This window comes from Dermochelys coriacea, chromosome 10 (genome assembly GCF_009764565.3).
Source record: "Dermochelys coriacea isolate rDerCor1 chromosome 10, rDerCor1.pri.v4, whole genome shotgun sequence".
In the NCBI taxonomy this organism is placed as follows: domain Eukaryota; kingdom Metazoa; phylum Chordata; order Testudines; family Dermochelyidae; genus Dermochelys; species Dermochelys coriacea.
The window spans coordinates 34,233,817-34,484,976 of NC_050077.1; the positions used below are offsets into that span (position 1 = coordinate 34,233,817).

A 251,160-nucleotide genomic window follows, 5' to 3' on the forward strand; every position below is an offset into this window, starting at 1 on the left:
CCATCCCACGATAGTCCACCTGGTGTTGATGGACTTTTCCTGTTGGGCAGGACACGACACCTGCTGTTGGAGATCAGTCCCAGAGGCTCACAGTATAACCACTCAGTAGGGGATACAGGTGTTTTGAGGGAGATTAATGCTGGCAGTGGCTCACAAGCATTCATAAACACTATACATACTCTCCGAATCTTATTCCCTTTTTTAACCATGCTAGCACAACAGGGAGCCAGAGTGCTTCCAGCTCTGCATTTGACAGTGTTCCCTTGATATGCGGGGACCTTGGCATGAGCTGGCACCTGGTCTGCCAGTGTCACAGGTGGCTGTCTAAAAGATCTGTTCTAGGAATTACTTTGGTGAAGTTGTGTGGCCTGTGTTTGACAGGAGATCAGACCGGATGAGCCCGGTTGTCCCTTCTGGCCTTGGAATCAAGGACTCCCTGGACTGTCAGTGTGAGAGGCACATGGGCGTGATTCTCCACTGCTGCACAGCTGGCTTGCAGCTTCCCAGTGTGACACTCGCACCCAGTAGCTCCCATTTTAGCCCCTCGTGGATTGATTCCATGTCTTTGTTCTCGTTCTATGTAGAGCAACAAGGAGCGCTGGGGCTGCAGGCTCTGGGCACCCTGCAAAGTATGTAAAGTGACATCAAGTCGCAGCTTCCCACAGCTCATCCCTCTGAAGACAAACAGCCCCCAACACACGGGCCAATGCTACCATCTCTGCCAGCTCCCTCAACGGGCAGTGGAGACCAGACAGCGCCCACTATCCCATGGCTGCTACCTGATTAAACACTGCCAGCTCCAGTCACCCATGGCTGCAAACAAGCAGCCCAATGTTGGAGGATATTGCAATACCTAGGAAGGGATAATCTCCACCATCACTTTGGCTTGTTTTTCCCACCGCCCCTCACTCTGGGCCACATTGCTCCTCAGCTGCTCCCTCTCCCCCACATCCCAGACCCCGGTGGGTCTATCAGCAGCTCCTGCTGGATCTGTTGCAATGGTGAGCGAGCTGGTGCCAGCCGCAGGCTGGAAGCGTGACAAGATCGGATAATATGCTGGCTAGCATGTCCGAAGCTGTCATCTGGACTAGGCTCCCCTAGGCTACAATGTGGCCAGCCAGTCTGGCTTGAGACAAGTGAGCCTGCATCTCCGGGGGCTCCTCAGCCGCGCTAGGCTACCTCACCCGTGCCAGTCTGAGTGAAAATCACACCCTTTGTGCCTGTCAAAACAGGGCCTTGGACCCAACCAGCAGTTGCTCAGTGCCTAAATGGGAGCAGATGGGTATCTAGGAGTCAGTATGACCTAGTGGGTAGAGCACTGGCCTGCGACTCAGGAGACCTGGATTCTATTCCCAGCTCGTGCCTCAGTTTTCCTACCTGCATGCATAGGCGCGAAGTTCTGCTCATGCGGTGGGTGCTCGACCTCCCTCTGCCCCCCCAGCCCTGCCCCGACTCCACCCCTGACCGCCCCCATTCCAATCCCTTCCCCAAAATCCCTGCCCCAACTGTGCCCCCTCCCTGCCCCTATTCCAACTCCTTTCCAAAATCCCTGCCCCAGCCCCGCCTCCTCCCCTGAGCGCACCACGTTCCTGCTCTTCTCCCCTCCCTCCTGGAGCTTGCTACACTGACAAACAGCTGTTTGGCACAGCAAGTGCTGGGAGGTAGGCGGAGAAGCAGGGATGCAGCGTACTCAGGGGAGGAGGCGGAGGTGGTGAGGTGAGGCAAGGTGGAGCGGGGTGGGGAGCTTGGCTGCCATTGGGTGCAGAGCACCCACTAATTTTTCCCTGTGGGTGCTCCAGCCCCGCAGCACTCACGGAGTCAGCACCTATGTCTGCATGCACTTTGTAAAGTGCTTTGCAATCTCCTAATGGAAAGTGCCAGGTCTTCTTCTTCTTCTTCTTAGTTTGAAAATCTGCCCTTTCGTCAGTCACAGGTGACCTCCCAAGTCCCGAAAGGCTGCGCTAGTGCCCGCCAGTCCCCGCTCTCCCAAGCTGCCACTAAATCCTGCCCTGTAACGTATAGACTTGTAATGACCAAATCAGTTTCTGGAGCTACAGGGCCAGTGTCTCTGCTCCCTCAGGTCCATTTATGCCACTTCAGCAACACAAACAGCCCTCAGGGGGACCCAGGATTGGACCATAGCATGTGGAGCCCTATGCCCAGCCCCGGCATAGGGGGAGTGGGACAGGAGGGAGGGGACTGAATGCTGCAGTGTACCAGCCATTGTCTGCTTCCTGTGACTCACAGGGGGCCTGGGACACTGCCCGGAGCTGCTTTAACTCACCCTGGGGGACCTTGTTGGGCCTAGAGCCACCTCTCCTCTGCCCATCTGTTCCTGTGATGAGAGCGGGAACAGCAGCCCCACAACGGGCCCAGGGGCCTAACCTGGGCTGAAGAGAGCAGGGGGGAGCCACTGCAATGCAGTCCTGGCAACACCAGAGGGAGTGGCAAGGAGACAGTGAGTGGAGAACCAAGGACACTAACGCCACTGAGGAACTGCCACAACAGAGTTTGCCAGACCAAGGAACCCAGCTGAACCCCTCTTGTTTGCCTGGGTCAACGGCAGGGCTTAACTTGCACCAGGGCTTGCCAGGGCTGAGCCCCGGCATCTCCGGGCTTGGCAGTTCATAGCGCTGGCATCTCCGGGCTTGGCAGTTCAGAGCCCTAGCACCTCCGGGCCTGGCAGTTCAGAGCCCCGGCACACCTTTACTACACTTTTACCTAACTTTTTAACACTTTACAGGTAGAGAACAATTAGAGAACAGCTACTAAGTGGTATTTTATAGCTACTACTGGCTGGGTGTCCATAAAAGGGACCTACTCCCCCCCTCCCCCCGCCCCGCGCCGCTTCATTTATCACACACCTCCCAAATCACAGATAGTGCTGGCCAGCCTGGTTCAGGTCAGGTCCACACCGGATGGGATTTCTTCCTGGAGATTTAGGAAAACAGAGTTAATAAGATACATGCACTTTTAATTTTACTACTAATTACATGAAGAACTAAACAGTATTTTCCACATTGTAAGGACTACAATGACTTAGAATACAGGGACATTTTTACCTGGCTGATTCTGGGAAACCTTCCCGGGAGAGTGCATCAGCCACTTTGTTAGAGGCTCCTGAAATGTGTTGTATCTTAAAATCAAAGTCTTGAAGAGCTAAACTCCATTGAAGAAGTTTTTTGTTAGTTTCTTTGACTGTGTGAAGCCACTTCAGTGCATCATGGCCAGTTTGCAGGTGGAAACGCCGTCCCCAAATGTGTGGGCGTAACTTCTCCAGAGCATACACGATGGCATAACATTCTTTTTCTGAGACTGACCAGTGGCTTTCCCTCTCAGAAAGTTTTTTGCTGAGAAACATGACAGGATGGAATTGTTGATCTGGTCCTTCCTGCATTAAAACTGCTCCTACACCACGCTCAGACACATCTGTGGTTATGACGAAAGGTTAGTCGAAGTCCAGGGCCCTTAGTACGTAAGGGCCACCTTAAGCTGGTTAAAGGCTTCCTGACACTTCTCAGTCCACTGATCTGCATTTGGCTGTTTTTTCCTGGTTAGGTCTGTCAGTAGGGTGGCAATTTGGCTGTAGTGTGGTACAAATCATCTGTAATACCCGGCCAAGCCCGAGAAGGTGCTTCTTTGACTTAAGGACAGGCCAATTTTGGTTAGCATTTACTTTAGCCTGTAAGGTTTCAGAGTAGCAGCTGTGTTAGTCTGTATTCGCAAAAAGAAAAGGAGTACTTGTGGCACCTTAGAGACTAACAAATTTATTTGAGCATAAGCTTTCATGAGCTACAGCTCACTTCATCGGATGCATTTGGTGGAAAATACAGTGGGGAGATTTATATACACACAGAGAGAACATGAAACAATGGGTTTTATCATACACACTGTAAGGAGAATGATCACTTAAGATGCGCCATCACCAGCAGCGGGGGAGGGGGGGGAAGGAGGAAAACCTTTCATGGTGACAAGCAAGGTAGGCTATTTCCAGCAGTTAACAAGAACATCTGACAGGTTTCATAGTAGCAGCCGTGTTAGTCTGTATTCATAAAAAGAAAAGGAATACTTGTGGCACCTTAGAGACTAACAAATTTATTAGAACATAAGCTTTCGTGAGCTACAGCTCACTTCATCGGATGCATTTGGTGGAAAAACTTTTTTTTTTCCACCAAATGCATCCGATGAAGTGTGCTGTAGCTCACGAAAGCTTATGTTCTAATAAATTTGTTAGTCTCTAAGGTGCCACAAGTACTCCTTTTCTTTTTAAGAACATCTGAGGAACAGTGGGGGGTGGGGTGGGGATGAGAAATAACATGGGGAAATAGTTTTACTTTGTGTAATGACTCATCCATTCCCAGCCTCTATTCAAGCCTAAGTTAATTGTATCCAGTTTGCAAATTAATTCCAATTCAGCAGTCTCTCGTTGGAGTCTGTTTTTGAAGTTTTTTTGTTGAAGGATAGCCACCCTCAGGTCTGTAATCGAGTGACCGGAGAGACTGAAGTGTTCTCTGACTGGTTTTTGAATGTTATAATTCTTGACGTCTGATTTGTGTCCATTTAATCTTTTACGTAGAGACTGTCCAGTTTGACCAATGTACATGGCAGAGGGACATTGCTGGCACATGATGGCATATATCACACTGGTAGATGCGCAGGTGAACGAGCCTCTGATAGTGTGGCTGATGTGATTAGGCCTATGATGGTGTCTCCTGAATAGATATGTGGACAGAGTTGGCAACGGGCTTTGTTGCAAGGATAGGTTCCTGGGTTAGTGGTTCTGTTGTGTGGTGTAAGGGGTTGATAGTTCCTTGACCCACCTGGTGTCCAAGGTACATTACCCTATTTAGGCCTATTTGACATTTTTTGGCCTTAACGGTTAATCCTGCCTCCCTTATGCGCTGGAAGACAACTTGGAGGTGTTCAGGGTGTTCTGCCCATGAAGCTGAGAATATGGCCACATCGTCAAGGTAGGAGACTGCAAATTCCCCAAATCCAACCAAAAGGTTATCTACCAGTCTCTGGAAGGTCACAGGTGCATTTCACAGTCCGAAAGGAAGCACATTAAATTCATACAGTCCTACATGGGTGATGAAGGCTGACCTTTCCTTGGCTGGGTCATCTAGTGGTACCTGCCAGTACCCCTTGGTTAAGTCTAAGGTGGAGATGAATTGGGCATGTCCCAGTTTTTCCAATAGCTCATCTGTGCATGGCATTGGATAGTTCTCTGGGCAAGTTACAGCATTTAGCTTACGGTAGTCCACATGAAAGCAGATTTCCCCATTTGGTTTGGGAACCAGAACTAATGTAGAGGCCAATACACCCATCTGTAACATGTTCTTGATCTCCCTTTCTATTTTGGTTTCGGCTTGAGGAGACATCCAGTAGGGATGGGCTCTAATTGGGCAAGCATCACCTGTCAATGGAGTGGTACGCCCGTTCTGTCTGTCCTGGGGTGGCTGAAAACATCGGCGCGAAGCTGGTGCACAACTCCTGGATTTGTTGTCACTGCTTACACCCAAGTGTTATGGAAAGGTTCATCTCTTCTATGCTACCATTGCTTTTCCCTTCATAGTAGACACCTTCAGGCCACTCAGCGTCATCTCCTCCTGAGCTGTAAACTGACAAACCTTTAATTCTCTGGAATAAAAGGCCTTTAGAGAATCAATATGGTATACTTTGGGTTTTTGGGTAGGATCTGGGAATGTTATGAAGTAATTAACAGCTCCCAGGCGCTCTCGGACCATAAATGACCCCTCCCACGATGCTTCCATCTTATTGGCCTGGAGCGCCTTCAGGACCATGACTTGGTCACCTACTCTGAAGGAACGCTCTCTGGCATGTTTATCATACCAGGCCTTTTGCTCTTGTTGAGCATCCTGTAAGTTTTCTTGAGGGAGGGCTAGAGAGTCTTTGAGGATGTTTTGCAGGTTGGTTACAAAGTCCAAAATGTTAGTTCCTGGAGAAGCTGTAACCCCTCCCACTGCTGTTTCACCAACTGTATTGGCCCCTTAACTTCATGGCCATAAAAAAGTTTAAAGGGTGAAAACCCCAAACTGGGATGTGGTACAGACCTGTAGGCAAAGAGCAACTGCTGCAACACTTGGTCCCAATCACTGGAGTGTTCATTCATGAATTTACGTATCATGGCCCCCAAAGTTCCATTAAGGCCACTAGGCCATTCGTTTGATGGGGTAAGGGACGGCAACCTAGTGGTTTACTCCATAAGCTTTCCAAAAACGTTTCATGGTCCATGCCAGGAAGTTAGTTCCCGAATCCGTAAGGATTTCGGAGGGCCAACCAACCCTGGCAAAAATGTCTGCCAATGCCTGGCTCACGCTTTTAGCCCTGGTGTTGCTTAGAGCTACTGCTTCCAGCCATTGGGTGGCAAAATCCATGAAGGTCAGCTTTCCTCTGGGTGTCTTCTTAGGGAAAGGACTCAGAATATTCACAGCTACACACTGAAATGGAACCTCAATTATGGGGAGTGGCTGGAGAGGGGTCTTGACCTGGTCTTGGGGCTTTCCCACTCTCTGGCACACCTCACAAGACCGGACATAGGTAGAAACGGTCCTTGCCCATCCCCTCCCAGTGGAATGACTTTCCCAAACAGCCTTTTGTCCTATTCACCCCAGCATGGCCACTAGGGTGATCATGGGCTAAGCTCAAGAGATTTTTCCTACACTTAGTTGGAACTACCAACTGTCTCTGAGGATGCCAGTCCTCCTTGTGCCCACCAGAAAGGGTTTCCTTGTACAAAAGTCTTCCTCCTACAACAAACCTGGACCTACTGGAAGAACTGAGAGGCAGTGGGTTGCTCCATGCCACAGTTCAAGCTCTCTTGACGCTTTCATCCACTTCCTGCTCTACCTGGAACCACTCCCTTGATGCTGGAGACATTCATTCCTCACTGGGTTCTGGGCTTGGGCTTGCTCCCACTGGAAGCAATGTAGGTGTCTCTGTTCATGGTGAACCTCTCTCCGCTCGTGCACTAGGTTGTATTTCAGCCTCCGGTTGAGCTTCTTGCACTGGTTTAGCTGCTGCGGCAGGAGCAGGCTCTGTGGCACCCTTTGGTGCTGGCTCCCCTGACTCTGGTAGGGTTGCAAGCATGGGCTTTGGTGCTGACTGCTCTGTCTGTTCCGATCCTTGGGCTGGTTCTGGCTGGGTCCTAGGAACTGGATTTACAACCGCTGTCATAGATGCTGGTCTGGGGTCTGGTTCCACCACCTCTAGCTGGATCCCCAGGCCTGTGGTATCAGGGGACACAGACTGGGTCCTTGCAGAAGGCTTAGGAATGGAGTTAGGCAGTGGTGAGCTGGAGCTGGTTAGAACCAGCTCGCTGGAACCAGTTGTTAAATTTAGAAGCCCTTTTAGAACCGGTTGTCCCACGAAGCCCTTTTAACAACTGGCCAAAAGTGGCGCCTTAGGTGACAACTCCGTGGGTGCTCTGGGGCTGGAATTTTCCCATGAGAAAAATTTGGTGGGTGCAGAGCACCCACCGACAGCTCCTCTCCCCTCTCCTGCCCCACCCCCAGCTCACCTCCGCTCCGCCTCCAGCCCTGAGTTACATGCCGCCCCACTCTGCTTCTCTGCCCCCCCCGGCTTCCCGCGAATCAGCAAGCATCTCTTTCATTACAAAGTAAGCCCTGGTCAGCAGCCCACATGCGGCTCACAAGTCGCATGCTTACAATGGTTACCTGGGTCCCACATTGGACTGATAGAACAGGCCAAACACCTGTTTCCTCCAGAGTCAGCTTCCTCCTGTGCAATGCAGCCCCGGAGAGCTAAAAGATCATCCATGCACTTTCACCTCTAGGGCACCGGTTCAAAGCCAGCACAGCCGGGGCTGAATGCTGTGCCAGCAGAGGCTGGGGGCAGCCCAGGTGAAATGATTGGCACATCTCAGTCGAGTTTCTAGTGGACAATAGTGCACCTCTGGAAAATCCCTGCCACAGCTTGGACTAGCTTACAGCACCAGCAGAGAAGCCTTGCATTAAGTGACTGATCCTCGGCTGAGAGGATCCCCTCAGGGCAGAGTATGAGACATGCAGCCACAGAGGGCAGGAAACCTTTTCAGGGCAGTGCCCGGTTCAGCAGATAAACAGAGGGCATCACGCTCCAGCACTACCAAGCAATCACCATGCAACAGCATGACAGTCACACACAAATATTTGGGTTCGACCCCACAGGACACATGGGTCTAATTTAAATATCTGCAGGCTGGAAAACATCATTTGCATGTGTTGTCAAGATGGGCCTGACCCAAAACCCAAGATCCAGGTGCTCCAGACTTGGAGGGGGGGGGAATAATGAAATCCATGTCTGAATTTTGTAACTTTGGGCCATTTCTAATTCCCCATAAACCACCTACTCTTATACCTTCTTCCATGTACCATGAGTGCTGCACAGTGGCGCTTAGCTATCCCTATAGTAAAACCAGTGCAGTTAGCAGTGTCTATAGTTCAGGTTGCCTGTCATTTTCCATTATAAGACCCTAGTTTTTGTTGCTTATAAGTTTGCCAAACTTTAACCATTTGGGCTGAAATTTCCCAGTCTCGGTGTCCACCTCAGGCTGATTTTACATTTCAGCTAAAATGGCTCAACCGCTTCCAAGAACAAGATTAGGGGAAATACGTTTGTGACAACACACCCCATATTCTTCATAGAGATATTGTTATGATAGGAATATGACATAACTAAGATATGTTTTATGCAAGATGAATCATGTGAGGTATCATTGGAAAGGTTATGATGTACTGACTATGATTATTCTATTTGTATGCATGTATAATTTTTGTATCTAAAGTTAGTAATATTGACTATTGATATATGTAACAATTACAAGTGGGCTTACATCTGGAAAACACCAACCAGACAGAATTAAATCAGTCTGGATGGGCCCTTAGGGAGAACAATAGGTCTTGGAAGATGCTAATCTCCCACCTTCCTGAGAAGCTTCCTGGGATGCTGCGTTGACACTACAGGGTCATGTGATCATGTCACCCGGTCCTGGACTCCATCTTGGTCTGCTAATATTTTCCCACAAATAGTGGGTGGGGATCAAGCTGGGAAACAAAGGATTCCTGCCATACATAAATCCTATGTAAGGCAGGGAAGTGAGTTAATTTAGGTTGGTTCTTCATTGAATCCCAGCCCAAGACGACTGCTGAAAACACCTAAGACTGACCTGGGGAAGAAAGGACTGAACCCAGGCTAGAAGGTGTCTGGCCCATGAAAGGAATATCTGGAGTTCTAAGTTGTAAGCAAGAGCAGTTTGTTTACAAGAATCTCTACAACCTACTTAAAACAACATTTAGGGTGAGAAATTACTATTCGTAGCCAGTTTCTTTAGTGTATTAAGCTTAGTTTGCATGTTTGCTTTATTTGCTCAGTAATCTACTTTGATCTGTTTGCTATCCCTTATAATCACTTAAAATCTATCCTTTGTAGCTAATAAACTTGTTTTTGTTTTCTATAAACCAGTTTGTGCAATTCATAACGGGGGGGAGGAAAGCTGACCATATCTTCCTCCACATTGAGTGAAGGAGTAAATTTCATGAGCTTACACTGTAGTTTTCTGTGCAATGCAAGACAATACAATTTTGTATTTACACTCCAGAGGGGCAAATCCTGAGCTGAGTCTTCCCACGCAGAGCTGATCTCAGTGTCTGTGTCTTTCTGCAGCTAGGTGTGGCCCTAACCTGCCTGTGTGCTGGAGGAGGCTTGAGAGCTTGGCTCAGCAGGGCAGTGTAAGGGAACCCAAACTGGTAGAGCTGGCAGGCTCAGTGGTACCCTAGTATATCAGGTGGCACCGGGAGGAGAATCCATCACAAGGTTGTTTTCCCATGTTAAAAAAAAATCCTTACAATGGTTTTATTGAGAAGCTCTAGTGCCTTCATGTTATGGAATATGGAGACTAGTGTCAGGGAGGTGCCTTTGGTAAAAATCCCCCCAAATCTGGCCTTGTTATAAACAGCTGAAAAATCTCCATTCACGCATGCTGAGGTGGGACTTGTTAGAGGCCAGCAGCTACATTCCTCAATGGTTATGGGTGCCCTGGGCATGCTCCCACCCCTCACAACACTTAGTTCCAACATGCGCCATCTCTGCAGGGCGATTGAGCATGCTCCATCTCACGGATGCAGGGGCTGAGCAGAACTTGCCCTGCAATTGCTCCTCCTGGATGTCAGGGCTTCTCTTATGCTGGACACTGGAGCTGAAAGCCTGGAGATTGTCTCAACTGTGCTCTCAACACCCTCCCTGTGGCTGCTGGTGCCCAAGCAGCACAGAGAAGGAGGAATGGCCTTGCTGGAATACAAAGGGTTAAGGAACTGGAGACAGGCCAGCAGCAGAGGGGGGCAGAAGGTAGGGGACAAGAACAAGTGGGAGGCAAGGGGCAGGAGCCAGGGATGGGGGAGGATATAAAGGGGGGGCAAGGGCAGGAGCTGAGGAGAGGACCAGGCGCAGAGGGAAGGATTCGGGAGCAGGGGATTGGAGATAGGTGGGGGAGGATGGGTAGAAGTAGCAGTGTGGTTGGCAGCAGAGGGGACAGGAGCAGAAGAGAACAGGGAGAGGCTGGGGGATGAGGGCAACAGGGTCTGTAACCACTAGAGAACACTCCCCTCCAGAACCTGGAATTGAACTCAGCGGGCCTTCTCTCTCTAGCAAAGAGCTGAGAAGCCTACTGGCAAAATGTGTGTCTCCATCGCTCTCAAGTGGCAGGCCCAAATAGTCAACTCAAGTTGGAGAGGCTGGTGCTCTGGATTTAAAGGTGACTTGTGGGGCGGGGTCAATATGGGTCTGCAGTTGGGGTTTTTCAATGTTTAAGGTGTTTTTTTTTATTAGGAAATTACATTGAAAACTACTTAAAATAATGTTAAGGTGGCAAAATCAGGTGCTCCAAAGATAGGAAATGCAAGAATTAAGGCTACCATGCAACCTTAACTCTGCCCCTTTGTCCATGATATAAGTCTTTAATTACATGATCACAAACATCCATAACTACATGTCCATAGGACCCCTGTCTCATTCAGTGCACCAGACAGACCAGCTAGGGGATGAGGCAGGGCTGGGCAGTGAAGGAGGCAATCCCCTGCCTCATATTTTTTATAGAAGCTGGAAGGTGTGCAGTGAATGGTATCATGGTTTAAGCAGTTGAATGCTGCCCCAGAGAACTGGATTCCATCCCTGCCTGTGCCACAGTGTTCCTCTCTGATACCAAGCAAATCACTTAAGTATTTTCACAGGTGAACATGGGGATCTAATTTGCAGAAGTGCCGAGTACTCACCATAGCCACTACAGTCGATGGGAGCTGGGCTCGGAACAGACCCAGGGCTATAAAATGTGAAGTGCTCTAAAAATCATACACACATCTCCAGTAGAGCACCCAAAACTAGCTGATGCTATTGACCATTGGCTCGAACCTCTGTGCCTCCATTCCCGCTGTGTAAAATGGGGGAAATACCACCCCAGCTGCCCTAGGCACACAACTTCTCTGGGCAATTTAATCCAGTGCTTAACCACTCTGACAGTTAGGAAGTTTTTCCTAATGTCCAACCTAAACCTCCCTTGCTGCAAGTTAAGCCCATTGCTTCTTGTCCTATCCTCAGAGGTTAAGGAGAACAATTTTTCTCCCTCCTCCTTGTAACAACCTTTTATGTACTTGAAAACTGCTATTGTGTCCCTCCTCAGTCTTCTCTTTTCCAGACTAAACAAATCCAATTTTTTCAATCTTCCCTCATAGGTCATGTTTTCTAGACCTTTAATCATTTTTGTTGCTCTTCTCTGGGCTTTCACCAATTTGTCCGCATCTTTCCTGAAATGTGGCACCCAGAACTGGACACAATACTCCAGTTGAGGCCTAATCAGCGCAGAGTAGAGCAGAAGAATTACTTCTCGTGTCTTGCTTATAACACTCCTGCTAATAGATCCCAGAATGATGTTTGTTTTTTTGCAACAGTGTTACACTGTTCTCTCCTATTTAGCTTGTGATCCACAGTGATCCCCAGATCCCTTTCTGCAGTACTCCTGTGAGGTTGCACTCCATATGCTTTATGAAAATATGCTTGGAATGTGAATATGATGTAACTGGAATATGCTTTATGCAAAAGGTCTCTTGTAATATATCATTACAAAGCTTATAATCTACTGAGTGTGTTCATCCTATTTGTATGAATGCATCATTCTTGGATCTGAAGCGAGAAACATGAAGTATTACTCTGAAGTCCTATTGTAATTATGCAAAGTGTGGTCTATTAATGGTGGTTTAGAATCTTGATGGCTCCCATTGACCAGGACAATTGGTTGTAAATGGCTCTGCTTACTTGTAAGCCTTCCTGTATACCTGGGTGCCAGCCAGTGAGTAATGAAGTCTCACAGGACATGTGAACATGTCACAGGATACTGGAATCCATCTTAAACCTGGTACTTTTTCATTTAGAAGCAAGGGTTGAAACCCAGATTGAGATAAAAGATTCCCACCTTGTGCCAAAGATATAAAAGGGAGTGGAACAGAACAAAGAAGGCTGCAGTCATGAGAAACCCCTAATTACCATCTAAGCTGGAACTAACAAGAACTGTACCGGGGAAAGGATTGGGCCCACAATAAGGAATCTAGACTGTGAAAGAAGCTTATTGGAACATCTCTGAGAATGAGATTTATCTGTATTCAGTTTCTTAAATGTATTAGCTTAGACTTGTGTGTTTTGTTTTATTTTGCTTGGTAACTTACTTTGTTCTGTCTGTTATTACTGGAACCCACTTAAATCCTACTTTTTATATTTAATAAAATCAATTTTGTTTATTAATTAACCCAGAGTAAGTGATTAATACCTGGGAGAGCAAACAGCTGTGCACATCTCTCTATCAGCGTTATAGAGGGCAGACAATTCATGAGTTTACCCTGTATAAGCTTTATACAGAATAAAACAGATTTATTTGGGGTTTGGATCCCATTGGTAATTGGGTGTCTGGGTGCTGAAAATAAGTGACTTTCTGAGCAGTTTTTGGTGAAAGTCTGCAGCTTTGGGGGTGTGGATCAGACCTCAGTCTGTGTTGCAGCAAACTAGCATATCTGGTTCAACAAGGCAGGGTTCTGGAGTCCCAAGCTGGCAGTAGAAAACAGGCTCAAAGGTAATTCCAGCACGTCAGGTGACAGTCCCAAGAGGGCCTCTGTGACTGAACCCCTCGCAACTCCTTCCTAGGCAGTCATTTCCCATTTTGTATGTGTGCAACTGATTGTTCCTTCCTAAGTGGAGTACTTTGTTTTTGTCCGTATTGAATTTCATCCTATTTACTTCAGACCATTTCTCCAGTTTATCCAGATCATTTTGAATTTTAATCCTGTCCTCCAAAGCACTTTCAACCCCTCCCAGCTTGGTATCGTCCGCAAACTTTATAAGCATATTCTCTATGCCATTATCTAAATAATTGATGAAGATATTGAACAGAACCGGCCCAAAAACCGATCCCTGCTGGACCCCACTCATTATGCCCCTGCAGCTTGACTGCGAACCATTGACAACTACTCTCTGTGAACAGTTTTCCAACCAGTTATGCACCCACCTTATGGTAGCTCCAACTAGGTTGTATTTTGCTAGTTTGCTTATGAGGTCATGCAAGACAGTATCAAAAGCCTTACTAAAGTCAAGATATACCACATCTACCACCTCCCCCCCAGCCACAAGGCTTGTTACCCTGCCAAAGAAAGCTATTAGGTTGTGTTGACACAATTTCTCCTCAACAAATCCATGCTGACGGTTACTTATCATCTTATTATCTTCTAGGTGTTTGCAAATTGATTGCTTGATTATTTGCTCCATTATCTTTCGTGGTACTGAAGTTAAGCTGACTGTTCTGTAATTCCCCAGGTTGTCTTTATTCCCCTTTTTATAGTGGCATTTTCCAGTTCTCTGGAATCTCTCCTGTCTTCCATGAGTTTTCGAAGATGATTGTTAATGGCTCAGGTATCTGCTCAGTCAGCTCCTTGGGTATTCTAAGAGGCAGGGTTGTAGTGATGTAATTAAAGGCTGTGTCATAATGCATATGGACAAGGGGGCAGAGTTAAGGTGGCATAGGCCACCTTAACTCTGGCGTTTCCTGGCATTTGTGTTTGACTTTGCCACCTTAACTCTCCTTTTAGCATAGTGTTTTTTGTGTAATTTTAGGCAATGTCATTGAATGAAAAAGGCTTATGAGGGAAGGGGCTCACGAGGAAGTACTGGTGGATGGGAGCTAGGATTCCAGCTTCTGCTCCGCCACAGACCATGCACAGGTCACTTTGCCTCTCTCTGTGCTTAATTTTCCCTAACTGTAAAATGTGGCAATCACAGTCACCTCAGAGGGCCGTGATGCTGTTTAACACACTGCTTGCATGTCCTTGCATGGGAAGTGCAAACTGTTTGTACAATTATGGTGGTACAATTGTGAGATACCTGACACATTCCAGCAGATAGGAAAACATGGATGGAGATTGGAAAGAGGGGGAGATTGCTAGTGTGGGCCAATTCCGTTGTTCTGGGGTGAAGCGTCCCCTGCGGGAGGCTAGCTTTCTGTCCTACCTCTTCCACCCATGGCTCACTCACACTTCACCCCCGCTCTGCTCCATCACAAGCCCCCCCCAGCCCCACAACCTCCCCACTCAGCCCCCCTGCCACTGCTCGCCACAGCCCTGCTCACCCCCTAGCCCACCACAAGACCCTCTCTGCCACCCCTCCCCCGAGAGACACGATGCGCAGTGAGAACCTCCAGGAGGGGAGGGGAGGACTTGCCAGGCAGCAGCAGCAGGCAGTGGGGGCCTCAGGAAAGGAGTGGAGCAGGGAGGGGAAGAGGCAGGGCCACCATAGCTCAGGTATGCAGCAGCAACTGCACCAGGGGAAGCCTCCCCTGGCCTATTATACCCACTGCCCATGGCCTGCTAGCTGTGTATTCTTGTGCACTGTGGGCAGCCTTCCTGGGCTAGCGGGGGGAAGGGGGCAGACACAGCCATTAGCCGTTCCCCAGAGTCCCAGCAGTTCTTCCCTTTTTCCCCCAGTGCCCTGTTCCGTTCTTCCCTCCACCTCTGCCTCTCTGAGCACAGCTCCAAATGCCTCAAGCTGACAAGGGCCAAGCTCTGCCTCTTGATCAATTTTTCCTCTGGAATATCCCCATGGTTTCTCTGCTCCCTGCAAACACAGCATGGATGTTAACGGGCTGCTAATGCGGGCAGCCTTGTCCAGCGCTGCTGGGAAAACAAGGGACATTTGTACACATGCCGTTATTGCACGGCCTCATGGGCGGAAGCCTCATTTCGGCCTTTGCTCAGCAGCACAGGTAACGTGTCACCAGGAGAAATGGGGCTTCAGGCCAGGTGAGGGGTTATGTATTTGAAAATGAGATTCAACTAACCCCTCGTGCAATGCCTCAGAATCAGCCGCAGGAGTCCAGGATGGCTAGAAGCCCTGGCCACGAGATCTTGAAATCTTTCACTCTAGCTCAATGGCCTGGCTCCACTGACATTAACTCCTAGGTTACCTGTGGCCCATATGAAATGAGGAGCTGATCTCCGTGTATTTCCAATTCACAGATTCTGAGGGCAGAAGCACTGTCATTACCTACTCTGCCCTCCTGTAACACAGGCCAGAGACCTGCCCCCAAAATAATTAATTTACTCCCTTCGCAGGCAGCAGCAGAGAAAGTGAGGATTGATAAGAGCCACAGAAACTGAACTCCCCTGTCCCATCCGGCTGGTCAGCGGGACCAGGGCCTTTAGCAGCTTCAGCATTTTGTAAAGACTCTGTGTTTTTAAAGGGAGAACTTTCAAATGGGTTTTCTACCAACCCTGCTGTGCCCACTCATCCCTCCACTCTCTAAGGAAGCTTGGCTCTGGCATCCAGGGGTCAGCCAGGTTTCTGCTCCTGTCCATTTTCTCCAGCACCTGCCCCACTTCCCCCAGTCACTGCGATAGGGGCTCGCCAACGGTCTGATCTGCTCTGCCAGGAGGTTCCTGCCCCCATTTCACAGCTGGCCTCCCTTGGCCACAGTCACAGGGTGTCAGGGGCTCATCTAGGACCAAAGCTCAGGGCTTGCCTGGCTCTTGTGGGTCACAGGACCGCTCCCAAAGAGCCCTGTGAGCCAGGCAGCGACACAGTAACAGACAGCGAGATGGATCTGGGGGTGCAATCCCCATGGCCTGGGACCCTCCACAGCAGCTAGGCAGGGGGAGGGGAGCAGCCCACATTGGCCCCAGCAGAGGAAGCTGATGATCTAAGGGGGCTTTTCCAACTCCAACTCCTGTGCTTACTGTAACACCCCCAAGCTGGGCTCAGCTGGCCCTGCTCCCCCCCCCCGCTGTAGTCTCACCCAACCCCCCCCCGGGATCTTTAACCCCCAGTCTCACCCACCAGCCCCCTTCTCACCCCCCCCGGCCCGCGCGGTTTGTAGGGCGAGGCAGGGCACTATTCCAGCGGAGCCCCCCCAGGCCGGGCAGGGAGCCAGACACCGGCGGCTGCCGCCCTTCAGGTTCCCTGCCCAGCAAGCCCGGGCTGCCCCATGCCCGCCGCGAGGCGTTTCCACTTGATCGCGGCCGGGGAATCTGCCCGCGGGGCGGGGCGGGGCGGGGCGCGAGCTCCAGCGCGCTCCTGCCTCCGGAAGCGGGGCCCGGCCGGGGCAGCGGCCTCGGCCCGACGGAAGGAGCCGCAGGCCGCCCGCGGGTCACGCCCGGCTGCCGTGACGTCAGGCTGCCCGGCTGACGTCACAGGCCGAAGCGCGAGGGGCTCCCAGCCTGCCCCTCGCCTTGCACCGTGGCCGGGCCCCTGGCCCTGCTCTAGACCCACGTGGCCGGGTCTCAGTGGCGACGCGAGGGGCCGGGGGAAATCGGGTTTATTGGCTACATTTGCCGTCTCAAACGGCATCGCTTCCCGTGGGGGAAGGCCCCTAAAGGGGCGGCCCGCAAAGCGGCGGCTGAACGTTGGTCTGGCGGGTTAATTCTTATGCCTGGTCTCTTGTGGGCACAGCTGTAATCGTAGCCCTTCCCCCGCCAAAGAGGCGCCGCCAGTCCCGCAGATAGCCCCACAGTCCCTGCGTGCCCTGGCTGCCCGCGCTGGCCCTGGGTTCCGGAGGACCTGGAAACGCTCCAAGCTCAAAACGCTGCTGAGGTTTCAGTTTGTAAAGAAGAAAGGGGACGAATCCTGGGTGTGCAAATCCCCCTCCTCTCCGCACGCCCCGGCTGCACTGGCTTCGGCTCGTGTTACAGCTACTCCCACAGCCCCTCTATGGGAGCCTTTGGCTGCCCCCTTCTGACCAGGCAGTTGGCAGAACTCCTTTCCGAATCGGGACTGGCTGCAGGGTCACTGGAGCAAGGTGAAGGGCTCCCAGCCAGCGCCCTAAGGACCCTCCCCTGGTCTGCATGCACTGAAAGCCCACGCTGGCAATGGGGAGCGGGCACAGAACCCAGGGATGCTGCCCGGCCTTGCGCTACCACAGGGCACCAAGCCAGCCCCAGCTGTAGTCTGAACACACACACGTCATTCACCCAGATGCTTTGGTCTCTCCTTCCCCTCTATGCCCATGTAATTCACAGCAGCCTTATTTACCGCAAGGATTTTGTGCCCCGTCTCACGTGCCACTTTGCAGGCCTTATTGGGATCCAGGCTGAGCCTGTCAGCTCCCCCTAAGGCACGTCATTAATAGTATCAGTTTACCAATGGGAAACTGAGGCAAAGTGACCTGCCTGTGGCCACACAGCAAATCGGTGGCAGAGCTCAGAAGAGACTCCACCAGTCCTGGTGGAACCACCAGACCTAGCCCCTTCTTGGCAGCTCGCTTAAGCTCCCCAGCAAAGAGAAATACCTTAGGGGAATGTAAAAGGGCACCAGAAATGAAAGTGCTGCTGTGGGACCTGCCTGCCCCCTCCCCCCTCCCCTGGGGCTTCCCACCCCTCTCCCTCTCCGATCCTTTCAGGCCTTGGCCGCAGGGCTGAGTAAGGGGACGGGCAAGGGATGTGTGTGAGAGAGGAATGCAGGGCAGCCCTCGTTTCCCAGCTGTCCCCCGCCCTGGGGTGCATTGCTCACAGCCATGGGGCCCGGAGCAGCTCTCCTCGCCTCCCTGCAGCGGCCGGGCTGCAGCCTGTGACCTTCCCTGCCCCTGGCGCGGCGGGGGAGCTGGATTCCTGCAGGGATTTCCTGGGGAATGTGGAAAGGTGGGTGGTGGACCGGGGCTGGGACTGCATTGTGTGCGCCTCTCCCTCCCCCCCGACTGCGCTGTGTGCCTGCTTCTCCAGCCTGTCCTAGTGCTGCCCTCTAGCCAGGGGAGGAGCTGCTGGGGGGCATGCGCTCAGCTCCCAGGGTTTGGTTCAGCCTTGAAATGGAGAATTTGTCTGAAACTGATCAGCGCTGGTCAATTTCAGACAGCTCCGCAGGGCTGCAATAAATCACGCTGGAAAATAACATCCCTCTCCACACCCCCATCCATCCATCCATCCATCCACCCACCCACCCACCATCCCTTCCTCCCTCTCCCCTCCTCTCTTCCCCTGAAACAGGCGATCACCTCTGAGCCGCAGCCTTTTCCTTTCAAACCACTCACTCCCGCCCCCCTCCCCCCCAAAAAAGCCGGAGGAGGAGAAGAGACGCTTCCATCTCCCCGCAGCCCTCGCTCGCTTTGCGCTGCAAGCCCCCTCCCCACCTAGGAGCCTGCCGCCTGGAAGCAAAGACCAGCCCCTCCACCCTCCTTCCCCAAGACGGAGAGACACAAATCCAGCGCTAGAAGCAACGGCAAACATCCCCGCTCTCCGGAGCTGCAGATGTGGCGGAGCAGGGAAAGCAGTTCTTTCTTCTTCCAGGCGAGCACCCCATCTGCTTCTGCTCCCGGGGCCCCGCGGAAACTTGTCCTCCTTGCTTCACCAATTTGCAGTCTGCTGTGAAAATCCCGATACGATCCTCCGACACCCCCCTCCATCTCAACCCCCGCAGCAGGCAAGAGACTCACACAAAGCGGCGAGGAGCAGAGGCTTGTCCTCGCCCCCCCCCCCCGTAGAAAAGGTAAGAGAATCCGCGTTACCTTCCGTGCACCGGGCTGTGATATTTCCAACTCTTTGTCGTGCGGTTGGCTTTTTTTTTGGGAGGGGGGGATTGCCGGAATCACTTTCTGTGTAGATTGCAAGAGATTGGTTGCAGATCTCCCCCGGATTTTTTGTTGGGGCCTGGGGTCTTGGGGTTGATATGGTAGAGCTAGTGCAGGGGGGAGCAGGTTGTTAATAACTAGTTTGTATGTTGATTCAGTAGATGCCACTCACCTTGTGCTGTTGTGAGACCTCCTATTCCCCCCGCCTTTATTTTAGATATAAAGCAGAAAACGTCAGCGTTAAAGTGTCCCGTCCCCCCCCGACATTTTTGGAAACAGCCATCAGTTGCAGCAGGCTGTCTTTATCCGGGGAGGGGGGTATTCTGGATTGCAGGAGGAAGTTGTGTGTTATGGACATACATTAGGTAGAAGTAAAGGCTTTGTACTAAAGGCAGGTTTCAAAGGAACACCCCTCCCCCCACACACAACTACCAATAAACAAGTAACCTCCCCCTCACCCCCATTTCAATCTGGGTCTGGGTGCCCAGGGCTGCTGAGATTGGCGAGGGAGTCACCCTCCAGTGAACCTGCCCCTCTCTCTTCCTCTTGGAAGCAGAAAGGACATTTCTTTCTCTGCCTCTGCCAAGCACGTCAAGCTCCCTGGGAGAAAATGCAGGACAGTGTGAATAAAATGGTGCTAACCAGAGGTTCCAGCCGGCCAGGGCACTTAGCTACATGACTCTCCAGACACCACTGGAAGGGAAAATAGCTATTGCAAAGAGAAGAGGGGCTCCCAGGTCCTTGCAGGGGCAGTCCGGGTTTGGGTGTCAAGAACTCGAGTCCTCAGCTGGACTGGTTTTGAGCCCTGCAGTTTTCTTATGTCTTGCTAGAGCACTGCCAACGTGCAGGGTGCTGCCCAGCGAGAGTGGACCAGACCCCCGCGCTGCAGTGCTTACAGTCAAATTAGGCCTGAATTTCACTTTGTTGGCTCTGGCAGTGAGTTTCTGGTGCCCGTGAGGGACCCTGTTCTGGAGAGGAAAATGAACGGGAAGCTGGGCTGGCACCGTCTGCCTGGCACCTGCTGGCACAGCAGGAATTCCCAGTGCACTTTGGGTTGAGGAGTGGAGGCTGCAGTGAACTGGCTCTGTCCCTCCAGCAGGTCCCTTTGGCGATGCACGCGTGTGTGAGAGCACGGTGGCGTGGCTAACTCTGGTGGCTCGTGCTTGTATGTTTTGCCCCTTCCAAGGAGAGATGGCATCCAAGGCTGCTGGGCTGCAAGTCCCTTGCTGTAGCACCGGCAGCTAGAGCACAGTGCCAAAGCAGGCTGGTGGGTTTGCGCAGCCATGTGTGATCTCTAGTGGCATGTCCAGCTCCGTGGTGCGGTTTGGGAATTCACACGCTGGCACCTCAGGAGGTGCAAGTGCCTAGATCCCATGGCCATGGATGTGTTGGAATATTGGAGCCCATCTCTGACTGGCCATGTGGTATACAGTGATCTCAGGCTGTGCACTTCTTTAGTCTCTCAAGCTAAGCAGGGTCTGCCTTGGTGACCATTGGGATGGGAGACATGGAAGAGAGGGACGAGAAGAAGTGGGCTATGATGTTGATTAGGGGACACTCTTCCCTTTGAGCCAATATGGTGGGCCCAATGCCCCATCTTGGTGCTAGGGGGCACTATGTTGCCATCTGCTGGTCTTTCTGTGCCTGCTTGTTGTCACGGCATGCTGTGGTGCTGTACACCACAGAAGGGGCATCCTGGACAAATCCCACCTGGGGTAACTAAACCTCCCCTGGTGGTTTCATCTGGGTACGATATTCTCTCCCATTCCCTGAATTAAACTGGAGTGTTGTTGTGCCCTGTTAAATGCCTCTCGAGAGGTGGTAGCATTTCAGTGGTGGGTGATGTGTGTTTGGAGCCTTAGGGATGCAGCAGAAATGAGCGACTCCCTCTGCAAGACTTACTTGAGACTTGCTCTTCAAGCCAGGCTGAAATCCTTCTCCCAACACCTCAGTGCTGGACTGAGCACAAGGATGCAGCAGAGGACAGCTGACATTTCTGTAACATTGTTGTGGTCAGGTCACGCTTTGACTGTGAGCCTTTGGGAAATCTCACGCTGGCACTAAAAACTCATAGTCCCCAGACCTCGAAGGTCACCCCCCAACTCCCCGCCCCTGTGCCCAGCACCGCCCAGGAAAAAGATGTTGAGAATCAATGGCAACAGTTTCTAACGGTGGTGGGGGGAAAGGGAAGGGAGCTGGCCCAGGTATTGGGACGGCGATGAGGCAGCCGGGCTAGGGCTGGGGATGGCTGTGCAGTGGGAGTCAAGGAGGCAGCAGAGAGCCCGTGGCTCAGCCAGTGCCCCTCCCCACACTGCCCCATACAGCTCTGCTCCTTGTCTGCCCAGCCCGGTGCCCCTCTGCACAGCCCGGATTTCTCCGCTCCAGCCCCCTATCCCATTCAGCTTCTAACATGGACGGATGTTGCCACCAAGTAACACCAACGGGTAACTTCCTACGATGAGAAATATGGATTTTTACAAAATTGTAGGGGATCCCCTCCCCCCAGCCTTTGCTCACTGACAGCGGTGGTTGCTGAAGTGGGAAGGTGATTTAGGGACCTGGATACTCGTCCCAGCTCAGCTCTCAGCCCTTGGGCAGGTCACCTCGTCTGTGTGCCTCATTTCCCATGGTAGCTCGGAGCCTGGCCACCCAAACACAGCACGCTGCCTTCCAGCACCAACCCACACCCAGCCACAGCACGGCCAGGGCCTCGCCAGCACGCTCACCCGTAAAGCCCGAACCATGGGCAGGCTCAGCACTGTGCCTTTGTCTGTGGAGAACATGCGTTCCTCAGGCTGGGGGTGCGATGAGGGGAGTAGGAGGCTGTACTGGGTGCTGGAGCTGAAAGAGGGTCTGTGGTGCAGCTGGTCGGGTGTGAGTGTGTTTGCCTAGCATGGCATTTGGGTGGCCAGGCAGGGAGAGGAGGGTGACATGGGTGTTTGGGTGGCTGGGTTGGGGAGAGGAGGCTGATGGGGGCATTTGGGTGGCCAGGTGGGGGAGGGGAGCTTGGCGGGGCCATTTGGGTGGAGGGGAGGCTGGCACAGGCGTTTGCATGGGAGGCAGGTGAATCACCAGAGGTCCCTACCCCCTGCCTCAGGACCTGCCCTCCTTCTCCGCCAGAGCTCTCCCTCCCTGCGGCTACCAGCCCCGCCCCCAGCCCTTGGAGCACCGGGCAGGCAGTGCGGCCCCCCCTGCCCCGCAAGCGCTCTAGTACAGGGCAGGCAGGCAGTGCATGGCCCCTCCCCCAGACTTCCAAGCACAGGGGGGATGGGCGGTGTGCACCCCCCAGCTCCTGCAGTCTCCAAGCACAGGGTGGACGGGTGGGCGGCACATGGCCCCCCCAAACACAGGGTGCGCAGCCCCAATGCCTCCAGCCCACCCCCCCAGCGCAGGGCATCCCCAGCCACCCCACGTCCTGGCCACCCTATCCCTAGCCCCAACCCGCTGCTTCCCTGAAGAGGAACAACCTGCCTGGGCTGGGGCCATTGAGGCTAAGCAGGGAAGGGCAAGCAGGGCTTTGGAGAGGAGCGTGGGTGGGGTCACGCCAGGCTGTTTGGCGAAGCACAGCCTCCCCCAGCCTATGTGATGTGACACACATGGGCATTTGGGTGGCTGGGTGGGGAAGGGGAGGTTGACATGGTCCGTGAACGTTGGCTTTCCCTGGCGATGTCCTGACTGTTCCATGATTGCGTTGCTAGGAAATGCGCTGTAGCAACCTGAACTGCAGGATCATGAGACCCCGCAATGGGGGAGCCGCGTGATGTGAGCAAGGGACCCCCTGACGGGGTTTGACGGGCATGAGGGCAGGCCAGGAGCTGTGTCAGGCCAGCCCCACTGAGTGCTGACAGGCTTGGTATGTGCCCCACATCTGCATTGGGATTCTTGTCTCCCTCCATCAACAGGGCCCTGAGTTAGCAGGAGTCCAACTGAACAGAGCCCAGGCAGAGAGAGAAATCAGCAGTAGGAAGTGCTTGTAACAGGGACCTGCAATCGCTTGTAACAGGACAACCTGCAATTGTCCCTAGAATGATCACACAGGTGTATTGGCCATGCAGGGCCGCAGGCAAGTGTAATTTGGAGGGCGGGGGCAGAGGCCTCCATATCTGAGGAGGAAAAGGAGGAGACCTTTCTCTGGTAGATGGATTTGAGGAAGCTGGTGGTTCTCTGACTCGGCTCAGCAGCTTGGGGCATTAGAACAAGTGCTGGTGGAGCTGGGATGGGTGGCAGGGGCAGGTGTGGAAGGCAGAGGGGCAGGATCTAGCGCCACGACGGGCATGGGGTGGGATGTCTGGGGCTGATCTCCAGGTGTTGCACGTTGAGAAATGTAGGCTAATAAATCTCCCTCCCCCAGGGGTCTGATATTCAACTTCTCCCTCACGCTGGGGTCCTCCAGCTTTGGCACCCAGAACTTGGGAGGTGACTGAGTTGGGCCCCAGAGCTTGAACCCTGCCCGCGCTGGAATTGCTAGCGTGCATTGCCTTTGAGAGCCCCCCTCCCCTGCAGAGCCTCTGTCAAGAGCAGGGCCCTACACTGCCTGGCTGAGGAGAAGGAGCCGTGCTATGATTTGTTACCACTCCTAGTCCCGTGGCCTGAGGGTGCCAAGTGGCAGTTTGCCCACTGCCATGGTTCAACCCTTGCCTGGTTTGCTTTGCTGCCCATGTACTGCAGCATGCTGAGCCCCTTCTCCGGCGGGTGACCTGCCCCCCTGAGCCTGAGCTGGACCTGCCCACCTTAGAGTCCCTAACCCCTGTGCTGCAGTGAGAACAGCCCTGATCCTGCCCTCAGGCTGCCCCACTTGTGAACTTGGCCCTGTCTGCAGCAGGTTCTCCCTCCTTGCATCTTTCCACCTCCATTCTTCGCGCTCAGGGGAGCCAAAGCTCTCTGCATTTGGCTCCCTTCCCAGGGGAAGAGCCACTGGGAAACAAACAGATGGAGCAGAGTGGGCTCTGTGAGCTCTCTGGCCCCGTCCCTGCCCCAGGCTCCCTTCTACCCCCAGCTCAAGGGAGCCCCCTTGCTCACCTACCCCAGGCGCAGGCTCTCTATCCCAAGGCCCCGAGGCAGAGCCTCCCCGCACATCCTGGCTTTCTTGTATCCCCAGGTGCCCACCTTGCAGAGCCCAGGGAGACCCCAGCCTGTCCCATGACTGCAGGCCCATCTGGGGAGCCATGTGATGTGACTCAGCTGCGCGTGCGCTTTGCCACTCCTGGAACTGCCCGGAACTGTGCATTCATTCCCGGCAGGGGGGGCAGTAACTGGCTGGCAGAGCCTTTCCCATACTGAAGCACAGGAGCGTCTGCCTCAGCGCTGGACCTCTCCTCCGGCCCTCCCACGGTGCTTTGGGGGGGAGAGAGGGCTGCCTGCAGAAGGCCTAGCCCCTGGCATTTCCCAGGGCAGGGAGCTATCAGACAGACTGCTGCCCTCGCGAGGCCTCGGCAGACAGCCCCGGTGCCAAGGAGGCTGCGAGCTGCTAAAAGGCTCTCTTGTTTGAAAGGCTTATTTTGCAGCTCAGGGCTGTGTCCTGCTCAGCAGCCAAGATGAGCCAATCTGGCTACTGCGTGCCGGGGCTGGGGCCATAGGGAGCAGCCACCCGGCCTCCCGATCAGACCACCGGCTGCCAGCCTAATGCCCGCACGGCCCCCTGGGTAGGACACCCTGGTGGCTGAGGAGAGAAGGGCTCCCACTCTTCCCTCTGCGCAGGGCCCGTCTTGGGTTAGGAAGGGAAGAGGGGTCTGCAAGGCGTGTCCTGGAGGGGGAGGGTCTAAGGGGCATCAGAGGAGGTGACAGTCCTAGCGAGGGACCCATATAGCGCAGGAGTATTCACAGTAACCCACTGGATGGCAGTAGTGCCCATTGTGCCGGGCACTGCCCAGTTAGAGACCGACCCTGCCCACCGAGCCAGTCAGACAGAGGAAGGGTTCTCACCCCACTGGCCAGGTGGGGAATTGAAGCCTGCTGAGACGAAGGGAGTCTCAGAGTTGCTCAGAGTCCCCCAGGGAGCCTGTAGCACAGCTGGGAACGGGACGCAGCTCTCCTGGGTTGCCGTCCAGCCATCCTCCCTCTGTACGTGCCAGGGACACTCTGCCCTTGGTCTGGCCGCTGCAGGAGCCCCAGCTCCAGCCAGCCTGCAGGTGCTGGGTGCACGCACTGGGAGCCAGGCCACCCCGGCGGCTGGCATCACTCTGAACAGCCTGGGTATGTGACGGGGACATTCACCGGCAGCATTCAGATGCTTCCTTTCCCAGCACCGGCAAGATTCTCCCCAGTGTACTGGAAACACCCTGTACCTCCTGTTGCAGCCTCTCCCCTCCCCCCAGCCACCCTGGAGAGGGTCTGGCCCATCCGTGGGCCAGCCAGGGCTGTTCTAACAGCATTGCAGGAGGGGGTGAGACTCAACAATGTCTGGCAACCCCTGATGAAACTCCTGTGGACACATGAGGAAAAGGAGGAGCAGGACACTGTCAGGTTCAATAGCCGGCCATGCCACACTAACAGGCCCGCATTTGCTTTTTCCGAGATGGTCAGGGAGGCAACCCCATGCTCTGAGTGTCCCTAAACCTTCCATTGCCAGAATCTGGGAGTGGACGACAGGGGATGGATCACTCGATAATTGCCCTGTTTTGTTCACTCCCTCAGAAGCATCTGGCACCAGCCACTGTCAGAAGACAGGATACTTGGCTGGATGGACCATTGGTCTGACCCTGTAGGCCGTTCTTACCTTCTTGTGGTCAACCCTCTCCCTTGGTCGTAATTCTCCTGCTCCCCTGTCACCCAGTCTTCCCAGGAAAGCCGAGGGGATGGGGCCTGACTTTCTAATGGAAAAAACAAACAGCAACCCAACTGACCCTTCCAGGCTGCTGCTCCCCAACAAAAAGACTGGTCTGGACCCATCCCGCTTTAGGGCAGCTGCTAGAAGTACTATCTGGCTGAGCCACGCTGCCTCCTTGTCTGGGCAGCGTATTTCACAGCATTCGTGTGGCCTCGTTGCCCCTCTCACCTCTACAGGGCCGCCCATTCAGGCCTCCAGCCCTCACTTTTCTCACGGCAGGATCCTATGAACTCCAGACCAAGCCCAAAGCTGCAGACCCTTGGGACTCTCCATAATCCCCTCCATGGGTCTGAGTTCAGTGCAGCACCTGCTGTCCCGTTCTGCCAGGGCAGGGACAGCCAATGCCCAGCCAGAGCTCCTAAGGCAAAGTACTGTTTCCTCAGAACGAAAGTGTCTAAAACACAGGAGCCCTCTGAGCAGCATCTGGGCGGGCCTGGCTGGTCTCCTGCAGGGCTGTTTCTGGTCCCAGTCTCCTGCCTCTCCATGAGTCACCCTCTCCCCAGGCCAGGCTGTTCTACTGCTCAGGGCCCTTTGTCTGCTGAACCAGGTCAAACCAGGCCGGGGGCTGTTTCCAGGGGCGGAGGAGCTGCTTCAGCTGTTACCTGCTTTGTTCCACTCCTGGGGCTTTGCATTAATTACACCCCTCACACATACACCCCCACATACACACGGTGCTGCCTGCAGGAAGCCTCCATTTAGCCAGGAATACAATCTCTGCCAGCCCAGCAGTCCATGGACAGTGTTAACACAACTGGCCTTGAATGTTCCATGTGTCCATCGCAGGTGCCGGCCCTGCAGGGGTCCCGCAGCTCCCCCACCCCATCAGAGAAGCAGGGGAAAGCACTGGGGTAAAGGGTTCCATTCCTATCCCTTTCCCCACATCCCTTTTCCCTCCCGGAGCAGCCTGCATGTGAGAACGCTGCATTCCCCGGCCACCCTCATCTTCCCCTGAACTCCCTCAGCTCCCGCCTGCGTGGGCTCCCTGGACCAGGCTGATGTGTCACCATGAGACAAGGGGCACAGTGCAGCCAGGCTGGGGCATGGCGAGATCGCCTGGGTTACCCAGTGTCCAGCTGATTTCCAGGAGTGCAACCCCCTCCCCAACAGAGCCTGCAGGCTCTGTCCCCAGCACTGAAGGAGGGCTGGCACGTGGAGCTGGTGTATCCCACGCCTGGTGCCAGATCCTGCCTCCCATTTCTGCGTCCACCTCCCCTCCCCACTCCCAGTCCATTCCCCATCCCAATGCCCTGCCTGGCCAGCCCCGCAGGGCTGTGCAGCAGGTGCCCGGCCCTAGCTGGTGGGTTCAATCCAGCCTGGAGCAGATGGGCTTATGGCTCCAGGAGCATCTCTCAGTACTCAGGCACTAGGGGCCCGGGTCTCCTCTCTCACAGGGGTCCATAGAACGGGCATGGTTTCGATCCTCGTCTCCAGAGGGGTGGTGGCTGGGCTCCCCTTTGCTGCTGCCCGGGCTACTGGCTTGACCGGAGCGTCACCCATCCAACCTCATCCATGCTGACCTTGCTGTTAGCCTGCCCATGGGCCATTGCAAGTGCTGCCAGGCAGCTGGGGCATTTCAGGCCCCATCACTCTGCTTGTGTGTGTTTGTGTGGGCAGAGGCTGCTCCAGTGGGGCGCAGGGTCGGCCCTGGTCTGTGCCCCACTCTCTCCCCTGTATACATGACAAAGTTGGTTCTTTTTCCAGCCAGCTGCTTTGGAGGGAGCCTTAATTCCCTCCCCACTTGCCTGACGGGGCCGTGGGGTGATTTCTTCCTGCCTCTGCCCTGGAGCATGAGGGTGGATTGAACCCTGCTAGGGCTCAGAAGTGCCTGCAGAGGCTCCCTGGGAATGGCCTGCCCCTCCCGCTCCAAGCTCTGGCACGGCAGCGCATATGAGGACAGTCCCTGTGTCTTTTGGCCCTTCCCTGTTTCTCTCCCTTGCTATTTCTGGCTGGCTTCACAACGCAGCTGTGGCTCCACAGACAGCTTGGGGCCGGCCAGCTCCCCGTTGGCAGGAGCCCAGGTGAAGCGTTCAGGATGCTGCTGGCTCATTCTGGGGACGGGGGGGGCAGGGCTGGACGTGCTCCATCTCTCTTGGGATATCTGAGAGAATCACGCCTGTGGAGCTGGCAGACGCTCAGCTGTGGGGCAGCCATGTTTGACCTTGAGCTGAGGGCATAGATGCTGCCCCCCACCGTGGGTGCCAATGGCTCCCCCCCACCATGCACCCGGCCCCTGAGCCCATGGCCAGGCACTGACTAACCTCCACCCCCACCAGGCCATTGCCTGACGGGATCCAGCTGTGCCCTGGGTCTGCAGCAGCTACTGACAGCACTTCAGGGCTGATGCCGCCCCCCCACCCCCCACCAGGCAAATTTATCTCCCCTGAGCGCAGACGGGTTTGGGGGCAGCTTGGTCTGCTGCTCGTACCCCCCATATGAGCGGGCCGGGGGGCTGGCTGTCCTCTGCCTGGTGCTTGCGAGTGAGTTGCCCGCGAGCGAGGGGCGAGGCTGGGGAGAGTGTGGCCTGGAGAGGTCCCAGGCGATGGAGCCAGCACGCAGGAGCATGTGTGTGTGCGGGGGGGGGGGGCAGTGGAGATCCAGGCAGCTGGTAGGGAAAGTGAGGCAGGCGCAGTGCTAGTGACGAGGCAGACAGGGTGGGAAGAGAGCCAACCTGAGCTTGTCTCTAACAATGGTATGCCCCCGCTGCAGGTGGGGGGTTCCTACCACGCTGGTAGCTCGCTGGGGGGCAGGAAGGCAGCACTGACCATCCCCTCACCAGGGCAGGTGGCAGCCACTCTTGCTGGCAATCCGGCAGAGACGCCGGGGCCCAGTTTGTATCGCTCTGTCTTTAGCTCCTGCAAGAGATGGGCCCACGGCCTGTGCCTGCTGTAGCTGCGGGCCAGAGAGGGGGGAAGGTGCAATCGGCTGGGGTTTGTGGCAAAGCACCCCGTGATGCGCCCGCACTGATTCTGTGGGTCAGTGGGAGCCTGACACGAAGCTGGGGGGGAGGGGGAGGTCATAGGGGAAGCACTGGTTTTAACCCACGGGGGGCCTGCCTGCGTACAATCCCTGCGGAGGAGGCACCAGGCCGTCCCGCGAGGGGCAGGATGGCAGGAGATGGCTGTAGCCTCCCAGACTGGTGATTGGGATCTGCCTAGCAAAGGCTCCTGCCCTATGGCCCTGTGGGCTACCACACCCTGGCCCCCTGGGCTGCTGGACAGAAGTGAGTGGGTATGAAGGTGGCAGGGCACGGCCAGGCCCAGGAGAAGGCCAGTGGGGGTGGAATTGCTCCCCAATCCCCTCTTTTGCACCTGCATTTCAGAGTAGGGCGTGGGGCCAGCGACTGCCTGACAGCCTGCACTGGCTGGCACATTCTGGTAGCTCCCCCAATGCACTTTAAGGGGTTTCCCAAGGGTCCAGGGTGACTCCCTAGCACCTGCTCATGGAGCTGGGCCTACCAGGGGAACCTGCCAGCTGCTGGCACCACAGGTGCTCTGCTCCGGGTTCCACAAGCCCCGCTCTTTCCCAGGGCAGGCCAGCAACCTACACAGCTCACCCGAGTGCCCCTCCCTTGGCTCCTGGATGTGCACGCCTGCCCGCTGCACCCCACTTCTCCACTTTCCCCTCAGTTCACCATGCACCTGAGCTCAGTGGAGATGGAAGGTTGATTTAACAGAGCCCAAGATAAAAGGTCAAATGAAAGCAAGTGCACAGACTGTGGGCCAGGTTCCAGGGCAAAGAAAAACATCGGCCATAATGCAGCCTGTGCTTGCTACCAGGTGACTTTCCTGGCTAAGTCACGCCTTGCAGCGCCTGTCCAGTCCAGAGAGCCTGGATCCCCCTTCGTGAGCCCCCACACAGGCAAAGCAGCTCCTCCCGTCCCAGATAGCAGCTTGGGCGAGTTCTGCTGCCTTTATGCAGTCCTAGGCCATCGGTTTTTAGTCCCCCACAGAGAATCCTATGGAGGTTGGTTCGTCTTTGGGGAGGCTCAGGGTTCCACCCTGTCGTTTTCAGCGTTGATGGGCTCAGGCCTGCGACCTGCCTCCCCCAGGCAATGAGCTCACTAACACCATTTTGCAACACAAGATCCCCCGTGTGACATCTCCTTGGTCATTCCCTGATCGTCAGCTGGGCAGAGACCTCCCCCGTGCCCACGTCAGTGTATATGGAGGGGCTGGTCGGGCACATCATTGGCCAGTGCCAGCTCTTAGAGGAAGGATTAACGCCTGTCCTGCATCATGGGGTGCAGTCCTGGAGGAGGCAGCATTACCTAGAAGTCAGAGCACGGGGGAAAGCGGGACCTCGATTCTAATCCCATCTTTGGTGCTGACTTGGGCAGGTCGCTGCGTTGTCTAGGGCCAGGGTACCCTGCTTGTCCCAGGGTCGGGGGGCTCAGTTGGACAGGGCGTGGAGATTTCTGCCCGAAAGGCACTCTGCCGTGGCTACGCTCTGCCCTGCCCCTGCGCTGGGTGTTGACTGGCCCAGAGGGATGTTTGCAGATGGGTGGGAACGCGCGGGAATGTGGCAGGGACTTGGGCAGCTGACTTGTGACAGGCATGTGCTCGGGTGATGGTGACTTAGCCTGGGCGTTACCTCCTGGCTTGTTGATTGTGCAAAGGCCTGGGAGAGGGGCACTCAGAAGGGGCTGGAGGGAAGGACAGTGGGCACTGGTTCTGCAGATACAAGCTGGCAGCCCTGACATCCTGGCTGCTGGCTGGCTCAGGGGAGGGAGGGGGGCTGGGAAGCCCAGGAGCCATGCACTAGAGAAGAGAGGAAGGCAGACAGCAGGGGAGTGGCTGGGGGAGCCCCCGGGAAACTCCCCACAGCTGTCCCGCCTTTGAAGGGGTTACGAGGGTCTCTCCTCCTGCACAATGCCCAGCCTCCCCAGGGCTGGCAAGTGGTCTCAGCTCTCCTGGCCTCCGCACCTTTGGGAACACTCTAGGCACTGCTGCCCATCCGTGCGTGTCAGGACTGGTGCCCAAAGTGCGGGTAGCTGGGTCCCAGGCTATCCCTCCCTCGACAGAGCCAGCCGGCCTGGGGGAAGCTGCTGCCAGTTTCGCTTGGCTCCCATTCGGTGTTCGTGGAGTCATAGCTGGGCCGTGTGGTGAGGTCAGGCTGGGCTGCAAAGAGAGACTCTCATTCCATGTCATCTCCTGCAGCCCCCCTCTGTTCCCAGCCAGAATGCCCTGCAGAGAGGGGTGCTTGCTGCCCGGCGTGCTCCTGCCAGGTGGCATGGAGGGAACCGGCCAGCAAAGCAGTCCTCAGTGCACTAGGAACCTGGTGATAACATCTGTCTTAATAGCCCGGTAAAACCAGAACTCCTGCTCATCTCCCACGTGGCCAAGAGCAAGCAGTGCTGTGTAGCCCTTTGACTCCCCCTGGCCCCGCAGCTTGGGCAGCAGGGGAAGGCAATCGACATGCTGGGGTTGTTCTCGCCCTCTGGGCAAAGTGGCAGCGCTTTGTAGGACCCAGGAGCAGGCAGGACCCTGCCTTTACACCCCAGCTGTACACCATCGCCTTCTAGTGCCACACGGGGGCTTCTGCACAGCACTGGTTCCTGCGGAGAGCCTGCCTGCTGGCCCTGCTGCCCTTGGGTTTGCCCTGATGAATTGTACCCCAGTACTGGGCAGTCCCGCCTGACGGGGCGATCTGATGAGCTCCCAGTCCCTGGGGGCTGGAGCACAGGGAGCCCCTCCAAGTCCCAGCGTGGGCACTCCAAACCACAGGCCGTTTCTGAAAACGGTGCCCACGAGGCTAGCGATCTCTGGCCCCGATGCTCTGAGTCGTGGCCCGGAGGGATTCCTGGCTCATGTGCGTGCGATTCCTTCCTGCCACAGCCCCCGCTCAATCTCCTTTGTTTCCTGGGGCGTGGCCTGTACCCGCAGAGGAGCTCTCTTGTCAGGGGAGACGACTGGGACCCACACAGAGTCCTGTGCTGTGTGTGTGTGGGCAGGGTCCGATACTGCTCTCGGTGCCCTGTATGACAACTCTATGTGGCTACAGCTGGCCTGCACCTAGGCCCATGTAATGGACACACCCGGCTTGGGTCAAACCTGGAAACCAAGGCACTGCCGGCCTGGAGTGCCCAGAGAGCCACTTTTTGCAAGAGCTGGGATGTTAGCCAGGGAGTGCTGGCTCCTTAGCTTCCGTCACTGCCTGCCCTGGGGTGGAGAGTTGCTGTCTGCTGTTAAAATAGCTGCCCTATCCCAGTCCAGAGGTGGCTGCATTTCAATGGGGGCCGAATTGATTTCTGTACAATCCTGATTTTTCCCCCCAGTGCTTCGGGGAAGACCCCAAAGTGGCAGCTGAGCAGGATTTGGGTCATTGAAGGTGCTGCCAGGCTGCAGACACTGATGTCTTCCCTCCCCATCCCGTGTTGCCCTCAAAGCCTGCGATCCCCGGCCTTTGTAGACCACATTATGGGCTCACAGGGCAAAGCAGGCATGCAGCTGAGCAGCGGACTGAGCTTGCCAGGGTGCAGGCTCCTGTGGGTGGGTTTGGGTCAGGGAGGATTCAGCGGCCGAGGCTCTCGGATGGAAGAGTGTTGATTTCCGGGGCAGCCCTGGCGGGTGACACCAACTTGCTGGGGGGAGCGAGATGCCCATGTTTGGCATGGAAATGCCCGGCCCTCCTCCTCCACAGCCACTGGCGCATTCCCCTTGAGTAGTGCTGTGATTTCCTGGGGATCACGGTAACTTCCGTATGCTCCCTTATCTTGGGAGGACCCCTGGAGAGAATCAGTCTGTAGGGCCTTTGGAGAGCCTACCAACTAAGGGCAGTGCTAGGCTTCATTGCCAACTGCATGGAGGCTGTTGGGTGGCCCAGCTCTCCTGACCCGGATTGGAACCAGCAGCCTCAGTTCCCGAGGGCTGGGCCATCCAGCACCCAGCATTGGCATTTCAAAGCAGCCAGATGCAGGGTACAAATGGCTCAGGGGAGGGGCCAGGATATGTGGGGGAAGGGACATCTCTCTCCCAGGTGAGTGAGCCACTTTAGCACCTGGACTGCCCTGCCTCTGCCACCTGCCCTGTGCCCATGGGCTTGGCACGGCCAGACCAGCTTGTGCCATTGCCCCATTTTTACATGCCTGGCTCCCCCTTTGTTATATCTGTCTGAAGGAGGGGTGGGATCTCAGGATGCTTGGATCCAAAGCTACCTCTGAACCACAAGTAAAGTGAGTCTGGTCTCACATCACAAAACCCTGCACAATTTCCCACTTTGTTCAGGAGAGTGCCAGGTTAATGGTCACCCACAGACCTGGAGGGCAGGACATGAACAGCTGGGCATGGTGCGGGTCTGGACTGGTGGGGAGCCCAGGGGTGGGGTAGCAGGGGGCTGCGGATCAGGAGTGGGGGCGTCGGCAGGGCTGTGGAGAGCCCAGGGCTGGACTAGTTGGGGACTGTGGGTCAGGAGTGGGGGGTGTCAGCGGGGCTGTCAGGAGCCCAGGGCTGGGTGAGCAGGGGGCTGCGGGTCAGGCGTGGGGGGCGAAAGTGGGGCTGTGGGGAGCCAAGGGCTGGGTGAGCAGGGGGCTGTGGGTCAGGCGTGGGGGGCGTCGGCGGGGCTGTGGGGAGTCCAGGGCTGGGCGAGCAGGGGGCTGCGGGTCAGGAGTGGGGGGCATCGGCAACACCTAGCCACGCTCTGCCCCGTGCCATGCTCTGGGTCCCCCAGCCTGCCCCTGCTGCGGTGGGCATAGCAGGCTGTGATGTCTGGGGGGCAAGGCGGGGCGGCTCTTGCTGTTCCGGTTCCTCTGGATTCGAGGAAGGTTTGTTCCCAGGAATTTTGTGCTTCGGGGCCAGTTTGGTTTGGCAGCTGCTCGCTCGCTCGGGAGTAGTTTCTTCCGCGGTTCGAAGCCCTTTCCCAGCCAGCGGGCCCCACCCAGGCTGGCTCCCAGTAGCAGCCCAGGAATCTAGGATGAGGCCAGCCAGCTGGGGAGAACGGGTGGGGGAAGGCCCTCGGCTCCCCCTCCCCCTTGCCCCGCGCCTTGCCCTGGCGCGCAGGCTCTGGGCCCCCGGCCAAACCCCAGCCTTTGCTCAGGCCTCCTGTCAGCCTGCCCCTGCCGGGTGGAGCTGGGGCCCCAGTGGGATGGGGCGAGAAAGCCGCCAACGCCTGGACTGGGGGGACTGAGTGGAGCAGCTGGGTCAGGCAGGGTGGGGCTGGGACCAGCCCTGGCAGTGACCTGGGTTCTGTTTCCCCCCCTAGCCAGTTGCCCCCTGTCTGCAGGAGCCACCTCCAGGGCATGCCCTGCCCTCCTTCAGCCAGCCTGTGCTGTCAGCAGTGCCCCCTGCTGGCTCTAGGAAGCTGGGGGGGGGCGGCTGCAGGGTGTTAATGCAAAGGAGACAAGGAGCAAAGGAGAGGGACGGCTGCTGGGAGAAGGGAGGGCAGGGGCAGTGGGGAATGGGGAGGAGGACACAGGCAGCGGCGGAGGGGAAAGGAGGGCAGGGGCAGCAGGAAGGTAGGGAGTAGGAAGGCAGGGAAGCGTGGGGCAGAGGACAGGGGAGAGGCAGTGGGGGTGTGTGGAGGGGCAGGGCAGTGGGGGGCAGAGGCGGGTTGGAGGGGCCATGGGAGGAGGGGGAGGGGTACAGGGTAGTGGGTGTCCAGCTCACAGCTGGTCCGTCTGGTCACTGCTGCTGCGTGCACTGAGTTCCTAGCAGCCTTTTGGGTGACTCCCGCCCCAGGGCAACCCCCGTCCCTGGGCCAGCTGCTTCCTGTTCACAGCGGGTTCAAGCCACTTACCCTCGCTGGGATGGGCTCCAGGCTCCAATAGGCCTTGGCTATCCCCACCCCAGTGCCCCCAGCCCCCACTAGCTCCAGGTTAGCACCCAGCGCTGTGCCACCAGAAGGTGATACAGCAGCACTGGGGTGCAGTCCCTCCCCCATTTGATACCCGCTAGGCATGGAGGTGCCCAGCCCTGGGATTCCCTGTGCCATCATCCTGCCTGGCTGGCATGTGGCCCTTGGGAGCCCTTCAGGTATGGGTGCTGGGGGCAGGCTGGGCATTGCCAGTCCTACCCCCGCTGCCTCCCCAGGGCTGGCAGCAGGGTCCAGCCTGTCCTTGGGGCTCAAGCCAGGCTCTAAAAGCAGGCTGCCCTCACGCTACCCTCGCTGTGCCCTGCCCTCACCCTGCCCTCGCTGTGCCCTGCCCTTGCCCTGTCCTTGCCCTGCGCTGCCCTTGCCCTGTCCTGTCCTCGCTGTGCCCTGCCCTCACCCTGCTTTACTCGCGGCACTGGGGCCTAATCCAGGAGCCTCTGAGCATGAGGGAAATGCAGCAAGCGCCCTGGGGACCGTGCCTCTTCTCTTCTCCTGCCTCCTTCAGTTCTCCCCCACCCCATCCCTGCAGTGAGGCAGAATGACAGGCGGGCAGCAGAGGGATCTCACAGAGATGCCCTGTGTGTGTGAGATGAGCGGGCAGACAGATGGACAGGCAGGTGGACGGACAGACCAGCAGGAGGGCAGACGGATAGGCTGTGACAAAATGGGAATATTTTGTAATATTTTGATGAGGCCCGGATTGTGCCTCAGTTTCCCCTATATGTGACATCGTTGCCTTGGGGGTGACAGAAGGCTGATTGCTCTAAGCACAGGTGAAGAGACATAGCATGGGTGTCGCCTTGCTGTCTGGGTCTTGGTCCCCATATCAGTGGAGCCTCTGACAAGACAATGGCAGATCCAGTTGCCTGCAATTGATACCTGGCAAGCAGGGCCCCGTCTCTCCACAGGGGGCCGAGCAGCATTGCCCAGCTCGAGAACAAAGCACTGGGCGGGGTGGGGGAGCTAAGTGCTGGCTGCCTGAGGGAGTCGGGCTTCTCCACCCCCAGCATCTCCTTTGGCTCCCCGTGGGGAAGGAGTTCTGTAGTGCTCTCAGTGGAGCCCCTGGGTGCTGAGTGCTTTTGAAAGTCTGGGCCAAAGAGACTTGCTGGGAGTCCCACAGCAGGTGGTGGGGCAGGGGCATGATCAGCTGAGCCCCCTCCATCCCCCCCCCCCCCGGAATTCACCAGGAGCCCATTCTGCCCATGGGATACCACAGCCCCCCCTCCCTGCCATGGAGGGGCCGTGGGGAGGGCACATGTAAGTGTGCTGGGAATTGGGGGAAGTGAAGGGGGTGTGTGTGGGTGCAGGGGATTGGGGGAGGGGTGTGTGCGCAGGGGAAGGGGAGGGGTGTGTACAGTGGAGAGGGGTGGGGGTGGCTATGTTCAGTGGATGGGGAGAGTAGGGGTTTGTGCAGGGGATGGGGGAGAGGGGGAGGGGTGTGGGCAGGGGAGGGTTTGTTCAGTGGATGGGGAGAGGAGGTGTGTGTGCAGGGGGCTGGAGAGGATAGGGGTGTGTGTGCAAGGGAGGGGGTGGGGGAAGGGGTGTTCAGTGGATGGGGAGGGTAGGTGTGTGCACAGGGGAGAGGGGTGGGGGCAGGGTGTGTTCAGTGGATGGGGAGAGGAGATGTGTGTGCAGGGGGTTGGAGAGGGTGGGGTGTGTGAAGGGGAAGGGGAGGGGGGTGTGTGCAAGGGAGAGGGGTGGGTGAGAGTGTGTTCAGTGGATGGGGAGGGAGGTGTGTGTGCAGGGGAGGAGTGTGCACAGGGGAAGGGGAGTAGGGCAGGGGTGTGTGCAGGGGTTGGGGAGGGGACGGAGTATGCTGGGGAGAGTGGGAGGGGTGTGCGCATGGGGAGGGTGTGGTTAGTGGATGGGGGAAGAGTGTGTGTGTGCAGGGAATGGGGAGGGTGTGTTTAGTGGATGGGGGGAGTGTGTGTGTGTGCAGGGAATGGGGATGGTGTGTACAGGGGAAGGAGAGTGGGGGAGGGAGTATGCAGGGAAGAGGGGGAGGTGTGTGCATAGGGGAGAGGGGTGGGGGGAGGGTTTGTTCAGTGGATGGGGGGAGAGGAGGGGTGTGTGTGCAGGGGATGGGGAGGGGAGGTGGTGTGAGGAGACAGGAGCGTGTCTGGAACACAGGGTATGGGGGGCACTGGCTGGCTGGGGGGCACTAGGGCTGGCTGGTGTGTGTGGCAACAAGCCCCCAGCCCAGCCCCCTGCCCTTATTCTGGCGCCTCCTGCTGGCCCGTGTGCCCAGGTCAGTGCAGTGTGGCTGACTCTGCGGGAGCTGGAAGGACCTGGGAGGAGAGGCCGGGCCAGGCTCCATGGTCCTGCTCAGCCTGCCAGTGCGGGGCTAGTCGGTGCCACCGGGCTTGACCTGCCCTGCTGACGCGTCGCTCAGGGGTTCTGCCTTCCCTGTGAGTTCACCCTGCCCATTGCCAGCCCAGCCAGCTGCCCCCAGTCCTGCCCCACTCCCCATGCAACAGCCCCGGCTCCCTGGGCACAGGCTCCATCACCCCGTCTGGAAGACAGGGGCCGGGGAGGGGAGGGGCTGCGTCTCCCCCTTGCTGCCCCTGCTCAGCCCAGCGCTTGGCCCCCGCCCCTGGCCTGTCCTCACCCCCCACGCAGGGCTGGGAGGTGCTTTGCATTCCAGAGCGTCTGAGCCTGGCCTGGCTGGGTGCCAGCATGGGGGGGGAGCCTGGGCGCGGGGGCAGGGACAGGCCTGCTCGAGCCAGGCAGAGCCAGGGAACAGGTGCCACATGGGCACGGCTCTCAGGGGCTCTGGCCCAGGAAGGGCAGAAGGAGGCTGGTGGGGGGAGAGGACGTGCAGGGGGGAGCTAGGGCTGGCCCCGGCTCCGCGGAAGTCTCTGCTTCCTGCTTGCCAGCCCCGGGCTCGCTGGAAAGGAAAGAGCCCCCCATTCATGCACCAGGCGCTGGGCTGCAGCTGCAGACGCAGGCAGGGTGGGGGGCTGGCGCGGGGCCTGCCGGAGGGTCAGGAGCAGAACGAAAACAAACGTGGCCCACCACCGGGGGACACTGCAGGGAGTGCCTCCCCCACCCCAGTGCCACACTGGCAGGGCCTGGCACAGAGCCCAGGCCTGTCCCTGGGAGCCCCAGCCCCACCCCCAGCAACCCCCCATGGGGGGCAGTGCCCACTGAGACAGAGCCTGGCTTGAGGGAACAGCACAGGGCCTGTGGGGGAGGGGAAGAATTGCTTGAACCTGTAGAAAGTAGGGGAGGCCCTAGGATATTTCTGCCCTTGGGGTCCCTGTGGGTGCAGGATGGAACCCCCTGGGGTGCCATTGCCAGGGGAGGGGGATGGAGCCCCCCCCAGATGTGGTGTCAGGGGTGGGGTATGGAGCCCCTCCGGATGGCAGTGCTGGAGACCCGAAGCTGGCTCTGCTCTGGTCTGGAAGGGCCCGGTGGTGGTCGTGGGGAGCAGTCCCCGGGAAGGGGAGTGCTCTGATGCTGGCACTGGCCCATCCCTCCAGCCCTGCAGTGCGGAGGGGGCTGCAGAGGTTAAGCCTGGCACAGGATGGGGGTCTGTGGAATGTCTTGGAGCAGAGACTGGGGCCCCTGTGGTCCTGGGGGCCCTGTAGGGGGGAGCAGCCAGGCCATGTGGGCCTCAGCCAGGCTGTGCTGAGTGCAGGGCTGGGCTGGGAGCCGGGCATATCACACCTGCTCCCTCCCCTGCCCCTGCTGCCTCTCTGCTGCGCCCAGCCAGTGTCCCTGCCAAGCGCTGCACCACCCCCTGCCCAGCCTGAGCCCTGATATCCCAGCCTGACCCCAGGCTGGCTCCGTGGCCCCTTCCCCATGCCTGACTCAGTCCTGGCAGTCCGGACCTGGCGTGGGTCGTAGGGAGGAGGCGGCGGCGGTAGCGGGCTACCAAGGGAGGGCGCTAGCGAGCCCTGGGCTCTAGGAGGAGCTGGCTGAGATCACAGCTGAGACAAGTGCCTTGTTCTCAGCCAGCTGCAAAACAGACCCTTTTCCAAAGCCAGCATGGGCATCATGTTCTGCATGGCCGGGGTAGGGGGTGGGGGAACGGATGACAGGGCTGGGTGGGAGGTGCCAGGGCTGAGACAGCAGGGGCTCTGGGTTGGGATTGAGGGGCACCGACAGAGCTGGGGTGGGGGGGGGTGTAGCAGGCCTGGTGTGTACACAGCACCCTTCATTGTCCAGTCCCTGCTGGGCGGGGGTGAGCACGCTTTCTGGAGGCGGGCAATGGGGCTGGAAGTAGGTCTGGATGGTTGTGGAGGGGCACTGCAGGGCTGGCCCAGTGGGTGCAGCAGGGATGAACTGAGGCAGCTGAAGAGGCAGTGTTGCTGCAGAGCTGGTGGAGCTGGCTGTGGGCACCTGGGGGCTGGGGCAGGGCCGGGTGTGGGCACTGTGGAGCTAGGGCGGTCCGGGTGTGGGCACTGAGGGGCTGGGTCAGGGCCGGGTGTGGGAACTGTGGGGCTAGGGCAGGGCCGGGTGCGGGCACTGTGGGCACCTGGGGGTTGGGGCAGGGCCGGGTGTGGGCACTGTGGGGCTGGTTGGGCCTGGGTGTGGGCACTGTGGAGCTAGTGCGGTCCGGGTGTGGGCACTGTGGGGCTGGGACTGGGGCAGGGCCAGGCGTGGGCACTGTGTGGCTGGGGCAGGGCCGGGCGTGGGCACTGTGGGACTGGGACAGGGCCAGGTGTGGGCACTGTGGGGCTAGGGCAGGGCCGGGTGCGGGCACTGTGGGGCTGGGGCAGGGCTGGGTGTGGGCACTGTGGGCACCTGGGGGCTGGGGCAGGGCCGGATGTGGGCACTGTGGGGCTGGTTGGGCCTGGGTATGGGCACTGTGGAGCTAGGGCAGTCCGGGTGTGGGCACTTTGGGGTTAGGGCGGTCCGGGTGCAGGCACTGTGGGGCTGGGACTGGGGCAGGGCCGGGCGCGGGCACTGTGGGGCTGGGGCTGGGCCAGGGCCAGGTGCGGGCACTGTGGGGCTGGGGCAGGTCAAGGTGCGGGCACTGTGGGGCTGGGGCAGGTCCAGGTGTGGCCACTGTGGGACTGGGGCAGGGCCGGGCGCGGGCACTGTATGGCTAGGGCAGTCTGGGTGTGGGCACTGGGGGATGGGGCGGGGACAGGGCCGGGTGCGGACACTGTGGGGCTAGGGCGGTCCGGGTGTGGGCACTGTGGGGCTGGGGCTGGGGCAGGGCCAGGTGCAGGCACTGTGTGGCTAGGGCAGTCCGGGTGTGGGCACTGTGGGGCTGGGGCTGGGTCATGGCTGGGTTCAGGCACTGTGGGGCTGGGGCTGGGGCAGGGCCAGGTGTGGGCACTGTGGGGTGGGGGCAGGGCCGGGCGCGGGCACTGTGTGGCTAGGGCAGTCCGGGTGTGGGCACTGAGGGGGTCTGTGGCACATTCCCTGCTGTCCTGCTGTAGGCAGCGCAGGGTGTGGGCCGCTCACTCCCAGAAAGGGGTCTGCAGGGCCGAGCGCATCCCATGCAGAGGGAGGCAAAGTGAGAGGGGGCTGGGCGTCCCGCTCTCGGATCTGCTGGCGTTGGCAGACGTCGGGGCAGTGGCAGGACGAGAAGCCCCTGGGCTGGGTGACGGGCGCCTGCCCGTGATGTCCCTGCTCTCACAGGTGGTGGGCACCAGATGGCTGATGTCCCTCCCCTGCCAAGGAAAAGTACCCGGGACCCTGCCTGAGCGGCCCGAGGCACTCAGCGGAGCCCCTTCCTGCACAGCTCCTGCCTGGGCAGGGCCAGCCGCGGAGCTGCCTGGGGTCTCACTGCAGCACGGACACCTCTGGGATCAGGCTGTGTGGGGTGCTGGGGGCTCTCCGAGCACTGCCTCCTCCTCCTCACTGTCCCCATGGCCAGGTGGCGAAACTGAGTCACAGGGCGGGGGTGACGTGCATGGGCGGGCCAGGGCAGGGTGCCACGGCAGGAAGCAGGCAGGAAATGAGCCAGGCCTTGTGTCCACGGAGGATCCCAGGATGGCAGCACAGGGCCCGCCTGGCCGGACTCACAAGGAACCAGCTAGCAGACGGCTGGCGGCCCTCCAGGTCCCCTCCCCTGCCCCAGGGAGAGGCCCTGGGCAGGGCAGGGCAGTCCAAGGAGGGAGGCCGTGAATGCAGCTGGAGCCTTCCCAGGCTCTGAACTGCGGGAGATAAATATTTACTTCCTTCCTCCCCCTTCCCTGTGCCCAGCGCAGCCAGACAGGGGGCCACAGGCTGGCTGAACGGGGCGGGGGGGAGGGGTGTCCCTGCCCACCGCAGCGGGGCACCCCCAGCCAGGAGCAGGGAGAGCCCAGCAGCCCTTTGGGGGCTGTTGAGGATCAGGGAGGGGGGGCACAGTCTGCTGGCTGGGCTCTGGGCTGAGCCAAAGCTGCCAAGTGGGAAGGGGCGCAGACCCCAGCCAGGCTCTGGGGCACCTAGGCTCGGCGCAAACCTCATGGTGCCCAGCAGGGCCAGCCCGGCCTGAGCTGAGTGGCTCTGGGCTGGTTCTGGCGTGGGCTGGGCTGGCAGGCAGGGGGCAGAATGAGGCTGGCTATGGAGTGGGCGCCTCTCATGCATGGGAGCCTCGTGCTGGGGATGGTGCCCCCCAGGTCTGGGTCTGCCCATCCCCCACCCCTAAACCCCCTGCAACCCTTCAACCTAGCAGTGTACCTGGCCCCATGTTGCCCACACACTCCCTAGTCCTGTGCTGCCCCCCCTCCCACTCCCCAGCACCATGCTGCCCCCCCATTACCTGGTCCTGTGCAGCCCCCCCACCCCTATTCTCTGGCCCCAGGCTGCCTCCCAGGCTGCCCGGCCTCCTGCTGCCCCTCTGCTCTCTGGCCCCCTGATCCCTCCTCCCATACACTCCCCAGCCCTGTGCCCCTCCATACTCCCCAGTCCCATGCTGCCCCCCCATTACCTTGTCCTGTGCAGCCCCTCCCCCCATGATCCCCAGCCCCAGGCTGCCTCCCACATTCCCTGGCCCCAGGCGCCCTCCCCCCTCTGCTCTCTGGCCCCCTGCTGCCCCCCAAGCCTGCCCAGCTGAATCCCCTCCTGGCTCCAGCAGCTTCGGGCTGGTGGTGATGGGGAAGCGCCTGCAGTCCCCTGCTAGCCCAGCTCTGGGCTCCCCACATGGCCGGCACAGGCCTCGTTCAGACTCCCTGGCCTTCCCTGCCGAGAGCCCTAGGCTGAGGGAGTTTGTCCCCCCAGAGCAGGCTGAGCTCCAGGTTTGCAGGCTCCATGACGTGTTGTAATCTCCCCCGGATGGCAGGAGCAGCAAGGCCAAGGGCAGGCTCCTGCCCCAGCTTTCAGAGCTTTGCCTCCCGCAGCATGGCTCCACTGAGGATCTCAAAGCACCTGACAACCCCAGGGGGCTGCGGGTTGGGAGTGAGGGGCATCGGCAGGTTGGATGCTTGCCCAGATCCCCTCCACACTGGGCCTGGCTTTGCCCTGGCATCTGTGGGCACCGCATAGGCCCGAGTAACCACGCCAAGCAGGGGCGAGCATGTGACAGGTGTATGCTGGGCCCCACCCTGGCCTGGGCCCCACCCTGCAGAGCCCTGCGGCTCCTGGCACTGCCCCCTGAGCTGTGGCTGCTGCAGGCAGAGGGGAAACAGCTGCTTGTAATTCCAGACGGGTCACTGCACTGGGGGGCTGCAGCCCGGCTCTGGACCAGCTAAGCCAGTTCTGCCGGCTGCCTCTGGCCCTGTCCTCCCCTCCCCACCTGGCAGGCTGGGCCAGGCAGGCGGTCACTGAACCCAGCCCCTGCCTGATGGCTCTTCACTGATCATAGGACCCGCCCCCCGTCCGGCTCAGTGGGAGAGGGCATGGGGCTCCATGGAAAATGTAGGGCTGAGTTCTGAGCCAGGCCAGGGGAGGAGCAGGAGTCCGACCTTTCTAGCACAGCCAGGGTGGTGAGAAACTGCTGGGACCCTGCCCGCAGGGGGTGGGCGGGAGCTTATGGGGGGGGCACTGGGCACTGTGTAGGGGAGGGAGCTAGACTGGGTGGGTGGCAGGGGCAGTGTTGTGGCACCTACTGCACCTGCCTTTCAGCTCTGGAGGTCTGGTGAAAATGGGGTTCAAAGGGCCCCAGGATTGGGCTAGCAGGGGGCTGCAGGTCAAGAGTGAGGAGCACCAGCAGAGCGGGGGGGGGGGGGTGGAGGCCTGCCTGCAGTGTCCTACTTTCGTACATAGAACTGTTCCTTCTCCAGAATCTGTCCTTTCATTTCCCAGCCCCCTGTTAAGAGCAGGTCTGGCAGCAAGTTTTGGGGGGGCTCCTGGTGGCAAGTTTTCGGGGGGCTCCTGGTGGCAGGTTGGAGGAGCTCCTGGTGGCAGGATTTCTGGCTCTTGGCAGCAGGTTGGGGCAGGGTGCTGGAACAGTTTGTACAGTGGAGGTGCTGAGAGCTATTGACCCAAACTGTAAACCCTGTGTATGATGGAAACCACTTCAAGTTGTGGGGTGCTTCAGCACCCCCAGTTCCAGCACCTATGGGTTGGGGGGCTTTTGGCAGCAGGATGAGGGAGCCTGGTGGCAGGTTTTGGGGGGGTTTCTGGCAGTAGGTTGAGGGGGCCTGGTGGCAGGTTTTGGGGGGGGCTCCTGGCAGCAAGTTTTTTTTGGAGGGTCCTGGCAGTAAGCGGCGGGGGCTCCTGGTGGCAGGTTTTGGAGCTCCTGGTCCGGATCCTGTGGCTGCTAGGACAGGCTTTGTGCAGGGTGGGTGCACGAGTGGCTGTGTGTATGTCCGAGAGGACGGCACGACCCAATTCACCCCCCTGCCCCTCTGCTCCCCTGTAGGTTGCCTGGGCACTCTGCCCCTGGGCTGCAGGGGGAGCAAGCCCCAGAGGACGCTGTCTGCTCCCTGCCGGAGGACGCTGCTAGCAGCCACGCCAGGCACCATGCATTCCCTGGACGAGCCCCTTGACCTCAAGATCAGCATCTCCAAGCTGCGGGCAGCACGGGAGAAGCGGACGCTGGGCAGTGCCAAGCACCGGGCCTTGCACCGCGAGCTCAAGACCCAGGATGATGGCGCCGCGGCAATGGGCCCCTGCTCGCCTGGCTCCCTGCCAGCTGGTGAGAGGGGGAGAGGCATCCAGGGTCCCACCTTGGGGGACCACCTTCCTGCACCCTCTGGTATGGACACCAGGGGGGCGCCACCTGCATGCAGTCTTGTCAGGGTGGGACCAGTGGTGAGAGAGCCTTGGGGCACGCTCTTCCCCCTGCTGGCCACCTGCCCCTGGGGCTGGGCCCACATGGCTGGGGTCCCCCAGGCTGTGCTGGGATCCCTTGGGGCAGGCCATGAGCTGTGGGGCTGGGCACAGGGAGTGAGGAAGAGGGGGGTCGCCACGTCCTGCCCCAGAGGTGGCTGCATTGCAGTGGTGGGGAAAGGTGCTCAGAGTGGGAATCACTGCTTACCTGCTGGCTTTGTGCCCCCCAGGCCTCCTGCTGCCCTCCAAATGCCATGACAAACGGGATGCCCGCTTCTCCTCAACACCCCTGCTCGACCTCAGCCTGTCACCCCCGTCTGACCCGGACTCCCCCGGCGGCAGCACCTCACTGTCCCCTGAGCGGCAGGGCAGCGGGGACCTGCCCATGGCCCCCACCCCCCACGTAAGTGATGTGCTGCGGCAGGATGGGGGCTGGGGCAGATGGGGGAGCTGCTGGGAAGGGGTCTGGGGGCACCGTTGCGGCAGCTCCCTCCCCCAGCTCAGCAGGAAGAGCCTTTTCCAGATAGTTGCCCTTCTGCCTGTGGCAGCCCCAGACCCATGGCCCTGGGCTCTTCTGGGTGGGGCTGGGCTGCCAGGGAAGGGAGTGGAGGGGGAGAGGGATGGGTTGGGGTGGGGAGGAAGGGAATGGGATGGGCTGCAGCGGGCGGGGAGGTGGAAGGGGTGGCTCGCCTGGCCTGTGCTTGCCTGGGGATGGGCACCAGGCCCATGTGGGGTGTGCAGGTAGCGGTGCGGCAGAGCTTGGGGGAGCTGGCCCCATCTGGGACGCGGGGGGTTGGGTGAAGGGGGGGCTCCTTGCACTGCAGAGCTTTGGGATCCAGCTGTGCAACATCATTCCTGATCCCCAGGGTGGGGCACTTCCACCCCCCCGAGCTCCCAGCCACAGCTGGTATCTCTGCCCCATCCCATGCCCCCCAAGCTCCCTGCCCCAACTGGTATCTCTGCCCCAGCACCTTTCTTCTCCCCCTGCAGGATTTCCCGTCCTTGCGCTACATTGACGGCCTCCCGAGCTCCTTCCAGTTCTTCCTGCCCCTGGGCTCGGGCGGCGCCCTGCACCTGCCGGCCTCGGCCTTTCTCACCCCCCCCAAGGAGAAGCGCCTCTCCCCAGAGCTGCCCCTGCCGCAGCAGCTGGTGTGTCGCTGGGCCAAGGTGAGGGGGGCAGCTGGGCCCCAGGGGGCTGGGTGGGGGGCTACGCCCATGGCCCCTGTCCTGTTTAGGGTAAATCCCCTGACATCTGTGTTCTAGAGGAGGCTGCGAGGGGTGTGCTGCGGGGCAGAGGGGGGCAGCAAGAGGCATGCTGTGGGGCAGGGGGGCAGTGCAGGGTGTCCCTCAGGGCACAGGGGGGCAGCGAGGGGCATGCTGCGGTGTGGGGGAGGCAGCGAGGGGCGTGCCGTGGGGCAGAGGGGTCAGAGAGGGGCATGCTGCGAGGCAGGGGAGCAGTGAGGGGCATGCCATGGGGCGGAGGGGGGCAGCGAGGGGCGTGCCGCAGGGCGGAGGGGGCAGCAAGGAGTGTGCTGCGGGGCGGAGGGGGCAGCGAGGGGTGAGGTGCGGGGCAGAGGGGACTGAAGGGGATGGGGCACAGGGGACTCAAGGGGTGTGCCATGGGGCTGCGAGGAGCGTGCTGTGCGGTGGAGGGGGGGTGGGGCAGAGGGGGCTGCATGGCGCATGCCATGGGACAGGTCTTTGGGACACTGCCCCTCCTGGCCGTTGGTGGATCTCTATGGGCCACCTCCCCCCCGACCCGGCACCCACAGCCTCTGGGGCCGGCCACAGCCATGGCAGGTCTGGGCTAGGGAGTGACGGGGCGGGTGGGTGCATCCTGGCCAGTCCTCGGGGGGCCCGAGCCACTTCCCACTTGATCCCTCCTGCCGTGCATCAAAACACCGACCCCTCCCCCAGCCGGGCTCCCTGCAGCCACCCCTCCCCCAGCCAGACCTAGTGGGGCTCCCCCTGCAGCCGCCATCTGACCCAACCCTGTCCCCCCAACCCTTGCAGTGTAACCAGCTCTTCGACCTGCTCCAAGACCTAGTGGATCACGTCAACGACTTCCATGTCAAGCCGGAAAAGGACGCGGGTTACTGCTGCCATTGGGAGGGCTGCGCGCGCCATGGCCGGGGCTTCAATGCCAGGTGGGGCCTGGGGGTGCTGAGGCTGGGACAGCGAGCTGTGGGGAGGGAGGGAGACGCGGCGCAGGACCCCGAGACTGAGGGGAGGGAAGAGGAAGGAGAAATTCAGGCAGATTGCAGCTTCCGGGGAACCATGTGTGTCAGTTACATCAACAACTGTTAGTGACACATGGGCTGGTTATGGGGAAGGGATGGGGTGGGATTGGGGCTGGGAGGTTATGGGGCAGGAATGGGGGTGGATTGGGGCTGGGTGGTTATGGGATGGGACGGGGATCCGGGCTGTGTTGTTACGGGGCGGGGAGATCAGGGCTGGGTGGTTAAAGGGCAGAGATTGGGGGGTTGGTGTGGGTCAGTTACAGGGTTATGGGGCAGGGATGGGGGGATCTGGGTGGAGTGGTTATGGGGCAGGATGGGGATTCAGTGGGGGGCAGGAGCAGATCTGGGTTCTGCGCCAATTGCCGGATATGACAAGTCCGTGTCCTCTATGAGCTGGGGACAGTTCCTGGCCCCCCCGGGGTGGCTGTGGTGATTTGTGTGTCCTGTGACGGGGGGAGGAGGGCAGCTGTTCCATCAGCTCCCTGGGTTCCCATGGCAGCTGCAGCCCCACAGCACCCTGCCGGCTCCCCCTCTCCCTGGAGCACCAGGCTGGGCTGGCTCACCCCAGCTGGGTTCCCTTCTCCCTGGGGTAGGTACAAGATGCTGATCCACATTCGCACCCACACCAATGAGAAGCCTCATCGCTGCCCAACCTGCAACAAGAGCTTCTCCAGGCTGGAAAATCTTAAAATCCACAACCGCTCCCACACAGGTCAGTGTCGGGGATGGGGGGCCTGGGTGTCACCCCCTCGCACACAGGTCAGTGTCAGGGCAGCCCATGGCCTGGCAGCAGTGGCCCCTTGGCACACCAGGTCAGGCAGCCTCTGGCCTGGCAGCAGAGGCCTGGTGGCATGCTGGGTCAGGCAACCTGTGGCCCAGCAGCGGAGGCCCCGTGGCATGCTAGGTCGGCCAGCCCATGGCCCAGTGGCGGAGGCCCCTTGGTGGGCACGCCGGGTCAGGAAGCCTGTGGCCTGGCAGTGGAGGACCTGTAGCATGCTGGGTCAGGCAGTCTATGCGAGCATATGACCTGGTGGTGAAGGCCCCATGGCATGACAGGTCAGGCAGCCTATGGCCTGGCAGCGGAAGTGCTGTGGCATGCTGGGTTAGAATCATAGAATATCAGGGTTGGAAGGGACCTCAGGAGGTCATCTATCCAACCCCCTGCTCAAAGCAGGGCCAATCCCCAACTAAATCAGCCTGTGGCAGCCCATGGCCAGGTGGCGGAGGCACAGTGGCATGCTGGGTCAAGAAGCCTGTGGCAGCCCATGGCTGTTGTGTTCCCCTGCAGGCGAGAAACCCTACATGTGCCCCTACGAGGGCTGCAGCAAGCGCTACTCCAACTCCAGCGACCGCTTCAAGCACACGCGCACCCACTACGTGGACAAGCCCTACTACTGCAAGATGCCTGGCTGCCACAAGCGCTACACGGACCCCAGCTCACTGCGCAAGCACATCAAGGCTCATGGCCACTTCGTGTCCCACGAGCAGCAGGAGCTGCTCAAACTCCAGCAGCCTCCCAAGACCCCTGTCGCCTCGGCGGAAGTGCCTTACGTCAACGGGGCGCAGCTCATCATCCCCAATCCAGCCGCCCTCTTTGGTGGGCACGCACTGCCCGGCCTGGGCGCCTCTTTGCCCATCCCGTTGGCCCCGGGGCCCCTGGACCTCAGCACCTTGGCCTGTGGCGCTGTGGGCTCTGCCGCGCTGCCGGGTCTTCCAAGCCCCATGCTGTCCCTCAATGGGGCACCACTCAACTTGGCCAAGAACCCCTTGCTGGCATCTCCCTTTGGTGCTGGCGGGCTAGGGCTGCCCATGGTGTCCCTGCTTGCTGGCAAGACGGACATGGAGAAGTGCCAGGCGGGTGACACCAGGGTGGCCAAAGCGGGCAAAGCTCAAGGGCTCGAGAGCCGCAAAGAGTCGTGCGACAGGACTGAGCGGGCCCGGCTCAGGCGTGCTCCGGAGAGCCTGCCGCTGCTGCCCGGCACAGTGCTGGACCTGTCCACCGGCGTGAGCTCTATGGGCAGCCCCGAGGCCCTGCCGCCTGGCTGGGTGGTGATCCCGCCTGGCTCCGTCTTGCTGAAGCCGGCCGTGGTGAACTGAATGAACAAAGCCCAGATGCAAAACGAGGTGCCACCTTGGCACGGGTCTCGACGGGTGAATCTGCCAGCGGGGTTGGGGGGAATCCGAACCTCCCGCCCCCTTCTCCTGCGACTGCCGCTTGGGTCTCGCTTGGACCCTACACGAAAGAAGAGTTTGACTCTTCTGAGAATAGCAATAATCCCCATCCCAGCCCTGCGGCTGGCCCGCACCACTGGCCCAGTGCAGGCCGCTCCAGAGGCCTCTTCATGGGACCCCCCAGATAGCTAACTGCCCCCTCCCTGAGCCAGCCACACCCTAAAGCCTCTTGCTGGCTCTCCAAGGTACCAACACTGGCACAGGACACAGCAGGAGTGGGCTCATGGCTCTGGGAGGCACTGGGCTAGGGCACCAGAGTCGATTGTGGCAGCAGAGCAAGTGCCGGAAAGGGACGACTGTGGAGGGACCAAAGCCAGGCCGTGGCCTTGGTGGCAATGGGGCCAAGGAGCTGGATCGGGGCCCTAGGGCCGGCCTGGTGTGCCATCACCCCATCTCTCCCTGGGGCCTGCCTGCCTCAGGCAGCGGCAGGCGCTGTTATTTATTTATCTCACCCAACCCTTGCTCTGACCGGTCCTCATTGCGCCCTTGTCTCTGGTGCTGACCAGGTGCCCTCTGCCTGAGGCCTGAGCCATGCAGTCACCTGCCATGAGATCCCAACACCCATCCCTGTGCCCACCCCCCAGTCAGTGCCAGGTGCTCATGTCCTCGTGCCCTCTGCTGGCTGTGTGGGAGACGATGGCGTCCACACAGCCCCGTAGCTGGGTGGGTGTGAGCGATCCCAGAGGAAGGGCCCATTGACCCCCCTGCCCAGCCTGAGGTTCCTGGGGGCCGTGTCCCCTGGCCCCTGCAGCAGAGCTGCCCCCTTGGCACTGGCCATGCCATCTGGCCATCACACATAGCCTGGCAGGGAGGATGGTGCCAGCAGAATCCACAGACACAGGCATGTTTCCCCACCCTTGAGCCCCATGACACAGGCTTCCTCTCTGGCTTGGGGTAAGCCCCCCCGCTAGGACTGGCACTGCCATGGCGCTGGGCTAGCGGGCTCCCTCCACTCCAGCTCCAGTTCCCGCACACCGTGGAACACTGGCTCATTTCCAGAAGCGCCCATGTGAAGGGCTCTAGCGCCTCACTCACCCCAACACCTGCCAGTGGTCCTCTCCCATTACCCCCCTCCCTGTGCTCGTGCCAGCCCGGCCTGCAGCACAGCCAGTGCCCCTGGAGCCAAGCGGCACTGACCCGGGAGCAGCCAGCCCAGACCAGCCACATGGGACCACCAGGAGCCACTGAAGTGGGGTGTTCCTGTTCTCACCCCCAAGCCGATGGAGCTCCCACCAGCCGACTGGCACCCTGCCCAGTCTGACCCCCCAAGAGCAAGTCAGCCAGGCCCCGAATGCACCCAGCCATCCCTGGGCCCCTGTGCCAGTGGAGGAGGCAGTGCGACACAGCCGCAGCTGGGCTTGCGCGGTGGAGATACTGGCAAGACAAGACCACGATGAACTTCTAGACTGCAGCCTCATTGCCCTTCAGCCCTGGGTTGACTGGACTGAGACAGACAGACGGCCCCCCAGTCCTGTGGGGAGCCCTGCCCTCGGACCCTGCTCCCCCACCTCCGACAACGCATACTGGCTGAGTATGCCGCTCACCAGCTCCCGTGCCCCTTCCCCAATGGGGGGGCGGGGGCAAGATTGCCTTCAGCTCTGTTAGTACCTTAGCATGTAACGCAAGTGTGCGTGGCTGGCCAGCGGCGCAGGGCGGGAGCCCCCCTCCTTCCTGGCTTTGAACCCTGGCCCGCCGACTGGGAGGTGAGTGCTGGGGCAGTGCTTCAGTTAACACCCTGAGTGGGCAGATGCCTGTAGCCTCCTGCCCCAGCACTGCAGGGAGCCATTGGGTCACCACCCACAGCCTGGCGCTGCACCTGCCCAGCTCCCAGTCTGGCCAGCTGCCAAGGGCTCGTGGTCAGCTGAGTCTCATCAGGCCTGGGGCTGAGCCTCCCCGCACAAGGCCTGCTGTTGATGCTCCCCAAACTGGTTTCCCCTTTGGTCAGATCACCCTACAGAGCCATTGCCCATCTCCCAGTGACTGGCTCAGCAGCTGCAACCTGCTCCAGGCCATCCCCCTGCCAGCCCAGCCGCAGCCTGACTGCCCGGGGCCCTGGCTAGCCCTGCCCTGGCACACTCCACCTTCCCGAGGCGTGGCTGCCAGGCTGCCTGTGGGCACGTGGCCTTGGCAGGCTGTTGCCCTGAGAGCTCCCCTGGACCCGTCCTTGGCCAGGGGCTGCGGCATGTGCAATTAGGAGGGATCCCACTAGCCCTGTCCCCCCCCACCCAGTAATGCCCATGGGCTGGGTGCAGCCAGCTGCCCCATGTTCTTCTCTGGCTCCTTCGATGGGCCTAGCTGTGCCCCCTGCTGTCACTGCCCCAGGGGGCGGGTTGGAGACACCCTGGTGAGCAGCAGGCCAGGTGCCAGGCTGAGACCAAGCGGCTTTGGGTGACAGCCGGTGGCCCCTGGGGCATCCGGTCCTGAGGAGGGGCAGAAGCTGGCCCATCAGAGAACTGTGGTTATGGGTGCCAGCTGCTGGGGAGCATGAGCTCCCCACAGCTGGTTTCCTGCCCCCATGCTCCCTGCTGGTTAGAAAGTTAATTACACACAGCATAGGGCCACTCTCATTGCCTACGGTGCAGCCTGGTGGGGGGCTCTGCAGCACTGGGGGCTGATGTGTCTGCCCCTCCCAGCCACGTGGCATCACAGCCCTCACTTGGTAGGGGACACAGCTGGTGAGCTGCTGGGGCCCTGCCCTGAGTGAGGGGGCAGCAAACCAGCCTAAGTTACAGCATTAAATGTGGGGTGGCCAGGGCTGTGGCCTGAGGAGACTACAGCTCCCAGCAAGCATTGCACCACCTGAGCAGTGCCTACTGGGAGTTGTAGTCTCCAGGAGGCATCTGCCCATAAGGAATAGAGCCACAACAGCAGATTGGGCTCATGCCATGTGACCTAGCGGGCTCCTCCCAACCTGGCAAGGGCCTGGTGTGGTTGCCCCCAGCAGGCAGTGGATCTAGGCAGGGTTGGCCCCTGCACTACATGGCTCTGGAGGTTTAGCTGTGGCCAATGACGGAAGGTGGGTGGGCTGGCTGGCACGGCAGAGTTGCACTGAGCCGTTGCGGGTGATGCCCATGGGCTCAGCCCATCTCTTCAGCTGGCGCTGCCCGGAGAGACCCGCGCAGTATGTACCGTAAGCTATTCTAGACACTCCAGGACCAGCCAGGCTGGCCTACGGACATATAAGCTACATAAATTCTTTAGACTGATTTAGCACTTTGAGTGGCTGCTCCAGAGCCAGGCTCCTCGGGCACAGAAAGGCCCGGGCATGGCATGGCTGTACCCACAGGAGCAGGCTCAGGCACTTCCTGAGGACAGGGCATCTCCAAGCAGCCACCACTCATGCCCAGGTCTCCTGGCCTCTCCCCCTCCCTCTCCTTGCCCCTCGGACGCTCCCTCCCCCGCAGAGGGATTGCTCAGTGCTCGCCCCAAGGGGCCCCCCTGGACTACCGCTCCTTTGCAGGAGGGGTCTCGTTGTCTTTGCTGCTCCTGGTACACAAGGGGGTCCTGCGTACCTCTGCCCTGCCCACAGCAGGACCCCTGCTCTGCTGCCACCCTCCAACCAGGAGATCCCCCGAGCCAAGGCTCTAGACCCCCTCATTGGCCACATCCTCCACCTCAAAAGCTCCATTGCAGCTGCTGGAGGGAGGGGCTCTCAGGGTCTGGATGTTACAGCACAACAGCCCAAGTCTGGCAGGGAGCTAGCCCCCCCAGAGCCGACTCTTGGGGGGAACTGGCATCATGCTTGCCAGCTCTGGGGCTGCTGAGAGACCCCTGCCCTCTCGCCCCAGGCTGGGTGAGCAGCATGCCACTCAAAGGGTTAACAGTAGCACAGCACGTGCTTTGTGATAGACTAGGCCTGCCAGGGCCGGTATACGTATTGTTTTTCAGTCGTCGTCGCACATTCCAGGCTCTCGGTATTTTACCCGTCTCTAAGTGCCTTTCTCTGGTAGTGTACGTTCTTTCTCCTCTCAGCTCCATTGCTGTTAGCATAGCGTTTAACTAAAAGAAACAAAGCGAGACGCTCACGACTGCCCCTCTCAGCCTCCAGAGGAGAGGAAGTTTATTAAGAAAACAATAAAGTGAATTGAAAAGTTTCCTTGGATGTGTCGGCCTGTGATTGCTTTTTGGGGGCTCCACCCTGCTCAGCACTGCCTAGGGACACCACCCCTGTGAGCACCTCAGCCTCCCACTGGCACCTGCACCTTTAGGTGCCAGCGACGGGCACTGCCTGTGCTGGGACCGAGCGAGGGGTTGCACAGGAGCTGCTGACGATGAGAGGCAGCGGGCAGGGCAGGACTCTGGTGTGTGGATGGGAAGAGCTGGGTTTGAGCCCAGAGTTGCTGGGAGATCTTGGACAAATGGCCACCCATTTCCCTTCACCTTCAGCGTCTAGCTGGCCCACAAGCTCCTGCTTACTCCCAGGTCTGGCCAGTGCCCAGCGCAACGAGGCCTGCAGGTGCTACCGAAACAGAGGGGGAGCCAGGACGCTGCAGCCCCTAGTTTAGGAACCACTGAGCCCTCTGGTACGGACATCTCCCCCCATGGGCCAGAAGGGGCCCCAGGGGAGGCAGCCAGGTCAGGCTTAGGGTTTGGGATGAACCTCAGTGTTCTCAGGAGCGTCCATCTCTGTGCAGCCAACCCGTAGCAACGAGGAGCAAGCAAGGGAACATCAGAGTCATGTGTGGCCCAGCCGAGTGCCCAGCACACCTGCCCCGCAGGGCCATGGGGCCGAGAAGGGCTTGTGCAAAGCAGCACAGAGGGCAGTGCTCTAAAGGCTGTGCGTGTGTGTCATTGTGGTACTGACGGCCCTTAGGAAAGGGAAACAATCTACTATGCCAGCTGGGCTCAGGCAGGGTTAGTTGCCTCTGGTCAGTTCCCCCGGGGCAGGGCTCTCCCAGCCAGATCTCAGGACTTGGTAAAGCTAACCCCATGCAGGGTGGGGGCTGCCGTCCTCCGAGAGCTGCAGGATCGCGCTGCTTTGGGAACATGCCGCCCGCCGCCCCCCGGGTGGCCTGGTAGTTACGATGATCAGGAGTGGAGGGAGCATGGGTCTGAGAGCTGTTGTGATCAGCGGCTGCCAGAGCTCACCTGGCTGGAGGGGTTTGTGGAACAACGCTGCACCCCAGGAAATGCTCCAAACATCTCAGGGCAGCTGAACCCTGGAGTTTACGGGGGAGCCCCCAGAAGCCATGCAGGCCGCTGCCCTCCCCAGTCTGTCAGGCCCAGGCATGTGGTGACAGGCCAGCAGCAGGGCGGTTACAGCCTCCTAGGCTCAGCCATTCCCCTTGCTCCTGCACTCTAGTTTGGCAAAACCCTCTTAGAAATGGTGAGATCTGGTTCCTGAGCCCTCCGGGCTCAGTCTGGTCCCAAGAGCCCATCTGTGACTGGCCTCCGGGGCTGCACAGGAGGGGCTGAGACAGGCAGCTGGGGCCTTCCAAATGGCTGGGCAGAAAATGCGCCACAGCAGCCCCCAGGTGAAACTGGTGGCCGGCGGCCTCCTTGCCCTGCTAAACTGCTGGGCTCTTTAGGCTGCCCCTCGCCCCCAGGGAGAGCTGGGCATACAGGAGTCCAGTCAGGTAGGGCCGGCTCATACTGACTCCCAGGGCTCAGCAGCAGGTCTCCTCGCACGGCAGCTTTCCCACATCCTAGCAGATCTCCACCCATGTTGTCTGACTCTTCCTCCCCAGCAGACACTGACCTAAGGCCGCTGATGGACCTGGCCAGGGACTAGAAAGGCAGATACATCTCTGAGATGGTGGGTGCAGTGGAAAGTGTCCACCCCCATCACACTGAGCCAGGGGCACACAGAAACCCTGTTTCTAGAGCAGGGGTGGGCAAACTTTTTGGCCCAAGGGTCACATATGGTTATGGAAATTGTATGGTAGGCCATGAATGCTCATGAAATTGGAGGCTGGGGTGTGGGAGTGGGCTCCAGCTGGGGGTGTGCGCTCTGGGGTGGGGCCAGAAATAAGGGGTGCAGAGTGCAGGACGAGCTCTGGGCTGGGGCAGGGGTGCGGGCTCTGGGGGGAGGCTGGGGATGAGGAGTTTGGGGTGCAGGAGGGTGCTTCGGCCTAGGATGGAGGGATTCGGAAGGCGGGAGGAGGATCAGGGCTGGGGCAGGGGGTTGGGAGGAGGTCAGGGGTGCAGGCTCCGGGCGGCACTTACCTCGAGTAGCTCCCGGAAGCAACAGCATGTCCCCCCTTCAGGCTCCTATGTAGAGATGCAGTGCCAGCTCTGGGTTCCAGCCAATGGGAGCTGCAGAGCCAGTGCTTGGGGCGGGGGCATTGTGTGGAGCCCCCTGGCTGCCACTACGTGTAGGAGACGGAGGGGGGACATGCTGCTGCTTTTGGGAGCAGCACGGAGTGGAGCAAGCCCCCGACCCCACTTCCCACCAGGAACTCGAAGGCCAAATTAAAAGGTCTGATAGATTGGATGTGACCCGTAGTTTGCCCACCGCTGTTCTAAAGCATGGGGCTCCCAAGGAGGCAGCCAGCTGGCTGCATATAGCACCAGGCATTTCTAGCTCTGCGGCAGGTGGCGGCAATTGGACGCCATGTTTCAAGGTGAATGGTCCTGGAAGGAATGGTCCTCCCCCATCTATCTCATTGCCCATTGTCCTAGTGCATTATGGGAGGTCCCTAGCCATCCGGTAGTGGATACAGCTGCCCACAGAGCAATGGGCCAGGCTGTGACCCCCACCCATCTCCCCCACAGAATCTCCTGAATCCAAACCACACAGAAGAAGCTGCAGAGAGGGGATTTATTGGCTGGCTATAATTTAGAGGGGCTGAGAAGAGGGCATGGGGAGTAGTTACGTCTCTGGCTTCTGCCCCTGTTCTCTTTCACTCTGTCTCTGGGCCTCGATTCGAAGTTCTTCATCCAGCCGCTCCTTGGCTCTCACCACCTGTGGAACAGTGTCTCCAATGAGTCTCACCTACCGCCCAGTCCGCCATACCCAGGCCGGGCCTCAGGCCCAGGATAGACAAGGGACATGGTTGCACTTCACAGGGCAGCCAGGAGGAGGCAGCAGAAACCACCTACGTGACTGGCTAAATTCCCTCTAAGCTGCGCAGCTACCTATTAAGCCCCGTGCAGGGGCTCAGGCAAGGAGAGGTGCCCCTCCCCGCTGGCCTCAGCACGGACCTGTTGCTGGGGGAGAGGAACCCCTCTCTCAGCCCAGCCCCAGCATGGACCTGCCTTGGCCAGGGGAGGAGCATCTCCCTCAGCCTGGCCCAGGCCCACTGGCGCTACCACAGCCGGGGAGACATGCCACTCCCCAGCCCCGAGCTCCTGCGGCAAGAGAGGGCTGGAAGGAGTCATCTCTCCCCACCGCAGCCCCAGGGAAGCCTGCACCCCAAACCCATCATCCCTGGCCCCACCCCAGAGCCCCCACTCTCTGCGCCAGCCTTAAGCCCCCTCCAACACCCCAAACCCCTCCCCAGAGCCTGCACCCCCAACGCCACAACCCTCTACTCCAGCCGTTAACGCCCTCCGACACTCCAAACCCCTCGGCCCCACGCCCATCACATGAGTTATGTGCACCAATATGAAGGTGATGTGTCACACATCACCTCCATGTTGGTGCACATAAAAAAATTAATTCTGCACATGGATGTAAAAAAATTAGAGGGAACACTGGTGACTGGCATGGGGAGCTGCTGATACTGGCTCCAGACCAGGAAAGATGCTGCAGCCCAGGGAAGTTTGCCCCCTCAATCCAGATGCTTCAGAGAGCACAGGATGGCAAACGGACCCTGTGCCAGACCCCAGGGAACTCGGCCTTTCTCAGGATCCGACATGCTACCATCGGAGACACCCAGGTTCCAGCCTGTGTGACAGGGGGCCCAGAGAGGTGTGGGAGCATGTGGGTGGGGTGTGAGGATGGAGACACCCAGAGGGCACTGCCAGCAGGACGTTCACCCTGGCAAAGACCCCCTGAAAAGGTCTGTTTCTGCTCAAAGGGGTAATTAGAGCGCCACAAATCGTGATGACAGCCCTAGAGCCTCCAGCCCCAAGCGCCTGCTCCTAGGAGAGCCAGCTAGCCCCTGAACCTGCAAGGCCAGCCCAATAGTCTGGCACAGAGCAGGACGGTTGCCCAGACCCATCCAATGCCCCGCTTACCTTAGACTGCAGGTAAAACGATCCCCCCACTGACTTATCATTCACCTTGAATAAGTGATCGTAGTTCTGCCAAAGGAAACAAGCCAACCGTGAGCTGCCTCTCCCAGCTGCCCCTCGCTCTTCATTTCAGCGCATTGCCAGCTGGCTGTTCTAAGCCATAGTGACAGGTCCCTCCAGGGGACAGCCATGGCAGTGCCCCCGTCCTGAGGAAGAGGGAGCAGCCACCCTCGCTCACTGACACTCTGCCAGCAAGGGCATGCAAATTTGCTGGGGGGCTGTCATGGGGGGTTGAGTCCAAGCACTTCAGCCCAGAACTTCTCTCCCCTCTGCAGCACTGGAAAGCCCTGATTACAGGGCAAGCCAAGAAGGGTCCCGGGGTAGAGAGGAAGGTGCGAGTGCCTCAATGTACCATGGGTAACAGGCCTGCTGAAGGAAGCTGCTGCACTGAGATCAGAGGTGCCCAGCCCCAACTGGCCACCCACACTCACTCCCTGGAACAAAACACACCGCCACCCAGCCATCTTCTGCCATAAGAATGTAAGAATGGCCATACTGGGTCAGAGCAAAGGCTCATCCAACCCACTATCCTGTCTACCAACAGTGGCCAATACCAGGTGCCCCTGAGGGAGTGAACCTAACAGGTAATGATCTAGTGATCTCTCTCCTGCCACCCATCTCCACTCTTTGACAAAAAGAGGCTAGGGACACCATTCCTTACCCATCCTGGCTAATAGTCATTAATGGACTTAACCTCCATGAATTTATCCAGTTCTCTTTTAAACCCTGTTATAGTCCTAGCCTTCACAACCTCCTCAGGCAAAGAGTTCCACAGGTTGACTGTGCGCTGAGTGAAGAAGAATTTCCTTTTATTTGTTTTAAACCTGCTACCCATTAATTTCATTTGGTGGCCCCTAGTTCTTATATTACAGGAACAAGTAAATAACTTTTCCTTATTCACTTTCTCCACGCCACTCATGATTTTATATACCTCTATCATATCCCTCCTTAGTCTCCTCTTTTCCAAGCTGAAAAGTCCTAGCCTCTTTAATCTCTGCTCATATGGGACCCGTTCCAAAGCCCTAATAACTTCAGTTGCCCTTTTCTGAATCTTTTCTAATGCCAGTATATCTTTTTTGAGATGAGGGGACCACATCTGTACGCAGTATTCAAGATGTGGGCGTACCATTATTGATACAAGGGCAATAAGATATTCTCCGTCTTATTCTCTATCCCTTTTTTAATGATTCCTAACATCCCATTTGCTTTTTTGACTGCTGCTGCGTACTGCGTGGACGTCTTCAGAGAACTATCCATGACGACTCCAAGATCTTTCTCCTGATTAGCTGTAGCTAAATTAGCCCCCATCATATTGTATGTATAGTTGGGGTTATTTTTTCCAATGTGCATTACTTTACATTTATCCAGATTAAATTTCATTTGCCATTTTGTTGCCCAGTCACTTAGTTTTGTGAGATCTTTTTGAAGTTCTTCACAGTCTGCTTTGGTCTTAACTATCTTGAGCAGTTTAGTATCATCTGCAAACTTTGCCACCTCACTGTTTACCCCTTTCTCCAGATCATTTATGAATAGGTTGAATAGGACTGGTCCTAGGACTGACCCTTGGGGAACACCACTGGTTACCCCCAGTGATGAGCTGCCAAAATCTTAACAACCGGTTCCCTCCTCACCCCACGAGGGGATCATGGCCCGTCCCCCACCCCGGGACCCCTGCCCCATCCACCCCCACCTCCGCCCAGAACCGGGCAGGAGGGTCTTGTGGGCCACCATAGTGGGTGCCCACTCCGCCCCACCCCTAAGAGCCAGAGGGACCTGCCCAGGGAGGTGGAGGGGAGCTGGGGCGGGGAGCGGTTACCCTGTGTGCCCCCTGCGTTACCTGCTGCAGCATGGGCGGCCCTCCTCACACCCCCCCGCCCAGCTCACCTCCACTCCGCCTCCTTGGGCCTGAGAGCGAAGCCGCCGCTTGCTTCTCAGCCCTCCCAGGCTTCCCGCGCGAACAGCTGATTCACAGGAAGCCGTGGGGGGGGGGGGAGAAGCAGAGCGGGGCAGAGTGTAACTCAGGGTGGAAGCGGAGCGGAGGTGAGCTGGGGCCGGGCGGGGAGCTGCCAGTGGGTGCTCTGCACCCACCAAATTTTCCCCATGGTGCTCCAGCCCTGGAACACCCACAGAGTCGGCACCTAGGGTGCCCCTTTTGGCCAGTTGTTAAATTTAGAAGCCTTTTTAGAACCGGGTTGTCCAAATTTAACAATCGGTTCCAGAGAACCGGTTCCAGCTCACCACTGGTTACCCCTCTCCATTCTGAAAATTTACCATTTATTCCTACCCTTTGTTCCCTGTCTTTTAACCAGTTCTCAATCCATGAAAGGATCCTCCCTCTTATCCCATGACAACTTAATTTACATTAGAGTCTTTGGTGAGGGACCTTGTCAAAGGCTTTCTAGAAATTTAAGTACACTATGTCCACTGCATCCCCCTTGTCCACATGTTTGTTGACTCCCTCAAAGAACTCTAATAGATTAGTAAGACATGATCTCCCTTTACAGAAACCATGTTGACTTTTGCCCAACAATTTATGTTCTTCTAGGTGTCTGACAATTTTATTCTTTACTATTGTTTCAACCAATTTGCCCGGTACTGACATTAGACTTACCGGTTTGTAATTGCCAGGATCACCTCTAGAGCCTCTCTTAAATATTGGTGTTACATTAGGTATCTTCCAGTCTTTGGGTACAGTAGCTGATTTAAAGGACAGGTTACAAACCATAGTTAATAGTTCCGCAATTTCACATTTGAGTTCTTTCAGAACTCTTGGGTGAATGCCATCTTGTCCCGGTGACTTGTTACTGTTACATTTCTCAATTCCAAAACCTCCTCTAGTGTCACTTCAATCTGTGACAATTCCTCAGATTTGTCACCTACAAAAGACAGCTCAGGTTTGGGAATCTCCCTAACATCCTCAGCCGTGAAGACTGATGCAAGAATTCATTTAGTTTCTCTGCGACGACTTTATCGTCTTTAAGTGCTCCTTTTGTATCTCAATCATCCAGGGGCTCCACTAGTTGTTTAGCAGGCTTCCTGCTTCTGATGTACTTAAAAAACATTTTGTTATTACCTTTTGAGTTTTTGGCTAGCTGTTCTTCAAACTCCTTTTTTGCTTTTCTTATTACATTTTTACATTTAATTGGGCAGCGTTTGCCTGAGCAAGAACACCAGGCTGCAGCAGCTGGGGAAAAGGGGCTGGTCTCTCAGCAACCTGCTGCCATGCAGGCCTGCCTGCTGGACCGTCCTGCTCCGAGCCACGACTTTACCTTCTGAATTTCCTCCGGGCTGAGCTTGGAAATGTTGAGGATCTGCTGGGCCTCCTGCAGGCTGATCCCTGAGATGCTGGTGGCTGCAGCAGACTGGGGCCCACCGCGTCCCCGCGCATCAGCCGCTGCTCGGCTGGCTGTTCAGAGAGACCCCAAGCTGATCACTCCTCCAGTCACAGCCCGCTCTCCCTGGTGCACCTGGCCACAGTGCTCACAGGAGAGCTTACCTGGGGCTATTGAACATGCAAAGGGAAGTGCCACAGGACCTCTATGGACATAAGGGGGGGGGGGGGAAGAGGGCAGGGCGTGGCCACATGAGCCAAGGATGCCTGGGTTCAATTCCAGTCTGTCACAGCAATGTGTACAGCAATGGGGATAATCCTGCCCTCCCTCCCAGAGGATCCCCCTGCTCTCTGTACAGCACTCAGAACTGTCCCCACCAGGGCCACCCAGTAAGCCTGGCTCAATCAGCCACCGAGCAGGGCCCCCAGGAAACACTGGAATCCCAGCCCAGGTCCCCATCCCTGCTCCCTGCCCAGCAGCAGCTCGTGTTACTAGCCTGGGTCCGTGCAGGTAACACGCTAACACTAACGCATATTACTGAGCAGTTATCACAAGTGAAGGTGCCAATCCAGGCTACCTTCCCCAGCCACAGGCTGCAGGGGGAGCTCAGCAGCACAGGCCCGGTGCCCACCAGCAGAGCCAAGGCTGGGGGTCACCCTCAAGGACAACATGAGGTTTCCATGGATATCCCCCTTGGATACAAGAGACGAGGCTGGCGACAGTGACTGGTGCTTACCTGCAAATTCCTGCCTGAGCGCCCGAGCGAAGGCCCTGCCCACCACCTGCACCCCCACCACGATGATCTGCGCCAGGTACTTGGCCTGCAGGCAAAGCACAAGCAGTCAAACGCCTGCTGCTGACAGGGGCCGACAGAAGGGACCTTCTGAGTGGGTGTGCCCAGGTTACTCCTGGGACCTTGCATTGCTCAGGAAGGGCATCAGGTAAATAGGGAGATCCAGCGGCTCCCCCTCCCGCACACAACTCAGGCACTAGTGTGCTTAAAAGCGCTCTCCTCCCCCAAAGCATTCACCCTGCCAAAAGCCAGCAATCGGTTAGCCCGGCCAGCGACGCAACATGGTCCAGAAGAGCCCGGGCCAGATCAGGGACCAATAGGGCCAGTGCGCTGGGACTAGTTAAATCACTGGCTATGGGAGCTCAGGAAAGGCAGCCAGATGCCACCCCAATGCTCGCTGGGCACTGGCTGCAAAAGGGAAGGGGGGGGGGCGAGGGGAGACTTCACCAGCCCGCGCATCTGAATCCAGAGCAACCTCGGCCTTTGCGCCCAGCAGGCCGGGGTGTGCCTGTTACACGGCGAGCGCCTTCTAGCGGCCAGGCAGCTGCACGGCCCTGCCGGCGGGGAGCAGGGCAAGGCCAGCCCGGCCCTGGGCACCGCAGGGTGGGCACTGGAAACGGAGGAGCAGCTAACGCCCCTGCATTAGCACGTGCAAGCGGCCACACAGGCCGCCGTACGCCGACGCCAGGCGCCGGGCTCACCCCTCGCAGCGGCGGCCAGCGAAGGAGCCCGGGCCGAGCGGGTCAAGTGCTGCCCTGGCCCCCGAGCCGGAGCCGGAGCCAGGGGAGTTTCCCCGCCCCCAGCACAACACGCTCTGCCCAGGGCCGCTTTCCACGGGCAGAGCGCGCTAGGGCGACGGACGAATGGTTCCCGGACCTCGCGCCGCCCGCGCGGGGGGAGCCCGGCTCGGGGGCCGGTCTGCGGCCGCTCAGACGTGCCCGGCCCAGCCGCACGGACCCCGCCGCTTTCCGCGGGCCGGGGCCGGGGCCGGGGCCGGGGCCGCGCGGGCACCGTCCCAGCGCCGCAAGGGGCCCCGCGGGCGAGTCCACGGACCCAACCTCCGGCGCCCGCACCCCGCGGCGGGGCCTGCGCAGGACGGAGCGCGGCTGGGGAGCCCCGGCTCGGGGCAGCGACCCCGGCCCCGCTCACCATGTCCCCGGCGCTTCCGGCCTGCCGCGGGCTCCGGCTCAGGGAGCGAAGGGCAGCGGCCCCCGCGAGGGCGCCATAGAGACGGCGCCGGGCAGAGTGTCCCCGCGGCCAGCGAGCGGCGGGTGCCGAGCGCCGCGCGGGAGGGGGGCGCGCCCCCTGGCGGCCGGCGGGGAGGCCGCAGCGGGGGCGGGGCTGGGTGCCCCTGTCGCGGGAGCCGGGCCGCTCATCCCCATCGCGGCCCCAGCGCCCCCCCGGCCTGGCCCCCAGCCGCCCTCGCGCCGAGGGGCAGCCTCGCCACGGCCCATCTGTAGCGCTTGGGTGTGGGGCTTTGGGTCCTGGCCCGGCCCGAGATCCCCCACGCTCCGCACCCGCGGCCCCTGGAGGTGACCCCTCCCCCGCCGCGCCTGGGCCCGGCCACGTGGGCACCGCCATGGGGGCCCGGCCCGGCCCCGTCTCCCGGCAGGGAGGACGCGGGGGCAGCAGGGAGCTGGCTGAGCTGGCATTTGGCCACGTCCCTGGCACGACCCGCCCCGGCGATCAACGCTGGCTGGGGCGGAGGTCTCCTCCCCTGGCACAGTCTGGCCACCGCCCCTGCCAGGCAGGGAGACGAGCCTGGAACCCCTGGCAGGCGCCCCAGCTCTGGGGCCGCCCACCAACTCAACAGAGTTGGAGACCCCAGAGCTCCCACGTTGGTGACTCCAGCTGTGGCTCTGGGGCAGCTAGACCGGTGAACGAGCGCTGAGCCAGACCTCCAGGCCCTTGAATGGCCAATTTCAACATGTTTAGGTTTGGTTCCAAATCGCAACAAACCCAGACTTCAAATGATCAGCCAAGGGGGGTGGGCTTTCGTAGGTTGCCCTTGCTGCCTGCCTCCCACCCATACCCAGTGCAATAGGAGTCACTAGAACAACAGGGAGCCAGTTACCCCGTGGCAATGGCAGTTCCCTTCCCTCAGGGCCTTGCATCTGAACTCAATCCTCTCCATGTTTTGGGTCACCTCCATGAGGGCACAGCCTTCCCTCCCTCCACCCCCCCCCCCGCCCCAGGCGTAGCACAGCTGCAACTCCCAACGTCTCCCAGCTGCACCAGGGGCAGCCATCTCCCAAGCTGCAGGGAGTCCGGAGCTGTGAACGCAGCCCCTGCAGGCTCCAAGCGGGCCAGGCCGGAGCGTCAGTGATGCGCTTAGTGGGAGCTGCGGGTGCCCGGCACTGAAAACTGCTGGCTGCAAGACAATGCGCTGGGCTCAGGGTCTGGGGTGTACCACCACTGCACCCCTGTACCCCACCAAGGAAAATGGACGGCTGGCAGAGCCCTGGGAGGCACCTCCACTGGCCACAACAGTGGTGGTGAGCGCTAAGGCTCACCCACAGGAGCACTGGGTCCGAGAGGAGAAGGCACAGTTGGCTGCAGTGGTTCAGGGACTCCCTGCCCACACTGGCTGCCTGCATTGGGCTTGGCCCTCCCAGTGACAGCAGCCGCAGCCCGTGAGCTAGGCTGCAAAGACAGCCAGATGATGGGCAAGTGGGAGTTGGCCACAGGCCAGCACCGACAGGGAGCTGCGGCACCAGCCAGCCAAGAGGCAGGTGTGAGAATCCATCCCCCCACAGCCCTGGAGAAGGAGGATGCTTTGCCTGCCATGCTGCCTTTCAGGGATTTGCTGCCTCCGTTTGTTTTTTTTAAAGTACCGTTTTTTATTAAAACTCATGGCACCATTTCAGAAACCCCCTCCCTCCTCTCCATTGGGTTGCTGGCATTTGTCCTCTTCCAGCGGGCCCCCACTGAGTCCCCACGCCCAGGCTCCCAGGCCTTACAAAGCACAGCCCCAGCCCTGCTCTGGCACTTGGGCTTGTTGGCAAGGCAATGCCCCTTGCGGTGCCAGGCTCTCCAGGAAGGGCTGGGCAGCTGTGGGTCTTGGCTCAGGGTAGCTAGGCTCTGCTCTTTCACCCTAAGAGAACATTCCCCCTCCGCCCAAGCAGGTCACATACCGGGTGACATCACACACTCTCTGCTAGACACCGCCTAGGTGGGCTAAAGGCTCACACTGTTGGTGAAATATTGCGCAGAGCGAATGTAATGCTGGGGAAGGATGCCAGCCTGGCAGGCCTGGAGGCGTCCAGACTGGGTACCCCACGAGCAGCAGGGCAAGCATCTCTGGGTACCGCCTGCCTGAGCTGATGGGGGCGCTGCACTAAATGCCAGGGTCAGAGGGAAATCAGCAATAGCACCTGGAACTTGAGTCCGAGTTGTAACCAAGAGGGCACTGCCCACCTGCAGGAAAAGCCTGTGCCCCAAGCCCAGCCTGGGGTAGAGGGAAGGCTCCAGAGGCGTGCCAGTGGGGTTGCAGTGGAAGCTCTGCTGGGACTGGGGCTGGGCCCAGGCCTGGGCTGGCAGTGCCACACAGGCCGGGTACCCTTGGGTTCCTGAACCACAGTGCTGAGCTCCAGGCCTGTTCCATCCCTGCTCTCTGCCAAGGCTACCCACCAGCGACTCTTGCCCACCCTCCAGACAGGCAGCCCTCGAGGCCAGGGTGTGGTGCCCCTCTTGGGAAGGCTTGTGCTTTGAATGTCTGCCAGACAGGAAACAGAACAAGTGTGACTTCGCCTTCAGTTCTGAACTGAAGAACAATCTCGGGCCAGGCCCCTGCAGTGGATCGACAGGTGCCAGTGAGCCAGGGGCGACAGCCGATCACTGAGAAGGCACTTGGTGTACACTGTGCCGCAGTGATTCCAGCCTCTGGCCCTTGCTCCCCGCAGCCTGAAAGAAGCGTGAGGCACGTGCAAGTGCTCTGGAGTAGACTTGTGGAGGTGTTCAAGGCACCTGCAGCCCTGGGTATCAGACCCCTAAAACCTGTGCGTTGTGAGCAGAGCTGGCCTGAAGGAGGTGCTGCAGGCCGCACCCTTGCTTGGGGGCCACGCTCAGTTGGGCCAAAGAGCTTGTGTTGCGAGAACAGGGAGGGTTGGTGGTTATGAAAGGCCAGATCCCACGGTGGCATCCCCAGCTCCCCACGGCCCTTTGCTTCCCCAGCCTTGCAGCCCCCAGGGTGGCTCTGTCCTTGCCCGCGGTGGTTACCACCACAGTGCCATCGGCTGGGGCCCAAGTACAACGTGGACGTCAGCCGACCGACGAGCAGCTCTGCTTGAGGATGGGTGATTTGAGGTGCCTGGAGGAGCCCGCTGGTCCAACGGGCAGAGGGTATAAACTCCTGGCCGAAGCCGCAGGCAGCATGGCCAGCCCCAGCCCGGCTGCACAGTGGTCAGCAGAGAGTCCATAGCCCCGCCAGACCCCACACGGAGAGGAGAGTGCAGCCTGGCGAAGCTGGCAGGATCTGGCTCACTCAGTCCGTTAGCCCTTAGGTAACAAAGCAGAGCCCGGTGCAGAGCCGGCTTCCCGGGCTCTTTGGGAAAGGGCCTGGGCTGGGCCTGAGGCCCTCCAGGGAGATCGGTGCTGGATTGGGGAGCAGCGAAGCCCTGGGGTGTGGGCACAGTCCAGCGAAAGGCAAGGCCTCAGCATGGGGGCTGTGAAGGCCAGGCAGGGAAGTGGGGAGCCAGCAGCATTGGCACGGAGGAGATTGCGGTCCCAGGAGACAGGAGTTGCCCCTCCAGGGCTAGTCCTACAAAGAAAGAGAAGGAGTAAGCGGAAGCCCGGGCAGGGCACCTGGAACAGGGGTGTGATCACCGGGCACACTGTCCTCTTGGGATTCCACCCTGTCTCGGACAGAGCTCCTGGCACAAGGGTGTGATTGCTCTCTGCCCCCTCCAGAGCCCCACAAGTCCCTCTGGATATGGAGGGCCATGAGGGTTTCTCCTCAGGGAACCGTGCGTAGCTCCTGCTGCCCAGCTTCCCCCATGGGGGTGGGGAGCAGGAGGTGGGGTCCAGGCAGCACCGTGGCTCCAGCTTTCCTCCCCTCACGGCCAGTGAACTGAGTGACTGGCTCTTGCCCCCCACCCCCAGGGAAGCATGTCACAACACCCCCCATCACCCCCAGAGCAGGACCCCTGGCCCTACCCATTCCGCTTCATCCACCCCTTCGAAGGATTCCTGCGGCAGGGGGTCGTCCCGGTTACCCAACTTGGCCACCATCGCGCTCAGCAGCTGCGGGGAGAAGGGCAGAGCGTCGGTGCCGTCCTGCAGTGGAACTCAGGGGGCCTTCCCAGCGCTCACTGCCCCCACAGTGTCTGCTACTGGCAGACGGGTAGCAGAATACGAGCAGTGCAGCCCTGCTCCCCTGCCCTGGGCACAGAATGGAGACTAACTGTCCAGTGGGCACTGTTGTGCCAGATACTCCCCCCTCCCCTGGAAGCGCTGGTGGGTCAGTGCCTGGCACGAGGCTCTATGGGGCTGGTGGGTGGGTTCAGCGCCTGGTGGGGAAGGGGCTCCAGGAGGCTGGTGGGCAGGGTCAGTGCCAGGCAGGGAGGGGACTCCAGGGGGCTGGTGAGCAGGGTTAGCACCCGGCAGGGAGGAGGCTCTGTGAGGCTCGTGGGTGGGGTCAGTACCTGGCATGGACAACGGGGGTAAGGGGGAGCACCCAGTAGGGTCAGTGGTCCCCAGCACTGGGCCAGGTCCAGCCTGCAGCTGTGGGGGCAGGGTGGCCTGGCTGGGCAGTGCTGGCTGGGGTGGCCAAGCTGAGGCGAGTCAAAGCACACAGATCCCCGGGGCAGCCCACCTCCTCCTTCTTCTGCTCGTCAGACTTCTCCTCCAGGTAGACTGAGGCCGGGACGTACTTCCGGGACGGCACATCCTGTGGGGCTGCACTCACTGGCACAGACGGGTCCGGAGAGAGAGAACAGCATCAGCCCCCACCTCCTCACCCCCTGCCCCCCGGCATCGCCCAACCCCGAGCTCACCAGCCTTCACAAAGGGCCACCTAAGAACAGCTCCCGCCTGGCCTCCTCCTGTCCCAGAGAGAGACGCCAGTCTGGGGTAAAGACCCTGCCTGCCCAGAGCCTGGCATGGACCCCCAGATCCGTCCCTCTGCCCACCCTGAACCCAGCAAGGGTTTGCCAGTCTGATCAGCCTCAGCTGGGTCTATGGGTCCTTCTCCCAGTGCCACATATCTGGGGACACCTCCTCCCCTGCGTGCCCTCACTTCACCCTGCCCCCGACGATAGTGTGTGTGGGGAAGAGGAAGGTGCATGGGACCCACTCTGCATCACCCAGAGGCCAGCCACCACCTGCGCTGCACCCGGCGCTCTGGGCCCCTCCGCCTCCCATGGCCCTGCCCTCACCCACCTGGCGTCATGTCCCGGGGCTGCAGGCTGATGGTGCGGTGCTGCCCATCGGTGCCCGCACACCAGGCCGCGGCGGGGAGGGCCGGCTCCCAGCACACTGCAGTGGCCGGGTAGATGTCGTCCTGGAAATAGTCCTTCTGCACATGGGAGGAAGGCCGGGGTTAGGGGCTGTGCTGGGTGAAGGGGCTCAGCCTGGCCAACCTCTTAGGGGAGGGGGCAAGCAGCACGGCAGGGCTTGCTCCTCGGGGCTCGGACTGTCCCGGCCCAGCCCCCCGCGCAGCCCAGGGAGTCTGATGCCACCCACCTTGACTCTGGGGACCCTGAAGGCGACCGGCTCGATGGAGTTCTGCCTCAGGCGCAGAGCCCTGGCAAAGTCCACCTCCCGCACATCACACTCCGTCTTGGGCAGGAACACAAAGCCCTGGGAAAGAAGAGAGGGAGATGTCACAGTCCCCCATGGCCTGGCAGCACCACCCCTTGGGGGCCTGGCCCCTGTGAATCTCACTTCCGGGGCACTGGGGATACTGCCGAGTCCTGCTCTCCTCCTCAGCGGGGGGCAGGGATGGCAACGGGGTGATGGGCCTGCAGGAAGCCGTGTTCAGGCAGTGCTGCCAGCTCCCTGGTGCTGCCTGCTCAGGGCACAGGATTTGTGCAGGCTTCATGGCCCTCTGCAGAGTTACAAAGCAAAGCGAGAGAGGGAAGGCCTGAACCACCAATGAGATGCAGCCACTTCTGGTGTGGAATGTGGCAGCTGATTAACAGCCCAGGACAACAGCATGCAAATGAAGAAACCTGACAGTCATTTGACACTGCAGTGGGGCTGAATGGAGGCAGAACGTCCTTACCCCAATTGGAACAGGAGCCCAGCCTGGCAACCTGACCCCTGCAAGAAGTGCCATGGGGTAGAACACAAAGGATGGTGCTGTCCCCTGGTCCCACCCTCTCCTCCTGCTTCTGCCTCTCCCCAGAACAGTCTCTACAGCACCCTGTCCCACAGGGCTCCTGGTGCAGTCTGGGATGCCTGGGTTGTGAAGGTCAGGTGCCCAAAGCCCACGAGAAAGGCCTTGCCCCCATGGGACTGGTCTGTCGGCTGCCTATGTGAGCAACGCTCAACATGCCAGCCCCTGGGGCTCAGCACGAGGAAGGGCAATTCAGGGGTTCAGAGCCCCCTTTTCTCCCTTCCTGTGCCACACTCCACACTATGGAAAGCCAAGCCCCCGGGCACACCTCTAATCTGGTGCCCGCCCATGGACACCCATGCCCAGAGAGGGATGCGGAGCTCCTGCCCACCGCCGGCCGGCATGCAGTGAGGGGGATGGCTGCAGACTCCAGCAGCCTGGGGGGCAGCTGCCAACCTGGACTTCGAGGGCGGGGCTGGGGGCACTGCCCAGGAGGCTTCCCCTGCACACACAGGTGGGCAGCTCCACCTGTCTCTCTGTGCGGGATTCCTCCTGCACACGTAGCACGGTGTCCCTGCACATGTCCCCTGGCACCACGCGTCCCCCTAGCGGCGGTGGCGGGGAACTGCTGCGCTATAACGCCCCTGCACCCTGGAGATAGTGACTCCCCTGGACGGCCACTAGAGGGCGGCTTTGCACCAGCTATCCAAGGGAGCGGAGTGGCGAGTTCCCGGCTGCAGGACTGGCAGGGAAAAGGCGGGGGTGAGGTGGGGGTGGATCTGTCTGGGGATGTGGTGCGGTCTCCCGGGGAAGGGGTTACAGGCTGTCCCTGGGATACTGAGCCCTGGGCTGGTCAAGCCCTGGGGAACGTGTGAGCGGGCACAGCCCTGCATGGGGACCCATGGGGCGCAGCGGGCTTTACCATCGCTAGGTCCCGGCTGTGCCCGCTCTGCCATGCTCCGATGCAGCGACATGGCCTGGACCATGACTCTGCCCCGCATGTGACAGAGCCACCCATGGCCTGGGGCCATTCGAGCCAGGACAGCTGCCATGGAACATTCGGGTCTCCTTGCTCAGGTGATGGATGCAGAAATCGCCCCCAACCGGCCACAGGGATCTGGGCACCCCCACCCCACTGGAGCATGCACAGACCAGGACTGAGCGGGGGATCAGAGGCATCGGTGTCTCTGTGCTCGTCAGCCATTGGTAGATCTGGCTGTCCCAACACAGCCAGCCGGGACAGCTGCCCCACCCCACCCAGCCTCGCAGAAACCTGCCGCCAGCCAAGGAGGGCAGCAGCAAAAGCAGGCGCTGCCAGGCCGCCCCCAGGCCTAGCTTGGCTGGGGGAGGCCGGGGTACACACTGCACACACAGAGCCTGACTGGAGGCGGCAGGAGCCCTGCCTTTGTGAGCGGGCAGCTGGCCTGGCACCGCAGAGGTGACCCTGCTCCCTCTGCCCAGGGCCTCTCCCCGCCAGCCCTGGTACCTTGTGTGGGTCGCTGGAAGTGAAGCTGTTGCACTCCAGGAAGAAGGGCGCCTCGGGGACCACCTCGTAGACAAAGACTCTTGTGTCGCCCTAAACACCAAGGCCAAGGAGAGTTGCGTGAGGGGAGAGCTGGTGACGTACGGGGTGCGGCCAGGCCCGGTGCCGATGTCGGGGGGAGCTGCCGTGTCCCCCTGGTGCTATCATGGAGGTGCGGTGTGCGGTGAGCCAGCCAGGATTCAGCAGCCCCATGGTGACACGGGGAGGGAGGCAATGGGCTGTGGGGAGACTCCCGTGGCGGGACCCAGAGGAGGAGCAGCCCCCAGCCCTCCAGGGCCAGCTGCAAGGAGAGCACGGCCTGAAGCCTGGCCACCGTGGGACGGAGCCAGTGGGGCTGTCCGGGCCAACAGCCTCCCAACACGGGACCCAAGCAGACAGCTTCTGCCCCAGGCAGGGAGACTCCACTTCATCATCCTGGGGCCCAGCCCTCTGGAGACCCCCTGCTCCAAACAGAGCGTGGCCACTGATGACCCAGCGGCCGGGCTCAGGAGCACTCCCCACTGGGCTGCCGGGCACTGCTTCTCCCAGGCTAACACCCATGTGCCAGGGACAGCCAAACTGGGACTGTACAGCAAGGCCAGCCACGCAACCCAGCCAGGTGACCGACCCCCTGGGTGGTCCCTCTGGGGAGGGTGTGGGTGCCGTGCAGTTCCAGGCACTGGTATGAAGCTAGCAGGTCCACACCCATGTGCCAGGCCCTGTGGGACAGGCAGAGCCCAGACGCTGCTCAGCCCTTTCTCCAAGGTCACGGGCTCTTTTGACTGCCTGTTGGCCCATGGCTGCCCTGCTGGTACTCCTGGCACAGCCTGAGACCTGGCAGCTCGGCCAGGATGTGCCACCCGCAGTGACAATGGAGAGAGAAGGATGGGCCCTGTCAGTCCGAGCCCTGGGAATGCTCCAGTCATGCTCCTGGCTCCACCCGGGCCTCATTCTGCAGCTCACCTCCAAGTTGGCTCCTATGCCCAGCCCCCGGCAGGGCTGGCGAGGAGCTGGCAGACGCCCCGCCCCCAGACACTCACCTTGCCGGTGAGGAAGACCACGCTGGTGTCCGGGTCGTAGAAGGGGATGAGGGTGGAGGGAGCTGTGTCGATGCTCAACACCGCCAGGGGCCCGGCTGCCAGGGACGCTGCATCAGACAGGTACAGCTGGCGCTCGCTGCGGCTGTGTGGAGAACACGGCGCAGATCAGCTGGGCACGAGGCTAGCTCACCACACAACTGCCCTCGCTCTCCTGTGAGAAGATGCTGCTCCCTTGGCGATCCCATTCCTAGGGCACTGCCATGCAGGAGGCCACGTGGCATGGAGGCTGGCTCAGATCAGGCTGTGGCTGCCTTCCAGTCAAGATGTGCACCAGGCCGGGCAGGGGAGCTGGGATACAGGAATTCGCAGGCCAGGCAGCAGGGAGATGGACACAGCGCCAGGTGCAGAGTAAGGTGGATGGAGCTAGCTTCAAGGCCAAGGCCTGGCTCCTGGCAGGGAGATCTCCTCCAGAATGGCAGATGTCCATGTCTCCTGGTCCCCTCGCTGGGGCCACCTCTCACAAGGCTCCCGCCTGGTCTCCAGGACCCCCCTGGGGTTTCCTCCGCAAACCGGCCCCAGCATCCCAGGGAGTGTGTGGCCCCCTCGGGAATGCAGCCCCGTGGGGTGGCAGGGCCAGCCTGCAGCAGCAGTTTAGGACAGGAAGTGAAGCCCTGCTTTGCCCATCAGCAACCCCTGGCTCCGCAGGGTGAGTGGAGCTGGGGTCCCCAGCAGAGCAGTCATCCAAGCTGGGACTCCAGCCACGCAACCCAGCCAGGAAGTGACTGCGCCCCTGCGTGGTCCCTCTGGGCAGGGCGTGGGTGCCATGCTGCTCCGGGCACTGGCACGAAGCTAGCATCCCTCACTCTGGAGCCTTGCCCTGCGGAGCAGGTGGCACAGCCTGGCTGAGGGCACAGGCCCTGCTGGGACCAGTGATCAGTGCAATTCAGAGCCACCTGGTGTTCAGCTCCACGGCCTGCATGTGGGGTCAACTGCCGTCTTTCCCCCAGAGGCAGCTGCATTCCCAGGACCATGGCAATGGATGTTATCACAGGGCCGTGACCCGCGCAGGTGACTGATGGCCTGGGGACACAGCACCAGCCCTTACCTGTCAAAGCCAGACACCAGCAGATAGCGGCCACCACAGACCCAGACCAGCCGTGCACCTCGCCCGCCCTCAGGGCCAGGGCCTTCCTGTTGGGGGGAAAGACCCGTGACTCCCCAGCCTATGCCCCCAACACTTCCTGTACAGCTGCCTCGACCCTGGCCGGTGACAAAGGGGAATGGGCTGCGCAGGGCAAATTCGGGGCAGGACTGGGAGCCAGGAGTGGGAGCACATGACTGGCTGGGCAGAGCAGAGCACATTGTAGCCCACTCCCGCTGCTGCTGGCCAAACACCCCCCCAGGGACCCCTGTGCCCCGCAGCGAACTCCCTCCTGGTCCCCCCACAGCCCTGGCTCCGTCATGCCCTCCCCTCCACCCCCCAGGAGGAAGCGACCGACCCCTCACCTGCTCGGGCTCCAGGGACTGGCGGGGCACATAGACCCGCACTCTGCCATCCTTGCTGACTGTGGCCAGCTTCCGGCCATCCGGACTCCAAGCCAGGCTGAGGATCTGAAAGACACCCGCTGCCTGCATCACGCATGTCCCGGCCCTGGGCACCCGCTGTGTGGTGCTCACCGATCATGGTAAGCAGGGAAGGGCCTGGCAGCGATGGGGTGGGCAGGCTGGGGCCCCCCAATCCAAGCTGTGACCATGAGGAGCCGGCTTGGGAGAGGCTGCCGGCTCAGCACTGGAAGGGTTAAAGCAGAGCGGAGGCAGCATGGATCGTGGCAGGGAAGGGACCTTTGGAGGCAAGGGGAGAATCAGCAGGGGGCCCACTAGCTGAATCAGCCTGTTCGTGCTGGAGAAGGGGGCCCAGCCCCACGCTAGGACAGCAATGGACCCACTGTGACTGCCTCTGCCAGGCCTCGCTCCCACGCTAAACCCATGCCAGTTTAAACCAGTTCAGCTATACCAACCTCCCCCCCTTGTGGCCCACGCCCAGTGTGTCCCACGCAGCCTGGCACCAGCACGGGGACGTGGCTCTGGGCACACCAGGCTGGCCTGCGCTCCTGAAACACAACAGCTGGGGACAGGAATCCTGAGGGTGTGCAGGGTGGGATCCGGCCCGGCAGCCCCACAGACAGACCCCCCAGAGTCAGGGGCTCCATTAGCTCAGGTCCCAGCCCCCCTCATGCCCACAGGCAAACAGACACACCTTGCAGGTGCTGATTCCCACCCCCTGCCAATGCAGTCCCATCTGTCCTGAGCCCTGGCCCAAGCGCGGGGATCGGCCGTGGGCAGGGCCCTCCCAGCACCGCCACCATGAGGCTCAGTGGTTTGGCTGAGACATTGGCTGGCATGGCTGCAAGCTGGCAAAGGCCGGTTAGGATGCAGTGCCTCTGTTCTGAACGTGCTACCCCAAGTCTCAGGGCTGTGGGGGCATGGGGCACATGCACTGTCAGCACTGCTTCATAGTACAGCTCCTGGGCTTTCCACTCATACCCTGCCTTCCTGCATATTGACCCTGGGACAGCGCCTGGAGGTTACGCCCCTGCAGCCTGAGCTCTGCCTGGTGCTACCCAGGGCATGCGCCAGCAGCCGGGACAGGCAGGCGCTGCAGCCCGGAGAGTCAGGCTGGTCTGGGAGCGGGCCAGTGCCGAGCTCATCTGGAAGGATCCGGCTGGAGGAAGCTACCCCACTGCGTGCGTCTCTGGGCTGGCCCCTGGCGCATGGACGGCTCACACGTCCTAACTGCCAGACACAAGCTGTCCCCTGTGTTCTTGGCACGCTTGTCTGGCTTGGTGTCCCGAGGGAGCATTCTGGGACTGACCATCTCTCAGGAGGGGTTTAGCTTTCCAAAGGTGCAGCCTACAGCGGGCTGTGGGGGATTCCCATCTCCGCGGCTATGGCCGGCTGCAGATGTTTATGCATTTTAAAAAGCCCGGTGTATTTCTCCAGCTACGACAGCCACGCCCCATGTCACTGACTGTGCCCTCCCCTCCAGCGTGGGCCGCATGGAGCTGTTGCAGTGTGGGGGAGCTGCAGGCCTCTTCTGCCTGTGGTGACTCCTTTTCCTGGCCCTTGCCCTGGCCTTGCTCGCCCCCTACCTGGTCTCGGTGCCCCCTCAGGCACAGCTTCTCCCTGCCCGCCTGCAGGTCCCAGATCCGCACGCTCATGTCATAGGAGGAGGAAGCCAGTATGTCTGCAGCCAGGGGGTGGAATTTGAGGGAGTAGATCTTCTCCGTGTGACCTTGGGGAAGAGAGAGAGGAGATCTCCGTGGCCTGGCATGGGCAAGGGAGCCAGGGTGCGACAGGCGCTCTGTTCAGAGCTCCCAAGCGCACAGCATGCGAAGCCCAGAGGAAGGAGCAAGCGAGTCCGGGCTACTGAAACCAGGCCTGGTTAGAGGGACAGAGCGGTGACAGCGCCCCGTCACAGGAGCCAGCCAGCTGGCAAATCCTGGGGCCCTGTTTCTTCAGCAGTGACACGCTCCCGTCCCCTCCGGATGGTTTGCTCTGAGGCCCCAGCTTAGAGATGAGCTCATCGGCTTAAGGGAAAGCTTCGCTCTAGCACAGCATGACTGCAGGGCGGGCCAGGTAAACCCAGCCGGCAGGCCAGGCACTGCAGCCCATCGTGGACAGAGAGATGCACTCAGAGCCTCTCCCAGTCTGCCAGCACCACAAACGCTCCCACAGCCCTTACCTCTGAGCACAGCCTCAGGCTCCAGCAGCATCTCCTGCAGCCCTCCAGGGGGGATTCGCCACAGTCGGATCTTGGCATCATCACCAGCTGAATGCCCGAGGTGGCCGAACAGAGACAAAGAATGAGCTGGGTGCTAACAGCCTCTGCCCCTTGGGACGCTGGGGCCTTGGGCAGGCGAAGATTAGGGATGCCAGCTGTGCTCTGGGAAGGACAAGGGGCCGGGGCAGCAGGATGTCCCAAAATGTACCCACACCCTGAGTGGCCCCCAGCACGTTTTAAAAACTGCTGAAACTTCATTTTCAACCATTCCTAAAAACCCCGCCCTGGCATTTCCCAGAGATTGCTTGGCCTGTTTTAATCACCCACTGAAATCCGGCAATGGCAACAATACTTTGGAAACGTGCACATTCTGCACTTGTCGGTTCTGCGGGACTCAGTGGCATCAGCCTCATTTCACAGGAACCCTGTCCTGCAGCCGTGACTGGCCTGTAGCTACCCAGCAAGTCAATGGCAAAGCTGGGACTAGAACCCAACCCGCCTGACGGGTCCTGATACAACCACTAGACCACACTGCTCATGCAGTGATTACCAAAAAGATCAGGAACTCACTAGCCTATGAGAGAAGATCCAGCAATAATGGGGAACGGGGGGACTAGATCCCAGGACTGGGAATCAAGAGATTCTACTCCAGGCTCTGGAGTACACCTGGCTGACCTTGGGCAAGGGATAGAAACTGTGCCTCAATTTCCCCACCTGTAAAACGGGATTACATAGATTCTCTTTGTGGCTGAGGTGGGGGAAGGTTTTGGGGGCTTACTGAAGGTCTACAAAGCACATTGGAGATCTGTGGAGGAAGATGCCAGAAAAGGGCAGTGAAGAGGGACTGCTGATCTTAACAGTGTGTCCTGGGAGGGGGAGAGCACCGGACAGCCCTGGACATGGGCCTGGAATGAGGAGAGTTCTCCCAGGCCAGCAGCACAACCCCACTCCTGCAGCTGGCAGCGAGGAGCTGGGCGTTAGGGGAGGACAGAGAGTTCACGCACCGACTGCGAGGCGCTGCAGGTCAAAGGGGTCCCAGCAGAAGTCTGCGACCGGCGTCCCATTCTCAATGGTGGGCACGGACGTGTCGGGGAGCCGGCCTGGCTTGGAGAGCTGCAGCAGAATCCCGCAGTCAATGCAGCACGGCAGCTCCATTACCTTCACCCCCATCCCCAGGCGTGCTACGGTGCGGAGGATGGCACCTCACTTCCCCTTCCCGCCGTCTCAGCACCACCCTCCCCTGGCCACACGTGATGAGCCACAGTGGCAGCAGTGTGTGGACGACAGTGCCCTCTAGTGGCTGGCTCACAGAGGGGATTACAGACCTGCTATTGCTACCACCTAGGCGAGCGCCCCTTCAGTGCAGACTGGCAGGGCTGGAGGTTTTGACCCCAGAGTTCTCACCCCACATGTGTGATCTCCTTGGAGACATGTCCCTGCAGCACACTGAGCTGTCAGAGTCGGGCTGCGCACCTACCTCCAGCACGGCGATCTGCCCGCCTGCTGACAGCAGTGGGACGGCGACACGCAGCCGGTTGGCGCAGATGCCGTCGCTCTCCCCTGGCGTGGTGAGGTTCAGCCCCTTGAGGTTGGTGATGTGGGTGCCGCGGGGCAGCAGTGTCCCCAGGGCATGACGGAACTTGGAGCTGGGCCCTGTGGGGGACGAGAGCAGGAGTGAGGGATTTGCCCCCAACCAGGACAGGGCCTCACGGACCATCCCCAGCTCTGGCTGCCCGCCTGGGCCGAGGAAGAGCCAGGCGCCAGCTGCCGCTCCTCTCCCTGCCTGTCTTCCAGGAGATGGCAGAGTGCCCTGGGCGTGGCAGCTGCCTCATGCCTGGCTCCAGGCTGCACCCGCCTAGCCAAACGCCCGCGCCCCCCTGAGCGGCCGCTCCCACTTACCCAGAATGCTCTGCAGGGACTTCTGACTGGGGCTGGTGGTGGAGAGAGATGGGGCTGAGCTGGAGGGAGAGCTCATGGAGCTGGGGGGAGATGAGAGGCTGCTGCCTTCCTGTGGGGAAGAACGGACCCCACAGGGAGTCAGGGGGTTAAACAGTCTGGCCAAAGCCCCTGCCCTCCACCCAACGCAGCCAGGCAGGGAACCAGCCAGTGGTCAGGTGCCAACCCAGGGGGGATGGGAGCTGCAGCTCCTAGGAGTCATCAGGGGGTGGCGGGTAGCTGGAAGAATCTGATGCTGGGCTAGAAAAGCCAGGGGCTGCTGATTGGATTGGAGGGTGTTGGCAGAGCTGGGGGGCAGAGCTGGAGGACAGGTTGGGATTGAAGGGTGTTGGCAGAGGTGGGGGCAGGGCTGGCAGAGCTGGGAGCAGGGCTGGTAGAGCTGGGGGGCAGGTTGGGATTGGAGGGTGTTGGCAGAGGTCAGGCATGGCTGGCAGAGCTGGGGGCAGGACTGGCAGAGCCACAGGTAGCACTGGCAGAGTCGGGGGCAGGCCAGGATTAGAAGGCATTGGCAGAGCTGGGGGGGCAGGGCTGGCAGAGCTGGGGGACAGGTCGGGATTGGAAGGCATTGGCAGAGGTGGGGGGCAGGGCTGGCAGAGCTGGGGCGCTGCCAGTTGGGATCAAAGGGGCAACGTGTGGGGTTATAGCTCTCAGACCCTGGCAGGGGTGTGGGATCCAGACCTGCCTCTGCCCCCCACAAGCCTTTCACCGCATATGACACTAATGCCCCCCCCCCAAACCCCTACCGTGGCCGTTTGTCACAGTCCTGGCCCCGCAGCTGCCATGGCCATGCCCTCATTCCTGTGCTACCCTGCACAGCCCCGCCCAGATTCTGATTGCCCCACGTGCCCCAGGCCAGGTGTGCCCCATGCCCCAGTGCATGCTGGGAGCTTGGCAGCACCCCAGCGATGTGTCAGTGTGTGGGACCCCGAGGCAGCCGCTGCCCTATGGGCTGGCACCTCCAGCCAGGCCCGGCACTCACGCTCCTGTCCACGTCCCCAGAGCGGGCGGCGAGATGCTGGGCAGCGGGTGGTGCGGGCTCCTCACGCCGGGCAGGAGGAAACAGGCAGGAGGTGAAGGTCTCCCGCGGCCTGTGGGCGGGGTTCAGGCTCATCTTCTCCACCTGAGGAGCAGCAGCAGAGGGTCAGTGCCCAGCACCACAGCTGCCACCCCAACCCTCCATCGTCCCCGGGGGCTCTCTGAAGCCTGAAGAGGACAGTGCTCCCCGGAACGGTCACCCAGGGGGGCAGGACCCCCAACCCGCTCTACATGGGGTGTGGGGGGGGTCCCAGCGCTGCCACCCCCGACTTAGTGATGGTAGGAACGGACAAAGCGCTGGCTCCGAAACACCACGTTCTGGAGACCTGCCCTGGCGGTGACCAGCCTCATCAGTGAATGCCACGGTAGCATGGTTGCCTCACACCCGCGGCATCAATGTGGGGTGGCGGGGCTCACACCAATGGCACCAACGGGGGGCCTCACCCCAAGCACCAACGGGGAGGCCCTTGTACCCCGGTACCAATAGGGGGGACTCACACCACTGGCACCAACGGGCAAGAGCTCACACCCTGGCACCAACAGGGGAGGCCTCACACCCTTGGCACCAACGGGGGGCCATCACACCCTCGGCACCTATGTGGGGGCTTATACCACTGGCACCAATGGGAGGGCCTCACGCCACCAGCACCAATGGGGGGGCTTATACCACTAGCACCAATGGGGGAGGCGGGCTCACACCCTTGATACCAATGGGTGGGAGGGGCTCACGTCCCCGGCACCAATGGAACGGCAGCAATGGAGAGAAGCTGTAGAAGTGCCTCTCCTCGGGCACCCCAGGTCTCCGAAGGGCAAGTCAGCAGCTGGGTGGGTACCTGCTTGTTGTCCCCTGCCCACCAGCCCTGTGCTGACACCGCGGGGACGGGCCCAGTGGAGTCTGGGAACAGATCTTCATGGAACTCCTGCAAGGACTGGAAGAGACACAGGCTGTAAGTCGCACTGAGTGAGCATGCGCCAGGGAAGGGCTGGCATGATCTCGCCCCCTGGCAGGATGATCGCTGTGAGCATGAACCTTGTGCAGGCATCCTGGGGCCCTCTTATCTTGCTCAGTGGAACATCCCCTGAAGCTCCCTGGTGCGGGGGAGTCCTGGCCGTCGGAGAGAACTGGGCAGGGACACAGCCTGCTGCCTGGTGCTCCCTAAAGCTGCCTGCTATGCCAGGGGATCTGCACCCCGACCTGGAGTCCCAAATGCAGCCTCCAGCTTTCCGCAGGAAAGAAGCAGCTGAAAAAACCAGTCACGGGGCCGCTTCTGGGGCTTTGCACCTTCTCCCCCTCAGAGAATTGAGGGTCCGCAGCCCACCCCCCCAAGCCAGCCCCCCGCGCCTGGGAAGCCTCCCACTGTGCTACATCCGATATGTCCAATGGGCCTGCAGACCCTTCGTCAACTCCGGCGCCCCGGCAGTGAGCCCCTCCTCCTCACCAATCCCTTCGGAAAGCCCCACCCCACTGTGCCAGGAGATGGCAACTCCCTTCGCTGCGGGTGCCCAGCCATCGGCACTGGATCCCTGTGCACTCGGCACAGAGGGGGAGTTGACACAGGAGTCACAGGGGTTTCCCGTCCCTGGGGGATGCCCCGTTGGGTGCATGTCTTGAGGCTGGCAGACAGGAGCTCTGGACCCAGCCTTGCTCCAGGGTCACAGGTGACTGTACCAGCAGACACTTCTCCAGAAGGGGGGTCCAACAGGGCAGGCCCCTGGTTGTGAGGGGCCCAGCTTACAACATCTTGGGCCTTATTTTTAGAAGTGCTGAGTGCCCAGAACTCCACCTGATGGAGCCGCTCTGAAAACCAGGCCCCAGGGTCTCCAACTGGACACTGAACACTGAACCACTGCGAATCGGAAGCCGTGTTTGGCAAGGTGCACCGCCACAGCTCCATGCCTTGGTTTCCCCAATTGTAAAATGGCCCTGATACAACGTAGCTCCCTCCCCAGGGTGTTGGAAGGGGTCACTCATTAAAAGGGCCTTGAGAGAGCCAGGAGCTAGAGAAGGGGGAAGTAGAAGGGTGTGTTAAACAGCAAACAGGGATGTGCCCTAGACAACCTGGCACTGCAACCCATCTCAACTAGCTAGTTGGGGTGGCAATGCGGACCAGAGGGTGGAGACCTGGGTTCTATTCCTGGCTCTGCCACTGGATGACTTCAGCCTAGTCACTACCCCACCTCTCTGCCGCAGCTTCCCCATCTGTGAAATGCAGGTAATATTTTGCAAAGAACTTTGAGATTCAGTAAGGAAAAGTGTTTCTAATTATTATCCGTGTTTGATTACCCCTCCTCTGCAAATCAGTCAAGTTCTATCCCATCCTCTGAGCCATTTGGATGGGACCAGGCTGGTGCTATGGAATAGGGCAGTTTCTGGCTAGAGACAGCTGCTGGTTCATTCAGAAGAGGAGAATCCAAAAAAGGATCCCTATGAACTGATGGCTCGGGGTGATAAATAGACTGCAGCCAAAAGGTGCGTTGTTCTGCTTGTGGGGCCAGGAGCTGCCTGGGGTGCTTGGTGGCCGGTCGGACGGAGAGCTGTTCGCAGTAGATGGGTTTAGCTGCAAACTATTTGGAAATGTTCAACTTGTTTCTGTTGTGTAGTTAGATTTGGGGTAGCGGGGGGGGGGGGTTAAAAACCTCAGTAACATTTTTGAAAACTAAATTTTCAAATTCAAGTTTTCCCACAAAACGTCTGGTTTAAAAGATGGGCCCTTTTGGGGACAAAACATTTTCCCACTCAAAAAAAAGGCCCCAGCCAGCAATGTTCCCTCTAATTTTTGACAGGCTGTGCGTGCAAAAAATTTCTTCTGTGCAAATTTTTGAAGCAGTGTTCAAATTTGTGTGCCATGAGGCAAATGCGCCCAAGCGAGTAAAATGCTTATACATTATCCCTTTCCCCACCTTGCCAGCTAGTAGAATCTGGCTATGTTGATAGATGGCAGGCGAACAATGTCAAAAGTCGCCAGTAAATGATATTTCGGCCTGGCTCCGTTGTAGTATTTCATTTTTTGTGCGTGCAGTGTTTCACCGTGTGCGCGGGGTTTAGGATCTGTGTGCATGTGCACACACGCACAGCTTAGAGGGAACAGTGCCAGCCAGGGAACTCCCCCCCTGCCAGCTCCAGGGCTCAGCACTTGCACAGGAGGGTCACTGGGGAGGAGGGTGCACGGTAAGACTCAATCCTGCTCTTCAGTAGCCAGGGCAGTTGGACGCACCTGCCTCCTGGGATTTGCGGGGGACAAGCTGAGCCATATGCTCCTGGGAGCAAAGGGACAGAGCACGGCTCAGAACCAGGCCCTGAAACGGTTAACATCATCCTTCGGACTCAGGCCGGCCTGGTGGCACAAGGCCGCCAGATATCCTGAGACCTCCTCCATGCCCAGAGCTCACCTTGCGGGGCACCGTGTAGCTGATGGGAATAATGAAGCTATCTGTCAGCTGCAGGACTCTGAGCACCTCGCAGGACATGACGTCCAGCGCCCGCTTTGGCACCAGGGTGGCGCCCTTGGCTTTGCCCTCCGTCAGATACTGGGTCACTAGCAGGAAACGGAGACACAGTGTGAGCGGGGCTGCACTGCCCTTCGCCTGGAGGACGGCTGGAGAGGCCGGGTGGCCTGCAGGACTGTCAGCGGATATTTACTGGCGTCGGAGCTATCTGGGGTGAGCACACAGACCCCAGCCCTGCCAGACCCAGTCAGGCACAGGCCTTCCCATTACGTACTCGCTTCAGCCTCGCTGAATTTGGCCCTTGGGCACTGCGGCTGGTCATGCTCTCAAACCCAGCACTGTCTCGCAGGCTTGTCGCTCACTTGACATCCGTGCCCAGCACAATTACAGACCAAGCTCCCCAATCAGCCATCCCAGGGCACGGGCGGGAGCTCTGGCTCTTCCCCTGCCCCGGGTCCAGTTCTCCTAGGACTCTGTTTCCAGGGCAGCCCCTCCAGGAACCTCCCCCCCGCAGCATAACCCTGCGTGCCCTACGAGCTGCACGGCCGCTCCATTAGCAGGCCTCCTCCCCGGCATGCTCGGTTCCTGCCCGCCCCAAGCCGTCCCCAAGGACAGGGGCTCTGTTGTGTTGCCCAGCCATTCCCAGCACACCCCACACAGGGGGTCCCACTGAGCAGCCCCCTGCCAGTTGCACCCACGGTGACTGACTGAATGCATCGGCCAGGCATACCCTGGGGGTGTGGCATAGCACTATGCCCTTTGTCAGGGACTGCCACCAGGCTTGGGGCCGGCTTAGCCCTTAGACTATACACAGCTCACAGCATCCCAGGACATCCCGTGGGCACTCACCAGCTGGTTATTGGAGCACTGCTTGGGTGGACTGAGCCCACTGGCTAATATCAGAGGGTCCCTTGTGGGGGCAGTCAGGAGGACCCCAATACCCAGGCCTCACCCCAAAGAAGCGGGCTGCTTCCCCTCAGCCATGTCAGCCTTTCTCACAGCCTGAGAGCAGCCCCCAGGGCACCCCAGGTCCCACGGAGCTTGGGAAGGAAAGCGTGGGGCGGCCGCCAGATGGATACTCACCTGGCATCAGAGCTGGCAGCGAGGGGCACACTTCAAAGCAGTACAGGAGATTTTCACCCTGAAACAGAGACAAGATGGCAGGGCCCAAACTCCCACACAGGCCCCGGGCAGGCACAACGGGCTGTCCCCGCCCGGGCTTGGCACCGCTGCAGCCACCTCTCGCCTGGACACACCAGCCACCGTGGGGTTAGGGAGCAGGAGTCAGGGACAGTGAAATTCTGCTGCCTTCACCCCAGGGATGGAGCAAGATCCCTCATCTGGGGACACCCCATAAGGGGACAGGGCAGTGACGCCCCGTACTGGAGTAGACTAGCAGTGCACCCAACCTCACCTAAGGGGGAGCAGAGGGGTCTAGAACAAGGGGGCCCTGCTCAGCTGAACCCCACCAAGGGAACTGGGGGGAACCACGCTCTTGGCCCGAATGCTTCAGGGTGAGAGCCCGAGGGCCCCCAAGGAGAGCGCCGGCCCCCCAGTGACAACAGCTGCAGCATGGCCCCCCTGCTCTCCCAGTACTCACCTTTCCAGCCACCACCAAGAGCCCAGTGTCAGGGTCCCAGAGTGGGATCGCCGCCCTGAAAGACAAAGGGGTCTGGTGAGGGGAACTGCTTGGAGCCAGGCCTACGGATCAGCCATGCCGCTGCCGGCACCCATGGAGGGGCCCCAGCTCCACATGCACCTGACTGTGCCAGCCAGCAGGTCGCCACGGGCAATGCCAGCAGAACCCTGGGCTTCTCAATCGGTCTGTGGGACGGCTCCTCAGTAGGGAGCGGCCCCAGTGCAGTACCCCAGGGCCCAGGGCATGTTCCTCAGCATCAGTGCAGCACCCCGGCTTTTCACTTTGGTTCTGACTCCCCTGTTTTTCCCTCAGGCCCAGGCCAGCCGAGCGACCAGCCACAGGCGCAGGGGCACTGCCAGACGCTAGCCCTCCCCACACGGGGCTTTCCCCGAGGGAGCCAGGGGCAGCCCAGGGGGTTCGGGAGCAGAGGGCTAGGCTGACAGCCTTTGCCCGAGTTGGAAGTGGACAAAAATGCACTGGAGCCGAAAAGCTTTGAGCGAGCTCCTTATATGGAGATTGAGCTGCCGGACACAGCAGCCGGCTGCAGCCGGGGGCGCTAAGTGCGCCGGAGGGACGAGGGAAAGGAAAGGGAGAGGCAGATAAAGCTCTTCAAAGAACCTCAGCACTCCAGCCTGCTCAGTGACCAGCTCCCAGCGACCGTCCCAGCGGGGCTGAATCCCAGCCCGGTGCCCGGACTGTCCCAGCAGGGCCCAGTCCCAGCCCAGCGCCGAGACCATCCTAGCAGGGCCGAATCCCAGCCCGGCGCCTGGACCATCCCAGTGGGACCCAGTCCTAGCCCGGCACCCAGACCGTCCCAGCAGGGCCGAATCCCAGCCTGGCACCCGGACTGTCCCAGCAGGGCCGAATCTCAGCCCGGCATCCGGACCATCCCAGCGGGGCCCAGTCACAGCCCAGCGCCCGGAACATCCCAGTGGGGCCGAATCCCAGCCTGGCACCCAGACCGTTCCCAGTCCTGCCAATGCCCCCAGTCCTGCCCTACAACCCCCCGGTCCTCCAGCCTTAGGCCTCCTCCCTGGTCCCCTCCATGGCTCTGCCAATGCCCCAGTCCTGCCTGCCCCCACACCGATAATCCAGCCCCAGGTCACACCCACATTCACAGCTGTGCCAATACCCTCAGGTGCTGGGGTGGCATGCAGCAAACTGAGACTGATGCTACTGCTGATACAGCAGCTGGTGTTAAACGTGCAGCAACCACTTTTTCCCTCGGCGGCAAGATTTCTTTGGAAACATTTCTGCGCCAGCCCAGAACCAGCCGGCAGCATTTCCCAGGGTGCTGGTATCAATGCTGCCATGACATCGCCCCCTGCAGGGCTTGGGGGAAGGAGCTGGGTGCGTGCCAGAGCCCCCATAACCAAGAATCACAGCATGATGGACTCCACAGGCGTGAGGGGGGCCAGGCAGTGCCCTGGCTGGCTGCCCTGGCCTGCCTACACTTGAAACTGTGGTGAGAGGCCAACTTCCCCATCTGAGCCTCGTGCCCTGCAGCACCATCCTGGGGGCACACCCCCCCAACAGTGATCAGAGGCTGCCCGGAAGGAGGAATGGTGATTGCCCCCATCTGCACTGGCATCACCAATCAGCCAGCCCAACACCAACTCTCTGAGGGCGACGCTGGCACTTACCCTGCCAGCATCCCCTGCAGTGTATTACCCAGGGTGCTGGCATTCCAATCCCACCACCTCACAGACTTCAGCAGGCTGTGCCACCGCAGCCTCCCCACCATGTCCAGCACCTCACAGGGACCTTCCAGAGACATGCCCTGCACGTCACCCCTCGCTGCATGGCACAGCTTGGGCATCGCTCCGAGAAACCCCTCTCCCTGCTCCATCCTGGGTACTCACTCTTCAGACCCCGCAGGCAGTTTCGGGCACTTCACCCAGCCACCCGTCAGCACAGCAATGTCAGAAACAGTGTGTGGGCACCAAGGGCCCTTGGTGCCGTGTGCCAGGTGCACTCCCTGCCCCCTGGCAATGGTGGTGGGGGTGCTCACCCCAGCTGGGTCAGGCTGCGGGGGAGCCACACTGGCATTTGTCTGGGCTGGAGGGATTTCAGGGTCAATCCCCTCCTGCTGTGTTATTGCTTCTCCTCAACCTGTCCACCATGCTTGCTCCGGAGTGACCACCCCGTAATCTAGAGCCGCTCTGCCCCCTCTCCCCCACCACAGAGCTCCAGCTGCAGGGGCTGGGCAGGGTGGGGCTTTTCCAGTTCCAGAGTCCTGGAGAGCCCCAGATGGCATGATTGCTTCCCCAGCAAGATGCTGGCTCCCAGGGAGAGCAGCCAGTCCCTGTCGGTGGGGGATGGCACAATCTCCCCTCCCGCACCACCTGTGGTGGCAGACCTGCCTGCAGACACCCGCTGCCGGAGGAGAGCCCCATCACTCTGTGAGGATCAGACTGAAGATGGGGAGGGAGGGTGGCGTGGCCCCACCCCTACCCTGGGCCCCACCTCCCAGGGCAAATGTGACATTATTGACATAAACTGTAACTGTATAGATCATTGTTGCAACCACTGTTATATATTTGCAGTAAATATTGTACAAAGGTTGTCGAGTGAGGTGTCTATGAGAAGGTTATGATTTGCTGGTTATGATTATGCTATCTGTATGCATGTATCATTTTTATATTTAAAGTTATAAATATTGTCTAGGTACTTGTATCTCAATGTGTTTGATTCTGAGTAGCACCAGTGAAGCATTTGGCCATCCTATTGAGAAGGGACTCTTCAGATTAAGAACCCAATCAAGAAACACTTAACTAACAATGGACCTTGGGAGACTCCAATCCACATGAGAAGACTTCCTGGAAACGTTCAAGGTAGCATGTGAGCAATGGCAGCTCTCCCTGTAAAGAGTCATGCATGGACATGTGACTTGCCCTTGTGGCTACAAACTCCATCTTGTTGCTGTGATTTTGCTCAGGAGAACAAAGGGGTTTCCGCCCACAAGAGAAAGACTATAAAAGGCCCTGGAAACCCCTGTTTTGTCTTCAGTCCTGCTTCTTACTTCTGGAGGAACTTTGCTACAAACTAAAGCTCTGAATAAAGGACTGAATGACCAATCCAAGCTGTGGATGTACTCCAGAGAATTGATTTGAACCTGCAGTTTATTCCATCACTGCTACAAGCCTGAACCAAGAACTTTGCCATGACTGTATGTAATTGATTCCCTTTAACCAGTTTTAGCTCTCATCTATATTTCTTTCTTTTTATGAATTAACTTTTAGATTCTAAAGGATTGGCAACAGCGTGATTTGTGGGTAAGATCTAACTGGTATACTGACCTGGGTCTGGGGCTTGGCCCTTTGGGATCGGGAGAACCTTTTTTTCTTTTACTGGGGTATTGATTTTCATAACCTTTCACCCTCATAAGGAGCAGTGCTGGTGGTGATACTGGGAAACTGGAGTGTCTAAGGGAATTGCTTGTATGACTTCTGGTGAGCCAGTTGGGTAAAACTGAAGTCTTCTCTGTTTGGCTGATTTGGTGTGCCTTAATAATAAAGGACACCCAGCCTTGGGCTGCCCTGCTCTGAGCAATTTATCCTGAATGGATACTCTCAGTAGTGTCCTGCCAGAGGCCGCATTGTTACAGTGGTGTAGTCGTGCTTGGATACGCATTACCACAGGTTAACTGGGTTTTTGGATCAGAATCACACACTTGTCAAATTTTGATATTGGAGAGTTTAAGGGTTAAAATCAATTACCGTGAGTGATCCATGATCAAGATCCTGACAGAAAAAGCCTGGAAGAATTGTACTTACAGAGAGGGTTGTATTTTAAGCAAATGGACCCAGAGCAGGACCTGAAAAATCTATTAATTGCCAGTGATAAGGAAGCAGACCCAGCGAAAATGCTTGCAGTGAAAAACCAACAGCTAGAACTTGAACAAAAGCAAAAAATAGATGATATGGAAGGAGAAGTTACTGAAAGAGTACACCTGTGTTTTGAACATGAACAAAAAATGGCATATATTCGATTGCAGGAACTAGAAGCTAAGGCTAAAGAGGACAGACTTAAGCTCCAACTCAAGAGACGAAAAGAACAACAGGAACTGTATCATACTGAAAATCCAGTCCCTCTCAACAACAAAGATGGGGATAGAATCTATCCAGTTTGTAACAATGTTGGTATGTTGTTTGACTCTAAGCAGTTGTCCGTGTGTAACCATTTTTCCCCCAACACTGCCACCTTTTATGTAAATGCTTTTACTGTGGGCTTGGGTTAAGGTAACCCCATAAATTGTGTAGAGAATGTAAAAGTCAATGGTAAAAGCTATTTAGGGCAAATTACAGATTCTAACATTACTCTTGTTAAAGCAGAGCTTGTCAAAGAGGAAGATTATTTACCAAATGAGAGTGTGAATATTGTAATCCTCTATGAGTTTACTGTAAGTGTGCCTTTAGCCAGAATCCATCTTGAATAGAACGGTGTTAAACATGAAGTTATAGCTGGTGTAAGAAAATTATTGCCTAAGGATCTTTTCATTGTGGATGATATTAAAGCTTTGTTCAGTCAGGTTGACATAAACCAGTCATAGGAAAGAAATAATCCTGAACGTGTGTCTATTAGGGGCAAGGATTTGCCTGTGGAAGGTTTCTCCAAATGTTTGTCTGAGGAAGATGGCTGTTTGTCTGTGCAAAGACACAGTGCATATGTGGAAAAAATTTCTGAGTGTCTGTCTGGTATCTCAGAATTGAATCTGGCATTAGATAAGGCTCAGGAAGATGTTTCTCTAGAGCAAATTAAAATTTATTCCATCACTGCTACAAGCCTTAAACAAGAACTTTGTCATTACTATATGTAATTAATTCCATTTAACCAGTTTTAGCTCTCACCTGTATTTCTTTCTTTTTATGAATAAACCTTTAGATTTTAGATTCTAAAGGATTGGCAACAGCATGATTTGTGAGTAAAATCTGACTGGTATATTGACCTGGGTCTGGGGCTTGGCCCTTTGGGATCGGTGTGACATTACTGATATAAACTGGGAGCGTATAGATCATTGTTGCAACTAAGGTCCTGGAATAGCATCAAATCTTACATAAACGGGGTCAAATAAGGTATCCCAGACAAGGTTATGGTTTGCTGGTTATGATTATGCTGTGTATACGTGTGTATCATTTTTGTAGTTGAAGTTATGAATATTGACTCTATACTGTCTATATTTCAAACGTATGCTATGCTTCTGGGTGACATCCCAGACAAGTTGGTGTCAACTCTGCCTAGCCTGCTTGATGGCCCATTAAGGACCATGAGATATACAATTGACCCATTGAGAGAAGGCAGACATGCCTTGCTACTCAGCCAGGTATGCAGGGACATGCCTATGGACAGAACTCTGAGGTTTTTCCAGGCCGTGTGATGGACAGCTTGTCTTTGGAACAAAGAAAGAAAGACCACATGGCAAGAGAATATAAAAAACTGCTGCAGCTCCTCCATCTTGTCTTCAATCCTGCTTCTTACCTCTGGAGGGACTTTGCTACACTGAATCTTTGAACTAAGGACTGAAAGACCCGTCCCAGCTGTGGATGTTCTCCAGAGACTTGATTTGAACCTGCAGTTTATTCTGTCACTGCTGCAAGCCTGAACCAAGAACTTTGCCATTACTGTATGTAATTGATTCCATTCAACCAATTCTAGCTCTCGTCTATATCTTTTTCCTTTTAGGAATAAACCTTTAGGTTTTAGATTCTAAAGGATTGGCAACAGCGTGATTTGTGGGTAAGATCTGATTTGTACATTGACCTGGTCTGGGGCTTGGTCCTTTGGGATCGAGAGAACCTTTTTTTCTTTTTCTGGGGTATTGGTTTCCATAACCATTTATCCCCTTAATGAGTGGCTCTGGTGGTGATACTGGGAAACTGGAGTGTCCAGGGGAATTGCTTGTGTGACTTGTGGTTAGCCAGTGGGGTAAAACCAAAGTCTTCTTTGTCTGGCTGGTTTGATTTGCCTTGGTGTGCATAAAAACCCCAGCCTTGGACTGTAACTGCCCTGCTTTAAGCAAAAAGAAAAGGAGTACTTGTGGCACCTTAGAGACTAACAAATTTATTAGAGCATAAGCAAATTTGTTAGTCTCTAAGGTGCCACAGGTACTCCTTTTCTTTTTGCAAATACAAACTAACACGGCTGCTACTCTGAAACCTGCTTTAAGCAGTTTGTCCTGAATTGGCTCTCTCAATTGGGTCCCACCAGAACCAGCATCATTACAATTGGGAGAAACTTTTTTCTTTTACTGGGGTATTGGTTTTCATAACCATTCACCCCCTTAAGGAGTGGTGCTAATGGTGATACTGGGAAACGGAGGGTCTAAGGGAATTGCTTGTATGACTTCTGGTTAGCCAGTGGAATAAAACCGAAGTCCTCTCTGTTTGGCTGGTTTGGCATGCCTTAATAATAAAGGACACCCAGCCTTGGGCTGTGACTGCCCTGCTCTAAGCAATTTGTCTTGAATGGATACTCTCAGTAGTGTCCTGCCAGAAGCCACATCGTTACAAGAGAGCGAGGAGATCAGCAGCTCTCTCTGGTCCCAGCACAGCTCCGGGCCCAGCTGTCCAGGGCAAAGCAAAAGGCCCCTGGTTCCCAATCCACGTGCCTGGGGGATGGGGATTCCTCTGTCCCATAGTCAGCCAGCAGAGAGACCCACACAGCTAACCCTCTGCACCCTGGGACCCCAGGCTGAACGAGGCCACATCCCCAGAGCCGCCGTTGGTGTCAGCCCCGTGCTGCGACAGGGCAAAGTATCACAATACTCTGCCTGCTTTGTGTGGGAAAGGCGCCAGGGTCACTCCAGGTGCAATGCAGCAGTGACTGAGCTCAGCTGGTGCCAAAGGGCCGGGTGGATGCTCTGCTGGAGGCTTATTGGCTGAGCCCAAGAAACAGGCACCTCCTTGCCAGCCCCAGCTAGCTCACAAATAGCCACTGTCTGGGCGTGTCCATTCTGCTGCTAGCCGGGGTCACTGGCTGGGGCCCGGACTCTCTTGGTGCCATCATTTGCACCAGTGCAAAGACCCTACCAGCCGGGAAGGGGGCATCTCACGTTCCTCTGGCACCAGTGTACCCAGCCACCCAAGGGGCAAGGCAGGGCACAGCTGGTCTCTGGCTCACACGTTCCCATGGAGCTGTTGTATTTGGGTATCTGACAGCACCCTCCACACAGCTCTGTGGTTAAAAAGCCAGATCCGAGGGCCAGCGCAGATGTGGGCTGACCTTCACCCTCCCACAGCAAACCATCTCTGGGGGCAAGGCTCCTGAAGACAGCCCCTGGAGCTGCAAAGGCCACTGGCCTGATTGGTAGCCCAGATGGGCTGGAGGCGGCACGTGTACCACACTCCAACCCAGCAGGGAGACTCCTCGGGCAGTCCCCACGTTAAACACAGACGCTGCCCGGCTTCACTATTGTACATCTGACAAACTGGGAAGCCGTCCCGGGAGAGATCAGGGTGAGAATCTGGCAGCTCTTCCTTTCCATTCCCCTGCTCTGAGCTTCCCTCTCTCCTTAGAAGCCTGGCGTGAAGCTTGCTGGGTTAACCAGCCAGCTGAGAGATGGCCTGGTGATGCCGGGGAAGTTGGGTCCCTTGCTTAGGCATTGATGGGCCTGTGCTAACAGAGCCACTAGAAAAAACAGCAAATTTAGGGTGCAGGGGACCAGGAAAAGAAGTTAGATGAGATGGGGTGGTTGGGGGTCATGACCCGTTCCAGATCACACACACTGGATGTTGTCTGAAGACTGCTGGGGCAAGCCAGTCGCCAACCGGGCCTCCCGTCACCAGGGAAATCCCGGATCCCAAACTGGGATGAAAAGTAGAAAACTTGTAATATTTCATGGAATGAAACATTCTGAAAAACTGTGTTTTGGCCTCATGAACCGGCCACAAGGAAAAGTTTTAATAGCTTCCCATCAAAAATTTCAACCAAACACGCTCCTGCAACCATTCCAATTCCATCAGCTCAACGATTTCCAGAAACCCAGCAGAACATCATGGGCCATCTCCATGGCTGGGCCAGAACCAGGGAAGATGCCGATCACAGAGCTCAGAGAGACACAGTCCCCTCCACCCCCAACCCCCCCAAGCAAGTTCATCTGACAGCACCTTGATGTCCAGTCACTGTCCCCTTTCAAACAGCAGCAGGAGAGAAACCCTCTTCAGAGACAGGACTGTATGCCTGTGACCCCATAGATGCTGGCAGGAAGGCCAGGGCAGGGTCTGCAATGATGATGCAAAACTCACCGTTTTGGTAACGGATTCGATTTCAAACTGAGAATGCCCCATCAAGCCTAGAAATCAGGTCTCCATTGAACATGACAATGCCCCCTATGACAGGGATCACAATCCAAGTCAGTCAACCAGACCCCTCCTCAGCAGCCGGCCAACCTTTCTATGGCCTGCAGACACACCTGCGAGATTCATCTCCAGGATGTCCTGCAGCAGTGAGTCCCAGCGGTTAACTCTAGGCAAGAACAAACGCCCTGGTGGACTGATCTGGAAATCAGACCCACTTTCCTAATCCCTGCCAGCACCTGAGAATTAGAGACACCAACTCAGACGTTTTGTGTTTTGAAAGTTAATGTAAAAAATCATAGAAGTCATGGCTGTGTCAACCTCAAAGGTCGGCTCCCTTGATATCCCCTGCTCCTGACCTGCGACTCCATCTCCTCACTCCACTCTGATTATCTTTCCATTCTGCTCCCTGGACCAGCAGAACATCCCCGATACCAACGAGCAGGGTAGATGCCTCTCCAGTGCGCCCTGCTGTGCCCCCATTGTCCCAGCACACGCCTCAGGGTGATGCTGCAGCAGGCAGGCGCATGGAAGTAGGGTTGGGACAGAGCTTTCGAAGCACTAAGGAAGTGCCAGGGTTGTGGCGTGGTGGGACTCCCTGAATGGAGTGACTGGGTGTGACTGCTTTCACAGAGCAGAACCCGGCCCACACCACCCGGAGCGGGGCAGGTTCTGTGTCAGGATTCGTTCTCGCCGTGAGAGGTCAGCGGAGATTCCCCCACCCCTGCCTCCACACCGGGCTGTGAGAACGCTTTGCAGCACTGTCTACTTCCCCCTGATTTATGGCTTCCCATGTCATAATCCTTGAATATACAACGCCCGGCCTGACATGTTTACAGTGGCCTCTCCTGGAACCTGTCTGCTGGGAACTCACTGATGCCTGGGAACATCTGCCACCCGGGCCCTGATTTACAGGCCGGCGGGATCCGGTCGCAGCTCCCCGTTGGTCTGGGGCTCTGCACTGAGCCACACCCAGGGCTGGGCTGCAGCAGGTTCCCGTCCCCCACTGCTGCTTCCCAGTCTCTGACTGCTTGGCACATGCTGCCTCCGCATCCAGGTACCCGCTCCAGTGAAACACTCCCATGGCCCAGAGAACGCCCCAGGTGCAGCTGGGCAAGATGGCCAAGGAGCAGCCGCACCCCCCGGCCCTGGTTGGAAGGTGGCCAAAAATGATTAGTGCCTGATGCTGGCATCTGGGAACTGAGTGTGGCAGGTCTCAGTCCATGTCCCACCCACCACCAGCCCAGCTGGCACCGCGTGACTCTCTGACAGGCAGCCTCAGCCGAGGCCCAGGAGTGAGCTGGGCATGGAGAGTGGAGGAGAGAGCGTCCCGCCCATTTCCCGGCCCATCCAGGCTTCCAAGGCAGAGGGACCCTAGCGAGGGTAATGGCTGTCTGCTGGCAACCCCTTCCCGCTCTCCTGGTGCAGCAGAGAGTACTGCTTCCCCCCTCTTGCCCACAAGGGACCACCTGGCCCTGAGAGCACTTGGCTCAGCTTCTGCCCACCCCGCGCAGGGCTGGCCAGCCAGATGGATGAGGCCCCGGGTGCCAGAACAGCCCCTCTTATTCCCATGCTCAAGCAGCACCAATGCCAGCATGGAGCAGTGCCCAGGGGAGGATCATGGCCGTGCCAGGATGGCGGTTTCCAAGCATGAGGCAGGGGGCAGGGTTCACTGCTTGGCACCTCTCCACCTCTTCCCGATCGCAATCCAGACCCCATGGCATCCTCACACCAGGGCTGTTCCTGCCTCTGCAGCTACAGACCCAGCCGCTAGGTGGAAAAGCCCAAACAAGACGCCTGACGTGGGCAGCCGGGAGCACTGTGGGAACAGGACCAGTGTGGGATTCCCAATGGCCTGGCCCAACAGGCCCAAGGGATCCTGTCCTGGGCACAGGGCCTGGAGCATGCACGGTGAGGTTTGCTTCGCTCCCGGGCCAGCAGAGCTCACAGCAGGAACCCCTAGAGCCAAAGCCAGGCAGGTGCAGCGCCAGGATCTCCAGCAGCACGTCTCACGCCAGATGGGGTGGCCCTGAAAGCCTCGATGGGCAGGAGTTCCTGGCATCGATTGCTAGCTTGCAGAACTGCTGCTAGTACCCTCAGCTGTGCCAGGGAGAGTGGGCAGAGGGGATAAGAAGGGAAGATGGCCACGTGGGGGATGTGGGTGGAGGAGGAATGGGGAGCAGGGCTTGCAGCGGGAGGTCAGGAAGAGTGAGGAGATCCAATCACCTAATCCCAGGGTACTTCCCAGGCTCTGGGGGAACTGGACCCTCCTGCCTCCAGGTCTACTCTGACCAGGTTCACCCACAGACCACACCAGCCCCCTAGGAGACATAGGTGAGTCCTGCCCTCTGGCCCCAGCATCAGGCGATCCCTGGAAAGTCAGGGGGGAGGAGCTCAGCTCTATCCTGGGCCCCTCCAGCTCCCATGCCCCAGCCAGGCTCAGCCCCCAAGGGAGCAGGGCCTGGGAGCCTGCCTTGCTGGGCAGGAAGCAGTGTGGTGGTGGCTATGGGGCTGGTCTACGCTGGCTGAAAGTCCCCTGGATGCAGACTGGCTAGCTGGCCAGGCTGGGACCTAGCCATGGCCTGGCTGGGTAAGTCTGCACTGAGCCGCCCAGCCCAGGCACACAGAATCACGCCTGTAGGGCTCATGCCAGCACACTACAGACAGCTGGGAGCCAGGGTGGGGAGCCAGCTGGAGCCTCTGCAGTGCCACAACATCCACACAGGTGTTTCAGCGTCTCTGTGCCCAGGCTAGGAGGCTCGCTGCCTGCTGCAGTGTAGACATACCAACGGGGCTCCCCCATCCACTGCACGAGCTTCCCATGTGCTCCTGACAGCACCTGCCTGTGCCAAGGGCCCCTCCTGCCTTAGCAGTCCCCCAGTGCCACACCCAGCACCTGGAACTTGCCAGCGCCTCCTCGATACCAGGACCCCTGCCGTCCCACAAAGCTCACCGGCGCCTTCCCCAAGCCAGGCTCCCACTCTCGGAGCTCACTGGCACCTCCTCTGTGCCAGAGCTCCTGCACACCCATGGAGCTCACCGGTGCCTTCCTCCTCCTGAGGGCCACCCCTCCCCCCCACACCAGCCCTTCAGGTGGAAAGCTACTCGCCATGGGTTCCTCTGGGTTGGCAATACTCAGTCCCTGTCCAGCGCCAGCCATCGCTTTGGGCCACAGAGCTGGCACAGAGCTGCCCCAAGTGCCAGGGGATCTCAGAGACCTTCTGCCCAGCCCACACCCGCCCTGGTGCTGTACAGCGCTGCAGCTGGATTCATCCTGCGCCACAGTCACAGAGCCTGCGGGGGGCATGATGGGACGTAGGAGCCATCGAGCCTGTGGGCATCTCAGCTGGTGCCACCCCCCCAGCGAGGGCCCGGCCCAGGTGCGGCAGGGAGAACAACGTCCAGGTGGGGTGGGGAACTGGCGGTAGTCAAGACCCTGCTCTACCATGTACCTGCTTCCCACCTTGCGCCCCAGTATGTTGCTCACTCCCCACCCTGCCACTGACTGGTCCCCCCCCAGCCTGGCCCTCTGAGGCATGGGCTGGCTTGCACTGGGGGGTCTCTGCCTTCAGGCTAGAGGACTTAGACCAATGCCATTATCCATCCCCAGTCTGGTGCCCCACAGCTCTGCCCAAACCCCTCAGTCCTGAACCACGCCCCCCGATATTCCAGCCCTGAGACGCCACACACGGACCTTAGATTGTCAGCTCCTGGGGCAGGGACTGGCTGTGTGTTCAGTATGCATGTTCTGTGTGCGTACAGCACTCAGCACATAGGACCTGGAGTGCCTATGCACTGCCGTAATACACCTAACAAACGTACAGTGCCTAGCACGTGGAGGCTGGGGAGGGGTAGGCATTACTGTAATATACCTAATAAACATACAGCATCCAGCACATGGGGGTCTGGGGTGCCTAGGCACTACCATAATACACCTAATAAAGGTACGCCCGTTGCCAATGCTAGACCACCACAATGGGGTCCTGGGCCATGAGTGGGCACCTTGACACTACCATAATACAAATAACGTCTGCCAACACTCCTCAACCCTGCCTGCAGCCGCTCCTGCTGTTCTAATCCTGGGCTCCCTACACACAGCTCTGCCAGTGCCCTTCACTCCTGGTCACCTGGGCACTCACTGGTGCCATTCAGGAAAGGCTGGAGGTGCTGCCCAGTCTGGGTTCTTTCATGCAGAAATGCCAAGCAATGGCAGGCTCCATACCTGAGGCAGAAGGATGTCTCCTTGCTTCCGGGCTGGTGGCATTGCTCCAACAAATTGAGCTGGACAAACACAGCACTGGACCAGGGAGGGGTTAATGGTCTGTCCTGGATTCAGTCCCACCCTGCCCTACCTGCCAGGGTAGGCTGACTGCATGGGGAAGAAGAAGGGAGGAGGCAGGTTTCCAAGCTGGGCTGCTCCAGCAGAGAGCTCTGAGCAGAGGACCTAGGGATGGGCTGAGCAGCCCTGTGCTGGAACCTTAGAAGCTGCCAGGTCTGGGTAGGTGGCTTGCACTGGACTTTGTCATCTTACCTTCCGAGCGCCAACCCTGCTCAGAGCACCTGGGCCGTGCATTAGAGAAGATGAGGAAAATCCCCTGCTCACAACATGGCTCGGCACTAAGGCAGCAAAGCACAGACGCAGGCGGTGTTCCTCTCCAGAGCAGGCTGCATCTCGGGGGAGGGAAGGAGCCATCTCTGCTGCATGGCGTGTAGGGTGCTTGGGGTCCTTTGAAATGACTTCAGCAAAGCCCCATCCAGCAGCGGCTCCTATGCCCGGGGAGGGGTAGCTCACCAGAGTGCATGCGAGAATGGCCACTGAGCAACCCCCTGAGCCCTTCCTGGATGCCTCTGGCCAATGCACTCAGGCAGCCAAGATTGGAGGGCTCCTAGGGCAAGAATTTTGTGGCTCATATGCCGGAGAACTTGGTTTCCCCAAAGCTAACTCATGGGGTGCAAGTGGTTCTGCCTTTGGGCCTCGGCCACTTTCTGCTTCCCAGGTTCTGCCTTTGCTTCCCTCCACTTACTGTCACTTAATGGCTGGGGAGCTTTCTCTGTGGCAAATACTGAGCAGAGCTCCAAGGCCGGGGGAGGAGCGTGTATGAGTGTTACACACATACAGAGCCACACACACAAACGTACCCGCTGTGCCAGAGCAGCCTCTGGTTTGCCAAGTGAGCACACAGCACAACAGCCCCGATCATCCCCTGCCAGCTGAAGTTGAAAGCCAGCGAGGAATCAGGATTTCCCCTTGAGTCCCAAGAGCACCGTGGCTCTGGCCTGTGACCTAGTCCCAGGCAGCTCAGCAGGCAGGGCCACGGGCATGTCTGGGCCAGATGATACAATCTGGCTGCTTACAAGAGCATAGACATTACTCGTGTCAACAATGCTCCTCATGGATACTGAGTTCAGCTGCCCCTAAGGTGCCCCAATGCCACTGCCCCCTCGAACCATGCCCCTTGCCAATGCTAGAGAGCCTGTTGTATCTTCACAGAATGGGGTCTGATACATGTTGTGGGGGGCACCGATTTATTGTCTCTTCCCTCCCTGACACACACTCACCCACAGGAGGCGCCAGCTCTGTGCCCACCGGCTCTGAGGGAGCAATCTCCAGGGTGAGCCATTTGGAGCCAGCATGCCACACAGGGATGGTCAGGTTCTCGCCCTTTGACAGTTTTGCCTGCTGGCTCAGCCTGGGGTGGGTACCAATGGGGCAGGGAGAGGCGGTACCAAGAGCTCTCTCCAGCCCCATGGGGCGGGTACCAGTGGGGCAGGGAGAGGCATTGCCAAGAGCTCTTTCCAGCCCCATGGGGTGGGTACCAATGGGGCAGGGAGAGGCGGTGCCGAGAGCTCTCTCCAGCCCCACGGGGCGGGTACCGATGAGGCAGGGAGAGGCGGTGCTGAGAGCTCTCTCCAGCCCCACGGGGCGGGTATCAATGGGGCAGAGAGAGGCGGTGCCGAGAGCTCTCTCCTGCCCCACGGGGTGGGTACCAAATGGGGCAGCGAGAGGCGGTGCCGAGAGCTCTCTCCAGCCCCACGGGGTGGGTACCAATGGGGCAGGGAGAGGCGGTGCCGAGAGCTCAGCAGGTGCTCAGAGCCCAGGGCTGCAAATCATAAAGGGGGTGTAGAGTGAGAAGGCTGCTTCCATGGGCTGTGCCCTGCTAGCCTGGGAGGGAGAACTGGAGGCAGGGGCAGGCACACTCACCCTACCAGCAAAGCCCAGGCTGTGCTCTGGCGCCAGGACGTTTCCCTGCCCCCCCACCCCCCTTCCAGCCAGCCTTGGAGCTGGAGGGGGAATTCCCCACACGCAGGGTGGCGGAGCCGGGGGGGTCACATGAGAACGGGGGGGACACTCTATCGTAAGCAGGAGGGAGCCTCACCTAGGGACACCCGGCCCCCCTGGCAGCAGGTCTGTCAGATACCCAGATCCAGTAGAATGGGCAAGCCTAACAACGCCGAGCCCTGACACGGGCAAGCTGGCTGGGGGTTGGGGCATCACGGAACCCCTACCCCAACAAGCAGGGCTCCCCTCGAGAGCTGGGGCGGGTGGCTGTGTCTGCAGAGACCCTGCAAGGCTGGGAGCAGGGAAAGACAGATGTTCACAGTCCCTATGTTCACAGGGCCAGCAACACTCTCCTCACTAGATGCAGAGGGAAACCCAGCCTGCTGGGCTAAACCTTGCTGTGAAGGGCCTGAGGGCTGCTGGGCTAAAATTCAACAGAGAAAGCTCCACACTGGGGCAAGGATGCAGCAGCTGGAGGGGAGCTGCTGCTTCCTTAGTCTCATAAAGTCCCTTGTTCAGTGTTTGAGGACAGTGGCTCTCTGAGATTTTCTACCATTGTTCCATGACACGACCCACCTCCAGGGGGCAGCACTGGGTCTTCTATATGGTCTTCCCCAGAGCTGTGTGTTTCTGTGGGGCAAGATTTGGGACTGATGCTACGGCACAGAGCGCTCCTGCTGGTCCCTGGGGAGGGCTGTCACGGAGCAGGGCCGTGGCTGCTTCCCAGGGGGCTCGGAGCTGCCCTGCCAGATGCAGAGCAGCAAAAAAGGGCAGGAACGGGGCCTGCATTTCCCAGCCAAAGTCTCTCCCAAGCTGACACTCCTAGGCTCGGGGCTGCTAACAGTTTTGGCCGTACCAGTCCGCCCACGGGCGCCCACCAAGCACGGTCCTGCAGGCTCAGGAAGTCTTTAACCCCCAGGGCCTTTGAGCCAATTGTCTAAATGCCACTCCTGAGTCCCTGAGGCCCTCCGAACTCGCTGACGCCCATGAGGGCAAATTTCCCTCCCTATAGCCAAAGCCACTCAACGGTGCAGCCCCAGGGAGCGGGCAGGAGGAGAGGGATGACCATCCTCTGACGCTGCTGCTGGCCTGCCGGATGCCCGCAGGGAACATGGGAAATCTCCCGTTAGCCCAGGAACCCTTAGAAGCCAGCTAATCCTGTGAGAGTTCGTTTAGTTTTAAATTAGAGAGGACCACGCTCCCCCAGCTTCCTGTCCAGACCCTCCCCAGGGTCAGTGGGGCAGATCCCTCCTGTCCTGCCCAGAATGGCTCTGGGCCCCTCTCCCCCCGCCAACTCTCAGGACCCCTGAGCATTCGTAGGGCAGGTTTGGGCCTGCGCTGTTGGGTCTGAAGGGGGATCCCAAGACAAGCATTCTCCCCATCTGGTCCCCTCTGGCTGGATGTGGGGCCTGGCATTCCGGGGTGCGGAGTGCCCGACTCTCCTACTGACTCCGGCTGTCGGTGCTCAGCACATGGGCCCATCACTCCCACTCCTGCCATACGAGCCTTCGCTGCTTTGGGGCGGGACACTGCTCCCAGCCCTCCTGAGAGGCTGGGCTTTGGCCTCAGACCCCTCCCTGCAGCACCCATTGAGCCCCCCTGGTACCTAGCTACCCGAGTTTGGACCCGGCAACATCCCAGACCTCCACCTGGCCCCCGCCATGGCAGGTCATTCCACATGCCGGCGGGAGGAACACTCTTAGCCCATTCCTGCATCTCCGCCCACGCGACAGGCAGAGAAACACAGCTGCTGCAGGATGGCAGCCTGGTTTATACGAAACCTCCCCCAGCAGCCTGTCAGCCTAGCTCCTTGGACTTCCCACTGCACTGCAGGGCCAATGGGGGCTGCTGAAATGGAGAAGGGGCCATTAGCTGGGGTGATAAAAGAACAACAAGGCTATAAACCTGGAACAGAGCACGGTTAATCAGCGTCGCTGTTTACCTAAGATAGGGGCAGGGGAGCAAACTAAACACTCAGCTTTAAAGAGAACAAAGGGACAATATATTATTTTCGGCCTGACATTTTTGTGGTTACCCAGAGCGAGGGAGGGAGATGCGTGCTGCCAATCTGCACTGGGATTTGACTGGGAAGTTGACCCAGCATTCACTTCCTGTCCCAAACTGCAGCCTGCTATGGTCCAAGCTCCCAGCCCTATGTGGGGGGAGCACACGAATTGTGTGGCACTGCACCCTCGAATTGTCTCGTCCCAGGCCAGTCCAGGAGTACTGGTTATTTCTTTAGTTGGATATTAGAGTCCTCCCCTGGCCCCATCGTACCGCAATTTCCAGCTGACTCTAACTGCCCTCTGGAGACTGTTGGTGGGAAGTCAGCTTTAAGTTTGCAGAACCTAGGAGGCATTTGGGGGTTTCTGCCATTAGGAAAGGGGGTGACTCTCTGAGCAGGGACCAAGGGCTTTCAGATTTGGGACAGAAGAATGAGTTGAGTTCCGCACCCAAGCAAACCTTGACAGCAATGAACGATGCGATTTCATGTCACCCCAATACCACCCCCTGCCTGCTTCCATCAGTGGGAGAGGAGCACGGCAGGGTCAGCCATGATAGGGTTAATCATACTGGTAATGAAGGTGCATTGTTAGCTTTCCAAGGTAATATCCTCTTGTAAGGACTGGGGCAGGCACAGTCCTCTCCAAGCAATTGTTTCAGGCTCTCTACAGACTCAGGCAGACATTGCTACATCAGTCATACCTCGCTCACACTTTGCAGGTTACCTTCACCATCATACAGCTTAGAGACAATGAACGCTTAGAATCTGAAGCTTAATTATATTATAAATATATAAAGGAAAGAATTCTGGTGATTCACACCACCGGTTAATCAGAGTATACACAGGGCCCGGCTGCAGTGCACTGTTCAGCTGCCTCCATGTTCCACATCAGAGCTGGCTACATTTTAGTGCTGGGTGAAGGGGGGGATAGCTCAGTGGTTTGAGCATTGGCCTGCTAAACCCAGGGTTGTGAGTTCAATCCTTGAGGGGGCCATTTAGGGATCTGGGGCAAAAATTGGGGATTGGTCCTGCTTTGAGCAGGGGGTTGGACTAGATGACCTCCTAAAGTCCCTTCCAAACCTGATATTCTATGAAGTGACTCCTACACCTAGAAAAAGCACTTTGAGATCCTACAAAAAATGCAGGACAGAAAGCAAAAGACAAACCAGCTTCTGAGTCAGCAAATCCTCTGGCTCTCAAAGCAGGCTCTCAACAGAGCCATTCAGCTTCTTTTGCTGAGCAAAAATACAGGGTGTGCAGGGGAACCACAGGGCACTGGTGAGGGAAGGGTTATGTGGAATATATATACTGGAGAGATGGTGGGACAGATCCCCCCAGTCTTCGCGGGGGCGCTTTTGACAAAGCATAGGGACAGCCCAGGAATTGGCCCATGTCTGCAATAGAGCAAGAGAAACCAGCCTACACTCGTCTGGCTACCTACACCATGCCTGCCGGCGGCTGCCTTTGTATTGGGCAGCTAGGGGCATGGGGTAATCCGGGGAAGGGCACTTGAGCCAAGCCACCAGGATCAGCCAGGTAAATGCACCTGTACTGGCAGCACCTGCTCTGCTGGTTCTGCAGGGAACAGCCCTACCTGGCTAAACCTTGACAATGTTCATTAGGTTCCTGGCCTGCTTCCAAAAGGCAGATACCACCAATCTGAACAAGGGGCCCAGGATTGGGGGTCACCTCCAGCTGTGGGGTCCCAGCACCTGGCGCATGCTCCCATTCTTTAACCCAGTCCCTGCAGCTTTCCCCTGCTCTCTCACTGGGGGCAATGTAGAGCTGCTGGGAGGAAGAAGGCAGGGGAAAGCTCTGCTCAAGCAGCCAAGATCCTGCTGCAGAGAGGAAATGTGCAAGCTTGCCCCCTCCATGCTGAGCAGCTCAGAGGGGGTGGCCAGAAGCCAAACAAGGGCCAGGCACACAGTTTGCTTTGTATGGTCCTAGCAGGTACATTTCAATCCGGTTTTGACAGCTATTGGCACGACCAGTTATACAAATATTGCCCATGTTAATCCGGCTGGTGTGTGTGCTGAGAGCACGGCCTGCTGGGGCCAGGGCTGGCTACCACAGGCTGCCACGTATTGGCTGGCGCTGCCCAAGCACCCAGCTCCTGCCCAGCGTCCTCGTGCACAGTCAGTCACTGCTCCTCCTGGCTTCCTTCCCCTGGGCCCCACTCACACACTCAGATGCTGCCATCTGTACTCATAATAAAGGGGTGCTGGGCTGGCTGCCACAGGGGCGCTCCAGAAACAGGGTGTCATAAATATAAAGGGAAGGGTAAACACCTTTAAATCCTTCCTGGCCAGAGGAAAAACCCTTTCACCTGTAAAGGGTTAAGAAGCTAAGACAACATCGCTGGCACCTGACCAAAATGACCAATGAGGAGACAAGATACTTTCAAAGCTGGGGGGGGACAAAGGTTCTCTGTGTGTGTGATGCTTTTGCCGGGACCAGAGCAGGAATGCAGGTCAGAACTCCTGTAAAGAGTTAATAAGCAATCTAGTTAGAGATGTGTTATATTCTGTTTTGTTTAAATGGCTGATAAAATAAGTTATGCTGAATGGGATGTATATTCCTGTTTTTGTGTCTTTTTGGAACTAAGGTTTTGCCTAGAGGGATTTTCCATGTTTTGAATCTGATTACCCTGTAAGGTATTTACCATCCTGATTTTAAAGAGGTGATTCTTTTTCTTTAATTAAAATTCTCTTTTAAGAACCTGATTGCTTTTTCATTGTTCTTAAGATCCAAGGGTTTGGGTCTATGTTCATCTATGCAAATTGGTGAAGATTTTTATCAAGCCTTCCCCAGGAAAGTGGGTGTAGTGCTTGGGAGGATATTTGGCTGGGGGGGAGATGTTTCCAAGTGGGCACTTCCCCTGTTCTTTGTGTACCAGTTTGGTGGTGGCAGCGTTTAACCTAAGCTGGTAAGAATAAGCTTAGGGGGTCTTTCATGCAGGTCCCCACATCTGTAACCTAGAGTTCAGAGTGGGGAAAGAACCTTGACATAGGGGTAGCAGCAGATGGCAGGAAAATGCTCATGCTGCCCCAGCCCTTGTGCCAATAGTGCACCAGAGGGCACTGATCAGGGTGAACAGGGTCCCAGGCCCAGCCAACCATTGGCCTCCCTCTACAGCCTGCCAGTGAGCAGGCTGGTAAGCACCAAGCATGACTGCCATGGGCATGGGGCATGGGACAGGCTGGAAGCCCCCTGCTCATTGAGCCCAAGGCCCCAAATGTCCAATAGCGGGGAACAAATCTGTGCACCACCAACCTGGGGCAGCCCCTCAATGGTCCCTTGTTCCCCTCACCCCATGCGTAGGGGAAAATCTACAGTCCCCTAGCAACCCTCCCCATGGCCTCCTCTCCCACTGATCCCCCACTCCCAGCCAGCCTCTCCCACAGAATCCCACAAGTACAAAACCTCTCACACCAGGGAGACACCTGGCCCTACTGGTGCCATCACCTCCAGTGGGGTCAAGCTTTCATTACCAGGTGTCTAATCCCCCACCAAGGGGCCCATGGCCCCTGTTAGCCATGCAGCACACAGCCTAGCAGGAAAGCCCCCCCCCCCAGCACTCCAGTCCCCATCTCCAATCAGAGTGATCACAGTGAGACCCCTACGAAAGGGCTTCAAAGGCAGGTGAAGGGTGTGACTGGGAGCTGAGACAACCCGGCCCGCCGCTGAGGGGCACATACAAGCCCAAAGCCAGAGAATCCATTGTACCTGCAACCAGCTCCCCCAGCAGTGTCAGTCCCCAAACTGTCTCCCTGCGTGACCTCTGGCTCCCAGCCCCAGCCCAGGCCCCACGCTGGCTGCACTGGGCTCACCCTGGACAAGGCACGGCAGCAGCATGGCCAGGATGTCAGCCCCCGATCTCCTTTCCCCAGCCCATGTCTGCCCCCTGTGGATCCGCACACACCTGGGCTGGGGGCTGGTAAGGGGAGATTGGGGCTAACTCCCGAGCCTGGGGAGGATCAGGGGCTGACCCCCAGGGTGGGGAGATCAGGGCTGATACCAGGGGCTGCAGCAGGAGATGGGGGCTGACACTGGGATCTGGGGTGAGAGGAGATCAGGGCTGACACTGGGATCTAAGGGAAGGAGATCGGGGTTGACAGCAGGATCTGCGGGGGGGAGATCAGGGCTGACACCGGTATCTGGGGGGGATCTGGGCTGGCACAGAATCTAGGGTAGGGGGAGATCAGGGCTAACACCAGGATCAGGCGCAGGGGCAGGGAGTGAGAGATCGGGGCTAACACTTGAATGTATGTGTTTGTGTGGGTAGATGGGGGCTGACAACGGGATGTGGGGCGGGAGGGAGATTGGGGCTGACCCCTTGGGCTCGCAAGGGCGGACGGGGGGGTCCCACAGGGGTGCTGCCCCCCGGCTGGAGGAGGTTTCCATCACACACAGGGTCACAGTTAGTTCAATGGCTCGCAGTGCCCCATTCACACACCGCTCCAGCCCCCCCCCCCCTCCGCGGAGGCACTGCCGCCAATCCAGAGGCGCTGCCCAGAGGCCCCGCCCCCCGGCCCCGCCCACTTTCCCTTAAAGGCTCCGGCGGCGCGCGGCGGCTGGGGCTACAAGTCGGAGCCGCGGTGCAAAGGCCGGGGCGCGAGGCGCTGCAGCCGGTGCCCGCAGCCCTGAGCCGGGCCCGCTCCCTAGCCAGCCGCTATCGGTCAACCTGGAGGCTGCATCGCCCGGAGCACGGCCCCTGCAGCAGCCCCCAGCGGCTCGGCTCCGCGCCCGGTGAGTCCAGCCGGCCTTTGTCTCCGTTGGTACCTGGGGCGGGGAGCCGCTGCAGCTGGTCCGCTCGTTGGGGGGCCAGGCCCCTGACACGGGCCGTGCGCTGCCGGGGGGACCGGTATTCCTGGGGCTGGGGGCGCGGCCCGCCAGCTCCGGAGCCCACCGTGGCTAGCTGCTGAGCTGGCCCGGCCCTGCTGCCCCCGGTGCTGCCGATCCAGGCAGGTAGTGGGCACAGCTTACAGATAGACCGCCTGCCCCGAGGGCACCATGCGGAGCGGCCCCTTCCTAGGGGGACGAACCCCCGCCGAGCACGGGCCGTCGGGGGACCCGCGGGAAGGGCGCAGCCCGCGGCTGGGAGGACGCGGGGACCCCCCCGTACAGCGGCACGAAGGCAGTGAGGTGGTCGGGGTGGGGGGCCACTGCCATAGCCGGGGGCCAGCCCCTCCCGCCGCGTTCCCCGTCTGGACTCGGAGCAGAACAGCGCCCGTTAATGGCAAGAGGGAGCCGGGCCAGCCCCTCCCGCGCAGCGACCGCATCCCCCGATCGGATTTACGGGGACTTGTAAAGCTTAATCGACTGCGAGCCCCGATAAGATCTGCTGGCTGCCGGCGAAGAGCCGGGGCGGGCCCCTCGCGCGGGGGGAGCCGTGGCCAGCCCAATTATTAACTGGAAGGGAGAACTGGGGAGCGAATCAGCCCCGTGAAACCCCGCAGCGCCGCGTGAGAGACAGTCCCTGGCCCTGGCCTGGGCGCTCCCCGTTGCGCCCTGGCCAAGGGGACAGAGGAACCAGCCCCACAAGCTGCGCTGGCCCTTGGCAGAGACCCCCTGTGCGCTAGCTAGGACCCTTGGCAGAAGCCAGGGCGCCTTTGGGGAGGCAAGTGAGGTTGAAGCATCAGCAGGCAGACTTGGGGCTCTGGCCTAGCAGCCTCTGGAGGAGGGTGTCAGTGGATTCCACAAGCCTTTTTGGACCAAAGCCCCCATGGCAGATGGACCCCTCCATGCTCAGGCCAGTGGCTTGTTGGGGTGAGGAACGGAGCAGCCTCTAATGCAACAATTCCAAGTCTCGCTGGCAGCTTTGGCTTAGCCAGGTCAAGCCATGCACTGCCCCTCCAGCACTTGGACACTTTAATCCCCCTGGGCACCTGTGAGATGGAGCAGGCCAGGGTGTAGGCAGATTTGAGTCCAAGTGACGAGGAGGTGGGCAGCAAGGGTGGCCAGGAGTGTAGGTCACCCAGTGACCAGGATGCAGAAGACACACAGTGTCTCAGCAGAAAGAAAAGCCAGAATGGCCTGTCACTCCTGAGTTGTAGGAGGCAGCTGTACGAGGGTGTTAGGGGGTGGTTTCCAGAGCAGTCTGTAGCAGTGCTGGGCGCAGTGGTGTGATGCTGGGCGCAGTGGTGTGATGCTGGGCTCTGTGTGACAGCGCAGGGGCAGCCCTCCCTGCCTGGCGGTGTTTATTTTCTTCTCTCTTTTGTTAGTGGGACACAGGAGGCTCTGTAAATAGTGTCAGACACCGGAAAGAGGTTCTGTTAATAAGCAGCCTGGCTGGACACTCTCCAGCGGCGCAGAGCTGGCGTGGTAGGAGTACACCTCCCTTGCTGCTGACGGCCATCCTACCTCCAGCCCTGGGAGCCACCCATCAGCAAGGCCCCTTGCCTCCGCCGGAGCGGGGCACAGAGCTGCCACTGGGGAGCATTGGGGGCAGAATGCAGGGTTAGGAACATTTGCCTGGGAGGGGGTCCAGGACCTTGCAGTGAGTGGAGGGGCTGTCCTGGGAACATGGCGGGGAGGGATGCTCAAAGAAGCCAGTATTCTCAGCAGCCTTGGCATTAGGATTGTGTATCTCAATGCAGTGCTGCGAGACCCCACAGCAGGATATCCCCTCAAAGCACCCCAGCCTACTGCAGGTGGCACTGGGCTGGGCCCACATGGGGGAAGCCATGCTCTTGAGTGTAAGGGCTAAACACATCTGTAAAGAAACCAAAGCTCAGACTGTGCTGTCTGGCTGTGGCAGAGATGGCCTGCTGGCCACATAGGCCCTTGCCAGTGGCACCATGCCAGGGGCCCTGCTTTCCACAGCCATGGGGAGTCTACGGCTGTCAGCAGGGCTGTGAGCAGCACAGTGGCAGGCCTGTCCCTGGGACACAATGGGGAGAGGAGCTGACTGCAAACCAGTTCTCTCATCCCATCTGGGGCACAACTACTGGCAGAGGATCACCCGAAACAATCCTCCCCTCCAAAGCCCTGAGCTTGGGTAGCACTAACCCCTCAGGGAAGGGCCACCAGCTGGCTCCCAGGGACTGGGGTCAGCCAGCATTTCAGCCCTGTGGCTTTTACTGGCCCTCAGCCCAGGTGCTTAGTAAAGTGCAGGCTTCTAGAATGGGGGATGGCTGGGCCATGCCAGCCTTAGGTGGCACAAGGCTGTGCCCAGCAGGCAAGAGGCTCCTTCCCTTGACAGCTGGCTGAACTTCACATAGTTGTTGAGCGTTTGGTCTGGGTGGTGCTGGGATGTACGCTGGGGCTGGCTCACACTCCCTTAGGGGGAGATGCTTGGGGCAGCCTGGTCTGGGTGGGAGCAAGAAGAAAGCATTAGGTCACCGCAAGAGCAGTGCCCCCAGCCACGCTCCTGCATGGAGCTCTGTGTGCAGAGGGCTCCTGACTCTGAGCTAGCTCTCAGTGCCCTCTGCAGGCAGCCAGGATAGCACAGACCCATCTGCCGACACCCACAGCTGGTACCGTGTGGCACAGGAAGCACCCCTCCATTGCCTGGCCAGTGGGCCTGGGCCTTGACCTGGAGGGCAGCCCCTTGTGGAGCCCCATGGCCTCTCTGCTGTGAGGGCCAGTCATTGCCCAAGGTAGTGGTGGGGCGTTTCTTGTGCTGAGGATGACAGCTGGTTAATTACTATTTTTATAGTCCGCACAACCCTCCATCGCCCTGTTGGGTCACCCTGAGGCCTGACGTAACTCCCTACTCGGGCCGCTCCCTGGCTGGGTTGGGGTTTCTTCCTTCTGGCTCACCTGCTGAGCACCCTTCCTTCCCCCCCAGCGCAGCCTGGAGCAAACCTGCCAGGCTCAGGCCCAGCTAAGCAGCTGGAGTCATGGGATCGGAATTCTCATTAGTGGCTGCTTGGCGAGGAGCGCTCTGGCCAGGCGTGCGCGTGTCAGACGGTGCTGAGGGTGTGGGTGGGTTTGGGTGTCAGAGCCAGGCCTCCCTTGCATTCATGGGCTTGCGTTCCTTTCAAGAAAGCAGCCCTGCTGGTTTCTGTCACTCCCAGCACCTGGGTCAGCCCTTCAGCAGGGCAGCAAGGGGGGGGGGCTAGTAAAAGGATGGGCAGCGCGTTGCTGAGACGAAACGGAAAATCCCCTTCTCTACTCTACAGCCAGGCTGGAGGAGTGGGGGATCCACGCAGGCCCTGGCCCCTGCTGCTGGCTGGTGGGAATGCAATAAACAGCCTGCACATTCCTTTGGGGCTGCCTCAGAGACTTAATTAAACGGGAAGGGGGATGTGGGGGAGAAGGTGGTTGGGATGAAGGGGTGGGGGATTAAGTGCCTAAGCCTGACCCCCTGCCTGCTCCCAGGGCACATTGAAGTGGGCTTGTCAGGGGGTATTGCTTAGCCCACAGAGAAGGCTTTGGATGTGGAGCAACAGGCAGAGCAGTGCCTGCAACCTGACACGGCCAGGCTAGGCCAGGGGCCTGAGAGGTCTGGTTGTGAGGCTTGGGGGGGTGGCGAGTCCAAGGGGCCAATAAGCGTGTGCGCAGCAACAGGAGGATGCCCAGCACATCTTTCCTACCAGGAGAGATGGTACCAAGCTCCCAGCCTGGCGCATGCAAATGGCTGAGGTGTATGATGGGTTCAGGCTTGCCAAGCGCCTGCTGTGTTGGGCCCAAAGGGAGACTTGGAACCTAGGGAAAAGTAACCCTTCCAGCCACAGCCCACCCCTGCCTGCACCCCTCTCCTCCAGCACAAAGGTGGCCTTAGCCTCCCTGTGGAGTAGAAGGCTGCTCAGACCTAATTTTTAAACCCCTTCTGGACTTGAACCAGCCTCAAGCCTGGCCAAGAGGGTTGAATTGTTTTCTGACTTGACCCAGTGCTGCCCTGCCACACCAGCTGTTGCCCCCTGCTGGTTGTGTATACTGATCACTTCCCAGCATGCTCCCTCCAGTGTATGTGCTGCATAGTGGGGTGGCAGTGGATGGCAGGAGCAGGTGACCCCCCAGGAGGAGAAGAGCCGACCCAGCCCGAGAGAGTTAGGTGGTTTTCCAGTCCAGCCTATGCTCTCAGCCGGGTCCCATTAAGTTGCAGGGCTGTATTACAGAGATCCTTCATGATGGACAGGTGCATACCTGGCACACTTGCTCCAGAGGCCCCATAGCTGCCATCGCATTGGCAGTGAGCAGCTGGAATGCTCCACCTCCCAGCCAATCCACCATCCACTCCCCCAACCTGCAGCAACAATACCCTGCTTCTGAAATAAGGTTCAGCTTAGATACTGTGGTGCCAAACCCTGTGGTGAGGGGCATAGTGTGGCTGGAAGGCTTGGTTGGTTGAGCATGGCGGGGGGGGGGGGGCTCTAGCTGAGACAGGCAGCAGCTTTCACTAGGTGTCTAACTCAGGAGCAGGGTGTCCCATGAAGGACCTGATTTGGAGATGTGCTGGCATTAGGTTTGCTCTTGTTCACTGCACCAGAGCCAGCTCTCTGTTTCAAGACCTCTGGCTTCCTGCTGCCCTCTTTCCTTGGCTCAAATGGCTGTGCTCGTAATTTGAGCCCTGCCTAGCTATCTGCACCCTGCCCTGGTCAGCGTGGAGAACTACTGATCTCTGGCCTCATAACCTCTTTGAAGAGAACAAATTGGGGAGAGGCTGAAACTGGCACTGGCATGTGAATGTGCGAGCCCAATAGGCAGGATTTTAAACTCTGGTCATACCCTAAGACTGGAGAATTGCAATTAGAGCATCTGAATTAGGAAAAGTGATCTGGGAAACTCCAGGCCTGTTAGTTTGACCTCAATTGTATGCAAGTCTAAGGACACCTTTTGAAAGAGTAATTAAAGACAATAAGGTAAATAGTAGTTGGGATAGAAAACAACATGCTGTCACACAGGATAGATAGTGCCAGACCAACCTGATCTTTCTTTGAGAAGAACCAATTTTCTAGACAAAGGAAATACAGAGGAGGGCTGGAATATCGTAAGGAGATTTGGGTGACCTTGAAAACTGGAGTAATGGAAATGGGATGAAATTGAATAGTGCGAAGTCATGCACTTAAGGACTAACAACGAACTTTTGCTATAAGCTGGGGATGAATCAGTTGGAAGCGACAGGGAGAGAGAGACCTGGGTGTGTTGGTTGCTCACAGGATAACTGAGCCGCCAATGTGATGCGGCTGTAAAAACAGCTAATGTGGTCCTGGGGTGCATCAGGCAAGGTATTTCCAGTAGACAGGGAAGTGTTAGTACCATTATACAAGGCCCTGGTGAGACCTCATTTGGAATACTGCGTGCAGTTTTGATCTCCCATGTTTGAGAGAGGAATTCAAACTGGAACAGGGCAGAGAAGAGCTACTAGGATGATCAGAGAAATGGCAACCCTGCCTTATGAGAGGTGACTTAAGGAGCTTGGCTTGCTTAGCCTAGCCAAACAGACTGAGGGGAGATGTATTTATAGAACAATTGTACCAGAGGGATAAATACCAGGGAGGGAGAGGAGTTATTTAAGAGACAGTGTTGGCACAAGAACAAATGGATATAAATTGGCCATCATTTAGTTTAGGTTTTAAATTAGACCAGACTTAGCCATCAGAGGAATGAAGTTCTGGAACACCCTTCTGAGGGGAGCAGTGGGGACAAAAAAAGTAACTTATTTCAAGATTGAGCTTTTTGGAGGGGAAGGCCTGGTGAAGTTGTCTGATAGCATATGGCCCAGCTGTAACTGCATTAGCAAATATCTCCAACAGCCGCAGATGGGACACTAGCTGGGGTGGGCTCTGAGTTACTGTAGAGAATTCTTTCCCAAGTGTCTGGCTGGCGGGTTTTGCCCATATGCTCAGGTTCCAACTGATTGCCATATTTGGGGTTGGGGAAGAATTTTCCCCCAGGTCAGATTGGCAGAGTCCCTGGGGGGAGGGGGATTTCATCTTCCTTTACAGCATGGGTGGGCAAACTATGGCCCACGGGCCATTTTAATCCTGCCCTCAAGCTCCTGCTGGAGAACAGGGTCTAGGGCTGCTCTGCATGGCTCCCAGAAGCAGCAGCATGTCTCCCCCTCCCCCCTGCTCCTATGCATAGGGGCAGCTAGGGGGCTCGGCTCTGCACACTGCCCCTGCCCCAAGTACCGCCCCTGCAGCTACTATTGGCCAGGAAGCGCAGCCAATGGGAGCTCTGGGGGCACCGCCTGCAGACAGGACAGAGCTGCCTGGCTGTACCTCCATATAGGAGCTAGAAGGGGGACATGATGCTGCTTCTGGGAGCCACTTGAGGTAAGTGCTGCCTGGAGCCTGCACGCCTGAGCAACCCCCTGTGCCTTGATCACCCTCCTGCGCCCCAAACCCCTCATCCCCAGCCTGGAGCCCCCTCCCACACTCTGAACTCATTTCTGGCCCCACCCCAGACCTGCACCCCTAGCCAGAGCCCATTCCCATTCCCCTTCCCACATCCCAGCCTGGTGAGCATTCATGGCCTGCCATACAATTTCTATACCCAGATGTTGCCCTTGGGCCAAAAAGTTTGCTCACCCCTGCTCTACAGTATGCAGAACAGGTCACTTGCTGGCTTGAACTACAGTAGAACCTCGGTTACAAACTCCTCAAGAAGGGAGGTTGTTGGTAACTCTGAACAAAACATTCTGGTGGTTCTTACAAAAGTTTACAACTGTATATTGACTTAATACAGCTTTGAAACTTCACTATGCAGAAGAGAAAAGCTGTTTTTAACTATGTTAATTTAAATGAAACTAGGACCGAAACTTTTTTAAACATTCCCTTTGTTTTTAGTAGCTTACGTTTAACACAGGACTGTGCAGTATTTGCTTGTTTTGTCTTTGCTGCTGCCTGATTGCATATTTCCAGATCCAAATGAGGGGCGTGGCTGACAAGTCAGTTTGTAACTCTGAGGCTCTACTGTAGAGTTAATGGTGGATTCTCTGTAACCTGAAGTCTTTAGACCATGATGTGAGGACTTCAGTAACTCAGCCAGAGATTAGGGATCTGTTAAAGGAGGGGCTGGGTGAGGGTCTGTGGCCTGCAATGTGCAGGAGGTCAGGATCATATGGTTGTCCCTTCTGGCCTTTAAAGTCTGTCCAGAGAAGCAACTATGATCAGAGGTTTGGAAAATGAGCTGAGGAAAGGCTGAAAGAACTGGACATGCTTAGTCTTGAAGAGAAGGCTCAGGGGGGACCCGAGAACAGTAAAAGGTGGTTCTCCATCTTGACTGAGGGGAGGACAAGACAGAATTGGCTTAGTCTGCAGCAAGGGAGATTCAGGGTAGATATTAGGAAAAATTGTCCAACTCAAAGGATAGCTGAGCTGTGGAACAGGCTTCCAAAGGAGGCTGTGGAATCCTCATAACTGGAGGTTTTTTAAAAGCAGGTTGGACCAACACCTCTTGGGGTTGGTCTAAGGCTGTCTACACTATAGACCTTACAGCTGTGCTGCTTTAAGGTCTCCTATGTAGTGCCACTAGCTGGCAGGGAGAGCTCTCCAACTGGCATAATTACCCCCCTTCCCCAACAAGTGGTGGCAGTGACATAGCACTGTACGCACAGGTGCTTTTCAGTGAAACTTATGTTGGGCAGTAGGGTGGGATTTTTGGGGGGTTTTTATTTTTCCCCATGCCCCCAAATGATAAAATGTTGCTGACAAAAGTGCTAGCATAGACCAAGCCTAAGTGTCAGGGCTGGAGCAAACCCCTCAAGGGCCCTTCCAGCCCTGCATTTACTTACTACCTTGCAGTTCATGCACTGGCCAGTGGGAGGCAGCGAGTGTTCTGCTCACCCAGTGTAAATCAGGAGTCACCCTAGTGATGCCAATGGTGTTACACTGGTGTAGGAGGCAGCAGAATCCAATCCCAAGGATTTAAACTGGAGATGGGCCTGAACCACACTCCTGACATCCCAGGTGCTTAAAACATGGTTAAAAGCACAAGGGGCTGGAGCCCTGTCAGGATGCAGACTCCTAGGGCTCCCCAGGATAGCTGATGGAGGAGGGGAGAGGGCGGAGGAGGGATCAGTCCTTGGTGCCATCTAGGACCCCGCATGCTTCAGTCTGTCAAACTCCACTGGCTGATATGGCTCTCCTAGGCCCAGCAGCCCATCTCTCCCTCTCTGGCCACAGGAAGGCTGGCTGCCCACTGAGTGTCCTTCCCAATTACAGGTTGCAGCTGTGTGTACTAATTACAGCCTGCCTGCCTGCCGGGCTTCTGTGGCCAAGGGACTTGAATGGGGTCAAGGACTGCATGTGGCATCTGACTGCCTTTGTCCTGGGGTGGCGGGAGAGGGGTGGAATTGGGCCCAGCTGTGCTTTGATGTGTAGGCACAGCAGATCCCTGCCCTAGGAGTGTTGGAAATCCAGGCTGGCACACTTGAGCTAGCTGCTGCCTCTCTGGGCTGAGCATGGAGTGGGAGAGACTCCATTTAGCTTGGGGTAGGGGTCCCTGGGGGTTCTGCCCCATTCAGTTCCCTCCCCATCAGGGCAGCAAGCCCTTGGTGCCCCTGGGCACAGGGCAACTTGCCCCACTGCTGCTCAGGGCTGCTGGCTTCCAGCATGCTGGCAGGGAAGCTGGTGCTGCTCAGAGGCAAGCCCCCCATGACATGCTGGCACTCCAGGGGGCACAAGCTCAGTCCCCTGCATCCCCCCATAGACTGTGGGGCCTAGACCCTGGGTATTGGCACTTAGGTGGCATTGGGCTGGGGTGCTGGGTGGGGAGGGCATGCATTCTTTAGGAGGCTGTTCCCATTGCTAGAAGCCCTCTGCAGGAGGTTGGGGGTGGGGGGCTGGCCACACAGGAACAGAGGGTGAGCGAAGGTGTGGAGCCGAGCTGAGGTATGTTCAGAGGGGCAGTGAGCTGCTGCTCCTCTGAACACAAAGGGTTAAACCAACAGGGAGGTGGCATGGGAAGGGTAGAGCTGACCAGTCTGTCCTGCCAGGCTGTCTGATGCTGCTCACTGCTCCACTCACAGCTGGATTCAAACAGGAGGGTAGGGAGCTAATTTAAAGCCAGAGGCAGAGGTCTGGCACTGAGGGGTGAGGGAGTGGCTGTGTGAGGAGCTGCACACAATTCTTTAGGCCCTGGTATTTGTACAGTGCCTGGCATAAGGGGGCCCAGCTTGGCTGTGCCATCTAGGGGCCCTGATAACATGAGGCATAAATCCAGCAGCTGCTAGGCAGGCAGGATGCTACAGCAACAGCAGGATGAAGGGACAGAACTGGCTACCCCATTCAGGGGGGCAGCACCCCTGGGGCTGAGCAGCATGCATGCCAGGGGCTCTAGATTTGCCTCCCTGCCCAGTCCCCCTGTCCCTGCCCTCACAGTACTCCCAGAGAGCCCTCTTCTTCCCCCCCCCCCCCCCAACTGAGCTCTGTCCCCTCCCAGCCTGCATCAGTCAAACCCAACCCAGGTGTTGTGGTGGGGCAGTCATGGGGTGGGGGCCCTGCACAGCCTGTTTTGCTCTAGCTCTTCCCTCAGGCTCACCCCAAGGCTGCATGTGCTACTCCCACAGTGCCCTTCCTCCCAGTCTGTCCCCCTGGCATTGCCCAGAGGATCTTGGGCCTGGCACAGCACCCAGCCCTGCTCCATTTGTCCCCACAGTCCCAGAGGTACTGGCAGCTTATGGGCCCATGTGGGCAGGTAACAACACATCAGAGTCCGTGCAGCTCCCTCAGCATCTCAGCCAGGCTCCGAGGGTACCCAGGGCCATGGGGCTACAGTCCTCTGGGCAATCCAGGAGTGGATCCCTATTAGCCAGCCCATAGAATCATAGAATCATAGAAGATTAGGATTGGAAGAGACCTCAGGAGATCATCTAGTCCAACCCCCTGCTCAAAGCAGGACCAACACCAACTAAATCATCCCAGCCAGGGCTTTGTCAAGCTGGGTCTTAAAAACCTTTAATGATGGAGATTCCACCACGTCCCTAAGTAACCCATTACAGTGCTTCACCACCCTCCTAGTGAAATAGTTTTTCCTAATATCCAACCTAGACTTCCCCCACTGCAACTTGAGACCATTGCTCCTTGTTCTATCATCTGCCACTACCGAGAACAGCCTAGCTCCACCCCCTGTGGAACCCCGCTTCAGGTAGTTGAAGGCTGCTATCAAATCCTCCCTCACTCGTCTCTTCTGCAGACTAAATAAGCCCAGTTTCCTCAGCCACTCCTTGTAAGTCATGTGCCCCAGCCCCCTAATCATTTTCGTTGTCCTCCACTCTCTCCAATTTGTCCCCATTCTTTCTGTAGTGGGGTGCATAAAACTGGATGCAATAATCCAGATGTGGCCTCACCAATTCCAAATAGAGGGGAATAATCACGTCCCTCGATCTGCTGACAATGCTCCTACTAATGCAGCCCAATATGCCGTTAGCCTTCTTGGCAACAAGGGCACTCTGTTGACTGATATCCAGCTTCTCATCTAACCACATAATCATACAGCTATAATCCACGTCCCTTTCTCTTTGGTATGTTATATCCACACTTGTCTGTCAGTCAAGTCCTTCACTCAGAATGTAAACTTCTTTGGGCATAGACCTCAGAACATGTGTGTTTTCTGCGAGGCATTTAGTACCCTTGTGGAATAATAAAACAACAACTTAATTGGTTTTGATTTGGGAAATCCAAAAAGTAAACCAACAACATAATGAAAAGTTAGATGGACTTGTCAAGTCCTCTCTCTTAATATCCTAATATGTTATTAGTAACAAACAATTCCCCTGCTTCAGACAGGAGTGCTAGGCTGGCTAATCCAGCCAGAGTGGTCAGCCAGTGAGCCAGACCAGGCTGTGCAGTGGCTTCCCCAGGCCCTCATGGACCTCCCTATCCTCTGCCCTGAGTGCCAGGCACCCCCAAACCTGCCCTGGCTAACAGACAGAGCAATGTGCACACACATGTGCTGGGTCATCAGAATTCCATGGCAGCCCTAGGGAGAGGCCACATGCTGAGGGCAGCTGTGGTGCTGAATGCCCAGCAGGAAGGTGCACTGAGTGCAGTGATGAGCTGGAGGCAGACTTGTGCTGGCTGCCTTAAAGGAAATCTAAACCTCTCCCTAGCTGCTCTGGGCTGGGCACCCAGCACCCTAGTGTGGGGACCCCAGGGAGCCCTCTGCCACCCCAGGTCAGGCTGACCCCAAGGCACTGGAAGGCTGCTCTGTGCCCAGGGGAGAGGGCACAACAATGCTCCCCTGGGGAAAGCAGTAAATGTAGGACCAATTCCAGGCAGCAGGGAGTTGCTCTGTTCTACATGTGTGGGCATGATGCCAGGCTGCCTAGGCAACAAGACTGGAGGGAGACAGGTGAACCTTAGGGCCAGATTCAGCCCTGCTTTACCCCAATCTGTAAACCCAGGCAAAGGGCCCACCCATGCCAGGAGGGCTGGTGGGGGCTGCAGTTGCCTGAGAGCTTCAGGCCCTGGGGGCGTACAGATGGCCAGCACAGTCACAGGGACAGGAAGGGGAGCAGGCCCAGAGAATGTAGCCCCCTGGACAGAGTCAAGGCAGTCTCCGTTCAGTAGGGCTGCTAGGAAGCCCTCAGAGAAGATTAAAGCTGCCCCCAACTGTCCAAGTGCCCAAGAGAAGGCAGCCCTAGGAACAGTCTGCTGCTCTGGGGGAATGGGGAGACCTGCATGGGGCTGGCTGGGAGGGTGTGCCCCTCCCTGGGCTGCCTAGAGAGAAAATCTGAGTGCCACAGAGCACTAAGACAGCAACCCCTTCCTGACCCCAGTGGCAGTCAATTTATAGCTGGAAGCATGAGGATGGGGAGGCCTGGAGTTTTTTCCAAGCTGGCATCACTGCCTACCCCACTTGCATATGTATCCACAAATAACAGTCTGCGGCAGGGAGTTCCCCAGGTTCACCCTTCAGTCTTTTAAAAAAAACAAAAACAAAAAAAAACCCCTTGTTTTCTGCCTTTTATTGTCCCCCAGTGCCTCCTTGTGCCTGCACCGTGGGGCAAGGCTTCTCTCTAGCATCCCTTAGCGCTGGCCAGGGCACACAGGAGCTGCAGGGAGGGGATCTGGAGGCTGGTCCCACCCCACTCAGTTGCCAGGGCTGTTGCTCTGAGCCTGTGGGCAGTGGAGGAGTACAGCAGGCAGGGCCAGTGGAGGCAGGGAGCTCGTGTTGGGGCAGCTGGGCTCTGTCTCAAAGGCAAGTGAATTCAGTACAGCCCTCCTGGTCAGTCCCATCACCAAGTAAACACCCCCACACAGGCAGGCTGGCAGGGAACTGGGCTGCCTGGGCCCAGCTCTGCACGCAGCTGGAAAATATGAATGATCCAGCAAGCCTCTGTGCTGCAGGCCCATGGGATGGGAGTGTGGCCAGTAGAACAGAGGTTGGGCTGGATTTAGTGCTCCGGCTGCATTCACTTGGGCCCATGGCAAAGCAAGCGTGCTGCCAGCACTAGCAGCTTAGTGCCTCCCAGAAAAGCGGGGCTTTGTCTCCATCCTGTTTGGCTCCTGGCTGGGCCCCCCTTTTCCTGTCTCCCCTGTTTATTAGGTGTAAGCCTGTCTGAGCAGTGCTAAGCCGGCAAACTTTCTCTGGGATATGGTTAACCCCTCAGGGTCTGGCATTTCCACTTAGTGAACACTGTGTGATGGAGTATCACTGAGCCCACTGGAGCTATGCCCAGGATCCCTGGCTGTCTAGTTCTCTCAGCCATGGCCCTGTGAGGGGGAGCGCAGGCTGGGCCCTGCTGCCTCACTAGCCCAGGGCCTTGCTTCTAGCAGCAGCCCATGGCCAGCACCATGCACCTGGTCAGCTGTTCAGTGCTAGAGCTGGGCTGGAGGTGAGAGGAGACAGCTAAGGGGGATGCAGGAGGCTGAGGGGGAACAGATGACCCCATTCAGGTGACCACGTAAAGGAGGGAGGGGCCCTAGTGCTAGCCACTGACTTAGCTTTTGCCAGGTTGCATTTGAAGGGCAGGGTGAGGCAGGGACTCATCACACGGAAGTGCAGTTAGGGATCTGGCCCTCAGGGTGTGGGCGGGCTTGTGGCAGGGAGTTTCAGTCCACAATTAAGCATGGGTGGAGCAAAGCCACCCAGCAGCCTGGTCCTGACCTGGCAGTGTGGGGAAGAAATGCCCACACAATTAAAGGGACAGCAGTTTAGTCAGCAGCTTGGCTGCAGTGCCAGACACGTCAGCGAAACCTGACCCTGGCATTTCAAAACTGACTCCCACCCCAGCGCTGGCAGCAGGCCCACTCTGGTGCCCTGCCAGGCCTCTATGTGCTTCTCAAGAGTACTCGACTGCCTGCAGCCCTCACTGGGCAAGCGAGCATTTGCTGGGAGCACCCTTGGGCTGAACCAGTGCCGCTCAGACAGGGCTACCCCCTGCCACTCTCATTTTCCCCCCCACTTCCCCAGGGCTGGGCATAGTGCAGCTTCCCTGCAGAGAGCCAGAGCCACACTGAGCTGCCCTATCTCCTGGCAGCAGGACCAGGGGGTACATGCTAGGGGAGAGCCCCCCACAGACCCTGACTGTGTGAAGGGGCCCTGAGCCCCAAGGGCTCCTTGGTCTGGACTAGCACCCACAGCTGTTGTGGAGGAAAGTCCCCCCCCAAGCCTCGTCCACCCTGGCCCCTCTGCTGCAGGTACAGCCCTGGTTCTCCGCGCTCGCCCCAGCTGCGCTGCAGGTTTGTGGTCTGAGCTTTCCTCGGCTGGGCTGGTTCAGCTGCCCAGTGCTCCACCCTTCTCCAGTGCCAGCTGCCCAGGGATCTCCAAGCACTTGACAAGCATTACTGGGCTATGCAGGAAAGCCACATTATCCCTGTTTTACAGAGTGAGGGAATGGAGGCCCAAGAAGGCCCAGGAGCCGGGAGGGCTCCTGATCCCTGCTACTAGGCCATCCCCACAGTGTCAGCTACTAGGCCAGCCCAAAGCAAGCAGTGTCCCAGCAAGAGCCACAGGCAGTGCTGTCATTGCTGCTTGTGGCTCAGAGGCGGGTTGTGCTGTGTGACACAGAGGGCTTTGCCCTGAGGTAAATATGTGCCTTGTTACTCATTATCCTGGGTTAAACACTAACCTACTGGTCAGGTCACTTGGGGGGGGCGGGGGGGGGAACAGCACCCTCCTCTGAGCCTGGTGCTTCCTGGCCAGGCATCCCCGCAGCCAGGCCTGATGTCTCATGCAAGCTCATCCACCTCGATGCCACCAGGGTGACAGGTTATGCCCTGTGATGCAGTGCCCAGCCTAGCTGCAGGCAGGAGTTGCTCTACGGACCAGCTGTGCCAAGTGAGCGAGTGTCAAATGGCAGTGGAGCAGGATAGTCCTGTCCCTGAAGCCACAACCCTTGCCTGGTGCTGAGGGGATAAGATTTCCTTTAATAGGAGCCATGCTTTGGGGGCACTCCCTACCTCACAGGGGGGACCCAGGTGCTGGGGTTTGGTGCTCCACCCAGGCTGGCTTTAGCTGAAGCAGGAGGGAAGTGCTGGATTCCTCTTTGCTTCAAGTCCTCACATCTTGGGAACAGATGCCACCCATAGCCATGACAGAGGGGTTTAAAATTCCAGCCAAGTGCCAGGAGTGAGCTTTTGCCCTGCACAGCAGGCTGCCTGTCCAGGGCCTAAAGCCTGCAGCTGTGGTGAATTGGGCCAGTCACAGCCATGCCATGGGCCACACAGCCCCTTAGCTGGCAGGCTCAAGACAGAGTGCTGCCTTCCCTGCCTGTCAGGAGTTGCCCCTGTAGGGAGTGCAGAGTACAGCTGGGGAGCAGGACATGGAGATTGGGGGGCAGTTCAGACAGCCTTTCCCATCCCTTACAGCCCCCCACTCTGCCCCTTTCTGCAGTGGCTGCTTCACAGCCCCTTCCACCCTGAGGCCCCTCGCTTTTATCCTGCCAGTGCTGTCTGCCCCATACGATGATCCTGCTCCCTTCCCTGCCCATGGGAACTAAGGGTCTGCTCCTGCCCAGAGCGCTGTACAAAGCAAATCCCTAGTGCCTGCAGCAGAAAGGTGACTGAAGAGGCAGTGGGGACCATCTTTATCAGCTCTCGGTAACCCCCAGCCAGAGCAGTGCCACTTGTGCTCTGCCAGTGGTTTGTCTCCATACCAAGGCCACAGACTCCCCCAGGATTTGAGACAGTGACCCTGGTGAGGCTGTAGGCTGGGTGTGCTCTGCTGCAGCTGGCAATGGCCACTTGTGTGCTGCTGGGTCAGGCCGAGAGCAGATGCCTGGCATAAGGAGGGGCTGTGCTCACAGCTGTGGGTCAGAGGAACTCTGCACTTTGGCTAGCAGGGAGCGTGGCTGGGGGGAGGCAGGGCTGGTCTCTGGGGAGGGGGGTGTGTGGAGAGAAGTGGCAGCAGGGGTCAGTCCCATGTCTGGCAGGGCCCCCCTGCTCTGTAACAGGCTGTTGGGGGAAGGCCAAGTGCTGATTCCCAGGGAGGAAGGGACACCAAGGCAGACCCATTCCTCTCCCCTGCCAGAGATAATGCAACAGGACCCTCCACTTCTAACCTGGTCTGGCAGTGCCTCCTTTGGCCACAGCTGGCTCCTATTATCCACAGCCTCCAGGCCATGGGAGGCCTCAGCAGGTAAAAGAGCATGGGGAAGTGGGAGGGCAGAGACAGGCCAGAGAATCCCTGGGGCCTGGCCAAAGGAACAGCTCAGCCCCCCCCCCAGCCTCCCTGGAGCTTTTCCTGCTAGCTGCCTCCTTTCCTTATCTGTGGGATGCAGAGGGGAGCTTGATCTCCCCTCTCTGTGCAGCAGAGTTTTCCCTGCCACCTGCCTCTTCCTCTCCATGGTCTGGCCTTGCCATGAGCTGGCCTGGTGCCCTGTAGCCCTCTGCTAAGCTCTTTGGGCTGTCCGGACTGCAAACCACAGCCCCCCTCCCCCAGCCCAGCTGCACATTCCACAATTTATTACCTGGCTGGAGCCTGTCTGGCCCATGCCAGCTCTGCTGATATTTACAAAGATTCCCTCACCCCCACCACCCCATTGGTAATTACTCCTCTTATTAAAAGGATTGACAGACAGGCTGAGAACCAAGCAGCCCCTGTGATCCCAGTGGCCCGTTGTGCTTTGGTGCACACTGGCTCCCTGGGGGGGGCTGTACCCTCCCTCCAGGCCTCTGGCTTGCCATGGGCCATGTCCTGGGCCAGGATGGCTAAACAGGGGCAGCTCAGTGTTCCTCCCCCCTCCATGGCCTCCCCACAGGGAACAGTTGGCAGGGGGTCAGATTGCTCCAGAGCTGTCCCCTGCAAAGCCAAACCATGTGCTTGGAGCCGGTCACCATTCCTCCACCAATCTGCATTTTCTCCCTGGGGGCCATAGGCAATGGAACATCTGCCTCAGGGGCAGGGAATGGGCAGCTGGGCCCACAGGGGGGAGCAGTGCCACATACAGCGAGAGGGGACCATGCGTGCCCTTACCAAGAGTAGGATACCAGGGAGGCCAATCACAGCAACCAGTTACAAAGACTCACTCCCCCTGACCCCCCCCAGCTCTCACCCCCATGAGAAGAATCTGAATTTGCAGGCTGGCCAGGAAGGGTCCCCAGAGGGTCTGGAAGTGCAGCTCCTGCGGAGGCTGCTTGTGTTCTTGAAAATAAATCTCATTGCAATAATAACCAAGCGATGACAGCTTGGCAAATGCCTCCAGCCTTCCTGAGCTATTCAGCTTGGAGCCACAGGCCAGGGTCCTAACCCCTAGCTGATGGGAGCTGAGAGGAATAACCTGAGTGTCATGGGGCAGAGGGACTGGGGGGTGCCCTATGCTTAGTATAGGGTGGGTGCTACTGGCGTGTAAACAGCAAGTAACGGCAGATACCTCGCAGCATTCTCAGCAACGCCATCAGCCTCCTTAAAGACTCTGGCGCAAGCCTCCGTGTATGCACAGTGCTCAACTCGAGCTAGCGTTTAGCTCACCCCCAAGTCGCCGCAGTGTTCCTTGCTCCTCAGTCTCATGCTGCCTGCTGGACAAATGCAAGAGACTCGCTAAGGAGTTGCTTTCCTGCCTCTCCAGCTCAGCAATCTGCTGCTGTTACCACAGAGAGTCAGCCGCTGTATCATGCGGCTCTGTACAGAGCTGGTGCCCAGTGTAATGGGCAGGACCCAGCCCCTCAGCCCATTCTCCAGGACTTCATATGGTTAAATCCAGCAGAGACTCTGTGCTTCATCTTAAAGCCCAGGGATGTTCCCTGCATCCCAACTGCCTTTGGATGCTCCCACCCAAAGCAATGACTTAAGGCATGGCTGGATTTCAGAGCTGCCTTGCCAGGACTCTGGGTGGAAGGAATCCAGCAGTGACTGGTGCTTCCAGCAGTTGTTCCAAGCGCTGGGCTGAAAACGGTGCCAAGAGGTGTGGGGGGTGAGTGGTGAGGTCAAGTCACGAGTTCTTGCTGGCCCCTGCCCAGTATAAGGCAGGAGCATGGAGCAAGAGGGAGTTCTGGGATGCCCGGGGTAGGCTGACAATCGGGCTCTTGGTGAGCCATGGGCAGGACTCTCTCTGGGCAATGCACAGCAAGAGGCTTTGGACAATTATTCTCCACTCCGGGGGGGAGGCGGAGGAAGGGGGGCAAATGAACAGCGTGAGATCAGCCAAGCCCCCTGGCCCTCACAGCAATCGGGGGGGGGGCAGTGCATTACTCGCCGGAGAGTGCCCTGCTGTGTTCTTCCCCCTATAACAACATCCAAGGAGCCCAAGCAGAGGAATTGTGGCAAGGGGCTGAGGGGGATGGCGAGGCATGGAGGAGTTCGGTGCCATCAGCCGACTGCCACTTCACCATAGTCGGGTCAAAAGGCAAGAGTCCAGTGGTTTCTCATCACGGTCCCGAGGGGGAACACGCTTAGTTCAGGCCACCGTTGCATGGTCCCTGGCTCCAGAGTCAGTGGCAGAGCTGTGTGGGTGGGGCACTGGACAGTGGCTGTTTGCACGATGCCTGACCCTAGCTGGGGTAGTCACTTCAGAAGCAATACATTTGCCTAGGGGACAAGTAGGCACTCGTTTGAGCGTGGGCATGGCACAGGTGTTGTGGCGAGTGCCCTCCTGGCTGCAATAGAGAGCTCTAGCTGGAAAGAGCCAAACTCAAAGGCACTGGCTTAAGGAACGCCTGGCTCCCCTGTGGCTAAACAGGGGTGCATTGCATGCACGCAGGGATGGCACCTGGTCAAGTATTCCCAGCAGGAAGAGCTCTTGGCATCCCCTAATGTGATGCCATTCGGTGGGCCCAGAAATAATTTTGGAAACAGTAAAAAAATCAGTCAGAAATGCCCCAGTGAGTTGGGGGAGGGAATGGATCCTGCAGTCACTACTTCCCCTGTAACTTCTCTAAATCCCTGTAACACTTCTGCTGCCCCCTGGTTCCACAGCAGCCAGCCCAGTCACTAGGACAGAGGCAAAGTCAAGGTCTGTGGTGCTCCCCCGATCTACGCTGGACATCTGACAGCAGCTTCCCCCGGGGGGGGGACAGATCTGGGAGGAGGGGGAAATGGGTCAGCTCTCTAGGCTGTCCCAAACGCTTGGGCTCTTGCATGGGCATCACTCTCTTTCCAAGGGAGTTGTGTGACCAGCTCCACTCCATGTCGGAGAGGGAGGGAAGAAAAGGTGGACATTCAGAAAGCAGCTGCCAGGGCGCCCAGGGACAGCCAGCAGGTGATTAAAGCGTTTTCAGAAGCAATGAGGCAGGGGAAGCAGCTCCCTTCCTGAGCACAAGCTGTGCCCTGCTCATGGGAAGTGGCTACCATGCCCAGCAGTAGTGCTCAGGCCACTCTCCTCTGGGGTGATTTCTTGGCTGGAGTGACGGGCGTTCAGGGACAGGGCTCAAAGCAGCTGCTCTTTGGGTGACTTGCCTTCTGGCAGCCAGGGGAGGGGTGAGGGGGCAGCTCCTGGCCCTGCAGCCCCATCTCAGAGGATCTAGGGGACTAGATGGTCTGTGGTGACTCTTGCTGATATGCAAAGGGCTGGAATTTCCTCCCCCCCAACCCATGCATGTAGGCAGGGAGCTTGGGGGCTTCCCCTTTCCCCCGTGGCTGGGCTGGGTGTGTCAGAGTCAAGATGGCATGACCTGCACATTGTATTTCAGACAGCTGTGAAGGGGTCCTGGCCACTGGTGGCCCTTGACCCTTCCAGTGCTTGTCCATGCTAGTGCCAGGCTATGCCCAGCATAGTGTCCAAGGGATAGGCAGAGCCTTTGTTGGCTATTCCAAGAGGATCTGTTTGCAGGGCGAAGGCAGCAGACTTCAGGCGATGGCAGCAAAGGGGAAAGCAGGAGGCCATGAAGCTGGGGCAAGTGCTCTGGAGCTTCTGTCCCCCATTGGCATGTTCCAGCAGCGACCAGAGCTGGTGTGCCAGGGGGCCAGCAATGGCTGGCACTTGTGGGCATTGCCCATTGGGAGGATTTGACATGTGCCAGGCCGGGAGGTCAAGCCCAGAGCTCCAGTCGCTCCACAGTCTAAAGCAGGGCTCTTGCTGTGGTCCCCAGTGCCCGGAGCTTGGCCTGCTGAGCAGAACCCCAGGCAGCCAGGGAAGAGAGCGCTGGAGGATGTGAGTCACTGGGATGAAATGTTCCCTCTCCCACAGCTACCCTGCGAGGGAGCCCAAGCTTTGAGTAACACCGAGATGGGCCAGCCAAGTACCACCAGGAGCCAGGCCCTGTCCGAGCCATGGTGGGATGGATGACGCTGCTAGGAAGTTGCCAAAAGCAGGGGTGTGCTGTTAGCAGCAAGAGGGAGCTGAGGAGAGGCTGGTGCCAGGGATTGGAAGGGAGCAGGGCCAGGGACGGTGACTATTCAGGTGACGCATAGGGAGTACGGGGGGAAGAGTATGAGGAGCAGTGACCCTTCCCCGCCCCAGACGATGTCGGTGCACTGTGGCACGGAAATGGATCCTAGGTTTTTTCAGGCAGGGACACTAAAGCAGCCAGCGGGTCAGACTGCCCGGGCCGAGCGCCCACTCCATGGGTGAGGCTCGTGTTGGCTGCTAGTGAGGAGGAGAACAGTACCGTGCACGCAAGGTATCAGGCAGGACTCTCCCCCACTGATCTCGCACGGGGGCTGTGGTGAAATGCACGTGGGGAGGAGAGACTGTCCTGCCGCATCTTCGCAGTTGCTTTGCAAATCAAGCCTCAGTACGGAGAGCCAAGAAATCCACCCCACTGTACTGAGCTGCTGGGCCAGTGACCCAGCTCCCACTGCGCCGCCCCCACGGACTGCCTGGAAGCCCCTTGGGATGCAAGGACATTGCGCACTGGGGGATGCTGAGGCAGGGCAGCTGAGTGGGAGGATGGAAGGGGGCCTTGTCCCCCCACGCAGTGTGTGTTCCCATCCACCAGTGGGAGCAAAGCACTGCTGTCAGGCGGGAACCTCTCAGCTGTGCAGGGGTCAAAGGACACAGTCTCAGAGGCCCCAGGGATGGATGGGGGGCTGGTCGTGTGTGCTGGCACATGGCAGGCACGCTCCAGCACAGGCTGGCCAGACCCTATGCAGCTCCGCACTGCAGGCTGTCAGGGGAGCTTCCTCATCCTGCCAAGGTCTCCAAGGGGCAGAACGAGGTTCTGTCCCCAGCCAGCCGGCACTGCTCCAGGCAGCTGGTTTCAAACACTGCGCGCTGGGAGCATGTCACCCCTGGCCTGGCCTTGAGAGCCCAATGCTGGATCCCTGCATGCTAGCCGGAGCTGGGGAGGGAAGGGAAGTTAGACGGTGGGTGCTGGTGGCCAGACCAAGCCGGCGAGTATCGTCCAGAGAGCGGGGTTGCTAAGGGAATTCAGAGACCAGGAAGGGATGAGTAATAGCTCGGGAAAAGTGATGCAACGCAGCAGGGGTCCCAGTATGGGGGCTGTGGTCAGACATGCAAAGCCCCTGCTCAGCTGGGAGCTGCCGATGGCACTCAATAGCTCCCATGCTCCCTGCTGTACGGGGCCCGTGCACCATTGGGACCCTTTGATCCTGCAAGGCTGCGCGACGCTTCACCTGCAGTGGGCTTGTCACAAGGAGCCCTGGCAGGTCAGCTTCCCGGCCATGGGCCACGGAGCCCACATGAGAAAGGAGGGGGATGGTCTAAGTGCCTGGGCACCCTCCGCCTGGCAGAAGTCCCGGCCGTACCGATGGCCTGGTCTAGATGTAGCTGCAGCAGTGCATGATCCCCTGCTAACAGCAGGCTGGCTCTCTCTGGCCCAAGCGCAGAGGCGAGGAACTGGTAAACTAGCTGGAATTGCAGAAATCCGGCCTCGTCTGACGGCCAGTAAATGCAGCAGCTCGAGGCATGGAAACCGGATGAAGTTGCTGTAAGAAGAGAGTCTGGATCCCTGTAGGGAACGGCTCCCTAGCTGCCCATCTTCCTCACATTTGTATGCCCCCATCCCTCCAAGTCAGGCTTCATCAGAATCATCCTCGCTGGGCTAAAGGAAAGTGGGGTGCAGGGAGGAAGGGGAGCCCAGCACTGCCCCCGTTAACACCCCAGAGCCAGCGGCCCTGGAGGCTGCCCAGCTCATCTTGGCTTCACCAGTCCAAAACAGGTTGCTTATCAGCAATGAGAAACCCAGCCAAAGCCTTTCTACATTAGCCCTTTGCAGTAACTGACCCGCGGGGTGGAAATCCAGCATGTCATGCCAGCTGCAGCGGGAGCGTTTCCTCCTGCAGGCTGGGCTCCCCAGAAGAACCTGCTCCCCCAGCAGGGCTCAAGCTGCTGCCCATGGGGCACTGGAATGATGCTACAAGGACCTTGACGTTTGAGGGTGTTTGGGTCCACGAATGGGGGTGGGGGGGTTGAAATCCATATCCAAGTTCTCAGGCTTTACTTTCTAAACCCATCAGCGATATGACTAGCCCCCTCCCCAAGATTTCTCAGGGGTTTGCTATTGCATGGCACACTATCATGACCCCGTGAGTAGCTCTCTGCCCCACCTTTCCCACCCTTCCCCCTTCCCAAATAACCCCCTGGGGTATGGAGACAGGCTGTAACCTGACAGACATGTCAGAAGAAATGCAATGGGATCAGACACTTCATTCCCAAACCCCAATGTCATCTGACAGGTAACATTTCTCTGCTTTTTCCCTCTACAGAGAGTCCAGCATGGACCACCTGATCCTGTGGACGCTGCTGCTTCTGCCCCCTGCAGCCTGGGTTCAGGGCTGTCCCTCAGGCTGCCAGTGCAACCAGCCACAGGTTGTGTTCTGCACGGCCCGGAGGAGCCACACCGTCCCAAGCGGCCTGCCGCTGGACACGGCCTACCTGTACGCCTTCGAGAACGGCATCACCTCGCTCCATGATGACAGCTTCCGGGGCCTCCCGGCACTGCAGCAGCTGGACCTCTCCCAGAACAAGATTTCCAGCCTCCAGAGGAATGTCTTCCAGCCCCTCACCAACCTTGTCAACTTGGATCTGTCATCCAACCAGCTGCGCGAGATCACCAACGAAACCTTCCATGGGCTGCGCCTGCTGGAACGCCTCTACCTGGACCGGAACCGAATCCAGCGCATCCACCCAGCCGCCTTGGACACGCTGGAGAACCTGCTGGAACTAAAGCTCCAGAACAACCAGCTGCGTTCGGTTCCTCCGCTGAACCTTCCCAAGCTCCTGCTGCTGGACATAAGCCGCAACGGCATTGCCACCATCGAAGCTGGTGCCTTTCACATGGTGAACATAGAGTCTCTCAAGATCGCTGGGCTGGGGCTGAGCAGCTTGGATGAGGAGCTTTTTCAGAACTTGAACAATCTCCACGAGCTGGACGTCTCAGACAACTCGCTGGGCAGAGTCCCGGAGGTACTCCGGCGGCTCCGGGGCCTCACCAGGCTCAGCCTGGCTGGGAACGCCCAAATTGCTCAGCTGCAGGCAGAGGATTTCGGGGAGCTGCCTAACCTCCAAGAGCTAGACATCAGCAATCTCAACCTAAACACCATCCCCCAGGACTTCTTCAGCGTCTTCCCCAGGCTCCGGGCCATCACCGCGGCTGAGAATCCATTCAACTGCCTCTGCCAGCTGAGCTGGTTTGGGCGCTGGCTGCACACCAGTCATGTCATGCTCAGGAGGTCTGAGGAGACAAGGTGCCACTTCCCCCCCAAGAACGCTGCTAAGCTCCTCCAGCACCTGGAATACTCAGACTTCGGCTGTCCTGCCACCCCCACCCCTACCCCCACCCTGAGAACCACCTCCCCGCAGCTGGCCATGCTCCTCACCAGCAGCGGGCACTCTGCGCTGGAGCCCAGCCTCGCTGCTCCCACTCGGGAGCCTGCGCCCCGGCAGGACAGCTCTACTCGTGCGCCACACACAGTTGCGCAGGGGCCGACTAGCCCCGAGATGCAGATCTGCCCTCCCCGGACGTGCTTAAACGGGGGCATCTGCCAGCTAGACGCGCACAACCACCTGGAGTGCCAGTGCCCCGACGGCTTCTCGGGCTTGTACTGCGAGGCCGAGATCCAGAGAACAACCCTGCCCCCCATCACCCAGGCGCCCACGCAGAGCAAGCAAATCAGCATTAAGCAGGTCAGCAGCACTTCACTGACAGTGGACTTAAAAAATTATCAACAGGCCAAAGATCAGCTGAAGGGCATCCGCCTGACCTATCGTAACCTGTCTGGGCCTGACAAGCGGCCAGTCACGCTCAGCCTGCCAACGTCACTCTCCGAATACACCGTGCGCGCACTGAGACCGAACTCCACCTACCGCCTCTGCACCGGGCCGCTGGGGGAGAAGCCCTCTGAAGGGGAGTTCTGCATCGAGGCCCACACTGCTGTGCAGGGGACTCACCAGCAGCACCTGCCTGTCACCCAGAGCAAAGACAGCAACCTGACGCTCATGATCGTGCCAGCGCTGGCTGCTGTACTGCTGCTGGTGATTGCTGTGACAGCAGTCACGTACTATCTCCGGCACCGACGGGCTAAGGCACATGCCAATGCCAGGGTGGATTCCAGCCCCCTGGAGCTGGAAGGGGTGAAAACGTGTCTGGAAAACAGAGACTTAGCAACCCACAGTCAAAAGCTGCCAGAGAACGTGGCGGTGCCAAACGGCTTAGAATGCGAGGTCCCCCTGATGCACCAACGCTACTCCAGTAACAACAACACCCCAGCGGTCAAGCCGTCCTATTTCTAGACCAAAAGAGAGATTGTGAGAGAGTTGCCATTCACAAGTTCCAGAGCCTAGATGGACAGGATATGGGCTGACCATTGTTAGAACCCAGGGCATGTTCCTAATGGGACAAGAGACATTGAAGGGTTAACTTAAATTAAGACAAAACCCCACATAATGTGCAATTTTCCTAGAGGCTTATACACTTAGGAAGTAGACACTGTAATTTATCTGTTCAGCACATGACTAAGTGCCTGCATTTCCCTGGCTGCCCTGCTATGTGTGTAGAGAGAAGGTTTTTTTAGCCACCACTACAGAGAAAGATATGTGACTTAGTTAAGAGGCCTCAGTGTGCTGGTAACAAAAGCTCCTTTAGCTAAGTGCTGCCCAGGATAACAGACTCATCAGTAGTTCTACCTGAAAAGCAATAAAGGAAGAAAAAACCCAACACACACAGACAGAAGTGCAGGGACTCTTGGACTTACTCCCCCAGTGCGTTGAAGGAAAAAAACACCCAGGAATTAAAGCTTTAAGAACTTTTAGAGAATATTTATACATGGTTATTTCCCATTTATTCTGGGAAAGCTCTTTTCTAATGCAGATCTGTGTCCTTTTGTTTTGTAAAATAGATGAAGGAGGATGCTTTTTGTACAAAAATAAAATCTTTTGTACAGTGTTAGCTGTGTCCAGCTTGTGAGGGATGCTAAGGACATAGGCACAGACCGACACATCAGCGTCTCCCTACACCACTGAGAAGTGGGAACGCCGAGTTACCACTCCAGCTTTGAGGAGGGGTCTAGTGTCCTTGGGAGGAATTACAGCTTCCCATCCACCCATGGGAGATGATTAGCAGGAGTCCGGTTATCATGGGGAGAGCAGTGGTGATGGCTGGGGGGGCCATGTGTTGAGTTTTCATTGTGCAAAAAATTGGTTCTCACAGTGTAATTAGGAGGAAAAAATTAAGCTCTTGGAGAACTCCAGCTGTCAGGGTTTTTTATTCCTTTTCTTTAATTCCTCGAGCCCCAGCCCCATAGCACCTACAGTGAGTCTCTCTGATTTTAACACCACCGCAGCTTTCCATTTATGTTCAAATTGGGTGCACCAATTTAATGCTGGCAAAAAGCATGGGCCAGCACACCCCAGACATGGGAACCCTCTCTATCTTCGGGGCAGGGAGAGCACTCACCGGGCTGCTGCAGCTTCCCCAGCAACAGCTTCTGCCCACACAAGGGACCCCCTCCCTGGCAGAGCGGGGTGCTCCGTCTGCAGGGCCAGCCACTGCTTGGCAGTTTGTCTGCCCCAAGAGACGCTGCTCGCACCAACTGTGCGGGTGGCTTCCCTGATGTGGATCCTGAGGCGGAACTGTGAGCAAACTTACTTGCCACCGGATGGTAGGTCCCTCCTGAGCTGGAGGGAATGTGAACAGGCCAGCTAGTGGCGAAAGAACCTCTAACCCAAGACAACCTGCACTCTCTGTAGCATCTGTAACCAGACCACCATTTCAATTAGCAGAACTGATGGCAGATCTGCACCATCTAGGGTGGGAGCATGGTCCAAGGGTCAGGGCACCAAGTGGAGAATCAAGGATGCCTGGCTTTTATTCCCAACTCTCCCACTGTGCAGCTTTGGGCAAGTAGCTCTGCCTCAGTTTCCCATTCGATGATGCTCACCCAGGTTGGTAAAATGCTTTGAGATTACATCGGGGGAGCATTCTATACCGAACAGTTAGTTATGTGTATTGAAGCAGAGCCTATGAGCCTGAGTTATGGACCAGGCCCCCATTGTGCTAGGCGCTGTACAAACACAGAACACAAAGTTCCTGCCTCAAAACGCTGACAAGAGATGGAGACAGGCACTATCTGTGCAGGATGGAGAATGGAGCTCGGTTCTGGCCAGTACGAGTCAGACGATGCTCTGACAAGATTTTTTTCTGTTAAAAAGACCAGAAGCCTCATCTAAATTTCCTCTGCGGGAGGGTGGGGAGTGAGGAGTAATGGGGGAGCTATCAGTGGCTGCTCAAGCCTGTTTCCGCAGGCCGACCTGATAAGGTGAATTCCTTTCCCTGGATGAACCTCGTGCCCGAAGTGTCTGTTGGGAAGAGAGTCCTGGTGCAATACAAACACACAAGCACCAGATGCTTCGCCAGGCTCTGAGACAAAATTAGGATTTCGGTATCGCTAGTTGCTGTTCTCCCAGGCTCCTCCCTCCTATCAACACCAGATGACGGTTGTTAGCAGGGTTTATTAGCTTATGAAACGGGAACAGTTTTCACTGCTAGACGCAGGAGGGAAGCCCTGGGAAATCCAGCTGGCTACCCCACTGTGCCCAAGCCTTTCCTGCTCCCAGGGCGCCAATGATCATTTCACCTTTTTGAGGAGTCCAGCAAATTCCCTCCTCTCTCCATGTCATGGGAGTGGCCATTTCTGCAGTGGTTGGCTCTACCTAGCCCAAGGCTTATCTCGGGGGAGGCTGGGACATGGAAGTTTGTGCAGCCCAGTGGATCAGTGAGTCAGTTGGAGACTGAGCGGCTCACCCTGCTGGCGTTTCAGCAGCCCCCTGTGCAAGAGAAACACACAGAACAACTCCCACCAAGGGCCCGCTCTGGCAGCTCACGGAGTGGCCACTGTAAATGTGGCTCAAGGCACTGCTGGGCGAGGGGTCATATCTGCGCTACTGATTCCCATTGGCTTTAGCACCATTCCACTGTATCATGCTAGGCCCTTTGGGTGCAGGGGGTTGTGTGTACTTCCTCAGTGCAGGCAAGGCCTCTGAGGTCCCCAGGTTAACAGCCCATTAAGCCCCAAGGGGCTGGGGTGGGGTGGGGTCGGGTGTGGCAGCTCCCTTTTCTCTTGGGCTGACCCACAGCCTGTCTGCATACACCCATATGTCAGTTACCCTGGGAAAGGTCTTTGGAGCTGTGGGGGACAGAAACTTCCTTGTTTCCTCCCTTTTAAAGGTGACTTGCAAAGGAAATACACTGGCTGTAGGTCCCTCTTGGCTTCGGTTCTGGATTGAGGAGGGCGACTGTGCATTTGGGTTTGTTTCGTGTCTTTAACCTTTGGAGTAGCAGGAACAACAGATCTGAGTTTCCTGTTTTGGTGGAGGACTCAGCTGTGGATTGGGTCTTTTCTCAGCCCTTTGCTGATAGTGAGATATTTCCTTCCCCCCCATGTTGAAGAGATGTTGACAAGAAAACAACCAGAGTTTTAAACAACCTGAATAAAACTCACTGCGCTTCCAGGCATCAGGTTTTATTTCCTTAGTATCTCAGATACCAAAAAGCTACCAGTTCCCCAGTCAGCCACAGACCTTCCAGGGTAGGCAGAACATACATTTCTAATGTGAAAAACGTAAACCCCAAATAAAAGTAAACCCAATCCCCTTTCGACACTGTGAAGGCCTGTACAGCACTCCTGTGCAGCTCACCTTTGAATGAGACCTGACATTCATAGAAACACTCAGGGAACTCCTAGAAGGCAGAGCAGGCGGATTTTCTACACGCTCACCCTCCGTGGGGATGGTGGAGGTGCCAGGAACTGGTCCCGCTAGCTTAGTTCTAGGTTTAGGTCCCGCTAGCTCTGCCCACTGCCCACCTCCAGGGAGAGCTGCTGCAGCAAGGGGTTTGGCTGAGGTCGGAGGGTGACGAATACATCCCTCCCCAGCTGCCCTCCCTTCCAACAGCAGGTCAGACCACAAGCCGGTCAGTCGCCAGGCAAAGAATGGCGAGTTCTCCCTCCCGGAAACTAGGCTGCAGGTTCCACCTGGCTGATTAGCAACCAGTTGGAACAAAGCTCCTCAGAGCTAAGGGAGGGCTGGGCTGCCAGCCCAGCACTGAGCCCCAACCCCACCGGAACGCCCAGCTGGAGCATGACACACAGCATTACAGCTCTGGGAATGGCAGTGCAAAAGACCCTGGCCCTTATGCCCAGGAAATGTAGGGCAGGCTGCTGCCAAGGCGCTCCAGGGAGGAGACCACTCCCTGCTTGCTGCAAAAACAGCAACCCCATGCTCGGTGTGTAACACGTCAGCATGCAGGCTCCCAGAGGGCTGCCAGACATCACCCACCACTGAAATGTAGCCACCTCTGGGAGGCAGAAAGCAGCACTGGCTAATTAAACCATAGCAACGTTACCCAACAGCTTAGGCCTGGAAGTGAAGAAGAAACCACCGTATCCCATGGAATGGCAAGGAAACAGACGATAACCATCGGAGTGGAATTTGGCTGAGATGCCGGATGAGAGCCTGCTTGGGACCAATGGAACCTCCACTGGCAGAGTCCTCCTGGCACAGTGTTGGGACGCTGGGTTAGGGCGGGCGTAAGGGAGAGACAGCCACCTACGGAATCACCAACACCACTTCCTGCAGTGCAGGGGGTCATATGGGTGCTCAGTCTCATGGGGTATGGCTGCAGATGGAACTATCATGCAGGGTAGAGCTGAAGTGCAGGGATAGGATCAGCCTGGAGCAGCTCCTGAAAAAGGCCTTCCCAGCCATGCACGCCAGCCTGCTGCAGGGTTCCTCTCTCTCCAGCCCCCGTCCGATCCCGCCACTGTCCAACCACCGAAACCAGCAGCGATGGGACGTGTCCTGCCTACAAGCCAAGCCAGGCGGTCAGCAGAGATCTCATGCTCCACTCCACCTTTGCAGGCTCATCAGAGGGCAGAGGGGACGTTCAGCCACAGGAAAAAGAGCTAGCACCATCAGGGTCCTCCGCCCAGCTTCAGCCCAGGCAGGCACCAGGGGCTGGGTCACTGTACTCAAACCAGCCCATTGTGCCTCAGCCAAGGGGATGAATGAAAGACAAGCTGCCCCACACCGCATGCTGTACTGGTACACGGGGGCAGGGGGCAGTTTCCCTGGCGCTCTGCATGCCTGCAGGAGGGTTGGCTGGATTCAGGCAACCCCAGTGTGTTTACATGGAGACTTGGGAGTCCGAGAATTTAGAATTCATTTGGTTTCACTTTTCGTTAGCCGAATTCCATCAATATTTACACAGCTGCCTCTCATTTCTTCATCCACCCGCCTTGCCTTCTCCTCCATAGCCCCCCTCCCCCAGCACTCGCTGACGGACCTGCCTGGCTCTGATTAACGGAGCATTACAGAACTCGGATTACACATAGAGCAGAGTGTGGCCTGCAGCCCCCAGCCCTGCTCCTCTCTGAAGTGCAGGGTCAGGCAGGGCTTTCAGAGAGCAGAGGGCTGAGATGGTCAGGCCCCCAGCACTGCTTTTCCCTGGGTCCCTTTCCCTCTCCATTGTAGCAGCCTGAGTTTCCCAGCACAGGGCCTCTGCTGAGCAGGTGTTGCCAACCAGACAAGTTCGACTGTGAGAGAACAGCAGAGGTTTGAGTCAGGCCTGGTGCAAGCAGCCCCCACCTCTGAGCGTGTCCCCCTAAGATCTTAACTGTACCAGCCACTGAGCACCTGCACCCCCAGAGCTGGGCCAATACCCCACCCTCACCAACCTGCACTGCTGCTATCAGTCCTGGGTCTGTCCCCCCAGTTCTGCCCAGACCCCTTGCTCCTGACCCCCCGGCCTGGCTTTTTCTGTCCTCAATCATATGAACAAAAGCTTTCCTGCCTCCCAAGTGTGGTGGTGCAGACACACAATAATTCCTCCTGGAGAAGTGAGCGCCCGGTGCCAAGCCCTGGTCCCTGAGCGATTCGGTTCTGCTGGGTGAGTCGTGGGTGCGGGGAACTTGTGCAGCCTGGCTGGGTGTGGCTGCCAGAGGTGTGAGACATCCTAGGGACCGTATGGGAGAGGCTGGCATCCGGTCAGTGCAGTTAGCTCCTTGGCTCCCTGGGCTGGAGGCTTTCCCTTCCGAGGTGCTAATGTACCGTGAATCTGTACTTGGCAGAGTGCTAACCACGGCACCAATGATGCCAGCCTGAGCGTGCAAAGCTCACCCCACGCAGCAGGGGTCAGGTCTAACGATCTCCTTAATGCTAGTGACATGGACCCCGCTGTGAGAACCGCACTGAGCGCCAGCCAACGTCCTGCTGCCCTGCCTCCTGCCGGATGGAGCTGCAGCCTATTGGCCACCCCACTGGTGCAATAGCCTTCCCTGGGGAGTAAGGGGAACTGGCAAGGGTGACAGACCTGGGCCCTCAGCCAAGGTAAGGCTGCGCCATTATAAACACACAGGTCAAAGGCCATTTCTCCCCACTGCTCAGATGGCTGTTCCCTGTCCCTCCATGCACACTGCCTACGCCTCTTCTTCCAGAGCTGAGGTGGGGGGCTCCCCGTATTCTCCCAAGTCCTCCAAGTGTTACCATTCACCCCCAGTTCCCCCAGCAGTTCACACAAGGAACCAGCCCTGCCACGGCTGCTGCAGAGCCCGGACCGTTGTGCATATCGCTGAGGCCTCAGGCCCGATCACATCTCCCTAATGCGGTGACTTGGAGGAGGGCTGGGGAGCCGAGTGCTGTCGGGAGTGTGCTATATGGGGGGGAAGGATGGGTGGCTAAGCACAGCCCCAAGGCAGGAGAGCTCCCTGTGTGTCACAGCTTCCCTGCGTGGACCAGGATACAGACGCACTGCGCTGGCGTGCAGGGCAGCTCAGTGTGATCGCTGCTGGGCAGTGTCACAGAATTGTTAAGGGCACAGCCACACACATGTACACAGGAGACTGTAGGTTTTGGTGCAGCCTGCATGTGTCTCACAGGGCAGAACATGTTCACTTGGTCTGTGCTCACTTGACAGCTCCTGTGGGCCAGCACTATCCAGCCCCTTGGGACTTCTTTAGCAGCCTTGCATATAAGTGAGCAGACACGCACGCGCATGCACACACACTTCACACTCTCACACATCCAGCGGATGCGAGCAGGGGGACTAGGCAAGGCTGCCCAGTGGTTTCCATTGTAGCCTCCTCTTTTCACTTGCTCAGTTTCTGACTCGTTCCCCTTTCGGGCTGGAGTTTGGAGGCCTGTCTCTGCCCAGTGCACAGCTTCGCCTGGAACATCTGAGCAGACACAGGTCAGCCGTTCTGCTTGCCAGGAGAGTGACTCAGACACTCATCTCCTCAGACGGAGGTTTGTTGGCTCCTAGCAGCCACGGGACTGACAGGGTTCCCCCATTTGAAAGGGGGAATGTGACCTGGAAATCAGGTTCCCTGAGGAGCAGCGGGGGGCCCTGGAGCAGGCTGGTTAGTGAGCATGTGGAGAGATCCTCTCGCACACCTGACCATGGCGCAGGGCTGGATCATCTTCCCAGTAACCTGCCTCCGCTCCTGGAGCACTGATGCCAGCAGGAGAACTGGGTCTAGGGGAGGGCAAAGGGATACTGCCTCAGCCCCTGCACCTGGCTTGGGACATTTAACGCCACCATCTTCACATTCCCTTCACACACTGCCCCTTATCACATGGCTAGACAGCACCTAGCACAATGGGGCCCTGCTCAGTGCTTGGGGCCGCTAGGCCTTGCGGTAATCTACCATAAATAACATCTATGGTCGCTACGTCCCTCGCCACCATCACCGGAGCAGGTGGGCGCCTCACAGCCTTTTCTGTATTCATTCCTGAGGAGCAGGGCAGGGCTATTGGACGGATGGGACAAAGTGACTTGACCAAAGTCCCACAGGGTGTCTGTGTCAGAGCAGGGACCTGGATACAATCTCCTGAATCTCAGAGGCTACCACCCTAACCACTGGCCATCCCTACTCCCTTACGGGGAGCTAGAGAGGTTATACTCCCTGACTATGGAAACGTGGACTGGGGCTGGTCATGAGAAATGGAGCCTTTGCCCCTCATTAGCCAGTGTGAACATGACCCAGACTGGTACAGCCCTGGAGCTATTACTTCAGTTTAATGGGGCCCAAGCAAGTTTGGATGCTGATCTCAGGCCAGTTCTTAGTGGTCAACTGGACACATCATAAAAACCAGCCTCGTCCACTGGAACTAGCCGGCCCCTTTGTTGGCAGGGGAAGCCAAGGATTGGGGTGGGCAAGGGGTGAGGTGGAAACTGCAAGACTGTAGCTATTACATGGGTAGAGTTTGGCTGCCTCCATTCTCTCTCCCAGGAGCGCTAGCCACATGCCTAAAGCTCTAACCACCAGTTGGATTTTAGCTCCCTCGCACGGGTCGTAAATTGAACTCCCTCACCCAGCCCCAAAGCTCAGCCTCAAATCTGTCTGAGCAGAGCTGAAGCTGGCCCAGGGCAGAGGAGCCAGCAGGACCCTTGGAGTTCCACTGTGAGCTGCAGACTGGCAGCTCCAGGTACGAAGGGCTGATGCCCGCAGACAGCCTGGCGCAAGAAGTTGCCCAGTGCCCGGAGGATTCTGGTCCTGACAGCGGATCATCCAGCAGAGGTGCATCTGGACCAAGCTGGATTTCTCTGAGTCACTCCTCAGGTGGACTTCCTGGAGGGCTGCTTTCTATTAGAGGAGGGCTGTCTCTTTGGGAGCTGGCACTCAGATCTCTGCAGCCAGGCACGAGGGACGCCCTCTCCCTTTCAAAGGGCCCATTGTAGTCCCCTCCCAGCAGATTTTTTAAATTAACATCCCAAATTCCTCTGAAAATTGCTGCTGACTAAATATTTTTGTGGGGAGCTTTGTATATTTTCCATCCCCACAACAAAGAGATGAAAAATCCTCACTCAAGTCCAAGCTTTCTGTTAGGGGTGGGTGGAGGGTGGGTGGACGGCTAGGAGGGGGCAGCCAGACTGCCAGAACGAGCTTTCTGCCCTATTAACTGTTGCTTTGCAGCATTCTCGGCCACCCTCGCTCCCTGCAAACCCGACAGCAGCCGTCCAGGCACTGGCTCCTGACCTGCTGGGTAAATAGACTTGTACAGGGAAGCAGCTGATCGCAGCCAGACTGCGCTCCCTGGATCTTCCACTGCGAGACAACAAATGAGGCATTATATGGCTTTGCACCATAGTCATCATGAGACGCGCGCAGAACAGGAGCCGTGGAGAGCTGCCGCTACACGACACCCGCTCCTGTACGCACGAGAGGGGAAAGCGAGAGCCCTGCGCTGTGTTTCCTGATCCGCTCGGGAAAGAAAGGGCAGACTGGCAGTTGTACATGGGAACAGCAAGGAGGAGGCAGGCCTGGCCTAGGTCAGGTGAAATGCCTTGCCATGGAACCTCGCTTGTCAGTTGGCCAGGCAACACTGCCCCTCAGACAGCGGGTCAGCATGGAGCGAGGAGGCTCAGCTCCTCAACCTGATTCTCCAGAGAGGGTCCAACTCCCCGGCCCCAGCTCATCCGCCAGGGCTGTCAGCACAAGGGGCACCGGATGCTGCCTACTGGATGGCCTAACTAGTATGTCAACTGGCTGTATCGAACATATAGATGGAGACAGCTGCTGGCAGCCCTGACGACACCTTACAAACCAGCTGGGTAGGCAACCCAGCACCCTGGGAGGTAAGAAAGGGATCTAGGTGGTTCACCCAGGTTAAATGCAGCCACTTCTAGGGTGGATCGCAGCAACTATGGAACAGCACACAGCAATACTCCACTTCATCTCCTGCCACAGGCTGCTGTGTCTAACGGAAATGGCAGGGATACATTGGGCAGCAAGCATATCACTTAGAGTTAGAATTCAGCAGGACACTGGCATTAAAGACCCCAGCAAAGATTTTACCTGAGACCCCCAGAAGGGCGTGATTGTCACAGCACTGGTGCTGGGAGGAGAGGGAGGGCTTCAGGTTGTCAGGCCATGACTGGACTATCACCCTTCCCACTAGATCAGGGACAGGCATAGCCCAGAAGGCCAGTCCATTGACTGGAGGCAAAGACAACCTGAACTGCTGGCAAACAATATTGCAAAGAGTCGAGAGGACGCAGCGCCGGCCACAGGAAGCCCAGGTAAGGGCAGCTTACAGGGCCCCAGATGCACAGACGGCTTCACCAGGAAGTGATCCCATGCGAGCCTGGTGCTGGTGAAAGCTGCTGGGTCCACAGCCCTGGAGACCAAAGTCCTCCTACTTCCGTAGCCATCAAGGCCAGAAGGGACCATTAGATCCTCCTGCTTATCACAGCCCAAATGCCCCAGCGCTGAGCCCCACTTCACTTACACCAAAGCAGTGTCGTGCTTAGGGCCTGACCTGGAAGCCCCAGGCAGAGAACAGGAGGCTGTAAGGTGGTGGGAGATCCTCTATTACAGTCACAGATCACTGTGCCCATAATCTGCAGACTCTCAGCCCACAGGGCCCCTGGGAAGCCACAGCCATTTCGGAACCATGGCCCAGCAGCTGGCATCTGAGGGCAGCCTGGCGCAAACCTTCCATCAGAGACCAAAGCTACCACACAGCTTCCTGACACCAACAGTGCCCCACTTCCAGCAGCAGATTAGACGAGGCTCATTGTGCAGTGACTGCTAATTCCTGGGTGCTGAATCAGCACCGAGGAAGGATTGCAAAACCCCTGCAATTAAACCCCAAATCCCTCTTACTATTAAATCCAGCCCTTGCTGGTAACTGAGAGCTTGAGCAGGAAGCCACTGCCGGAGCCTTGGAGCTTTGCGTGTGGCACACATCCCACACCAGAACCACACTCAACAAGGCTGCCATTTGCTAATCTAAGTGGGGTTTCTCTCCTTCCGGTGCTGCGTGCCAAGCACTCTCTGACAGATGCTCTAATCACAGAGGATAGCAATGGCTGGGCTGGAGAAGACCCAGGATCCTGTCTCTGACACTGGCCACAGCTGCTCCAGAAGAAGGTGCGAGAGCCCTGCAGTTCTGGGCTGCCTGGCCACGAGGGAAGTTCCTTCCTGACCCCAGCAATTAGAAGCTGGCTCGCGCCCTGGAGCAGGAGGGTTTATAGCTCCTCCCAAATTCTTTATTTAATCCTTATTATTGTAATTCTGAATGTTCTCATCATCCACAGAAATAGCCAAGCAAACCCCTCTCAGCTCCTGGCCTCACTGACCTCTTGTGGCAATGAGTTCTGCAGGCTGTGTGTGTGTGTGTGTGTGGAAAGAGCATGTCTTTTGGTCAGTTTTAAAGCGTCCTTTTCGGTTTGATGAGCTGTCCCCTTGGTCTCATGTGAGAAAGGGGACTAGACTATCCTGATCTCCCTTCTCTGAGTCCCATTGTTTGACTCCTCTCTAAACCTAGCATACCCAATCTTTTCCATCTCTGCAAAGCTTCCCTGCCCTGTGGGTAAACAGGGCTAGAGCTTGCTGGCCATAAGAATCCAGCACAGGTTTCTCTCTGCTGTCTAACATTGTGCCCAGCATCCCTGCAAGGTTTTCCACCTTTACTCCAGCCCAGGAGAGGTTCCTCACCTGAGGAGGGCTTGTTGGCCACCAGTATCCATTTGCAGTGACTGTGGGTAAATCCAGCCCCATTCAATGGACTCTAGCAGACCTTCCTCACTGCCCTTGGCCCAGGGAAGTATAGATGGTCACTGACGGTATACAAATGACTCTGACTGGATACAGAAAGACCAAGGCCAGCTGGGCAGGGTGGTCTGCAGGGCTTTGGCCAGCCTCCTCTTCAGTCACTCAAGCAGCAGGGACCCCTCCACTTCCTGCTACACTTTCTGTGCTTTCTGCAGCTCCCTTCCCCACACCACCAGCGCCATGGCAGCTGCAGAGGGCTTTGGGAGCTGGAGTACCAAGGGTGCTGGTTAATTGTGTGCTACCCTATTGGCCAAGGAGATGTGGCAGCAAGGCTGGACAGCTGGGATGCTCTGATGGAGGGAGATTTAAAGAGAAAACACCAGGGCACAATCCTCCCTATGTAAAAATCTGCTCCAAACATGTCCAAAGCAAGCGGGATGGGGCGGCCGGCAGTGGGATTTCAGGGGCACTCCCAGAGAGGGTACTTCACCCCTGCGCTAGCACCAGCACTCCCATCATGATCCAACATGCTCCCTCTGCTAGCTTAGAGCTCAGTGCTCTGGCACAGCTCCAGCTTGCCCAGTGACTTGCAGCATCCCAGCACCCAGGGCAGGGCACGGGGGTGTATCTATATCTTGCCTCTCATTTGGAGCCCGTGTGCAAGGGAGAGCAATTGCCTACTTCCCAGTAAGCTGCAGAACCATGAGTGCGGACAGGCGGGTGTACGCCAGAACCACAGCTGGGACGAGGGCACCAGCCCATCTGGGAGTCATTTCAGCAATTGCACTGCTAGCCGCCTTCCATCAGCCAGCTGGCCCCTCACCCCGCATGCAGCTATTTTTACAGGGAGCAATTACCAGGTCAGCCCTGTCCTGCAGCAACCCAGCCCACCAGGTACTACTAACCCTTTCAGGGGGAAGAAGCAGAGAAAATGGCACCCGCATGGCAGCTCCCACTTCTCTCCAGGAGCTCCTCCTGTGCAGCCCTTCTCCCCGTGGGAAGGGCATTCCGCCAGTCTCTGGCACAGCGGGCAATAGTGCCCTCACCAATGAAACGCCAGCTATCACCTTCAGATGACTTCGGGAGCCGTTTCTTCAAGCGGTGTCCAAGCAAAGCAACACGTCTCGCAGCACCAATCCCAAGCCCTCCCAGGCCTGTGTCTCAAGGAATGGCAATCAAGGCTATGCACTGTCCCATGGGTGCTAATGCACCGGGGGAAGGTGGGAACCCCGGGCCAGGCAGGGGTTCGTGAGAGTACCGTACCATGCAGTGCCAGAGCAGAATCTGCCCCCGTCTTTGAATTTCTTCGCCTTGTGTCTCAATCTGGATGTGCTAGCCGCATGTGGGGGCAGGGGGAGAGGGACACTGGTACAAGGTGCGGAGGGAATCTGCACACACAGCGCAGAGCTGTGTCAGTGCTGAATATGACAACAAACTGCTGACAGCAAACATTCGGCAAGGCTGGTTTTTCCCTGCTGGTGAAAAGGGCCAGGCTGACCATTTCAGAAACAAGCCACAGCCCAGCTGCAGCATCCAGGCAGCACCAGGACAAGATTCCCCTGGGCTGCTCCCCCCCACAACGTGCCTCAGTCCTGACCTTGGCATCCATGGCTCCGTTCAATCTTCAGAGATGGCCAGCCAAGCGGGTGGTTTGTGTGATGTGGTCTCCCTTACTACACTCCTCAGCACTTACCCAGGCCCTGCCTTCCCCCCATCCCGTCACCAGAATTACTTTGTCCAGTCATGGAAAAACAGCCCCATGTCTTGCTTCAGCATGAACTCTTCCCCGCTCCAGCCAGGCCTCTCCCTCCATTCGCTCGCCACCTTCCTGAATCACCCGGCCCCACTGGAGGTTCAACATCTGCCCCCAGGCTTCATGCAGCTGCCTCTTCCAGGCCCCACGTTAACCAGGGGGCATGCTATGTTATAACCCTCACCCTGGGGAACTATTTCAAAGGCTTTGATCTTGGTGGTAAACAGGGATCTCCCCGGGCAGCCTTCACTGCTGCCCAGATGCAGCAAGGGGCCACACTGGGTGCCAGCGCTGGGGTCTCGCTACCCGTTGAGTTCCATGTAGAACTCTGGGTCTGGCACGTCAGCACCGAGGTCCCAACCCTCCCTGAGCTCGACGCTGTGGTCACCAACTTCTGTCTGTTTCAGGTATGTGGGGGCGACAAGAGGAAATGGGATTCAAGAGACCTCAAATCGCTTCAATGCTGGGAGCACAACTGCAGGCTTCAGCTGGTGGAGCATGCCCAGAGCCAGGGCCTCACTGGCCCCCAAAGAGACCTGGGAACCTGCCTGTCCCATGGATCAGCACTCACCACCTGCACCACCTGCAAGCAGCAGTGCCTGCAGCTGTGCTCACCGGTCCATTCCCTCCAAGGCCTCAGCTCACCCTCCAGCTGAGTGGGAGGGAAGATCAAAGGGCCTGGAGATTTTCTCAAGGGACAGCTGGGGCTAACTACCTTCACTGCTTTGGGACCCTCCGAACATTGGAGCCCTGGCCCCTGGGACCAGAATGCCAGCTTCTCTAGGCAAGGCTTAGGAAGCGCTGCCCTATGGGATTGCCAACACCTGCCTCACCCCCCGCCTGGCTCCCAGCAAAGCGGGCCTGGTTCTGATGGTGGGGGATCAGCCACCAGGAATAGCTCATCCTGGGGGAAAAAGGGCAAGATTTGAAAGGGGAGCCCGGTGGATTTGGGATTGGCTGGAGTGGCACTGCAGGGCAGCTGGGGGGCTGGGAACACCCACAGAGTGACAGCCGAGCCCCACTTTATAACCCGCAGGCAGCCAGGATGTGGGGAACAGAATCGCCAGAACTGTTGGTGATCAATTACGTGCAGGCTGCAGAGCCATTGCGCCCAAGGATGGCCTCGGCTCCCATCAGCTTTCTGAGCCCCTCGTTCGCTCTTTGCAGCCACTCCCTCCCCAGTGAAGGCAAAGGAAGGAGGAAAGCCCCCTATGATTCCCACTGACAGCAGCCATCTCCAGCCCAAAGCCTTGATGGTGGGGGGGGGGGGGTGGAGGCCACTGACTGAGGGCTGGATCTGAAGGAAAGTGGCTTGCAAACAAAGGGGAGTCAGGAATTCCCTCCTCTCCTCAGCCACCGAGACCCAAGTGGGGGGTCGCCCATTTCCCCAGCAGCAGTCGACACCGCCCCAGCCAGACCTCACGCCAAGCAGAGGCTGGGACTACCCAGAGCCATGCAGGCTGCCAGCCTGGCCCCCCACTGCTGCAGGGGAAATGGCCTCTGAGCTCAGGTCAAAGGCGACTTCCCCTCCCCCTCACCCAGGAGCACACAGCTGCAGAGCATGTGGCAGGGAGAGCCGGCCAGAGAAGGGTTAAACGTGGCCTTGTCCTGGATCCTTGTGCTACACCCCCAGGAGAGCTGGGACTAGAACTCACAACTCCACCTCTTGAGCTAGGGGAGCTCTGCAATGCCAGAGCAGGAGCAGCTCCAATGGGGCGCTACCACTCACTTCTAGGGGATCCCTCAGAGCCAAGGCTGGGGGCTAAGCATTAGAGTCATATTGTTCTTTCCATGGGGTGGGAACCAAAGTTTCCCTACACGGTAAGAAGGCAGCCAGCCTGCCAAGGATGTTGCCAGCTGGTGTTCCCAGTACTGGCGAGTGCCTCTGCTCTCCACTGCTAACAAAGCCCCACTGGCACACAGGCCATGAGTCACTGTTAAATATTCATAGATTCATAGATACTAAGGTCAGAAGGGACCATTCTGATCATCTAGTCCGACCTCCTGCTCTACGCAGGCCACAGAATCTCACCTACCCACTCCTACGAAAAACCTCACCTATGTCTGAGCTATTGAAGTCCTCAAATCGTGGGTTAAAGACTTCAAGGAGCAGAGAAGCCTCCCTCAAGTGACCTGTGCCCCATGCTACAGAGGAAGGCGAAAAACCTCCAATCTGCCCTGGAGGAAAATTCCTGCCCGACTCCAAATATGGCGATCAGCTAAACCCTGAGCATTTGGGCAAGATTCACCAGCCAGATACTACAGAAAATTCTTTCCTGGGTAACTCAGATCCCATCCATCTAATATCCCATCTCAGGGGATTAGGCCTATTTACCCTGAATATTTAAAGATCAATTAATTACCAAAATCACATTATCCCATCATTCCATCTCCTCCATAAACTTATCGAGTAGAATCTTAAAGCCAGATAGATCTTTTGCCCCCACTGCTTCCCTTGGAAGGCTATTCCAAAACTTCACTCCTCTGATGGTTAGAAACCTTCGTCTAATTTCAAGTCTAAACTTCCTGGTGGCCAGTTTATACCCATTTGTTCTTGTGTCCACATTGGTGCTGAGCTTAAATAATTCCTCTCCCTCCTCTTTATTTATCCCTCTGATATATTTATAGAGACCCTGACTGGCTGGACCGGCCTAGCAGGGGCCCTGGGATGCGGATATCTTGGAGACTTGCACCCTGACTCCAGGGAGTCCTGGGAAGCGACTGGCAGGCAAGAAAGCCCATTTCTACTCACTCCCCCCTCGCCAGAAGGAGCCATCTCAGACTGCTGACAACCGTCATTCCCATGCATGCTCTAGCTGGGATGGAGTGAGCACACTCGAAGCAGCAGTGCAGCTGCTGGGGCACAGGCGGTGTGAAAGGCTTGCTGCCTGAGTGCTGTCCTGTTTGAGACTCTAGCTACATGTGCGGGGGGCAGCAGCAGCAGGAGGAGAAACTGCCAGTTATGGCCCGTACCTCCCAGGCTGCACCATCTCCCGGCTGCTCACTGCCCCAGGAAGTCATTAAGGCTGAGAACGGACCAAATTTATCCAGAGAGATTGCTCAGGGCCTGAGCCGAGCTCTACCCATTATGTCTCCCTGAGCTCTGTGTGGAAGCCAGATTATGCCACCGCGGCTATTGTGGGTCTGACACCTGCCTCTGAACCATCTAGTTCTGACCCCTGTTTGCAACGACATCCTGGACGAGCTGACGCATTGGTCTGATCCCAAGAAGCCATTCCTATGCTCCCACGACCAAAGGCACCAGCAATGGGACGTCCAAAGAAGAGCAAACGGGCCAGGCCGCTAAGGGCACAGATGTGTTAGAGCATCACTGGAAGAAGGTTACCGGGCGGCAGCAGCCCAGCAGGTGCAAGGGGCAGTGGGATGGGAGGGGTTAAGCTAAAGCTCCCAGCCCTTCACTGAGAAAGTGACATGATCAGGGTTGTGTTTGTCAGGGGTCCCTGGGGCCATCTCAAGCCTTTCCCTGGCAGAGTTCATTGGATTGATCATGGCTCAGCTGTTCCATGCAGCTTGCTCTGGAGAGGGTTTTAAATGCTGTGGCTAATTGATTAAACCGCCTCGGATTTGGATTATTAATGGGGCTCCATCCAGCACTTCCGTCTTAAACTCAAAAGCCAGTGGATAACTTCTCCCATTTGTAAGGCCCTCTGATAGCACTGCAAAGGGAACAGAATAAAAACGTAGACACCTCTCTTACATGGCATCATGCTTGCAATTGCCATGTTCTGCCTTCAGCTTGCCAGCTGAGAGAGTGCAGTGCACATATGAGGGTTTGCCCTGAGTTATGCTGGGTTTCCAGAACCTGTCTCTGCACAACAGCAGCATCAGCAGAAATGGGAAAACCTTTGTCCCACCTCCGGAGCACTTACAGGGACAGCACCTCCAGGTGCCTTAGCCACAGGGGGTGGCCAGGTCTCTGAGCAGAGATGGAAACACAGAGCAGAGGAGAGTGCTGTGTGTGTGTCTGGGGGAGAGGGACAGAGGCAGAGATGGTCTAGCTTTCCAATCCAGCTCCCCGGGATCAGGTCCCCTGCCTGATGGAGCACTCCCCTGGGACGCCCCATATATACATGCCAGGACAGTGGCAGACAGGAAAGATGGCCTAGGGGTTAGAGAGCTAGCCTGGGACTCCAGAGACCTGGGTCCAGTTCCCTGCTGTGCCTCAGCTTCCTTTGTGACCCTGGACAAGTCCCTTAGGCTCACTGTGGCTCAGTGCCCATGTAGACAGCTCACGGATAAAACGGAGGACTGAGGTGCCCACATAGTGCAGTTCTGGGGGCCACTGAAGCACCAGACAGAGCTACAACTTCTTGCTGTTGTATTAGACCAGAGCTAGCCAGGGAGCTCAGCCCCTGGACAAGAACTAGGTGGCAGGCACATGGCCAGCAGAGTCAAAGGCAACCAGTTTCCTATTTTATCAGTCGATGGGTGCTGGCCGGTGCATTTGTCTCTTGCATCTCTCATGGCTCTGCCTGGCCTAGGATCTCTAGGCATGGTGCTCCAACCAGTTAGCAGCGTGGACTTTAACAGAGGTGACAGTGGCCAGGTAAAAGCAAGGGGGACCCTCCCAGCTGAGCACATGGTAGATAACGCCTAGTTGTTCCACAGCGCTTTTCATCCTAAGATCACCAAGCACGCTACAGCGGCGGTCAGTATCGGTGTCCCCATTCCACAGGTGAGTAAACTGAGGCACAGAGAGGTGACACAATTTGTCCAAGGTCATCCAGCTGGTCTAGGGTAAAGTTGGGAACAGAACCAGGGGTCTGAAGTCCCAGTCTAGTGCTCTATCAGTCCAGGCCACCTCCTGTCCACTAGACCTTTAGAAGATGTTTGATTAGGTAACACACTTCCAAGTCCTAGCCTAGCCCACACCCAGGAGCGGGGAGGATCTGACTGGAGACACAACCCCCCTCCACACACCAAGCTACAGCCCCAGGCTCAGAGTCATGCAGCCCTGGGATGCCCCAAAAGAAATAAGAGCCGCTTGCACCAGCCTAGCGCTGCAGAAGGGACTCCTGAGTGCGTATTCTGACTGTGCCAAGTATAACGATCCTGTCAAAAGCTGCCGTCCAAAGGAGGTTTAATGCCAGGGAAGGTCTGTGGTGGCTCTGGAAGGCCCTGGTGCAGGAAGTGCCCAGGACACACAGACCGCAACAGCGCTCAGTCCCCCTCACTCTCCAAACAGCTGCCCTGATTTTGCAGGTTAAAGCAAGGGGGACCTTGCAGCTGAGTGAATGATTAGTACAGGGGCTTGAGGTAATCTTCTGTGGGGGGAGGGAAGAGACAGTTCCCTGCTGCCCCCGAAATGAGACAGTAGCGCCTCTCCACCTGGCTTTAATTGCCACTGGCTGGGGTTCAGTCACAGAGCTGCCATGCCCGGGCCAGCTGTCAAAGCAGCACTTGTGGGGCTCGGGAAACACACTACAAAAGCCATCGTAAAACCTCCATTAAAGCCAATAAAAGGGACGAGATGGCGCTCCTGCGGCTGGGAAGGTGGAGATGCATTCCTCAGAGCGCAAAGGGGGAGCAGCCTCTCGCCAAGCCAGGAGAACACACTCACATCTTCCATTCCTAAGGGACAGCTCTTGATAAGACTATCCATTGCAGCAGGGAAAGGTTTAACGGAGCATCAATCTGGAGCCCTTCTTCCTCTCCTCTCTGCTTCCCCCCAGCACCAGGCCAGGAGAGAATGTTTCCACAGGACCCATATCTGCCTCCCATCCCCGAAGAGGGAAAAGAGCCAGACACTCCATGAAGTCCCCTAGCGACCTGGCTATTACTACCACTCCTCCATGGAAGGCGCTCCGATACCACAGTGATTGGTGGCAGGATAAACCAGACATCCCCAAGCATCCCAGAATTCTTAGCACTGGCTGCCGGACAACAGCAGCTGGGCATGTTCCCTCGAACCCAAGTGCCAGAGACGGTGCCCCAGCCCGCCCACAGGGTAACGCAGCAACCGGGGGGCAGTGTGGAGGCCACTGGCTGTCCCTCCGCTCAGAAAGCTGTGTCTGTTCCAAGCCACAGGAGCTCTGCATTTGTCTAGTGAGTGTTCCTGAGAGCTTGTAAATCTAGTGAAACCCTGGAACAGCTGCTCCCATATCACCAGTTTTACAGGGCTTCCCATCAAATGGGATCACAGCCACTTCCAACAGCGGCTCTCCCTGCCCCCAAAGCTGAGGGCCCCCCCCTTGGGACCCATGTGCTGCCTCCTAGGCCCTAAAGCTTTGATCTCCAGAGCAGACACAGCTCCCACTGACTTGTGGGGACTTGGGCAGAGCAATGCCTCTGAAAGCCAGGCCAGAAGTGGATGCAAATTATTATTAATTATTTCTATTATGGTAGCACTGGGGAGCCCAGTCCTGAGCCAGGACCCCAGTGTGCTATGCGCTGTACACACTTAGAACAGAAAGACATGTTCCCTGTGTAGTACAGGGAGCAATCCTGGGGCCAGGGGCTGGATAATCCAAGAACTCACATACATCAACCAAGGTCTAGGATTCAGATGTGTGGGTACCATTCCAATACCAGAATCGTCTCTGGCTCCCAAAGCTGAGGGACTACACAGAGGTTGATTTATTTTCACCTCCCGCCTCCCCCCCCACACTCCCGCCCATCTTCCTAGGAGTTGGGAATCAACGTGCAACCTCCCATCAGACCAGGCAAGCCTGGCTGTGTGTGAATTCTCTTGCCTGGCAACCGAAAGTTACAGCGATCCCAGTGCTCGGAAAGACTGGCTGGGTGGAGTGGGAGCTGTGCTGGGCTATGCTATGCTGTCCCAGCAATGAGAGCTTGAAAAGGTCCCGAGCTCAGAGATAATCCACCCCCAAGGGCCAGTCTAGGATTTGCCACAGCTCCGGCCATCCCACTAGCAGGATGATTCCCTCAAGGTCAGCCTGAAGTGTCCCTCTCTCCATTTCACCTGATTACCCCTCATTTACAGCCCCTCCGCCAGCCTAAATAACTCCTCCCCTCCGAGGGGTTATCCCTTCCCCTCTGTTCCCACACTCACAGCGGAGGACAAACCAGGCTATTTCAGCAAGAGGCACAAGAGGAATGTAGAAAAAGGACACGGTAACCAAGGGTCCCTCAAGGGCAAATGGGTCCCCCAGATGGATGCTTGGCCTGGCTTCCGGAGCTCTGCTCTGTCCCCCACCCCAGCTCTCCTCCCAGCAGGTGTTCTGGTAACCAGCTGACTTGTGAGCCCAGCTGTACGAAGGGAGCGAAAGTTCATAAAGCATCACAATAGCCGATACCAATAACTGCGGCTGGGAAAAGGTGCGGACAGGAGACGGATGCTGAATTAGTCCAATCAACCAGGGAAGGGAGACGGATGCTGAATTAGTCCAATCAACCAGGCCTATTGAGAGAACTCACGGGCAGGGTGACAATCATGCCCAGTAGACAAGAGAAGTGTGGGACTGGAAATCAATGGCTCAAAACTAATGTGTCAAAAATTGGGCCTAAATGGTGGACCAAATAATGAGGGGATGGGCTGTTCCATCCCCCTTCCCTTTTGGGGCTCTTAACAAGAGGCTCTTGTGTGTGTGGGGGGGAGTGTGTGCGTGGGGGTGTGTGTGCTGGCTACTGTGGGGGTGAGGGGGCTGACTGAAAGACCAAAGAAGGAGAAGGAGTGCATGTCAGCATCCTGGCTGCCATCTCCTGAGACCTTCTCCATCCTCCTCCTGAGAGATGTCCTGAGCAGACCAGACCAGAGAGAAGGACCCAGCCGACATCTCCACCTCCCTTGCTCCAGCTAACTCCCAAACTCTGCCTGGGGTGTGAGACGGTGTCACCCCCTCCGGTGTGTCTTTTTCCTTCCCCACCTTACATCCTCCTGTCCCTACCCCTCTCCTTTCGCCTTCTGTCTGGTAAGAGCTGACTTCGGGGCCAACGCAATGAGCCTGAGACCAGGAGGGAGTCAAAGCAATGCCCTCAAGAGCCCAATGATGGTCCAAATGTGCCAGCTCTCCGAGTGGCTGGGCCTGTGTTTCTCCAGCGCAGAGGCTGCAAACTTGAATCAACCCCCCAGCCAGAAGTTGCAATATCATTGGTGCTCTTTTCTGTCCCCTTCTTGTCTTGTTTGCTCTTCTCAGGAAACAGGACCGGTCTTTTACAGCAGCATCCCGACAGCTCCAGCCCATCACAGCCAACTTTCCCGCCAAGGACCAGTTAGCACCATCTTTAACACCCCTGAGAGATGGTCAAACCAGGGGGTTCTCTAACCCAGCCAAGGGAAAGGGCACAAGGGATGCTGTTCAAACAAAAGCCTGACTAATACTTGACATTTGAAACATTTTCTCTGGTTTTCTTGCTTTTCTGTGTGTTCAGTCAAAGGTTCAAAGGCTGTTCGGTGGTGCATGGCACCAAGCTGGCGGAGGTCTCTGTGTATCACCCCCTGACCTTGCTGAACACTGGTTAATGTCGGACAGTGACAGGGTTGTGTTCCACCTAAATTAACACAATGGCCCTGCCTCCTGCTCTGGCCTGCTGGCAGCTAGTCATGCTGGCAAGACTTCTGTCAGCAAAAGGCTGCTCCTCAGGAACAGCAGCCCCTGCACTGGACCCCAGCATCCTTCTCCTCAGCCCCCTGAGGAGCACCGAGGGCAAGGCAGTTGCAGCTGGTCAGAGCCTCAGAGGAAACACAATCAGGTGACAGCGTGAGGATGAAAGCAGACCTGGCCCAGTCCTCAGCCCTACAGGCTTTACAGTGCCCGGCTCTACCTCACACCCCACATAGCGGGCTAGGAGGCTGGGCTGGCTCCTAGAGAGGAGGGGCACTGGCTTTAAGGCTGCTCCCCAGAAGCCAGGATGGAGGCCAAGGCTGAGCTATGCACAGACCACCCAGGACAAGGCCCCCTCCCCTGAGGCCCCAGAGGCTGCCCTTTCCAGCCCACGTGTGCCAGCTCAGTGTCGTTACGCTCACCACTCCTCCGGTGCTCCCTAGCTGTGGATCTCCAAGCTGAGTGAGCTGCACAGAGGGGAACAAAGCCCTGGCAGTTGCCCACGGTGATGCCCCAAGGCACGGCAGAACTGGGAGAGGCCGCAACAGTGCCCTGCTCCGTGAGCCAGGCTGCCCTGCACATCCACACAGCCCCGTGTGTGCGTCCTGCACCTCGTGCACCCTCCCAGCTCCCCGACTTGCTGGAGGCCAGTTCCAGGGCTCCGTCTCTCCCTTCGCTGCCGCACCAGCCTGTGCGCAGGCTGCCAAGAGAGCCTATGGTTCTGGGCTGAGCACCGTGGGCGACAGCTCTGCTCCCCAGCCCTGGGCAGGCTGTGTCTTCACCCCATGGAGGTGTGCACTATCTGTGTGCGCCCAGATCTCCACCCCAGGGGACCCCATTCACAACGGGGCCACTTGTCACAGCCAGAATACACTATCATTGGTAATAAAGGCCTGCACAGCCGTTTTGCTTGGCACCCAGTCTGGGTACTGTGCCAGAGCAGAGCTGCAGGGAACACTGCCAGTTATTCCCCTCCGCCCCAGATCTGCCCCCCTTGCTCACTCCTGGCCACATAAACTGGCGGGGGGGGACGGAAGAGGGCAGGCCAGCTTGCTGGCTGGGGGCTGCTCCTACACTCAGCTCTCTAACCCTGCCTGAAACCCAGATGCCCAGAGGATGCCACCTGCTGGAATGCATGCTGTGCCCGGTGTAGACCCCGTGGAGGAGCACAGGCTCCCCAACCCAGCCTAACAGGAGCGTCTGTACAGACTGGAGGCCAGTCCAACTCCGTGCGGCTGTGGCTGCCTGCCCCAGTTTGACTGACTTACCCTTGGGGACCCATCTTTCGAAGGAAAGTATCTGGACTAGCCCCAGCCCAGGGATTGCTGCACCCCATGCACTACCTCCACTTGGCCTAGCCTGCCCCCCGGCAACACGTGCCAGGGCTGCCCTCTCAGCCGGGGACGCAGGGGGTGGGACACCTCCAAACCACACACCCAGTGCTGCAGGGAGCAGTGCTGATTCTCCACCCTCTAACAAATACCGCACTGATGTGTCGGGAGCGCTGTCTTTCAGATGAGATGGAACCTCGGTGTAGTTACTACACCTCGCTAAGAGACAACGTTGCTGGGTTGAGCTAATTTTTTAGTGTAGCCCAGGCCCAAGGTCCTGACCTCCTGTGATCTTTAAACATCCCAGGCACTCTACACAAGAACCGGTCTGGTGGCATTCTCGGGCTGATTGAATTCCAGCAGGGGTAATTATACTCTGCCTACATGAAACCACCGCACAGTTTCCCCTGCACCTGGAATTGTTTACTTCCTGTCCCAGCATGGAGTGGGGTAGTGCCATGCAATGGCAGCTGCTGTACTCCTCCCCAGAGGTGGCTGCATGTCAGCGCTGCGCAAAGCAACCCCTGTCTTAGGAGCTCTCCAGCAGAAAGGTGCTGCATGAACGTATGAGCTTATTGGTGCTTATGGGCCGATCTGATAACTGGGGCCCAGTCGGCACCTAGGATGCACGGCAGCAGCTCAGAATTTGGGCTGAGACGGCAGGGGCTTCCAGCAGCATGTAGGAGACGAGTGTAGGGAAAGCAAGACCCCCGGCAAACCCAGCAAGGCTCACCTGAGCCCGCAGAGAGCTAGCAGGAGTGGAAACGCGGGTCAGGTGCATCTCTAAGTATTTGGGGAGGTGGCGACAGCGAGCAGAATGGGTTCACTGGGAATAGGGGGTGCATTCCCCTCCCCCACCCCACAGCGTTCCCACACTGCACAACGCAAGCAGGGGAGGGGACTGCTCAGTGGGGCAGCCTGGGGCACCTATCCTTCCGCTGCCAGAGCACTGGGCTCATGCTGCGGAACGCTACTGGCCGGGGAGGGCCGAGTTGGTCCAGAGAACTAGCCCCAGCTCTTTGGGGGAGCAGAAACACTGAGGTGCCAGCCCCAGAAGGCCCAAGGTGGCTCGCTCTGGTTATAGCATTGGTGGAGGCAGGGCGGGTGGGTGTCACATGAGCCTACACCCCCAGCTTTATGCTCTCGGAGCAGCTGCTCATCCCCCCAGTACTGGTCTGGCCCAGCTGCCAGGCACTACCCCAGAAGCAGGAGCCGAGTCCATGGCTAGCAATAGGACTCTTCCTGCCCAGCCAGGAAGGGGAACGGAGGGGTTGCCACGGCCGAGCTTTGCTTGTGCTCTGGAGCAGACCCCGCTGAACCTGGAGGGGGAAGGCTGGTCCAAGAGCCCCGGGTCTCTGGCTGGGCACTGCTAAGACCCTGCCTGGCACTGGAGCAGAGCCCTTGCTACGTATAGCTGGGAAGCTGCAGCAGCACCACCGAGGAATTTGTGCTGAGTAGGTGTCTGGAACGGCACCCCAGCACGGTAAGAGCCCCCCCATGGTGAGAAGGCCGGGGATAGGACGAGGGGGACAGGACAGCCGGATCTGTGCACCCGACACAGGCCAGGCCCAGCTGCCGGCCACGCGCTTCAGCTGCTGGCGTGCAGCACGGGTGGCGGGGCTCTGTCCTAGGCGTGTCGACCAGAGCAACTGGCTCAGCACGGCTCCCTTCCCGCTGGGCCGGCTGCACTAATGACTGGGCTGAGTTTCCTGGCCGCCCCTGGATTACTTCCTCCAGGAGCTAAACAAGCTGCTTGCTTGACTCATCCAGCCACCCTCACACAGCAGCTCCTCCCATGCAAGGCGAGGGGGCAGCACCCTCGCCAGTCTGCCCCGGCAGTCACCGGGTTGCACCCTGGAGAGGCACAGCCAGGGCCCCGGGGGAACCTGACTCCCAGCAATGATGATACAACATGCCAGGGTCGCGGGAACAAGCAAGGCAGCTCACACGGGCTGAGCCAGAGGCAGAGCAGGGGGCTCACTCCCCACGAGAGACCCTGAGCAGAGCAGGATGCCTGACACAAGGATCAACCAGGCCTCTGTGGGGAGGACTAATGCCGGGCCAATGTTTCGAAAGAGCAGAGACAGCCCAGTCCCACTCCCCGCAGGCCAACATCTGCCAGAGGGACAAGCTCTGGCACTGCTGTCCTGTAGCCCCCTGCTCTGCCAGTCCTGCCCCCACCTCTGCCAGTGCCCCTCAGTCCTGCCCTGCACCCCCCCACTCTGCCAGTCCTGCTCCACCTCTGCCAATGCCCCTCAGCCCTGCTCTGCAGCCCCCTGCTCTGCCAGTCCTGCCCCCTGCTCTGCTAGTGCCCCTCAGTCTTGCCCTGCACCCCCCTGCTCTGCCAGTGCTCTCTAAAGATTAATGTCACTTTGGCTCATGCTAATTTGCATCCAGTTGCAAGAGACTCAGACCTCTTCTGAGGGCCACAGCTCCCCCAGTTACATGCCAAGACACAAGCTCTCCCACTCTCCCTTGCTGGGCGCTTTATCCTGGCGTGCGGGTGCTCGGCAAGCCCCTGGCGAGCAAGCGCGAGCTGCGTCCCTGCCTTTGTAAAGGGGTCGAGCTCCCTCTCCCCGCTCAGGAAGTGCCCCAGACCCGCTCTCATTCACTCCCCTGCCCGCGAGGACCGAGGGGCACAGAAAGCAGTGGGCTGCAAGGAGCTGCTGTCCTAGGGCAGGGCTGACACCTCTCGCTTTGTACCCTCCTCACTTCAACACATGCACTGTCGCACTGTCGGGCCCGCTCAGGCAGAAGGCTCCTGCATGGCTGGGGCTATGCAGGGGAAGCTGTGAAGTGAGTTGCTGAGCGGAAAGGGCCGCTTCTAAGAGCTCACTCAGGCTGCCCCAGCGGCTGCTGTGCTACGCGGGGGAGCCGGCCGGAGCCAGACAAAGGAGCATGGACCGGAAAGGAGCACCACTCGGCAGGCGGCTGCGACAGCTCTGCTGACCTGCGGCACCCGCTGGTGCCCGTGAAAGGTCCAATCTTCACCGTTTGTCCTTGGACAGTCCTGCCATTCACACCCCCTCCCCAGCTCCTGCCTTGGCTTGTCTTTCAGCTGGGATTCTCTGCTCCAAGGGACAGAGATAGGGTGAGGCAAGGGCCACTGGGCAAGGCCAGGGAAGGAGACGAGGTGTCATATCCATAAGGGTTTTAGAAACCCTCGATTGCAGATGCCACCACCCTGGCAGGAAGGGGGCGCCAGGCTCCATGAGGGTTAAATATCTCCAGCCCCAGGACAGCAAGAAGTGTTGTCAATAGAAAGCCACCGGGGCAGCTGGCTTGTCCAAAGCTGGAGGATTGTTTGCCAGTGGAACAGTGGAAGCGGCTCTCTTTAGGCCCAGTGAGCCGTGAGCCCTTTGCGACCCTCCCACCCTGCCACTCACAGAACTGCCCCAGGCAGGCCCCGCCAGCATAGGCTGGTCCCCTCGGACTGGAAAGCCAAAGGCAGCCGGCAGGCTAGGGGAGTTGGGCACTGAAGAGGGAGAGATGGGTGAAGATGAGTCGGCTCCCATACTGCCCCTAAGTGCCAGGCAGAACAGGAACTAGCTCAGTGGGGACTTAGTTCACTGAACACCAAAGTGCTTTGCTGCAGCACCTAGCACACTGGGGCAGTGGAGACAGCAAGAGTGCCCTCTCCTGGGAGAGGTCCCCAGGCTGAGGCCCTAACCCAGCGCGCTGCTCTCTACTCCGGTTTGGTAACACCCAGGCAAGAGAATGTGTAGCTGAGATACGAGTCATGCCAACGCGGGCTTTACAGCAGCTGATGAACGGCAGACCCTGGCTGGGCATCTCACTTCCTATCTGCTGCACCTCCCAGACCTGGGCGAGTCCTGGAACTGCACCCTCTGCCAAGCAGAAAGCAGGCTCCCTCGCCCCGTTTTCTGAGTGTTTGATTTTCTTTAACTTGCTGCTCCTAATGCTGTTTCTGAGCTGCCCTTATTGTTTCCAGGGGCCCCGGGGGGCTCCCAGCGAGTGGCAGGTGTCAAACTGGAATGCGGGGATATTGGCTTCAGGTGGGTTTGGTGCTGGGCCACACTGACTGCTTTCACTCAGCAAGCCACCTGCAACTCAGCTGCTGCCAGTGGGGCTCTAGCCACAAGAAGGGGTTGCTGTGTTTCACAGCCCACTGAGTTACCAGGGGTGGGGGAGAGACAAGGCGCTGCTCTCCCCTAGGGGACTGCTGATGTCACACTACAAACAGGCCTTGCATTTTCACAGCTGCCCATACACCCCGCATTGCCACGCAAGAGGAAATGCCTAGCAGCAGCACTGCACAGGCAGGCAGGAGAGCAGGGAGTCCTGGGACAGCAGAAGGCAGGACAGACCTGCACTGAGAATAGGATCCATGGATCTGAGGTCGCGCCCCCCCACCTGGAGCCTCCCGCCAGCCAGGACTGTCATGGCAACCCCCCCTCCCTCCCCAGTTCCTGCCAGTGATGCCACAGTGCTGGAGTGCTTTGTTCCCAGCTCTACACCACACTGGTCCTTACCCTGCTGGGGGCAAGCCCTCCTCCCCACGCAAGTACCCAGTGGCTGGCTCCCAGAAGAAGATTTAACAGGCTAGGTATTCAGTGCTGCAGAGAGGGCTGTGGCTGATGCCCTGCTCTGAGCAGATGGGTGGGGGGGGGGTACCACAGTTATGAAACCAAGGGCCCAGCCACACACTTCTATTAAAATGCCCCACGATCTTCTTCCAGGAATAGGGACGTTAACTCCAGGGACCTGGACAAAGACCCTCTCCCTAAACTCCCCCGGCTACCGTCTCTTCCCTCATTTCCTGGGCTAAGCTGTTCTGTAGCATTCCTGAACGCTGGGCTGCATTCCACCCCAGAGATGGCTGCATGACAGAGGGGAGCAGCCCCTCTTATCCTGACAGATCCCAGCGCAATGGAGGCCATTTGATTTCCGGCAGGGAACAGGCCGCGTGTGCTAGTGCAGGCAGACCTGGCCACTCTACCAAACTAACTGCTAATCCCGGCCACATTTTACAGATCTTGTACCAGAGCAGGCCGGCCAACACTCACCTTGGATGAGGCAGTGCCAGGGCCAAGGGGAGAGCAGGAAGCTGGGCTGTGGCGGGTCAGGCAGCGGTTTAGACACTACGCTTGCATCAAGGCAGAAGCTGGTTTGTTGGATCAGTTGCCTTGGAGTGAAAGGAGGAGAAAACCTGAGCCACGCCAAGTCAGCCGGCGCTCCAGGCCCTGCAGTGCCCGCCTGCTCCCTCTCAGGATTAATCCCAATCTCTGCCTGCAGAGCCACCAGGCCCTGGGCTCTACTCCAGAGCAGGTAGCTGTGCTACCACGCCCAGTGCTACCACCAACAGGGGGTGCTGCAACACTGGTTGGAGGCTGGATTTACAATGGGAAAGGAACTCTCTAGGCTGGGGGGCAGTGGAGGGGCCAGAGCATCCCCTAACACAAGAACGTCCTAGCTACTGGGCCTGGCCTGTGACAGTGCTTCCCTGTTCCTCCAGGTCGGCACCAGTGAGCTCGGAGGCTTGAAGGTAACAGGCTCCGTTCCCAGCGTCTAGAGCCAGCAGGCCCTGCAATCTAGCAGAGCTCTTCTCACCCGGAGCAAGAGGCTCACAGAGCTTCCCCAGGGCGGAGGCAGACACCGCAACGCATGAGTCAATTTGTTGGGACAAAGTACCGGAAAACAGAGCGCAGGGAGGACTCCTGCCTTGCCCCCGGGAGACAGGCTAGGTCGGAGCCAGCAGGGCTCTGGCTGCGCTAGCTACAGCATGCGAGCTCCAGCACGACTCAGGGGCCAGAGGCTGAGCCGTCCAAGGCCTCACGCACGCTGGAGGGGAGGATGTTTATAGCAGCAGCCGGCCAGTCACTTCCTTCCAGCTGTGACGGGCCCTGGCTCCTACCCTGTTCACGGATTCACCTCGAGCAGAGCTACATTCGCTCCCAGCATGCCCCTGTGCTCCAACACGAGAGCCAAGGAATGGCAGCTGGGGGAGCAAGCGGGTGGGCTAAGGGACCAGGGGCACAAGACACCCAGCTGGAACCCAGAGCCATGGGGCACCCAGCTTCATGCAGGGCTTCCCTGAGCCCCACTATGGCAGGGCTAAGTTTAGCAGCGACACACCTGGGTCCCAGGCCTGGCAGAGCTCCTGCACAGTGAAACCCAGCCCTGTTCTCCAGGCCCTGCTGAGGCCTCTTAACACTTCCCTCAAGAGCAAATAAGAGCTTCCCAGCACCCCCCATGCCCACGCCAACTTCTCCCCTCCAAGCCGCTTCCCCAGCAGAACAGACACACCCAACGCCAATGCTGCTCGACACTAGGTTAGTGAGCGCTCCCTTGTCTGCTGGGCCCCGCTCCACCAGCCATCATCTACCAGCTTCCTGGGGACCAGTGCACAGAGAAGAGCGGTCAGTAAGCAGAGCGGGCTGCAGCGCGTAACTCATCAGCCCCCTCTGGCCATTGCCCCGAGGAGGGTTTCTGGGCTGCCCTCAGGCCATGCCCAGACTGGAACCCCACAGAACAGGACCAAGCCCTAGAGGGAGCCAGCTGCGCTTAGTATTAGCCCCCTCGTTTCTTCCTCAAATTCTCTGGCTGGTGCAAGGACCCAGAGAGGGCTGGTAGTGCCAGGCAGTAATTTCCTGGTTCCCTAAAGGAGGTGTCAGTCACTTCTTCCTGGCCTCACTTGCTCCCCTCTGCCCAAGAGGAGCACACAGACAGTGCCCAGGGGACTAAATGGGCCACTCCCTGGGCACCAAGAGCTTTGGCCTGCTTCACACAGGGGCAAGGCTAGCCCCCTCCTGCTTCCTCCACCCAGAGTGACTGCTCCAAACTCCCAATGACTAGCCCTGAAGTGAAGCCAGACAGTGTGGGCAGATGGGGTCTCTTCACTTGGTGGCTTCTTAAGATGAACTGACCTTTCAGCTGTGGTTTCCCCTGTCCCTGTGGCCTCCTGGTTAACAGTAGCCAAGGGCACTTCATGAACCAGGGCCGTACCTGAGGAATCCTGGGCCCTGTGGCTGGGAAGGGGCTATGGGGCACTTTCCTTGTTGTGCCTCGCAGAGGCAGGGCAATTCCAGCTGATTTTCCTCAGCTGGCAATAATTGAGCCAAGGAGAGCACAGGGAGAGAGCAGGGACCCACCCAGAACAGCACCTATCCCCCACCTGGATCTTCACTTGGGAGGAAAAGACTCCAGCAAATTTCACAGGAGAATCAATTGCCCTCAGGGAAAGAGGCTGGCAGGACACAGTGGTTGTCCTGTTACTCACCAGATGAGTGATCTAAAGAACTCAAAGCCACCTCACAAGGATTTTACAATTACAGGTGAGTAAGCCTAACTACAGTACCAGGCACATTGGTTGGAACTATAGTAAAGAATAGAATTGTCAGACGCATAGATGAACATGATTTGTTGGGGAAGAAGTCAACATGTTTTTGTAAAGGGAAATCATGCTTACCAATCTAGAATTCTTTGAGGGGGTCAACAAGCATGTGGACAAGGGTGATCCAGTGTACATAGTGTACTTGGATTTTCAGAAAGCCTTTGACAAGGTCCCTCACCAAAGGTTCTTAAGCAAAGTAAGAAGTCATGGGATAAGAGGGAAGGTCCTCTCATGGATTGGTAACTGTTAAAGATAGGAAACAAAGGGTAGGAATAAAAGGTGAAGTTTCAGAATGGGAGATAAATAGCAGGGTTCCCCAGGGATGCGTACTGGGACCAGTGCTGTTCAACGTATTCATAAATGATCTGGAAAAAAGGGTAAACAGTGAGGTAGCAAAGTTTGCAGATGATACAAAATTGCTCAAGATAGTTAAGTCCAAAGCAGACTGTGAAGAGTTACAAAACTGGGTAACAAAATGGCAGATGAAATTCAATGTTGATAAATGCAAAGTAATGCCCACTGGAAAACATAATTCTGACTGTACATACACAATAATGGGTCTAAATTCACTGTTATGACTCTACAAAGATCTTGGAGTAGTGGATACTTCTCTGAAAACATCTGCTGAATTGTGCAGTGGCAGTCAAACAAGGCAACAAAATGTTAGAAACCATTAGGAAAGGGATAGACAATATGACAGTGAATATCACAATGCTACTACTACATCAATCCATGGTACACTCACACCCTGGATACTGCGTGCAGGTCTGGTCACCTCATCTCAAAAGAAGACACATTGGATTTGGAAAAAGTACAGAAAAGGGCGACAAAAATGTTTAGGGGGATGGAACAGCTTCCATATGAGGAGAGATTTAAAAGATTGGGATTGTTCATCTTGGAAAACAGACAACTGAAGGGGGATATGATAGAATTCTATGAAATCATGAGTGGCGTGGAGGAAGTGAATAGGGAAGTGTTATTTACCCCTTCACATAACACAAGAACCAGGGATCAGTCAATGAAATCAATAGGCAGCAGGTTTAAAACAAAAAAAAAAAAAAAAAAGGAAGTATTTCTTCACACAATGCATAGTCAACCTGTAGAACTCCTTGCCAGGTGATTTTGTGAAGGCCAAAACTATAACAGGGCTCAAAAAAGAACTAGGTAAGTTCCTGGAGGCTAGGTCCATCAATGGCTATTAGCCAAGATGGTCAGGGATGCAACCCCATGCTCTGGGTGTCCCTAAATCTCTGACTGCCAGAAGCTGGGACTGGATGACAGGGGATAGATCATTCAATAATTGCCCTGTTCTGTTCACTCCCTCTGGGGCACCTGGCACTGGCCACTGACAGAAGAGAGGACAGTGGGCTAGATGGACCATTGGTCTGACCCTGTGTCTGTTCTTATGATATTAGCTTTCACCTAGTGCACGGCTTGCCCAGCTCAGTTCAGGGGGGAAAAGGATTCCAGGCAGCAGAGAATTTTGTAAGGATATAGCCAGTCACAGAGTCCCTACACAGCTCTGCTGGTGCTCCTCAACCCCAACCCGCAGCCCCTTGCTAGCCCAGCCCTGGGCTCCCCACACAGCTCTGCCAGTGCCCCTCAACCCTGACCCGCAGCCCTTGCTAGCCCAGCCCTGGCCACTCTTGAGCAGAGACGCTGGACAGGTCACAGCGTGAGGTAGTAGTGTGACGTGGACAAGCCAGCGCTACGCTGAGACACCAAATCCCATTTCACGGGCAGCCCAGGTAGGCCAAGAAGCTGGCTCCCTGAAGGCACGAAGTGGGTGCAGCTGTGTGAGCCCCCCCCCTTCAGTCCATCACAGGCCACCTACACGAAGGCCCCTCCAGTCCAGTCACTGACTGCAGCTAGTACCTTGTCTGCTCAGCCCTTGGCACCGCGGACCCAGCACCAGCCCAAGGAGGGGCCTTAAGCCGGGGGTTTTCAGCAGAGGAAAAACAGCATTTGCTTATCATATTTGCAAGTAACAAGCCAAAACCCTGCACTGGTTTGTCATTTCAAAGAGATTTAGAGGGAGAGGGGGAGGGAGGAATGGAATCTCGCCTTCCTATTTCAGCTCAACTGCACTGCTTTCTAAAAACACCCGTCCCTCGGTTCTGCAGTGTGCATCCCGGGGGGACAGAGCTTCTGGCTCACCCCTCTTTAATCAGTTCACCTCCTGACCCCTCAACTGCTCCCACCCCCCAATTCTTTTTATCACCTCTAATTTTGATACTGCTGTGCCCCTATGAACCCCTGAAGTGACACACAGATAAGAGCCGTGCACACAGCCTGCCAGTCACATTCCTCCAGCGCAGATAAAGCCCAGCAGCCAAAATAATCCCAGCCTGCAAAAACATAGCTGTGGAGCTGGAAGGCACTTCTGGATCTAATTTAGAAGCTGAATTCCAACCCGCCCCTCAGCTGCCTTCCTTAGCGATCCACGTGCGCACACTAGCAGAGGCTGGGGGAGGCCTCGCCCTTTGTGCACTGGGCTTGCTGGATTCTAAGTACAGATATTAGATCCATTCTGCACAGCAGCAGCGGGTCTGGATTGAGGATTACTAGGGCTCATAAATCCAGAGTGGTTCTAAAGGGCCTTGAAACAAGAATCGGTTTAGGTGCAGAGGCAGATTTCTGGGGTCAGCAGCCAAAGGAACATTCAGAGATATTTACTAATGCAAATTTCTTCTACTAAGACGAGCTCCTTAGCCAGATCTGCAGTCGACACAAACAAGCGACCCTTTACTAGGATGTGAGTTCTCAATGGGGTGTTGTAGAATAAGGACTGAACAACAGAATACACAACAGACAGCAGTGCCCAGCACCCTTGTGTGTGTGGGTATGTGACACCCCTGGGTGCCCGCAGGAAGCACCCCAGGGTTTGCAAGGAGGATGCCAGGCAGCCAGCTGAGCGACAGTAGCAATAGCAGGGTGCCCAGTTATGCTGGGCATGGGGAGCAGAGGTTCCAGCCACCCCAGCAGCACAGAGCAGCCTGCAAGGGGAGCGGTGCTTTCTAGGAGGTAACTGGGGAGAGGCTTCGCTAACAGCATCTTCCAGCCGCTGGCTGAGCTGTGAGGTGGCTGAGCCAGCAGCTCCCGACATTTCTGGCCCCGTGCGCCAGGACCCAGCTTCCTCCTGGGCTGTGCAGACACCTGGCAAATTATGGGCTTCAGTGTGATTTTGGAGGGCATTTCCTTCCCTCCCTCCTGCTGGAGCCAGTAGGTCCCTCGGAGCAGGAGCCTCAGTGCCGTACTCTTTCACCAAGCTTCCTCTGGCCACCCCAATGGGCTGGAGACGCCAGTGTGGGGGTGACAGGAGGTCTCCAGGCAGCAGGCGAGATCAGCCTGAGTGGTGCCCGTTCCTACAGGCCTGGCACCTACAGTCAGCACCCTCCCAGCGCCCCCTTGTGTTCCTGCAGGGAGCGGCGGAGCTGGCTCTGACAATGACAGGGATCCTCACTCAATTATCCAAAATCCAAACATTTCCACCCGTTCTAAGACACACGGAATGATTCTCCACTTCCAGACGCCACTCCTCGCACGCCAAGGGAGGCTGTCTAGAAAGAGGGCCCACCGGACCCACAGAACACAGCACAGCTATTCTGATTGTTTCAAGCATTAGTGGATGTTTTGGATCTAACCTTCCTGAAGCTTTGGGTGCCCCAACCCAAAGCCTTGGGCTCCCCAATGAGATGCACGACACCGAACACACCCAGCTAATTTAAAGATGAGTGTTAACTCTGAAGTGTAATGACGACATTTTATGTGTCAGCTATTTCACTGCTGATCAAAGCACATGAGAAAGGAGAGACCATCTTCAGTTTGCTGTGAGGGGCAGCTTGAGTTCTCGAGTGCCTGGGCTTGTGGGTGGAGCCTGGGCGAGCAACCCCCATACTTCTGACCCCTGAATTCAGGGAAGGAATGATTTGCTGTGCAGCCTCTCCCGTCATCCCCTTTAAGCACCTGCAGTGAGATCTGACTAGAACAGACACTAGGGATGTAGTGCAGGGGAGCTAGAATGACGGGAAGTGAGAGAGATGAATGGCAGAGAGCGAGATCACCTGAGACCAGCGCCCAGCCTGAGACAGAACCCCCAGGAATGGTCACTAGGTTGACACAGCAAACAGCCCAAGTCCTACTGCCCTGCACCCACCTTTTCCCTCCTGCGCAGTGGGGCGGGGGAGAGCTCAGCCCAAGGGCCCGTTCTTCCTGAAGAGCGACGGGGGCAGCTCCCAAGGCGACCCGTGCCAAGTGACGACTGATGGATGCACCCCAAACACTTGTCAACAGGAGGGAGAGTCCAACCATGCCTTCCCCACAACTCCCAATCCCCACAGATGCCTCAATCAAGGCTGGAGCCAGCACCCGCTAATCATTGTGCTCCCAGGGCTGCCTCCCATCCCGGCCACGGCAGCATTGCTGTGCCCAGGAGATGCAGGGAAGGAGCAGGGAGAGCCATTGCTAGGGGAGGAAGTAGGATGATCCTATGCCGCTTGTGTCAGGAGCCGCCTGACAGATGGCAGCCCTTGCCGCTGTGCTGTGCCGGCGGAAAGCTGCCAGCATGGGGAGAGGAGGGGGCTGGGGCTGAGCTAGCCGCCCTCCCTTGCAATGCCAATTCACCACCCCACCCCCGGTGCCAGAGCCGACTCTGCCCTGGCTCTCCCCATGCACGACAGACACGTCTGACCTTTCCTGGAATGGGCACTGTGCCAGGCAGCACCCACCGTGATCAGCTGTAGGTACACTGGGGGCTGCCCCGGGACACACTACCTTTCCCCTCTGCTGTAGCCAGCCCCAGTCATTGCTATCCCAGACACTGGCCGAGTACTGACCAGCATCCAGACACAGCCCCACTGAAGATGGCAGAGTCTAGCACACTCAGGCCCAAGCTCCATCCTAAGCATGGGGAGTGGAGGGAGGGGGAGATACTGTATCCATGCCAAGATTCCAAGGTCAGTCTGCCCTCCTGTAGACCCGGGCTGTTCACCTTTGGACTGTGGTCCCTGCAGGGGTTGAGATTGGTGAGGCATGGTGTCGGATGCCTCGGCCTGCCTAGCACCCATGACCCAGCTCCCCAGCAGCCTGGGGTAGAGGAGCATCCAACACGGCCTGGGAGGCCTGGCTTGGAGTGAGCAAGCGATAGAGGAAAAATTCAGACGTGTACCTAGGGGAACCCCCCACTCTCCTGCCTGACTCTCCGTCTCCAACTTCAAATGGGAACAAATCCTGGATCTACAGGCAAGGAGCTACAGGGTGCCCATCTGAGAGCCCAGCCAGAAGGACAGGGAGGAAGCCATTACCACGGCCTGCTGGTGATGGAGCAATGGGAGCAGAGCAGATCAGCAGCCCTTGCAAGGCTAGGTGGTCACCCAGGAAAGCGGAGATGTTCCTGAAACCCATGGGACCCAGCCCCATGCCCATGTATGGCCCTGCGTGCCAGCGGGACAGAGCAGCAGGATAGCAAGGAGTTGGCATGGGAGGCAGGGTCTGCTCAATGGACCCAGCGTTAACCCAGAAATTGCAACTTCCCACTAGCACAGAGAGTCCAAGCGTGCAACTGACAAGCAATGGGAAACCAACCAGCCCTGCTGCAATCCCTCATTTGGGGGCAGGGCAAGAGCTCCCCAGCCCCTCCCTTCAGGGTGGGTTTTTCTCTCCCGCAGATGACCTTCCTTCTCTAATTGCTGCTCTCTGTAAGGCCATAAATCCAACCCAGCGTGGGAGAGGTCACACCAGGCTGAAGGGAGCACAGTCACCTCTGCGGTCCTGATGGCGTAGCCGTCTTCACGGCTTTTTTGGGGAACACTGATCCACCCAGGCCACGAACGCGCCTTTCCCAAACAGCCCACAAGCAGGGGTTGAGCAAACGCCATGTGTGCCCCGAATCAATGCGTGTGCAGCGTTAGCGTCACACCAGAGTGCCGGCCCCAGAAACAGAGTGGGCCACAAGTCACCGCGCACATCTCTGGGTGACAGGCGGACACAGTCCCACACAGAGAACAAAGCAGGGAGCTGGCGGTTTGGTTCACTCGCCCCATGGAATCTCCTTTTCTCCAAACATCCAACTCCCTGCATTTCCCAGACACCAGCACCTTTCCCGGCTGAGTACTCCCACTGGCGCCACTAAAGTGCAAGGGTCACCAGTGACTTGAGCAGGGGCTCCCCGACCCTGCCCAACATTCCCAACAGAGGGGGCAAGGGGTGGGCATTGTCCCTGGGCACTTCCTCCAGCACTTCCAGTCGGACTGAACCTCATGGTCCTACATAAGCCACTCCCAGGGCGAAAGGGAGAGAAGCCAGGCAGCTGACTCTAGGGAATGGAGGACAATATGACTGCAGCCCGCTCCTGGAGCCCACTCTTCACCCCACACAGCCAGGCGTTGCCAGGGGAGGGAAAGTGATCGCATATCTGGAGCAGTAGGGGTGGGTCAGCGAAGGGGGCTGGGAGTACCGGGGCATTCCCAGAGGGCGGCCAGCATCCACTCATGCCCAGTGCCGGCAACGCCAAGTTTACAAGCTACCGCACGCATTTTCACTGCCTCTTGCGGCAGGGGGCTCTAGACACCGGGGTGGGCTGTTGGCCTGGCTAACACCAAGCCCAGAGTCTGCTCAGGTCCCTTCATGGGCTGCACCAACCATCTTCTGTGCCCCCCCCAACCCCAATGGTTCAACACCAACGCAACACTCCTTCCCCTTCCTGCTCTGGCAGCTCATCCCAGACCTCCCACCTGGGACACCCAGCTCCAGGGCCTGCCACAGGGCCCAGCCTGCTTCCTGCAGCTCCCCCAACCTTTGTGCGCCCATCAGGCAATTGCCTGCCTCTTTCCAGCTGGGGCTGATCATCCCCAGCCCAGACCAAAGCTTCCGGGCTTGGAGGGGCTCTGACCCCAGGCCTGGAAAGGGGCCGGCTGCCTTGTTACAACGGGCACGTCTCACTGGGAACACCCCTCCTGGCTCGGCCAGATGCAAACCAAACCCCACACGGCACAGACCGAGCTCCGAGCCCCCCACCCCAGTAACTGTTAGCAACACATCCCCTCATGCCACCCCCAACGCCGGGACCGGGGGCCACGCTCCTACCCTGGGGAGGTGTCCAGCGTGATGGAGACAAGCGAGCTGCTGAATCGCCGTGTGTCCCACAGCTTTACCTCACGCTCCCTCATCTGCAAGAGCAGAAAGACACATGCTTACTGGTTGTGTACATGTACACATACAGACACACACACTCACAGATGCGCACACATACACACACGTGCATACAGACACACGTGGCCAGGTGCTGGGCTGCTTTAGAGGCAGTACCAGTGGCTGCCGCAGCCAGACATGGCAATGAGGCGGCCCTAGAGGCACAGGCAGTCTAGCAGGGGGCCCTGGGGGTGGCCTAATGAGATCAAACCAGACCCCTTCCCGGCCAGGGAGCGGCTTCCCCTGACGCAGGCCCACACGCAGACATGAGCAGCCTCCATGGAAGCTGCAGGCCGAATGGCAGCTGGCTTCAAGGAGCAAGGACTAGAGCCAGGGGGCTGCAGGGCTAGGGTTTTCATGCTGAACCCCCAACAAGGGGACACAAGTGGGAGCCTTTTCGTGGGGTGAGACACCAGGGAACCACCACCCCCACACGGGGCTCAAAAGCAGAGAGGTCTGGACAAAAGTGAACATGGGCGACCCCAGTGCATTCTGGACAGGCACGGGGGAGCCCTGGGCTATGCTGTGGGGGGAGCAGGCAGCAAAAGCGTGCAATCCTCTTTCCCTTTCTAAAAGGGACAGGCTGCCTGGGCAGGCAGTCATGCATCCCCTTCCCCCCTGAGGAGAGGGGACCCCAATAAGGTGCATTGCATCTGTACTGCATTCAGGGGAACGTGCTCCTTAGACAGCGAGGGCTTTGCCTGGAGCCCTCTCCCTGCATCTGATCGGCCTTCACAGTCTTCCGTGGCACGTGGCAGGCTCGGCTGCCCATCAGGCACTGTTCCGAGAGGAATCCATCCCCATGGATTGCACTGGTAGAGAGGCACATACCAAGCAGTGAAGCCCTGGGGTTCCCGGCCACATTCAATACAGCACTCAGTGGTGCCGAGGATGGTCAGGGGGGCTGGGGGAGCTGAGAGGTGATGGAGGCCGACTCCAAGTCGTCTCTCTCGAGCCTGCCTCGGCTGCTGCTCCAGTGGGCAGTGGTGAGCCTGCTCCCCTGGGCTCGCTGCTCGCTTGCATGCCACAGGTTGGGGTTAACTTCTATTCCCAATAGACTTTGTTGCTTTCCCTAGCTCCATCCCACTGGCCCAGGGGTTGCAAATATGGGCACAGTGATGGGTCAATAGCTGTTGCTCTGTGCACAGGCCGGCGGGAGCACTCAGATCCCAGCACACAGGCTGCGCCCAGAGAAACCGCCTGGTACATGGCCCTGCAAGCAAACGGCTGAGCTCACAGGCTTTTACTTGCACATGGCCACTGGGGACAGAGCTCAGCACTAGCTCCCCGCTCAGTGCACCCTGCTCAAATGCAGAGTGGGCTCAGCCACGCTAGCCCTTCCCGCAAGTCTCCTCCTGCTGTGCTCCGAGCAACGCAGCTCCATGCTGTGGCATATAGCAGAAGCAGGCAGCGCAGGGGAGCTGGGCATGGTGTTGTCTAGCCCTGCTCAGAGCCCTAGTCCCCCTCAGATCTGCAGGTTCAAATCCCGGCAGGGTCACCTCATTCTCCCCTGGTGGCGAGAGCTCCAGACAGCCCCTGGGAGGGGAAATGATGAAGTGTCGGCCTGGCTGTTCTACTTGGCCCGCTACCACTACCAGGGAACTTGGAAAGCCCAGGAGGCGCATCGCTCTGCCAATATTGTGCTTGCTCTCGCTCCATGCAAGATGTGGTAGGCAAGCTGGCCTCCCCTACAGAACCAGCTTCCCCTCAGTGGGAAAAGATGTACAGCATGACCGGCAGGACCCACAGCACCATCTGCACAAGCTCTGCAGTAGAAAGGTGGCGGAAAGCCCCAGTGAAGGAACAAGGGCTAAGGGCGCCTGGGCGAGCAGGGGGCCATACCTGGCTGAATCCTACGGAGAGAACATAATCGCTGGCGTTCATCCAGAGCAGCCTGGAATCCTTGTTGTTTGCGTGACCCTGGATGCTCTGAAAAACACAAAACACAAAACGCAATGATCACTATTTGCACAGCACCAGGGACGTGCAGAGCCGTGCTGTACAGTGACTGAAAAGGGCACCCCTGGGTCTTTCCGGGACTCAGTTTACACCCGAATTTGATCTGCTAGCCCTGCATAATCAGGCTTGGAACCAAGAGCCAGGCCGGGTTCCTCACGTCTCGCTGAGCCCCGCTAATGAAGTCTCTCCCGTGACCCTCACTGGCTTTGCACACACGTCGCTGAGCTCCCCACGCAATGCTGCTGCTGCTTCATGAAGAGGACCAAGCCTCAGCTCCTTCCCCCGAGCCGAGCTGGCCACGCAGGCCCATAGGAGCACTAACAGCACAGCTGTGGCCAGTTTGTGCCACAGGAAGGGGCTGGTTTCACACAGTCACTTTTCCAAGCAGAAAGTCGTTGGTCAGCCTAACTCAGGAGGATGCCCTATTCCCAGTGACAGGAGCACAGTTGGGCATAGGTGGCTGGGAAGCACTACAGCCCCCACTCTGCACCCTGTCATCTCTGGTTGTGGTGCAGGAGATGGGGCAAGGGGAGGGGAGCGCTGGCAGGAGGCTATGCCACACTGGCATTGCAGTCAAACAGCCGTGCAGCCCCTGTCCAGCGACATCTCCAGGCAGAGCAGTGCCGGCCAAGGTAGTACAGCGAGATAGTCAAGTTGCAATGGGGGAGGTTTAGATTGGATATTAGGAAAAACTTTTTCACTAAGAGGGTGGTGAAACACTGGAATGCGTTACCTAGGGAGGTGGTAGAATCTCCTTCCTTAGAGGTTTTTAAGGTCAGGCTTGACAAAGCCCTAGCTGGGATGATTTAACTGGGACTTGGTCCTGCTTTGAGCAGGGGGTTGGACTAGATGACCTTCTGGGGTCCCTTCCAACCCTGATATTCTATGATTCTATGATTCTATGATAGGGAAGAGAGGAGCTCGTTTCATCCTAGGACTCTGAAGATGGTATCTTAGCCCAAGCCCAAAGCAAAGGCCTCTTCTACTCAGCCAGCCCCAACACACACTGGGCCCCAGGCATGGCCAGAAGCTACAAAACCCTGTAGGTGGGGGGCGGGGGGATCTGAGTAAAGGCCAGGGAGTTGGGAACTCCTGCATCCCAGTCCTGACTTGCTGTGGTTTTGAGCAAAGCACAACCTCAGTGCCCCAGTTTCCCCAGTCAAATACTATTCCCCTAGCTCGCAGGACCGGCGAGGGATAATGTTTGTGTAATGCTTTCAAGACGAAAAGCCCGAGCTAAAAAGCCTGTTTCTTCTCTGAGAAGTGACTATGTGAAACAGCCCCTCCCTGCTCACTTGTGCATACACCAGCTCACCTGCCCACCAATGCAACTGAAAACAGCTCTGTCTGCTTTGTCCCCTGTTGGCTCTGTAGGGCCAGCCTGGTTCTGGGAGTGGAGGGTAGGAGGGGCTGGAGTCTATAGGGATGGCAGAGACAAAGCCAGCTCAGTTGGTGCATGGGGAAGGGCAGCTAAAGCGTTCCAGAGTTCTCTCCTGCCTTCCAGCCAGTGCCACCTGTGCAAACCAGGGGCATGGCCTGGGCTCACAGGTCTCAGGGAAGACTCCCTTGGGTTCCCAGGCCACGAGGAGGGCCTCTCCACGCCCTGGCAGAGACCGCTTTTATTGATTGCCAGTTGAACCCACTTGATCCAGAGGTAATGAGACGTGGACACCCTCCCTCCCTGCTGTTGCCGTTTCCAAAAAGTCCCTTTCCAGAGGAAGGGCAGAGGATTAGCTCTTGTTAACCAGCTCTGGCTGGATGCCACTCGGCAGACGGCCCCCAGCTGGGCCCTGTGGTTATCGGCATTCCAGCAGGGCGGATCAGCTGGTGCCCACCCCCATTACACACCAGACGCTGGTTTCCTATACGCTTATTGAGAAATTTCTATTTGTAAAAAAACCCAAACCACTAATGCTTTAAGCGCGTCAGGGAAAAGCAAAGACCCCTGCCATAGCTAAGCTGGGAATGCAACTTCAGGATGCTCCAGACACGAAAAGAGCTCATTCTCTCCCCCAGAGAGCTCCCAGGCCTGAACTAGCAATTAAGTAAGAGGCCGGCACAGCTCCATGTCATTACACCAAGTGGCAGCGAGCAGACGCCGTTCAAATCCACCAGCCCCGCTTAGGCTGGGGCCATCATCTCTGCCAAGCTCCCCTGGGCTGGGCGTGGTCCACGGATTTGTGCAAATGCCAGTGTGGCAGGAAGAGGGGTAGGCACTCTTCCACCTGAACCAGCTCCCGGACATGGTGTCCCGGGGCTATGCTGCAGTGGGCCATGGTTCACTCAGATGCAAGGTAGAGGTTGCGAGTGCCGATGCTCGGAGGAGATCCCGGGGCCGACTCTGTCTGCAAGCCACCCAGCGCTAGGGCCCGCGGCCCGAAGGAATCCCAACTCAAGAAGTCCATTTGGCCTCCCTGCGCTTTCAGCTGGACACAGAGCTGCCCTGGCATTAGCTCTGCTGAGAAACGGACCTGCCCTTTCAGTGCGACTAACATCAGCTCCGGCAGGGTTTGCAGTGCTGGGGGCACCAGCACAGAGCTGGAAACCTAGCACGATCATCTATCCCTGCCCAGCGCAGGGCTGATAAACATGGTGTTAGAAACCCAAATGGCACTAGCAGTACCCTTTGCTCGGGCTCCTGATGCTGCTAGCACCGGCATTGGCAAATGCACATGCGCCCTCTGCCTAGACACTGCAGGACGGCGAGTCAGCCCCTGGGTCAAGCACAGAGCAGGCATCAGGAGAGCTGTGCCCTGGAACCCAAGGCCCATGAGCGGCTGCTGCTGGCCCCGCTGGCAGGAAACCAGGGAGTGGCTGGGCTCTGGGCTCTGATCTCGGTTCATTCTGTTTGCAATGGAGGGGGCTGATCGCACCTTCAGTGACATGCAGAACTAGGCACCTCCATGACTTCCCCTGCCACTGTCTCAGTCACCGGCAGCAGCCCATGGATTGGGTCAGGGGCTCAATATTAGCCTGCTGGTGCATGAGGCACCTGCCAGTTTTGGAAGCCTGGTAATTGGGCCACTCATACCCATGCTGCAGCTAGCAAGAGATGTCAAGAGTAACAAGAAGGGTTTCTTCAGGTATGTTGGCAACAAGAAGAAAGCCAAGGAAAGTGTGGGCCCCTTACTGAATGAGGGAGGCAAGCTAGTGACAGAGGATGTGGAAAAAGCTAATGTACTCAATGCTTTTTTTGCCTCTGTTTTCACTAACAAGGTCAGCTCCCAGACTGCTGTGCTGGGCAACACAAAATGGGGAAGAGATGGCCAGCCCTCTGTAGAGATAGAGGTGGTTAGGGACTATTTAGAAAAGCTGGACGCGCACAAGTCCATGGGGCCGGACGAATTGCATCCGAGAGTGCTGAGGGAATTGGCGGCTGTGATTGCAGAGCCCTTGGCCATTATCTTTGAAAACTCGTGGCGAACGGGGGAAGTCCCGGATGACTGGAAAAAGGCTAATGTAGTGCCCATCTTTAAAAAAGGGAAGAAGGAGGATCCTGGGAACTACAGGCCGGTCAGCCTCACCTCAGTCCCTGGAAAAATCATGGAGCAGGTCCTCAAAGAATCAATCCTGAAGCACTTAGAGGAGAGGAAAGTGATCAGGAACAGTCAGCATGGATTCACCAAGGGAAGGTCATGCCTGACTAATCTAATCGCCTTTTATGATGAGATTACTGGTTCTGTGGATGAAGGGAAAGCAGTGGATGTATTGTTTCTTGACTTTAGCAAAGCTTTTGACACGGTCTCCCACAGCATTCTTGTCAGCAAGTTAAGGAAGTATGGGCTGGATGAATGCACTATAAGGTGGGTAGAAAGCTGGCTAGATTGTCGGGCTCAACGGGTAGTGATCAATGGCTCCATGTCTAGTTGGCAGCCGGTGTCAAGTGGAGTGCCCCAGGGGTCGGTCCTGGGGCCCGTTTTGTTCAATATCTTCATAAATGATCTGGAGGATGGTGTGGATTGCACTCTCAGCAAATTTGCGGATGATACTAAACTGGGAGGAGTGGTAGATACGCTGGAGGGGAGGGATAGGATACAGAAGGACATAGGCAAATTGGAGGATTGGGCCAAAAGAAATCTAATGAGGTTCAATAAGGATAAGTGCAGGGTCCTGCACTTAGGATGGAAGAATCCAATGCACCGCTACAGACTAGGGACCGAATGGCTCGGCAGCAGTTCTGCGGAAAAGGACCTAGGGGTGACAGTGGACGAGAAGCTGGATATGAGTCAGCAGTGTGCCCTTGTTGCCAAGAAGGCCAATGGCATTTTGGGATGTATAAGTAGGGGCATAGCGAGCAGATCGAGGGACGTGATCGTTCCCCTCTATTCGACACTGGTGAGGCCTCATCTGGAGTACTGTGTCCAGTTTTGGGCCCCACACTACAGGAAGGATGTGGATAAATTGGAAAGAGTACAACGAAGGGCAACGAAAATGATTAGGGGTCTAGAGCACATGACTTATGAGGAGAGGCTGAGGGAGCTGGGATTGTTTAGTCTGCAGAAGAGAAGAATGAGGGGGGATTTGATAGCTGCTTTCAACTACCTGAAAGGGGGTTTCAAAGAGGATGGCTCTAGACTGTTCTCAATGGTAGCAGATGACAGAACGAGGAGTAATGGTCTCAAGTTGCAATGGGGGAGGTTTAGATTGGATATTAGGAAAAACTTTTTCACTAAGAGGGTGGTGAAACACTGGAATGCGTTACCTAGGGAGGTGGTAGAATCTCCTTCCTTAGAGGTTTTTAAGGTCAGGCTTGACAAAGCCCTGGCTGGGATGATTTAACTGGGACTTGGTCCTGCTTTGAGCAGGGGGTTGGACTAGATGACCTTCTGGGGTCCCTTCCAACCCTGATATTCTATGATTCTATGATTCTATGCGGGCACGGCAGCATCCTGCATGGCGCCATGTGCCCACGCAATGGCATCGCACGGGAAAGAAGCAGGCTAGTGACCCTGCTCCAAGAGGGGATCCCACACAGGTCCTTAAATCCACTGGCACAAACAGAACAGAGATCCCACCTCTTCCCCCCCCCCCCCCGGAGACCATGTGCAAAGACAAGGAGCCACTCCACTCTGCGTGGCTGTACAAGATTGGAGTGCCTGGACCAGTCGCGCATCATGGGGCAGCATGGTCAGCCAGCAAGCGTAGGGACCATGGGACTCCATGGCTCCCTGCCGTCGGGGTGTCCTACAGACTTACAGGCTAACACACAGCAGAGATTTTATTTCCCAAGAGAACAGCTTCTGCCTGCAAAGGCCTTCCCAGCATGGCCACTGTCCCCAGGTCTCAGGGAGACCCAGGCAGCCACCACCCCAAGGAGCCGTGAGCACCAGTAAGCTCACACTGCCAACCTCTGCGCTGCCCCATGCTGGACACAGAGAGCTGTCCCAGTGCACGTGGCTGTGTTCTGGTCTCCCTCGGGTCCCACATGCAGCCTTGCAATGTGCCAGGGTGTGGTGGAAGCAAACCACGCATGTGCTGGTTTGCTCCATGGCAGTGGCACCCGGGCCCCATGCCAAGGGAGAGCACAGCTCGTCCCACTGGGTTTGCTCCAGTGGATGCTCGGTATGGCCCTGCAGCTCCTCGCCCCGCGGGCTCTATCCAGCTCTGAGCACTGCCTCCTCAGGCGGCTGGCACGCAGCTGACTTTAAAGCTTGTCCTTTGTTCTGCAGCTGCCCCCATGGCTTCCCCCTCTCTCCTGCTGGCCTGGAGAGGCAGAGATGGGACAGGCCAGGTCTGCACACAGCACAGGCCTGCGGGCCCTTCCCCACTGCCCAGCCAGCTCCACCCAGCCTGGCTCCCACATAGCAAGCTGGGGCCTCAGGAAGCAGGGGAAGGAGGAGGAGGAGGAAGCTTGGATTGAGGGCAGGAGGGGAAGGGGACAGGGTAGCCTGCTGCGTACCCAACGAAGGCATGGGCCATAGTGCCCGGGGAGCACCCACACTCTGCCATGGTGACCCTCACGCATGCAGCTCACTGCTGCCTGGGACGCTCAGCGGAAGCCTGTCCCCAGCCCTCACTCCACAGCCGATACTGTGCTCCCCTTCAGCAAGGAGGCCAGACCCAGTGACTGCGCTGGTCCCCTTGGAATCCATGAACAAGCACCAGAACAGGGCCGAAGCCAGAAAGCCCGAGGGCAGGGCAGAAGGGAGCGCTGGGCTCCTGCAGAACCCAGTGCAGAGAACCTGGGCAGCCCCACAACACCCCTCCGAAGCCCGCTCCCCTGTCCGCCCCACATGGGATCTCCACAGACCCAACAGACAGGCTTCCAGCCCTGGTAATGCATCGCTGCCTTGCCCCCTGAGCGCCTTCCCTCAAGCACTCTGCAAAGGGGGCTCAACCCCAGTTTTCATACTCAGGAACACTGAGGCATGGAGTGGGTGCATACTGCATGCAATGCAAAGGGATGAACCCGCCTGCACTGGTGGGTTAGCAGATGGGAAAGGGGCAAGCTAGGGAGGGAGCTGTTCACTCCAGCAGAGAGAGATTTTTGGAAGGAGAGAGGCCCCTTGTGTTACTAAACCAGGAGGGGGCCTACAAGGGGAAACAGACAAGCAGGAACTTCCATGTCCAGGGCCTAAGGAGTAAGAGGGTGATTAAAGGAGCAGGGCTGACCCCTTCGGAGGCCCCCTCCCGCCCCATTAGACACAGACCCTCCAGGTGGGGGCACATGGGCAGATCAGTTAGGCCTAATGGTGACTTTGTTTAATTAGAAAAGAACAACACATCCAGACTAATCCGAAGGGAAGGGGGTTTCTGCTCAACAGCAGCAATGATGGTTTGGGGCTCTTTCCCCTTGGGGTGGAAACCTGGAATCAGGGAATTTCCCCCCCCCATGCCCCGTGGTTAACTAGTTACTGTCAACTCGCAGTGTTGCCAATTTAATTGTTTTCCAATTAGATCAAGCTGTTTTAATTTTCTAGTTGGAAAACAATTCCATTTAGTTGGTGGTTGGAAATCTGAACGGAAATGGAAACACTACTACACACTTTAGAAGCAGATGTAGGATCAAATACTTGTACCTGAAAAAGCATAATAGGTTTGAAAAGTCTGAACAAAGATGAGCTTCCTCACACGGCTGTGTTTGTTCGGACAATGTCGGCATGTTCGTTTCGGTGATGTTAGCCGACCTAATCATTTCAAATGATGATTTATCAACAACAATAAATCATCAAACATTCAAATGCTGGTGTTTTATGATGTTTACAATGTGGGGCCGAGAGGTAGCGCCGAATCACCTTGCCAAGGAAAACGAATGAAGCTGGCCACAGGGAGTTTAGCTCCTCTTTTGTTAGTGAAATTCCTTGACAGTTTATGCACATATAGAAGGAGTTATCATAATTTCTTGTTCTTGGGACAACTAGATTAGTATGTTTTAGGGACTTGGCTCCAGCATGCTAGATTTGTGACTGGGAAACTTATATCAATATACGTTTCCTAGGAGGCCAAGGTTTTCAAAATGCATTATTTGCCATGGTCATTATCTTGCAGTGGTGCTATCGCAAGAGGTTGTTAGCTCAGGGAGTTTCTGTCCTAAATGTTTTTATTATACTATAATTAATTTTTCACAAGTCAATTCAAATTCAATACATTTTAAACATTTTTTGTTTTCGAAATCAAAAATTGTCATGTTTTTCAAGTTACTATTTTGTTGTCATACAGCCAGCCCCTACCTTTGCCCTCCTGGTCTCACCCCCTGGCCTGCACCCCCCTGTAAATTCAAACACCCCCTCTCCCATCAATCCAGCAGCCGGGGATCAGAACAATACACTGGCTGTGAATGGGGAGGGACACTCTCCAGTGCCATTCTGGCCAAGGCACTGCAGTGACCAGCCCAGATGCAGCTGGCGAGAGGCAAAGGAGACAGTTGGCCTCCTAGCAGTGCCCCTTCTCTACACCAAAGGTCTCTAAAGCACCTCAGGGTCTCAGAGGTGGGACCTGCGTACTGCACGGAGACGACACCCTGGGGAACTGGACGGAAAGTGAAAGGAGATTCCCTTCCATCCAGCTTTTCCCCAGTGAGCATTTCATATTTGGGGGAGGGCGGGGGTGGAGAATCAACCCCCCAACCTCCATCAATTGGGCAATGCTGGCACAGGACCTCCTGTTCCCGCCCGCGCTCTGGACCAGGCTCCCTGGTCAGCCTACTTCTGCGAGGATGCCCCAGGGTCGCCGCTGCTGCAGGCCACAGCAGTTGCACAGGCGAGGAGCATCATGTGGCCGGCTAGGGCCCTCGGCTCAGAGAAGGGAAGCAGGAGGCACCACGGCAGCATTTCTGAATTCAGCGCTCTCCATTTCAGAGTGGTCAGTTTGTCCCTGAATAAAGGAAAGCTTTCCATAGACACTTTTCACAAAAATGTTTCATTCAAAACCCAGTTGAGATGGAAAGTCTCCGGCTAGGCCTAGCGGCGGGCAGCTTTCCCGGGACAGACGTCCTTGTCTGATCCCAGTAAGGGGCCAACGCGGCTCAGAGCATGTGAGCTGGATTGCGCAGAACTGCCCAGGCCGTTCCCACTGCAGAGATGCTGCCCAGGCCAATCCAATCCACCCTTTCAGCCTGCAGGGTGGCCAGTACAGAACCGGTCAAAGGGACCCCTCATTGCCATGTCAATTCTACCGCACTTCAGCCACAGGATCTCATTTTAGCAGTGGAATCTCTTTAACCTGGCCCCAGTGCTCCCCCCATTTGAGACTCACTCCTCGGTTCAGGCCAGAGCAGTGTAATCCCTGCCACATCCCCCCTCCCCCCGCTCTGCTGGGACTGCCGGATGGCTTTACGGAGCCTCTGGCATGTGGAGAGGAGAGTGGGGTTAGCACCTCTGCATGGACCCAGAGGGAAGGCCGTTAACACCCTGCAGTGTCTGACTCCATAAAGAACAGGTGTGTGGAGCGTGCGGAACGGCTGGAAAAGTGGTTTCAAGGAAACGGCTCTTCTGAAGCTGAGAATTGCTTCACGGGACTGGTGCAGGAGCAGGGACGGAGGGATAGCTCAACCAGCAGCTCCCGACTGTCCTGCCACCTACTCAGCACCCCGGCAAGAGGGGAAGCAAAAGAATACAGGGCTTTGATCTGGCTTGAGCATGTGGCGATGCACCCACCCCACCAGGAGCAGGAGGCCAGCCCCTGGCTTAGCGAGGATCCTGTGAGGATTGCGATGGGAGCAGATCAGGAAGAGGGAAGGGAACCATTCTTACTAAAGAGCAAACTGCCTTTGCGGGAGTGGGGTCAGAGATCCAGGGCTCGGGGAGAAAAGCCCAGAGCCAGGCTAGGAAGAAGTGCCCCTCAGCCTTGGGGAAGCAGGGTTATCCCACAAGGCATAGTCCTTCACATGAAGGCTGGCCCCCATTTAAGAGCACAGCCTTTACTGAGGCACTGCAATGAGCTGGGTAGAGGAATGCCCATCTGCTCCCACCTCAGCCAGGGGAGAGGTAGACAGCTGCCAAAAGCCAGGCTGAGCCAGCCACAGTCCCATCCCACCCAGGGCTGACGGCTGTGCTGGATCATTCCTCGGCGCCATCTCCTCTGCATCCATCTCAAGTTGCACCTGGCTGGGGCACAGAAGTAGGCGAGATGCTGCTTCTGCTGTAGAGGAGGGCTGGCAGGAACTGTGCCCCGTCTCCATGCCTGGTAGGGGAGACGGAGCTGCTCCTGGGAGCCCCGGCTGTCTAACGAAATGCTCTAGATTGCAGGGACCCTGTCTCCACCCAGCCATGCTCCTGGGAGCAGGCAACTTAGCACCAGCAGCTCAAAGGGCCTCATTCCCCTCCCCCAACTGGCCACATCAACCTATGCCCCTGAGCTCGGGATCTGTACCCCTCCCCCAGCTCACTCCCCAGAAATAGCCAGCAGAGTTTACTACTGAGATTAACATAACTTCTTCCTGTCCCAATGGTACATCCTCCTGCACCCCATTAGAGAACCCCTCCCCAGGAGTTTGGGGGGCACCTCCTGACTACAGGGATAGACTGTGTCACTGCCCGGCCCTGTGGACCCCACAGAGACGTGCCCAGAACAGACACACCAGGCTCCTGTGGGAGGCCTTTAAGGCGATCCCGCAGTATCAGGCAGAAACAAGGGGCTGCCATCCCGCTCACTCAGTGGCAAAGAGCAGGTGATGGAGCAGACACACCAGCTCCCATGGGTCTGAGAAGGAAGGGTGACTGCTGCTGGTGTGGCCAAGACGCCAGGCCGTGCAGATGTCACAAGCAAGAGGTAAATGTGCGTGCGCACGCAGGCCTGCCATAGGACCCATATGTGACGGGCTCCTGCTGGATTCTCTACAGCCAGGTCCTGGTGGGCAGCAGACTGCATGGCAAACCTCTCAGCATCCCAGCCACCAGCATGAGCAGCCAGGGAAAAACAAGGCAATTATCGAGTAGGTTCCCCAGTAGCACCTACCACCTCCAGTTTCCCCAGGGACTCGGCTGCATTGGCAGGCCCCGAACGATAGAGCAGCCTACTCTAGGGGGACCCAGAGCGAGTCCTGCCCTTGTGGCCGCAGGGGTGGGACAAGGGCTCCCCAGGCCCCGGAGGGAAGCAAATGCAGATGGTGGCTGCTGTGCCTGATAGTCAGAGGGGCCAATAGCTGGCAAGGCAGTGGTGGGGGGGGTCTATTCTGTGTGTGTGTGGCCCTGACTGCCCAGGATGCTCCCAGCTCAGGTTCTTATACATACTAATAAAGGCCCAGAAATCCAGGGGTGAGAATCCTAGACCCCCCCTAGTGTCACCCCAGCCAGAAGCCATGGCAAGCTTGTCCCTTCTTCGCTAGTGCCTGGACTTGCTAATTTGGAGCAGCCTCAGAGGTGGAGTTTCTGCCCCTTTTGGCAGACTGACCCACAACTAGAGGGCTTTTCCCTGGCAGGAAGTTTTGCCAGGGTTTTCCTTCTGTTAATCTGAGCCCATTTCTCTCTGCTCCAGCCCTAAACTGGCCCTCGGTGGCACTGACAGCCTCCATGCACCTTGGTGGGCCCCCCCGCCAAACTGTCCAGAGTGATGCTCCAGGGCTAAGAGCGGAGTCCCAGAGCCCTGTAATATACAGTGATACACAGCAGGAGCCTGTGGATGCTCCAGCCCAATGCAAACCCTTTCAGGCACCCAGAGAGCCTGCTGCATGGAGGCAGCCCCTGGCTAACACAGGCCTCCAGCCACACGGCTGCAGGGGCCTGGGCTACAGCAGGCTAAAGAGCAGGGGGGCCCTGGGGAGGGCAGGAAGAGACAGCGCTGTGAAGGGGGCATAGATGCTGCATGTCAGTTGCAGCTGTTGGCCGCTGAATGGGTGACAGGTCAGTGAACTGGTAACAGCTGGCTGCAGTGAGATAGTGACCACTGCTGCCTAGGAGCGCAGGGAACAAAGGAAAGTCACCAGCTCCCCCACGCAGCCTCCACTCCCATGGCCAAAGCAATAGCTAGCGGGGAGAATATTGACTTTCCACCTGACAACAGACAAGGGAAGATAGCTGGGACCCCTCGGCCGCAGGGAGGCTGTTGGGAGCGGGGCCCAGCCCTTCCCCGTGGGAGGGCCTGAGGCCAGGCAGCCGTAGCTAGGACGCAGCCTGAATGCTACGCGGCTCTCGGCCCCCGGGCACTGCGGGTTCTATTTACCCACGCTGGGAGCCGAGGGTGGCAGCCGGCTCACTGGGAAAGAGAAAAACGTCAAATCAGCTCCAAAGTTTACAAAAAAAGAAGAATCCCACACGTCCTCGCCAACTTCCTATCCCATCAGCTGGCTCCCCGCCCCCGCCCCGTTGGAGCTATTTTCCCCATCGGTCGCAGGAAAACTTCAAAGCCAGGAGATCAGCACAGTCATGCCAAAAATCCGTCCCCCTCGCTTGTTTCCCCTGCCTGCTTCGCCAGGGCCGAGGGAGGGGGAGCAGCTGCTCTCCTCTGCTAGGAGCACCCAGCCTGCTCCGGCCACTGCAGCAGGGAGCAGTGAGTGAAGCCCACAAACCCAACTCACTGCAGGAGCCAGTCACGCCTTTGACCCCTCTGGGCATCAGGTTTTCCTTCTTACAGGGGATGGCTGCTACAGCCACAGAAATCACCTCAACCGCTACCTGCAGCTGAACACACTGGAGTCTCAGTGAGCCAAACCTGCACTGGGCACCAGGAACAGAGTGAGCTCAGCATAAGCTCTGCCTGTGCCCTTGCGGCTTTTGCACATACACGTGCGTACCTGTGTAGCTGTCAGTGCAGGAAGAGTGCGGACACACCGCCAAGTAGGGGAGGGCAGGGTGAATAAAAGATTGCTTTGTCCAGAATCCACAGCTAGAGAAAAATCTGCTAGGCCCAAGGCCAGAATAACCAGGCAGGGAGGAAACATACACAGACTCCCCTAGGACCTGTGCCCCATACAGCGCTGAGCACAAAAAGGCAGACAGTGCAGCACGTGGGCTATACTCCCCCACCCCCCGCCAGATGTGACAGACAAGTGATGGGACTCAATCCAGGGGCAGCTGGGTGAAACTCTCTGGCCTGTGCTGTGCACAAGGGCCAACTCCATGATCTAATGGCCCCTTCTGGCCTGAAAACACTCTGAGTTTGGCTCCTTCTCTCTGTTGCTATAGGTCAGGAAGAAGAAAAGGAGCCAATGCCAGTGCACCCCCAGCTGCAGCAGGTCAGCAGGACGAGCAGGGGGTGTGCCAAGCAGGGCTGGACACTGGAATCAGCCAGGCTGGGCTGCCAAGAGGGACTGAGGGGGGCTGGGGTTTGAGAAATCACAAATGGCCCAGATCTGTAGCCCAGCAAGTCCCACCTCCTGGCTCCAAAGAGTGACCACTAATGATAGCTTGCCCAAAGGCAATGAGCTGCCTCCACAGACAATGCTGTGCTCTCAATCCCTACAAGCGGTGGCTGGGTTACCCATCTCCACCTGTGTAACTAACGTGGTATTGGCACAGGTAGGCACAGGATACTGCATGTACATTCTTCCCGGGCAGCTCTGCTTGAACAAGCCACGGTAAAAATAGCACCTTCTTATTTCTTCTGCTTATCAGCTGTGGTACTCACCACGTCACCTCGGCAGAGCCTTCTGATGAGCATCAGATCTGGGCAGAGAGCAGATGGCAGCAATGGGACACAGCATCTGTCTTTGCCCACAGGGGTGACCCTGGCCCGTTCAGGAGTAGCGTGGCAAAGCAAAACCAGGCATTCGCATAGTTGAAAGATTGGTCTGCAGCTGGCATCAGAAACTTTCTTCACACCACGTTGACGTCACAGAGAAATCTGGGCAGGGCGAGTGGGCCCACACCAGGCGTCTCGCCGACAAGTGTGCTCCTGGGTGGTCGAAGAGGCCTGCGTACTGTGGTAGGCTTGGGTTGGCTCTTTTCAGCTGTTCCAGCTGCAGCATCCTCATGCTGGCCACGTGAAGGAGCCAGGCTGCTTAGCACTGGAGCCGCAGTGCTAGCATGGGTCGAATGGTCCCAGTGACGACGCACATGGTTGAATATTAGTTATGTGTCTTCAGCTTGCCGTAAGATAAATGGAGTTTGATGGAACACAGTATTCTGCTGAAGAATACCTTCTTACTTCGCAGACCTGTCCCCGGTGCTTCCTGCCAGCAAGCGCCCAGCAGCCATTGCACCCTGGAGACTCAAACGGCTCATCTATTCAGCCTAGACCAGCCTGAGATAAAGGCACGTGGGTGGCTGTCACGGGAAGAGATTGCTAGCTTCTCTGTGCGGGGCTACACAGCCTGGACAGGCCTTAATTGTTCTTCAGAGTCTCCATCTCCATCCATCTCTAGCTGTTACAACTGCAAAGAAAAATTCTCAAAGTATAACCTGAATGTGATCCAACGTGCAGCAATCTCTGCCTAAGTTTGTAGAGAGCCTGAAACAATAGCTCTGAGGCATGAGCTGTCCCATTGGTTTCAGCAGGATGCCAATGGTGACCGCAGTGTAGACACTGACTATTTCACTGTTCAGAGCATGTAAGGAAGGAGAAGAAATACACTGTGAAGAGCTACACAGCCCCCTGCCAGTGCTCCTTTTGAGAAGGCCGGACCACTGCAGCAGGGCATGACTGAGCTGAAGGAGAAGCTGATGTTCTCACTTGAGAAGATGCTGCTTTAGGCAGTCAGGCCCCAGCCTTGGTGGGGAGCACGGTACAAACATCCCCGTTCGATAAGCCGGGAATCTGGTGTGAGCAGGCCTCACCTCCCCCATTGCCCTGGGTTGGAGCAAGGCTGTGAAGGCAGGATGAGCCAGCCAGGGCCGAGGGAAGGAAAACTTCAACCAAGAACTCTCGCATGGGCCTTCAGGGGAGGGGTGGAAGTCCTGATTTCTGAAGACCCTCTGCCCAGTCCAGGAAAAGACCAGCTACCATCTAAAGAAAATGAGGGTGTGGATTTAATGCTAGCCGTTGCCGACACTGGGCCTGAGACCGTAAGGGGCCAGCCATGCTAGGAATACCTATGAAAGAGAGATGGGGAGAGCAGCACAGCGTGAGCCAATCCCACTGCACCTGCCCAGCCGGAGCCCAGCACGGCAGGCCCAGCTGGAGTCTGATCCAGTACCCAACCCTCAGTTCCAGCTTGGGCCTTTTTCCAGGCACCTCCTCAGCATGCAGCAGGCCCAGAAGGGGGAGGGAGCTGGGATGGTTGCTCATTGCCCTCCCTACCAGGCAGCCGGCCTCCCCCCTCACTCCTCCATCTTCCCTCAGGGCTCCCAAGGGATGGAGTGCATGCACTGCAAGGAACCCGTGCCAAGGCTCTCCACAAATGGGATGCTTCCTCCCCTCCCCAAGTCCCTGGGGTAGGAGAGGGCACAGACAACGCACAAGCCCACTGGGTACATGGGTGGATGAGGGTCAGGACTGCCACGTGTGGACAACAAAGCCCTGTATATGCACACAGCACAGCACGGGTAGCATAGCAAGCTACATACCCGCAGTCCCTCCTCTTCCACCCTCACGCCTGCCAGTTCTCCATGAATGGGGTCCCGCCTGCCCCAGAGGGACTGCCTCCAGCAGGGAGGGCAGCCTGGTGGCCCTTAGCTTCTCCTGAGACTGCCAGCTGGTGAGGGCTTCGCCCTGAGGCCAGGGACTCATCTCAACAGCTGCACTGGCAGGGGTTTCAAGCTGCAGCATTGAGACAGAAGGTTGCACATCCTGTTAGCAGGCCCCTTGGGACAGACACAGTCACCTCAACACGAGAGCAAAGCAATCTGGGTGCAACCTGGAGAAACACTGCCCCCATTCTAGCCGAGTGGGGACAATGATCCCGGACACTCCCAGAAGTGGGTTTGCCACAGACACCAGCCAGAGAGGCGCCACCTCACCCCGATGTTCATAGGTCTGGCCTTTGGCCAGCACTGGACAAGGCGGTGTCCCAGGACGTTTCAGAGCTCAGTGGGATGCAGTCCCCCAGCCCCACCGGGACAGATTCCAATAGAGCAGCAAGTGGAGAGCGCATCCTGCCATGACTCTGCTGACTGGTACTCGGCCAGAGGGAATCCTGCCTTCCCCACCATCGCAGATCTCCCCTGGTGGCCCCTGCCTACAGACCAGAAGTGGTTCATGTCCCTGTCGAGGATGGGACAAGCCAGCGCATGGGGGAAGCCGCTGCTCTCCAAGCCAGCACTCCATTCAGAGGAAACAGCACAAGGGCCCTGCCTGGTCCCAGTGGTGGAAGACTCTTGCCATATGGTACTCAAATCAAACATCACTGTGTCCTCTTGATTCCTCCTCCACTTCCACATCTTTGCAATACCAAGCAACATTCTTGTGAAGGACGGATGAGGGGGAGAAGAGAAGAGGAAATATAAACAGTATTGTGCAGTTACACTAGGGAACAGAAGCTTGAGAGCCTGTAGTATGTGTTACTATAAATAGACAGCCCATAGCTAGGCCAACTTTTTCAGAGCTTCCCACGGCCTCCTTGGGAATGTGGGATACAGGGGACTACTCTCCGAGCATGAAGGAAGTTTGGCTGCCGAGGGTGGGAGTCAGGTACCCCCTGGGTGACCTTTGCATGGGATATTACGTCGGCCGGGAGGTGAGAGGAGAGAAAATTAAACTTCTGTGCGCTGCAGAGTCTTTTCTCACCAGCCCCCCTTCCCGAAGCAATCCCCAGCCAGCTGAGATCTGACATCACGGCGAGCACAGGACACTCCCCAAGATCAGATGTGACAGGAGACTTTGCAGAGCCAGATAGGCTCTCATGCAGCGGGGATTCCTGGGCGGATCCAGAGGGTCGTGGAAGGATCTCCCGAGCAGAGGGCTGAATTCCCACAATCTGAGGTGTTATTTCTTTGACTCTCAAGTTGTTTCACCACATGGGTTGTGGGGGCAGCGGCCATGCTGACGGGCCATGGCAGACTCAGCTCGCAGCTCCAAGACAGGCATTTACAGTGGTCTGCCGCTTAGCGGCATGAGCAAAGGAACGGCTGTAGCGTCCATTAGATGCTGCAGAAGAGGAGCAAAGCTCAAATGAGTCGTCAGAAAAAGGGATGTTTGAGAGCAGAGACGGGGGAAAAAGAAACCTCACAAGGAATGAATGATGCCAGTTAGGGATGGCACCTTCTTGGCAGCCAGGACTCCTGGGTTGTTTCCAACCTGCTTAGCAATGAGCGTCATCTCACACCGTGACCCAAATCGGAAGCAACCCTGACTGAAGCAATAAGACATTTCTCCGTCTTCCCTCTCACAACATCCCAAAGCATTTTGTACACTATTCAGGAACCTCATCACCGATCAGTGAAATGCGGCTGCATCTGGGGCAGAACACGGCCACTGCCGAACACAGGAAGAGAAGAATATGGTTACCCACTCGGAAGTGGAGAGGCAATTTAGGTGGGCAGAGGGTAATTGTCTCCTGTGAAGTTTGCTAGGCACAAGTCATGGTGCCAGCTTCTCAGCAATGCTCACCTGCAGGCAGGACCTCGTGTTGGCATTCATGGGCCAAAGGGCACCTCCTGCAGCACACTGGTGGCCGGTTCAGTACCCACCTGGGGAAGGGCACCACCAACTGGCTCACCAGCAGCATTTCCCAGGCTCTTTTTGGGAAATCTCCCACCCTAGTTGTGAACAGTTCAAGCCCGTGCCCCAGAGAGCAGCACTGGATCTCCTCACGGCATTCTCTGGTCTACTGGAGCTTCTTCCACTGCCCTTGGGGGAGCTATCCCTGTCCCCGACAGATTGGCCCATCAGGAACGGGGTTCCACCCACCCCCCTCATTCTGCGGCTCAGCTGGTGGCAGCAACACAAGTATCCATTTCAGAGAAACCACACAATTCTGGTCCCCTTTCCGATCGACCTACAAGCAGAAGGATCACAGCTGGGTATAGCCTAACCATGACAGTCTCACTTACACAGACCCAGCTCCTCCAGGCCCTGCAGAGAGAGACCCCCCCCAGCCCACCCCAAACCATAAGAGCAAGGCAGGCAGCACCCCAGCCAATGCTGCATATTCCAGCAAATCCACCGCAACCTGCTTTGCAGCAGCACTTCCTGCACCTAGCGGCTCCAGCTCTAATAGCAGTTTAGGGGGAAGAGACACCCGCCCCAGGCAGGCCTCCAATCCCAAACCCAGGGGGCAGAGTGCATGGGGGCAGGCTGCTGGAGTCGCTGCGAGGGAGCAGCAGAGCCAGCAAGGGGCCGCTGGAGTCACCGCTCACATAATTGCTGCCTGGGCATCAACAGGAGTGAGAGGAGAACCCAGACGGGAGGCCGCCCCCTCAGCCCAGCTGCCTTTGCCAGGAGGCTCGGGTCCATTTACCAACAGTCCCTTAGAAACATCAGCTCGGTGCTGTGCACAGCAGGCCCTCTGCCCTGGTGATCTACTCCCTGGCATCTGCCTGCTTCCCGGGGCAGTCGGGGGTGCCAGCTTCAAAGCAGAGGGCCGCCAGAGCCCCCCACTCCAGAGGGAGCAGCCCCGTGCTGAGAGCTGCTCCCTGAACTCCTCAGGCTCCCCTGCGAGAGGGGACGGAGACACTTGCCTGCCTTCGAAACACATGTTTGGGACACACACTAGGCAGTGCAGGTGTCGTATCAAATGGGGCGCACACTAGTACTAGAAACTCACCCCCAACCCTTAGTAAGACCCCAGAGTGAAGACGAACAGGCCAACGAACCACGCAGGGATTGACAAACCCCCTCCAGGCCACTCTGTGCAGTTGGGAGTCCCTGTGCCCAGCCATCTGGGAATGGCTGATGGAGTTGAAGATGGGTGGAAGACCCCCGCCTTGTCCCCACCAACTCCCTCGGGCAGCCAGGCATTGCAGGGAGAGGGGGGCATGTGCTCCCCAAACCCTGCAGCATGGAGTCACATCAGTACTGCTGCAGGATGGTCCTCAGCCGCCACCAAGGAGACCAGACTTGCCCCCACAGGATGAGTGAATTGCCTCCATGCCGCTCCCTGGAAGGCTTCAGCCATTCCCTCCTCCACCCCCCGTAGCCACCGTGGTGTCCCAGCAGCAAGCACGGTGAGTGTCCTGGGCCTGCCTTTCCTACCCCACCTGCAGCAGGAGGCTCCAGGGTCCCTGCGCGCTCTTGCTCTCAGCCACCAGCATTTCAGTTCCCAATTGCCACCTTCTCCTGAGCTGGGCTCACCAGCTATCTTGGGGGCTGCACAGAGCTCTAGTGGGGGAGCAAACGGGAGAGCTAGCTGGAGGCAGCACAGCTCAGTAGCCCTGTAACCAGGAAGGAGTGGCTGGGGGTGGGGGAGGGGGGAAGAGACATTAGGGGTCTTTGCTCCCTGTGATGGGGTGCACTCACCACTAGTAGCGCCTCCTTTTGGCCATCCTGGAGATTAGCTCCAACCAGGCACTGTGCCCACCTTGGCAATCTACTCCCCTGCTCCATCTTCGTGACTGGGTCCTCTGGCAAAGCCAGGTCACCATGTGCGTTTCCCCTTTTGGGTCAGAGAGTGGGGATGGTCAAAGTCCCTCCATACATGATGGCAGCCTCCCTTTACCGCTCTAACCATGGGGCTCCTCCAGTGGTTGGTAGGGGGACCTGGGCCCACCCTCTACTCCACGGCCCAGTTCAGGGGCCCTCCAGTCAGCAGCCCAGGGCTTGACTGTCCTACCTTGCTGCTATTCCCTGGAGCAATCTCCTACCTTCCTGGCTTCCCCCCTCTCTGGGTTCACCAACTCCTTTCTCCCAAGCAGTGACCATGGCCTTCCCTCTATAGTCCTTAGCACACCTCTACCCTCTCAGGGAGTGACGGGAGTCTGCCTTCCTGCAGCCCCTTCTGTTCCCAGCACCCTGGCTTACACAGGCTCCACCTGTCCCTTCCCCGCTGAGCCTGGTGTCTAAATCCCTGCTTGTCTCCTCCTCCAGGTGCCGCCAGGGCAGTTAACTGGCTCCCTTAGCCATCTTCACCCCCCACCACACTCCCCCAGCACCTGCACTTTCCTTCCTCCCCACCTCCGGTACACCCACATTACTACAGCAGAGAGCCTGGCACAAGTGTTACAAGGAGAGAAGATCCAGCTGGTTCCGGGGACACACCGAGAGCTTGGAAAGGGCATTTCCAGGCCTGGCGTGTGTTCTCAACTTCCTTGTCTGTCCTGGTGCAGTGCGCCCCCCACCCCTAGCAGAGAGGGAAGGTTACCACCTCCTACCACCCTGTGTCTCCACCTTTCCTGTTCCCAAGCTTCTGCCAATGGCTCCTTACACCTGGGCACAAGGGCAAAGAAAAGGGCTTGCACTCCAGCACCCTGCTGCCCGCCCATGCCTCAATGTATCTCTGTACCAGGCCCCCGGGACCAGCAATTCACCTCCAGGTCATAACAGAGGGAAGCAGAGCTGGCTCGGATGCTCACTCTCACCTGGTAGCCCCCAGCCCTGACCCCTGCCTGGGCTCTAGAGCCAGCACACAGAGCTGTGGGGAGGAGAGGTTCACAATGCTCAACAACCCCCAGGGCTGGCAGCGCCATGGCATGGTTCTGGAGGAGGCTGCCCCAGCTGCCCATGGCCATAGGGAGCGCTGCTGCGCTTTGGTGCCTGGGGAGGGGAGAGGCGTCTAGGGGGGAAGCTGGGAAAGGATGGAGGGGATCAATAGACGCTGGGTGTTTGCTCCCAGGACTTGCCACGTGCACCTCCCCTCGCCCCCACTCCCAGCACCGCCCCCAGCCGAGCCGCCCAGGGGAAGTTTCTCATGAGAAGACGCTGCATTCTTGCGTATCCCAGACGGGCCACACTCGCTGGCTTCCCAGCGAGGCTCATTAACACAGCCTCTTCCCGGCTCCCTAATCGAAGCCAGGTGCCGGCCAGATGCACAGCTGGGGCCGCTCAGTACTTGGGCAGCCCATGAGTGAGTGGGTGAAGGGGAACAGGGCTGCGTTCCTTTACCGCACCCCCGCTCAGCTCACAGCAGTTTCCGCAGCAAGCCTCCCTCCCTCACCAGCCAGGGGACTGGGGTAGGGGGGCAGGACTGGGTTTGCACCAGGAGAGCCCTTTGCAGAGTCATTTCAAGGGAGCACACCGTTCGCTGAACCAGGCAGAAACATCACTAGCTCTCAGAGCAGCGCTTGGCCCGGCGTCATGCCTACAGCAAAGCAGGCCCACTGCCTTCCAGTGAGAAACTGCAGCCCCAGAGCAGGGCCACCCACTTCCTGGGGCATCTCCCAGTGTCTCCCTGCCCCCGCCCTGCTCCCTACTCAGATCTAAGTGTCCCTCTTCTACCAACAAGGGGGAAGCCCAAGGCCTGGGGACAGCAGACACTGGGGGGCGGTGGTGGCATGACAGAGCATGGCCCTGAAGAGGCACCTTCTAGAGCCCCAGGACAGCTGAACTCACTCTCCTGGTTGCTTTGCTCTGGCTCCCAGCCCCTCCCTCCCCAGCGGCAGGGTGCTGGGAGCCAGAGTCCTCCCAAGCAGGAGCAGTTCCTCACAGCTAGCCAGCTGCCTGACCCTAATGGCCATGCCCTCACAGCCACCCGGGCTGGCTTCCAAGCTCCCAGGGCACTCCAGCCCTTCCCCCACTGTCAGGCTAGCACCAGCGTAAGCACTGGTGGAGGCAGGGCACCATGTCATGCATACCCCTGCCCCTGCTTACACTAGCTCTTGCACTGCAGGGGGCAAGGTCAGTGCTGGAGACTCCCAGTGCTGGGCGCCCCCCCGACTGGCTACATTAGAGTAGCCTATGGTGCAGGGGCTGCATTTGAATGTCTTTCCCAATGCGGCCATGCAACCCGCCTCTAGGCTTGTAGGTGCCTCAGCACAGGCCTGGGCTCCACAGCAGGGTGCACCCTCGCATGCAAGCCAGCTAGGATCACCCTCAGAACAGCCCCTGCATTACCCCAGCCCCCCCTGCAGACACACCTAGCAGGCACAGAGCTGGCAGTTGTGCTGCTGTGTAAAGGGAACACAGCCTCTGAGCCCCTGCCAGCTCAGAGCATGACGCCTTTCCAAGGACACCACCCCCCCTTCCCCCCCGCTTCATCCAGCCCCATGGCCTGCCCTGGCAGCAACCCATACCCAAGGCTTCAGGTCAGGAGCCCCGCCACTCACACACACACCAGGCGCTGGCACTGGGGAGCTCCAGGGCATCATCTCATACTATGCCCCTTCATCCAACCCCTGCCAGCCAGCGCTACGGCAGCATCTGATGGGAGACATCACTTACTGCACTGCATGCTCTGTGCCTCGGAGAGGAATATTCGTGTGCTGGGCAGAGAGGGACCCCAGGCACCCTGCCCCTACTCACTGGGATTGGCATTCTGCTGCTGCAGGGTTGATCAGCCCACTCTGCAGGCCAGGGTTCTGCCCCACAGAGCATCGCTGGGGTACCCAGTGCTAACCAGGGGAGAAGGGGTGGGCGCTGCATGGGCAATGAGAGAGGAGCGTTAATGAGCGTTTAGAGGACACACCCCCATCCCTGCACCTTCAGCTCCCAGGCTCGGGCCAGGAGATGCCATTTCTCTGCATGGACCTTCCTTAACTAAACATAGAAATGATGGAATTTCCAGTAGGCCAGTCTGCCCCCCAAACACAGCTCTCCCCGGCACAGCCCAACAGGCAGGATCCAGCCCTGGCCCAGTCCTGCCAGTGCCACAGACCAGACCAGACTAATTCCCTTCGAATCACGCCAGAGGCATGCAAGCTGGAGCAGGATGGAAGGGTTAAAGCAGAGAGGCAGGGCTTCGGTGGCAGCACACTGGGAGCACTGTGCAAAGGGAGAGAGGGGAGCAAGGGAAGGGGGGAGGGGAATGAGAGGAGCAGAGCAAGGCTGGGGGCAGGAAGGCAAGGGGAGGGGGTCCACAGCAAGTGCTGACAGCCAAGCAGTCCTGGCAGGATGGCTGGTGAGGACTGGGCCATAGCAAGGGGACGGGTAACGGGGTGGTGTGGAAAGAGCACAGACCAGGCTAGCATAGGAGGCAAAGGCTGCCACTGGAGCAGAGATGCAAGCGATGGAGGCACAGGCCAGAGTGCCAGGCGCAGCAGGATCAGAGAAAGGAGAGACAGCAACAGGCACTTTGTGACATGGGCACGCAAGGGATGCAGGGAAGATGGGGTGTCCGGCCGTGCAGGGAAAGTGAGGGGCTGAAGCAAAGTGCGGGACATGAGACCGTCCCCCGTAGGCAGATCTGCGTCCTTGGAGCACTCCAGGGATGGAAGCTGGGGCGGGAGCAGGAGCTGATCAAGTCAGGCCAAGGAGACAGTAGGGCTGCAGGGACTGGTACAAGCAGGTGTCATCAATATGGAGAGGCTGGCTCAGATTAGCAAGGAGAAAGCCCAGAGAGAAACACTGAGCGAGGATGCAGGTTTAAGGCATTAATTGGTGGCCAATAAAGAGCCATTAATTTCCCAGCACAGCCACTTTAACCTGACCAGAGCCTGCAGGGAGCACGGCTGGCAGGAGCAGATGCAGTCCTACCCCATGGCCCCTGGTTACCATGACAGCCTGCACTCTGCTATTTCTAACTTGATTTCCAGACCATCAGACTACCAACAACCCTGCCCAACCTCTGGCTACAGCCAGGCAGTGCAGAGGAGTGTGTGGGGGAGGGGCACTATCCCAAGGACCACGCAGAGCAGACACTGGACACAGCAGACTTGGTGCTTCACTGTCCTGTTAGCAGCCTCTCGCTACTCGGCTCTCTCCTTCCAAGCACATTCTGGAGCCAGAACCCAAACAATTTAGGGGTAGCTCTTCCCTGCTGATGGCTCAGCAGACAGCTACATGGCTAGGGATCTTCAAACAGCGATCTGGAGGTGGGACGTCTGTCCCCATCCAGTGGCCATCTCACCGACGCCTCGCCAGTGAACTCAGCTTGGTATTTCCCCAGACCACTGCTGGCCCAGCAGGGCTACAACGGTTCCTGTTCTCACCACTCTATTGATTAGCTCAAGAATTGGTGAGCAGCATTCGGGGTGGATCCCCTCAAAATGGGAAGAAGGGGTGCAGTGACTGATTCCTTGAGATGCGTCCCTCTGGGCACTCCACTTCAGGGGCACGTGCACTTCTCAAGCCCTGGATCCAAGATTTTCAGCATCCATTTGACCTGCACATGTGGCCTGTGCCTCCCTGTGCTGGACACCGAAGCTACATCAGGGTGTGTGGGCGAATCCTCAGTTCCTTCTTCATCCAAACGTTGTCCAAAAGCAGAGGGGAAGGAGGTTGGGTCGTGGAGCACGCATAGAGAGATATCTTGAGGAACCACAGTTATGGCACAAAGCGAGTAACCCTTCGAGCAGTGTCCCTGTGGGTGCTCCCCTGCAGCTGCCTCCCGAGCAGTACCACAGATGGAGGAGGATGCTTTGGAACAGAGTCCAGAACTGAAGACTGAGCTGCAGAACCAAGTGTCACATCGGACCCGACAGCATGGATCAGAGAGGAAGGTTTCGAAGCCCATGGAGCAGCCCCACAGATCTCAGATACTGATGCATTGTTCAGTGATGCCATAGGTGTTGCCAGTGAGCTGGTTGAATGTGCTATCGCACTTTCCAGGGGTGGGGTGAATCCCTGCAGCTCACAACACGTGATAATACACGACATTCCACCTCGATAGTCTCAGAGCAGAGATCAAGGATCCCGTGAAGTTATCCATGAAGGAAATGAAAGGCCTACGTGGCTTCCTAAGTTGCTTGGTCCTATCTAAGGATAACGCCAATGCCCTTCTAACATCCAGGGTATGGAGACAGGATTCCTGCTGAGAAGTATGAGCTTTAGGGAAAACACAGGTAGGTGAATGGATTGATTAAGGTGGAATTCTCCCAAAACCTTAAGCAAGAATTTAGGCTCTGGATTAAAGAGTCCTTGTCCTTAAAGAACACCGTGAAGTGTGTGTGTGTGGGGGGGGAGATCTGCCAACAAGAGTCCAACCTCCCCGATCCTACAGGCCAACACAATGGCTACTAAAAAGGCCGTCTTCATAGATAAATACAACAGAAAACAGGTTGCCAAAGGTTCAAATGGAAGTCTCAAAGGTAATCGAGTACAAGGTTGAGGTCCCAGGTCGTGGAAGGCTCTCTAATCTATAGGGAGAGATGCTCCAAACTCTTAATAAAGCTAGACAGTACTTGGTGAGCAAAACTGGAGAGCAGGAGGAGTCTAATCCTACAAACGCTTGAGGAGCCACACCCTGAGGTGAAGAACTGCTATATTGGGATAAAGCGCACAACCCGCATCCTGTGACAGGAGATGAGGAACAGTTGGACACACCAGTGAAGCAGGTGAGGGTACCAAGCTTGTCTCGGCTAGGTTAGCACTAAGGATAACTCTGGCTTTGTCCTGCCTGATCTTGTTCATCACCTTCAGTATCAGTGGCATTAGAGGAAACTCACAGAATGGACCCTTCTTCCAAGATCGAAAAAAGGCCTCTCCCAAGGAGTGGTGACTCAGGCCCCCCTTCAGCAGAAAAGAGGGCATTTCCTGTTGCTGGAGGTGGCCAAGAGCCCCACCTCTGACAGTCCCCTTCTTTGGAACGTGCCGTGGAGAACTTGGGTGTCTAGCTCCCATTCTTAGTCCTGTGAGAAGTGTCTGCTGAGGACATTGGCTGTGGTGTTCTAAATATCTGGGAGGCAGACCACGGAAATTTGGATCATCAGTTCCATAGTTTCGTGGCTTTGGCCACAGGGTGGGGGATCTTGCTCCTCACTGTTTGTTGATATAGAACATGTGAGATACATTGCCTGTCATGACCCTGATTGATTTTCCCCCGAAGAGGGGTTGGAAACGAAGGCGAGCGTTCCTGACAGCGCTGAACTTCACCAGATAGATGTGGAGACGGGTTTTCTGAATTGTCCATCTGCCCTAAGCAGTGAGGGGATTGAGGAAGGCTCCCCATCCCAACAGGGACGTGGCTGTTAACGTCACTAATGGGGCTGGGCCACAGGAACGCATGCACACATGCAGAGTTGATCCTTCCACTAATCTAGAGAGTTTCTCCCTCTGTCATCTGTCTGTCCAAGGCATGTGCCAGGAGAACAGGTAGTTCTGAGCCAGCGCTGGAAGCAGGGGAGGTTTAGCCTTGCATGATTGGTCACAAAGTTGTAAGCTGCCACATGCCCAAGCAGCTGAAGACAGTGACCTATTTTGGTCCGAGGGATCCCCTGAATTGCCTGTACTAGACCTGACAAGGTTACAAATCTGTCTAAAGGAAAGTAGGCTCTGATAGTCAATGAGCCCAAATACATCCTATAAACTGTATCTTCTGTACAGGGATTAACTTGGACTTTTTTACATTCAGGTGCAGACCCAGCTCCTGAGACAGAGCGAAGGCCAACTGGGTGGAAGATAGCACTGCTTTGGAGGAGAAACCCCTGCATAGGTGCCGGCTCTGTGGGTGCTCCAGGGCTGGAGCACCCACAGGGAAAAAATGGTGGGTGCTGAGCATCTCCCCCCTCCCCCATCAGCTCCCCTGCACCAGCAGGCCCTGCGGATCAATGCCTCCTTCTCTGTCCCCACGCCTTCTGTCCGCTGCAGCACGCAGGCAGGAGGCTGGGAGGAAGGGGGGAGGAGCAAGGACTCGGCGCACTTGGGGGAGGGGGGTGGAACTGGGCAGGAAAAGGTGGGGTGCGTGGGTGAAGCAGGGGCAGGAAGAGGTGGGGCATGGGTGGAGTCTTGGGGAAAGGGGTAGAATGGGGCAGTGCATGGGGTGTAGCTGGGGGGGGTTCAAGCACTCCCCGGCACTTTGAAAAGTTGGTGCCTGTGAGCCCTTGAGTAGCAAGTCATCGAGGTGCGGGAAGACTAGGATTGATTCTTGTTGGAGGGAAGCCACCACTACTGCCAGAACCTTTAAGAACACCCTTGGGACCGAGGAAAGGCCGAAGGGAAGCACTTGGCATTGGAAATGATCCTGCCTATAGTGAAGCAGAGGAATTTCCTGTGCAATGGGTAGAGCGTTACACGGAAACAGGCAACTTGAAGGTTGAGAGCTGAAAACCAATCCCCCTTCTCCAGTGAACCAATTATAGCTGCCGGAATTATAGCTCACCATCCTGAACTTTTGAGACTTTACAACTTGTTTAAAAGTCTTAGATCTACAGTCAGTCTCCACCAGCCCTCCTTCTTTGGCACAAGGAGACACTTCAAGTAAAATCCCTTGTCCTTGTGAGGAGGAGAGAGACAGGCCCTACTACTCCTAATCAAAGGAAAGAGTTCACTTCTTGTCTCAGTAAAAGCTTGCAAGAGGCGTCCCTGAAGAGGGATGGGGAAGGGAACGGAAGGGGGAGAGTTACGTAAAATGGATGGTATAGCCCAATGTTATGGCCTTTGTGATCCACTTGTCTGAAGTGATCCACCTCCAAGCATGTTGGAAAGAGGCAAGATGGTCTCCAAAGGGGGAGGTGGGCTAATGGGCACAGCTACAAATCCAGAGGTGTGAGGGGATTCGAACCCTCAACTAACCCATCAAAACTACTCCTTCGAAGATGGCTAGGTGGTTGTGGAGGGCGTTTGGGTGACTCTCTTTCCCTGAGCTCGACGTCTTGTTCGGGGGGGGGGGGGCGGGAAATCGGTGGAGCTATGGAACCCAGAAAACTGAACAGGATGCAATCTCTGGGCGGTCTCTGACCTACTGAATCGTTTCTTATTTGTAGACGTAGCTATGCCCAGGAATCGTAAAGTAGCCCTAGAGTCCATTAGAGCGTGCAAGGACTCATCCCCCGAACACCGGGGCCTGGAGCAGACTCACAGCCATGGCCTCAAACAGTAAACCAAGCCCCACTAAAGTTAGATGCACTGGCTCCTACCCTTGAATGTTTCCACCTACGCTCCCAGTGGGAAGATTGGCAAATCCAAACTCTAAGCTTGGAATCCCAAGACCTAGGGCGCTCACGTCTGGTCTTCTTGCATTTGAAACCGAGCCGGTAAGATGTGGCTGCTCCAGAAGCTTGCTGGGAGAAGGCTGGCATTTAGTGGAATGAGGATAATCAGTGGGATATAGTAATATCAGGGTACCAAATACCCAGGAATGACAGAGTAGGTCATGCTAATGGGGGGAGTGGCACTACAGGTTTAGAAAAAGCACAGTCAAATAAGGAGAAAATCTTAAATGAATCAGACAGCCCCATAGAATCTCTGTGGATAGAAATGCCATGCTTTGAATAATAAGAGAATTCTAGCAGAAATACACTACTGACCACCTCACCAGGAAGGTGACAGTGACTGTGAAATGCTAAGGGAGAGGCTAAAAACCCAGAAAACACAATAATCATGGGCAAGGTTAAAATTTTGTTACTGTTATTTTTAGTAAAAACCACATACAGGTTGCAGCAAGAACCAAAAATTCACAGAAGCCTGTGACTGGTCTGTGACTTTTACTAAAAATAATGGGGGGTGGGGGCTGTTGGGGAGATGACTGAAGCCTGAGCCCTTCAGGTTTTGGGGGAAGATTAGCTTGAGCTCTGCTGGGGTGGAGGTGTAGTCCAGCACCTGCGCCCCAGCGGTTGACAGCACCATGGTGCCTGGGGGTTCTGGGGCTGGTGGCTCGGCGCACCGGGTCCCCGTTCCTGCTGCCCAGGGGGGCTCCGGGGCTGGTGGTGCCAGTGCCCCCGAAGCCCATGGTGGCTCAGAGCTCCAGGGCCCCTGCTGGCTGACAGCTCTGGCCTCCCACTCCAGGGCTGAAACGGATGTACATTGGCCAAACCGGACAGTTTCTATAAAAAAGAATAAATGGACACAAATCTGACATCAAGGATTATAACATTCAAAAGCCAGTAGAAGCGCACTTCAATCTCCCTGGACACTCAATAACAGACTTAAAAGTGGCAATTCTTCAACAAAAAACTTCAAAAACAGACTCCAATGAGAAACTGCAGAACTGGAATTAATTTGCAAACTGGACACCATCAAATTAGACCCGAATAAAGACTGGGAGTGGATGGGTCACTACAAAAACTAGTTTCCCCCTGCTGATACTCACACCTTCTTGTCAACTGTTTGAAATGGGCCACCTTGATCACATTAGCCTACAAAAGTGATTTCCACCCCTTCTTGTCAACTGTTAAGAATAGCCCATTTCCACCTTAATTGAATTGGCTCGTTAGCAGTGATCCCCCATTTGGTAAGGCAACTCCCATCTTTTCATATGCTGTGTATTTATACCTCTCTACTGCATTTTCCACTCCATGCATCCGATGAGGTGGGTTTTAGCCCATGAAAGCTTATGCCCAAATAAATTTGTTAGTCTCTAAGGTGCCACAAGGACTCCTCGTTGTTTTTGCTGATACTGACTAACACGGCTACCACTCTGAAACCATGGAGGTCTCTGAAAGTCACAGAATCCATAACCTCCATGACATAATCTTATCCTTAATAAGGGGGATTTCAACTTTTTCCCATATTGACCGGGAACATATCACCTCAAGATAGGATGCAGAGACAAAGTTTCGAGACACCATTAATGAATGCTTCTTGGGGCAGCTAGTCCTGGAACCCACAAGGGGAGAGGCCATTCTGGATGTAGTGCTAAGCTGTGCACAGGATCTGGTCCAAGAGTAACTGTAGCTGAACCACTCAGTAATAGTGACCTTAATGTAATTAAATGCAACATGCTTGTGGGGGGGGGAAAATACCAAAAAAAGCCATCCCAGTAACATTTAACTTTAAAAAGGAGGACTACACAAGAATGAGAACACTAGTTAGATGGAAATTAAAAAGCGCAGTCACAAGGGTACAGTGACTGGAACCTACTTCAAACACAACACAAGTAAAGCTCAGACTAAACACGTATCCCAAATCAAAAATGACAGAAGAGCGCCCCCATGGCCGAACAGCTGAGTAATGGAGGCCATTGGATGCAATGGCATCCTTTAAAATTTGGAAGTCAAATCCTATGGAGGAAAATAGGAAGGGATGCACCCGCTGGCAAGTAAAATGTAAAAATATAAGGTATGAATTTGAGAAGCAACTTGCTAATGATGCACAAACTAACAGTAATTTTCTGTTTGTTTGAAGTTCATCAGAAGCAGTTCACCAAATGGGCAGCTAGGCAACTAGATGACAGAGGATTTAAAGAAGCACTCAAGGAAGACAAGGCCGTTGCAGAGAAGTTGAACAAATTCTTTGCATCAGTCTTCATTGCAGAGAAGGTGAGGGAGATACCAACGTCAGATCCGTTCTTTTTGGGCAACAAATCTGAAGTACTGTCCCAAATTGATGTGTCAATAGAAGAGGTTTTAGATCAAATTGATTAACAGTAATAAGTCACCAGGACCAGATGGTATTACCCAAGAGTTCTGAAGGAACTCAGATACGAAAATGCAGAATTACTAACTGGTATGGAAGTTACCACTGAAATCAGCCTCTGTACCAGGTGACTGGAAGGTAACTAAATGTGATGCCGATTTTTAAAAAGGGCTTCAGAGGTGATCCTGGCAATTACAGGATGGTAAGCCTAACTTCAATACAGAGCAAATTTATAGAAAAGAACAGAATTATCAGGTACAGATAAACCCGATTTGTTGGGGAAGAGTCAGCATGGCTTTTGTAAAGGGAAATCATGCCACACCAATCTATTAGAATTCTGTGAGGGGATCAAAAACATGTGGATAAGGGTGATCCAATCAATTTATTGTGTACTTGGATTTCCAGAAAGCCTTTGAGGAGGTCCCTCACCAAAGGCTCTTAAGGAAACTAAGAAGCCATGGGATAACAGGGAAGGTCCTCTTGTGGATCAGAAGCTGTCTGAAAGACAAGAAACAAAGGCTTGAAATAAATGGTCAGTTTTCACAATGGAGAGAGGTGAACAGCTGAGTCCCCCAGGGATCTGTACTTGCACTGGTGCTGTTCAATGTATTCATTAACGATCTGGAAAAGGAGATGAACAATGAAGAAGCAAAGTTGGCAGAAAATACAAAATTATTCAAGATAGTTAAGTCCAAAGCAGACTGCGAGGAGTTACAGAGGGAATCTCACACAACTGGGCAACAAAATGGCAGATGAAATTCAATGTAGATGATGCACATTGAAAAAAAATAATCCCAACTATGCATATAAAATGATGGGGTCTAATTTAGCAGTTACCACAAAGATGATCAAGGCTTCCTTACGAGGGGAGATTTAAAAGATCAGGACTGTTCAGCTTAAACAAGAGACGACTAATGGGGGAGATGATGGGGTCTACAAAATCAGGAATGCTGTGGAGAAAGTGAATACAGAAGCGTTATGCACTCTTTTACACAATACAAATACCAGGTGTCACCCAATGAAGTTAACAGGCGACAGGTTTAATACAAACCAGAGGAAGTATTTTTTCCCCCCCACACAATGCACAGTCAACCTGTGGGACTCATTGCCAGGGGATGTTGTGAAGGCCAAAAGTCTAACTGGATTGAAAAACAGAACTGGATAAGTTCATGGAGGCTAGGTCCATCAATGGCTATTAGCCAAGATGGTCAGAGATGCAACCCCATGCTCGGGTGACCCTAAGCCTCTGACTGCCACAAGCAGAGTGTGGCAACCTGGTGGATTGCTCCATAATTGCTCTGTTCTCTCCACTCCCCCTGAAGCTCTGGGACAGACCACTGTCAGAGATAGGATATTGGGCAAGATGGACCATGGTCTGACCCAGCATCCCAGCTCTTATGTTCTCATGTTTTTAATTCCAGCCTTTTATAGTTCCCCTCCCACTGCCCTCTAGTGCTCAGGGGACAGACACACAACAGAAATTCACCACCACAGCTGGCACCAGGGCATTGGCAGCCTCAGCAGAACAATCAAGGCTTCAATGGCTCAAAGACAGAACTCCCACCCCACCCCAAGAACGGACCTGAAGATCAACGGAGAGGCACCTTGTGAACTTCCTTCAACATGGCCCTAGCCCGTAATATTGCTGTTCTACTGAAAGACAGAGGTCTCCTGGCCACAGAGCTGCCAGACAGGCTCCAACATTCTGTGCAATCACAGCTCCAATCCCTGGCTTCTTGATTGCATTGGTCAGATGGTTTTTAAATTAAAGAAGGAGCAGTCAGTTTAGTGAGACAGTCCTGAGTAACTCCAGTACCCAGGCTCTAAGAGGAAAGGCTGCGATGGTTTTATGCCATGAAGGATCAGAGCATGCCTATGGTGTCAGAGGTCCAGAGCCTCCAGACATTAGCATCACAAGTTTTGCATCAGATTTTGTCACATCAGTGGTTTCAGCTAACCTGGAAAACTCATTGCACTGGTGCCATGCAAACTGGGTCATGTCAAAGGACAGAGCGCAGCAACCCACTGCTTTCCACGGCAGCCCTGAGATGACAATTTTATAGCAGCTCTGGCCCACAGGAGAAGAAGCCCTTCCAAGTAACTCAGCCACTCCAGCAACAGGAAAAATCAGATTTTATTCCTCTTGGCTAACTAAATCCTGTGCAAACTCTCAGGATTTATGGCATTTTAAAGGTTCTCCCTTCAACACAATGTAATATGTGACATTTCTAGAAGACTAAACATCTTCATTAATTACAAGCGAGACTGGATTATGGCTGCAACTCAGCATTTCTTGGTAATTGCCAAGGTGCATGTTTCTCTTGGCAACTCCGGACGCAGATGAGGGGCTCGCACTGGACACAAACATTGATGGATCAGACAGCAGAGGCGGCAAACTGCCTATTTTCAACAGCCACCATCATTCACACAATATTTTTAATAGCTCAGCTAGACGGGGTCCACCCTCTCTGGGAGACTTGGCTGGAACCCGCCGAGCTCACCCCTTGCTGACATGCCATTATACAACCAGACAGGAGCTCGCAGGGAACAAATAGGGGGAGCTCTGGAGTAGCACACGGGGTTGCACGCTAGCAGGAAGAGATTTGGCACTTTGCAGCTGTGTTGGGCATGCACCTGGAGCAGTGGGAGGAAAAGATGCAGTTCAAAAGGCGAACATTTGCCATTCCAGCTTGTGTTAGCTGCTCAACTTCCCCACGACAGGTACTGTGCATATAGCCACCCCAGAGGAGAGGGGCTGTGTACAAGCCAGGCCTACGCTAGGTGCTTTGATTGGCACCCGAGCAATGTGTGGTAAGAGGCGGTCAGGGCTTAAAACACAACAGCAGCGCAGCTGTAGCACTGCAGCGTAGACACGGCGACAGGATGCATCCTGCTGTCGGCATAGGTTAATCCACCTCCCGAGAGATGTCTATATCAGGGTCAGGTCGGTATAGCATCGTCCCTCAGGGAGGTGGATGTTTCCCACCACCAAGAGACGTGGCTATAGCAATGTAAATTCAGAGTGTCGCTGAAAATCTTATTCCCTGCGTGCCCTACATCCTGGTAGCCCCCCCCCCCCATCCCTTGCTGCTGAGCATAGCCACCTCAGTGTTGGAACATAGCACCTTGTGCACTGCTGCGGAGGGAAAGCAAGCTAGTGCATCCAATGGAAAGAGAAGTCAGACCAGGACCCCTGACCTAACACCTCCAACATGCAGGAAGGATGCTGTGGGATGGACGATAGCCCCTGGTGGTCAGAATTAAGGCTCTTTCAGCAGCAGGGAATCCCCTAGCACCATGCTGGGCACCAGTTCAACAGCACCACCTGCTGAATCAGACACCATTTCCTGCAGCAGCCTGGGTTTTCTGTCGGTGTCACCCATCCAAATCCTGACCGGGCCCAACCCTGCTTAGCCTATGCTGTCTGATGAGAGCACCCCAAGCGGGGTATGGCTCTATGAACCAACTAGTTCAGACAGCGCTAGGGGGATGCCCCAGCCAGCAAGGGCTAGGAACCTGGCTGAAACTGATCACATTCAGCCCCAAAGGGAGGGAGGTCCCGCACCCCTCAACAGCCAGCCCTCTGGCTAGTTCCAGGGAGAAGACTGCAGGTTTGTGTGTGAGCGGCATCTCCACCGCCTCCCGCAGAAGGGGTCTGAGCAGCTGGAGCAATTTGTTGGGACAGGCCAAAGGATGGGGTGAGGGCAACCGGCTCAGCACCGAGATCCAGGCCAGCCCATACTGCCCCAGCTAACCAACACCCAAGTGACCCAGGCTCGCCTCTCCTCAGCCACGTGAGCGTGGGCTACTGGCAAGCACTCGGAATAGCCAACAGCCCTTTAACCACAAAGGCCAGGTGGCATGGCTCTCTGACTCTGCTGTGAGAGGCTGCATTTCACTGCACTCTGGCCAATAACGCATCGTTAATCCCCATTCCCGCACCGGGGGGGGGGGGGTGTTATGTGGGACAGAGAATTCTGCCCACTGCTAGCACCTAGACAGACAGACACCCAGCAGAGCAGACTGTGGGCTTGTGGCACGCAGGCCTCTAGTGCTGGTGCTGAAGAGGATCTCCACTGGCTGCGAGCAGTGTTAGTGCAGCGAGTTCTCGACAGGCCACAGCCATGAGGATGGTGGAAGGGCCTAATAGGCACAACCCACCGTCCGTCTGACGCCATGCACGATTGGGGAGACCACACCAGCCTATGTCTTACACACACACACCCCCCGGCAACAAAAAGCGAGGCCTAACATACAATGGAAGAGCTGCAGCATAAGCAGTTGGAGGGCGCAGACACTGAAAGTCCTGGAAGGAAACACAGGGTGGGTACACAGGGGAAGCCACTAGTTCTTCCCCCTCCTCCATGCTTCCTATAACTCAAGCCATCCCAGAGGGGTGAGGGACCTCAGCTTCCCAGAAGCCAAAGGAAACCTCTAATGGGGGCTGTTTAAATGCCATGCTGAATGCAGCTCTGACCCCACTATTTATTTTCTAATCACTGCGTTTAGTGAGCCAGTCTGAGTCGGTCGGTCAGACCTCAATGACACTGAAGCTATTTCGTTCAGCTGCTGGAAAAACCTGGAGGCAAACAACCCATGTGGGAGCCACCTGCCTCCCCGCAGGAGCTGGGGCCGCTGACTGCGGATGGGCCCTGACCAGTCACTTTGAATTCATGGAATACCAGGATCAGGATGAAAGGGGACTGCAGATTGGAAGCAGGTGTCCCGCACTGAAGTCTTCATGGCCTAAAAGCTTCCTCATGCTCTATGCAGATACCTCAGGGAAGCCAAGAAAGGACCCTAGGCCTGAGGAGGAGGGGGCAACAGGCAGAACTTCACCAGGCAAAAGACAGCCAAAACCCACGGCAGCCAGCAGCCACTCCAGGCACCCAAGATTCAGTGGTTTGGGCATATGAACACCCAGAGGTTGGTACAGTTCTTCAGCCCATGCTGAACAGTCTCCATAGAGCTGCCCAGAACACATCCCACCGCAAGGAGCTCAGTGTGTAACGATATCCTTCCAAACCCTGGTACCTCTCCTGAATATCAGATCCCAGCAATGAAGATCCCATACAGACGGGCCCCAGACTATCTGCGCCTTGTAGCTCTCGGGTTGATTCAGCTCCTTCTACTGGGCCCATCACTGTGGTATCTGACCACCGATCTCTAATTCCTTTACTCCACCCAGGCTGTCCAGCCATCCGTCCGTTCCCCCCACCCCCCGGCAGACCAAGGAAGTACCTGGGCTGCAGCTGGCTTGGTCCTTGGGTCAAAGATCCGCAGCTTCTTATCCTGTGGAGATACAAGGAAAACAGTCGGAGGTGAGCGCCATGGAGAACACAGGACAGTTAACGCACATTGGACTGAATGCATGGGGGGGACCACCAGCCACAGAACAGCACTAGCCCGTGACCTCCACCTTCCTTGAGGCTGCTGGCTCCCGTTCCCCTATGGCCTATGGCTCGCCCCATCCCTTCCCAAAAAGCCCCCTAGAGGGGAACCCTGATGCAGTCTGCTTTAAGTGAACAGTGTGTTGGGGGGACATGTGGGGAGCCAGACTTTGCCCGAGGAATCAGTCTCAGGGGGGCCTGCTCTGCAATTTGTTGGAGCGGGGACAATGGCCAGAGCTTCCAGCCCCCAGCGGATGCAGCAGAGAGAACCTGCCCCAGGAGAGACCCAAGTCAATTCATAGATTAATTCATAGAATATCAGGGTTGGAAGGGACCTCAGGAGGTCATCTAGTCCAACCCCCTGCTCAAAGCAGGACCTAATCCCCAACTGAATCATCCCAGCCAGCGTTTTATCAAGCCTGACCTTAAAAACCTCTAAGGAAGGAGATTTCACCACCTCTCTAGGTAACCCATTCCAGTACTTCACCACCCTCCTAGTGAAAAAGTTTTTCCTAATATCCTACCTAAACCTCCCCTACTGCAACTTGAGACTATTACTCCTTGTTCTGTCATCTGCTACCACTGAGAACAGTCTAGATCCATCCTCTTTGGAACCCCAGGTAGTTGAAAGCAGCTATCAAATCCCCCCCTCATTCTTCTCTTCTGCAGACTAAACAATCCCAGTTCCCTCAGCCTCTCCTCGTAAATCATGTACTCCAGCCCCCTAATCACTTTTGTTGCCCTCCGCTGGACTCTTTACAATTTTGCCACATCCTTCTTGTAGTGTGGGGCCCAAAACTGGACAAAGTACTCCAGATGAGGCCTCACCAATGCTGAATAGAGGGGAACGATCACGTCCCTAAATCTGCTGGCAATGCTCCTACTTATACAGCTCAAAATGCTGTTAGCCTTCTTGGCAACAAGGGCACACTGTTGACTCATATCCAGCTTCTAGTCCACCATATCCCTTAGGTCCTTTTCTGCAGAACTGCTGCCTAGCCACTCGGTCCCTAGTCTGTAGCGGTGCATGGGAGTCTTCCTTCCTAAGTGTAGGTCTCTGCGCTTGTCCTTGTAGAACCTCATCAGACTTCTTTTGGCCCATTCCTCTGATTTGTCTAGGTCCCTCTGTATCCTATCCCTACCCTTCAGCGTATCTACCGCTCCTCCCAGTTTAGTGTCATCTGCAAACTTGTTGAGGGTGCAATCCATGCCATCCTCCAGATCATTAATGAAGATATTGAACAAAACCGGCCCCAGGACCGACCCTTGGGGCACTTCGCTTGATACCGGCTGCCAACTAGACATGGAGCCATTGACCACTACCCGTTGAGTCCGACAATCTAGCCAGCTTTCTATCCACCTTATAGTCCATACATCCAGCCCATACTTCTTTAACTTGCTGGCAAGAATACCGTGGGAGACCGTATCAAAAGCTTTGCTAAAGTCAAGGAATAACACATCTACTGCTTTCCCCTCATCCACAGAGCTAGTTATCTCATCATAGACGGCAATTAGGTTAGTCAGGCATGACTTGCCCTTGGTGAATCCATGCTGACTGTTCCTGATCACCTTCCTCTCCTCCAAATGCTTCAAGACTGATTCCTTGAGGACCTGCTCCACAATTTTTCCAGGGATTGAGGTGAGGCTGACTGGCCTGTAGTTCCCCCGATCCTCCTCCTTCCCTTTTTTAGAGATGGGCACTACGTTAGCCTTTTTCCAGTCATCCGGGACCTCGCCCCATTGCCATGAACTTTCAAAAATAATGGCCAATGGCTCTCCAATCACATCCACCTTTAGCACCCTCGGATGCAGTGCATCCAGCCCCGTGGACTTGTGCTCATCCAGCTTTTCTAAATAGTCCTGAATCACTTTTCTCCACAGAGGGCTGGTCACCACCTCCTCCCCATACTGTGCTGCCCAGTGCAGTAGTCTGAGAGCTGATCTTGTTTGTGAAGACAGAGGCGAAAAAAGCATTGAGTACATTAGCTTTTTCCACATCCTCTGTCACTAGGTTGCCTCCCCGGGGCCCACACTTTCCCTGACCACCTTCTTGTTGCTAACATACCTGTAGAAACCCTTCTTGTTACTCTTAACATCCCTTGCTAGCTGCAACTCCAAGTGTGATTTGGCCTTCCCAATTTCACTCCTGCATGCCCGAGCAATATTTTTATACTCCTCCCTGGTCATCTGTCCAATCTTCCACTTCTTGTAAGCTTCTTTTTTGTATTTAAGATCAGCAAGGATTTCACTGTTAAGCCAAACTGGTCACCTGCCATACTTACTACTCTTTCTACACATCGGGATGGTTTGTTCCTGCAACCTCAATGAGGATTCTTTAGAATACAGCCAGCTCTTCTGGATTCCTTTCCCTCCTCAGTTGTTCTCATCCATCCCCCTGCCTCCCAATCAGCCCCGCTAAGGGTGTCTCCAAGGTGTGACTGCAGCTCACAGACACACTGGAGCTAGCCTTCATCTAGCAAGGTCAGCTACCAGAGCCACAAAGCCGCCTGTGGCACCTTGGGCCATACACCCCTGGGGAATTGCTCAGAGGGCTAGGCTAAGCTGCTGCAGCTTCCCTGCTCCAGCCTCCGGTACCCGAGCTGGCTGGGTTAAAGCTGGCTTGGGGACGTCAACCCGAGCTGTGATCGTGCCACAGGACTGCAGTGTAGATAGGCTCCGAGTCCCCGAGGCCTATAGGTCTGCCTTGTTACCAAGCCACTTCACTGTCCCCGAGGGAAGGAAAGGGAACCCCAGCAGCCTAGGAAATGCTGTCAAAGTGCACTTACAGGCAAAATAAAGTGACTGAGAAACAACCTTAGAGACTAACAAATTTATTTGAGCATAAGCTTTCGTGGGCTAAAACTCACTTCATCGAATGCATTCAGTGGAAAATACAGTAGGAAGAGATACACACACACACACACACACACACACACACACACACACACACACAGAGAACGCGAAACAATGGGTGTTATCGTACACACTACAAAGAGACACTCATTGTAGCGTGTATGACACCCGTTGTTTCATGTGCTCTGTGTATGTTTATATCTTCCTACTGTATTTTCCACTGCATGCATCCAAGGAAGTGGATTTTAGCCCACGAAAGCTTATGCTCAGATAAATTTGTTAGTCTCTAAGGTGCCACAAGTACTCCTTTTCTTTTTGCGGATACAGAATAACACAGCTGCTACTCTGAAACCCTTCGTATGCCACTCCCTGCTCTGGCTCCGGCCTGCCGGCTTCTGCCATATGCGGCAAGCCCTGCAGCTCTAAGGGAGAGGGAGTTGAATTTATCCGGCTGGCGTGAGAGCAGAGTCTGCACTGGTGGCAGAGCACCCAGCAGGATGTGCAGACCACAGGGACACTGACAGTGCTGGTGCTTGGAAAGCTGCCGTCTGTGCTCACCCCCAAGCACACTGGCTCTGGGGGGACAGAGTTCTCCCCACGCCAGAGTGACCGGCTCTCCCATGGAGCCAGCATGATGCTCGCCCCAATCCAATCCCACTTCATGGGCGGGCAGGCTTGGGGCTTTGATCAGTTTGGGGCCTACCTATTCCCTCCTCCCCCCATCAGATGGAAACCCATCTCCTCACTCACAGATTTGAGGCCGGTACTCGAGCCATCAGGAGCCCACAGGTCGGGGTGAGGGAAGGAGAGTTGAAAGAGGGGGAAGCCCCGCCTGCCCCCAGAGCTGCTAGGGAAGGAATTGCAGGCTCCCTCGGCTCCAGCTCTTGAAAGCCCAGCTGCGGAGCTCCCTGTGGCAGCAGCTCAGCGGACCGGCAGGAGGACAGAGGGACCCAGCAGCCTCTGCAGAGGAAGGATGTGCCTTTGGCTTGGCCATTAGTGTAATGACCAAGCCCTTGGTCTGGGCATTATGCTGGAGAGCCCTGCCATACGCCAGGGGAGCGTGGTGACGGCAATCGGCAGGCTCAGCTTGACACCCCACATGTCCCTAGAGCTCTAGGCTGTGTGTGTTGGGGAGCATTCCCATTGGTTACACCGGTCCCAATCGGCTCTACCACCCCCGTAACACCCCCAAGCACTGACCGCCCTGCAAACTCCTCATGCAGGCCAGGGCCCCAGGGATCAAGCCCCTTATCAATGTTGCACTGACAACAGCCCAGGATGATCAAGGACACTGGTGCAGACAAGGGCAATGGCAGTGATTCCTGCTCCATCTCTGCCCTAGAAACCCTGTGTCTCCAGGCTGCTTCCTCTTCTCCCACGCCCTTGGGGCTGTCTCTTATCTTGCCCTAGGAGAGGACAGGGGTCTGTTTTGTCCGCTCACGTGCCCTGGCCTGTGTCCAGGGGAACATGAGTCAAGGGAGGGAGCTGCGGTGAAGGCCAATAGGTGTGTGGGGGGAGGGGAGGAGGAGAGAAAGAAAAGAGCCCTCAATGGAATCAATAATAGTTCCAAGCACACCACAAGGGCGTTAGAGGTGCCGACTGGCTCAGCTACTGGGCTCACTTCTCCTAGCAAAGAGGCTCCCAGAGGCGGGGCGACTAGAAATGCCTGGACCAAGGGAAACTGCAGCAGGGCCTGATTCTAAGGAGGCGGGACCGAGAGCTGACCTCATCGCTGTCACCTCCCCCGTCACCCTGCTTCCTCTGCCTCTCAGGCATCCTGCTGGCACGGCACCTTGCAGATGATCCGTGTTCCTCAATCCCTTTGGGAGGGAGGGAAGAGAGCCCTGCTGCTCAGCTCATCTCCCTGCCAGGGGCCAGGACTGACTGCTCTCCACAGCTTATTGATTATGCACATCACCCTAGCAGGCCCAGGACACTGCAGGACTCCATGGCACTGTACAAACCCAGGACAAATCTATGCTGCTTTTGCCAGTGTTTAATTTGGGTGTCCCAGGCAAAGGGGCTGCCAAGCCCTTCCCTGGGGAGACTATTCCCCAGCCCAAGAGCCTGGCTCTCTCAGCAGGCAGCTACTCCACACTGCGAGCCAGCCACCATGAACTGCCACTCCGGGCTGGCAGGGCTAGGTTGGCTGAAGGGGCCACTCCCTGCAGAGGGCTTGAGGGATTTGGCAGGCCCGAAGTTCACTCCCTTCTCTGGGCCCAGCCCCGTGCTAGCCCTAGTGCCTGCAGGACAGCATTTGCCTTGCAGCAGATTAGGGCCTTTGAATCAGCCCAGACACACAACCATAGGATCAGGGAGAAGAGGCAGCACAAGGGGACCAAACACACACCACATATCACTGCTACGCCCCAGACCGAAGACGCCCGTCTGTGCACTCTAGTTGAGCCCAGGGAATCCTTCCTCTCAGCTGTTTCCCCAGCCCCATTCCCGAGGGACAGCAGCACCAGCAGGAAGAGGATCAATTGCCCCACAGCAACAGCGCAGCACTGCTACCCAGCTAGACAGGGGCCAGCAAAGCGCCTGCCAGGACTTACGACTGTCCAGTCTGGATTGGACCCAAGGTCCATCTGGTCCAAAAACCTGGCTCTGACTGCAGCCAGTACTTCAAGGGAAGGTGCATGGATCCTGGTTTCACATGAAGAACAGCCAGATCCTGTCAGAGCTTGGACTGGGATCCTCTGTGCTAAAGTGCTGCACGTGAGCAGGTGACGTCACACCAAAGGCGCTCTTCTTGGTTAATGCCAACCCAGGAGGGGTTGCAGGCACAAAGGAGGGCAGATGGAGGGTCTGCCCCCTCCTGACCAGGCAGAACGTACTGTGCTGGAGAAGAGATGCAAGGCATGCAATCTGGCCAGATTCCAGCTGGGTCATTGCAGTCCAGTTCCCGTTACTTCATGTCGCTGCACTGTTCTTCACTTCCTGGCCTGAACGGTCGGGTACTGCTGCTGGGCTCTGCTCAGTCACCACCTCCCACCTTCTCCAGCCAAACCCTTGTCACAGGACAATCCCAAGGACACTCAATTCAGTAATTCCACCAGCCTGGTACTTGGTTTGGGAAGCGCTCTCTACCATGAGGTGCGTCATTATCACCACCAGGGGGCAGAGGAAGCTGGTCCAATGGGAAAGCACTGCCCGGGTGGCCATATCTGTTCCGACCGGATCTATGGATCCCGAAGGCTGTTCACACCTCAGCACACTGGCAGGTGCAAATGAAGCTTTCTGACAGCAGCCCAGTGTCACGGGACCTCTGCTGAGCTGGCAGCAAGGCGGCCAACAGCCCACGGTGCAACCTGCCCCCTGCTCAGCTCTGAGGAGTGGGAACTTTTAAGACATGCTTTATAAAAGGGGCCTGAAAGCACAGTTGCCAACTTTCACGTGGTAAATAAGAACCCTGACTTTCACAATAAGCCAAAAAATCAAGTAAATCCCATTTCAAAATAAGGCCAAAACAAGCCAATCCCTAAGAACCCCAACACTATGTGACTAGATCCCCCAGACCTGCAGTCTGGAACTGTGGTGGGCCCGCTGTGCACCCCTGACTCTCTCCCCCACCTTGCCCCTGCTTGCCAGGGTCTGATAAAAAAAACGCAACAAGCTACAAGCCTAACAAGCTAGAAGCCAAAAACTAGCCAACAAGCAACTCACAAGCCAATTAAGACAAAACAAGTCCAATTTCCACATTTTTTTTTTTGGTGGGTTTGGCATGTTTGGCACGAAAAGTGTCTTCCCCCAACCCTCCATCAGGCAGAGCCCCCCAGGCAGCCAAGGGCTGGCTGAGCAGGGAATTAGTAAGGTTGCGACCTTACAAGGAAGCAGCCCCCAATGGAGAGAAATTATTACGGTTCAAGCTGTTCAAACCTTCAGAGCCTTTCTCCCAGCTGCCGAGGCCGCCATGCCCCAGCCTCCCCACGAGGGCATGGGAGGATGTGGGTGCGAGGACAGAGACCTGGTCTGGAGAGACTCCTAGGGGAGCTCTAGTGATGGGGAGCTCCAGCAGTAGTGCGACATTAGAAGGGACAGGGCTTCATTAACACCATGTCCCCCAGACTGGCTCTAAGCAAGAGGTACAGTGCCAGGACCCTAGCAGCGCCAGCCGGCCCACCCCGGCTCTGCTAGAGAGTCGAGCACAGACAAGGCTGGGGTGCCCTGAAGGTCGGAGGCCTGCCCTTGCAGAATTCAGAGACCTGCCCTGAGCTGGGTGCTTAAGGCAGGCAGGGAAAGTGCCGCACAGCCGGCCCTTCTGGAGCAGTATGCGTGTCACAAGCACCATCTAGTGCTCACTCGCCACAGTCCCACACCACCACCTTTTCCCTCTCTCAACCGGGATGAAGGGGTCAGCTCCTCTGGTGCACTGCAATGCCCCACACAAACCCAGCCAGCTCTGAGACACCTCGCCCCTGATTCATCATTTCTACAATGCCCAGAATGTGCCTGGTGGCTTTCCAACGCAGCGAGGGTTGCCAGGCTTCTGGTTTTCAACCAGAACACCCGGTTGAAAAGGAACCCTGGCAACTCCAGTCGGCACCACTGACCAGGCTGTTAAAAGTCCAGTTGGCAACTCAGTGGGGGTCCAGGGCTAAGGCAGGCTCCTTACTTGCCCTGGCTCCACGCTGCCCCCAGAAGTGGCTGCCAAGTCCCTGCAGTCGCTAGGCCTTCCCAGCACCGGCTCCGCAGCTCCCATTAGCTGGGAACTGCAACCAATGGGAGCTGCGGGGGGGTAGCACCTGTGGGCATGAAGGCAGTGCGCAGAGCTGCCTATGTGCCTAGAGGCTTCAGGGACCTGGCGGCCACTTCCTCAGAGGGCCCCACACTCCAACCTTCTGCCCCAGCCCCCAGTCCCCTCCTACACCCTAAACCCCTCACCCCAACCCCGTCCCAGCCCAGAGCCCGCTCCTCACCAGCCCCAAGCCCTCCCCAACCCCCTGTCCCAGCCCAATGAAACTGAGTGAGGATGGGGAAGAGTGAGCAACAGAGGGAGGGGGAATAGAGCAAGTAGGGGCAGGGCTCAGAGAAGGGGCAGGGCAGGGGTGTTTGGTTTTGTGTGATTAGAAAGTTGGTAACCCTAACACATCCCTGCCTCAGCCAAGGCTGAGCCCCACCCTCCCTTGCCTCAGCATGTGATGAAGTTTGCTTCTGCTGTCCCTAGGACCAACAGCCAGGAGTAAACAGTGAGTTTCTTTAGGATGAAGACTCGATTTCTCCGGTGAATTGAGCTGGGCTAGCGGTCATGGGCTCTTGTTATTATGGTAGTGATGGGAAGCGCATTGTGCTAGCTGGTGTAAAAATGGGAGAGGTGCTGCCTGGAATGCAGGATTGCTAGGTTCTGGTCATGGTTTGTTACTGGCTCTGCCTCTGGGCCCCCACCCCAAGCAGTACACTGGGAGTAAGTACGTGTCTAGTGCATATGCTGCTAGAGATCCTTGGGGGATGATGCTACAAATGGGCAATGTGTTACTCTGCCCTCTCTAATAGGAACGGCCACACTGGGTCAGACCAAAGGTCCATCTAACCCAGTATCCTGTCACCCACCAGAGGCCAATGCCAGGTGCCCCAGAGGGAATGAACAGAACAGGTAATCATCAAGTGATCCATCCCCTGTCACTCATTTCCTCTCAATCACTCTTTGCTCCATGCCCACGGGCACAGCTCTCCATAGCATTGTTCGGATCAGCCGTCTCAGGCTGGCTCCGCTATGAAGAGGAGACTGCAGGCTGGGAGTCCTTCCCATGCTCCAGCTCTGCCGTGGGTGTGTTTGTAGTCAGATCTGCTGACAGGGAGTTTGTGGCACGCTCGCTCCTGTGGGCCCTGCAGAGCCTGCATGGCTCTGGGGGAGGAAGCTGGCATCTGTAGGGCTGGCAGGGACAAATACAACCTAGACGAGGTAGTAGGGAAGGGCAGCTGCAGCATATTCCTTTGCAGGCATCCACTAAATTCTCAACGGATATCTGCCCCTCCTGAAGGCAGAGGCCTGCCCAGGTGTCAGGGGGACACAAACAGGTCCTTTAACGCTGGTGAGAATGGGAAGCATCCACAAGGACACCCAGGGCCCTAACGGAGCTAGGGCTCCCTCCTTCCCTCCCCAACACCTCTGCTGGTAAGATGAGCAGGTACAAAGGGCAAAAAGCATCACAGCCTTGAAACAAGTCCTCACCAGCATGGGGCCCAGGGTCTCAGAGCCAGCGCAAGGACTGCATTACTCCATTACTCAAGGACGCCCCAGACTGGCTGAATATCGCCCGTTCCCTTCTGCACGGCAGAGCAGCGCGCCAGCCCACTGCACAGGCACCTCGCAGCATGGCAGAGTGGGCCTGTCCCTCGCTCCCACCCAATGCAAGGAAACCTGGAACAGTGGAACCAGCCGGGGACCTAGCCCGTCCTCCCCTTCAGCTTCCAATGAAGAGCAGAAGCACTGGAGTAATTGGATTTCAGCAGAGGCAGCACAATGTGGAAACTGGGCCGGGCAGGGCCAGCCACCCCATGGGGGGAGACCAACCCAGTTACCCCTCCCACACTGTCCTCACGGGGCACCAGGCCCCAATGACCCCACCCCTTGTCACAACCCCCTGGGGAAGAGAACAGGCTGGGAGGAGCCACTCACAAGCACAGGAGCGGGCTGGATCAGCCACAGCAGGAACCTTTGGGTGCCGAGATCACCGACGTCCGATGCTTCGACTTGGCCTTCTCTGTCCTCTGCTGTGGGTGCTAATGTCCTCCCCCATCTCCCCACTTGCCCTGTGCACTCCCCTTTCCCATCCTCCAGCCGGTTAGCTAATCACTTCACAGCAAAATCCAGCTCAGGCCGGTGGCACTGACGTACCATGGGTTGAGCATGTTAGGGTTTGTTCTTACAGCCTCCTTCCGCCCAGACGCCGTTGGTCTGGTCATTTTAATGGCAGTGTCATCCAGGCAGGGATTGCCTCTCATTGTGTTTGCACAGCGCCTAGCACAACGGGCCTCAAGCCTGGCCAAGGAGGCTGGGCACTGCTGGAATACGGCTAAAGATCTACCCCAGAGAGCAAGAGCGCAGGATAGGGGCAAGACTGTTTGGAGAAGCCAGGCAGAGTGGGATGTGAGGAGAGTTTCTGAGGGACACACAGTGCTGGACTCTCCCCCACAGCTTGGCCAGGAGAGGAAGCTTGCGCTTGCCACCCAGGACAGCGGTCAGCAAAGACCCAACAGCTTTGGAGGAGTCTGATGGTTCCAGTCACATGCATTGGCAGTGACAAAGCTCAGTCTTCAGGGACCTGTGGGATTAAAGGCACACAGGGCCAGATATCTGGGGTGAAATCCTGGCCTATTGAAACTAATGGCAGAACTTCCCTTGACAGCAGCAGGCCAGGATTTCCCCTTGCTGCTGAAGGGTCGTATTTGCTTCCAGCATCACCTACTAAAGCAAGGAGCCTGTAATCCCCCACACCAGGTCAACTCTGCCACGGCAAGAGGTGGCATCATTAATACTGATTAAGTCTGATGTTAAGTGACAGTGTCTTGAAAATATCTGGTAAATAAAATATTTAACTCTTAATTCAGCCAGATGGAGAACTACAATCTGCAATAGCACCATCTAGTGACTCCAGTAATATTACATTCCTACTTTACAGAAGGAAGAATCAAGTTTATTAGTACCATAGACTTGAAAGAAACTTGGAGAAATGCTTACAGTGCACTGTGGTGCATTTCTTTATACATGCTGAGCATATCCCCAGGAAAGCTTGTTTCTGCCCTTAACCTCTGATTCCAGGCTGGCCAATGGAAGCCCTGCACTCAGAGAGCTCGAAGGCAATCAGATGCCTGCATTGACCAGTACGAGTCACGAGAACCCCAGCAACTTGAAAAATCACTGGATTGCCTTCACCGTGCTTCAGCCATGCTGTCTGCAATCCTGTGGGCAAACAGAAGGGACAGGACAAAGAGCGAGTCGCCTGCCAGCGCAGCAAGGCAGGGAAGAGACAGCCCCGGGAACAGCCAATCGATGGCATGTGATTACCTGGGCTGCTATCAGCAAGCTGTCACAAATGTCCGACTTTATCTTCCCCAGTCAGCAGCTAGAGCTAGAAGTCATTAGCCCAGCTCCAGACAATTTGCCAGTATCAACAGGAATATTACTTCCTCTTCTAGAGGCACAAAAATGCAGTACGTCTGCAGTATCCAGGTAGCCAGGGACAGCCAGCTCCAGCCATGTCAAGGATCGCACATACACTCAGAGACCATGTGGTACAGAAACTGGAGGAATGATGGACAATCAGAGAAAAGGACAAGTTGCAGAAATTTACTTTGAACCCAGTTGGTTCTGATTATGGATCAAGAAATTCTACTTTTAGACTATGAGAGTTTTGTTCATCAGGATCTCAAACACTTTTGTACACACCTAGTAACTAAGTTCCCTCTAAGCTGTGCAGCCACATGGATATCAAGGGCAGGCAGGCAGGGAGAGGTGCCTCTCCCCCAGCCTCAGGCTGTTGTGGCAAGAGACAGCAGAGGGGAGTCCTCTCTCCCAACCAGTGCCCTGGGGCAGCCTGCACCAAACCCCTCATCCCCAGCCCCACCCCAGAGTCCACCCCCACCACCAGCCCTGAGCCCCCTACACTCCAAACCCCTCAGCCCCACCACCACCACCACCCATCACCTCCATATTGGTGCACATAATAAGATTAATTCTGCACATGGATGTAAAAAATTAGAGGGAACACTGCATAAATTCTGCTGTTGGAAGCTAGGCAAATCAAGAACCATGGAAAATCCTGGGTGACCCCTGCTGACCATTCTGTAGCACTGCCTGACAGACTATTTATGACTAAGGCCCTTTTTGAATTGCAGAATGATTGTCAAAAAATTGCAGCTGAGTTGCGGACAAGCCATGGAAAATTGCACAAAAGCAATAATGGATCTTATTGTTTGTGGTAATAAAATACATTACTACTTTCCCTGAGATTTTTTTGCTGTCAGCCACCCAGGAGGGCATGGCAGGGCTCCCGCTGTCAAAACTGTGGTGGAAGCCTAATATTGTGGAATCTGCAATTTCCACAATATCACAAGTTAAGCAGGACCTTATTTAGGACTACCTGTTATGATGACATTAATACTGATTAAATCTGTGTAAAGTGACAGTGTCTTGAAAATATCTGGTAAACAAAATATTTAACTCTTATTCAGCCAGATGAAGAGAACTAAAATCTGCAATAGCACCATCTAGTGACTCCAGTAATATTACATTCCTACTTTACAGAAGGAAGAATCAAGTTTACTAGTACTATAGACTTGAAAGAAACTTGGAGAAATGCTTACTGTGCACTGTGGTGCAGTTCTCTATACATGCTGAGCATATCCCCAGGAAAGCTTGTTTCTGCCCTTAACCTCTATGATTGCAGTTCTTATGCATAGACCTGCTGCCTGAAGGTTATATTGGTACCCATGCAAGCAAGCCAGCTGTTACATAGCGTTAGAACAGAGTATTCCACCTCTGCAGCACACACTATTCAGGGAGCAACACCAAATCCAGGGTCACTCTCTGGTCTCACATTCGCTACCCACCCACACGTTTGACTAATCATAGCTGGCAACATACAGAATGTGTCATGCCCTCCCCTCCATTCAACCTCTTCTATCCTCTGAAGGGATGTTGGCAGGCTTTCTGCTGAAGATTGGCCAGAATGCAGGTCCCACTCAAAGAGAGCCATTACTCCTCTAGCAGATGTTCCCTGTATCAAGCATTGCTCTGGGTGCTTACAGGGAGGTCTGCCTCTGCAAAGTGGCATTCCCCCGCTACACTTTTCCCTCCAGATACTCTTATTAGGGAAAAGAGCATCCTGTGTTCATGCAGGATCCCAGAGAGCTTATCCACCTCACAGGAATCTCTTAATGCAGCTGCCTCTAGGGTGGAACAGAATAGTACACAGCAACACTACATAACAGCTAAGGATAGGAAGTGACTATTGTCACAGTTGAAACTGCAGGAGGAATTTAGGGAGGCAGAACCCAGCTGGTGATGTTATTTGAACAGGGAACCAGGATTAACAGCCCAATTGTGGCAAGGAATGCCATAGGAACTGCAGCCTCCTTTCTGTTAAGCGATTTCACATGATGAGCTAAGAGGAAGGATAACAGCAAAGGCTGTCAAGGGGAGGAGAGCAGTGGGGACGGGGAAGATGATGGGTTAGCTGCTTTTGCTGTATATTTGCAGGGAGACAGCACAATTATTCATAACAAAGTGTTTTCAACACGAGACTGGAGGAGGGAAGCAGAAATGCTGACGACAGATCTTGGCAATACTTAAGAGAGGGGACCATGCGGAGCCGAAGGCAGTACATTGACGGTGCTAGCCTCGTGGCTCTAGGAAAGGGGTTTTCAGGGGTCAGAGCACGTATGGCAAGAGGCATTTGCTGGTTTCCCTGTTGCCTTTCCAAGCGAGTGACTCTCTAGACAAAGGCTCTGCCATCTCCCTAGTACTGGGGTGAGAGGTCATCACTGGAAAGCAGCAAGCTGTGCATTTGGAGCACACAAGGCTGGTCAATCAGCCACCATGTATTTTATTTGCTCCTTCCCCTTGCATCAGGCCCTGGACTCACCTTTGTCAGACCCTTCAGACCCCTTTCGCTGGTAAAAGCTGAACTCCTTTCCCCTAGCACATGGGGTGAGAGGGGTTTGGGTCAGTTCAAAGGAGAACTGAGGTCAGGCCTTTCCAGCCCGTGCCTGCTGGCTCAGTAGGGACAAGACCAAGGATGGCACATGCAGAAGCGCTTTGCATTTTGCCATTTCCCCTCTCCTCTGCCAAGCTCAGCCCCTCCAGCAGCTGTCTAGTCCCATCCCCCGCTGCACCACTGTCATGAGCTCCCTGGCAGATCGGAGCTAGTCCAGGCTTAGCTCTCTGCGGGGGAGGCTAGAGAGCCCTGGGCATCTAGTGCACAAGCTGCTTGACACTCACGCCTCGGTTCTACAAGCCTGCCCTGAGGTGCTGCGGCAGGCAGCCCTGGGCTGCTTGAAAGAAGAGGCAACAGGCCAGGCTCCAGCAGCAGCACTCTTAGCACAGCAGAGGGAGGAGAATGATCTTTAGATGCTCCCATCATACAGTGGCTTGATCATACCCGGTGTGTCCCCCCCTCCAAACACCGCACACCAGATCTGTTCAGGAAATAGCACTCAGGGTTCCCAGCCCACCTGACCTGGTGCACCCACTGTGCTCACCTTAGAGGAGGTGCCGAGGAGGGCACCATCTTGTTTCCAGGCCACACTCTGGATCAGGTCGCCGTGAGGTTCCAGTGCTGGGGAGGTGAGTGAGAGTTGGAGTCAATCCCTGCTGGGCACAAGCTTCCAGCGGGCACAGCTGTCAGTCACCACTAGGGGAGGGCAAAAGGGGGTGATTCCTCCCCTCCCCCACAAACATACAGTCTCGTCACAGGCCAGACACTTAGCACACGGCAACACTTTAGAAGAGTGGCTGCAGTTTGCACTACTGCAGGCATTAGTCTTTTCTCCAGCCAAACACTTCCATTTTGAAAATTTCAAATGCTGGATTTTTGCTTGGAAGTAACAAACAGGTGACTGAATTTCGATTCATTTTCACATGAAGGGCCATGCCCCAGCCCCAAGGGCTTCCGGTCCAATTCAGATGCAGGCAGTGCCAGGAGAAATGGCCCGCTTGAGGTACTGGCAGTGGCATAGGCCTCCTTCACATAGGGCCTGGCTCAAACCCAGCTGAGGCCAGGGTGCCCAAGTGCCATCCCAACACAGAGGCTGTTCAGTGGCCAGCGTGACACATGTGCTGGTCTCTCACACGCCCCAGAGTGAGGGGAGCAGGTGCCCACACAACCGCTCACCACATGCTCTGGACGGGTGTCTCAGCAGGGAGGCCAAGGAATAACTGGGCCATGGTGCCTGAACTCCCTGTAGGGTGGCCCTTTCGGGATGGGGTTAAGACCCTGATGGGTGTCTAGGACAGTCACTACCCGTGCCCTGCAGCACTGCTCAGGTGGCAGCTTTCACCAGCACTGAGGTCGTTCAGAAAGACACCGCACCCACAAAGGGGACACAGAATCGGCCAAGGGACTAGCCCCAGGCAGGTGGCAGGAGTTCCCAGAGTAAACACAGCTGAGCAGAGACTTGTTCCAGCATTCACTCAGGAAAAGGCTGCATCTGGGACAAGGGCACATGCTCTGCAGGACTGTGACGGCCGTGCCTACCTGTCAGGGGTTTCTGCTGGGCCACATCCCAGACCTTTGCCGTTCTCCCAGCTCCGTTCACCAGTATGCCATCCGCTGTCGGGTGGAACTGGAGTGTCTCCACCTGGCATCCTGCCGGCCCCAGAGTCATTCCAGGGCAGGAGGGCAGGTCCTGGCCACTCTCAGACAGGCGCCACACCTTCACCTACAGCCCGAGACACTAGGGTGAACCCCAACAAGACCCCTTGAAGGTCCCTCCCCCCCATGCTCAAATCCCCCAGGAAGTTGCCACGCACTCAGAAGGCTCCATTTGCCACAGCGCCCATGTGTGGAGATGGGGTTGGAACTGGGCTCCCCTACTCTAGAACGCTGGCGGCAAGTGCTCAGCCATTCACCTCCTCGGCTTTGTCCCCCCCTAGGCAGAGTGACTGAAGCCTCTGTGGGGCTCCCAGTCCTACCCAACTGGGTATACAGCCTGGATGTCACATGGGGTTATAGATCTGAGGCAATCATAGCCCTTTCCCCTTCCCTCCCCAGCACCGACAGAGGGGAGACAGAGCCCATCTGCCTCACAAGTGTGGCTGCCCCTTGAGCTTGCCCTCTGCCACAGAGGTGGCTGCTGTAAACATCTTGGCTTGTTGCCAGCAGAGCACAGTTCCCATAGCTGGTCACTGCCCCAGACCCTGAGGGGGGCACTGAGCCCGCATCTCACTGATCTCCTTGGGCTCTTGGCAGCTGCCTCTCCCCTAACAACTGGGAAGGCGTTTTCATCCTTCTCGTAGCCTGAAGGTCGAGCACCCTCCTCTGAACAGCTCCATTTTACATCCCCATCTCATGGCCCTGTGGCTGCCCCTCAGCCCCACTCCTTATTTCTCCAAGAAAGTTTCTGTACAAGCCAAGCCCAGCTCTCTGTATGGGACAGCCCAGAAATGGCCCCAGGGCCACAGAACTGCCTCGCTCTCCTGCTCAAGTGGGTTTGCCGCACGCACCCCTCTCGGCCGCCGTTTCGATTTACACTCACGGTTTCATCGGCAGAGCCTGTCGCCAGCAGGAGCGCGTCGAATGGAGAAAAGTCAAAATCCGTCACCACGTCTGATGGGGAGAGAGGAGAGCAGAGGTTTACTCCAATGGCACACCAGCTCTCAGCTCCTAGGCCACAGCATGTCTGCTGCGGCCATGGCCCACTTGCTCCCTGCCCTACGACAGCCTTGCTACATGCTTCTCCCAGAGCCCAGAGCTCCTAGCAGGCAGCAATGGACAAACCTCCGCTGGCTTTAGCAGCTCCTTTCTCACGAGCAGCTGGAAGATCAGATTCATAGATTCATAGATACCAAGGTCAGAAGGGACCATTCTGATCATCTAGTCCGACCTCCTGCACAGCGCAGGCCACAGAATCTCACCCACCCACTCCTATGAAAAACCTCACCCATGTCTGAGCTATTGAAGTCCTTAAATCATGGATCAAAGACTTCAAGGAGCAGAGAAGCCTCCCTCAAGTCAACCATGCCCCATGCTACAGAGGAAGGCAAAAAACCTCCAAGGCCTCTCCAATCTGCCCTGGAGGAAAATTCCTTCCTGACCCCAAATATGCTCAGGGTTTAGCTGATTGCCATATGGGCAAGATTCACCAGCCAGATACTATAGAAAATTCTTTCCTGGGTAACTCAGATCCCATCCATCTAATATCCCATCTCAGGGGATTTGGCCTATTTACCCTGAATATTTAAAGATCAATTACTTACCAAAATCCCATTATCCCATCATACCATCTCCTCCATAAACTTATCGAGTAGAACCTTAAAGCCAGATAGATCTTTTGCCCCCACTGCTTCCCTTGGAAGGCTATTCCAAAACTTCACTCCTCTGATGGTTAAAAACCTTCGTCTGATTTCAAGTCTAAACTTCCTGGTGGCCAGTTTATACCCATTTGTTCTTGTGTCCACATTGGTGCTGAGCTGAAATAATTCCTCTCCCTCTCCTGTATTTATCCCTCTGATATATTTATAGAGAGCAATCATATCTCCCCTCAACCTTCTTTTAGTTAGGCTAAACAAGCCAAGCTCCTTAAGTCTCCTTTCATAAGACAAGTTTTCCATTCCTCGGATCATCCTAGTAGCCCTTCTCTGTACCTGCTCCAGTTTGAATTCATCCTTTTTAAACATGGGAGACCAGAACTGCACACAGTATTCTAGGTGAGGTCTCACCAGTGCCTTGTATAACGGTACTAAAACCTCCTTATCCCTACTGGAAATGCCTCTCCTGATGCATCCCAAAACCGCATTAGCTTTTTTCACAGCCATATCACATTGGCAGCTCATAGTCATCCTATGATCAACCAATACTCCAAGGTCCTTCTCCTCTTCCGTTATTTCTAATTGATGCGTCCCCAACTTATAACTAAAATTCTTGTTATTAATCCCTAAATGCATAACCTTACACTTCTCACTATTAAATTTCATCCTATTACTATTACTCCAGTTTACAAGGTAATCCAGATCCTCCTGTATAATATCCCGATCCTTCTCCGAATTGGCAATACCTCCCAGCTTTGTATCATCTGCAAACTTTATTAGCACACTCCCACTTTTTGTGCCAAGGTCAGTAATAAAAAGATTAAATAATATTGGTCCCAAAACCGATCCCTGAGGAACTCCACTGGTAACCTCCCTCCAACCTGACAGTTCGCCTTTCAGTAGGACCCGTTGCAGTCTCCCCTTTAACCAATTCCTTATCCACCTTTTGATGTTCATATTGATCCCCATCTTCTCCAATTTAACTAATAATTCCCCATGTGGCACGGTATCAAATGCCTTACTGAAATCTAGGTAAATTAGATCCACTGCATTTCCTTTATCTAAAAAATCTGTTACTTTTTCAAAAAAGGAGATTAGGTTGGTTTGGCACGATCTACCTTTTGTAAAACCATGTTGTATTTTGTCCCATTTACCATTGACTTCAATGTCCTTAACTAATTTCTCCTTCAAAATTTTTTCCAGGACCTTGCATACTACAGATGTCAAACTAACTGGCCTGTAGTTACCCAGATCACTTTTTTTCCTTTCTTAAAAATAGGAACTATATTAGCAATTCTCCAATCATTCGGTACTATTCCTGAGTTTACAGATTCATTAAAAATTCTTGCTAATGGGCTTGCAATTTCAGGTGCCAATTCCTTTAATATTCTTGGATGAAGATTATCTGGGCCCCCCGATTTAGTAGATGCTCATTGGAGCCCCACTGCTGAGCTAGGAATCTGGGGAGAGCAGAGTGGCTCTATTTCAGCCCTTGCTAACCCGCTGTGGGATGCCTTCCTTTCCCTTCTGCTGCCACAAGCTAACCAGCCTGTCCCAGGTGTCCTGCCAAGGGATGGGGAGAACTGGCTCGCTGCCCTTTCTGTTTTGTTAGGGACGGATCAAAAAGGCCTTGTAGTGATTGGTTCCATGTAAGAAATTCCAGTTTTCTCAGAAGACTGTTGAAAACCCCTGAAGGAGGAGGGGAGACAGCTACTCAACTCAAATGTATGGAACAGCTGGGAGGAAAGCACTTTGTGTGAAAGATCCAGCCATCCCACCTGAAGGCCGGAAGAGCTCCCATCATACCCCAGGAGAGCGGGGACTCAGCTGTCTGGATTTAATTTGTACACCCTATAATGGGAGCAAACCCGCTCTTTAACACCCGCACCCAGGACTTCTGTACCCATCAAAGGGCTTGGGCCCAAGTGGATTTTCCATTGCTGGCCCCCTACGAAGAGAGGCAGTGGAATGCCTTGCTAACTTAGGGGTGCAATTGGTGTCAACATCTGCAGGAGCCTCACAACGTCAGCCAGACAGCGTCTGGCCCAGATAGCGCCAGAGCCAGCACACAGATGCACAGCTCTGTCAGAACACACTACTTCGGCGTGAGGCCTTGCTTCAGCAAGCAACGCTGCTGGTAACAAAACACCCCTTTGTGATTCCCTGGTTCAGCATGCAGGCCACTGAAAGGCGCTCCTTGTAACTCCATCTGCAGGGACCTGGGGGAGGGAGGCGGGCACAGTAAATAACAGCCCCTCTACTGCATCTGGCATGCTCAAGAAAGTAGATCACTGCATACTTTTTCATTTGTACAAAACGACGAGATACAGGCCCATAAAGCATTTAAAAAAAAAAAAAAAACTACCCACACTCCTCCGGCTTTGATTATCTGTTGCATATGCCCTGAAAAATCCTCCAGTTGGAGCAGGCAGCCTGTGCTGAGACAGGCCAGCAGGCTGTCCAGGCGCTGCCCTGCAATCCCACTAAGTGGTCAAATACTCTCATGCGCTCTTTCCTAGCACGTTAGTTACAGGGATAGTAGGCGACAAGTGCCAGCTCCTTTCCAAAGGGCCACTGACCCAGTCAGAGATCCATGCACTGCTTGGCTGCAAGAACCTCATGCAGTGGCTGGGAGAAGGCTCATGGATTAGCAGTAGGCAAGGGAGACTCTCAACGCGAGCCCACTGGTTCAAATCCGCACCAGGTCACTAATCACAGAAACTCCTTGCCTTCCAGTGGCTGGCCCGTGAAACACATCTGGTGGCTCTCGGTCCTGTTCTCAGCATATAGGAACGTGCCTCACAAACTTGCCCCTTCCTGGCAGTGTCAGAGAGGCCTTTGAGACTGCTCGGTTCCCACCTACTAGCGCTGGTCCCTCATTCGATATGTTTTGGTCTGGTGAACTCACCTGAATGGCAGCACAGCTGGGACACAGCCCTCTTCCCTCTATCCTGGCTCTCCAGTGGCACGATGCCCAACACACCTGAAAGGCAACATAGGTCCTGAGTTGCCCACCAGTCCATCACTGCTGCCCCTTGCTGAGTACCATCCTGCTTGCCAGGATTGCCACACACCACGCATGCCTAGCATCCAAAAGCAAGCCAGGGGCGGTCATGCCTCTGACGCCAGCTCAGCTGGAAGCTCCCATCTCCTGCAGGTGCTGGGTTCCATCCCCACAGCATGTTCACAGGGAGACTCAGGTCTGCAGTGAAACAGACAATGTATCACATAGTCACAGATGACACCCCAAGGGATGAGGGCAAGCACGTGCAAGCTCCCCCCAGCCATTGCCGGAGAGTGCCTGGACCAATCATTAGCAGAGCACGCCACCAAGGGAGTTTGCCGGCTTCGTACTGGTCTGGTCTGGTCTGAAGCACAGAGCACTACTGGTGGAGATAACAGTCACCAGGTCCGTTATTGGTGAATAATGACTGAGCCGACAGTCACCCCCAGTTCACTTGCAGACACCTCAGTGGATCCCAGAAACCAAGCAAAGCCAGGCCAGTACCCGAATAGGGTAGCCACCAACCACAGACACGGGCTGGGGGACGCGGTACCGCCATGCTTCCCAGAAACATCCTACTGAACCAATGCCCTGCAGGGCACATGGGGCGCTGTGCTGCTAGAGCCATCTTTCCCACAAGGCAGGGGCCCTGAACACCTAGGTTGGTTATATTCATGTCTTTAACGAAGATAAGTAATCACATGGTCTTGTTGTAACCCAGCCTCCTGCCTCTGCTTTCACCTATTGTGCCACCTACTGTTGAGTGTTCTAACTCACTACATCCTGTTATTAGTCTGGAGCCTCCTAGAGGGCTAAGAGACCCAGGTTCTAGTCCCTGCATGTCACTGCCCCTCCGTTCCTTAGTTTCCCCACCTATCCAATGGGGGATAATGTTTCCTTTCTCCCTGTCTTGTTTAATGACAAAGTAAACTCTTCAGGGCAGGGTGTGTTTGCACAGCACCTAGCACAATGGGGCTCCAATGACTATAGGGTTAATGGGCACATTAGCCATGTTTCACACACATCCAAGCCACCCTTCTCCGCCAAGGCTCTGCTCCGGCCTGCCCAGCACCTTACCTGCTGAGTCAGTATTAAATGCTATCAAGCAGCAGCTGGACTTGATGTGATTTCCACAGGAGGTGGCGGAGCCGGCTCGGATATCCTTGATCCAGGCCTGGAATCCAGAGGAGAAATCTGGATTAGGAGAGGCCTGCCCTGAGTGGGCTGGGGAGAAGGAAGAGGGGAGGGAGGAGAGAAGCAGCCATGGAGCTGGATCTCCCATGCATCCAAGGGAGAGACGCAGCACTTCATCCTCCCACCACCACACAGCTGTGCCCCGTCTCCCCAAGCCATTGCTTGCCCTAGGGGGTTCCTTGCAACATCCCTCTCCCTTGCTCCATTTCTAGCAGTGCTTGGCTCCCTCTAGGACTACAGCTAGTTCTATGGAGTAGCTGCTCCCCATGCCCAGCCCCCCCGGCTGGCCCAAGGGGGCTCTCCGCAGGCTTGCCCAGGCACACTCCAAGGCACAGACAAGGCAAGTAGTGCAGATCATGTGGATTATCAGACTGTCACTTGGGGGTGCAGATGGCAAACAGCCCCCACAAACAAGGCTTCCCCAGTGAGAGCAAGAAGAGATAGGTGGAGTTCCCCACGCCCCAGTACTCCACAGCTCTCTTCCCATCTCCCCTCCACTCCCGTCCCCACGAGCCCAGAGTTACAGACAGGTATTCCAGGGCTGGTTCCCAAGGAATTCTGTCCAGTGGTTATTTGCCACCCCCAGGCCCTTCCCCTCTTGCTCAGATTCGGGAGCGCCAGCCTGGCAATCCAGCCCTGCTTTGGGCCTACCTGCACGAAGTTACCCCAGAGGCGGTCAACCCTCGAATCCTGTCCCAATGGCTCATGCAGAACAACCCCTATCCGGGGCTCTAGGAGCAGAGCCACAATCACACTGTCCGGCCAGGAATGAGCATCTCCTCCTCCCTCCAGACTCCCATGGTAGAGAAGTCTCGCAGCGTGCCGTGATGGGCCCCAGCTCAAGCACTATCCGATAAGTGGGTGCATGTGGTGGGTAGACACGCCTGAGTTCACAACCAAGGATGCCTCACTGAGAACTCCCTGCTACTGACCAGGGGACAGAAAACTTGTGATGCCAGGACTGGTGTGGTCAGCTGAAGAGTTGCTCCCCAGCAGCCAGGATGCACTGAAGACTTGCAGCTTTGTACGGGCAAATCTAAAACCTGACATGTCACCTGGTAAGTGACTGCACCCAGGCTCTGGGATCTGCATTGCCAAGGGCTCTGCCTAAACTGCAAACAAGAGATGTGTCCTTAGCTCATGTTAGCTTACCTGGGTTACAACAGCAGCAAGGACTGCCCTGCGGCTGTTAATTGGGTTAGGAGCTGGAGTTAAAGCCTGGAAGGGAGCCTGAAGTGGAATTCAAGCACGGAGTTGCCATGTCTTCGCTGCTATTTTACCCAGCGTTAGGAACACACCTTTTATTTGCAGCACAGACATAGCCTATGAAACACGCTCTGCACACGCCGGGCTTCCTGAGTGCCCTGAAAGCACAGCGCACAGCTGGAATCTAAACTTCAGTACAGCCCAGGACTGGGTCACTGGGACAAGGTCTTTTTGACTTGTGTCTCCGTGCTCAACAATTGCTCCTAGCTGGGGCAGTGTGAAGAAGCCAGGAGCCAAAGCAGCTTCCCAGGTGCTGACCCTCATTACCAGGCAACAGGCAAAGTCCCACAGACAAGAGAGTCCCACTCTCTCCATTGCTTCCTCTAGGCTAGAAAGACACTGTCTTCTTGGGACTGAGCACCCACCTCTGAGCTCGGCTGAATCTCTGCAGCACAGAGCAGCATCTGCACCCACGCTTTGAACGATCCCCTTCGCCCCACAGCCTCCACACACCCCCATGCATCGCCACCAGCAGCAGCACCTCAGTCCACACCCAGCCTCCTCAAAGGCCAGCTTCAGGACCCAAACTCTTTTGGCCCTTGCCTTGATTTTCAAGCACATGCCCGAGAAAACATTAACAGAAATTGAGAAGCGTTTTCACCATCTACAACAGCTCCATGAGAGACTCAGCTTTCTCTGGGGCAGGAGGCCTTGGCAGAAACAGGCATGGAGAGGTTTACTGTGACCAGCAAGAAGTTACACGGTGAGCATTTAGCAGGGACACCGACAGGTGAGAAATGGGCAGTACCATTCGGACCATCTTCCTCTTTAATCCCCAGGCCAACGCCAGGACGTAGCCCCTTTCCAAGTGCGGCAGATTAACAGCTAATTCTGTGCAAGAAATGGGGCCCAGAGCAGCTCCATGCGTAGCACCACTTTGTTTTCGAGCACTAGCCCCTGGAGACAGCTGCCACCCACTAACCCCGGGCAGAACCGTACAGGGACAGAGAGGGACAATGGGAATTGGAAAGCCCTGCTGTGAGTCTGTTCTCATGAACTACCAGGGCTACGAATCATCTGTCGAACACCATTGAAAAGACGTGATCTCTAATGGCACACAGCCTTGATTTATAGCCCTGGCAGGTCAATTTTCACTGGACCCTTGGACTAGCAGTGCTTTCGTGACACTGGTCCAAGGCCTAATATAGCCAGTCTGGAACTATGGCTCAATTTAATTTCCAGTCCTCGAACTCTCAAACTGTTAACAGTTCAAGGCAGCTCGATCAACCCATTGGAGTTTTGTGCTCAGCAACAAAATATTGTTGTGTTGGTTTTGAACTGATGTCAGTAGACCGCTTCTGTTCAGCACACTTCCTGTCTGAGACAGATCAGAGGAAAGGGACTTAATTGAGATCATTCTAAAACACTTAGCAGTTATTTTTGTTGCTGGACAGTTTAACTTGGTAGAGCACTTCCACATTCTGTTTCAGCTGGAAATTAATGCTCCGGATGAGGCAGACAGACTGCTTTTAAGTAGCCATTAGGATGAGAAGCTGGAAATACCAGCATTCTAAGGGCTAAGTCCAATTCTAGAATAGAGGTGACTAACAGTTTATGACTGCCTATGCAAGGGATTTCTACCCACTCAGCAGCTACTGGCAGCTTCCTAATAAAATTTAGCTTGTGCATACCCAGAGTTACTGAGACAATATCCTGGGCGAGCTACAAGGTTTGCTTTTCTCTCTGATGGATCCACAATTGCCATTGCTTTAGACTGCTGTAGACCCCGCCCATTTTACAGACAATTTGTTAACACAACCCTGCAATCTATGAGTTCAACAAAATATAAGCGGCAAATATATGTGGCAGAACTTGGAACAGAGCCCAGAATTCTGACTCCCAGTCACCCGCGCCAATGACTGTTCCTACAGTCACTGGAGCTACTAGGGAAACCGGAGAACAATGTCAACATTTTACTTTGCAAATCCCTAAGCTTGAGTGGCAAAGATGGTCACTGCCACCGAAAGGCCTGATGCTCATGCGACCCTAGTGTCTGGAGAAGGTTCACAGTAAAAAGCCATCTTAAAATACTTCTGGTCATATTAGATTTTATCAATCCCTTTTCATTCAAACTGAGAGGTTTTGGTTTGGGCCCTAGCTACTTTACTGCATTTAGAGCTAGCGCTGTCAGCAGGGCACTAGATTAGGAGGCTGCTAGCTAGCAGAGGAAGGGGAACAGATACTGAGGGAAGGAATTTAACACACAAAGGCACTTGCCAGATCTGCATCATGCTGTGCTAGGCATGATTTTAGTCATCTGCACTTAAAAGGCCAGCTACATTTAAATGCTAATCCTCACCTTTGAGTGACAAGATGAAGAAATGTTCCTACCTGGGATCTGATCCTATTTTGGCTAAGAGGGACAAAAGTTATGATTTGGGAATATTAGTCTCAACATGAAAAATACTGTTGGAGCTGGAAAAGGGAGTGAATGGTGAGGTAGCAATATTTGCAGGATGACAATGATTTAGATTAGCCAGGACTAGAGGAGATTGCGAGGAATTTCAGAGAAACCCAAGTGAATAAGTCACACAATAGCAGAAGAAACCCATTGTTAATCCTCTTCACTGCATTCTAAACTAACCATAACCATCCCGCAGTTTGTACCTGACACTTTGATAGAGACATCGTAGAAAAATATAGACAGAGACAAAAGTGCCCATCCCTCTTAATGCCAAGGGAAAAATTGGATTTATGCTGGAGGTCAAGGGAAGTCCTTACAGTTTGCGGTGAGTCCAACTCCCTATGGACAGATGCCTTGTCTCCTAGCACCCCCCCAGATGGAACCAATTGTCTCCTTACCGGCAGTCTCAGCAGAGATGTCAAGGACTAAATGGACCATGGAGACCAATCAATTCCCTCCCTGCCCTCTAGATAGTCTCTATACAAGGCAGTGCAAGAAGCTGCCCCAGCTCTACCTATTCAGTGGAGAAAGCCTTGGCCTCCAGGATTAACGTGGCATCTTTCAGCAGGAAAACAAGAAGTGGTTTTGAGGTTTGTTTAGGCAGAGGAGATAGCTGAGTGAAGTAAGCATCAGACCTAGATTTCCGAGAAGCATGTTCAAATTCTGCACAAATGGCTGTGCTGGATTCCACAGAGTCTGTTGCGCCTTGTGAATGAGACTGTAAATAACTGCCCCATCTTACATGAAAGGGACCCTCCTCTTAAGAGTCACTTGGGCCTCCAGTGTATTTAGCCTGCTACCGTTACAAGGAACGCACAAAGCTACTGTAAAAGTTTAGAGAAGAGGTTCCCCCCTCACGATTTTTCCTGAGTCTAGTCAGTTTCCTTATTTCCCCTCTACAGCCACTTTCACCTCCCGAGGGCCTGTCACACAGCAAAATCATAACAAATAGGAAAGCGTTTGCAAGGCCACAAAAACTGCCAGGAGGATTCAGGCCGATGAAGGCCCTGGAACACTTTTAGCTCCTTTTGGAAAAGGACTAAAATAGATTACATTGACAGTGTCTTGAAAAATATATTTATTTCTCAGCACTTCTCCTGTGAGTAGCGGTTCACCCTGGCCACCTTGTCCAAACTTTCTATCCTCTTAATTGGTATTCAGCTTGCTGCCTGCAAGTTCACCACGGACCTTCACCCCAGGGGTGTCTGCATTTCAGATGGCAGGTGGCACAGAGTTTGCTAAATTTGCGTGGATGGAAGGTGAAGCGAGTGGGCCCTATTCAGTGTTGCCCTGGGATGCTTAGCACCAGCTTGCCTGGCACAAAGGGGACCATAGCAGAGGCCTAACCCCGCCCCATCCACAGCCTGCACTGAGGGCTGCCCTGACCCCTGCAGCTACCAGATAGGGGGCGTATACACGCTTCTCTCTGCCCCAGCCAGCAGTAGGACAGAGATGAACCTGGCTCATTGTTTTCTCTGATGAGCAGTTTGCCGAGGTGCAGCCTCCCATTCTGACCTTGGATAGGAAGCTCTAGTGGCACAAACTCTACCAATGGGGAACTAAATCAGCACAGATCATACTGTGACTCAGGGAGCTCTTGGGGCCAACCGGCTGAGGGCATAGGGGTGCATAAGGGTTGCAGGGAGTCTGGTCTCTATGTAATAATTCGCCAAAGGATGTCATGTGAGGTCTTTGAATGTTAAGTGCCCATTGTGCAGTATACATGTACAGTCTGGGCCAAATGCTAACCAAGTGACTGCAAAGTCTCCAGGGGAGATCCTAGATAGGAAAACACAAGCAGCCATGGCTATCCAATTAGCAAGTGAAGCCAATGGATTTTTGAACTATAACTGTACAGAAATCCTGCATCTTTCCACTGCAGAGGCAAAAAGACACCGTGACTTGTCCCACAAACAGAAGATTCCAGCCAAGCCTGGCTGTAATACACTGGAAGGATTTTGTGCTCTCTCTAACACAACAATGCCTTGGGAGTTAAGTTTAGGCTCTAGTATGCGAGTTATGATTTTATTTTATATGCAACCCTTGGATGCCAATATTTCTGCTCGCTGTCACTTGAATCTCTGTATTTGTTAAGTAAACTTATACCTGCTTTTTAAGTGCCATGTGGTAAGAGGAGCTGTGTTTGATGGCATCACTCAAAGTTGGGGTATACCACTCCTTTGAGAACAGAGGACCTGATAACTCAGTGTCCAGTGGATCAGGGGCAGGGGAATGCCAGGGAGATGTTTGGCAGCCGTGGGGAATGGCATTGCTTGTGTTGCCAGAGGCTGATAGCGTTGGAGAGCTGACCCTGGCAGGCATAGACAAGGCTTCCTCATGCTAAGGCCCATGGTAGTGAGGTGCCTCCTAAACCGCAGTAGCATAACACACCTCACAGGAGGTTTAAGCAGCCACTATTCAATAGCAGGGAGCCACTGAGACTACCTCAGAAGGCTTTCATGGGGCCGTTGTGGAATCCTAGGTCAGGCTAGTCCATTTCACTTCTCTTAGAGGGTGACCCACCCAGCTGAGAGCAGCGAGATGGAAAGCTCCTTTTGTGTTTAGAATTTACACTGGCCTTGTAAAGCCCATGGGTTACAATCCACAGGCAAGTACACAAGCTGGTATTTGGCCACTCAGAGAGGGGACAGAACAGATCAGTCTGAGTCATGGCTACCCTGGAGGTAGGTGTTCCATATTAGCAGATGGGCCGTCGCTGTTGTATTTTGATGCTTGTGATGATTGCAAGTAGCTTCCTGGCTGCACTCCAGACCATGCTGGTGGCTGCCAGTAGAAGCGCAAGGTAGCCCCCTGGCTTGGGGCACTCCTTCAAACAAACCATGTCCTTGGAGGGAGAGTTTTCCCTCTCAGAGAGGAGAGTTTGGGCAGGTGGCATATCACAGCTAAGAGACTTTGTCAAAGTCTGCCATAAAGGGTTACAATCTAACACCCATAATCCTCTGCATGTACCTAGCACTTGCTCATCTGTAGATCCTGAGCGGCATACAAAGGTAAAGGCACTCAATAGCTCAGATGGCAGAACTAAAGGATCTGAAACCATTTTCTGAGAGATACTGTGGTCTATTAAACAGCACATCGGTTGAGGAGATTAGAAGTGTCTATCTGTCCCCCTACTGCCCATCCTAGGGCCCTGGACCTTTGGTCAGGAAGGCTTAACTAGCAGCAGGTGGCATTTCCAGTAGGACCTATTTTACTGTGCACCCCGAGTATCATTTCCCCAGACAACGTCTCACTGCTACACGCTGGCAGACATCCACACCTCTTTCATGCCAAGGGGAAGGCTTCCTCGCAGCAGACAACAGCTCTGCCAAACACAGATGCATTCCCACAACGCCTGAGGCACCTCTAAGGAGCTACCACAGCCTAGCCAGGCTGACAGACACTCATCTCTCCCCATATCTCCGAGACCAATTAGCTACAGTAGCTGCCTGGTTCCCAGACCTCAAGCTCTTGTTTGTGGGACAGAATGCGAGCCTCGCTCTCAGATGAATTCCAAACAGCAAGGCAGAGCAACTTTTGTCCCCCAGGACATGACAGGGCAGAGGCTGAATGGTGCAGGGCTGGAGACCAGGGATTGCTGTGGTGCCTTCACTTCTCAGTCACCCATTCAAAGCCGAGGCCAGGACAGTTGTGAGGCTGCCATTATTCCCTGAAGGCAGAGGCAATGCGTGGTGCTGATCTCCCTCCAGGTCCCAGGGGATGAGCAGCCTCAAACATGCACCAGAAACTGGCCCCACCCATTCAGGGCCACAGCCAGGCATTATGGAGCCTGGGACAAGATGTTAGGCTCTGCCCCCATCTCTCTTGGCATCCCAGTCAAACCTGGTCTCACCTCACAGGGGTGGCAGGGGAAGTGCTGGAGCAGGAGCTGCCCCCTCCCTGCTCCTGGGCCTTTCTCAGGCTAGAGAGGGATGCCGGTTTAACCAGCAGCTCCAGCTGCCCTCTGGGCGATGTCAAGGAAAGCAGCAAGGCATGCTGGGAGCAAGACATGGAGCACAACTGGTGCTGCAGGCTTGAGTCTCCCTGGCGCCCTCATGAGTGTTGCCAAGCTGCTGCCCAGGAGCCCTGGAGCTTGGACAACACTCCCAGCAGGCCCTCCTGACTGGCAGCCCTTGTTCCTTTGTGGGCAGGTTCAGCAGAGAAGCTGACAAGTGGCCGATGGAGACCCACCTGCCCCAACTCCTGGATCTGACTCCTCCGGGTGGGAGCGGGGGGAGCAAACACTGCCACTCCCCATGCTGCTGCCCTGCTCTGCAGGCAGAGGAGTTCGTTCTCCACAGCTGTCAGCCCAGCACTTCCACAAAGCATGGGATTCTATTCTAAACCAAGCCACGAGCATCCTGTAAGAAGCTGGGCTTCGCTGGCTACCAATACCCATAACTAGCCCAGCTGAAACCTGGGCCTGCTGCCAGCATGACTCCCACAGCCTTCAGTGTGAGCAGCAACGTCCATAACGCCTGCCAGTCGGAGCGTATTTTTATACCCACTGCTGTTTAGCAAGCAGCTCAGCTCCTGTTAGGCCTTTGAAATTTAGCAGTTTGTTAATCTGAATACAGAGAATCAACCCTTTGAACAAAACTTAGCCACAGCCAGTCAAGATTCCAGTCACTCGACAGAAGCATCGATGGGCCAGGTGGGTTCTTGGCTCTGCACACTTGACTATGGGTGTGCAAAGAACTATCTGGAGGTGCAGGGAGCTGCTGTAACTAGGCCATTGCTTCCGCTTTTACCTGCAGAATTAATTTGAATTGCACAATTTTGTCAGACACACAAGAACTGCCAGCAGACAACTGCTCACTGCACAGGGCCTGGGTTATGAGAACTCTTATGGTTTGCTGTTAAAAATGGAAGGAGAAAAAAAAAAAAAGTCTCCATGTTAAGGAATCAGAATTTGGGTCATACACACCAGATCTCATGGAGAGCAGCCAGCACCAAGCACTATCCAGACAGTGCTCTGTAGAGGGGCAGCAAGGTCAAGTGGTCTCACTCGCAGCTGCAAGCCAGTAACAAACCCTAACCCTGGTCTGGCTGCACCTTGCCACACGGCCTCAGGGAAGAGGTCACTCACCTGCGCCTGCTGAAAGAGGAAAGCTGCAGAGACAATACTCAAGGCTCATTATTGCTGCACTGCCACAGCCTCACCTCCCCTGCCTCCCACTGACTTTTCCTCCTGAATTGCTTGGACTTTAATCTCCAACACCAGGCAGCCCTGTAGCCTCCCTCAGAGAGCCGAGCTTCTTCACCCTGCAGCTTGGCCCCCCACCATGGCACCAGCCTCACCCCCAACACTTGCCTTCCCTCTCTTTCCTGGGTGTTCTTGAAAGGTATTTGTGGAATTCCTCATTCGCTTTTATCAGCAGGGCCTGAGCCACCTTGCCTTCAGACCTGTTCTGTCTGATCTAGGAAGAGATTCAGGTTTCAAACTGGCAACAGATTCAAGGTCTGCACTTCAGTACCACTTGAGCACAGTGTTCCTGCACCCAGGGAAGAAGAGGGGCCATAATTAAAGGTAATGTATTTACTTCAGGAAAGGGTAGAATGCACCATACCCCGACTAGCTGGGTAACCAAAATGGAATTAGACTGGTAGCCGAAAAATTCAGTATCATCTCCACCTACAGCTACCCAACTCACTCACCTCTTCCCTGCCTGGATATTGTGCCTGCCTTTTTTCTCAGACAAACTCCACAACCCCAGTCAGTTCCGCCATCCTCCTCTCACATCCCTCGTTTCTCCTCCCTCACTTTGCTAGCTCTTTACTCAAGGGGGGCTTTGCCACAAGCCCCTAGTCCCCTTCCCTTTATTTATTCATCCCTGACCCAAAAAAGGCCATCTAACCCAGAAGGGCTAATCTAGAGCCCTTATGGCTCTCATAACAGGGTGTCAAAAAACCTCCCATGCCCTGAAACAGCAGGTCAGGATGGGGTCACTAGAGTAGTACGAGGAAATACTTCCTCTCTTGGTCCTGTCCCCTAGTCCTAGCCATCTGCTGGTCTGAATACACACAGACTCTAAGGTGCCACGGGTACTCCTTTTCTTTTTTAGACAAAATTTGGTCTCCCAGTGGACAATCCAACAGCAATGCACCCCAAGGCATTTGCTACTCCTGTTCCTTTCCCAGTTTCTTCTCTAGCTGTTCCTTTTCTTTTCAGGATCCCTCCTGCTCCAGCTCCCTCCCCCCCTTCCCCCAGGATCAGCCCTGTGCTCCTGAACAGAGTTTGCAGAAGAGATGCGATCTTGGTCAGTTTCACACTGCCACTGGGAAGCACTGTGTGCCGGAGACAGGCAGACAAAGAGCTATGCCCTGAGCCTAGACCTGAATAGCAGAGGGACTACAGGCCAGGACAGAGGTGCATCAGCAGGGCTAAGTGGTGTCCAGGAGCAGAACAGCAGATTTAGGGGAGAGAAGTTTGCACAACACTTGCCCACAAGAGGACTGGCTCAAACAGTTCTAATGGACATTAGATCAACTGCGTGAGGGGGGGATAGTTAAATGTTTAAAGCTAAACTTTGCTGCCCAATGAACAAAAACCAACCGCGCTTCTGTTTAGTGAGTCAGATACTCTAACAGGTTTCAGAGTAGCAGCCGTGTTAGTCTGTATTCGCAAAAAGAAAAGGAATACTTGTGGCACCTTAGAGACTAACAAATTTATTAGAGCATAAGCTTTCGTGAGCTACAGCTCACTTGCTGTAGCTCACGAAAGCTTATGCTCTAATAAATTTGTTAGTCTCTAAGGTGCCACAAGTATTCCTTTTCTTTTTGCAGATACTCTAACAGTTAGCCAGCGTGCTCTGTGATCGCTCTCTATTGAACTGTGAGCACCTGGAAGCAGAGACATTGTCCAATGTGACTGTAAAGTGCCATGTGCAATTACACAGCTCTATACAAAAACAACCCTGACAAGCTATATAGCACCTCTCATTTCTGAGCGCTCAGAAGTATCACTTCCCTTCTCTTACCAACCCATGAAAAGGCAGCCACCTCTGGGGTGAGTGAACTGAGCTGGGGTGAATGGCCTGTGCAGCACTCCAAGATCCCCACCAGCACGGTGCTATAGAAGTGCAAGGCTGTGTACAACATGGCAGAGAGTCACAGAACTTTAGATGCTTTAGGGAGATCATTACTACACAGGCACAAAATATTTTCATCATTTTTAATGTAGTAGTTCAGAGCTTCTCACGTGTGCATGCAATGTGCACCATACAGCACTGCAGCAAGCTATCCACAAGTCTGCACCCTCACTTCCTTATCTACAGGATCACGGGACTGCACAGTTCCACTCTGCACCACTCGGGCACAGAATTGACTTGGGCAGTCCCCTGGTATCACAGGAGCAGGTTCAATTTTCTGTTTATGTAAAGGAAGTAGCTGGGTATTAATACATTTCTTTTGCCTTTAATGGCCGCCAATTTACACTTGCAAGAGTGAGGAAATGTGAAAGTCACGCTGAACATCCTTAACTCCCAATGCCGTTCCTGCATAATACAGTTACTAGTTAGGCTTATATAACTGAGGTGTAGAACACAAGCAGTGTGCCTCCAAATTAAGAGGCTGATCCTCTAGCCCCAGTTTGCATGAGTTGGCTAACAGAAGCCAACGAGGCCACTCACCACATGTAAACAGGCTGCAGGATGAGGCTCTTGTTAGACCATCTTCACTCTTCTGCTTCTTAATGCTTAAGTTTGTGGCTTATTGCACTCAGAGTGTCTGACACCCAAGATTCCCAGTTTGTACTGAGAGAAGTTGTCCATAGCATTGCATTTGTGGATCGCTGTCATGCAGTGTCCTTACCTCCTGCTCTAATTCACTGGTAGCACAGCTGCATACAGCTAGTCTCTGCCACATTAGCATAAAGGGCATGTTGAAACATTTTCATTTCCTAGCTGGTTAAGCTAGAAATTTGCTCTGTAGAGAAAAGCTCTACATCACAGGGAAGAGGTTACTCAACCCCTGAGAGGAAGAGAGAGGGCGGAAATGCTGAGAACATCTTGTGATACAAAAACCTAAACTGAAAACAGTTGCAAACAACTCCTTGAGAAGTCCATTGGAACAGCACACTGTGGTAAACTTAACATTTCAAAGCCACATGGCACCATAATATCTAGCAGAGCAGTGTCATTAGGAAAAAAGTTTCCAGGGAGAACACTTATAATAAGGCAGATAATCCTAGGTGAAAAATGCTAAGATCCAACACAGGAAGACAACAGTATTTGTGTTTTACAGACAGGGTGCCAACCAGGCAGCCTGGATAGCAACTAAGTCACTAAAAGCTCATTTCAAGTCAGCTGGATCTTGTTTTCCAGTTAGATTTTTTCATACCAAAAATAAAACCGGCATGTGTATTCAGGGACTGGCTGATGGGATGAGAGTTATTCTCTGATTTCTGACAGTTAAAAATGATGCAGAAGAAAACAGCCTGGAGATGGCCTGAGATCAAATAAAGCCCAGGAAATGCAATGCCGTTCAGAACTCTGGATGCGAACAGCAGAAGCGCTGATAAGTCCAAACTGAATGGCCCATATCCACTCACAGCAGGACAGGCACCTGGAGATCACCAGCTGTCAGGGAAGAGCCCCCCACTCCAGGACCTAGGCACCAGACCTCCACCATCCTGCACCACACATGGCCATTGACACCAGAGCAAGCAGAGGGTTCTACTTCCACTGGACCCCAGTGCAGTAACTGGGACCGAGGGAGCAGACAGACTCAGACCCCAGAGCTCATCCCAGCCACAGGCTGCCTGGGACCACCTGTGACTGGGGAACCTCCAAAAGAAACATTATCCCCCATCACCCCAGGCTACATGGGCAGGGAGGGAGTTGGAGGGGAGGGGACAAGGCACTTTGGGGGCCACCCAGCCAACCCAGGATCATGGGAGGTCAGAGCCCCTCAAGCTGCATCACCCAGCTCTACCTGGCACCTGCACCCAAGAGCACCGGGAAAGAAGCTCCAAGGGGGGAGCCGTGTGCCCTCTGCCCCATACAACCTGTGGGGCAGGGGATGGAAACTGACCACCAGGGGTCAGGGCAGGATGGGAGAAATGGGGTGGGGTCCAGGGAGCCTCCGGGGCTGGGCCCCCCCCCAGGGGAAGCAGGGGTGGTTCCCAGGCGTGGGGTGGGGGAAGCAGAGGAGAGGGGCCCAGGGATCCAGAGAGGCGGGGGGGGGGGTCGTGGGGTCCCGGGGGCGGGGCTGGGAAACCGCGGGTCCCCAGGGTCCCCCCGAGATGAGGCGGCAGGCGGGGCGCAACGCACACCGCGGGGGCGGCCCTGCCCCGACCGGACTCACCTCCTTGCGGGCCGGCTTGGCCGCCGCGTGCCGGAACCGAGACGCCTTGAAGCGGTTCATGGTGCCGGCTCTCGGCGCGGCTTCCTCCCGCGGGCGCAGGCTGCCACCGCCGCGCCCTCCCCTAGCCCGCAGCCCCGCCCCTACTCCGCCTAGGCCCCGCCCCTGTGCCCGGCTGCGCCCCCTTCTCCCAACAGACTCCGCCCCTGCACGTGGCCACACCCCTCCTTCCCACGGGCCCCGCCCCAGCCAGACCCCGCCCCTATTTACATTAGGCCACGCCCCTGGCTGGGTCACGGGTGGTTGTGTGATGCTCAGGGTGCGGCCCCCTGCCTTACCCCTTGGTTGGATGTGTCCCGGGTGCCGCCTGCTAACCATGCCCAGTGCTGTGCTACCAGTGGGGCCAGGAGCCTGCCTGAGTGAGGGCAGCCTCCAGCAAAGCTCCGCTCTGACCTGAGCTGCGGGAGGGGATGTGCCCTGCATGGGGTCTTGGGCCCATGACTGCAATGGGGCTGCTCTGGGAGGCTGCAGGTGCAGGTTCCATGGTTTCCCTTCCCTGTCCCAGCCAGCAAGGGGCAATAGGGTAAGGTGTCACCAGCTTAGGCATGGCCTGGTCAGCAGGGGTTCATTGTTTGCCCCTTAGATCACTCCTGAGTTCCACTCCTTACATGACCAGACAACAGTAGACAAGGACTCCAGACTTCAGCCGACCAAAGCCAGACAGCATGTTAATAAAACCAGTTCTTGTCATGCTCTGATTGTAGTTGAGGCCTTGTGTCAGAGGGGCTTGCCCAGGGGCTGGAGAGCCTGGGTCTAAGCTACCACTGTTGCAAGAGGAGACTCCCCTGAGAGGAGTCAGGTGTTGTCAATGTAAAAGGCAGCCGGAAATGCCAAGGTTGTGAGCACAGATAGAGGTAGGCAAGGTGTCTGCAGAGTGGAATACGGGCTTTGTGCATGACGGTTGCATTGGAGGTGGGTATGAACTATGGATCTAGTACGATGGATGTTGCATTTGTGACTTTAAGGTCTATTTGAATTACTTTAGGCTACGGACCCCATTTCAGGGGAGTGCTGGTGATAGCCTTGGGAGGCTGTATGCTGCTCCTGAAGAAAGGGAACAGAGCGAGAGCCATGTGAAAACGTGTTTGGCCACGAGGGGGTGCCAGGCAAATGACCATCCTGCTACAGGCCTCCTATTGTACTTTTACAGACCCATGGCTGGATAGTTCCCTTGGTTGTGAATTAGTACAGCCATTTGTCCGTAAAAGTACAATAGGAGTACTTGTACTTTGACACCATTTGGTGTCTCGGTGACACATGAACCTAGGGATGGGCAGGAAGGGGAGTGACCAAGCTCTGCATGTCAGAGGTAAGGCATGCACTAGAGATCTACTCCTTCATGGACAAGGTCTTGATATGAGTCTTGAGATATGGTGAATAGGGTGTGATATACAGCAAATAAAGAGAGATGGTGTAGGAATCCTTGTGGTATATATGGACCACCCCACAACATCACAGACCCCCTATAGTGGGACTGATCCTGGAGCTGCCACTCTGAAGTATCTTTCATATGCTCATAAATGATACCTTTGTTTTATTGAGGGAGACCAGTGGCTTACAACAGGCTGTGCCCATGCAAGGGGACTCATTCTGGATTTTTGGCATGATGGAAGATGCTTCAATCATGTTCTGATCACAAGCTACTCCATTCTGAAGTCATGGCCCACCCACACTCCTCATTGGGCAGAGGACCTGCAGGGATGATCTCACCTAGAGACTGATGGACTGAAATGGATCTGCCCAGGGACAGAAATGTGAACTGCCTGGGGGGAAGGGGAGGTAGTATAACAATCTATTATCCTTAACCCATACATGTTCTGCACCCTCCCTCTGCATCATCCTCACTGGACACCATGGGTAGCTTACCAATAACCTACAGCCATTTTTGACCCTAGTTCTTGCTAATTACTTGCCACTCTCTAATCTTCCCTTTCTAGGGGAGGTCACTGAAAAGCTGGTGTCGGGATATCTCAAACTACATCTAATATCCTTCAGTTTTTGGATACTAATCATTCAGACTTCAGACCTAGGTATGACAAGGAAATGCTGTTAATCTTGGTGGTTGATTGTGTCATGAGGGTCACAGTTAGGGGGTAGCAAGCAGAGCACTTGCCCAGAGTCCCACAACACAGGCGGCCCCACAAAGCTAAGTTGCTTGGGCTCAGGCCTCAGCCCCGGGCGGCAGGGTGTCTAACTCTAGCCCTGCATGAGGGAATGGATGAGGCCAGACATGCTTGCTGATAATTCTGTCTATTTGAGGTCTTTGATCTCATTGATTGCAGAGTTCTGGGGCCTGACAGGACTGGACAGAATCAGATTAAATGCTTAATGGAGATGTTCCAAAGGGCGGTGGTAGCTACGTGCTCCTCCTCCCAATGGCGCTCAGGTGTGGAATTCTCTTGATGGGATCCAGTCTCGGCTCCCCTCTTGTTCAACTTATACATGAAGCCACCGAGAGATTAGGAGGGTCTCAAGACTCCAATGTCATCAATATGTTAATGCTATTCTGTTCCCCATCTCCTTTTCACTGGGTTGATATCTGTCTAGGTACTTATTATTAATCCCCCTGGTATCTGACGGATGGAACTACATTCTCTTGACCAAATGTCTGGCAGAGATGGAGGTGGATAAAAGCTAATTCTCTAGCGTTCCATCTGGATAAGATGGATGTGAAGTTGATTGGTCAGAGAAAATATTTTGAGGAACTGGTGAGGTCTGTACCTGCCCCCTCAGTTGAGAACATTTACTAGCTGATTGGGTTGCAATCTCATCATGTTATTTCACTCATCCCTTTCCCAAGATTTCCACCTGTAGGTGACAGGAGAACTGGTGGGATTGTGACATCACAGATACCATGAAAGTGAAGCCTGATTAAAGGAGAGACAATGTCATCTTTATTCGGGTAGCTTAACACTTCGCATTTTTAATTTGTTTTTGAGAGAGAAAGAAACGATGTTTTTTTATTAAAGATTCAACACACCTGCCCCTTTAGCTAAGGGATAGGAGAATTCCTAATACACATATTGAGTCATACAAGAAATCTTCCAACAAGAGTCAGAAGATCAAACACGACATTCCTTATATTTGCGAGGAGAAAAAAACAAGTAGAAAAATAAACTTTCAGGCCTTTTTATACAGCATAAGAAAGCAAAGGGGGACATTAAAACCCACTCTTTAGCTCACCTTTTACTGGCTAAGAGACTGTGTCCTTTCCTTCAGTCCTGGAAAAGATCCCGAGATAACAAAGTAATGGGTTAGATGGTTGCAATGTAACTGTATCTGGAACTATCCAGGAAAGCTAATCCAAAACTTCAGCTAGTACAGGATGTGGCTACTCACAATGTAAGTAGGGCAAACTGATATTACAGGGGTGTTCTGTGCTCTGTCTGCACTGACTGCCATTCATTTCTTGGCAAAATCCATAGTGCTGGCTCTGATTTACAAATACCTAATTGGCCTATGTCCCAGCTATCTCAGAGAGTGACTTACCCCTGTACCCCACCATCACCTGCATTCAGCAGAAACACTTCCACTGACTGTGGGAGGGGGAAACTTGTGAGAGTAGAGGGCCCTTGTCTCTGAAAGCTGTGCCCAGTGAATCTGTCTGAACCCAAGCCTAGCCATTTTAGAGTTGGCTATAAGACACCCCTCCTGTCCAGGCTTCCTGGTGTCTGTTGGTTCTAAAATCCCTTGCATTTAGCTGGGAGTCCACAGCTTTATCTGTCCTTGACTGTTAACTAGTTTGCTGCTGCAATGTGGGGGTGGAATGAAGTTGCACGGAACACATAGTCCTGGATTCTCAAAGGTATTTGGGCACCTAACTCTCATTTACATCAATGGGATTTAGGCACCTAAATACCTTTGAATATCTGGGACATACTTCCTCCTTTTTTTGTGTGTAAAATGTTTATTCTAGGGCTGTCAAGCGATTAAAAAAATTAATTGTGATTAATCGCACAATTAAAAAAACCAATCGCGATTAATCCCACAATTAATCGCACTGTTAATAATAGAATACCATTTATTTAAATATTTTGGGATGTTTTTCTACATTTTCAAATATATTGATTTCAATTACAACACAGAATACAAAGTGTACAGTGCTCACTTTATTTTTATTACAAATATTTGCACTGTAAAAAACAAAAGAAATAGTAAAAGTGTAAAAAAAGTGAGAATAGGCATTCACACGGCACTGTTGTAGCAGGCATCACAAGATATTTACATGCCAGATGTGCTAAAGATTCATATGTCCCTTCATGCTTCAATCACCATTCCAGAATATATGCGTCCATGCTGATGATGGGTTCTGCCCAATAATGATCCGAAGCAGAGCGAACCGACGCATGTTCATTTTCATCATCTGAGTCAGATGCCACCAGCAGAAGGTTGATTTTCTTTTTTGGTGGTTCGGGTTGTGTAGTTTCCGCATCGGAGTGTTGCTCTTTTAAGGCATCTGAAAGCATCCTCCACACCTCGTCCCTCTCAGATTTTGGAAGGCACTTCAGATTCTTAAATCTTGGGTCGAGTACTGTATCTGTCCTTAGAAATCTCACATTCGTACCTTCATTGCATTTTGTCGAATCTGCGGTGAAAGTGTTCTTGAAACAACATGTGCTGGGTCATCATCCAAGACTGCTAACTATATAACTGTGAACTATATGGCAGCATGCAGGTAGAACAGAGCAGGAGACATACGGTTCTCCCCAAGGAGTTCAGTCACAAATTTAATTAATACATTCTTTTTTTAACGAGTGTCATCAGCATTGAAGCATGTCCTCTGGAATGGTGGCCGAAGCATGAAGGGGCATATGAATGTTTAGTGTATCTGGCACATAAATACTTTACAACACTGGCTACAAAAGTGCCATGCGACTACCTGTTCTCACTTTCAGGTGACATTGTAAATAAGAAGCAGTCAGCAGTATTTCCCATAAAAGTAAACAAGCTTGTTTGTCTTAGCAATTGACTGAACAAGAAGTAGGACTGAGTAGTCTTGTAGGCTCTAAAGTTTTACATTGTTTTGTTTTTGAGTGCAGCTATGTAACAAAAAAAATCTACATTTGTAAGTTACACGTTTACAATAAGAAGATTGCACTACTGTACTTGTATAAGGTGAACTGAAAAATACTATTTCTTTTGTTTATCATTTTTACAGTACAAATATTTGTAATAAAAATAATGATATTAAGTGAGCACTGTACACTTTGTATTCTGTGTTGTAACAGAAATCAATATATTTGAAAATGTAGAAAAACATCCAAAATATTTAATAAATTTCAATTGGTATTCTATTGTTTAACAGTGTGATTAATCGTGATTAATTTTTTAAAATCACAGTTAATGTTTTTTAGTTAATCACGTGAGTTAAATATGATTAATCGACAGCCCTAGTTTATTCTGAAGCTAACCTGATTAAGGTTGAAAGATACTTTTAAGGTGAGTGCCCTATAAATATAAATTGCATAATAAATTATAATGATACTTAGATATGTTCTTGGGAAATGACAGGTCCCAGCATGCAATGCTCCATCTGAATATCTCTTTAATTAGGCTTGTGGTGTCCCCCACATGTAGCATTCCATTTCAATCTAAGAGGATGTTCAGCAGGGAGCTGTGACTCCAGGAGGCACACAGGCCCAGATCCCCAAAGGTTGTTGGGTTTGATATACAGGTGCTGGGCACTAGTGGTGGCCTGTGATATTCAGGAGATCAGACAAGATAATCTGGTCCTTTCTGGCCTAAAGTCATAGATTTTATGGAGTCCAACTCCCGATCTGGCCCAAAGTCCTCTCTCTTGACATAAGTGCCTCTTTAATACACAATTGTAAACCTATAGGAACATAAGAATGGCTACGCTGCGTTGGACCATTGGTCCATCTAGCCCAGTATCCTGTCTTCTGACAGTGGACGATGCAAGATGCTTCAGAGGGAGTGCACAAAACAGGGCAATTTATCAAGTGGTCCAGTCCCAGCTTCTAGTGGTCACGGGTTTGGGGACACCCAGAGCATGGGGTTGCATCCCTGACCATCTTAGCTAATAGTCACTGATGGACCTGTCCTCCAGGAACTTATTTAATTCTATTTTGAGCCCAGTTATACTTTTGGCCTTCACAACATGCCCGGCAATTAGTTCCACGGGTTGACTGTGCTTTGTGTGAAGAAGTACTTCCTTTTCCTTGTTTTAAACCTGCTGCTTATTAATTTGAGTGACACCTGGTTTGTGTGTTATGTGAAGGGGTAAATAACACTTCCCTATTCACTTTCTCCATGCCACTCATGGATTTTATAGACCTCTATCATATCCCCCCTCAGTTGTCTCTTATGAAAGCTGTTCCATCCCCATAACCATTTTTGTTGCCCTTCTCTGTACTTTTTCCAATTCTAATATGTCTTTTTCTGAGATGGCTGCATCTCAGAACTGCATGCAGTATTCAAGATGTGGGTGTACAATAGATTTATATAGTAGCATTATAATATTCACTATCATATTATCTATCCCTTTCCTAATGGTTCCTAACATGCTGTTAGTTTTTTTTTATTGGTGCTGCACACTGAGCGGATGTTTTCAGAGAACTATCCACAATGACTCCAATATCTTTCTTGAGTGGTAACAGCTAATTTAGATCCCATCATTTTGTATGTATAGTTGGGATTATGATGTCCAATGTGAATTACTTTGCATTTATCAACATTGAATTTCATCTGCCATTTTATTGTCCAGTCACCCAGTTGTGTGAGATCCCTTTGTAACTCTTCGCAGTCTGCTTTGGACTTACCTATCTTCAGTAATTTAGTGTCACTGGCAAACTTTGCCCGCTCACTGATTACCCCTTTTCCAGACCATTTATGAAAATGTTGGTCAGCGCTGGTCCCAGTACAGACCCCTGGGGGAACCCTACTATTTATCTCTTTCCACTGTAAAAAACAACCATTTATTCCTGCTCTTTGTTTCCTGTGTTTTGACCAGTTGCTGATCCATGAGAGGACCTTCCCTCTTATCCCAGGACAGCTTACTTTGCTTAAGAACCTTTGCTAAGGGACCTTGTCAGAGGCTTTCTGAAGTCCCAAGTACACTATATCCACTAGATCACTCTTGTACATATGATTGTTGACTCCCTCAGAGAATTCTAATAGATTGGTGTGGCATGGCTTCCCTTTACAAAAGCCATATTTGCTCTTCCCCAACGTATCGTGTTCATCTATGTGTCTGAGAGCTCTGTTCTTTTCTGTAGTTTCAACCAATTTGCCAGGTATTGAAGTTAGGCTTACCAGCCTGTAATTGCCAGGATGGCCTCTGGAACCTTTTAAAAAATCAGCATTTAAAAAAATCAGCATCACATTAATTATCTGCCAGTCATCTGGTAAAGAGGCTGATTTAAGTGATAGGTTGCATACTACAGTTAGAAAAGGAGTACTTGTGGCACCTTAGAGACTAACAAATTTATTTGAGCATAAGCTTTCGTAAGCTACAGCTCCGATGAAGTGAGCTGTAGCTCACGAAAGCTTATGCTCAAATAAATTTGTTAGTCTCTAAGGTGCCACAAGTACTCCTTTTCTTTTTGCGAATACAGACTAACATGGCTGCTACTCTGATACTACAGTTAGTAGCTCTGCAATTTCACATTTGAGGTTTTCCAGAACTCTTGGGTGATATCATCTGGTCCTGGGGACTTATTACTGTTTAATGTATCAATTTGTTTAAAAACCTCCTCTACTGACATCTCAATCTGGGACAGTTCCTTGGCCTGAGCCATTCTTGTTAGATGAAAAATCTGAGGAAACTCCTTCACATCCTCTGCAGTGAAGACAGATGCAAAGAATTCTTTTAGCTTTTCTGCAATGGCCTTGTCTTCTTTAATCCCACTGATTATTTGGCAGGCTTCCTGCTTCTAATGTATTTGAAAATAAGTGTTGCTGCTAGTTTTTGTGTCTCTTGCTAGTTGCTCTTCAAAATCTTTTTTTGCCTGCCTAATTATACTTGTACACTTTACATACCAGAGTTTATGTCCTTTTGTTTCTTCAGTAGGATTTGACTTCCAATTTTTAAAAGATGTGTTTTTGCCTCTAATGCCTCTTCAACTCACTGTTTAGCCATGGTGACTTTTAATTATTTTTGGTCATCTTGCCATTTTTTAAAAATTTGGGGTATACGTTTAGTTTGAGCCTCTATTATTGTGTTTTTTCAAAAGTTTCCATGTAGTTTGCAGGCATTTCATTCTTGTGACTGTTCCTTTTAATTTCTGTTTAGTTTCCTCATTTTTTGTTGTTCCCCTTTTTGAAGTTAAATGCTACTGTGATGAACTTCTTTGGTATTTTCCCCACCTACAAGGGTGTTAAATTTAGTTACATTATAGTCGCTATTACTGAGTGGTTCAGCTATATTCACTTCGTGGACCAGATACTGTGCACCACTAAGAACTACATCAAGAATTGCCTCTCCCCTTGTGGGTTCCAGGACTAGCTGATCCAAGAACCAGTCATTTGTGATGTCAGAGACAATAGGTCCCAGCAAGAAGCGTTCCACCTCAGTCACCGCACTGTTATGTACAAAGTGCAGCCCCCATAGACGAAAGTTTCCAACATGTGCTGGTGCATCTAGAACAGAATGTTCTCAGCTAGCTGAGCCAGTGCAACACTATAGGCCCCAGTTTTCAATGTCTGCCTTGATCTAAAAGGGTCCCCCTGCACTGAGGAATTTTGCAGTTGTGTAGTTTTGCTGCTGATGCAAGACCGCCCACCCTGCAACCCACCCCAGTGGGGATGCACTGCATAAGTCTAATGTGGGGCTTCCATTGGTGAGTTTGTACCATTGCAGCTATATCAGTGCAAAATCCCTAATGCAGACAGGCCCTGAGAGGCTCTTGAGTACTGGGTTGAGGCATCTTGGGCAAACAGGTTTTAGCTTGCAATGTTCCATCTTGATCTGAGTGGGAGTGCAGCCCATAGAGAACATACTACACTATGATCGGTGCAGCTCTTTAATGCAGGGGTCTTGCCCATGGAGACCACAGTTCCCAACATAGAGAGATACATCTTGATCCTGCTAGTGTCTTGTGTCTGGAGACAAGAGTCCGAATATTCTTAAGGGGTGCACTTTGGTGAACTTCTAACAGACGGAGCTTTTCCATGTTTTCAACTGGCAAAGTTATTTCAAGAGCCACTGTTACGGTAGGCAATGGTAAATGGCAGCATGGCTACCCCAGGGCGTGCATGCTGGAATCACACCTCACAGTGCATGTTCACATCCCCAAGCACTGTCAGTTCCATCTCCAGTGCGGTAACTAGAGCCTGGCTTTCAGACATGTTGTTAATGATTGTTTCAGTATTAGTGGCTTACATTTCTACAGTGTCTTGCACCTGAAATACCCCAAAGGACCTTTCAGAGTCACCAAGGGTTATTTTATCTGTCGTTTAGTTGCAGCTGCCTTTGAGGTGAAAGGCAGCAGCTGCTTAACAGTGCACAACAACAGAAAGTAACAGTTGGGGGTCGGAAGATAAGAAGAGTATTGCATGCAGTTGGAATTGCAAGAGGAATTTAAGTAGGCAGAATGTAATGACCTGAGTTGGTATTTGGCCTGGAGAGGGGGGTTAACATCCCTACTCTTGCAAAAAGTACCTGAAAGCAGATGGATTTCGTACCCTGCTCCAAACAGCATACACCCAGTCTCTGTAGTCTCTGCTGCTCATCAATACCAAGCATAAATTGGCAGCTGACAGCTATTTCAGATGGGAGGTGTGGGAATGAAAGTGATGCATGTAACTGTGAGTGCCCTGAGTTTATCGTGGACTCCTTTGAGCTGGTTCTCCTAAATTGAAGGATAAGACTCAGTTCCGAGGTGAATTAAAGAAAAATGGAGATGACAGAATGTCAGGCCTAGTCTGTACCTAAAACCTAAGTTGACCTAGCTCCATCACTCAGGCCTGTGAAAAATATTGTGCCCTGTGCGCTGTTGTTAGGTCGACCTAACCCCCACTGAAGACACAACTACACTGACAGAAGAATTCTTCCTTTGAGCTAGTCTCCATCTCATGGAGAGGTGGATTAATGACATCAATGGACACAACCCTTTCTGTCAATACCCATAGATGCTTATTGTGCCTCCACAGGGCTCAGCTGGTTTTGAGTATGAAACGTGTACACACAGTGTGCAGAGCTGGGTCCAGGCGAATTTGAGACTGAAGAGTGGTCTTTAAAGGGCACCTGTGCAGCAATGGGCAGAGGTGGAAGGAAGGAGGCTGAGGAATGGGCAGGTACCCTCCCATCTTCTTCTTTCTCCATTTCTGTGAGAGTAACTGTTTCATTTGGGGCTTTTGGCTCTTTCTCCCTGCCATCCATATCTCTGCCACTCCACAGGAGAGGGTGTCCTGTAGAAATCCTGAGCTCCGCTAAAGAGGGTAGCCTCAGAAATGGTCAGAATGCAAGAATGGAAATACCCCGCTGACCAGAGTTATGCTGTGGCCCTGACACCAAGTGGCTCCTCCCGCAAGTGGGCTGAGGTGTTCTGTGGCTTTTTGTATTTTTTACAAAAAATCTCTAATTTTCAGCTGTGACAAACAGCCAGCCACGCTGATTGGCAATTGGCTGTTCTCAGCAGGAAAAGGAGGTGTGGTTCATGTATCCCTCATAGGCTGACGTTTGGGATTTTGGGGTCTTCTTGGGGACCCCAGTTCTGTCATCTCTCCTGCTGCCGCAAATCCCTTAACTCCCTCCTTGCCCCAGTCCCTCTCCCCGATACTCACTCCCTTCCTAGTCAGGATGATGGAAATGAAGGCTGCTCTTAGCTCTCACAACCCCCAAATGATGGGTAGGGGAAAAGAGGAGGCCTGCAAGCCGGATTTTTCCTCAAAATAAGACAGCAAAAGCACATTGGTTTCCCTTTGATTGCTGGGTCTAACAATGTGTCTACACTACAGGGGCAATACCAGCGCGGTTACACACCATACTTTTGCCAGCATAACCCTGGAGTGTAGATGCAGTCCACAGTGACGGAACGGGTTTTTCACTGGTGTAGGAACACTGCCTATCTGAACGATGGTAGCTGGTACAACGGAAGCATCGGCCTAGCTGCGTCTACACCCAGCTTAGTTGGCATAGCTAAGGCGCTTGGAGGGGTGGATTTTGCATCTACATTGATTTGCAGGCAAAAAGTTGCAGTTAAAAAGTAGGAGGCTGTTTTTAAAAAAATAGGCCCTAAGTCACTTTGTGCCTCAATTTCCCCATCTGTAAAGTGGGGATCAGCCTACTTCATGGGGATGTTAGGATACATGTACAGTGCTTTGAGATTCTTGGGGGAGAAGGTGCTATTGGAATGCAAAGTATTCTTTTATTTGACTCAGGAGTCCTACCCCACTTATCCCCGTGAAGCATAAAATCACTCAGCTGTGCCTGTCATAAGTCAGCTCTTTGACACAAGCCACATACAATAGGTGACAGGATCTCACTCATGCTCCTTCTCCACCAACTGCTTGGTGTCCCTTCCCATTCCCTCACACAGGGGGTGAGTGAAGCAGAACATTGCTTGCTGTTAGCGATTTAAAGGCAGAGTCCCACCAAATAAGGATGATTCCACAACCAGCTCTTCTCTGCAGTATGCTTTGCAGGGATAATGATCATTTCTAAATGTATGTTCTCTGCTCTCCCAACTAGTAATAGTTTCATTCTGAGTTCTTAATCAATCCATTTTGCTTTCAGAAGATCCTAAATTGTGGCCTGTGTTTGGCAACATTTCACTCATGGAGGCAAAAGCATAGGCATTTACACTGGGAACCTCTTTTTTAGCCTGGAGTCTGGAACTGGTTGGAACAAACAGCTGCATTGTAAGTTCCTATAAGGGCCTGGCATTGGCAATGACCTCGCCCTTCCCCTGAAGGGGCAGTTGCCTCAGAAGGAAAAATTAGTCTGGGCACTTTTCCAGGGAAGTGTCTATCACATTTGTGTGGGTGCACGTGGAGCAGGATCTGTTGAGGGTATGTTATTATTAAGTATTTGTATTGTGACCATGCTGTGCTAAGTGTTGTGAAAAACTAGTTGATCCTGAACCTTGTGATAAACTCTTTTAAACTGGGCTTCTACTTCCCTGGACTCCAAGGACCAGCAATGCAGTCTCGTGGCAAAAGAATTAAATATAGGTGGGAATGACTACTTCCCATTATAAGACCCTGTTTTCAGTTGCTTATAACTGTGTCAGTCATTAGCTGTCTGTGCTGAAATTTTACATGCTGGGTGTCTGCCACAGGCTGGGTATTTCTGGAAACTTTTAGCCAAAATGGTTCAGCCATTTCTGAGAACAATGCAAAGGAAAATATGTTTTAACGGAGAAACTGTGACTGCTGGCAAGGACTTTGGGACTGGAGCCAGGGGGTAAGGGAGGCTGGAACTGACTGGGCACAGAGACTGGGCCTGGAATGGGGGACTGGGAGACTGGTTCTAGGAACTTGTGAAGGAGACGTATGTGCACTAGGAACCAGTTGGTGGAAAAACATTGAAATTAGATAAGGAATTGGAGGGAGACTGGGACTGACTGGATACGGAGATTGGGACTAGGAGACGGTTGCAGGGTGGGGGTGGGGGTGTGAGAGACATGGCTGGGGGCAGACAGAGACCAATCTGACAAGGAGCTTGGGTGTAGAACTGTGACTGGATGGACAGAGAGGCTGGGGCAAGGAGCTTGGGAGCAGGTTGGGGTGAGACCTAGATTGGATGAGGGTCCTGGGGAGGGGGACTGGGAGCTAGTGGGTAGGGGAAGAGCGGGATTGGACCAGGAGACTGGAACAGGAACTGGTTGGGCAAGGAGACTGGGACCAAGTAGGCAAGGAGACTGGGACTAGGACAAGGAGTTGTTAGAGGGCTGGAGATACTGCTGGGAAGGTTGGAGGGGACAGGACAGAAGGGGTCAACCTTGTGGGGAGGGGAATGGGCAGAAGAGTCTGTGCCCACAAGAGCACATTCCCTCCAGAGGCTGGACTGGAGCCCAAGATCCCTGAGTCTCACCATTCCTCTGCTGTCGGAAAGTACCTGTGAAACCCACCAACAAAGTCTCTCGCCCCTCCCCCTCTAGGGCCGGTTCACATAGAAGAAGACAACCTACTACTGCTATCGGTTACTCCTTCTGGCTCAAGTGCCTGGTCTGTGCCTGGCTCTAAAGGTTCCAATCCTGCTGATGGCCCAGGTGGGTGTCAATACGACATCACATTATAGAATTTCTCTTTTATCAGTTTGCTTTTTTTTAACACGTAGAAAATCATTCACGCAAAAATGGCATTAAAAGAACAGGAAGTGCAAAGTTGAGCACTTCAAAGTCAGGAAATGCCAGACTTAAGGATGCTTGTAGGTGATTTCCTATCTGGCTCTCATTTCTTCTCATCGGCTCTTCTTTTAAGTCTCTCTCTCTTCCATTCTTCAACTCGCCTTCACCTCCCTGACACAGTCCTTCTGATACCCTTTACTTTGGTCCCTTTCCTTGCTACATGCTCTCTGCTCCTTTTCTGCTGCTGCTGTGCATTCTTCAGCCCCCTCCCTGCTTCCATCTGCCACTCCAGCTGTTTGGCATTAAAACTTGTCTCTCTCTATATGGATTGTAATGTCTGTTCCCCTGGGCACTGCCAACTGTCACATCTCAACACTCACTACCAGCCACCACTAAAAACTGCCCAGTGGCAACTGTCCCACCCAAGTGCCCAGTTTCAATTGCTGAGCCCCAGCTGTCAGACACCTAAACCCAGCTGTCACTCACAACTTCCTAGTTCCAAGTGTTCAGTTCCACCTGCCACTCCCAACTCCCCCACTCTGTCTTCCGACCCAACTGAAAACCACCCAACCAGGTCAGGAACTCCCCAGGGCCAGCTGTCACCCCACTCATAGACAGTTGGAGTTCCAATATATCATCTCTTCTCTTGGTAAGGGACCATCACCCAAAACCCATCTGCGCACCGTTTGAATAGCAAGAGAGAAAAAAGAATCACCCATGTGTCCCCTGTTGTACATACACTTACAGATACATTCTGTAATAAATGACTCCTCCTTAGTTGTAAGATACAGAAGCTTACGGCTAGAAGTTCTTTCCTTCTATCTTTTTCATGCTCCTATTTCATGTGCTTTTTGTCTGTACACAACATACGCCCTTGTGCAGTAGATAGTAAATGTAGGGCCTGTATTAAGGAACGTAAAATAAAGTAGTTTCATCAGATATACTAGTACAGAGTGTATTCAGTGTTTTAAAGAGGAAACTGACAGATAGCAAGAGCTTTTTCACCCTATTAACAAGGGTTTTTGGAAGCTAATATTCCTCAGTTAAGGATGAGAAAATGCTGTGTCCACTAGATGCATCATGCATCTCATTTGCCAACAGCACATTCGCCCCTGCCCAGATGGCCAGTACATCCCCAAAATAGATCTGACATTTGAGTTAAGTTGGGCACCCCTAAGGGGAAAAGGCATCAAAGGAGGATTAACTGCCTGGAAGCCCTTATGGCACTCAGTGCTACTGGCCCCTGAAAACACCCACTCCCACAGTGCTGTATGTGTGAGACCTTAGGGCTACTTGGTAGCCCTGTGCTGTCACCTGTGGCTCCTTTTGGTCCCCTTACACTGCCCAAGCCACAACCCCTGTGCACCGTGTCGCAACACCACTCACTCAATTTTGGCCCCACCGTTCCCTCCCATCATGATGAAGGGGCTGTGGGGCCATTCCTTCGTGGGCCATGGGGAGGCTGGCACTGTTCCTTCATGCTGCTGCCATGGGGGTGGGCTCCCCCTACAAGGGTCATGTCCCATAGGTGCCGACTTCCTCTCTACCTGGGGGATGCTTGACCCTTTCTCTGCTCCAGTCCCGCCCCCACTCCACCCCTTCAGCCAAGTCCCCACCCCTGCCCCGCCT

At 55.9% G+C, this 251,160-nt stretch overlaps 4 protein-coding genes across 6 annotated transcripts; 2 read left to right on the forward strand and 2 right to left on the reverse strand.

Annotated features, from left to right (window-relative positions):
* Positions 1-18,322: 18,322 nt before the first annotated feature.
* On the forward strand, positions 18,323-52,449 carry GLIS2 (GLIS family zinc finger 2). 2 transcript variants are annotated; one of them, XM_038420615.2, is made up of 7 exons: positions 18,323-19,017; positions 43,474-43,809; positions 44,114-44,286; positions 44,874-45,050; positions 45,897-46,030; positions 46,717-46,835; positions 47,412-52,449. In XM_038420615.2, exons 2-7 carry the CDS (start codon positions 43,575-43,577, stop codon positions 48,218-48,220), a joined length of 1,647 nt encoding a protein of 548 aa, XP_038276543.1. In that variant the 5' UTR covers positions 18,323-19,017; positions 43,474-43,574; the 3' UTR covers positions 48,221-52,449. The 2 variants fall into 2 exon arrangements, with proteins under 2 accessions (XP_038276543.1, XP_038276549.1); XM_038420621.2 differs by having other exon boundaries at positions 18,325-19,017; positions 43,474-43,749.
* A 2,652-nt stretch (positions 52,450-55,101) lies between these two features.
* PAM16 (presequence translocase associated motor 16) lies at positions 55,102-62,254 on the reverse strand. Its single transcript, XM_038418797.2, has 5 exons — positions 61,808-62,254; positions 60,602-60,686; positions 59,803-59,939; positions 56,477-56,542; positions 55,102-55,259 (listed from the first exon to the last, which is right to left on the reverse strand). The coding sequence occupies exons 1-5, from the start codon at positions 62,237-62,239 to the stop codon at positions 55,167-55,169; spliced, it is 813 nt and encodes a 270-aa protein (XP_038274725.2). The 5' UTR covers positions 62,240-62,254; the 3' UTR covers positions 55,102-55,166.
* Positions 62,255-62,398: 144 nt separating this feature from the next.
* CORO7 (coronin 7) lies at positions 62,399-236,359 on the reverse strand. Of its 2 annotated transcripts, XM_038418793.2 has the most exons (28): positions 236,225-236,359; positions 223,132-223,228; positions 221,959-222,033; positions 218,279-218,349; positions 217,279-217,462; positions 216,284-216,360; positions 202,080-202,130; positions 167,151-167,237; positions 165,204-165,286; positions 82,316-82,370; positions 81,799-81,856; positions 80,659-80,804; positions 78,102-78,197; positions 77,213-77,353; positions 76,177-76,285; positions 75,755-75,930; positions 75,282-75,390; positions 74,239-74,325; positions 73,646-73,788; positions 72,003-72,107; positions 71,602-71,687; positions 70,497-70,638; positions 69,421-69,510; positions 67,340-67,456; positions 67,037-67,172; positions 66,471-66,562; positions 65,813-65,899; positions 62,399-65,417 (listed from the first exon to the last, which is right to left on the reverse strand). In XM_038418793.2, exons 1-28 carry the CDS (start codon positions 236,282-236,284, stop codon positions 65,412-65,414), a joined length of 2,766 nt encoding a protein of 921 aa, XP_038274721.1. In that variant the 5' UTR covers positions 236,285-236,359; the 3' UTR covers positions 62,399-65,411. The 2 variants fall into 2 exon arrangements, with proteins under 2 accessions (XP_038274721.1, XP_043349155.1); XM_043493220.1 differs by having other exon boundaries at positions 71,602-72,107; positions 236,225-236,357.
* Positions 103,499-128,369, forward strand: VASN (vasorin). The gene is made up of 2 exons (XM_038418796.2): positions 103,499-103,682; positions 125,874-128,369. Exon 2 carries the CDS (start codon positions 125,884-125,886, stop codon positions 127,897-127,899), a length of 2,016 nt encoding a protein of 671 aa, XP_038274724.1. The 5' UTR covers positions 103,499-103,682; positions 125,874-125,883; the 3' UTR covers positions 127,900-128,369.
* Positions 236,360-251,160: the final 14,801 nt, after the last annotated feature.

Bases quoted from the DNA above. Each gene is read 5' to 3' on its own strand.
- CORO7 (XM_043493220.1), bottom strand. From the start codon at position 236,284: ATGAACCGCTTCAAGGCGTCTCGGTTCCGGCACGCGGCGGCCAAGCCG. The intron at 223,229-236,224 runs GTGAGTCCGGTC...TCTGGATTCCAG, and splicing joins CCAAGCCGGCCCGCAAGGAG to GCCTGGATCAAGGATATCCG. The intron at 80,805-81,798 runs GTGAGTATCCAT...GTTTCCTGCTAG, and splicing joins GCTGCCAGCTCTGATGCCAG to TGACCCAGTATCTGACGGAG.
- VASN (XM_038418796.2), top strand. From the start codon at position 125,884: ATGGACCACCTGATCCTGTGGACGCTGCTGCTTCTGCCCCCTGCAGCC.
- GLIS2 (XM_038420615.2), top strand. From the start codon at position 43,575: ATGCATTCCCTGGACGAGCCCCTTGACCTCAAGATCAGCATCTCCAAG. The intron at 45,051-45,896 runs GTGAGGGGGGCA...CAACCCTTGCAG, and splicing joins TGGTGTGTCGCTGGGCCAAG to TGTAACCAGCTCTTCGACCT. The intron at 46,836-47,411 runs GTCAGTGTCGGG...GTTCCCCTGCAG, and splicing joins CCACAACCGCTCCCACACAG to GCGAGAAACCCTACATGTGC.
- PAM16 (XM_038418797.2), bottom strand. From the start codon at position 62,239: ATGGCGGTGCCCACGTGGCCGGGCCCAGGCGCGGCGGGGGAGGGGTCA. The intron at 60,687-61,807 runs GTGAGCGGGGCC...CTTTGCCTGCAG, and splicing joins CCGGAAGCGCCGGGGACATG to GCCAAGTACCTGGCGCAGAT. The intron at 59,940-60,601 runs GTAAGCACCAGT...CTCTCTGAACAG, and splicing joins GCTCAGGCAGGAATTTGCAG to CCAGCCGAGCAGCGGCTGAT.